The sequence below is a fragment of the Lygodium microphyllum genome, chromosome 19, assembly GCF_053477565.2.
Source record: "Lygodium microphyllum isolate KBCC chromosome 19, Lygodium_microphyllum_v1.1.10, whole genome shotgun sequence".
Taxonomy (NCBI): domain Eukaryota; kingdom Viridiplantae; phylum Streptophyta; class Polypodiopsida; order Schizaeales; family Lygodiaceae; genus Lygodium; species Lygodium microphyllum.
Window position 1 is genome coordinate 27,338,445 of NC_141153.1, and position 288,358 is coordinate 27,626,802.

Below are 288,358 nucleotides of genomic sequence, written 5' to 3' on the forward strand. Positions count from 1 at the left end.
TGGCAAAAAGCTACGATTGACCAGCCTTAGGTCTCTTGGAAGAATCTATAGCAATGGACGTATGAACACTTCCTTGCTCTTGGGAGGAGTTGGAATTGGTATTCATTAAGGCTTTTGAAGTAGCTGAGGACTTAATTTCAACTAAGATATCTAGGAAACAAGCAATCAAATAGCGTCTCATTACGTCATATAACAAGAACATGATCATGGCTACAAACCAAGAAATGGAGAAGTTGAAACAATTTGCTGACAACAAATCCTCTTTCTTGCAGAAATGGTACGCTCTTCGATTGTAATGGGAGCTAGAGGGATGCCAAATAATGGCCAACACTGAGCAGCGATGCGTAATCAAGGCATCGGAATATGACTCAACCTATGTAGCTCCAACTTCCTATAGGGTGTTGAGACTACCATTCGTAATAATTGACCCCTTGGAAGAACACATTAAGGGATATCCTTATTTAGATCGCATCCTCACCGAGGAGGAGCTGCACATTGCCAATCGAGTGGACTTCGACGGCTTCTTACTTGTTGATGTCCTCACTTACATTACACATGTAGGCATCCGCCCTTTGGACATGGATAATTATTCTAATTTAGAATATAACCTGAATTTCTATGCTTGGCTCATGCGAAAGTAGAACACTAAGACTATGTGCTGAAGGCCCTTCATCCTCTAACCCTTTAATCCTCGAAAGGATTCTTCTCATTTTAGAAGGGGAAAGGGGTAAGGTGAATCAAAATAAAATCAAACACCTAAGGAAACAAGAAAATGAAAAACACATATTAAAAGCCTCAATCCACATCTAAGAATAGAAAAGGAAGGAAAACATTAAATAGTGATTGAGAAAAATGTCACAAACTTTGAAATAAAGCTTGGAAGGGAAGTCTATTTTTGTACTAAAAACATTTCAATTCAGCAAGCATGAAGTTTTTTCTCCAGCAAGTGACTATTTTGAAAAGCACTAATGACAAACCATGGCTTATGATAGAAGCTGAAGATGTCGCAGCAAGATTGAGCCCATCACCTTCCCTTCATGGAAGAGAAAAGAGCAAAGTACGACCTCTCTCTTGAAAACCGAGCATATAGCTAGCTCAAATTCAGGAGCATTCACAACATCGAAGAGGTGGTGATCAATGAGGAGGCTGTCAAGAGGATTGTAGACCAATGCAAACTTGCCAAGTACATCGAAAAGCTTGGACCACACTAAGTGTGTGGAATTCGTGAGGACATATAATCTTGACAAGGAGTGTGGGATAGTAACCGTGGGAAGCATAGAAGAAATCAAACAAGTGTAGGTCCCGCTCAATAAGGCCTTGGTGGAGAAGGTGCTGGGATTGGAACCGAAAGTGGAAAAGAGGCAAAAAAGGGTTGTTTATGCCATGCTGAGGATGAGAAAGGAGAGCATCTTGACAAACAGGACAAGGTGATCCACTCCCTCTTCTCCAACCAAAGGTACAACTCGCTCATGCATAGGATCAACGTGCATGTGCTGGAGAGCGTGGCGGCTCACTTGCTGGATGAGGTGGATTGGAATGGCTATGTACAGAAGACCATAGACCAATCCGCTAAAGCACTAGCCCTTGGAAGTAGACCGGTGGGTGGAGAGTCCCGAGCATTGAAAGGAACCAAGAGGAAGAAGCCTTGAGCCAAAGCCTTGTTTATTGGGTATGGAGGACTCTTAACCGCCCTTATCCAAGAGGCGATAAAAGAGGCATAGGATGGAGAAGAGAGAAAAGAAAGAACACCTGATAGGTCACCTCTTCATCATGACAAAGAACAATCGAGTGAGAAGACGCTTAGTGAAGAGGAGGGAGAGCAAGAAGCTCAATCCAAGAGAAGGAAAGCAAAGATGCCTAAGAAGAGGGTGATGCAGAAAAAGCAGGAGGAAAAAAGGAAGAAAAAGGAGAAAGTAGACCTGCTGTCTGCAGAAAGCCAAGAAAGAGTCAAAAAGAGCTGAGGAAGAGAGGAGGAGAAAGGCCATTGAATAGGAGGAGGAGTTGAGGAAGAACGAAGAGGAAGACGTTGAGCTAGCCAAACGTAGGTCAATGGAGCAGTAAGGCGAATAAGGCAAGATGGACACCTTGAGGCTAAGGAGAGAGGAGGGCTCGGGTTCAAGCACTCATGTACGTGAAGGCATGCCAACTGTAGTGTAGGAGGGCAAGGGAAAAGCCCCCATCCACCCCATTCCACCCCTCATGGGGCCTACCCCTGCGAGGACAACACCCACCCAGAGCACCCAATGCCACTAACCTTATCCTGGGTGCAATATTTCGTTAACAAGGAACTAGCTCAGGCAAAGAGCATGGAAACCTCGACTGTAGGGCAAAAAAGACTGGCAGCAGCAGGAGATGCTGAGTCAAGGTAGGACCCTAAATGGCAAAAGATGGGAGCCTCCACAATTCCCATCCCTACAACTGTGACGCCACCCACTAACTATGACAAGTATGTCATAGAGCTACTCTCCCAACTGGAGAAAGCCAAGGAGGAAAAAAGAATAGTGGTGATTGAGTTGGAAGCCAAGAAGGAGTTGGTGGCAGTCTTCCAGTTGGAAAAAAATCGGTAGGTGGCCATATACAAAAAAGAAGTTAGCGAGCTAAAGGCAAAGCTCAGCGCCAAGGAAGAAAATGAGAAAACCTAGAGATAGTAGCTCGAGGACGAGAGCTAGGAGCTGGTTGCGCTACAACACAACTACAAACTCTTAATAATGCAGCATCAGGACTTGGAAGCTCAGCTGAAAAGAGTCCAACTAGGCATGGAAAAGCTTGCTAAAAGGGAAGTAGAAAGAGAGCAAGAACAAGAGGATCATCACCGAGAGGTTGAAGACTTTATGGTTAGGGTGTTCCTGGAAATAGATGTGAGCAGGAGAGGCTAGAGAGAGAAATTGAGCACTTGGAAAAGGAGAGGAGGGGCTCACTGTTGACAAGGGGAAAGAACAAGAGTCAATCATAATAGCCTTAATACAGAGGCAAGGGGAGAGCTCCGGGGAGATGATGAAGAGAGCAGAAGAGTGGGTAACCCGCAATGAAGGGAGAGTGAGAACCCTAGCACACCGTCTAGCTCAGGTGGAGAAAGACAAGGTAGTCATTGAAAGCAGAGTAGAGACCCCCCCCCGATGGGCTTCCAAACGCAGCAACATGCCTTCCTGGATACCTTGTTGGATGTCACACAAGTAGAGGAGGGAGAATCCATAGAAAATGTCAAGAAAAAGCTAGGAATGGCATGCAGGGCCTTGAGGGCAGGCCTGCAGATGCCAACACAACTTGTGGGAGTTGGCCTTAGCCTGGAAGAACAATGTCACTATCTCTTGTTGGCAGTCCTAACCCCACAAGAAGTGGATGATCTTGGATTCACTGAAGGAGAGCAGAAGGAGCCAAGGCAGGAGGAGGAGGTAGACATGAACTTTGAAATGGGGCCGCATGAGGAAGAGCTTGCCCCACTGCCTCCTTCCCCATGGCCTGATGAGTAGCGACACGTAGATACATCCATAGAAAGAAAGGTGGCACTAAGAGAGAGAAGAAAACAAATGGTGGAGGAAACAAGAAGAAAATGGAATTCTAGAGGAGTAAGGGCACCCTCGGCACCTATCCCACCATATGAGGATGATTCCCCCACAAGCTTCCACACCGATCTTGTAATATGGGAAATGTAAGAAATGGCAAGGGACCCCTTCGACTTTAATTTCCAATTCCCCACCACCTTGCATAGATTTTTGCCGATCAAGGTGGTGGAGGAGGTGATTAATATCAGAGGCAGGCTGCTCGGGGAGAAGTGGCCAAAGAAGAGAGAGCAGAACCCCACACTATGGGGCACTAAAGATGTGGAATTTTGGCAAAACAAAGTTTTTGAGGTGCCAAGGTTTGTGCCTGGTTACGAATGCCAGCCTACATGGAGAAGGAGGATCTGCGATGCCAACATGGACACTTGGATGGCCTTTTGCAACACTAAACTCTTTGAGTGGAATGACCCAACTTTCATGCCATACCCTCAAAGTGTGGGAGTGGATTTTGACTCCAATGTCCACGACTGCTATGACTTCCCAATAACTTATAATCTGCATTGTACTACATATGAATATGCCCTCATTTTCACATCAGAAAATTTATATGATACCCTAATCCACTTCATCAAAGAATTCTCTTCATGCATTGACCCTGCCTTTATTACCACATGTAATTACCTTAGATTTCTTAGGATACTCCTTAGGCAAGACCCCACTCCCCAAGAACGTGGCCTCCCAGTCCTCTATTTTGATCATAATGCTATAGATAGTTGCAAATGGCTCGATTAATGATGCGAGCTGCTCTACTATCCTTGTTTTGCCTAGCTCTTCTAGAGGACATGAATGATAGCCCCTTCATCCACTACAATCATCCATTCCTCTCCATCACCATGCTTCAGGTCCACCTAGACCTCAAGGGGTATCTCCAAAGCTGCCAATTCCTTAACAAATCTATTAAGCCTCCTTCTCCACCTCACTCTGATGACAAAGACTAGCTTTTGTCATAACTATGTAACTCAATACAAAAAAAAGGTACAAAGAAAATGGAAATGGAAAGAGATATCACACAAGACACTGCGAATTGCATGTCGATCATAGTCATTGCACCTAGGGGTTCTCAAGTTAGGTATGTTCGGTGGCCTCGGTTGGTTGTTAATCCCCTAGCCCCTTTTTGGCCCCCCACTACCACGCTTAGGGCACCTCAAGGGCATGACATACCTAGAGAGGTAACACTCACCTATGGTTAGACCTCTCACCCTAAGCTACCCGCACCGCACCCCCCTATGCACACACTGGGTCCTCAAGTGGGGGACAATACCCAAGCTTTTTGACCCAACTCCCAATTCCATTAGCATAAGCACCATGCACCACACAACAGAGTAGACACCCCTAGGTAGTGCACCTTCTTTTCTTTTTAGGTAGAAACAAAATCCCTAACCACTAGCTTGGGAGGCCCCATCATCCATGCAATATGCTCCATGGACTCCACGGCCTTAATCGGGTGATCCATTCTTCCCAAGCTCAATTCACCTGAGACCCCATCAACATCGACTCACACGTCCACGCTCTCATCGGACCTTCGCCAACTCAAAAACAAAAGTGTCCTGGAACCAGCACCTGCTTAAGAGTGGGACCATCTTATGCAACGATGTCACCATGCAGGCAAAACAAAACATAGATAGATCGAGGTAGCCCTAATCAAAAAGTGAATGAAGAAGCTCATTTGAAACAGTGCAGGAGAAAGCAACCGTGGAGGACCAAAAGATGGATCTATCTAATACCATCTTCAATTTAAAAAATGGATCTGGCTATCAACCTATCTTCACGCAGGGATTTGTCCAACATGATATTCAATTTCAAAGGATAAATCCCCTCAACACCAGCAGCAAAGTGGGACCCACCCCAACTTCATCTCTAATGTCAAGGGCCGGTCCACCCAACACCAACCCTCACAAGGGCTTGCATACCAACTCAAAAAAGCCACCCAGCTACACCAATCCCTCCTACCAAAACCACTCCACATCAGTGCCATGGGATTGGCACTAAATTAGGAGGGGGGTAATGTTAACCCTAGCTCGAGATGGAAGAAGCAGGTCGAAGAAGAAGCAAAGGCGCAAGGATGGCCTCTAAAATTAAGTTAAAGGCAGAAGCACATTTTAAAGTGAAAGGTGCCCCAAATTTTTTTATAAAAGAGCGCCAGGCTCGCTCCTATGAAAATTGTAAAAGGGTAGATGGGCATAGGCTAAAGAAATATGCCAAGTAGAAGGGAGTGAAAAAGAGGGCCATGCCACAATGGCCAATCATGTAAAAAAGAGAATGACCGCCCATGGGATTTTAGGGCATGTATATAAAGTTCAAAAAGTGAATGAAAGCTCATTCTTTGGTGTGTGGCAACAAGAGACTCTTCTTCTTCTCTTCTTCTCTCCTCTTGCTTGCTTGTGTGCTTGAGAGAGGGAGTGTGAGTGTGTGAGGGAGTGAGTGTGTGAGGGTGAGGGATCAAGGAGGTGAAGCTCTCCACCATCTCCTCTCGTCTTCTTCTCTTGTCTTCTCTTCTAGTCTCAAACGTGGCTATGGAGGATGGAGCTTGCATCAAGAATCGTGGAGCTACCGGTGTGCTTGAGGGAGGAGGCAACTCATTCGGGCATCGAGATAAGCTCACTACACCTAGGGAGGATAGAAGGCACGTTGACTAGGTGAGAGATAGCCATAGATGCTTGCTTGAAACACTTGAACGAATAAGCAGTTCATGGGTCTTGTGGTTGAGTGTGAGCTCCCTACATAAGTTTTCCATCGAAGGTACATGGAGCATGAGACATGCAAGATGGGTCACCACCCTCACTCAGGAATAGCTAACTAATGAAGTTTGTAGAGAGTTGACCATATGATGTCGTGAGCTGCTCAAAAGTTTTGAGCCCAAAATTCATCATAGCTAAAAGCTCATGCATGTATCATTACAAGACAACTTATTATGCGTTCCTAGTATACATCCTTTAGCTTCAAGCAATCCATGTCTCTTCATATCTTCATGTGTCTTGCAAATATATTTTGTGTAGCTCTATCTATGCTTTCAAACTTTTGGAAATGTATTGTACTATCTACTAAAAATGCAACAAAATTTGTAGAAAAAAGCATCTGAACCTACTACATGAGGTAAGAGCCTTTGCATCTTGCACTATCATAGTGTCACTTTACAATACCCATTGTCTCATGAGAATCCTTTAACTCTTTGACATTATGAGGCAAAGTATAGTCTCTTGGACTATTACGTTTTCTTGAATGATTGACACAAATAGTAAGAAAGTGAACATATTACTTCCCATCATAGCTTCTAATTCTAGCATATCATGAACCATCATCTAAAACTTTGGTTTTCATATGTTTTGTGAGCATTTTGTATTCTTATTGATCAAGCAAGAAGATTCGAGATTTGAGTTTTGTGTTTTGCATGATACATTCTTGTGTTGTTTTTCTGAGTTTTATTATGATTTGAGCTTGACTTTTGTCTTTCTTCTACTCTAATAAATCCAATCTTTCCAATCTCAACTCAATGAACGAGTTTCTCCTAATTTAACCTTCCTAAACTAGTGGCATGGATTTTAGAGTGTGCAAGTAGAGAGTGCCGACCATTGATATCCATCAATCCTATCCACACTTAAACTACAAGCCTCCTATCCCACCACATGATAGGAGTGTGAGAACCTTAGTGGTTGCGCCATCCTTTCTCCCACAACAAAAGAATCAAAATATTGGGCTAAATGCACAATAGTTAAGATATAAGATGGACTTCCATTATTTCAAAAGCTACAACTCTCTTTGGTGATAATCTCTCACCTTGTCTTCTCAACACTCCACTCTAACTAAAAATTTATCCCTCTCTCCAACCCAAGAAAGCAAGAACGCAAGAATAGCTTCAAGAGGTGTAATGAACTCACCAACTTACCTTTCTATGTTGTATTTTGAAAGCTTAAAGGCTTAAAGATGGTTCCACGACCCAAATAACATAATCCAATGATGTTGCTTCATCACATCCACCACCAAGCATATTAACAAGTCAAGAAGCTGATAAAGAAGAAGGAGAAAAACAAAAAGATAATGTAGAGCTTCACCTTCCCTCAGTCTCTCACTCAATATATCTCTCACCCTCTCAACAATGGAAGCAAGCTGATAGAATAGAAGAAGAGAATGGTAAGCTTGAATAGTTACATTAATAGAGCTTCTATAGCATAGATATACCAAAAGGGTAAATACAACTAAGACCTCCCACCCCCATATAGACCAAGATTAGGCTTAGGGTTAGGTAACTTCTTTAGGGTGGCACCCCATTTGTGTCTTAATGTTTGTGGCCCTTTTGTGTTTTAGGGTTTCCATAGCTATGAACCAAGGTCTACACCCTCTTTTGGGTATCCTACCCATTTTGTGGAATCTAGGCTAGTCAATCCTTGAAGCATGCATCCATATTAACCTAAATAGACCTAGCTTATACTACTTTAATTACAAATATATATGTGCAATCCATACAATAGTTTTAGGTGCGACAAATACAACCATGGGATATAATACAATGTGCATGAGAGAGATTCTCACACAAAATAATACAACCATTATAATGATGTATCCCAAAAGTACAAAAATAACATGAGTGATCAAAGAAAATACATTGAAATACTCCAAAAATAATTATAGCACTTGTGTTTTAACTATGCTTCTACTCTCATTGACTTCACCCTTGCTTATAGCCTCCCACATTTATTGTTAATACTTTATTAATGATCCAACTAATCTCTATAGGACTCATGTCAAAACACTATATTAGGGGGTTTGGGAAATTTCATATACTTTGGAAGTTTATTAGATGGTCAATATTTGGTCACATGGTTAAATTGCTATCCCCTTCCTTGAAGGTGAAACTTTTCCTAGATACTATGTAGATGATAGTACCAAGTTCCATATTCAAAAAAGGGATTAATATTTAGCCACATGGTCAAATCTTTATTTCTAATTTGACAATGGAATTTGGGAGATTCCCAAATTCTCTAATATAATGTTTCGATGGTAATAATGAAAGGCCTTTCAACTTTTCCTTCATCTCACTGTCTTGTCTAATGGCCTAACCAATCCCTCTAGGACCTGTGTCAATTGTAATAATAAAGGGTCTTCCATCTATATAGTCAACCTTTCTCAATGTAGGTGTTGTCTATAACAACCTTTTTAGCTTTTTCATTGCCTTTGTCTGCATTTCATTCCACTAAAATTTTTACCCGTTTCTTAATAACTAATAAAGGACATCTACAATATGTACAAAGTGTGGAATCCATATGAGATAAAATAGACAAGCTCTTAAAAGTATCTATATTTTTGAAACTGATGTCCAAGTCTCATCCATTTTCTTAATACCATTCACCTTACCTGTAGAGAAGGCCATCTTCCACACTGTCCATGTATGTGACCTATAATCAAGGCCTCATTTATCCCAAAGAATAGCTTTTTTCCTCAAAGAGTGAGATTCACCTCTTCCAATCAAGTCAAGATCCTTTGACAATCAACTATGTGCTCTACAACAAATCTCTTACATCCCTTTTCATCCAATTTTTCATATTTGGTCTCTTCTATGCACTCTTTTATCGGCTTGTCATCCAAAAAAGTCATAGTAAGCCATGGTATATAATCCTACAAAACCTTATTCATGGCATTCATCATACAAGCAATGGAATTTATTACTTATTATGGCAAAGTGTACATGTGTACCACCAAACCCAATTGTATCTTCATAGTAGTTAGATCTCTGCTTTCTATAGACAACTAAAACCGATCATAGTTAGAATGCAGATCACCCAAAGAGTAACTACCTCTCCCAACAAAAGCTTCTATAAATTTGTTCATAATGGAACCACCCCTATATTTCTTATAATCACTTCTTTTATTGGCTTCATATATTGAATAAGCCATAATGTTCTATTTTTCTTTAGTATTGTAAACCATTTATTTAAATATGGAGCTGAAGAAGGCTCTAAAATTTCCATTCTAATCTTCTCATTTAGCAAGTCAATCAACTTGGATAGATGAGCCTTAAGCACTAGAATCAGCTGCAAATTCCAAGGTACATGGGAGATAGTAAAAATTACCATAGGTACTACAATAATGGATCAACACAGTCAATTTCATGTTCCTAAAATGCAAATGATCTACCATATTTGAATAGCATATCCATAAAGCACGGTATCTCTATAGGTGTAATAAAATCCTTGCATCCAATATTTAATTCCTTAGAGGAATAATGGGACCTGAAATGGGCCGACACTGGCTATGGCACTAGCCGGATCTCATGCACACAACAAACAACCCCACTCCTTACAGGTTATCCAAATATGAGAGAGAAGAAGTAGAGAAACATGCTAAAGACTTGCTGGAAATGGAGTTTATTTCACCTAGTCAGTCACCTTTTGCTTCTCTCGTACTACTTGTCAAGAAGAAAGATGGGTCATTTAGGATTTGTATTGACTATGGAGACTTAAATAAGAGCACCATAAAGAACAGGTACCCAATCCCCCACATTGATGGTTTGTTGGATGAACTCAAGGATGCATGAGTTTCACTAAGATCAAGTTATCACCAAATCAGGATGAAAGCGAGGGATGAGTACAAGATAGCTTTTAGAAAGAAAGAGGTCTCTACCACTTCTTAGCTATGCCATTTGTACTTTCAAATGCACCTGCAACTTTCCAAGCTCTTATGAACAAGATTTTGCAGCCATTCTTGTATAAATTAGTCTTGGTATTCTTTGATGATATTCTCATCTATAGCAAGAATAGAGAGGAACATCTGAAGCATGTCAGAGAAGTCCTTCTTACCTTGAGAAGACACAAGCTTTTTGCAAAGGAAAGCAAGTGTACTTTTATGGCTGATGAGGTAAAATACTTGGGTTATATAGTTGGTGAGAAAGGAATTATGGTTGATCCAAAGAAGGTCCAGTGCATCAAGGATTGGCCCATACCACAAAATTCTACTTCATTGCGAGGATTTCTTGGATTATATTCTTTCTATAGGAGATTCATCAAGAATTATGCCCATGTAGCAGCTCCTCTCACTAACAGATTGAAAAAGGAAGCGTTCTTTTGGGATGCTATAGCCACTATGAGTTTCAATGAGCTGAAAAGTCTTCTCATCTTAGCACCTATCTTAGTGTGCTTAGACTTTTCCAAGAAATTCACTATATTTGTTGATGCTAGTGGCAGAGGTATTGGGGATGTTTTATGCCAGGACCATGGTGTTATTGCTTATGAAAGCATGAAGTTGGATGATAAAGAAAGAGAACTCCATGTCTATTAGCAGGAAATGTTAGCTATGCTTCATGCGATCAAGAAGTAGCACCACTACATCTATGATAGCCATTTTAAGGTGAAGAGCGACCATCGTGTGCTGAAATATTTTCTCTCTTAGCCAAATCTCTCTCCCAAACAAAGACAATGGTTAGCTGCACTTCACGGATATGATTTTGAGATTTCTTATATGGCAGGCAAGGATAATGTAGTGGTAGATGCCTTATTCAGGATGTGGGCATGTTCCGTTTCTACCACCTCTACCATACATAAGGATTTGATCCAGGACATTCAAGAAGAATATCTTTTAGAGGAGCACATTTCCAATATTATGAAGAAATTATAGCAAGACGATGGATTTGAATTTTCCAATTTCAAATGGCAAAATGGACTTCTTTGGTTTAAAGGGAGAGTATACTTGACCCCTCAGTCATCATTTAGGTCTCGAATTTTTATAGGAGATGCATTCTTCTCCTTTGGTAGGACATATTGGATTGTTTAAAACCTTTGACAAGATCCATAAATGTTTCTATTGGAAGGGACTTTGGAAGATGTCAAGGAGTATGTGATGTAGTGCTTACCATGCCAGTAGAATAAAGATTCAAATTTATTGCCTAGTGGTTTACTTTAGCCTTTGCCTATCCCACATGGTTAATGGACTGATATGAGCATGGATTTTATTACAAGACTTCCTACCACTAAGCAGGGATGGAATAGCATTTTTGTTGTGGTTGATCGTCTTACAAAATCGGCTCAATTCTTACCTACCAAAGTCGAATATTCATCCAAACAGGTGGCAGATCAGTTCATGGAAGAAAATTTCAGACTTCATGGATTACCTATGAAGATTGTTTCTGACAGGGATTCCAAGTTCATGGGGAATTTTTGGAAAAGCATTTTTACTTCCATGGGTACCAAACTAACTCCAAGTACTGCCTACCATCCACAAATAGATGGCCAAACTGAAAGGGTTAATAAATGGTTAGAAATCTATCTCAGACACTTTTGCCATGATACACAGAATGCATGGGATCATTGGATTCATCTTGCGGAGTTCTGTTACAATAATACTCATTACATGAGTATTGGTATGCCACCATTTGGGGCATTGTATGGATATAAAGTCCAAGTACCTTCAACATTGTTTCATGACGAAGTGAATCCTCTTGCTCAAGAAGAGTTGGAAAAGATTGAAGCCTTAATGAAGCAGTGCAAAGAAAACATCAAGAAGGCATAAGAAATATGCGGAATAAAAGAACGCATGTGGATTTTGAAGAAGGAGAATGGGTATTTTTGAAAGTACCTAAGTCTCGTTATGCTTCTCTCAAGGGTGGACATAATAAGCTTACTCGTCGCTATTATGGTCCATATCAAATCACAAGGAAAGTTGGAGATCTTGCTTACCAACTTGATTTACCTTCAACCACACTCATTCACAATGTTTTTCATGTGTCTCAACTCAAGAAATACATTGGCCTTGACATACAAGTTCTTGAAGAACTACCTCCTCTTGATGAAGATGGCTTAATTATCTATGAGCTTGAAAGGATTATTGGCAAGAGAGAGAAGGTTCTAAGGAATCGTGTTGTTATGGAATATCTTGTTAAGTGGAAGGGATTGCCTGGAAGAATCATCTTGGCAACATGCTTCATATTTAGATCAGTTTCCATGTCTTCTTCAAGAAGATAATTAGTTCATGGCATAGTGGGGACAACTTGCTGTTATAATTTTCTGTCATGAAAATAATTGATCTATCGACATCAAAATTGGATTTTGCTGATATGGATGGATACCTTATGAAGTATGCTTCATTTCTATGTCTCATATTGTCATTCCGACATTTCTATCCAAAGTTATGGGTCATTTACTATCACTACCCTATTCAGGACAACATTCTAGATTTCCACTGTTTTGAGCTTATTTTGGAGATTCTTTTCAATGGAAAATTATCTTCTTCAATGGAAAGCTTCAACAAGGATATTCAGCATTGGTCTCTCGTTTCTTAACATTTACCATTCACTTGTCCTTTCAATCTTCAAAGTTTTGAGGACAACTTTTGGGTAGGGATGGATTGTAATAAAGCAATTTTCATGCTACCTTAGTTAGGAAATTAGCCTATTTTAAAATGGAGTATAAAAGGCAAGAGGGTGCCAATGTAAATAATCTTTTAATCATTTTTCACATCTCCACTTCTTGGAGCTTGAAGGTAATTCCTTCCCCACCATTATAAGGGGTGAGTTCCTTGCATCAACTTGTCATTAATTGATTCTCAAGCTTCCATGGCTTCAACGTCTCTTGTAATTGTTGGTTGTAAGACATCTTGAATAAAGAAATGGCAAGCTATGGTTCTCAGCATTTCTTGTTAGTCTTCATGTTATTTCCATTGAAGAAGCAAACTTCATTACATGTATCTCATAGTACAGTACCAAAAATGTTTCTATAAAGTTTCAAATTTGAGATGCACAGTACCAAATGGATCTAATACTCTAGTACATTCCTTGGTATAGTACTAGAAGGGAACTTTGAAGTACGAAATTCATTTGTGGAGTTTCAAATTGAAAATGTATAGTACCAAATGGATGTGTATTCTAGTACATTCCCTAGCATAGTACAAAAAGGGTACTATAAAATACAAATGCTTCTATAAAATACCAAATTAGTACTATTGTACATTATCAAAAAGATCTAGTACTCTAGTACATTCCCTAGAATAGTACCAAAAGGATACCACAAAAATTCAAATTTTTACAACATGGTACCAATTAGGGGTATCAAAGGACTCCCGTACTCTTATATTTCCTATAACAGTACCAAATACTTCTGTGAAGTTAAAAATTGATACTTTGTAATAACAAATGGCTGAAGTACTCTGTTATATTTTATAGCACAAATCCAAAATTCTTCTATAAAGTACTAAATTGGTTTTGTATAGTACCAAATTGGATCTGTGTAAAGCCAAAAGGGGTACCAATTGGGTCTAGTACTCTATTATTTTTTCTACCATGGCACCAAAAAGTTTCCACAAAGTACCAAATTGGTTCTCTATAGAACTGAAAGGGGATATTAAATAGGTCCAATACTCTATCACATGTCCTAGCACAATATCAAAATTTTGATGTAAAGTCTTAGATTGGTACTATAAAGCATCAAATTGATACTATGGATTCCCAAATCTATATTGAATAGTTTCAAATAAGGGTATCAAGATGTTCTAGCATAGTACCATTGATTCTTTTAAATGAAAAACTAACCTCATGAGTTTGAATGTTTAATGTCATAGATTGACTTGTACCAAAGGTTCAAAAGGGCTTGTCCAAAGTACAAATATCTCTTAGATGCTTTGAGGCATTAAAGCCTTACTTTGTTTGAAAATTGAAGGAGCAGTATATGTGTTGCTATGTATATCATGTCCAAATAATATATTTCAAGGAGGCATTTAATCAGATGAGACAAAACAAGTTTAGGCACCATCGAAAGAATCATGCATGCACATGTTTTGTCATTCCAAGATATAATGTGCCAAAATGTATCAAAATGATATTTGTACTAACATATGTAACAATGTGCCAAACACTACAAAAAGGTCACAAATAGTATAAATATCAAATAGTAATCAAGATTTAAAATAATTTTTAAAAGAACTAATTTATATGGCTTTAGAATATATAAATTTTCAAAGATTTACCTTGCAAACTATAAATAGACATAAGACTATGGTACAAAAGGAATCAGAAGGTACTAAAAGGTCCATGGTCATCTATCCTCTTTGACAAATGGACCCATGTCCTGTGTCGGTGCTCCAGACCTTGCGCTACTACATCAGTTCTTAGTGCTGTGGGCCTCCTTTTGGTTGATAATGGGTATTTTGGCTCCCTTTGTCTTGAACCATTTCTCAACAATGGCTCTTGGGCTCACCCTTAGTGCTCATTTGAGTACTAGTGTTCCATATGTAGTACTTGCAAATGGAACTCTAAAAGCCTGAAGCTTCACACCTATAGTTGACATAAGAGAATGTTAGGAAGAAGTAGAAGCCTAGACACAAGAGTCCTCTCACTGAGTTGGAAGAAGATGTAGGTCATCGAGCAAGGCAAATATAGGGAACACATTAAAAATAAAAAAAGTAAGCTTGTATACATCCACCACTATCATAATGTTCAAACTATTGGATGCCCATAACATGATATTGATTCCTACCTTCTTTTGTTCTTTTTTATTCCAACTTTCTATTACGAAGGTTCCTTCAAACTTCAAAGGCATAAAAAGAAATACCAAGCTCCCTCAAGTTTACCAAAGAGAACAAAAGGGGTAAACTAAAAATGGGTACAATTTTTGTGCCACCAACCATGGTTTCACTCATAAACATTTTCTTGCTTTGAAGGATCATAAGCTTCGGTACTCACTAACAGGTTGGTCCCATAGAAGGTAGTTAGCTATATAGCTAGTATATTTTTATGTTGTGCTATGCGACTTCAATTGTTCATGTATCAACATTCACTTGATCATAGCTCCTACTCCATCGTGTTTTCCCTTGCCATAGCCTTATGTTGAGAAGAAATGACTCATCTGAATGCATGTTAAGCTTGCATACCTTGCTACAAAGTAAACTGGCATAGAAGCCTTGAACTATGAATTAGCACCATCATACCACACCAATGCTCATTTATTGTTATTGCTTACTCTTGTAAGTTGTAACTACTTGAAGTGCAATATAAAACAATGTTTCATGAACAATGTATCGTGAACTTTATCATAAAAAATGAAGAAGTAAATAGTTTTGATGATTTCAATAGCCTTCTTTACATAAGCGATGTGTACGAATATGGTGACTTGGATTGAATACCAATGTATAGAGTTGATCTCATTTTGTTCTTTAAAAGCATAGTTTTTAGCAAAATATGCCATAGATACAACCATGTTATTTGGAAAATTTTGAATGTGTTCTTTGGTTTATTGGACTTACCGTTGGGAAATGTAATTATAAGTAATGAAGGAATTGAGCTTCGACTTTAGTAGGGAAAGGAATTCACAGCTTGGCATCTCTTTCTTCAAAAGATTATTCCACTTTCTTTGCTTTCCTTGTTTATTTGTGGTCTTTCTTCATGCATGCAAATACCTTCACAATAATAGTATAGGACCTCCCTCTCTTGTCTCTAAAAGGTAGTATGCCAATGCCTTCACACCATAATTTTTGCATTCTCCCATCAAGTACTTTTTGTGACATGAAAAGACATGTGTTCTATCTTTGGAAAGACTATTGATCAATTGTGTAACACCATTAAAAGTATACCTTGGAGATGAGCATGTTCAGTGGGCATCATCTTTCCTACATACCTCACAATTGCATGGATACTAAAATATATGGAGGCCAATCTTTAAAAGCACATGTGATTGAGTGTATCTTACAAGAAAGATATTTGAACATGATATTTAGAATATTATGTATATCTATCATTCACTTGACAAACAAAAAAAGGCTTCAGTGACTCAAAAGAACACAATTAAATTTTTCATTTAGGATGGAGTGCTTTAAATCTGCAAAACAATTTAATCTACAACTGCAAGGTAATAGCTACATGCACATGCAACCTACTAGTCATACATGTATGGTAGCTAATAGTCATACAACGCTAGCTGATTAATGTCAAACACTCACGTGTCAATAATCTATATGCTAGTTAATGGTCACTATATATACTACTTGATAGTCCACCACATATATGCTAGTTAACAAGCTAATGTATATTAAAAAACAGTAAACCCAAAGTGCATGAAACGATGGTTTTTCATGTCTCTAAACTTATTGATAGTAGGGGATAAAGTGCACTATTCATTGGATGGTTATATCCTTAAAATCCATGGATACCATGTAATTATAGAAAAATGCCATGATTTGAAGATATATCCCACATTTCAAATCCTATAATTTACACAAGATAAGTGAAAATATAACATTAATTTGGCATATGTTGGCTTGTAGCATTGCTATTCAACTAAAAATAATAGTACCTTCTTTCATCAATCTTGTAACACACCTCTATTCTCAAAATCACACACACACACACACACACACACACACACACACACACACACACACACACACACACACACACACACACACACACACACACACACACACACACACACACACACACACACACACACACACACACACACACACACACACACACACACACACACACACACACACACACACACACACACACACACACACACACACACACACACACACACACACACACACACACACACACACACACACACACACACACACACACACACACACACACACACACACACACACACACACACACACACACACACACACACAAAATAGCATTTCTATCAATGAATCTCTACATATATACTATACTTGTTGATCATTTATCACATCAATTGTAGAAGAATAATTACGAATGCATCCCCAAAGTATTCGTGGTGTATATTATTTAAATTAGTCATGTCATTTGTATGGTAGCATACATTTATACAAAATGGATCATATTAGGTGTTGGCATTGCACTTTTCTAATCAAAGCTTCTTTATTTCAAGTGTGCAACTAAAACCACATATATTGAAGGCTTTGGGAAGGTTGTACCTGTGATGTGCTTATTTTATATCATTATCTCGTATGCAATTCATTGAATGGACTAATAAATTATCTTTGTAAGAGCATGTCAATTCCAATTGAAAGATGCATTGCCATGCAAAATGGTTCACTACAATTCCAGTTGAAATACACATTGCCATGCAAAATGGTTCAATAGTTTTAAGCCTGTTAAAGTCTTATTAGACAAAAAGCTTTCCTACTTACATTTAATGGATCATATTTAAAGTTTGCATAAGCTTACTCAACATGATGTGGCTTTAAAATGGTTTAATTTCTTAATGAGAAGTATACAAGAAGTTTGTGTTTGTCTCATTAGAACTTGTGTGTTCTTTGAGAGAGAGATAATGCATGCCATCTAAACATACTCAACTCTCTTGCAACTAAAGTGTAGTATTATTCGAATAATCCACAACATGTACTTGTAGTATGCCATCTAAACATACTCAATTCTCTTGCAACTATTCGGATCATCTACAATATGCACTTGTAGTGAGTCAATATTGTCCAAAAAGACTCAACTTGAGTGATTTACCAATATGACTTCCATTTCCAGTTCTTTCAAGTTCCACTATGGCATAAGAAGGTTCAACTATACGGTAATGTCATGTTCATGAATGATTTTTTGAAGCTTATGCTAATATCCATGTGTATATTGTGCACATAAGCTATGGTTAGTTAAAGGTTGATGTATCAAGACCAACACCTGCAAAAATGGATGAATTTCTTTCAATCAAAGAATTGTGGAAATCCTTCAACTTTATTTAGATAACCAAGACACAAGTCTATTAAGCTCATGCAATATTTAAAATAGACACTACAAATGACTCTAATGAATATCGATTATTTTGAACCTAGCATTCTTTGGAGTTCCTAACTATAGAGACATGCATCATACAAAAAATAGGTTATTTTTGGCATTGCAATGTTTCACATAATTCATTATTTTGTATTTCAATGCAATGAGGTTGCAACTCTATTGCTATTTTGAGAGAAAACTAGGTATGAGATCATTGACAGGCAAATAGTTATCTATTAACTATAGGTGCTTGTGGTTCATAATGAAGTATGATATTGTAAAGAATGCACAACTATATGTGCAAACCAATTTAAAAAGTGTATACAACCTCAAAATGATCGAATGGTGAAATAGAAAAGCAATAAACATGCATACTAGTTGGGTGTATTTCAATTCAAGTAAATTTCCTTTTGCAATTCAGTTTTGATTTAACACAAATTGAAAATGTAACTACATGATAGTAGATGATGGTTGGCTGGTGTGTTGTAATAATAATAATAATAATAATAATAATAATAATAACTTCAAAGAAGAAAAAGATTTTTCTTCAGTAATGAATGAGACCATCCTAGCACTATATCAATTGATAGCTACACACACCCTTAACATGTCGTTTCACATTGACCCTTAATCCATGATACTTTGGTGGTGGAGAAGCATAACTCTATACAATTTTCTAACATTCGTTAGTAGTATGCCTCTCACACATTCTTCTTGGGATCATATCCAAAGCATATCTGGATTGAGGAGCCCTCCTTTGAACATCAAATATGTTAAATTAATTTGGGCCAACTTGATGATGATGTTGTAGGTTTATATGATTCTTTGGAATTTGACGTAGCACCTCGGCTATGATAAGAAAACTTTAGAGTTTAATCATATTATAAATGATCGAACTTTTGAACAATTTCTTGTGAAGGGATTCAATGTGCTTGCCCATTCTTGATTGTGAAAGGTTTATTATTTGAGTACTAGCTTTCAAAAGCGAGATCCTAAATCCATATCAAAATTATATGACAATATTGACTATAAATGTAGCGACTTTTCACTTTCTTTTCATATTGATCAGAGCATGTTACATTAATATAAGCATTGTTTTACCTTGCAGTTCTATAGTTTCCTTTCATGGGGTCAAATTTCTAGTATTACAGAAGCTTCCCATTTCACACACACACACACACACACACACATTCCGTACTTAATGTTGTTTGGGTTTACTATTGGAGGACATATGTGATATGTCACATAAATGTGAATGAATGCATACTTACACAAACAAATGAATCACGATTCAATGTTCAATTGGTTGTGGTGACACAAAGAAGATATAACAAATGCATGTGTATGCATTCATGGATATTCAAAGTTTGGTAATGTGCACTAATAGTTTGATAGGATAGGCTAAAAGGGTAAGTGTGTTTTGTGTTTATACCTTTCTTTTGTGCTTTGTGCTAAGAAATTTTTATGTGTAAACAAATTAGAAATAGGGAGAAATATGAAGTGAAGGTGAGAAGTCACATGCCGGCACTTGCAAAGATCTTAAGCAACCCAAATGTTATGAGCATGGCCATGCAGCCACCTAGCAAGACACGGACGCCACCCCGAGCGACATCGCCCCCGGAGAGTTTGGCTCCCAGGGCACCGAGACCGATGAGGCTAGCGCTACAGGCCCCCACAATGACGCCTAGTCGCATGGTCCTGCTTTGGATGAACCCGGCTGACAGAAGGGGCACCAGGGCACCGGTGGCAAAGGACACACCAGACGCAACCGCAGCTTCGAAAGGGTTAGGTCCTATGGAATCCTTTTCGACGGCCCCTGCCTTACTGCCACCACCGCCTTTCCCTTCATTACTTTCTTCATTGGGAGGTTCACTTACACTGATCTTCAAGTGTCCATGACTTGTGTCAATGTCATTGCGCTCTTTCTTATTTTGGTGGGAGCCCACATGACCTTCAACTGTGTTGTTCTTGTTGTTTGCTTTGCGATGTTCTTCATCTTGCCGTCTCTTCTCGGAGACTTCTGCATCTCTCTGCGAGTACACTGACACAAACTCGCCGATGGCCATGCTGCAGGCACCCCCAACAAGGCCCGCAAGGCCGGACACCAGCATGGCTTTGGAGTTGTCATCATCCTTCACTGCCCCCACGCCCATCATGAGGGAGGCTGTGGACACCAGCCCATCATTGGCACCCAGTATGGCAGCCCTCAGCCATTGCCCTCGGTGCACATAATCAACCTCCTCCTTAGCACTCTTTGCTGCTGTAGTTATAGTACTATTCCTATCATCAGCATGATCACCCCCATCTCCATCACCATGTCTATAATTAACGGTGGCCTTTTTCTTCTGATCAGCAGCTGGCTGCATAGCGCTATTCTTCAGCTGGTGCTCAGTCCTAGTGCTGGTCCTGTGATGATCAGCTGCCGCAGCATGGCGAGAAGAAGAAGAAGAAGAAGAAGAAGAAGAAGAAGAAGAAGAAGGTTTCTTAGGTCTAGGATGGTGCAGGGGGGGATTACTCTTGATATTCTTACTCTTGTGACCAGCTGCTACAGCTGCGGCTAGTTCTACAGCATAATCAGCTGGGGCACTACGATGATGCTGATGATGGTGATGGTGATGGTGTTGCTGTTGCTGGGGGTGGCTCAGGCTTGCTGCAGCTTGCACAGATGATCCCATGCTCTCTCTCTCTCTCTCTCTCTCTCTCTCTCTCTCTCTCTCTGTGCACGTACAGGCCTGTGAGCTCTGATCCTATCTGCTCATATTCTGCCTGGTCATATTGTCCCCCTGCCTGATATAGCTGTGTGTGTATATACCACTGATGTGGTAGCACCCCATGTCAATACCCATTAATCACAAGCGAATAACTGCTTAACTACATCCTCTCTAGATGCAACATGGGTCCCTTGGCATGTTATACTCTTGTGCCTCACACTCTCCTCCCACGTGCCCAATCATGTCGGTAAGTTTTGTCGTCCCATTAACAGGGGATCAGCCACAAGGGCTTCTAATCACCCCATCATTGGCCACTAACCACCCCGATTAAGACCACTAATCACCCTGACTAAGGTGCAGGAATGAGGTGGGATTAGAGCGGGCTGGCTTGGTTCACGAAACAAAGCACTGGGATATGCCAAAAATAAAGGTGGGATGATATAATTTGAATTTTTTTAAATTAAAAAAAATGCCTCTTTGTATTTATTCGTGTTATGAATAAATATGGGTGAGAAGGAAGGCACATACGATTAGAGAGAGCGTTATCCCTGCGATCCTGGACGGTTTGCCTCGGGCGTTATATGGGTTCCCATCATTTTCTGCGCTGCCACGTGAATATTTCCCGGGGCCTCTTTTTTCTGCCACTTAATAATTCCGCCATTTATTCCTTTTTCTCCCTCCCCCTTCCGCTTTTCCCCTAATTATTGGTTAATAATTATCCGTCCGTGTATCCTCCGCTGTAGACGCAGCAGGCTTCCAACCGAAAGGTGGCGACTCGGGTTCTTCCGTGCTTATAACTATTTACAACATTATAATTATTGTTGTTTTATGTAATCTATAGAATATCATCGTTGGTTCTTTTATGGAATTTTAAAATGCATCTCTCTTCGTTACTCTCACCTTTCGAGACGAAGACATAAGATTGGGCGCTATCTCTCACCAGCATTGAGTTCTACGCCTTGAAAATCGCCCTTGGAAAGAAATGACAAATTTAGAGTTTTTTAACAGAACGTGAATTTGTCCGCTATGCACAAATTTAAAACCTTAAATTCCCATGTCAAGAGCCATCTTTAAGTAGGGATTCAAGCCCTAAAAGTAGGGAAGTAGAGCTTCCAATTACCCATTGCCAATTGGAACTTGCACTATTTTCTAAGGCCGAGATTTGGAGAGGAGAATTTTCTAAGGTCATGTCCCCACCATATTGCCAATTGGAACTTGCACTATTTTCTAAGGCCAAGATTTGGAGAGGAGAATTTTCTAAGGTCATGTCCCCACCATTCTAGGGTTGCTGTCTAAACGAAGCTATGCAATCCCCAAAATACATGGTGCTTTATCTGTTGAAGTTGAGACCTATTTCCATAATATCGACACGCTAATGGGAGTGTAGTGATTCCTTGGATGCCATCCAAGAAACAAAATTGTCTATTGTGACTCCCTTGTATGCTATCCTTAACCATAGTAAATTGTTAATTGATATTGAGCACACCTCTAAGCATACATTGATGCCAATCACTTCTAGCCGATAGATTGTGGCATGCAACTTTGGAAGAGTCTAGGATTCTTATAAGGCTAAGAGTACATGCATATCCTACATGAATCATCCTCACTCATTTGCGCTTGCATCCCTTTATACAAAAATGAGAGCTCTAACTTCATATGTAATTTTTGCATTTATGTTACCAATTCAACACACTTTACCTTTTACACAATGCATCCAAAAGTAGCAGGTTAAATGTCCTTGTACTAGTAATCGCACTATAGCCTATAAGGGTGATCAAAACTTGTATTTGCTCTCCTTGTACTAGTGATTACACTACAGCCTAAAGGGGTGATCAAAACTTGTATATAGAATGGTTTACAAATTGATTGATTTCCCATATTTTCACATGAGGTGTACAAAAAGGTAAAATATTTCAAATTTTGGGAAAAAGGAACCAAGGTTCAAAGAGATGATGGAATCCTCAATCTTAGAAAAACCAAAGAGGCTTTTGAAAAGATACTTCCTCTTCTTGTGAGGTCTTGTTTGTTGTCTAGTATGCTCTACTAGGTGCTTCACACCTATGATGGTGATTCGTAACACAACAAAATCCCCCCTTCCCCCCCAACACACACACACACACACACACACACACACACAATCTCTCTCTCTCTCTCTCTCTCTCTCTCCAGGAGCACGACACATCCCTTCACACACACACACACACACACACACACACACACACACACCCACACACCCACACCCACCCACGCTAGGGTAAGGGTGCCTGTTAAAAGATAGGTACTAGTGCTATGGCACTCCATTGTTTCTTACAAGGGTGAGAGAGATAATCGTGCTTGGTTTTATGTGTAGCAATGCCAAAATAAAGCATTATCATTGATTGTTGGGTGCTTGATTCTTGTCATTTTAGTGCTCCTCACTTGTTAAAACTCACTTTGTCTTCACCATGACATTATAAGGTTCTTTTTTGTTAATCTAATTCCATTTTTGTTCTTACAAAAATGAAATATTGTTTCAAAGATTATGAGTGCAGACATCAATGGCCATTTACTTTAATGTGCTTGCAAATTATTAAGGAACTTAAGAGTATATGAAGCTTTTGATTTATGACCACTAACATTGCAACATGTAACTTATAAAAGTGGAAAATGAGTGTATTAGCTTTTTTACTTGTGACATCAAATATTTCAAGCTTGCAACTTGTGGTGGACAAAATTTGGATAATTCATTTCCATAATGGAAATGTTACAAGCTTTTGAATTTGAGCACCAATACTAAAAGGCCAAGTGGTCTTGTTGTTTTGCAATTTTAAAGTCACAATACTTGAAAATTGGATCCAAATACTTGCAAACATTGGCCTTACATGATTGTGCTTCACCATTGTCTACATGCTCTAAAATTGCATTTTGAATGCACTTCTATCTATTGTATCTAATGCTTTGAGTGGATTGTATTCTTCTTTGAGTAGGATTATCATCCAATGTTGACATACATAAATAACCTTTGTGATTTTACACCTCCAATGGAAGGCTTCTTAAGACATTCTTGGCTATCCTTGGATGTTCTTTCATCCTATTCAATCTTTACAATTCTACTATGTAAAGTGATATTTGACAAAGCCTTTTCTACTGTTGTGTTATTGCCTTACGCCATAGTCTCCATGCAGAATATGTGTAAAAATAATAATTTTTGAATGACTTGACAAAAACCATGCATTATGCAGTGGCTCTCAACAATGGAATTTCTAGCATGGACTTGAAATTTATGTCTTTTAAGTGCTTATCAATTGTCTTCTTCCAGTTCTTCTTATCAAATAACTTTCTATGCAATATATACACATAGGCTTTGGGAATTGTCAACCTTTAAAACATTGGACATACAAATCACCTCCTAAATGATAAAGCCTTTTTTAATGTTGTGTTGTTGACTTAGCCTGTAGAGTCCATGCAAAATATTCGTGTAAAAATAATAATTTTTGAACGACTTTACAAAACCATCCATTATGTAGTGGCTCTCAACAATCGAATATCTAGCATGGGCTTGAAATTTGTGTCTTTTTAGTGCTTATCGAGTGCCTTCTTTTAATTCTTCTTATCAAATAACTTTTTGTGCAATATATACATAGGCTTTGGGGGAATTGTTGATCTTTAAAACATTAGACATACAAATCACCTCCTAAATGCTAAAGCCTTTTTTACTATTGTGTTGTTGACTTAGGCCATAGAATCCATGCAAAATATTCGTGTAAAAATAATAATTTTTGAATGACTTTACAAAAACCATGTATTATGTAGTGATTCTCAACAATGGAATATCTAGCATGCGCTTGAAATTTGTGTATTTTAAGTACTTACCGAGTGCCTTCTTTCAGTTCTTCTTATTAAATAACTTTCCATGCAATATATACATAGGCTTTGGGAATTGTCAACCTTTAAAACATTGGACATACAAATTGCTTCCTAAATTCCACCCTACTTTAAAATATTGTCCAAAGCCTTTGATCTCTATGATTTTTCCACTTATTTGATCACTAATGATCCATGGTATCTGTATCCAATGGAAAATCTAATGCAAGGTATCAAAATTATTGGATGTAACCTATGATGCACACATCTCATAAACATGAAACATTCTTTGCCCCCTGATTACATGCTTTTGTCCACTCCATACGATTTGAATTTGTTAGAAAACTATATATATTTTTCTACCCACATTAAAGCTTTGTCTATAAGAGTCAAACTCTTGTGCCCCTTCCATAATCTTTTCATTGTATAAGTTGCAAGTCTATCTCACATGGTTGTTATGGGAATCACCCTTATGATTTTGTCTCATAAGTTGTAGGTTTGTGATATTGGTAAAGTCAAAATATGTAACTCAAAAAATTAACTAGATGAGTTCAAAAGGTTAATGGTTTGTGCCGAGATACATCAACCCATTACCGGTCTCGTGCACTCTCTTTTCTTTCTTAGGTGAATCCTTTTGGGTTTTTGATTTAAAAAAGAGAACATGGGAGATTTTCAAAAAGAAAAAAATGGATAGTGCACAAAATTTTTAGTATCTCTATCCTCGAATCCCTTCTTTTTTGGTGAATTTTTAATATAGCCTTTTTTCTCTATCATGAGATCATTGTGAGTCAAAAATTGAGTAGCTAATTATTTTTCCCTCATTCTGATGGATTTTTATGTCCATTGAAGTCCTCTTGCGAGAATAATTTGGATTTTGATCATTCCTCTTACCTTTGCAATTTCTCTCCTTACAACTGTAGAATTAGGGCAAAATATAGATGCTCTCTCTTTACATTTTCTCTTATTTGCTATTTTTTCAATAAGGTTTGATGTCACTTCTAACCCTTGCTCTTGTTTTGGACAAGAGGTTATAGATGCTCATATATATGTATATGTATATGTATTGTCTCTCTTTTTTTGCTATGTTTTTAATAGACTTTTGATGTTGGTTCTAACTATTCTTGTGTAAACCACAAGAAGAAATGCATAAAGGAGGAGCATATCTTATTATAAATGGAGCTTCACATGTGCATATGCAATTGTATCCACCCCTTGAATTTACCCACGTGCACTTTGCAGCCATCACATGAACATAGTCATGCATCCATATGAAGGTACCTTCTTCAAATCACCCATCTTACACACCTTACCAACACATGACATTAACTTTGTACACTCGTACTAGAGCATCATGCACACTGTGCACCTTCCACTTGGTACACTTTTGAGCATTAAAAAGTATATTTATACGCACTTTCCTATGTGAGAGCACTTGCACTTGTGTGTTGTGTACACCTATTACCTTATATGCATTGCACTCTCGCACCACTAGACTCTTGTGCACCAATCCTCGCATTTTGCACTATAGCCTTGCACATATATTCACACACGTGTACTCGAGCATCACACACAAAAGCTAGTGCACTTTTGTGCATGAGACCCTTGCATGTGCACCACATCCCTACACACGCACATTCATGCTTATATTGAACTTGGGCTATTCATTAGCCACTCTTTCCTTCTCTTTGGTATGGTGCCCACCCTATTTGCAAGGGAGAGTTGACAAGCGAGACAATCTATCACTAATTACCAATGCCTAGCAACCTATATGCAAGGTCTCTACAATGAGCACTATTAAGCCTTGTCCTATTTTGCAGATTCTAAATACCTTGTCCCACAACTGGCATTTCACTCCCAGAGGCTGTCTTCATCTGCGTTTTCAGCATCTGGCTCATCTTGACCACCTGGCATCACTCCCAGCAAAAGCTGGCATCACCTCATCAGGCTTGTGTTTGCAAACGGAGGCTTCATCAGCTGTCTCCGTGCTCATAGGTACCACTCTTCATCCTTGCATTCGCAGATTCAGAGGCTCCTTACCCTTCGATAGCAGTCTCCTTGCTCCAGGTGACACCTCCTCATCTTGCGTTCGTAGACTCAAAGGTTTCTTCGGCAGTCTTCCTGCACTCTACGGCTTCCTTTGTGCTACAACACCTTGTATCAGATTCACTTCATCAACAGGATTCATCTTCTGTGTTACTTTTCTCTCTGAGTGTTTGCCGTACACACACTGTGTTTTTCCTTGCAAACTCTACTATCTCTCTGGTCACTTAGTCATTTTGACAGGTGAGCTGCCAGCCCCGTTGCAAAAAATGACAAAATAGACTACACAATATTTACAAGTAAAAAATAGAGCCTTAAAAAATGAAATTGGATTGAAAAATAAAGCAAGCTAAGACTAATAGCTCCCTTGTGAGTATGAGCTTATTATCTTATCACCTAAAGAATAAAAAATGAGTTTGTATATATGGTCAAGGTTAGTAAACAAGATAGGTGGCCGGCCACATTGGCCTTTACCCCCAACAAATTGAGCTTAACAAATTTTATTGATTGAAAATAAAAGACATCTTTATAACTTTGCACCAATTATAGATCATTTAATAAGATAATAATCAAAAATAAATTTTCAATGTCAAAAGCTAGTAATCTTTTTAATCAATTGTACAAGGGTGGTTTGTTTACAAAGGTAGATTAAGATCTAGCTATCATGATGTTAGAATTTAGATAGAGATTACTTATAAGATCTATGAAATGACTTGTTGAATGAAATTGAAATCTCTTTGTGATAATTTGATCACGAACAAAGGGACAATCTATTCTATCAATAAGAAACACTAAGGGATGTAAATTGGGATTCAAGTGGAAAAATTTTGCCAAAAATGATAGCTAGTTACTTTCAAAAAAAGTATGTCCCAAAAGGATAGAAATCATCACCTTCGAACTAAGATGTCATGATAGTCTTGGTACATTGACAAACTTACCACTACAAATTAAACCATTAAAAAGGGGGAGAACTCCACCTTCTAAAAATTGAAAAAGATAAGTGCAACAAATCCTTTGTAGCTAAAAAGAAATATAGTATATTTATGTTAATGTATAGATTTCAATGTAGAGCTTTGTATGCAATGAAACTACAAAAGGAGAAGGTTCAAGAAGCCAAGGACCTTTAGCAAACATGAATGATTTTGTGAAGGCTTGCACAAGCCAACACCAAAAAGATGCAAGATAGAGTCAGATTCTATACTAACCCACAAAGGGCCTTAACTTTTCAAGAAATAAAAGCAACTTAAGGCCAACTAAAGTACATGGCCCAAGTAGATTAGTGTGACAATATAGTTAATATAACATTTACAAAAGTGTCGTTAAAAGTACATGGCCCAAGTAGATTAGTGTGATAATATAATTAATATAACATTTACAAAAGCATCGTTAAAAATTTTGAGAGTACAAGAATGATAACATATCAAAGTACAAGGTTAGTACAACATGAGTATTAGCTCTTAAATTACGTGTATGACCAAGGGCTAAGGCCAATAAAAGTACATAGCTCAAGCAAATTCATGCATGTGAACAAAGGCAAGAGTCAAGTAGGTTAGCAATTATGCATACATTTGCTATGCATTAAGGTAATTAACCACAAAAAGGTCATGCTATGATTGGGGGGGCCTTGTTTGTCGTCACACGAAGAATAACTCGTAATGGATGCAATGTGGGAGAGAACCCTCAAAATTTCTAACAAAATCTCACATCTTTCAGAAAAAGGGAACTTGCTCAAGAGTGTGGATTACCATAGAAGGGATTTCCTTCAAATAGGGAGGATAGTAATGAAAATCACATCTTCACATATATTTGTGTTTTATTTTGCTTGCTAACTTGAACCAAAGGCCCATCATATTATACAGGAGTATAGAATGGAGATGATGCCTATGATACAAGAGAAGGAATGGAAATATTTACTCCCTGTATAATTGTTGTACTAAGACAGTTGTAATACCAGTTTACAACTCAAAAGCAGGATCTTGTAAACTCCCCCAAAAGAAAATGTGAGTCTTTTTCAAACTGCAAGATTATCCTCTTTTAATAACAAAAGTTATGGCTTGAACTTGAGGTAATGCTCCGATGGCGACTTTAGCACAAATATTTTGTCAAATCTCTTATTTATTAAAAGAAAAGCTCAAATGACACATTCATACAGTTTCTAATCAAGACTTCATCAAATGTGGCAGAAACAAGAGTTGGCTATAGGCACATGATAATAGCTTTGCCTCCAGACTCCTAGAGCAATACCAACATGCCCACTTTAAGAGCAAGCCAAATTGGCTGACTGAACCTCCTCTGCCATACTCTGTCAAAGAAGTATAACCAGAGCTAAACCAATAAGCATACGTTCATGGAGTTTTGATGCTCCTCTGCCATACTCTGCAGCCTTATCAAGATTTCTGACCAAGCACCAGTATGCAGAGCTTGCATCTCATGTAATACCAAAAAAGGAGCCTTGACGAGCAAAACCATCGTAGAAAATACCTGCTATATTGCATGCAGTGACAAAACTCAAAAGCCTGCAACCTCTGAAAACTTTTCTGCTGCTAGCCTGAGAACATCCCTCAAATGTACTCAAATCCAATACTATACATGTACCCTCTTCAAGTTGCATGTGAATCGATGACTTGAAGGATATATGATACAATGGAAAAGAATGAATTGGCTCATTGGAGCTCTAAAACTGAAGAGGTGACATAAAATACATGAGTCGCAGGATTCCATAAAATACACCAGTCACAGGCTCATTGAAGCCCTAAAACTGAAGAGGGGACGTAAAATACACCAGTCACAGGATTCAATGTGACCTGATAAAGATGGCAGTCTGGCTGTGTCGCCAAAATGCTGTCGTGTGATGACCGCTTCCAACTCAAAATGTAGGATCGCACAAGAGACATGAAGTTCCTCAGCTGCTGACTTCTCATAAACCCAAAAATGTGAGCAAACCGGCACCTAATTTCCATTCAATATAAAATCATTTGAAGTAGGACTTCCAAACTTGGGACTTCCATCATCAGCAATCTTCCCGTTGACAGGCATATTTCTTTGCCTCTGGAAGTAGATGAGAAGCCAGTAAGTACCTCAAGCCATCTCTAGAAGCAAGGTGAAACAAGTCAGTAATGCCTACCCATTCAGACGAAGCATCCAAGACATTGATGTTGCCATTTAATAACTTGATTTGTTCATCTTTTACTTGCCCATCTTTTTCCTTTGCATTTATAGGTAGTAAAGAAGGGCCACCATTAGAGCTGCGCTCAGGAATCTCTATGAAAGTGGACATCCAAAAAAGTAAATCTCAGTATTCCCCTTTGCTAAAGATCCTTAGGATGATCCAGACAATGTCTCCGTAACCCATATTAAATAGTTAACATAATGAACTCGGTTGGTATAACTCCTCAAGTGTTAATTGAACATCATTTCATAACAGACCAAACTCACCATTATCATAGAACTGTTTGTCGATAAAGAACACAACCAAATTGACAGTGTACCTGTTGAATCCACAAGGTTAGAATTAAATTGTCTAAAAATAGTATTTCTACTCCCAACCATTTGTTGAGATCCTTACCAAGCAACCACTACGTCCACAGTGTAATGCTTTCTTGAGGCCACAATCAGAAGGCTCAAGACTACTGCCAGAAACCAGGCTAGCTGCTTCAGCCATCTATTAATTCCAAGCAGCTTATCAGCATTGAAAAACGATTCACATATTTGCAGAAATAAGAGGAAAAAGGAAGGATTTGAAAGAATACCTCTTGCAACCATACTTTTGGTACATTCGCACAAAAACTAGCGTGAAAATCATATGCGAAGAGAAAATCAAATCACCACATCCATATATCACTCCGTATGGAACTGCGATGAGTAACAATCCATTCAGGACAAAAGTTGGAACAAAGAATTTGCTAAAGCTAGACAGAGAGCTCGAAACATTCCTTTTAGTAATCCACAAAGCAAATACTGAACAAGCATTTCAAGATACTGCAGGAATGGTAAAAGTGGTGAGTTCAGCCCAGAAAAATGCAAACACTGAAGACTAGCAACACAGCTGTAATAAACATTAGCTGCATAAAATCTTCTTTATATAACCAAATCGAAAATGGCTGTCAATTGCATCTCTATGATCCAAAAAACTGTGATGTTCCTACAAATGTGACGTGGCATTTGCCAAAGTTTAAGATTTACAATCAACATACTCATTGGATAGCAAATTTATGTATGTGGTATCTCCAGAACAGGGTTGTAAGTCGTCTAGGAGTATTGGCTCCATTTCAAATAGAAAGTACTGATCAGTCCCTGCACGCAGCCCAAGGCATCGGTGAGGGCATTGGATCAGGATGACAATGGAGGAATCATGCAGGCTGTTCAGAGAGATTGCTGAATGTCTGAAAATGTATGGAGGGGGGGCTGTTGGAGGGCTGCTACATACAGCAGCAGCCCAAGGATATGGCCCACCTACAGTCGGTTGCATTAATTGCAACCGACCTGTAACAAGTCACCCAGCCCAAAACCAGCCTTGGACAAGTGTACACAACCCAGTCTACTGAAACTGAAATGCATGGGAACCAATTTGGTGTCCGGCAATGTGAACACTCCAAAACACACAAAAAACTGAAATGCTAGGACTGGAAACTGATATGCATGAACAGTCAGAGCTCCCATGTCTCCATTAGATTCTCATAGAACTAGAAGAAGGAACATGGTCCATGCTCCTCAAATTGACACTGATGAGTTGTCACCAATGGTGATGTTGTCCCCTCTAGAATGAAGGTCCTAGATCCAATCTCGATAGTAGTCATATGAGATGATGCACCACTATCCACAAGCCTAGGCTTCTCCAATGCGATAGATGTAAGAGCAGTGTCCTTGACCTCAAAGAGATGGACAAAGGCTGATTCTGTTGTCATGGGCGATCTAGCCTTAGTATCCAAGCTTAAGATGGGGGTAATTTTGCCAACACTTTTCTTCAAGGTATGTGTCTTTCCCATAGTGTGGACACTTGGTCTTCCAGTTAGACTTCTCATCCTTCTAGTCGTCCTTCTCCTTTTTCTTGTTCTTAGTCTTCTTGTCCTTTTTGTCATCCCTTCTTGAACCTAAACCTGTGGTAAAAGCTTTGGTGGATTTGGCCTTACTAGGTCCTATCTCCTTCTATCTAGCATCTTGTGCCTTCATCTCATTTAGATGCCTCTTCATGGAAGGAAAATCATCAAGAAACAAGATCCTCAAGAGTAATGAGGTGTGCAAAGGTCTTGACCAGGTACAAATAAGACAACTTGTTCCAAACCCCTGTTGTGGAGTAGATTCTTCTAATATGCACAAGGACTCAATCCTAGCAATTGCTAAACAGAAAGGAATGGACTTGAGAGTTGGGACTATCATAAAAGGTTGCTTGATTGACAACAATAAATCCAATGTTAGGATCCTCCACTGGATGGGAATGAAGAATATGAGGAAACCCCATAAATGAAAGATATCTAAGATGCAATCCACTTAGCAAGACCGAAGAGAGTAGTTGGTACCATCCAAAAGATCCTTCTCGAGCAATGAGGGAAGAACAGGCACCTGTACAGAGGGTGCTATGATGGCTTGCGGGGGTGGGTGGTGGTGGTGGTGGTGGTGATGATGATGATGATGATGATGATGATGATGATGGTGGGATGGGGGATGTGTGTGTGTGTGGTGGGTTTTGGGGTGTGGGTGCCACTATGATCTTCTAGACCTGTCAAAGTCTTGATCTATATTGGATCAAGGCTCCAATCTTCGGTCTTCTTGATGTCGATCCTTGTGATCTTCTCGATCATGACAATCTTCATGATGCTCCGATTTGTCCACATTTGATGAATGGATGGACTAGTCCAAACTGTTGTCTTGTAGGACATGTTCAACAACATCTGATGGCATCCAATCCAAACTGTCCAACTATTTTAAAGGGCAAGTTTGTGACCATTTAGGGTTACTTTTGGGGTGGTTGTAGATTATGTTTAGGCTCTCTCTCCCATAATACACATGCACAAATCCCCAATATAGCATTCTCTTCTCCTCTCCACCCCCCCCTAAAAAAGAAAACACCTCCCTCCCTTCTTACCATATATTCTCTCCCTTTCTTCCCCTCTCTAATTTCAAATTTAAATTTCAAGCTCAACTTTCAAGCTCTCTAGTCTCAAACTCTCTCTTCTCAAGCTCTCCACCCCCTACTCCCTCAAGCTCTCCTTTGCCCTACCTCCACTCTCAAGCTCTTCATCCCCTCTTTCTTCAAGCTCTTGATATGTAAACTCCTAGTGTAAAGACTCTAAATGTTTGAAGTGTATTATTTTAAGCCCCAACATTAAGTATAGACCTTTAAAATTATTTGCATCGAATGTACGTCCAAGATTTACTAGTCCGATTACTACCCTACTAGTATTAGACGGTACCCGAAATGTTCATTGGATTGGTCCTCATCAGAATCATCAAACCTACGGAACCCGAAATCCACCCGTCCTTCAAAGTATTTGCACAAAACAGACAAGAAAATCTGTTGCGTTGGGATGTCAAGTTGCACGATTGGAGAAGCAATCAGCTGTGCTGCCACAAGCCAGCTTGTACATACTCTGCACACGTCAGAAATAGCATGAACTGTGCAAAAAAGTTTATTTTTTCAGGTTGGCAGGGCTAGAAAAGACAGTTTATACATACTCTGCACACGCCAGAAACAGCATCAACTGTGCAAAAAAGTTTGTGTTTTCGGGTTGGCAGGGGTAGAAAAGCTATCACCAATAGTTGACACTAGTCGCCCACTTCTTGATGGCTGGAAAACGTGAAATCATGCACAATCACAGCAAGATATGTAAGCTCCAGGTCCTCTCCTCTGGTGATCATACCATGTGAGTGTGCAATGGAAGAGAAACCCAAAACATGGAGAGAGAAGGGAAGAGAGAGACTGATATGTACACAGAGAAGAGAGGGAAAAGACTGCATTGATCTGAGAACAGAATTCCGAAGATACAATGCCGATGATACCATGTGAGAGCATGCAACAGAAGAGAATCTCGAATACGGAGAGAGAAGGGAAGAGAGAAGAGAGGGAAAAGGATGCACTGATCTGAAAATGGAATTCTGAAGATACAGCAGAGTCCCTGCAAACAGCCCAAGGTGTCAATGAGGGCACTGGATCAGGTCAACAATGGCAGAGTCAAGCAAGCAGGACAAAGAGTGCTGAATCTGCAGAAAATGAATGGAGGAGGGGCTGCTAGAGGATGTGGCTGACCTGCAATCGGCTGCATGAATTGCAGCCAACCTAATGCAGGTGGCTGCAATTGCAGCCAACCTGCATAAACAGGTTGCCCAGCCCCAAACCAGCCTTGGAAAGTGTGAACTCAACCCAGTTCCACTGACTATGAAATGCATGGGAGAAGGTTTGGGACCTGGCAGTGTGAACTCTCCAAAACATGCTAGAAACTGAAATGGATTGAAATGCTAGGGCAGCAAAGTAACACCTGACATGACTATTGAAGAGCCACAAAGACAGGAAGAGGTAAGTGGCCTTGCCTACTGCAAGCAACATCTTCCACTGCATGAAGATCCAAGCAATTACCACCGTCACCCCATGACATTATTCAAGAGACTCACCTGAACATATCTCTCCATCATAATCCCATGCTCAATATTTAACAAAAGCAGGAGAGGTATAAGTACTATTACACACAAATGTTTTTGTTTATTTATCCATGCCAAGATATTGCATGCATTAGTTGTACTCATCAGTTTGTGATGAAAAGCATATCTTTATACTTATAAGCTAGGTTGGAGGGGGAGGAAAAAAGATTGTTTGTTTCCAAAAGGCTGAATTGACCTCTGAGTGCTTCACTACACGAGCATGCCACAAGGACTTCTTTGTCACGTTGGGATGAAGTCCACAGGGCATTTGAAATGATGGTGGTGTTAAACAATGCAAGTGCTGCTACTGATATAATGGCAAATGTTTAGATATCAATTCAATGATAGAGCCAATACTAAAATCTATTTCTTCATGAACTTGGCCCAAACATAACTTTCTATCCATCTACAGTACTTAAAGGAGAAGAGAGCTTCAAGAGAAAAGAAACATTACACCAGTGTCTATGTATGTGGATTGTCCTCTATCACTCTCTAACTAGAATTGAACTAGATCTTTTCCTTCGTACTCTCACCCCTATAGTTTTTTTTGGTTGCACCAACTCCAAGAATCAACCCAACACAAAGAACACTGGCATCATGAAAGCTTGAGTAGGGTCAAAAGAAAGATCCCTCCCAAGGCATACAAAAGCAAACCATCCTACCATCCACATCTTGCTCATGCATTGGATTACTCCAAGACTAGCCCCATGACATAATTTCAGGGGTCATACTGCTGCGCAGCATCATTAAAGCTGAGAAGATTTGGCTCTCTGAAAAGCCCATGATGTCATATTGCCACAGCAGTACAAAGTGTGACTATTCTTTAGTACAAAGACCTCAAATTTTGTAGCTGCAGGGTGAAAAAGGAGAAAGTTATGCTTTCGTGCTTGTAGTTGCAGGGTGAAAAAGGAGAACCTTATGCTTTCATGCTTTGGAACTTGACCAAATAAAGAAGAGAAGCTTATGCTTTCATGCTTGGGCACTTGCAGCAGCCTCAGTATTATCATTTCAATGCAGCCCAATACAATCAGGACATAGAAATCCAAACAGAACTCATTCATGACAGACATTTTCACAATGATAGTACCTACAGTTTATAAATATGACTTCAGAAACACTTTCTGGGGTGGGAAGCGTCGCCATTCTAGACCCCTACAAAATTGCCAACAAGATGAAAAACAATATTTCCCAGATTTAATGCCAATTAAAACATAAACCTGCAGAGTAAGGTTTAAAATGTATGAATTCTAAATTTTCAGGATTGCATAATCTTAAGGGTTGATTAATAATTTTTTTTTTAAAAACATCATTACAATCTTAGTTTGCATTTTTCCACTCAATGTTCTCAGCAAACATGAATGTGAACCATGGTAATTATCTATCTCAAGTCCAACAAAAGCATATTATCACATCAGCATCATGTCCACAAAGAGAACATTTAAACTCTTAACTCATGGTCTGCTGCCTCTGAGACCCACAACATACTCACAGGGAATGGGCATTTTGGGTCCATCCCTATTCCCCTCCCCATTTCTTGTCCCCCTCACTATTTCATGTGACTATATAGTCACAAGGAATGGCTATTCATTGGCTGTCTCCTGCCCCTATTTTCCATCCCATGTAACTATGATCCACAGATGCAAAGTATGAAGTACAAGGAACTCTATAGAGAGTAACTGAGTACATCACAAAAAAAGAGGTTGTGTGAACAACCAATCTAGTGGGATGATACAGTGCCTAACCATCTGGGGGACAGTGCGGAAGAAAGTGCCCAAATCCCATGAAACCTGACTTAAATAGATCACACATAAGGGCGAGTGAGAGTGCTCTTGCTCAACAACAAAGACACAGATAAGAACGCTAGTGCCCCTTGCAGCATTTCTTTAACTTGCAGTGAATGACAAATCCTGTTAACAAGGACCTACAAAACCCCTAGAATCAAGACCATGGTCTAGATCTTTGACACTCAATTAGGAGATCTCCCATTGAAAACCCTAGTTTCACCAACAAATAGTCCCTAATTGTTGTTAGGAGGATGGGAAATTTTGATGCTTCGCTTAGCATTTGATTAAAAGTTAATAAAATGTGCAAATGTGACATGCACATGTGAACTGTATGTCAGCTATTTCACAATGTGGGACCTAGGACCTCGAGATATCAATTAGTACCAAAGATAAAAGTTGTAACAAGTTATATTGTAGAGGTACTAGGTGGTACTTGGTGCTAAATTTTGGCCTAGACCATTTAATTTGTCCTAAGTGTCAGTGATAATGCTAGAGAATTGATATTGATTAATTAGTGCTAGTTTTGGGCTAATGAGTGCTTAGGATCACTTGGGTGATAATTTGGCCTAGACAATTTAATTGTTGGCTAGTCAGATTAATTTTCTGAGCAATAAATAATAATTAAATTAATTTTCAAAATTAATATTATGAAATTTATTCAATAAAGCTAGATAATGCTTGAAATTATTTTGGAAGGCTATCACTTGCCCATGCAAGTGGGAATAACGTCATCTTCAATTCAACTACAAGTGACCAAGGACATATTGCCAAAATCAAGGGTCTCCTATATTGGCAATTAGATCATATTCAGTATGCTGATCTCCTCACTCGAGGATTTCATACCTTGGCATATGCCAATCTCCTCTTCAATTGCCATGACTTTGTATCTTTTTCTATATAATGGCCTAGAGTCATTTTGCGTCATGTAATCTTGTAATCTTGTAGTTTTTTCATAACCTCCTTTAGTCTACTCTCATCATTCCTCAACAGTTTCGAGCAATTTCAACCATTGGAGGAGAAAAGTTTGGTGAATCTCTACTATAAACCCTAATTTACAGTAGAAATTAGGGTTTAACAGTCACCTTGGGAAGCGTGCCAAAAAAAGAAAAAAAAAGCCCTAAAGACTTGAATTTCAATAATTGAAATTGGGGCAATTTTAGGAGATTCAAGAAAAACACGAAGGCCTAAAGACTTGAATTTCAATAATTGAAATTGGGGCAATTTTAGGAGATTCAAGTGGCCATTTAGCGAACAAACATTTGGGATTGAATTTGTCACCCAAGGAGCACAATTGAAGGTTGATCCTTGAGCATGCCAAGAGGCAAATCGGTTTAAATGCTTGTTGGTCTTTTATGACAGCAAGCGGCACTTGAAAAGTAGAGGAGATTGCAGAATCTCAGTGTACTTCACCCATTTGCAATAAAAGATAAGTAAATACTACAAGGGGCGCCAAGCTGTCCATTGTCCAAGATTAAGTGGTGACATTTTCATTTTCAGTTTATGTGAATTTTATGCTTGGTGTGATTATTGTTTAGTGAAGTCATTACCATCCTCTCCGAAAAGAAAGAATAGTTTTATGGTTCTATTGCTAGGATAGCATCATTTCCCTTAATTTGGTGTGCCTGAGGCACTTGATTGAAGGTCAAAAGCTTTGCTCTAGTGCTAAAATTGTGTTCAGCTAAGCATTTACAGCAAGAATGTCTTCCTACAGTGAGATGGGATGAACTAGTGATCATGCATCTCATTCTGAAAATGCACATAATGAAGGGGAATGCAATGCCTAATCTTGGAATAGGCTTACAACATGGACATCAAGGAGAGAATGTGGTTGTTGACCAAGAACGGGTCCTTCTAGGGGGCAAGATTCTAATGACTAGCAAGGAGGTGAAGAATATGATGCCTAGTTCAAGGCTTGGTTGAAGGAAATAGATGACATCTTTGTTCAATTGGCCAAAGATTCTCAGTTTCAGATTTTTTTATTCTCCCAAAAAAGGCAGCAAGGATAAGAAGAAGATGTCATCTTTAAAGAAAATTGGGTAACAAGAAGCTCCCAAAGGACAGCCACCACTGTAGCCTAAAGATGTACCAAAGATTGGTGATGAGCAAAAGCAAATGGTACCAATGGGATTGGACACTCACATGCAAGTCCATCTTGATAGTGCAATCCAATGGGTTTTGGACAGCTGCACATGCATGCAAGTATGAGGTAGGCATGATACTTTTGGTGAGGCACTATTTTTCATGCTACGGTGGCTCAAGGATTGCATATGGAAATGTATGGTATAACTCCTCATGGTATGTAGCAACTGATGCATAGTGTGCAAGGCCCAATGTATCTATGTATGGCTGGTAATATGTATAACCCCATGTATGGCAACATTGGCATGATACTTGGGGCACAAAGTGGCATGTATGGTAATGCATCTACACCCCCTAGTGCTTATGGGGATCAAGGAATGAATATTGGCTATGCAAATGCTTCGTATGGTGCCAATGATGATGTAAATACAGTTAATATGCCCTTTTTTTAGCAACTAGTATATGATAACTTGACTCCCAAAGGGGTAGCGAAGGACTAGGATGAGGGTGGAAAAGTCATGAAATTTGAGGCCTTCACACGGGCACAAGATAGGTTGAAAGCTTTGACTTTTATTTAGCAATTTGATGTAATCTATTCGGAAGGAAATTCGAAAGGCAGCAACTTTCTTGAAGGGAAATGTATTGTAGTGGTGGTCCCTGCTCTTAAAGCAAGATAAAGCGCCATCAACATGGGTACAATTTAAGCTAATGTTTGCTTCAAATTGGTTGACTAGTACATTCAAGGTGGACATTATGACAACTTGAAATAAGCCAGATGCAACACAATGCAAGAATTTGAAACAATATAATAAGAAGTTTTGGGATGTCTTGCTGCTATTGACTTCTTATCGTCTAGCTCCTCTTCATGAGTAAGTGGAAACGTATGTATGTGGGTTCCTAAAGGATTAATGGATTTTTGCATTAAATCCACTGTATCTAGCATGTCTTAGCTTATCGAAACAACTAATACAACTGATACTTTATTGTGAGGCAATGATTTGGCTTTCGAGGCATGGATGAGAAGCCTAATAAAAAGTTCTCAAGGGCTAAGAAAAGGGGCAGATCTAAAAATCAGACCAAAAAGAGGTCAACACAGCAAGGGCTGGAAAACAATTCCACAACGAAGGAAAAGGACTGAAAATAAATGCTTTCTTTGTGAATAGGAAGGTCACATGGCTAAGGACTGCTGTAATAGGAAGAAAGCTAAAAACTAAAACATTCAAGGAGATCCCAAGGGAAAGAAGCCCAAAGAATCTGTTGGTTTAATGCTAGATGTTGTGAGTGATAAGCTGAATGATGATGCTAATGAGTTATGTAGAGCATGGGGCAAAATCAAAGATCAACATGCATTAATATTCTATGATAATGGGACACAAGGCAACTTTATCTCCATGGACATGGCAACCTGTCTAGACATGAGAGGATGAGATGCGACCCATAGGAGAAATTGGTATGGCATGCAAGGGCCATGCAACGTCACATTGCTCATTGGGAAGCTTCGCTTCCACATTCAAGGATATGTGGACAATGAAGAGTTTTCATTGCACCGTCCGAGGATTGTGATGTCTTGCTTAGTACATCTTGGTGCCATCATGTGTATGTAGTGATTGATTCACATGCTAAAGTGATCACTATTCAGCATCTAGGCAAGGCCCATACCTTGGATGTAAAATTGACAGGGGGCATCTGTCCCAGTTATATCGGCTGCTGCCATTTCTAATGAAAAATCACCCTTCAGCATACTTAGTTTTCACTTAGGATAAGATTGATAATGAAAATGTTGGGAACATGTCTAAGCTAGCAAAGGATCGCATGTCATTTCTGAAAATATATACTGATTGTTTTTTCCAATTATTACAGAGGTAGCTACTGCCTGAAAGGCCAGAAGATTATGGTATAGATCTTCCCCGAAAGTATCCCTCCTAATAAGTCACCTTACAAGGTAAGTGCAACTAAACAAGAGAAGATAATGAGTTGGATCAATGAACTATTAGAAAAAGGAATGATTCAGCCCAACTTATACCCCTTTTGTTCTCTAGTACTTTTGGTTCAGAAAAAGGATAGATCATGGCATATGTGTACTGACATACGGATCATCAAACATTGCACTACCTTTTGACTCAAACTAAGTTGTCTAAAAAGCACATGAGATCGGTCAACTACTTCACTTTCAAATTTTGCATATAGATGGAAAAAAGAATATAGTAGCTAATGCATTATTTTGTAAGCCTCAGATTTTGATTGTCATTGTGGTATCACACTAAATTGAATGCTATGAAAGATCAATATACTATTGGTTCGGATTTTGTGAATGTATATGATCAGCTTTGCAATGGTGAGAGGCATGAGCCCTTTGTGCTTATAGATGGTTTTTTGATGATGCATGGATGATTGTGTGTCACAAAGCAATTGAGACCTAAGGTGATAATTGAGAGTCATGCTCCTCCTTATGCATGGCATAGAGATATCAATGCTACAATTAAAAGTAATCTTTTATTGGCATTCTTTGAGACATGATGTTGAGCAATTTGTCAAGACATGCATCATATGTCAGAAGGTAAAGTATGATTGGAAAAAGATGCTAGGTTTATTACAGCCCTTGCCTATTCCTGATAAGCATTGGCAGAACATTGCTATGGAATTTATCTTTGAGCTTCTTAGGACGCCTATGGGAAATGATGGGATATGGACCATTATTAGCAAATTCAATAAGTGTGCCCATTTCAATCCAATGAAGAAGATGAAGGATATTTATATGGCACACTTATTTTTATAGTATGTGTTTAAGTATCATCGCATGACAGAGTCGATTATCAATGATCAAGACCCTCGGATGAGAAGTTTGGGCTATTTGAAAATCTAAGTACCACACTGCAATTTTCTTTGCCCTTCCCATCCTTAAATAGATGGTCAGTCAAAAATTCTACAATGCTTGATCTCTTGAGATGCTGTATCTGAGCATAAGTCCCAATGGAGACAATATTTGCCTTTGGTAGAGTTTGCATACAATAATATAGTGAATAGTTCCACAAGTAAAGATCCATTTGAGCTTGTAGGTGGTGGCAAGAATGTGCCTCCTATTTTGCACACAAAGGACAAGAACTTTGAGGCTGATCAGTATATAGAAGACGTAGATACAACCTATGCAAAGGTTAAGTATACTCTTTAGAGGTCTCAAGAGAAACAAAAGAAGGCAGTTGATCTCCATAGACATGCATTACAGTTTACAGAGGGTGATTATGTATTGTTGCGCTATGAAAAGGTAAGGATGAAAAATATGAAAGGTAGAGAGAGCTTATATCCAAAGCAGAGTATGAAATATTATGGGCCCTTCCAAGTATTGGAGAGGATCGGGATGTTGCTTATAGGCTGAAATTGCCTCCACACTAGCGAATACACAATACCTTTCATGTGAACTTATTGAGGCCTTTTCACAGTGATGTGCATGAGGATGTATCTGCTGAAATTGAACTAAAGGTTGAGGAGCTCGTTGGTGAAGTTTTAGAATTATTCACCAATGGATGTTAAGTAAATCAAAGAGGATGACTTGGCAAAGCATCTTCAAGTGTTGCAGCTTTACCTCAAGGCTTTTCAATTAGAGCACTTTTGATTATGCTCAGTTAGGTTCAATAGAGCAAGGGTCCAGAGCATTGCGTGATGCTCAAGAGGGAGGTAGCACTTCCACTCCTCCAACGATGGATAGCTCTCATGTATAGTGGATCTTTGAAGTATTCAACATGCATCCAAGGTCACTATTTAGTGTACTAGTCCCTATAGTTTGTTATCCACATGGTATGGTCTTTCACTTACAGCTCTAAAACTATACATTTGCATAAGTATAAATCAATATATGATCATCAAAGATTGATTATCAATTGTTGCTTGTTTTCAATAGATGATCATTAATTATCAGTGGTGGTATTCAGCTTATTGCATGGATAGCAATGTGTTTATTGAATGCCATTGAAACTTCAGCCATGGTTTGTACTCGGTTTCAGCTTTGTTATGGTTGTTTGGCTACAATAGTTGAGATATGCTAATGCGTTTAATGAATGCCTTTGAATGTTCAACCATGATTTATGCTCAGCTTCAACTTTGCTACGGTTGTTTGGTCAAAACAATTGAGATGTGCTAATGAAAAATGCATTCTATGGGTTTTCGGTAGCAATTTTGGATTCTCTCCGAGTCTTATGTTGTGATTTTGTTGGCTGAAAATTTTCAACAAGTATTTGGCATTAGCATGGTTAAGTAGCAGTGGCCAATGTCGTTTGACTATGATGCCTTTTGGAAAATTCTAGTGCAATATGTTTTGCTCTGACACATTGCAATGCAATTGAGGACAACTGCAAGGATTTCAAGAGAAAGGTCTGTTAAGAGGATGTGAAATTTTGATGCTTTGCTTAGCATTTGATTAAAAGTCAATCAAATGTACAAATGTGACTTACACATGTGAAGTGTAGGTCAGTTATTTCACAATGTGGAACTTAGGATCTCCGGATATTAGTTAGTATCAAAGGCAAAAGTCGTAACAAGTTATATTGGATGGATACTAGGTGGTAGCTAGTGTCACATTTGTAGTGATGTGTCAAGCACGAAGATCGAGATAGTGGGTGTTCCTTAGTCGCGAAGAGACAGAGAGAGTGCGGGAGAGCAAAATAGAGAGGGAGCACGATTGTAGGTACAATGACGAGTGTACCTCTAGGTTTTTAGATAGATATATATATGTGTAAGTACAAGTGCTAAGGATGTGTTCACACCCGAGCACATTTAAAGGCACGAGGGCCTTTATTCCCAACAACCCCCCCACCTAAAGGCAATGTGCCTTAAGAGGAGAAAAGACTCAGCTAAGTCTAGGTACGTACAAAGCTAAAACACATATATCTCTATCCAACTCCCATCATCTGTCGGCAATGAGCAACCTGCTCTGCTGGAAGACCCTTCGTAAGAAGGTCTGCAAGTTATCATCTGTATGTACTTTGACAAGCTCAATGCTCTTGCTGCCAAGTACATCTCTAATGAAGTGATACTTCACCTGTATGTGTTGTCTTTGCATGAAAGATAGGATTCTGTGCTAGCATGATAGCACTCTGACTATCACAATGGCGAACATGTAACTTTGTGATGCCAAGCTCTCCCACCAGACATGAAAGCCATAAAGCCTCCTTGCATGCCTCAGTGGTAGCCACATACTCTGTCGCTGTAGTAGACAATGCAAGATCCACAAGAGACAGCTCCTCCTGTAAAAGTAAACACATACCCAGAGGTGGACTTCCTACAATCTGCATGACCAGCATAGTCTGCATCTGTAAAGTCAACAACAGATGCCTTCTGCTTCCTAAAGCAGATGCACAACTTCTTTGTGCCTTTGTGGTATCTCATAATACCTTTCACTACATCCTAATGCTTCTTGCCAGGGGTTGCCATGTATTTGCTAACCACTCCCACTGCAAAGGCAATGTCAGGACGTGTAGCAACCATAGTATACATCAAACTACTAACACTTGAAGCATATGGTATCTTGACCATTTCAGCCTTCTCATCATCAGATGTAGGGCTGTCCTCTGCACTGAGTTTCACATATGGAGGCAATGGAACCCCAATTGTTTTCCCCCCTCCATATTGAAACGCTGCAAAATCTTGGAGATATACTCCTGCTAAGATAGATAGAGTACGTCTTTTGATCTATTTGAGTATTCGCATGCCAAAAATGTGATTTGCATCACCAAGATCCTTCATGTCAAAGCTGCCATGAAGACTTTGCTTTAGTGAGTCCAAGGCATGAGTATCCTTGCCAGCAATCGGTATGTCATTCACATATGGAACCAAGATAATCAGGCTGCCATCTACTGCCTTCTTAGTGTACAAGCAATGATCCACTTGACTTCTATGGAAACCTTGAGACTGCATGAATATATCAAACTTATGAATACCATTCTCTTGGTGCTTGTTTCAGCCCATACAAACTCCTTTTGAGTTTACATACCATCTTTTCTTTCCCTTTTTCAACAAACCCTTTAGGCTGTTGCATATATATGTCTTCATGCAAATCACCATGTAAAAATGCAGTCTTTACATCCATCTGTATGAGCTCCATATCTTCAGCTGCAACCAAGCCCAAAAGGGTTCTCAATGTAGTCATTTTGACTACAGGAGAGAAGATCTCATCAAAGTCAATTCCATGTTCCTGCTTGTACCCCTTCGCAGCCAATCTTGCTTTGTACTTTGGTGAGGAACTAGAAGTGGCCTTCATCTTGTAAACCCATTTGCATGGAAGTGTTTTCTGCCCTTTAGGCAACTGCACCAAGTCCCAAGTGCTATTTTTCTCAAGAGATTCCATTTCTGACAACATGGCTTTATACCATTTCTTGCTGTTGTGTCTGTCCATTGCTTCCTTGAAACAAGACGGTTCACCACAATCTGTCAACATGACATAATCAGCCACTTTGTTTGCACTAGGAACAAATTTGTCAGGTTGTCTAGTAGCCCTAGACGATCTCCTAACCCAATGATCATTGTTTGTTGGCTGCTGAGCATTTTCAGCTTGCTGTTCTAGCATTTCAACCTGCAAATCAGTACTAACAGCTTGCTGTCCTGGCTGTTCCTGCACATGTAGTGGCTCATTATCATGGGCAAAGGCAATAGCTGGCTGATCATTTTCAGCATTATTTTTTGCATTTACAGGTTCATTTACAGCAGGTATTTGCTACTGTACAGCGGGCACATTTGTTGTCCAAAAGGTATTTCTTCTCGGAATACAACCCTATGGACCTCCTCAGTCTTTTCGGGCTGTTTATGCATGCGATCTTCCCGGAAGATCGCATCATTGCTGCGTACTACTTTCCTTTTCTCGGAATCCCACAATCTATACCCCATTTCACCCTCGTCATGATATCCTAGTCAAGACTTTGGCTCAAGTTTGACACTGCTCTTCTTAGGCTGGCTGTCTTTCTTCTCTTCCTTGCTATCATTTGTCTTCTTGCCCTTTCCTTTCTTTTTCTTCCATTTGTAGCAGTCACGTTTAAAGTGACCCTTCTTGCCACAATGATGGCATTCAATATCTTTGCCATGTGATTTACTACGTCCCTTGCTATCAGATTTGCCTTTCTGCTGTGATCTGCCCCTAGTATGCAAAGCACTAGAAGACTTACTGGATGCATTGTTCTACCGATTCATTTCTTCCATGAGTAGAGCACTCTCTACATCAACATATAAAATAATCGCATTCGAATTGCTCATAGCAGTCCTAAATGTATCCCAACTCTCTGGAAGAGTGCAAAGCAAGAACATAGCCTTAAATTCTTCATCAATCAAGAACTTCAAGGCAACCAACTGGCTGAAAATAGAGTTAAACTCACTCAGGTGAGTAGACATTGTTGTACTCTCTTTCATACGCAAATCCATAAGCTTTTTTAGCCAATACACTTTGCTTGCAGCACTTTTCTATGCATACAGTTCTTCTAGTCGAGTCCATATAGCATATGCAGAATCCAAACCTTCAATGTTAACAACAAGGCATCAGAAATCGATAGCTAGATGGTTGAGCATGCAAGCTCATTTAACTCATCCCAATCTTCCTGTTCCATGTCCGCGGGCTTTGCCCCTTTGGTTTTAATCGGCTTTGCCTGCTTCCTTTGCAATAGGATATTGTACCATTGTTTTTGCCAAACTGCAAAGTTATGTGCTCCTTCAAGCTTCTTTATGTGCATTGGATTACTGCTCTCATTGCTGCCAGCCATGATTCTTAGCCCAAAAGTGACAAAAAAAAAACAGCAAATGCAGGCCCAAAACTGTCACCCAAGTGACCAAGGTACAAACAAGTACCAACCAATAATAAATGACCACTTAGAAGCACAGATTTCAGATCTGTAATTAAATTTTCGGAAGCACCAAACCATGTGCTATAGCATTCCACAACTGATTACAACTGTTCCAAGGGCATATGCATCACATTACATGAGAAATCCGAAATTTTAGTTGCAGTTTCTGTTGTACATGTACCCACGGGCATAAAATTTGACATGAACGATCAAAAGCGCAAAAATTTTTGTGCTCAAAGCATCAACCACATATCTGCATTTTCTCTATCATGCATAGAACAGGTCAATTTTGCCAAAATAGAGCAATTTCAGCAAAACCCCAAAATTTTACGAAGTGTTGATGTCCAAATTGCGTGGAATTGAACTTGCATGTACATAAAATGACCAAATGCTACACAGATTTTGCCCAAACTGCAAAAGCCCCAAGTTGCACGGGGTCCAATGTGCATCAATGTCGAGAAATTGGAAAAATTTCAGCCCAATTTGTGCATGTATATGAAAAGCCCTAAATGTCAAAGGCAAAATGTCACAAATTCCTTCAATTTCTAAGAGAGATATCACTATTGCATCTTGCTAGCACCAAATCTGGACAAATCCTCAAAATTTCCAAGTCCTGCGTGCACTAATTTCAGTGAAATTGAAAGAATTTCACTAAAATGTGAAAAACCCCAAAAATTCCTAGGTAAATGTGCGCCAACTTTGCAATTTCTGAGTCAAATTGTTCAATTCTGCGTTGAGATCACCAAATTCGAGAAAAGCCCCAAATTTCTAGGCCTAAATCTGCACAGATTTGCACACTGTGCTTGCACACGTAAACACCTGGAGAAGAGGAGGCAAAAGCAAACTCAAAATTTTGAAAAAGAAAAAAAAAAAGAATGACTGGTCAACGGCCGTTCAAGTCCGTGACCTGTTGCGCCTGCCAAACGGCCGCCCGCTAGTCGTCCCGTCTGCAAGTCACCCGTCAGTTGTTGCTGCCCGTCACATTACACGACCTATGCCTTGCTTATCCTGTCTCCTCACTGGAGTCTCACGTGGCGCTTGTCCACTGTCCTCACTGCCTGCACTTGCCCACGATGCCTACAGCTGTCGACTATCCTCACTGTCTGTGACTGTTGCCTGCCAGAGACTCATGCTCGTACTTGACTACCCACTGACGCGTCGTCGAGTCAACCTGAGACTCCTGTAACACCTGAGGTGTCTCTTGCCCGCTCTGATACTAGTTTGTAGTGATGTGTCAAGCATGAAGATCGAGACAAAGGGTGTTCCTTAGTTGCGGAGAGACAAAGAGAGTGAAAAGTGGATACCGAACCCACCACCAGTCTTTGCCTTCACTAGAGTGGGGGATCTTTGCCACTATTTAAGCAAATCCAGCTCTAATACCATGTCAAAAGGCGACATACCAGTAAGGTAGTAGGGTTTGCGAGGAGGACGACGGAGTGAACTTAGCAAACACTGAGAAGAGAAGAGAAGAGAGAAAAAACTCTGATGAATGGCATGATAAAGATCTGAATCATGGAGTGAATGTGATACAAGGAAACAAGGGTGCCATAGCACAAGGAAAAGCCCTAGCAAGGAAGGGCTTCCTAATGAGTTGTTTTCAGCCCGTGTTGAGCAGCTTAAGAACCCATTGACTCGCCTGTGGTTTCATCCCTTCAGATTCGAAGATTGATGTGATTCGGTTGTTGCCCAAGGTTTCTTCTCTGACTTCCTTAAAACAATGGAGACCCATTTCTATTATAAATTCTTTGTATAGAATCTTTTCTAAAATCATTGCCAATAGATTGCAAAAAGTATTTCTGTACTTGGTTCATCCACGTCAATATGGTTTCATTAAGGAACCGAATATAATGCATAACATTTTGAATGTTCAACTGGGATTAATTATGCCAAAGCCTCGTGCCAACAGGTTGTTATGCTTCAGCTTGATCTTGAAAAGGCATTTGATCATATCAGCTGGTCTTTCTTGTGGCAGCTGATCATTGATGTCCACCATGGGATTTGGTCCTCGCATGACTTCTATTGTTGATACAATTAGTTAGGGTGCTATGGCATGTATTGCACATAATGGGGGGATCACAGATGAAATTGCCTTGTCTGGTTCACCTACCAACCTATTGCGCACAAAAGGCTACTACGAGGCAACAACTAGATTTGGGTGCCTAAGACCAAGAGTAGCACACGCGTCGCTCAACCATCTACTACTAGCCATCTCCAAAGATTGACAAGCCACCTAAACCGCCAAAACCGCTTGAGTCAAAGCCCAAACCAGTCAAACTTCTATAGGTATATCGACCAAAACTGCAACTAGCTATCCCTTAACTGGCCCAACCTAATGTTGATAATGCCCCAATGGCTTCATCCAGAAGCAATTCGTGGGACATTCATCTGTGAAGTGGAAGGTAAAAGACAAGTGACGTTCCTGGATACTGATGGTACTGAACGTATTTACCTTGGTCACTCACCCAATGCTCTCTTCCCAGTTGTGCCCAACTTTTGGGTCAATCTTTGGCTGATGATTCCTTTATGTTTCTTAAGGCTGATCGGACTAGTGTAAATTAGGCAAAGGTTATGTGGAATCTCTTTGCTTTAGCCTCGAGGCTTTATATTAATGCTCAGAAATCTACACTGATTTCTTGTACGGAGAGTGATTTGCAAGCTTTGGGTTGGCAAGGAGCTGTGATTTCTAAAGGAGATATTACCCAACACTTGGGTTATCCTATTGGTGTGGATGTAGCTTCCCCGACCTTGCTTGATTTTGGATGTCATCCCGTATACATGATCGGTTCATGTATTGGAAATCTCAAGGCTGGCCTCTTCATGTGAGACTTAAAGGTGCTCGATGCATCATGATCAATATGGTCTCATTTTTTCTGCCCTTACTTCCTTGGACTAAGAAGCCTCTTTTGGAATTGGTTCAGCCTATCCACTTCATGTTGTGGAAAAAGAAAGCGAATCATTTGGGCAAGGTGTGGATTTCTTGGCAGCATGTGACTATTCCTAAAAGGATGGGAGGGGCAGCTTTATTGGATGTTAATTTCCATATGGTTGCTTTGAGATTGGCACTTTTACAAGCATTATGTATGCAAAGTTATTCCTGGTCAAATATTGCAAAAATTTTCATTGAAAAGACTAGTATCTCGCATGATCACACGGTTATTCAAGTTTCTTGGTGGCATATGCTGAATTCCACGAGGCTCAAGGTCTCCCAATCTTTTCTCCTTTCTCATCTGATTGCATCCTGACAAGAGCTTTTGTGTTTTGCAGTTTGGCGCCCTCCTGATCTTTATAAGGAGGAGAATTCGCTGCAAGGAGAAGTGTTGGCTACCTCCAAGTTGTTGGATTGGTTTGATAAAGACTTGCCACGAGATAAGTTTAATCGAATGGCTCGCTTGGGATTATAGACAGTCCTTACGTTTGGTCAGCAGTTTTGGGTGCCTTATGGCTATCATGACATTTGGTCGTCCTTACAGGAGAAGCTTTTGAGGTTCTCTCCATTGCCTGCTTTACAGCCATCATCTCCTTGGCAGGATTGGATGTTTGTGCTTTCTGATGATTTTGAGAATAGGTTAGCTAATCACATCTATCATTAGAATCACGGTATAGTGTTCACGTGGAGGTTGCTTATTGGGGGTCTTCCAACTAGAGATGTGTTGCGTACTCGCAAGATCTCCCATGGTCATTGTGTATTTTGCACTACATGTGATGAGGCATTGCTTCATCTCTTCGTCTCTTGCCCTATTGCTCGACAGATTTGGAGTTTTGTTTTCCATGTGTTGGTCCTCAGCAACTCAACAGTGGATATCAGCTCGTTCGTGGACTATGGGAAGGATGCCTTCTATATCCACCTTGCAACCAGATTATTCCTACCTTTTCCAATTTCCTTCGATGGACAGCTCTATGGCATATTTGGCATAATCCGAATGCCTTCATTTTTTATTCTGCCTCTAGCATTCATGGTCATGTAGCCCGTGTTCATGGTTTAGTGTTATGGCAGATCTCCTCTATGGTTTCGGCTGGCTTTGTTCTTCCTGACATTGCTGCTCCTTGGCTGGATATTGTTCCCTCTACTCCAGCTGTGCTTTCTATGGTCATGAGGCCTTTTGGCTTGATTTGTGTCCTTTCTATTTTTCTTAGCTGACCAGATGGTCTGATGTAAATATTGCTACTTAATTCAATTATCTTCACAGAAAGAAAAAAAAATGGCGAATTGGGTGCACAACATGAGTCTCAGCCCTGCTGATTAGGGTTTTGACCATCAGGCACTAGGGTTTTCTCTGTGTTTGACCTGATACATAGGTACAGGCCATACAGACAGGCGCAATCTGAGCTTTTGCACTAACAAGAGCAAGATTCAAGCACATTTCAGCTTTCATGAGGAGAAGTGCGGGTTCAAAAAACAGCAGAGACCGCCATCATAAAGCTCTGAGACAGAGATCGCCATGGGTGATGCCACTGTTCAGACGGACAAGGATGGGCCTCATGCCCCAATGGATGCTCTGAGAGAGAGAGAGAGAGAGAGAGAGAGAGAGAGAGAGAGAGAGAGAGAGAGAGAGAGAGAGAGAGAGCAAAAGGAGAGAGAGAGAGAGAGAGAGAGAGAGCATTGCCTTGCCTCTGGGCGTCAGCTTCATCGAAACTCTCTTCACCAGCGGGGGAGAAAGCGGTATGATATGATCCAGACACACAGACAGAGAGAGAGAGAGAGAGAGAGAGAGAGATGGCTCGCGACCTGCCGTCTCGTCGTCGTCCGTGGTCTGGTTCCCCCCGCGTACAGCCGGCATAGGCCGGCGCCCGCCTGTATCGTCCCTGCCGTCGCCCGCCTGTGGAGTCCCTGTCGTCGCCCGCCTATATCGTCCGCGTTCGTTTCATGCGACTGGCTCTTCAGCGCCGTCTTGGTCGTTCACGGGTTCCCTTGCGCCGTTTTCCTAACCACTCCCGCTGCCACGCCGGCCGACGCCCGTCTGCTTTCACCTACGCTGCTGTCCACAGGTACGCCTGCTTGTTCTCTTCCCTTCTGCAGAGCCGCCCGGCGGCGGTCAACCCTAAGCCCCACAGTCGTTAGCAAGGCAGCGTCTCGACCTGAGTGCTTGCTAATCTGCACGGCGAGAGAGAGAGAGAGAGAGAGAGAGAGAGAGAGAGAGCGAGAGAGTCGTGCCACCCCGTCTGCAGCCGCCCTGTCTCCCTGCCGTCGCCTGTCACCGCCCTCGTGTCGTCACACACAAGCTCCTTGCCTGCATCTGGCAGCCCGTCAGTTGCGCCTCCAGCCCTGCTGTCGCCCGCGTGCATTGCGGGCTCTGTGCCTGGTTCACGCCCGTCCGCCTTGTGCGTCCGGCCTTCTGCCCACGCCTGATTTCTGCCCACGCCTGAGGTCCGCCCTCGCCTGTCGGTCGCCCCCCTCGCCTGTCGAACCCTGCCCTTGCCAGTCAGCCACCGTGGTGGTCACCCCGGACCTTTAACGCCTGCAACCTCTTCGTGTGACGTCCTGAGGGTCGTCCTCCGCCGTGTGCGAACCTAGCTTACAGGGGTGCAGATTTCTACCTCAGCCGACAGTGATCTGCCCTGTGCGTCAGTCCTCCTTCGAGATCAGCTCGTCATCCAAGATGGCTGGTTTGGATCTGGATTTCATAGACCAAACGGTGGTAGCACTTGGCCCGAATTCTGATGCTGAGGAACCGGAGGATATGGTTCCGTGCACTGAAGAGATGCCCTCGGGTCCTAACATCCAGCCTGCGGGTAAACGTACCAAGCATACCTCGGCAGAGATAGGTGTTATTCAGAATCGTTCCTATGCGCAGGTTGCTTCGGATTCTGTGGACTCTCACGATGTGGACTGGGAACATCTGCTGGAATTTGCCAACACTCTGCTTGGCGAATATGTTCAACATAATCAGGAAGCCTTTTCTGACTCTGCACCTGACGATGTTCTGGAAGCTACCGTTGACCCAAAAACTGTCCTACGATCTTTTTCGGTGTTTTATGAACGCGCTGTGATACTCTTCTTCACTGGTCGAATCCCGCTGCTTTCCCGTATTCGCCAATGGCTGCAGAGTCTGCTACAAGGAGAATGTGTTGAAGAGATTTTTGTTGGGTCCCAGGGTTTTTTTGAGGTCCTCTTGAAAACTGAGACGCACCGTGCTGCTCTCCTGTCTAAACTGCCTTTGTTTTTTGATCGTCGGTTGGTTCATGTGGTTCCATGGCGCCCGATGGCAGATTTTCAGCGCCTACTGCAACGTGAATGCCCTGTGTGGGTAGAAGTGGAAAATTGTCCGGCTGTTTATTGGCCGCTATTGAAGGATGCTATGGCCGCTGTGGGCACGGTTCTGATCCCTCCCAGTCTCAGGGCTGTGAATCGCAACCGCTTGTGCATGTTATGGGATACTGCAAGGAAAAGGCCTCCTTGGTTACGCCTCAATTGCTCTAGCATGCATCCGTTACACTTTCGTTTGAAATGGGGCAATTTTGCAGGCCATTGCTTTTCCTGTGGACAGTTGGGGCATTTTATGGCAGAATGCCCAGAGCAGCAACACATTTCAGATGCGGGCCATGTTGCTCCGCCCATGGAAGATATGGTGTGTGATGCTCCGTCGTTGGATACTATCCACCCGCCCCAAGTTCTGGCTAAAGGTAAACAACAAGTTTCGGGTCTGGATTCCCGTGCCACTGATTGGGTTGAAGTACGTGCAAAAAAAGGCAACAAGATTGTTGCCGGCATGGAGAGTACTGTGCCTACTACCTCACAAGATTCCATGCGTACATATATGTGTAGGAAGGAAATGTTGTCTTCCGAGCGCTCTGCTCCTGCTATGGTTTCCTCAGCCCCCCGTCCTCAGCCCGCCAGGAAAATGTATTCGGATCGTCTAAAGGGTCCACCTGCAAAGCTGGCTTTTGATACCAGAGGCAACGTCATTACCCCATGGGACCGGCATTATCCACGTTCCAACCCCAAACAAGCAGATATGCTGTCTACTTCCAAATCTGGTCCTCAGAACTCTTTTGCGGTGTTGGCGGATTTCTTGGATGAGGGAGTTCTGGACATTCTCGCCGACAAAGTCAAATCGAGGCAAGCTGTGCCTCGTACCTGATTTTATTTTGCATACACGTGAAAATAGCCACGTGGAATGTGCGAGGAATTTGTTCTCGACACAAGCAACATGCCATGTGGACTGCATTGTATGAGAATCAGTGGGATGTCCTGTGCGCTGTTGAGCACAAGAGTCACGGTGACGCCGGAAAAGTTGTGGATTGCCATGGCTTTCGTTTGTTCTATGCAAGAACACAGGCCATGCATTATTCGGGTGTGCTCATGATTGTACATGCCAAATATCAGCCTGTTCTTATTAAAAATGATGTTCATGGCCGCTTTTTGGTGGTTGAAATTTTATTCGAAGGGGAAATCTTATGGTTACTTGGCCTCTATGCTCCGAATGATTCCTTATCTCGCCGGGAGCTTTGGCAAACTTTGCAGACTTCCTTGTCACTTGGCAGACGGGGCTTCTTCATGGGGGATTTCAATATGTGTGTTGATTCTTCCCAGTCCACATCGGAGCACTCGGTCATGGATGCGCCGGAAAGTCGTATGTGGCATGAGTTGGCTCTTGATGTTCTTAAGCAAGATCTCTGGTCCTGGCTACACCCATCTTCTACCGGTTTTACTTTCCATTCGGCCCAGTATGCAACAACATGGTCGCGGTTGGACCGTATATATATCATGCAGAATGATGATTTTCTTCCTGAGATGCTCGAAATAAAAGTGTTGCAGCAATATGCCTTGTCGGATCATTTCCCTCTGCAGTTCAAGTTGCTTGCACAACCCATTGCACCTTTCAAGCAATTTCTGGAGAGACTCCCTTTGCATTTCAACTTGTCCTACTTGAAGCATGCAATTTTTCACGGCTATATGCAACAATTGCTTGACAGATTCTTCTTGGACTTTTCCTCTCAGGGCACTGCGTCATTTGACAGATTGCTCTCTAATGTGCAGCGGGTTGCTCGGCAGTATGGGATCTATCATGCCTCTCTTTGTCGGCGCCGTCGACAGGCAGCGGAGGACCTGCTGGTTTTGGTTCGCTCTCTACTGGTGGACACTCCGGATGATGCATTTCTGCTTGCACTTGCCATGCGGGTGGCCGATCTTATTAAAGAATTCCAGTTAAAATCGTATCAGCAGGCCAAATTGCAACATCTGACAGAGACTTTGCAAGATAGTGCATGTCAAACCCATAAGTTCTTTCGAGCTCTCCATGCCTCTCCTGCTCGCGAGAATATGACCAGACTCGAGGATGCAGAAGGCCACCTTATCCTGGATCCACAGTCTATTGTGCATATGTGCAGGAATTATTTCCGTGACCTTCTCGGTTCCGCTTCTCCACCTTCAGCCCAAATTACTCAGGCCCGTTCGGTTTTTTATGACCTGGTCTGCAATCAGCTTCCACAGGACATCCAAGCTACTATGGAGTCAGATATTGGTGAGGCAGAGGTTATGGACGTCTTGTTACACTTGCCCAAAGATAAAAGTCCGGGTTGGGATGGTCTCACCAATGAGTTCTTTGAAGCTTTCGCTACTCAACTGGCGAAACCATTGCAGGCTTTATTCCAACAGGTGTGGGAAACGAGGATCATGCCTCCCTCATGGAAACAAGGACTTATTAAACTACTTCCAAAAGTTCCTTCGCCATCTAAGTTGACACAGTGGCGCCCAATTTCTTTGATGGGTTCAATGTACAAAATCTTTTCCGAAGTAATGGCAAATCGGCTCCATAAGCATCTCCCTGCCCTTGTGCACCCTCTCCAGTATGGTTTCATTAAGGGCCGAAATATTCTGCACAATGTTTTGAATGCCCAATTGGCCATTGATTATGCCAGGCATTCTAATCAGGAGGTAGTACTGGTTCAACTGGACCTGGAAAAGGCTTTTGACTATCTGGACTGGTCTTTCGTTTTGCTGAACTTATGTCTGCTATGGGCTTTGGTGCTCGGATGTCTCGTCTAATCTACACCATTAGTGCTGCGGCGTCTTCGCGAGTCATGCTGAACGGAGGTGTTACTGAACCATTTGTCCTTGCCCGTTCTGTCAAACAGGGGTGCCCTTTGAGACCTCTATTCTTTGCCCTGGCGACACATCCAGTTCTTTCCATGTTATCTCATATGGCCGCCTCCTCTCAGTTGGCTGGACTGTCGCTTCCTACAGGACAGCACTTCATTAGCCAATCTCTGGCGGATGACACCTTTATGATTTTGCGTGCGGACAAGGATAACCTTCGAAAAGCATTGGATGTTTGGGGTCTCTTTGGTCAGGCGTCAGGCCTTCGTATCAATGCGCTCAAATCAGCCATTCTAAGTTGCACGGAGTCGAATTTGCAGTCCTTGGACTGGCAAGCTCTGGTTGTTCCTCGTGGCTCCATTGTCAGACATCTTGGATACCCTTTGGGTGTTGATAATCCCCCAAAGCAGCTTCTGCAGTGGATTTCTCAGAAAATGGTGGCTAAGTTTATGTATTGGAAGTCTCAGGCCTGGCCCTTCCATGTTCGCCTCAAAGTAGCCCAGATAATTATGTTGCCAATGCTCACCTATTTCTTGCCATTGTTGCCCTGGACTACTACGACTCTGAATGCTCTTACTCAGTCTATTCGCTTCATGCTATGGAAGAAGGACTCATTGCATGCAGGTATTTCCTGGATCTCGTGGTCGCATGCGTGCACCCCCAAACGCATGGGTGGCGGAGCTATTTTAGATGCCCAAACTCACATGCAGGTACTCCGTTGGTCTCTTTTCCGCGCCATGTGCTCGGATCATCATCCATGGGTCGATATAGCCCGTTATTTCCTTGAGGCCCATGGGCTTCTGCATGGCAATACCCAAATCCGGAGTTCTTGGTGGCATGTACTTAATGCTGATTCGCGGTTCTCCACTTCTTCTTCATCGCTGCTTACTCATTTGGTATGTTCCTGGAAACATGTCCTTCAAAAGGCTCAGTGGCATCCAACGGAGGATCGCTTGGCTACTAACTCTTTTCAATTGGAATTACTGGCAGTCTCGCGTTTACTTTCGTGGGAAGGTAAACATGAGCTTAGACCACAATTCAACAGGATGGCACGTTTGGGCTTGTCTTCGGTTGCGGATGCCACCCTTGCCAGTCGCAATGTGCTTATATCGTTTCGTACAGCTAGGAGGCTTTTCAGGATCCCTCGTGGATATAGGCCCTTATGGGAACAGCTTTTGACGGTGCTCCAGAGCAGACAACCCTTTCCTGCCCTTGCTTCGGATCGTCCCTGGCAGGATTGGGACCTACAAGGCCGGCTGAATTTGAGCAAAGCTTCTGCTAACCAAGTGTATCATCTTCTGATTAAAGATCATCAATGGCTAGTTCCTAAAGCGAATGCTTTATGGGGATTGCGTAAATCCCGGTCATGGTGGAGGGCAACTGTGATGGAGGGCTGGTTGAACAAGACACCCTTTAAATATAAAGTCTTTCTTTGGCGAGTGATGATTGGGGGTCTTCCGCTTGCTTCGGCTCTTTCCAAGCGACGAATCTCCAATGGCACCTGTTTCTTTTGCACCACTACTATGGAATCCGCCCGCCACCGATTTATTTCTTGCCCCGTCGCTAAGAAAGTCTGGTTATTTTTGTCGGCTATTTGGCGAGGGGTGGTTGGTATCACCCTGCGCCCCTTTCATTGGGTTTTTGGCCAGCCCAAATACCCTACTCCCGCACAGCCCCATATGAAGCTCATGTATCACTTTCTTCGATACTGGGGCTGTTGGCATAACTGGACCATTCGGAATGCTTTTCTGTTTGACTCCGCCTATAATGTTCAGCGGCATATTGTGAGGCTTAAGGGCCTCTTGTATTGGCAATTAGCTCTTCTCCATCGTTCTGATTTGCTCTCTACGGAGGACTTCCGTCCCTGGCATATGGCAATTTCCTCCGCATCCTTGCCATGACATTGTAACTTGTAGTACTTAGAACCTCTTCACATGATGGCTTGGATTGTCGTCATGTATCTTGTAATCCAGTAATCTTGTATTTTTTTCGTAATTAATACAATTACCTTTTACGAAAAAAAGAGAGAGCAAAAGGCAGCGGATGGCCTGTGGGGGTTGCTGAGTAGGGATAAACCTGTGGGCAGGCTCCACAGGAGGGTGCAAACAGATTGCTGACAGGCTCTATAGCTGGAAGGGCACGTGCTAGCAAACCTGTGACAGGCTCCAGAATTAGGACTGTCTGCTGCAGACTGGTCCATCCTACTGCACATACAGACAGTGAACAGCATGCAGACCTGACCACAGACTGAGGACGAGACACCTATGACCCTATGTCACAGCTAAGCACCGCCTTCATTGATGAGCAGGTAGACATCTTGGAGCCCAATATGGATGAGGAAAAAATGGCTCCAAAGTCTGGCACTGAACATGCTGAGCCAGCAGTAAAGCGCTCCAAATATGTTGAGGCCACCCTTGTGAGTGGGACAAACGCATTGCCTTTTGGGGATTTGCAAACATCGCCTTTTGCTCCGGTGACTAGTTAGACTTTGCTAGATCCCCTCATCATCGGGACATGATTTTGGGTAAGCTGCCATTGTTTTATGCCTGGTTACATTCCATCCGTGGACAGATCCATATAGTACGATCCATCCGGTTTGGCCAGACATGTATAATCCGTCTAGTTTTCAGAGAGAGATGATGTGAGTTGGTGTTCAAAGAAAAGTTGTTACTTGCTTTACTCTTTTCCTCTTTCTCCTCATTGACCTCTATCTATACCTCACTTACCACCTCTATTCTACCTCTTACAAGCTCCTCTACTCTTCTCTCTACCTCTACATCCTCCTCTTCCTCTTGTGTCTCATCCCCTATGTGTAGCTCTATTTCTATTTCCTCTTCCTTTACCTCCTCTTCTTTCCCTTCCCCTTCCCCTACCTCTACCTATATCTCTATATTCTTTACCCCTATTACAATGCCTAAGCCTAGACTTAGCGTTAAGTTTCTTTTAGTATCTACTACGTTTTGTACTTGCCATTTGGTACTTGTAACTTGCTATACTATGATCCATGGATCATGATGTATCATTGCAACTAGCTTCATTTTTTGATCCATAACATGTCTTCAATCTTATAAATCTTGGAAATTACTTGTGACTAGAATCTTGGATTTACATTTTGTCTCGACCTCTCATCATGTTCATTACTCGTTGTAGAAAATTGAAGCAAAGGCATTTGTGGTTTAAAAACTATATTAGTATTGGATGGATAATGCCTTGTGACACTATCTCATGGGTAGCCACTCTCATGTTAAAACAAGTTATATTTACTAGCCTAACCCTTAATTTTCTATGTATTTTTAATGACTATACGAAACACCGGAATTTATCCAAGATCTTTTTTGTGTACGTTCGGTACCATACTAAGTCCATAGACTAGACAGATTAGACGAATCATACCTAACCACCAAGGTTTTATAATCGTAGATTGGTGCATGTAGTTCCATGGAGGTCCATGGCGAACTTTACAAAACTGCTAAAGCAAGAATGCCCAGTTTGGGTGGAAGTGGAGGGTTGCCCAGTTGTGTATTGGACTCTTTTGCTTGATGCCATGTCTAGGATTGGCAAAGTGTTGGTCCCTCCCAGTACTCGTGCTGTCAACAGGAACGGAATGTGCCGTACAACAATGAGTCACTAGCTATGTGGGCAATGGCACCGGCCAAGAATAATGCAATAATTGCATCAACTAGATAACTCAAGAATGCCTAGCATATCCAAGACTCATATATAAGCTAACTAGACCACTAACACCCTCTCCCAGATCATGGGTGATCTGATACAATACAATGATACAATGATAATGACTCATCATAGTCCATACAACAAAGACCACTAGAATAGAACTAGAGATACCCAAGTAGGGGGTGATCAAGCCACCACCAAGGTGCTTCAAAGAGAACCTGATTGTCGATGCCCATTATACCAATACCGAAAAATAGAGAAGAATCATAGCACCTCTTTGTGTCTATTAACAATGCCTTGCAATAGCATCCATGATCATCCAGTCAAAAATGCCTTTGAGCATATGTAAACATGGATTCCCCGCCTATGGCCAAGACCACCAAAGTGTCCCCTCATGTGAGCTTGGACTAGGAGCCAATCCCGCTCTTTATCAACTAAGAGCCCATCATGAACCTGGACATCAATACCAACTTTAAAATTTCAAAATATACTAGACTTTGGCCAGTGCATGGGGGAAGTCCCTCTTTGGAACCTGTGTACCTGTGTACCTGTATAGATGAGGCTCACCTACCCTACCTCACCACCCTCTCACACTTCCTCTTTGGCACTAGAGAGTCATGAGGGATGACCGCATCACTTGCACTAGAAAGCAAAAGAAGGAGTTTTTAAGCACGTCCTACGATCTAAAGAAGATGAGCCTTTTTGCACCTTGGCCTTTGCCTTCGCCAAATGACCCAAGTCAAAGTCAGAGGCGGAATCCATATCCTGCTGCTTCTTCTCCTTCTTCTTTCAAGAAGTTGGTAATTGTTTTCAACCCCTGCACAAATGTCCCTTCTTACCACAGAGATAAAACTGGGCCTTTTACTTCTTCTTCTCACTCCTCTCTTAAGCTAAAAATGCCTCGTTGGAGGCACCATACTAGAATGGAAGCCTCCCCTGTAATCACATAGACGCCTCATACTCAAGAAGCATCGAGCACATATGCGTAAAGCTCATTGTCGTTGATGGCATCTAGGCCCGCAAAGCATTGGCCACTTCATCAAACTCCAAAGGGAATTTGTAGAGCAAAATTGTTGGCCCCAAAACTAGTGCCCCTTTCGGTATTTCTTTATCTTTAGTTGCAATTGAATTTGAGTCCAATGGGATTTCTTCAATCCCCTTAACAATCCAAAAGCCCCTTGCTGTGAATACTGACCAGCAAGTCTTCAAATTGATTTGCCCCTTGATTTTCTCGGGCCATTGGCCTTCAGCGACTCCTTAGGAAATTAAAATTTCCCCAAATTCAAATTTTGGCTAGTCCCTCACTTAAATCTTGCTGATAAATTATTATCAGCCCTGAAAATTCAAGTCTTGAGGCTTCAATCTTCTGGCATGCTTCCCAAGCCTAATTTCTCTGTAAGTTAGGATTTACAGCAAAGAAAAATACAATTTCTCAACCTCCACGGATTAGAATGCTGAGATCTTCGAAGCAAGGCTGGGAAATGGCTGGAGAATGAAAAAGCATACTGAGGAGAGAGGAAATTTAGAAATCTTTGCAATAAGTGGCCTAATTTCAGCCAAAAACAGCTGCTGCCTTGTCCTAACAGTCACGGGAACTGTCACCAACGATCAGAGAAGCCTAGAATGGTTGTCGTCTACTGTCCCAGCTGAGAGGAACCCTTGGTTGCTGTCCCCTGCTCCAAAACTGCTCATGACTAGCTGCAAATGACCAAGAACTGATGGCGACCTGCTGCTCAACCTCTCTACGACTGAATTCTTCAAAGAATGATCTCTCTCTCTCTCTCTCTCTCTCTCTCTCTCTCTCTCTGTGAGATACGGCAGCTTCGTGACATGCACCTCAAGAGTACAACTGCTCTAGGACACCGAGACCCTCCACAGAGGCAGCTCACAGACTTCTTTGCAAAGGAGACTCAGAAGACTTCAATACAGTTACAGCCACAGTCCACACGAGAGCCTCTCTCACCGCCACAGTCCACACATAGACAAGGAGTACTGATTGATCGAGCCGTTCAGCTTAGCCGATCCAGACGTCCTAGCCCTCGGCACAAACACCAACGACACCTTCACAGACACCGACGACACCTTCATAGGTGGATACAGGGGATTATTGCTCGGGCTAGAGCTAGGCCCTCCATACACACGAGATTGTACCATTTGGAGCTCATTGTTACTAGATAGAGCTCTATGTTTTACACATAGCCATAGTTAGTTTCCTTTCTTATTTTGCTTTGTGCTACATATTTTGCCCAGACAGTTGTACCATCATACACATGATTGTAACTCATGGTCTCATAGATCATTTTGGCCTTTTGTAAACGTTAATATATCATTTCATTTCTCTCTCTCAAAATAGCCTCAAGCTTGCATTGGCAAGTGTGCCAAGTGGCAGCCTTCCAAACTCAATTTTTCAGCATAATTTTCATTATTAAATTAATTTTCAGCTCTAAAATTCTGAAAATTAATTTAATAATTATTTTAGTGCCTAGAAAATTAGTTTGACCGGCCAAAAACTAAATTGGCTAGGCCAATTCATCTCCCAAGTGTTCTTGAGTTTTCTCTAGTCCCCCAGATTGGTTAGTGTCACCAATTGACACTTTGTCTTAGGCCAAATTTTAGCACCAGATACAACCTAGAATCTGTGCAACGTTACTTAAGACAATTTTTGCCTTTGACATCCATTCATTTCCTTGGGTCCTTGGCTCATAAATATGAAATCATCTCAATTGCACTTCACATATGCAACACATACTTGAACATTTGATAAAAAATTCATCCAGATGTTAAGTAGAGCAAATAAAATTTCACATGCTTGTGAATGCCCTTCCCCTTGAAATCCTTGCAATCATCCCTGATTGCACTATCGGATGCATCAAAAGCAAAGTATTGCACTGGAATTTTCACGAGGCATCATAGTAGAGACAACATTGGTCATTGCTGCCACACCATGCTTTTGCCAAACACATGCTAAAAATTACCAACGAACATAACATAATATAAGACTCACAAAGAATCTCAAAAGCATTGCCAAAACATCATGGGATGCATCCATTACTCATGAGCTCAACGTATCTGGCAAAACCAAACCATAGTATAGCTCATGAGCTCAACGTATCTGGCAAAACCAAACCATAGTATAGCATAAACCAAGGCTGAAATAGCAATGGCACCATAACACATGTTGATGTCCATACAATCAGTTGAATACCACTGAAAACTAATGACCATTTACCACAAATCAATATAATATAAAAAATATGTAATGATCAAAATCCAATGATCCAATGTTGATCATAACTAACGCTACACCGAGCATAAAGTGATGCAAATGTATAGTTCCAAAGCTGCAGATAATAAACCATACCATATGCATAGCAAATATAATGACTAGTACACTGAATAGTGATCCCCTGGCAAACATACAGTCAACTACGGTACCTTGAATGTATGTTGAACACATTCGAGATCCACTACATCTAGAGCTATCCACCACTAAGGTACGGAGGTGCTACCTCCCTCATGAGCATCAGGTAATACTCTAGATCCCTGCTCTACTGAACCTGACTGACTCCGCTCTAACTAGAAAGCGTCAAGGTACAACTGCAACAACTCAGGAGGTCTCCCAAATCATCCTCCTCCATTCATTTCGCATCCATTGGTGAATAGTTCTGAAACTTCACCAAATACGGTTTGGAAACCTTACCCCTAATCTTTTGCTCTTTGTCTGCCAATATCTGCTCAAGTACCAATATCTCATCTAGCTCCCCAACCTTGGGCTGAATTTCAACATATACATCCTCTCGCACATCACCATGAAAAGGCCTCAATAAGCTCACATGAAAGGCATTATGTATGCACCAATGTGGAGGCGATTTCAACCTATTACATACATCACTAATCCTCTCCAACACTTGGAACGGCCCATAATATCTCATACTTAGCTTTGGATACAATCTCTCTTTGCCCTTTATCTTTTTTAGCCTTGCCTTTTCAAAACACAGAAATACATAATCACCCTCTGCAAACTGCAAAGCATGTCTATGACATCAATTGCCCTCTTTGATTATCTTGCGATCTTTGAAGTGCATACTTAATCTTCTCATAAGCTCCATCCTCAACCTCAGATTTTATCATTTATGTGCAAAATAGAAGGTACTTTCTTACCACCCTCTACCACCTCAAAAGGAGCCTTACCAGAGAAACTATACACCATACTATTATATGCAAACTCAACCAACGGCAAATATTGTCCCCACTGCGCTTTGTGATCTCATGCATAGCGCTTCAAAATATCCAAAATTATGGAGTTCGCCTCCTCAAATTGACCATCAGTTTGTGGATGTAGTGCCCATGTTCTCAAACAACCCCTTCCAAAACAAACTGGTTATCCGTGGGTCTCTATCATTGATGATCAACTCTTGCATGCCATGGTACTTAAACACATGTTGCATAAAAAGACATGCCATATGATCAACCTTTATCTTCTTCCTCACTAGAATAAAATGGGCCTACTTACTAAACTTGCAAATTATAATCTTATCCATCATTCCTTGTAGATGTATGAGAAAGCTCAAAGATAGCAATGCTCTACCAAGGCCTGTCTAGAATAGGCAAGGGCTGCTGTCATGAGGACATGTGTTTTTGAAACCTCACTTAACATGTGGATTACATGATTAAGTAAATGTTGCACATGTGAGGTGTAACTGGATTTAGAGTAAATTTACAAGTCCAAGACCCGAGGAAATCACGGGATGTCAAAGGCAAAAGTTGCTATAAGTTATGCCGCATAGGTACTTGGTGGTATCTAGTGTCAGTTGTTGACCTAGGTCATTCATTTGGCCATAAGTGTCAGTTTGGTGACATTAGAGAAGTGACGTTTAATGGTACCTAACGCCAATTTGATGGTCAAAGATGACACAGAGACACTCGGGGATGGAAGTTGCCTAGCCAATTTAATTAATGGCCAATCAAATTATTTTTCAGGGCGTCGAAATAATTATTAGATTAATTTTCAATATTTAAACATTGAAAATTAATATTTAATTATGGATAATGCTAAAAAAACCATTTGGAAATACTGCTACTTGTCAAAAATGCCCATGCAAGACTGGAAAACGTCTTTAGAGGTAGGAGAGGCATTTTTAGTGTATTCAACCTGCAAGAGAGAGGGAGGAGATACTGCTAGTCTCATTTACAGCCATTGGAGGACCTTCTGAGGCAGCCAAGGGCATGAAAAGACCAATGAACAACAAGTGACAACATCTACAGCTGTTGAGACAAGGCAACAACAGTAAATAACTGATTTTCTTCATTTCTTTGCATCTACAAGCTGCTGTGGCAGAACAACAACTGCATTTGACTAATTTCCAGTCATTCTTCACTACAAAACTCTGAATTTTCTCTCTCTACAGCTTTCTCTCTCATCTCCCAGCCATTTCACAGCCTTGCTCCGAAGATCTCAGCATTTGGACCCTTGGAGGCTGAGAAATTGCAAATTTCTTTGCTGTAGCAGAAATTAGGGTTTAGCAGCAGCCTCGAGAAGCGTGCCAAAAATTGGAAGCTCCAAGACTTGGATTTTTTAGGGCTGAAGGTGAATTTCAGCTAAATTCGGATGGAGGACTAGCCAGCCCTTGAATTTGGGGCATTTCCATCATCTATGAAGTGGGTGAAGGCTAATTAGGTGCCTGAATCAAAGGGCAAAATAGATTGAAGACTTGTTGGTCACTTTGGACAGCAAGGGGAGTTTGGATTGCGAAGGGGATCGGGAGAATCCCTTTGTAAATCAACTTTTTTTTCAATAAAGCTAAAGAAATACCAAAAGGGGCACCAATTTTGGGGCCAATCAGGTGTGCATTGTCCAAGATTAGTAGGTAAATTTATATTTTCAGATTTGCATTTATTGTTTGTTGTTGTAATTAGGTTGTAATCAAGGATTTACCACCCATCCACGAAAGGAAGGTTGGTTATATGGTTCCATTGCCGGGATACCATCAAATCCTTTGAATTGGTGGGCCCGTAGTACTTGGTTGCAACTTGGGACTGTTGCATTATTGCTGAAATTGTTCTCGGCAATGAATTACAGCAAGCATGTCTTCACATGGTGATACGGGATCAAGTGGAGAGGATGCATTACTCCTTGGTCAATCATGTGGTGAAGGGGGAAATGCAATGACTAATGTTGAAAGGTTCTCAGCATGGACAACATGCTGAAAATGTGGGAAATGACCCAAATGTTAGCACTTCCATGCATAAAGAGGCTAATGACTTGCAAGGGGCTAAAGAATTTGATGATAGCTTCAAGGATTGAATGCGTACAGCAGCAAATCTTTTTGCTGAATTGGCAAAGGATCCCCAGTTTACTCAATTCTTAAATGTCCCAAAGAAGGACAACAAAGGCAAAGAGAAGAAGACACCTTCTACAGCTTTGGGACAGCCACAAGAACCGAAGGAAATGCCTAAGCCTTCTTTAGAAGAGCCCAAAATGCCTGATGAGCACAAACAGTTGGTATCCATAGGGTAGTAAGTGCAAATGCATGGCCAACTTGGTAGTCCCAATCCATGGGAACATAAGCAGCAAGGCAATTATGCACATGCGAGCTTGGGATAGCAAGGATACTTTGGTGGTGGTACCATTTTTCATGCTATGATTGGACAAGCACCGTATACAGGAATGTATGGCACAAATCCCTATGGCATGCAACAGCCAATGCATGGCTCACAACACCCAATGTATCCGGGTAATGCAAGTGGAATGCCTAACCCCATGTATGGCAGCATAGGCATGATGCTTCGGGCACAAAGTGGGCCATATGGATATGTATCGGCACCCCCAAGGACTGTTGGAACACAAGGATTTGGTGCTGGTCATGTAGGTTCTTCAAATAGTGCTGGTTTTTATGCAAATACAGCCAATGACCCTTTTTTTTCAGCATACATTCAGGGTACTCCAGCTGAACAGTATGTTTGCCAAGGGATCACTATTCAGTGTACTAGTCACTATGTTTGGTATGCAGATCGGTATGGTTTTCACTGCAGCTCTAAAACTGTACATTTGTATCTGTTATGCTCAGTGTGTAATCAGTTATGCTTGGTATGGCATTGGTTATGCTTGGTGTAGCATCAGTTAATGATCATCAGGGGCTGATTATCGAATGTTAGTTTTCAACGTACGATCATGAATATTCGGTGGTATTCAGTTCAGTTTTTTATCAACTTGAGAAACGTTTATGGTCACTTTTTGGATCAATTTTTACATCGATTGCTGGTCAGTTTTTGCAATGAGTTTGTGATTAGTTTGGGGTCACATTTGCAACAGTTTGTGATTAGTTCTCAAATCAGTAAGTGATTATTTTATGATCAAGTTATGCCTAGTTTTCAATGGTTTACATCTAGTTCCATAGATAACAACATATGTTATGATGCCATTGATGTTTTAGCCATGGTTTATGCTTGGTTATGCTATGCTATGCTTTGGTTTTGCCAAATGAGTTGAGCTCATGAGAAAGGGGCATGTCACATGATAATCAGGTAATGTATTTGAGATTCTTTGTGAGTCTTATGTTATGTTATGTTAGCTAGTAATTTTCAGCATCTGTTGGGCATATGGAATGGTCGAACAGCAGTGCGCAATGTTGCGTTGACTATGATGCCCTATGGAAATTCCAGTGTAGTACTTTACTTTTGATGCATTTGGCAGTGCAATTGAGGACGATTGCAAGGATTTCAAGGGGGAGGGCTATCATGAGGACATGTATTTTTGAAACCTCACTTAACATGTGGATTAATTTTTAATCGCATGATTAAGTAAATGTTGCACATGTGAGGTGTAACTAGGGTTAGAGTAAATTTACGAGTCCGAGACCGGAGGAAATCACACGATGTCAAAGGCAAAAGTTACTATAAGTAATGCCACACATGTACTTGATGGTATTTGGTGCCAATTGTTGGTCTAGGTCATTCATTTGGCCATAAGTATCAGCTTGGTGAGAAGTGGCGTTTAATGGTACATAAAACCAATCTGATGGTCAAAGATAACGTAGAGACACTCGGGAATGAAATTTGCCTAGCCAATTTAATTATTGTCCAATCAGATTATTTTTCAGGGCACCAAAATAATTATTAGATTAATTTTCAGTATTTAAACACTGAAAATTAATATTTAATTATGGATAATGCTGGAAAAATCATTTGGGAAGGTTGCCACTAGTCAAAAATGCCCATGCAAGACTGAAAAACGTGTTTAGAGATTGGAGAGGCATTTTAGTATATTCAGCCTGCAAAAGAGATGGAGAAGATGCTACTGGTCTCATTTGCAGCCATTGGAGGACCTTCTGAGGCAGCCAGGGGCAAGAAAAGACCAATCAACAACAAGTGACAACATCTACAACTGTTGAGACAAGGCAGCAACAGTAAATGACTCATTTTCTTTAGTTCTTTGCATCTATAAGCTGCTGCGGCAGGGCAGCAGCTGCATTTGACTGATTTCCAATCAATCTTCATGACAAAACTCTGAATTTTCTCTCTATAGCTTTCTCTCATCTCCTAGCCATTTCACAACCTTGCTCCAAAGATCTCAGCATTTGGACCCTTGGAGGCTGAGAAATTGCAAATTTCTTTGCTATAAACCCTAATTTACAACAGAAATTAGGGTTTAGCAACAGCCTCGAGAAGCGTGCCAAAAATTGGAAGCTCCAAGACTTGGATTTTTCAGGGTTGAAGGTGAATTTCAGCTAAATTCAGGCAGAGAACTAGCCAATCATTGAATTTGGGGCATTTCCATCGTCTATGAAATGAGTGAAGGCTAATTAAGTGCCCAAATCAAAGGGCAAAATAAATTGAAGACTTGCTGGTCACTTTGGACAGCAAGGGGAGTTTGGATTGGGAAGGGGATGGGGAGAATCCCATTGTAAATCAACTTTTCTTCAATAAAGCTAAAAAAATACCAAAGGGAACGCCAATTTTGGAGCCAATCAGGTGTGCATTGTCCAAGATCAGTAGGTAAATTTGTATTTTCAGATTTTCATTTATTGTTTGTTGATGTAATTAGGTTGTAATCAGAGATTTACCACCCATCCACCGAAGGAAGGCTGGTTACAGCTCTAATAAACCCAGCACCTTTTGCCTATTATATTTCACTTTCTGGTACACAATACATGTCCTGACAAATTAACAACATCATGCTTCAAACCTAGACAATAAAAGAAGTGCTCCACTGCACTTATTGTGGCACCAATACCTCTATGCCCTACATAAGAAAAAGCATAACTCTCAGTCATCACCTTGGCTATCAATTGCTTTGTGACACACTCATCCATGTATCATCAGAAAACCCTCTCTAAGCATGAAGTGCCTATGCCTTTGACTATTGCAAAGCTAATCATATACATTTCCAAAGTGTAAATCAATAATATATTGATCTCTCATGTATCCAACTCAATGTGGTAAACCATATTAACAATTGATAAGTGAGGCTTACATGACACTGCACTAGCCACTACATTCTTTTTCCCATCCAGTATACAATATGAAAATGAAACATAGAAAGAAAGTTTTCCCATCTTGTATCCTTCTTTGACAACTTCTACTGCATTAAAAAGTACATCAATGTCTGATGATCTGTCTACGCTATGAAATCGGTCCCTAACAAATAGTGTTTCCACATAGATAGTGCATGAATTACAGCCAAGAGCTCTTTCTCATAGACCTACAAATTCCTCTCTGCACCATGGAGAACCTAATTTTCATAAGCAACTATTGAAACTAGCCTTCGTTCTTGGAGAGGGTGGTAATCCCCTGATCAAGTATTTAATTACAGCAATCAGCAAATAAACATAAATTGAAATGGATACTTTACCTTCAAAATTCTCGGACAATAGGCACCTTGTTGGTCCCAAAACTAGCACCCCTTTCAGTATTTCTTTATCTTCAATTGCCAATGGATTTATTACATAATGAGATTCCACAATCTCCTTGGCTAATTCAAAAGCCCCTTGCTGGTCCAACAATCAGCAAACAAATTGGGCAATTTTTCCGTTCATTTTCACCCAAGACTTTCTCTATTTGGATCCCAACTGGCCAAATGCTGCCCAAAATTTACAATGAATGGCTGGGCATCTGAAATCCTTGTCAATATCACAAATTGTAGGTGCTGATTTCAGTGTGCGATGCCTTCTCCTCTGGGCACGGGTCCCAAGGTGGCTGCCCTAAATGCTACTGTAAATTAGGGCTTATAGCAAAAATCCTCTTGCTGTCCATCTGACTTTCTTCGTGGAAAAACCCTAGAATCTACCTATTGCCTACTCTAGCTCACATTTAATGTACTTACCTCTACTGCTAAGCACCTCCAAAATGTTGTTGCCAGTATTCAGCAACTATCATCAGCCCCTCTAGGATGATTTTCTGCTATCGTCTAACTCCTAGAGCCCTCTATTGGTTGTTGCTTGCAGCCAATTGCTATTTCTCTGCTCAGAAAATGGTCAGCAACTCCTTCTATCTCTCTCTCTAGATAAAGAACTCATTCAATAGCTGAGACCCAGCCCCAAAAAATGTTTTCTCAATTTGCATGGGCATTTTTGCCAAGTGGCATTCTTCTAAATCTATTTTTCAGTATTATCCAGCCATTAAATTAATTTTTTGAATTAAATAATTTTGAAAATTAATTTCAACCCTTCTAACCCTACCCAAAATTAAATGTGCTCATCCATAATTAAATTGGCTAGGCCATTTGCAACCTGGAGTGGTCCCGAACCTTTGTTGACCCTTAGACTGACATTAATTAATTAATTAATACTAGTTCCTAGTGTCACCACTGACACTTATTGGTCGAATACTTATTCTAGGGTCAAAACTGACACCAACTGACCACAAAAACCCAACAAGCATAACTTATCACAACTTTTATCTTTGACACCCACTGCATCCTCGCAATCCTTGGCCTGTTACCATGAAATAACTACCATGTGCATCACATGTGTCAAACAACCTTGCACATTTAATTAATAACTTAATTGAATGCTATTGCCAAGATTAAAGCATGTCAAAAATTTCACGTCCCCATAACAGACCTCCCTCTTGAAATCCCTACAATCGTCCTCGATTACACTGCATTGTGCCAAAGAAAAAGCACACTATACTGGAATTTCCATGAGGCACCACAGTCACAACATTGGCCATTATTGCCTAAGCATGCCACATGTCCCAAACTTGCTGAAATTTTCCAATCAGCACAAACATTAGATAAAACTGAGAAATGGTCTAGAACTATTGCTAAAAATCCATTAAGTGCATCCATAACTCATGTTTCTCAACTATTCTGACTTCACAACAAAAGAGTAGAAACCATGGCTGGAATTATCAATGGCATTCACTAACTTGCTATTGTCCATAGAACCAGCTGTAAACCATTGAAAAGTAAGAATAATCTGATCATGAACTGATCACTTGCTAATCTGAGAACTGCACACAAATTGTTGCAAATGCGACCCCAAACTGATCAAAAACTGATTGCAAAAATTGATCGATAACTGATGCAAAACCGATCCCAAAAGTGACCATAAACGGTTCTCAAACTTATCAAAAATTGATTAGAATTTGTCCTCAAAACTAAGGTAAAAGCTCATGTCAAAATGATGCAAATGTATAGTTTCAATGTCCACAAATCCTCTATGTGCTCTGAAGATGCAATCTATCATCCAAGTAAAAGTAGCAAGAACATTCATAAAACCAAAAGACATAACAAGAAACTCATACAACCCGAAAGATGTCCTTGAAGCTATCTTAAGCACATCCTCTGGTCTAATGCATATCTGATGATACCCACTTTTTAAAACTATACGGTTGAATATGGCTGCCCCTACAATCTATCCATTAATCATTGATCCGAGGGATTGGAAACAGATTCTTTATCGTGATCTTGTTCAAAGCACGATAATCAATGCATATACACATGAACCATCCTTTTTCTAACCAAAAGCACTGGAGAATAAAAGGAAGATGAGCTGGGTTGAATCACCCCTTTTTCTAATAGCTCATTCACTTGACTCAAAATCTTCTCCTATGCTACACTAACCTTGTAGGGTGGCTTATTAAGTGGGCTACTTCCAAGGAGAAGATCCATGCCATGATCTTCAAGCAATAGCTGCCCTAGAAGTAATTGAGAGAAGCAATTAGCATATATTTTCAAAAATGACATGCGATTCTTCTCTAGCTTGACATATTTCCAACATTCTCACTATCATCCTTATCTTGAGTAAAATGCAAGTACACTAAAAAATCATTTTTCATTACTTTAGAAACAACAATTGCAGATACAATAGGGATACATTTCTCCTTTAACTTTACATCAAGTGTGAGTGTCTTTCCCTTATGTTGAATAGTGATCTCTTCTGCACAAGAATCAATCACTGCATGCATACGGTAACACCGCGGCATACCAAGCAACACATCACAATCCTCAAGTGGAACAATGAAGAACTCTTTGCTATCCACATATCCATGTACATGCAACTAAAGCTTTTTAATGACTGGTGTGATGGGCTCTACATGGCCTTTACATGCCATTCCAACTTCCCCCATGGGTCCCATCTCATCGTCTCTGAAGCCTAGACGGGCTACTATGTCTACAGAGATGAAGTTGCCTCGTGCACCATTATCAAAGAATATCAATGTATGTTGATCTCTAATTTTGCCCTATGCTCGGCATAACTCAGTAGCATCATCATTGCGCTGATGACTAACAACATTGGGTACCAATCCCACTGATATTTTGGGTTTCTTTCCCTCAAAATCTCCCTGATTTTTTTATTTTCTAGCATGTAGCCTATTGGAACAGTCCCTTGCAATGTGACCCTTCAGTTCATAAATAAAGTATTTATTTGCAACCATCAATTCCCTATGTTGTGCCAATGTTTTTGAGTCTTTCTTTACTGTTTTGCCTCTTTTTAAGCTGATTTTCAAATTTTTCCCTTTTCTCAACCTTAAACTACTTTTTATTCGGCTTCTCCCCACTCTTTTACAAAGCCCGAATCCTTCCCATGGAGCAAAGCATCTACTATAGCAGCAGTCTCTATGAGCTAAGACATGCTAAAGATGATGGATTTAATGCAAATATCCCTGATTGCTTTAGGTAGCCCACAAACATAATTTTTCACTTACTCATGAAGGAATATGAGGAGATAAGAAGTGACGGAAAACAATGCATCCCAAAACTTCTTATTATATTCCTCCAAATATTTGCATTCCTTAGTATCCAACTTATTCCAAGTTGTCATAATGTCCACCTCAAAAGTACTTTTCAACCCATTCGATGCAAACAGTTTCTTGAACTATACCCATATTGATGGTGCTCTACCTTGCACCAAAAGAGTACACCACCACTACAATGCATTCCCCTTCAAGAAAGTGATTGCCTTTCGAAGCTTAGAGGATTTGGTGAAGTTTGCCCATGAATAGATTGCATTAAACTACTGACTGAAAGTCAAAGCTTTCAGCCTATCTCGTGCACCACTCAAGAACTCAAACTTCACTACTTTTCCACCTTCATTATAGTCCTTTGTTGCCCCTTTAGGTGTCAAGTTGTCATACACTAGCTGCTGCAAAAAGGATGCATTTACTGAATTTACATCAAAAACAATACCAAATGGAGCATTTATATGACCAACACTCATTCCTTGAGCCCCATAAACATTCAAGGGTACAAACGCATTACCAAACATGCTACTTTGTGCCCCAGACATCAAGCCAATGCTGCCATAAATAGGGTTTCGCACATTTCTAGCCATACCCGCATACATTGGGCCTTGCACACCATGCATTGGTTGCTCCATATCATAGGAATTTGTGCCATACATTCCCATATGTGGTCCTTGTCCAACCATAGCATGAAAAATCATCTACCACCAAAGTATCCTGGTTGCCCCATCATAAGATGCATACCGGGCTATCCAAAATCCATTGGATTGGCATATCCATGATGGCTTTGCATTTGTATTCTTTGCTCTTTAGGTACCAACTATTTCACTTTATTATCATCTTTGGGAGCTTCAAGTAAAGGCTTTGGCATTACCTTCAATGCACCTTGCTGTCCCGAAGGTATAGAAGATGAGTTCCTCTTATTGCCCTTGTTGTCCTTCTTCGGAGCATTCAAAAATCGGGGGAACTTAGGAACTTTTGCCAATTCAGCAAAGATATTTGTTGTTGTCCTCATCCGATTCTTGAATTGGTCATCAAATTCCTCTTCACTTTGTTGATCATCGGCCTCATTATTCTTTTAAGGCCCTACAACTTGCCCAATAGTAACATTTTCAGCTTGCTGTCCATCATGTGAGCCTTGTCCAAAATCAAGCATTGCATTTCCTTCTTCCCCATGTGAGTGTCCATACTAAGAGACATCATCATTGCTTGATTCCATCTCACTGTATGAAGACTTATTGCTATAATTTCTAGGTTGAGCTCAAAAATCAGCACTAGCACAAAGCTTTGGCTTACAATCAAGTGCCTCGGGCCCACCAAATGAAGGGATTCAGTGGTATCGCAGCAATGGAACCATGAAACCAACCTTCCCTCTTCGAGAGGGTGGTAATTCCTTGATCAAGCACTTATCACAGCAATCAACAAATAAACATAAATTGAAATGCACACTTTATCTTCAAAATTCTCGGACAATGGACACAAAAACGTTTTTTTAGTTTGCGTGGTTATTTTTGCCAAGTGGCAACCTTCTAAACCCATTTTTCAGCATTATCCGACCATTAAATTAATTTTTTGAATCAAATAGTTTTGAAAATTAATTTTAGCCCTTTTGACCTTGCCCAAAATTAAATGTGCCCATCCATAATTAAACCAACTAGGCCAGCTGCAACCTGGAGTGGTCCCCAACCTCTATTTACCCTTAGACTAGCACACTTATTGGCCAAATACTTGTCCTAGGGTCAAAACTGACACCAATTCACCACCAAAACCCTGTTGGCATAACTTATCACAACTTTTGTCCTTGACACCCACTACATCCTCAGAGTCCTTGGCCTGTTACTATGAAATAACTGCCATGTGCATCACATGTGCTAAACAACCTTGCACATTTGATTAATAACTTAATCAAATGTTATTAGCAAGATTGAAGTATCTCAAAATTTCACGTCCCCATGGCACTACATAGCCATCCTGTATTAAAACAGCCCCAATGCTATTTCCACATGCATCACACGACACAACAAATGAGTTCTTGATATCAAGCAACACAAGAAAAGGATCTGAAATCATTTTATTTTTTAATGTATAAAATTTCCATTGTTGTCCACCTAAAAGGCACATTCCTCTTTTGCAAAGCATGCAACGGAGAAGCAATTTCAACAAAGTTCGGTGCATGCTTTTTGTAGTACGAACAAGGTCCAATGAAGCTATGAATTTCATGAATATTCTTGAGGTGTGGCCATGAATAAATTGCCTAAACTTTTGTAGGATCCATAGGAATGCCATCAGCCGATACAATGTGCCCCAAAAAGTGAATATCATGCAAGAATAATTCGCTTTTCTTGCCATTTATCAACAATTGATGCTTATGCAACACATTAAATAATATTGCCAAGTGCTTCCGACGCTTGGCCTCATTCTTCGAAAAGACAATCATGTCATTGAAAAAAAAATCCACAAATGTCCTATGCTACCAAAAAATGTGATTTATCTTTCTATTGAACATGGTGGGAGCATTTGTAAGCCCAAACGGCATAACAAAAGACTCATATAAACCAAAAGATGTTCAAAAAGCTGTCTTAAATACATCTTTAGGCCTAATCCGAATCTGATGGTATCCACTTTTCAAATTTATACACTTGAAGATGTCATCAATCCAGGGATCGAAAATCTATTCTTTATCATGATTTTATTCAATGCACATGTGCCATGACCCATCCTTTTCTACACTAGAAACACTGGTGAACAAAACGGCAATAAGCTGGGCTGAATTAGCCCCTTCTCGAATAGCTCATTCACCTAACTCATAATCTCCTCTCACTGGGCTGCACTAACTCTGTAAGGGGGCTTGTTAGGAGGGCTACTGCCGGAGATCAAGGCCATGCCATGATCCTTGAGCCTTTCAAGCGACAGCTACCATGAAAGTGACTGAGAAAAGCAATCAGCATACATTTTCAGAAATGACATGCAATCTTTATCCATCTGAGTCACATTCCAAACACTTTCATTATCACTTTTATCTTTAGTGAAAACAAAGTAAGCAGAAAGATTATTTTTCATTACTTTGAAAATGGCAGAAGCATATACAAGAGGGACAGATTCTCCTTTCAATTTTATATCAAAGTATGAACTTTGTCTCTATGATCAAGGGTCACAATTTTATCATGAGTATCAACAACTACATACATACGATGGCGCCAAGACATCACATCCTTCCAACGATGCAATAAAGAACTCTTCGTTGTCCACATAACTCTAAATGTGCAAATGAAGCTTTCCAACGATAGGAGTGACTGGCTCTACATGCCCCTTGCATGTCATACCAATCTCCCCATGGGGCCCATCTCATCCTCTCTCATGCCTAGATGGGCAACCATGCCAATGAAGATAAAGTTTGATTGTACTCTTGGATCAAGGAAAATAAGTGCATGCTAATCTCTAATTTTGCTCAATGCTCTACAAAGCTCAATGCTATCATCATTGGACTGATCTACCACTACATCAAGCACTAAACTAGTTGAGGATTTACCGCCCTTCTTTCCCTTGCTATTATCCTTATTTTCTCTAACTTTACCACTTTGACATTTGACTTGACATTACTATCTTGGAATCTTGCATCCTTTCAACACAACAATGTATCAGCTGTAGTAGCAATTTCTATATGCTATGACATCCTAGAAACATTGGATTTAATGTCAAAATCCCAAATTCACTTTGGCAAACCACATACATATTGCCCTACTTGCTCATGAAGAGAAACTGATCAATAAGAAGTAACAGGCAGCAAAGCATCCCAAGACTTCTTAATGTATTGGTCCAAGTTCTTGCAATCTTTTACATCTCACTCGTCCCATGTTGTAATCATGTCCACTTCAAACGTGTTTGTCAACTAGTTTAAAGCAAGTATTTGCTTGAACTTAATCCAAGTGGTAGGTACTCTTCCCTAAATAAGAAGTGTAGACCACCACTGAAATGCATTTCCCTTTTAAAACGTGACTACCTTACGAATTTAGGTGCCTTTGTGAAGTTGCCTGCCAAATAGGCTGCATCAAATTGGTGTATAAAAGTGGGAACTTTCACTCTATCTTGTGCACCACTAAAAGGTTCAAACTTCACACTTTTGCTACCATCATCATAGTCCTTTGCTCGACCAATGGGAGTCAAATTGTCATAAATAAGTTGCTGCAAAAAGGGTGCACTTGCTGCAATTCCATAATAACCAGCACATCAGATGCTTTTACATGACCAGCACTAAATCCTTGTGGCCCAACAGCCCCAAGGAATGCAAATACATTTCCATATGGCCCAATTTGTGCCCCAGGCATCAAGCCTATGCTGCCATACATTGGATTTTGCATTCCACCTCACATACATAGATACATTGGGTGTTGAGAACCATGCATTGCCTACTGCATACCATGGGGCTTCGTGCCATACATTCCTATATGTGGTCTTTGACCAACCATTTCATGAAAAATGGTGCCACCACCAAAGTATGCTTGCTATCCCATGTTTGCATTTGTATGAATACCCTGTTGTCCATGTTCCCATGGATTGGCACTACCAAGTTGGCCATGCATTTGCACTTGTCACACGCGTACCAACTGTTTGAGCTCATGAGCAACTTTGGGCTCTTCCAGTGAAGGCTTAGGCATTTCCTTCTCTTCTTCTGACTGTCTCGAAGCTCTAGAAGGTGTCTTCTTCTCTTTGCCTTTGCTATCCTTCTTTGGGGCATTCAAGAATCGAGTAAATTGAGGATCCTTTGCCAATTCAACAAAGAGATTTGCTGCTTTCCCCATCCGATTTTTGAACCTATCATCAAATTCTTCACCCTCTTGCTAATCATCACCATCTTGAGGCATGGAGGTTCCTCCATTTGGGTCATTTCCCACATTTTCAGCTTGCTGTCCATTTTGAGAACCTTGTCCAAGATCACGCATTGCATCTTCCCCTTCACCACATGAATGACCAAATTGAGATGCATTATCCCCACTTGATCCCGTATCACCATGTGAAGACGTACTTGTTGTAATCAGCAGAGCTGAGCACAATAATGCAAAGCTTTTGACTTACAATCATGTGCCTCAAGCCCACCAATTCCAAGCATTTTTTGCAAAAAATGATCTCTTTCTCTCTCTCTCTCTCTCTCTCTCTCTCTCTCTCTCTCTCTCTCTCTCTCTCAATAACCTCCACCAGCTTGCATTGGCAAGTGTGCCAAGTGGCACCCTTCCAAACTCAATTTTTCAGCATTATCTGCATTTCATTTCATTTCTCTCTCTCTCAATAGCCTCCACCAGCTTGCATGAGATCATCAGAGTTGAGCTAGCAGCTACACCAATTGTGGTAGAGGCCCTCACCCAATCAGTCACATACATACATAGCCTATGGGACTTACCCACACACAGGTATGCATGGTTGGCCCTTGAGTCCTCCAGGCAGCTTGCCAAAGAGGGTGATACTTCATGTTGGTATGCACAAATGTCGGCCTAGTTTGAGCTGCATGGCTTTAGCATGGACAAGTTACCCCCCTTCTAGTACTCCCTTGATGCACCATCTCTTGATTTGAGCAGGTTAGAGATTTGCAAGATCGTCAGAATGGATCTTACCCAATCAAATATCAAGCGAACATGGTTGATGCCAAGGCAAGACCTAGGGACAAAGATGGCTTTCTACCGCGAGCATTTCCTTCATACTACAGATGATGGATTTATTGCTCACCAGAGATACATAGACACCCACCTTTCCCATGGGATCAGATGTACTATTGGCCAATTGCGCACCTCCTCACATCAGCTAGAGATTGAGACTGGCAGATATAGATCCATCCCATCAGAGGAGCACATATGCCTGTCAGATGGGAGAGGATCGAGGTGCAGCTGAAGTGCAGTAGACAGTGTGAGAGTGAGAGACAGAGTTGAGCACGACACCCAATACAATAGTACTGAATAGAGTGTTAGCTGAAAGTACAAATGATAACCCTTATACCTTAGAGTTATAAGGGGCTGTTCACACCCGAACACAGTAAGTGCCCGTAAGTGTGCACCACAAGCACATACAAAATAGTACACATAATCTGGGGGAAAAAACCTCTCCTACCGAGAGTAAAAAGTGCCCCAGTGTCCTAGTGATCACCCGCACACTCCCATATGAGCGTAGGCGTAAGTAAGGCGTGTGAGATACCCAACAAAACCCCCTGGAGTGAAGAGTGATCAAGTGTACAAGGATCATCCGCCACCAAAGGGCGTCAAATTCAAAGCATCGCGAAATGCTTCAAATTTGTCTCGTGGAAGAGCTTTGGTGAAGATGTCTGCCACATTGCTGGTGGTAGGACAGTAGACAAGGCTGATATCACCTGCATGTAGCCTCTCTCTGACAAAGTGGTAGTGAATCTCTATGTGTTTCGTGCGAGCATGAAACACAGGGTTCCGTGCCACTGCAATGGCACTCTGACTGTCAGTATATAAAGGAGTAGGCTCCGTAACAGATACATCCAAATCAGCAAGTAAGCGTCTAAGCCATACGCACTCAACTGCAGTAGTGAAGGCTGCCTTGTACTCAGCTTCACATGACGACGTGGCAACAGTGGATTGTTTCTTGCTAAGCCAAGAAATGCATGACGAGCCAAGAAAGAAACAATTGCCACTAGTGGAGTGACGAGTATCAAAATCACCAGCCCAATCAGAGTCACTGTAAGCATGTAACTGCAGTGGTCCCCCCTTGGCATAAAGCAATCCAAGAGCTCTAGTACCCTGCAAGTAACGAAACACACGCTTCACAGCTTGCCAATGCGACATACGAGGCTGATGCATGTACCTGCTCAAAACTGAAACGGCAAACTGTATGTCTGGCCGAGTGTGGCATAGATAGATGAGACATCCCACTGCTGGAGCATAAGTATGGATATCAAACAAATCACTGTCATCATGTAATGACAGTTTGAGCCCAGGTTCCATGGGTGTACAAACTGGCTTGCAATCCTGTAAGCCAAACTTCTCAAGAAGTTGCCCAATGTACCTTGACTGACATAATCCAATGCATCTAGCATCATGTACAAACTGGATGCCCAAGTAATAGTGCAAAATACCCAAGTCAGACATGTCAAAAGTTTGCTGTAAATTATTTTTGAATGCTGAAATCTGATCAGCACGTGTTCCAGTGAGCAAAAGGTCGTCTACATATAGACACAAAATCAGCATGGATCCCCCCTCTTTATGTACATAAAGGGTAGACTCAGATGGGCTGTTTACAAACCCCTGACTAAGCAAGAAGGCATCTATCTTTGCGTACCAAGCTCGTGGAGCTTGTTTCAAACCATATAGAGCTTTTTTCAGCTTGCATACTAAATTTTCTGAGCCTTCAACTGCAAAACCAATGGGCTGCTGTACATACACTTCTTCCTGAAGTTCCCCATGTAAGAATGCAGTCTTTATATCCAGCTGATGCACTTTCCAACCAAAATGTGCAGCCAAGGCAATCATAGACCGAATGGTCGTCATACGGGAGGTAGGAGCAAAGGTCTCCTCATAGTCAATGCCCTTTTTCTGTGCGTAGCCTTTAGCTACCAGCCGTGCCTTGTACTTATCTATGGATCCATCTGCATTCCTTTTCAATTTGTAGACCCATTTCGTACCAATGGCACGCTTGCCAACTGGCAAAGACACCAAATCCCAAGTATGATTCTTATGAATAGAATCCAATTCAGCTTGCATGGCTGCCATCCAATGCACACTATGTCGTGCATCCTCAAAACATTCAGGCTCCTCATTATCATGAGTACATGCTGCCATAACCAACTCCATGGAATGTGCTGAATCATGCAGTCGAGTTTGCCTTCGAGTACGACCAGCCAAGGGTGTTTCCAAATGACTATCTCTCATAGTCTGCGTGTACCATCTAGGCACCTGTCTTGCTTCCTGACTGTGTACAAGTTCCTGCTGAATTTCAGTTTCAGCAATGTGCTGATTTACTGCATGTTCCATAGGAGCAGCTGGCTGAACATTAGGTTCATTTGCTGAAGTACCAGCTGAATCACCAAATGTGATGGGCAGCAGCCCTTCAAAGACATCACGGGCAGCCTGATATGTATCAAAACCAGCCAAGGATAATTCTGATTTTTCATCAAATACAACATCCCTGCTGACAAAAACCTTCTTGGTCACGGGATCATAGAGTCTGTAGCCTTTGCTTTCGCTGCTATATCCCATAAAGATGCATTTTACAGCCTTGTTGTCCAACTTCTTTCGAAGTACCTGTGGAATATGGGCATATGCAAGACACCCAAAAGTACGGAAGTGGCCAACAGAAGGTTTGCGGCTGTGCCAAGCCTCAAAAGGTGTGACGGTTTTCAAGGCCTTGGTAGGGCATCTGTTCAAAATGTGGCAAGCGCACATGACGGCTTCCATCCAAAAACTATGAGGCAAACTCTTTGCCTTCAGCATACATCTGGCCATCTCCATGAGTGACCGATTTTTCCTCTCTGCTACCCCATTCTGCTGTGGAGTATATGCAGTAGTGTACTGATGGATAATGCCCTTCTGCTGCAAATAAGAATTCAGCATAGAGGACATGTATTCCCCCCCTCGGTCCGAACGGAGAGTCTTAATCTTGCAACCAGACTGAGTTTCCACAAGTGCACTGAAAGCCAAAAATGCATCATACACTTCTGACTTCTTTTTCAAGCAGTAGACCCAGCACAAACGTGTAAAGTCATCAATAAATGTTACAAAATAGTAACAACCACCCAATGACTGTGTCTGCATGGGCCCACAAACATCCGAATGCACAAGCTGTAATCTGGCTGTTGCTCTAAAAGCAACATCACGGGGAAAAGAGAAACGATGCATTTTTCCCAAAATGCAACCCTCGCATAAATGCTCAGGAGGTCTCTCCAAGAGAGGTAATCCATCCAACATCTGAGTACGCTGTAATAGCATCAAGCTGCCATAGTTTACATGCCCCAAACGAGCATGCCATAACTCTGCCTCTAACATAGCAGGAGTAAGAGTGGATGTCAAATATGCAGACTGATCTACCGAAAGAGCATCCAACTCATATAACCCATGACACAGAGAACCTGTCAAGACCAATGTCATGTGTTCCTTGTCACGGACCATGCAACGGTCATCATCAAAGGTGACCTGCAAACCACAACGTGCCATAGAAGAAATGGAAAGCAGATTCTTCTTAATGCCAGGCACATACAAAGCATCCTGTAGGCGGAGAATAGAGCCATCAATGGCTGTAAGCTGAATCTCCCCAATACCACGAACAGGGTATGATGCATTATTAGCACACTGAACAGACTTCCCAACGGGAGGTGCACCAAGAGAAGCAAACAAATCTCTACGAGATGTGATATGCCGTGAAGCACCACTGTCAAAGAACCAAGTGTCAGCATCTTCTGTAGAGCTAAATGCTCTATCAGCCCAAGAGACATCATAACTGCAAGTGTAAAAACAATAGTCCCTGTCTGCAACAAAGGACGCGGACTCACTAGCAGTGGAAGGAGCTACAGAAACAGACATCCCTGACTCCTTCTTCTTCTCTTTGGCGATGCGCTTCCTGCACTCAGTGATGTAGTGGCCAGGCTTCTTGCAGTAATGGCATTTTCCTTTCTTGGCTTGCGTGCCCCCCTGTTTCTAACTTGTCTGTGAAGTGTTACTACTACCAGAACTCTGCGAAGCATTTTTCCCTTGGCTGTTTTTACCCTTCTGCCTTGACATAAAAGCCTGCTCAGAGGCTATACCATCCACACCACTGTTCCGTCTAGTTTGTTCCTCCTCTAGAAGCAAACTGACAAGCTGAATGAAAGTGATGGGCTCTTTCGAAATCCTCATAGTGAGGTTCAAGGCAGTATGAAAAGCCAAGTAAGAGGGAGGCAGTGAATTCAATGTTGTAGAAATCAGCTGCGCATCTGAGTAGTACTCATCCACATTCATGAGTTGCTCCCGCAAGTCCTGAATTTTGTTGAGATGATCCTGCATAGAATCACCCTCATTCATCTTTAGAGTCTCTAGCTCTTTCTTCAAGAAAGAGATGCGAGTCTCATTCTTTCCTGCAAACATCTGCTCCAATATCAACCAAGCTTCTTGTGAAGAAGCTGCTGAACGAATATGAGGAATGATAGAACGCTGAACTGCCAATGCAATCAGCGACATAGCCTGTGCATCCCGTGTATCCCAAGTTTTTTGAGCTGCAGTTCTTGGGGGAAGTGGCTGAGCGGGGTGAGGTGGAGGGGGCTGAGGTTGCCCTCTTGCACGTCCTCCTGGAGGAGGAGTAGCGGGAGCCACAACTCCCGGTCGTGCTTCCTCTCCACTGACATAATCCCACAGATTTTTGGCCACTAATACATTCTTCATCATGAAAGACCAAAGGGAATAATTGTTCCCATCCAATCGGTCTTCCTTGGACACATAGGTGAATACATCTCCTCCCTGATTTGCCATTATTTCCCAAAAGGTAATAGAGCAATGTCAATGCAGTACGGGCTGGAAATCTGCAAATTTCCAGAAATTGCAGCAAACACAAATCTGCAATTAATGTGCAAAGGGTACTCTGTCAAAAAAAAAACTGTCACTGATGCACGCTTCCCAAGGTGCAATTAGTGCTCAGCAGCACTAAAACATCAAAAGCCCCAAAATTTTCTGCCCAAAATTTCTGTCACAAATGTCTGTTACAAAAGCCCCAAAATGTGCATTCAATGTGTCACAGACAGACACAGCACGTTTCCCAATGCTGAAAACTGAACCTGCTGTTCAGCACGTTTCCCAATGCTGAACCTGAACCTGTTGCACGAACTCCTGTGTAAAAGAAAAGTGCAGAATGTTACCTCTGCGTGTTGACGACGGGCACGATTCCCAAGGTAATGACTGCTGGGTACAGTCGGACTGACGCACAGGTACAGGCGTGCAGGATGGCGCGTCAGGACACAGGCGGCACGTCAGGGCACTGGTGGCGTGTCAGGAGACAGGTGGCGGCACAGGGTACCAGTGGCGGGACAGGGCGTCAGATGGCGGGCAGGCAGGAGCAGCTCGTCAGACGGGCGGGATGAGCAGTCACGAGCTGCTGACGCGAGCAGGCGGCCAGGCGAGCTATGCGTGGTCAAAAACGGCGTCTGCAGACAGGTGGCACGCGCAGGTACAAATGTTGACGGCGCCTGCCAGGTGGCACGCTGGGACAGGTGGCGCTGGGGGCGTCTGCAATCAGCGCGCTGGGCAGAGAAGGCTGCGCCTGGACTGAAGACGTCTGCAGATGGCGCGCTGCGACTGGCGGGTGGAGCTGTGCGCTGGCGGCTGGAGCTGACGCTGGCGGGTGGAGCTGCGCTGGCGTGGCTGCTGACGAAGGTACAGGCTGCACGTGCTGTACCAGACAGGTACTGACGAGCTGTCAGTGCTGACGCAAGTCCTCGGGAACCGAACAGAGCTGCTGACCAGCTCTGATACCAAATGTCAGATGGGAGAGGATCGAGGTGCAGCTGAAGTGCAGTAGACAGTGTGAGAGTGAGAGACAGAGTTGAGCACGACACCCAATACAATAGTACTGAATAGAGTGTTAGCTGAAAGTACAAATGATAACCCTTATACCTTAGAGTTATAAGGGGCTGTTCACACCCGAACACAGTAAGTGCCCGTAAGTGTGCACCACAAGCACATACAAAATAGTACACATAATCTGGGGGAAAAAACCTCTCCTACCGAGAGTAAAAAGTGCCCCAGTGTCCTAGTGATCACCCGCACACTCCCATATGAGCGTAGGCGTAAGTAAGGCGTGTGAGATACCCAACAATGCCAGTATGCCAATTAGAGCCAGAGATAGAGGAGCATTATATCTGCCGCTGCCTAGCGTATTATGAGGTCCGTGGTCGTTTCCACTGTCTTTTTAGAGACGGATTTGGACCACTATCCAAAATCATGGATTTTACCGATCAGCGATGCCTTGGCCTCTTTCTTCTTGAGATACGACGGCTTCGTGACATGCGTCTCAGGAGTACAGCTGCTCTAGGACACCGAGACCCTCCACAAAGGCAGCTCACAGACTTCTTTTCAAAGGAGACTCGGAAGACTTCAATACAGTTACAGCCACAATCCATACGAGAGCCTCTCTCACCATCACAGTTCACACACAGACAAGGAGTACTGATTGATCGAGCCGTTCAGCTTAGCCGATCCAGACGTCCTAGGCACACAGACACCGACGACACCTTCATAAGTGGACAAGGGATTATTGCTCGAGCTAGAGCTAGGCCCTCCATACCCACATGAGATTGTATCATTTGGAGCTCATTGTTACTAGATAGAGCTCTATGTTTTACACATAGCCATAGTTAGTTTCCTTTCTTATTTTGCTTTGTGCTAAATATTTTGCCCAAACAGTTGTACCATCATACACATAATTGTAACTCATGGTCTCATAGGTCATTTTGGCCTTTTGTAGACGTTAATATATCATTTCATTTCTCTCTCTCTCAATAGCCTCCACCAGCTTATATTTGCAAGTGTGCCAAGTGGCAGCCTTCCAAACTCAATTTTTCAGCATTATCTGCATTGTTAAATTAATTTTCAGCCCTAAAATTTCAAACATTAATTTGTTTTAGTGCCCAAAAATTTAGTCTCGCCAGACAATAATTAAATTGGCTAGGCCACTTCATCTCCCAAATGTTCCCGAGTCTTTTTTAGTCCCCCGGATTCACATTAAGTGCCATTAAATGTCAAATCCCTAGTGTCACCAACTGACAGTTACGGCTAATAAAATGTCTTGGGCCAATTTCTAGCACCAAATACCACCTAGTATCTATGCAACATTAACTTAAGACACTTTTGCCTTTGACATCCATTGATTTCCTTGGGTTCTCAACTCGTAAATATGAAATAATCTCAATTGCACTTCACATGTGCAACACATAAACATTTGACTAAAAATTAATCCAAATGTTAAGTAAAGCAAACAAAATTTCACGTCCTCATGACTAACTATATGTGTCGAAGTTGATCTTCTACCTGTATAACACGTAGCAAAAATAACTAAATAGTATCCGTCGGCAGAAACTTCATATACTAGAGCTGACCATAAAGGGTAACTACACGCATGGTCGAGGGAGCCTCGTACATTTGAAACTTTGCCCATTTCACGAAAGAGGTCCTGCGAGACGTCACCTCTGAAAGGACTTCTTTAGAGATGCAACAAAGAAGAGCAAAATATGCACGAGCATCATCATATCCCATGTGAGCACAACTTCTTCATAGTTATCCTCGTCGAAATCAGCTGGAAGAGGAGTGGGGTGTTTAGGATGCTCAAAAAGGTCTAGAAACAATGTACCATAAGCACTTCTGCACTCCATGTTAAGTAATCAGGGCCGTGTAATTTGTCATCAATAGAACAGCAAGGGGGAGCCATTAAAGAGGATAGAAAGAGAAAATAAAGGAAGGAAGAGGAGGAGAGAGAGAGTATAGCCACAGCACAACATAGACTGCACAAATGGGAGTTCACACGCAATGTAGGATAAGCTGATCACAAAACAAATGTTGAAATCAACAAAATCTGTAAGAAAACGGCAACAAAATGGTCGCCCAACATTGTAGCAACAGTAGAACCTAAAAACACAGGTTTCCAAAGGAGTAACTAGCAATCACCTACCAATCTAGAGCCACCTAGGGTACCAAAAGTGGAATAGAATGAAAACCCAGATGCGGACACTCAAAATGCAGGCTGTAAAAGTATTTAATGCAGTAAATGCAAACTGCAGAGGTTGGGAATATGACAATTTGCAGCAGATACAGGTCATTTGATCAGCAAAGAACAGTAGAAGATTAGCAATCAACAATGGAACACCTATAATTAGAAAAAAACAGTCGCAAGAGCATAGATCCTCAAATCTAATACCATGTCAAAAGAGGATGCAACAATGGAAGCATGAAAGAATGCTGAAATAGATTGTTGAACATAAGACAAAAAAGAAAAAAAAGAGAAAACACAAGAACACTGCAAAAGAGAACTCAAAGATGTGCTTGGGAAATGGAATCATATACCAAACACAAGATAGTCGCATGCAACAATGAGTCATTGGCTACATGGGCACTGGCACCGACTCCCTCTCTCAAACAGACCATGCATTGGATCTGCAAGTGATGAATGAATGTGGAGGAGGAGCCTAAATATATAGGCCAAGAATAATGCAATAATTGCATCAGGTCGGCCAGCATTTAATGCTAGTCGACGAGTAATAAATGCATAAATCACCATCAAAATGACCACTAAAAAATAACTAACTCATGAATGCCTGGCACATCCCAAACTCACACATGAGCTAACTAAACTGCTAATAGTTGTCAAGCCTGGTGGCTAATGGCGAGGTGGTTGGCCTCCCACTCCCTTCACAAGAGCAACTATTGGCCAAGCTTTGGCTGATGACACTTTCATGTTTCTCAAAGTTGATTGTGACAATATGTGGAGAGCAATGGATAAATGGGACTTGTTTGCCCTTGCTTCAAGGCTTCACATTAATGCCTCTAAATCAGCCCTTATTAGTTGCACATAAAGTGATCTTCAAGCCTTGGGTTGGCAAGGAGAGGTTGTGCTCAAAGGCAATGTTTTCAGCATTTGGGCTATCCTCCTTTGGGGGTGCATGTCTCCTCTAAGATGCTAACGGACTAGATATCGACATGCATTATGGACAAGTTTGTATATTGGAAATCACAAGCTTAGCCTTTTCACGTGAGATTGAAAATAATCTCTCCGCCTTTCAGAGGAATGATGAGAGACCTCGTCCTCTAAATCATCAAAACTTGCAAATTGGTGATAAGACATCTTCTATGACCCGTAAAACATACCCAGAAACCTACATTTGTTGTAGATAGCCCCTCCAACAATGGAAAACAACTACGAATTCAATGCAAATTGGTGATAAGACATCTTCTATGACCCGTAAAACATACCCAGAAACCTACATTTGTTGTAGATAGCCCCTCCAACAATGGAAAACAACTACAAATTCAATAGAAAGTTGATGTAGACAAGGGGAGATTAGTTGTTGCCTTGCCAAATATTGCTGCGTTTTCAGGAAAACGCTGAGGAAAACCTGCCACCAGATGAAGGTTGATTGTCGCCTCAGCAAAACGTTGAGTAGAAGACTGTCGCCAGCTGGAGGAAAGTTGTATTTCAGCAAAATACTGATCTAGAAGGCTGCAGCAGCAATGTGGGATGGTTGCCTCAGCTCCACACAGCTCTGTGTCCTCTCGTTTGGCGATGATACCATGGTAAGAGTGCGCAACGGAAGAAGAACACGAATGCAGAGAGAAAGGAAGAAGGAGGAAGAAATCCGCACTGACTGAAAATGAATGCTGAATACAACAGTGTGGACTGATCAGTCCCTGCACGCAGCCCAAGGCATCAATGAGAGAACCAAATCAGGCTGAGAATAATGATGGCAGCAGCAGCACTGGAGATGGAGGAATATGCCAGAAACGGAGTGTGTGAATCAGCAACCTGCAGAAAATGTGTCTGCCAAGTGAGGTGGTCAGCTGTATATAGCTGCAAACCCCTAAATCTGGCCAACCTTCCTAGAATGGCATGCGAGTGCAATAAATGCAGTCTGACTGCACAGAAAAATAGGGAAAATCATGTTGTCACATCTTCAGGCAGGCAGGCACTAGTAGGGGGTGAATACCAACTGACAAACATAGGAAATGCACAAGAAATGAATCTAACACAAAAGAAATGCACACTAAAACGCCAGAGCTCCCATGTCTCTGTCAAACCCTAATAAGAGCTCACAACTAGGAGATGACAGACTGACAACCCTAAAATAGGCAAGCAGGCACTAGTAAGGGGGGAATACCAATTGACAAACATAGAAAATGCACAAGAAATGCATCTAACACAGAAGAAATGCACACCAAAAAGCCAGAGCTGCCTTGTCTCTGTCGAACTCTAACAAGAGCTCACAACTAGGAGATGACAGACTAACAACCCTTAAATAGGTAGGCTAACAAGTTCAAGGCTTTCCACCATTTGTAGGTCATGTGGCGTGCCTTAACAAATTTCTATACTAGGAAATTTCGTGCCAAACAAATGGTTTCGCATGCTCATAAAGAATATCTATTGTGTAAAATCCTAGGTCCATCAATATAGTAAGTTTCCAAATAAAGCCAAGGACCAGTGATATATGTCATATTTTTAGGTTTCTTTTCACCAATTATTACACATGGACTTTTAACTAAACATATTTGTAGACTTTCAATTTTAGCAATTGTTACACAAAGGAGATTAAAATTGTAAGTTTTTTTAAATCTTATGTGGAGTAAAGGAAGGTATAATGGCTGCTTGAAAAGAGGAAAAAAAATCCAAAGAAAAAGATAGATCTACGATAGTATGAAACAGATTATGCATGGTGACAAAAATCATCAGACTACTAGTGTGGAACTAAGTTGGATCTCTCCTCTTTCTATTAACTAATGGATAGAGTGAAAGTGCAGATTTACATATGTTGCTCCTTTTGAAGAATTACTGCCAGGAGCAGAAGATATATTGAAAAAAGTTCTTTCTAATTGTAAAGTTTGGTTACACTCATATTCTACAGTTTTATACAGGAAAACCCCTTTGAGATAATCCACAAGAGACCCCATTTGCTGTAAATTCTGCAAACAAAAGAAATATTTGCAGCTGGTCAGTTCATTGAAGATTTGTAGACTTCTCTATCTCGTGTTAAACAAACCATGGGTTGACTTCAAAAGAAACAAAAGAAAGCTGTTGAAAGACACAGAAGACCAACTTATTATGCTAAAGGGCAATGAGTTCTTCTTAAGTTTGAAAAAGACAGGTTGCTGGCCATTATGCAGACAACAGAAGATTCATTTACAGCCACGCAGATTCTCAAACTCCTGTATATGCCACCTTGGATAGGCAGATTCTCTAACCCCTGTATTCATGGGACCACAATTGACCTACAGCTAGGCAGATAGACAACCATCTTGCAGAGTAAGAGAGTCTAGATTGTTCTGATTAGGTGGGATATGATCCTATTGAGCCAGCCATCACTCTTGACTTCTCTAGAAAGGACCAATTTTCCATGAATGAGCTCAGCTGTTTTGGGTAAGTGTGGTGTTCTTGCATCTTGGCTCGATTGTGCAACAGTTTTCTCCCTTCTCTGTTTGAGTAAAAATCCCAGTTTGAAGTAAGTATTTGAAGAATAAAGCAGCATTTAGCTGGCTGTACGTTTCTACTGCAAGAGACAGTCTCTTGATTTAGGGAGAGATGAGAAGAAGTAAGAAGGCTGATCTATATCCTGCTCCAGCCAAGACTTGGTATGAATCCCAGTATTTATAAGAGACTTCAGATGCCAAAGGTCATCAATCACCTTAAATTTCACAAGTTCCAATATCCAGGCAAATTAGGGGACACCTTGGATTGGGAAGACGAGTGCATACAACAATGAGATACATAACAACACTCATTAAACTGATAATATGCATTCTCATAAACTGCCCCCCCCCCCCCCCCCCCCAAAAAGAAAAAAAGCAACTGTAACTTGAATTTGAAGTCTTTAGTTGCAACATACCTCTCGACAATGATAATTTGGACCTGGTAACTGGGTTACCATAAAAGAGGATATCCTTAGGCACTGTGAAACCTAATATTAAGCACCATAAACAATAAGATAGTAGCCATTGGCAACAAAATCCAAAGAGTATACTTCAATGTACTCCCTAAGTAAATATTTTTGGCTCACCACCAAGATAGCCAAGCATCTGTGCCACACCAATACAGTATAGAACCGTTTTGCCTGGAATATGAAAGGATGAAACGTCCACTGACAGCAAATGATAAGAAGGACAAATGTCAAAACTATAGTGGCAACTTGCCATACGCCCCTGCATATTAAAATTTGAGAATGGGTGCCTTCCACATGAAATTTCAGATACCAGCAGGAAAGGGAATGGTGCATTAGCTGACAAAATTTCACATACCAGCAGAAAAGAGAAAAACATAAATGTGAAGAGAGTCTCGCTTATATAAGCTTTATCTGGTCCAAGTTCCTGTAAAGATAACATGCATGCACAAGAACAATTTGTAAAGTGCAAAACTATACATCTTGAGATGCTGAATCTGAAGGTATGCTACAATGTTTACAATTGCAAAAAGCAAGTTCATGCAAAAAGGTAACACATTGATTGCAACTCTTGGTTTAATCACTGTTTCCAGGGGACTTATCCAAGTCAGCATACATAAAGACAGCCCAAGAAACAGAACCTTTCTCATATCCAAAATCTTCCAGTATTAGTTCAGGATCGTTCTATTAACCCAATGTGCTAAAAGAATCTACAGTATAAAAAGGAAAACAAAAGCTCCAAAAATCCTGTTTTTCTTTCAAGACAAGATAAAACACATCTTAGAGATACCACAGAAATCTGGCATTTAAAGAATAGCATACATTTAACTTTACATCATAAAGCCTACCCACCCCTAGAACCCTGAACTAGCAGGCCAAAACATTAGACAAATTCCATATCTTTAAAGCAGCAGACAGATTGAGCACTCGAAAAACATGCGAATTGTGAAGTGCTTCTGGTAAGCCAGAAGCGAAGCGCAGTACACAATAATTCAGTATCTTATGATTAAAATTTCTTCAATATTGAGGAGATCCCAAAATAAACAGCACCTCTCACTAGAGAATCCTAGGCATTATGGCTCAACTATGCAGAGCTAGGATGATACTTTTTGGGATACGAGAAATTTCCAAACTCCTCAAATGTAATATTTTGGTCTCATAGGCCAATTTGGCCTTTCGTAGATGTTAATATAACTTTATTTTTTCCTTTTTTTCTTTCTCTTCCCCTGTAATGGTAATTATATTAATTACAAAAAAAGAATAGGCTAACAAGATTACAAAATGCAAGCTGGCTCTAGTCCATTATGTATGAACCAGATACAATGGATCCAACAAATACAAAAGGATGGAAGCGCATGAGGCAATTGCTGCTATGGCAGTTGCTGTGTGGAGGTCGCGGTGGATCGTTGGCAGTAGTAGGAGCTGGAGCCATAGGCACATCAAAGGACTTGTCTCGGCAACACAAGTGTAGGAGGGGTCCTGCAAAGAAGAAGGGTCAATAGGTGCTATCGGCACGGAAGTCTCCTTCGCTTTTAACTTATTGCATTGGGCTTCCGTCCATCCCTTTGTTTCTAGATCTGAAGAAGGAACTGGTTGCTTGCCTTTGGACTCATTCAGCTGAATAATCACCTCCTTGGTAAAAGGTGGGGGCATAGTGTGATCTTTGTCCATAGAATGATCCACCAAATACTCTTTCGGTCTAGACATTTGGCTATGAAGTGACCCAATTGACCACGAGAGAAAACACTCGCCAGCAAAAGTACCCCACTTGAGCAGAAACCAAAGACGCCACATACTCTTGCAATGGAGGCGCAACCAATTGGGTCTCTTTCTAGCAATATCCCATAGAATTACACATTCAATTGTGGTTTGCTGCCTTTAGGCTTGGGGGCACCAACACATGACCCAGCACAGCCATTGAATCCTTGAGAAGAACCCAGTAAACAGCTGGGCAACTCTCTATTCCAACCCATACTGGATATGCCTGCTTTAGCAAACATTGGAAATCTGCCATTGGAAGCCATGGAACAATATGCACCAATTGTTTATCAAAGAAAAGAGGCTACCGATTGAGAAGAAAATCCCATGCCAAAGTAGAAAGGAGCACAACCTCATAGAAACCACATGGACCAGCAAATATCTCCTCCACACAATCAATCCGAAGAAGAGATATCAGCCACACTGATGGGTCCTGGTTAGCACAGGAACCGGCTAGTGAAGAAGAGAATGACAACTTGTACATGAAAAGCAGAAGATAAGAGAAGAACCTCCTGAGTATTGATCTGTGTATCCAAAATCTCTTCCTCCCTGTAGGCAAGAATCACTCGATGATTGTGCTCAACATACTTCTCCAAAAGAGAGTTTGCAAACTCAAGTAACTGTTTCAAATTTGGGTCTAGCAAATCCTGCTAAGTAGAAGCCACCTAAGCATAAGAGAGAGGTGGAGAATCCCCCAAGACATGGGTCTCTGGGGCAACAGTAGACTCATCATTGAGACGCTTGCCATGTTTGACAAACGGCTGAGCATCATACCCATTCATTCCCCTTCCCCTTCCTTCCCAATGCTATCTAGGATCTACAAGTTCTTCCTAGTTCAGGGCTTTGTATGTTTCAGCCCTGGCTTGGTGGCTAGGCCTACATATACCTTCCAGCATGGAGTAACAGAGCTTGTGGCTTGTCTCCCAAGGTTGAGTTTCAGGTCCTATCAGCTCATCATGTCTACTATTCTTTATTACAGGTTATCTTTTTGTTGGAATTGGAATTTTCCAATTGATCTTATTCTCTTTATCTCACTCCTCTTTTGTGCTCCTTTTTGGGCCTAAGAGGGGGTTTCGAGAAAGGAACCACATCATTCAGTACGTTTTTCCCTCCTTTATTCATATTTTGGTTTCCATTTACAGCCCCAAAAAGGCTTTATGGGTGCCTTATGAGAGAGTCAGGGCGCCACCCAAGAGACTTCAATGGGCAACAATCTAGACAGTCTATGCCTATATATACAGCATTGACTCCACCCATTCATTCACCCATCCCGCATTCATTCCTTCCAATGTTCTATCACCGTTCTTCACTACAGGTTACCTTATAGGTGGAATATTGGAATTTCCCGGATGATCTTATTTTCTCTCTCTCACTCCTCTTTTGTGCTCCTTTTTGGGCCTTAGAGGGGCTTTTGAGAAAGAAACCACATCATTCGGTGCATTTTCCCCTCCTCCATTCCTATTTTGGTTTCCATTTACAGCCCAAAAAGGCTTTTTGGGCACCTTTTGAGAGAGCCCAGGCACCACCTAAGAGACTTCAATGGGCAACACTCTAGACAGTCTATGCCTATATACAAAGCATTGAATCCACCCATCCCACATTCATTCCTTCCAACGTTCTCTTCCTCTCCACTGCTGCTCACACCCCACCCATAGGATATTGTAGTTCTTCGTCCATATCTCACCCAGCACCAGGTGCCCTACCTTCCACACCTTCCACGCTGCATTTTGGGCTGCACATTCTCTTTCTCCACCTGGAGACCATCTCCGCCATCTGGCGTCAGATTGCACCTACGTCTTTTGGCTACAAATTCTCTTCCTCCACTTGGTGCCCATCATCTCCATTTGGCATCAACAGGCACTTGTGTTTTTGCTGCCATATCACCTCTCTCTACCTAGCAATAGTGCTCTCCACTTGGCGTTACCCTTTCAAGCCATGTTTTGCAGTCTAACACCTTCCTGGCATCAACGACAACTCTGGCAAGCACGTGTAACCTCGGACACCTGCGTTTTTGCAGTTCTTGCTCCATCAAGAATTGGATTTCCTCATCTAGCAGGCTGCCCTATTGATCCTCATCTTCTAGAGTACCAATTCATAGCCGGTGATCTTCCTCACCTCCAACAATATCCAAGGATTGCGTCCCGATCCCTCGATAGTTGTCCTTCACCTGGATAGTGCAGTCATCTTCAAAGCTTCTGCTCCACTATATCAGCTTTGTTCGTGTGCATCATTCAATGCTCATCATCTTCTTCTACTATGTTCTCTGAATCTCTCTTCTCTCCCAGTGCTCATTGTACACACTCACTATTTCTCCTTGCAAACCCTGCTCTATCTTTGGTTTGCTTTCATAGCAATCATATTTTGACATGGTATCAAAGCATACCTCATTTCTTGTTAGGGCCAAAGGTGCTCAAAGAATCACAAAGATCCTCTGCATCAGAGACCGCAAAGACAGGTTGCAATTCAATATCATCTTTTGATTTCCCTCCTTGTTCCAGCTGCATCATCAAGAGAGACCCTTCTCTTCTTCTCCCTCCCACTCTCCCATTCCTAGGTTTACACATGGTTACCATGGCTTCTCCCCTAACAAATGGAAAGTCTACTAGGTGCTCCTACTACAACAAGAACAATCATACCACCGAAGATTGTCAACTTCCACCTTTGCACATCTACCACCGGAGTATGCACGTCTACCACCAGGCACTCTTGGTGCCACACCTCCCTTCTTGACCACAAAGATTGTTCTACATCAGCTATCAGAGCATTATGCTCAAGGCAATAAGATACATCTAATGCGCACTAAGTCCTTACAAGCAAAAGGAGGATCATCATTCACCACAAACTCCTCGAGACTACCGCAATGCACTACAGAGGTTTTCCCAACCCATTTTTGGGTGCAGTGGCTTTCCCAAACACTAGTTCTCAGTTTACTCCATCGAGAGATAGTGATTATTGGATATCGTCTTATCGTTAGTCTACGAGAGAGAGAGAGAGAGAGAGAGAGAGAGAGAGAGAGAGAGAGAGAGAGAGAGAGAGAGAGAGAGAGAGAGAGAGAGTATTCAACTCCTCTTCAACTCCACAATCCGCTCCACTGAGAGACGTGACTATTATCCACCCATTGCTCCCTAGGAGTTATCTGTTTTATCACTTCCCTTGTCTTGCTCCACAGATAACAACTCCAATCATACATATATATGACCTCTTAGGGTAGTCTAGGGAGGGCTGGAGAAAGAAGTCATGGTAGAGGAGTAAAACACTATTGGGATTTGCAGTCGTGTAGAGTGAAGAAAAGGCTAGTACAACCCCAATGTAAAGGAATTGTTGTTGAAACTTCCGTTGATGTGGAGGCCTTGAAGCTGCTCCCAACAATCTCCAAGGGAGTGCATGATGGATAGCCAAGGTGGCATATATCGAGAGGCTCTCACTAGTGAAAATCAACTGGTAGTGGATCTTCTAGATATCCCACCCTATGGAGTTGCTAATAGTCTCTCATACCTTCGATCATGATACACTAGGCTTCAAAATTTGGCAATTGAGTAAAGCCTCCAAGCCCTTCATTGCACATGAGCCGACCTTGATGATGAACATCATATCATGTATCTCTACCTTGTAGAGCCTAACTAATTGGCTACTAATAGAAATCCTTGTGGGATGTACACCCAAGTTTTAACTCTACTCGATCTAGTAGCATACAAGTGTCAAGAAATGACTGCTGTGAAAGCAAACTAGAGAGATAGTAGGGTTTGCAGGGGGAAACATAAGAGTATGTACGGCAAACATTGAGAGAGAAGAGAAACTCAAAAAACACAGAAGAAGGAGATGAGCACTGAATCATGCTAAGTGAACAAAGTTGATATAGTGGAGCCAAAGCTTTGAAGATGGCTCCACTGTCTTGGTGAAGACAACTATTGAGGGAGTAGAACGCAGTCCTTAGATGTCATTGGAGTTGAGGAAGATGATCACTGGCTACGAATGCATACTCCAAAAGATGAGGATCAATAGAACGGCGTGCGAGGTGAGGAAATCCAGCCCTTTATGGAGTAGGAACTACAAAAACACAAGTGTCTGAGCTAGCAGGTGCTTGCTAGAGCGGTTGCAAATGCCAGGGAGGTGTCAGACTACGAAACATAGCCTAAAAGGCTGATGCCAAGTGAAGAGCACTCTCATTAGGTGGAGAGAGGCGATTTGGCAGCAAAAATGTAGGTACCTACTGATGCCAAATGGAGATGATGGGCGCTAGGTGGAGGAAGAGAATCTACAGCCAAAAACGTAGGTGCAATTCAACGCTAGATGGTGGAGATGGTCGCGATGTGGAGGAAGAGAATTTGCAGCCCAAAATGCAGCTTGGAAGGTGTGGAAGATAGGGCACATGGTGCAGAGAGATAGGGCGTGGAAGGTGTGGAAGATAGGGCGCATGGTGCAGAGAGATGTAGACCATGAATTGCAATATCCTTCACGTGGGGTGTGACCAAACAGTGGAGGAAGAGAGTGATAGAACGTCGGAAGGAATGAATGTGGGTTGGGTGAATGAATGGGTGGAGTCTCATATATATAGGCATAGATTGTCTAGAGTGTCACCCATTAAAGTCTCTCGGGTGGTGCCCTGATTCTCTTGGAAGGCACCCATAAAGCCTTTTTGGGGCTATAAATGGAAACCAAAATAGGAATGGAGGGAAAAATGTATTGAATGATGTGGTTTCTTTCTCAACACCCTCTCTTAGACCCAAAAAGGAGCACAAAAGAGGAGCGAGAGAGAGACAGAGAGAGAGAGAGAGAATAAGCTCAACCGGAAAGTCCCAGTATTCTACTGGTATGGCAAGTGCTGGGGGAGGTTGCTCTCACAACTTACAAGAAAAGAACTTGAAAGAGAAATTGAACTAGAACTTAATTGTAAGATAACTCGATTATAAAAAGAGAACTCAATTGCAAGAGAATGCTCACAAGAGCATAGCTCGATTACAAGACAAGACTCGATACAAGACAAGAATTGGAAAATGACTTACGTCATAGTAGCCTCACAACTGTTGTTGGCAAGACTAAAGGGCTTGTAGCCCATTACCCCTATTTATACTATAGTCGAGGAAGATTAAGGCGGACACATGTCGTTACAAGAGGATGCCACATGGCATGAGATGCACGTTGACACATGGCAAGACATGCATACTAGCACATAGCATGCTGGCATTAGCTCATGCATGTATGTGTTAGGATATTCTAGAATATTTTAGAATCTTCTAGAAACTTCATGGAACCAGGGGCTATCCCAACTTGCATACAAACCAAGGGCTGTCCTTGCTTGAGTGTCTATTACATTACCCCCTTCTAGCACCGAGTTCCATGAAGGTCAGTGGTGTGCTTTTGAATAGGCCTTGGCATGGTTGGGTGTTGAAGATGAAATTCATGAACCTTAACAAGAGCTCTTTGAAGACGTCTATGTATAAACAATCATACCGGCTGGAGAAAACCTCTGAATTTTGACCTCGTGCCATCAAATTTCTCTAGAAGACTAACCTTTGGTTCTTTCTTATGTTGATCATGAAGATTGCGAGTAGTTGATGGATTTCTATCTTGATGTAGGCTTGTCCCTTGAATTTCTTGAAGTTGTCATTGTAGGTCTTGCACAACTACGCCTAAAGCTTGTGGTTGCTTTGCTTGTAGCCTTGCATTACTTTCTTGAAGCTCTTGGATTTGCTGCTAGATGCTTTGTAAAGAAGTAACAATACCTTCCATCACGGACTCCATCACGACTAGGCAAGATCGTGGTAGGGGAGTCTTGCAAACTTGTTATGGGCACGGCAAGTGCTTTTCAAGAGTGTGGCTTGATTACAAGGCAAGACTCCATACAAGACAAGAACTAGAAGATGACTTATGTTGCAAGAGCCTCACAACTAGTGTTAGTAAGACTGAAGGTCTTGTAGCCCATGACCCCTATTGTTGAACATTTGTACTTTTTGTTGTGTTTCCTTTGAGTAATACAATCAGCCACTCCTTTTTCACCCAAAAATCAAAATCAAAAGTATGGAAGACCATAGAATACAGGAATCCAAATGAAAGGACCTATCGTATTCTATGGAAGACCATAGAATATGGGAATCCAAATTAAAGAACCTCCATTGAAGAAAGAAATATCAAGGGATAAGTGATTCAAGTGGAGAATTTTTGCCATAGATGATGCCTATTTACTATACCCTTGTAAAGCATATGTTAGGAAGGACCAAGATCTTCACTGCCGCATACTCTCCAAGTCCCCTAATGCGGGACTTATATTCATGTAAGAGGTAATTTTACTCGTTTGGAGCATACAAGAATGTGTTGGACCATGTAGTCATCTATAATAAACGCTAGGTCAATAAAGTTAAAAAGCTTACAATGGGAGGACTTATTAATGCTTCAGAATTTTCTTCAGAAAATTTGGAGAGTATCTCCACGCATTTCATTATTAGATAGCCTAGGACAAAGAGGAGGCACAACTTTGTGTAGGTAATAATAAATAGGTTTAACAAAATGTCGGCAGTTTATTCCAACCACATCACATAGCCAAATATTGTTTTTGATTGGGATAGGAAGTGCAAGAGTCACATTTGAAGAGCTACGTTTAGGAGGTTGAATACTAAACTTGTTGGCATAAGTACAGCAGATCATCTACAAACCAATGGACAAACTAAGAGGGTAAACAAGTCCTAGATGATATGCTTCAAGCATATGTAAGTAAAAGGCAAACTCACACAAAAGCAGAAGACTTACAAATATAATGATCAGAAGACTATCTATAAAATGATAGGGAGATAAATTAACCTCAAAAAGACTTACAGGCAATATAGTAAATCCAACATCTTGTAGTACAGGTCCTGGCCTATGCAAGTAATGCACTGCTCTAGCTGCCAAACCATGGAGATACTGCACCAAGAATTCAAACCACTTATGCAAAATGAAGATTTAGCCTTTCCATACAGCAAGAGCAGATAGTAACATTGTTCATGGAAGATATATGCATGATTTTATCCAGTTTATGAAAACCTGGAAAACAAGGCCCAAAAAAATGAATTTCCATCTTTCCTTCAAAAGAAGCCACTCCACAGAGTACTCCATTGTTACCCTGCGCCATAACTGCATATCAAACAAAAAACAAAAAATAAAAAACCATGTTTCTTGTCAGTTGTAGAGTCACTTCATTATACACCTACCAATATCCTTGAACATACAACAGTTCCCTTGGTGATTTGACCCATCATTCATTGCAAGATCAGAATCACAACTGAAAATAATAAGTGCCCCAAAACTTCGGCCATCATAACCTTGTGCTTACAAGAAAGGTCATAAACCACAGTTGGAAGCTTGATGAGCAAGGGAAAGATATCTTCAATGTGAGAATAAAGGGTTAGTGTTGAGAGAGAGAGAGAGAGAGAGAGAGAGAGAGAGGGATTGCTTTTTTCCGGAGGTTGGCCAGCCCCTAGTGTATATTTTTGCCAGTATGTGGGCCGCATGATTATTTCTTAATTTCCGGTTGCCATCAGATGTAGTAAGGAGTTTATGAAATTGATGATTACTTGGCATATCCTTCGATTCGTAATGGGCATATGAAATTTAGCCCTCAGCCTATCCCCTTTTTTTCTGCCAACAAGAATACAACAAATGCGGTAATGGGAGCATCTACTACCATTCATAAAACTGAGACATGCTAAAATGCAAGTTTGATATGCTTCTAGAAAATGAACCACCAATCAGTATGAAATGTCTTCTATTGATGTCAGTAGAATGAGAACTAACTTTTGTCAACTAAATTTAATTAATGAAATTGAATTGGCAAATTAAATCTAAATTCTCCACCTTGCCCTTTCAATTTTCAGTTGCATGTACGGTGTTTCCATGACGTCAAGAACACATGTTTGGGATTGGCTCATGTCAACAATGAAGTAAGAAGGATGGCTTCACCTTTTTGTCTATATCTATGGACCTTGACTTGCTTCATAAGCTTTGTTTGGATTCAAGGGAGTGGCCTTCAGCTTCCTCTTGTTTTGCTTCACTACACTAAGGCTTCAAATAAAATCCCCTCTGCTAAAGAAATGGTGGTGTATGCAAGGAGGAACACGGTGTGTAAATGGCAAACAATGAGACATAGAACCAAAAACACAAAAAGTGAATGAAATAATGAATCATGTACAATGATGATACAATGGAGGAGCTTTAGGGTTCCCGTCTCCAGGACCAATACTAAGGTGACCATTTATTAGATTCATACCAAAACACTCCAAAGCACCGAATTTCAAAACTTGGTTCACAGAGAATCCAAGCACATACCAAAAAAGCACCAAAGGATTTTTAAAAGTGTTTGAGATACAAAAAGGTACCAAATAGTACACTTTGTCCATGCAATTTTATATCCTACTGGGTCCTTTTTAGCAAGACTATACCTCTTGAAAGTCTTAACATTACACATGGCTTGCAATTTGCAAGAGGGAAATGTGTGCTTTGACCCTCTTGGACACATAGCCGAGCGGGGCGGGCACAAGGAGGAGGCATGTGCAATTCACTCCTTTACACGACGAGGGTATTGCCTTGAAACCTATCCTCCCCCCGCAAGTAAACAACCCCTTGCCCTTTTTTTTAAAAAAAAAATTGAGTCAATGACGTCAAAAAGGCTCACAGATGACTGCCTTATCCTAGCTAATTAGGTGGTAGCACCTGTGGATGAGAATGCTATGTGGAGGAAGCGAAACGCAATCCTCCAGGCAAGGGAATGTTGGAGAAGACACCAAATGACAAATATCAATAGAGGGAAGAAAATGCAATCCTCAAGAACAATTGGTGATGACAAAAGTGATCTCTAAGGTCTTCTATACCAAAATCTGGCTTGAATGGGAGCAGCATTGCAAAAAGCAGGTGATAATGGATCTTCATACCTGCTGGCAGCAAATGTAGATGTTGTAGGTGTAGGCGACAGCTGAAGGAGCCTCAAGGGATATTGGGGTAAACTAGCTGTTCATGGAGCATCAGCTGCGTGGCCAGATGGAAGATGAAATGCAGCAGGATTGTGTGCTGAATCAGGTTACCAATGTGGAGAGACATCATGGGCAGTGAGGTGAGATGCTTGTGATGATGTCCCGATTAAGGGAACACTCCAAATCAGATCATCTGCAATTAAAGACTTTAAAGAAGGCTGTGGCAGCACTTGGGTAGACTCCATAAACAGAGGTGTCCTCCATCTAGGGGTGTGTCCCACCCCAAAGCAACCAGGGCATCGAACAAAGGGGGGTGGGTGCACGGGGACTGCCCAATGGCCTACCAAGACTACAAAGACGACGGTTACCTTACCAAGGGAGTCCAAGTGGTAACCCCAGAGAGACCAGAACATCAGACAAAGGGTGCACGTCGGCTACCTAGTGGCCTACTAAGTCTTGCAAAGGTGGATGGAACCACAGTAAACTTCTTTTTTTGCGCGAAGGGATTGGGGGTTATTGTGTGGTTAACCAATAATCATTTTTTCAAGAAAGTGGAGGTGGTAGTTAATTAAGTAACAGACAGGAGACAAGTAGTCCCAAAGTCTATCATAGAATAAACATGCTATCCCTACCACTACTAGATGTCAATGACAAAGTAATGTACAAATATGGTGAGTATGTGGAGAGGTAAAAAAGGATGTGTGAAAAGCAAGCTAGCAAGGCTAAGCAAGCAAGGGAGATTGCCATGGAGACAACAATGTGCAATGCCACGAAAATGGTGGATCCGAAGTCGACCACTCAGAAAGAGCGAAAAGGCATAAATGCACACAAATGCATGTTTATGTAACAGAATGCCAATGCACTAATGTTATGCAAGAGGCAATGTAGATGTAATCGTGCTCATGCAAAATGCTATGCAACAGTGCCACTTCGACGATGCCCTCAAAGGAAAATTGTTTACTTGCTCAAGTGTCCTTTTACAATAATGTCATCTTGATATTGCAGATGAAGATACAATGTTTAAAATATTTTAATAAATACAATAACCAAAGCAAAATCTGTAACCATCGACATTATTACTATCAAGAGAAGAAGTCACTCCCTCTCAAACTGGAAGGAAAAGCAAGAGAGAAGCACCCTCTCTCCCACGTCAATTTGAAGAAGTAGAGGAGGGTGTACCCAAGCTGATCCTAGGTGAAAGATACTGCAACACCGGCCAATTAACCGCCTTGGTCAATATGTCTACAAAGTTGTCAAAAGAAGACACAAACCCTAGGTGTATGGTGCCTAGCTCAACGTACTCTCTAGTAAAATGAAAGTGCGCCCCGACATGCCACATCCATGGTGTAGTGATCCCATTGCCTTTAAGGGCAATGGCAATCTAGTTGTCATAGTAGACAACAACGGGAGAGTCGTATGGAAAGTGTAGTGCCAGCAATAAGCTCCTCAAGTAGATGGCCTTCATGGTACCATCGAAAAGAGTCAGATACTCAACCTTCACCTATAGAAGCCGCCACCGTCTCTTGCTTACGACTAGCCCAAGATATGGGTGTCATGCCTAAGGTAAAGAGGTAGCCGCCATGGGAACGCTGGGTGTCAAGATCTCCTGCCCAGTTAAAGTCAACAATGTATCCCTGCAATCATAAACCAAATCCATAAGTTAGGCCATAAAAATAGCTACGCCGCAAATATCTCAAAACACACAGAGGCAATCCAATGTGACATTCTAGGTGTAGTAAGATATTGACTAAGCAAACTAATAGAGTAAGCTAAAGCTACCCTACTGTAAATCAACCAAAAAAGCTTTCCTACAACAAACCTAAAGATGTACTCGTCAAAGGGCTAACCAAGGGTATCCTTAGAAAAATGGACTGTGGGATCAAGAGGCATGGCCACAAGCCATGTCTGATCCTGGTCCACTAACTAAAGAGCATACTTCTACTGTGAGACAAAAATACTATCCTCAGATCGAACTATATCCATCCCCAAAAAGTAGGCCAATAAACCAAGGTCTATCATCTCAAAAGTAGAGCAAAGCTAGGCCTTTATCTCTGCTACGGTAGCAAAATCACAACCAATGATAAGTGAATCATCTATATATAGCACAATGTACTTGACTCTCTCTAAAGTGGTATAGATATATAAGTTCCGATCATAAGGGATAGACTGGTATCCGTGAGTCCTGAGAAACCAAGACCACGGTGCTTGCTTCAGTCCGTAAAGAGCTTTCCAAAAAATCCACTTTGTCCCGATGACTTTCTTGTGGTTTAGATGATCCAGCAAGGTCAAAGTCTCATTTCGGTCAATACTCTCAAGCTCCTTTTCCATGGTCCCTCACCATTGGGGATGTTAAAGAGCCTCCTGCTAACTATCTGGCTTAGATACGCTATATAATGAGTTGTAAACGACGATGCAAATGATGCCTAAAGTGCAAGCTAGGCAAATCTTCTAGGGTCCTCCAGAGTGAAATCCGGTGGAAGGATCCCCAAATCCTATATGGTTTGGTGGTACTAGCGAAGAAACAAGTCTCACAGAGGAGGCCTAAGAGGTAAAGGATCTATGGATGGATCAGGAACGGGTAGTAGACCCGCTCAAAAGGCACTATCTCAATAGAAACAATGTGAGGAAAGGACACAAAATCTACTATAGAAGACTACACAATGTCCCTCTCATCAAACACTATATCCCTCCTAACAATTACCTTATTTGTGCGAGGATCGAACTGATGATAGACTCGCTTCGAAGGAGTATCCTACAAAAATCAAGAGATTAGCTCAGGGAGTGAGCTTGCCTATTTTGTCATCCTGGGTGTGCATGTTAGCACGACTCCCAAAGACTGAAGTGGGAAACTACAAGCCAAGAACCAAAGAATATCTCATATGGAGTTCTCCGAGGAACAAGGAACCGGTTGAGGATAGACATTGAAGTATTAACAGCCTTGATCCTTATACATTCTACTTGACGACCAATCTAGTTATACACCAACAACACCCAAGCAAAAAAATATATGAAGACATCGGACTTATACTTGAAAAAATACACCCACACGTAATGGGAAAGATTATCCACAATCAAAAAGAAGTAGAATGCGCTATTCAAAGCGAAGCTAGATGTCGAACCACAAAGATCAATATAAATCAATCTAAGCGGCACCTCAACTCTATGTGTAGACTACTTAGGAAATGGGGTATGGTGCTATTCTTTGAGTTGGCAAGCTTTACAGAGATCTTGTGATAGCTTTAGGCAACAGGAAAGACCATCAACCATCTGTCGATGCGACAACTCATAACAAGAGTCATATCCGAGATGTCCCAAGTGAAAATGCCAAAGACACTCGGTGCTTGTAGACCCTTGTGTAGCAGCTAAAGCCTAGAAGCAGTGGAACTTAAAGCCCTCCACCATTGGCTCAGAAAGAAATTGTGTCATGTGGTACCGGCCACTAGGTTGTGCCTCACTATGAGCATTCACTAAACCAATCAAAGAGTCAAGGACCTCAATTGTGGTTGCTATTGAGAAGACTGCTCGACCTAACCAGCAAAGCTAGTGAACAGATAACAAGTTCACCCCATAGTTTTTTCATATGGCAATTATACATCATACACAGATAGGTATGAAAGTATGATTGGAGTATGATTCACACCTTGGGGTTGAATCATATGTTGCCCTATTTTTAATTTTGAAAACTGTAAAAATGTATCTAAATCTAGTATTTTATAGTAAATTGAGTAAGCAAGCTAACAAGCTGAATGAAAACTAGAATCCCAAGTGTTCTAACACCACTTGCACTTGCATGTAAATTGCCCCCTTCCATTGCTTCACAGTTGTTACAAATTCCCATTTCACTTTTTTTCTTTCTTCCCATTTGTGTCTTCCTAAAGCAGGAGAATGGGGATGAGGTCTCCTCAAATGAAGACGTTACAACTAATTTAGTTTGCTGAAATGTCAATTTCAGCTGTAAAATCAGGAATTTCAGAAATTTTTTAGTCAATACTAAAGGAGAAAAGAGTGTTTCTCAAGACTTTGAGTTAGTTTAATGGCTGTCAGTGTAAAAAAATTCTGAAAATTTCAGATTTCTAATCAGAGATTTCAGAGATTCTTAAGCTAATACTAAAGGGAAAAGGAGTGTTTCTCAAAAATTTGACAGTTAAACAGCTGTTAATGTCTGAAATTTCTAAAAAAATTTGAAATTTCAGACTTCAGCCCAAGAAATTTGCAACAGTAATTAGCTACTCAAGAGTTGAGAGTCAAGACACATGAGAGAGAGATATATATGGTCTGAAATTTCAGACAGACAAAAACAGCACATGTAAAAGATGAGAGAGGGATAAAACACCAAGAAAAAGCATTCAACTTTGGGGCAGTCAATATCGAGGCCAAAAGGCTGAGTCAACCTGTTGCACAGTCCACAAGCAAGTTTTCTATATTTTGGGGCAAGGAGAAGACAAGTGACAGCAAGTGACACCTTGCAAGGTGAAATCATCAAGTGTTTTTCAATGTTTTTTGCCAGGCAACAGCCTTTTTGGCAAAATTGTGATGTTTATTTCTTTTTCCAATCTGTCTTTCCCCTAAAAAGTATATCAAGTATGAAACAGAATTTCATACTCCTGTTTTCATACATCCAATTGGGCAATCAGACGCGTCTAATAAAAACTATGGTTCACCCCAAGCTAGGAGACATACTATACATCATCTAGCATAGCTTAATCCGGGACCTAGTCAGTGGGAAAACTGACGCGACCGTAAGCCCAAATCATGACCATGAAGTTGTTCCCAACTCAGACATGCCCGGTTGCAGGGGCTCGAGAAATGAAAATGTCCACAATGGGGGTCATATGATGAGTAGCTCCACTATCCACAATCCAAGGAGTAGAAGTACTCAGCTATGACGAGTGGGTCTCTCCAATCACCTTGTCAAGAGGCAACTTGCAATAGATGTGGACGAGACTTGCATCTGCAAATGTCTCTAAGGAGACGATGTAGGCCTCTACAAACCAATCAAACAAGCCCTCTCGCATTGAGAACGTTGTCAGCTGTGATGGTTGATCAATTGCAGTGTGTGCCTCGCCTCGCCACTACCTCTGCTAAGAGTTACCACCACCCTGCCTCACCTATTGGGGGTTGCTTGACTGAGGAGCGGAGGTCTCATTCTTAGCTTTTGGTTCTATGCCTCTTGCTTTTGACCAACACTCGTTGTCAAAATGACCAAAAGAAACTAAATCTAGCGAAATGCATCCCATGCCTATTTCCTATCCAACATGCTATAGTAATACTGTGATGATGAGCAATGAATGATTTACGTCTAACACCATCTTGAGGTGGGTATGATGAGACATAATCATGGGGTAGGGGTGAGGAAGGTCTTCATATCTACTACTCCATGTCATATGCCCTCTAATCTCTTGTACACACATAATAGACGTGTATATGCACACATGCACTTAGAGAGAGAGAGAGAGAGAGAGAGAGAGAGAGAGAGAGAACCAGCCGCTTGAGTTTGCAAACTCCCTTCTTGAGAAATATGTTGACTACCTATGCGGAGGAGATTTTGGATACACAGGTGCATACTCAGGTGGTTCCTCGCCCTTGTTTTGTTATTCGCGAGAGAGGTGTGATTCCCTTCTTCACTGGTTGGATTCCTGTGCTTGCTAGGATTTGTTAGTGGCTAACATCTATTCTCCAGTTGGATTGTATGGAGGAGGTCTTTGCAGGACTCTGTGGATTCTACGAGGTTGTTCTTCCTTCCTCTTTCTCCTTCAGCATGGGATGTCCAATGCTTGCTCAAGCACTCTTGTCCAATATGGGTGGAAGTGGAGAGCTGCCCGATTGTTCATTGGGCCCTTCTAAAAGATGCAATGGTTGCAGTTGACCATGTATTAGTACCTCCAAGTTTGAAAGCAGCCAACCGCAATTGATTGTGCATGCTGTGGGATACCGCTAGAAAGAGACCCAACTGGTTGTGTTGCTATTGTAGCGGCATGTAGCCTCTTTGGTTTTGGCTTGGCGTACTTTTGCCAGCCACTGTTTCTTGTGTGGTCAGCTAGGTCGCTTCATGGCCGAATGTCCTAATTAAAAGAGCACCCTGCTGTATCGCATGGATATGGACCAAGATAAGGTGCACAACAAGCCTCCACCTTCGGTCCTACAACAGTCTACTTAGACTAGTCAATCAAAAGGCAAGCAGCCAGCTTCTCCTTCAGATTTGAAGACATAGGGATGGATGGAAGCCCGATATAATAAGAGGAAAGCGAAGGAGTCTTCCATGCTTGCACCGCTTATTGATTCTTCTTCTTCGTAGGACCCTGTCCACACTTAGTATCACCGAGATAAATCTTTGGACGCTCCTACTACCTGACCTTCTGCTCCTACTAAGGATCCATTGCCCACCAAACAGCAATCATAGTAGCAGCAAATGAGCCACTCATCGCCACCCACGTGTGGCCCTCTAGCTCAATTGGCCTTGTTGAGAAACCCTTCACCCTTCACCCGCAGTTTGCTTTTTTGCGTTTTTGCGTTTTTGCGTTTTGGGTTTGCAGCCCCAAAAAGGGGCGCCATCCTAGACTGACTGTGCCTATTTATAGGCCACTCTCTCATTCATTCCTCACGGCTAATTCATTCAGTCTGTCACCTATTCTCTCTAGCCTCTCCACTACCCTCACACTCCTTCAGGAGGACATTGTGGTTCGTGGTTCGTGGCTATTTTCATCATCTTCCTTGTGCTACGGCACCCTTGTTTTCTTGTATCACATTCACTCCATGATTTAGAACTTCATCATTCCATTCATTAGAGTTTCTTCTCTCTTCTCTTCTCTTCTCCATGTTTGCTGAGTTCACTTCGTGTTTCTCCCCGCAAACCCTACTGTCTCGCTGGTACATTATCTTTTTACATGGTATTAGAGTTGGATGTGCTCAAACAGTGGCAAAGATCGTCCACTCCAGTGAAGGCAAAGACCGGGAGCGGGTTCGGCTTCCACTTCTCTTCTTCTTCCGCTGCATCAAAATCTCGTTTTTGCAAATTTCAGGTGTTTCAGCTTGCTGCCCACACCTCGTTCGCGGAGGACATCTCAGTCGAAGTTGTCCATTGCTGTCTCCATCAGTTGGCGTCTAATTACCAGTCCTCTTCACGCAGTTTGGAGCTGATGACCTCTTCCTTCTTCATCAAGGCACATTGGTATCCATGGCTTCTTTACCAATAGATGACCAGCCTACTGGGTGTTCCTACTGCGGTACGAACGGTCATCCTACCGAAGATTGTCGACATCGACCTTTGCTCCCCGCCCCCCCGGAGTATGTGTCTTCCACCAGGCACTCCTTGTGCCACCTCTCCTTTTTGGGCCACAAAGATCGTTCTACATCGGCTATCAGAGTACTATGCTCAAGGCAATAAGACGCATCCAATGCGCACTAAGTCCTTTCGAGCACATGGAAGATCGATTGGTGCTTCAACCTCCTGGAGATCGTTGCAATGCCAGCGGCAGTCTTCTCCCACTTATTTTCAGGTATAGTGGCTTCCATGACCTACAGATCTGCAGTCCACTCTATCGAGAGACAGTGATTGTTTGGTACCGTCTCCTCGTCAGTCTGCTCCTTCGAGAGACGGTGGCTGCTCGACTCCTTCCTCTTCTTCAACTACCCAGTTTGCTCCACTAAGAGATAGCGACTGTTGCCCACCTCTTGCTCATTCTGAGCCCTACCCTTCTCCACCCTCGACTACTCAGGTTTGAGAGGCTACCTCTGGGAGCTCTTCGGCACCCCAGATACCTTCTTTAGCACGACCGGCGGTACTTTCTTCGTCATTAGACATTTCGGAGTTCATGGTCCATGAGTTTTTGGATTTTCTATCTACTTCAGAGGGGGATATTATTTCTTTGCTCTCAGAGGGGGCATCTACTTCTTCTTCCACTTCAACGGGGGCCGCTCCACCTCCCATCTCAGAGGGGGACCCTACTCCACATGAAGTTTTTCACCCATCCTTTACTTTATTGGGGTGGGTGCCTTCGCCCAATCATCTCTTCTACTGATACCCAGGATCTTCAGGTACCACCTCGATCGGGACCTTCGAGGTTCAGCCGCGACTTGGTGACGAGTTCTTCGTATTCTTTCTAGCATGGATGCACGGAGCTAGTGGCTTCTCTCCCGAGGTTGTGTTTTGGGTTCTCCAGTTCACTTTGTCTATTGGTCTTTACTGTAGGTTTCCTTTCCAGTGGAAATCTTGGATCTTAGGGGTCCTCTATCTCTTCTTGCCTTGGTCACTTGGTTAGCATGGAGCCACCTCTCGAGATCGAGTACGGGCATATCTTTATGGTTCTCAGCACCCCACAAAGTTCGATATTCCTTCTATGCATTGCATGATTACATCATCTATGTACTAGGGCGCTTGGGCAAGTGAACAATTTCCCCACGAGGGACACTGTCCAAGTGGCACCTGCTGCTGAGCATTCTTCAGCATGTAGCATTGCATCTCCGCCTCACTCTTCTCTTGTTCCCCTTTTTGGGCCTGAGAGGGGGTATTGAGAAACCCTTCATCCACAGTTTGCGTTTTTGCGTTTTTGTGTTTTGCGTTTAGGGTTTGCAGCCCCAAGAAGGGGCGCCATCCTAGATTGACTGTGCCTATTTATAGGCCACTCTCATTCATTCCTCACGGCTGATTCATTCAGTCCGTCACCTCTTCTCTCTAGCCTCTCCACTACCCTCACACCCCTTCAGGAGGACATTGCAGTTCGTGGTTCGTGGCTGTCTTCATCATCTTCCTTGTGCTACAACACCCTTGTTCCCTTGTATCACATTTTCTCCATGATTCTTTAGAGGGGGCCGAGGAGCACCCTTTTCTGGGAGATCTAGGCGATAGGGGGTCACAACCACCAATGCAGCATGAGCCTTCAAAGGATGAGGATTATGTGGAAGATGATCCACCGCGAGAGGATTCACACCCGATTGTAGTTGTAGACTTGTGACCAAGAGATAGTGGAGTGGAAGGAGTTTTGGCCTTCTCTTCCATGGGCTCATCGTGATTAGACCTTCCAAGATGTAGGCATTGAGGGAGTCCTAGAGGAGTGGTAGTGGCAGGATTGGTCCATGATGATCTCGTTGGCTTTAGCCACATTTAGGAGCTTGCTTGCACACAAACTATGCATTGATGACCTGTGCCGTGCCATGTCACATAGGGACCTGACTTCCATTGGAGAAGCTATGCAGCATAACCATTGGCGGAGAGCCTATCAGGAAATGGTAACCAGCAATCCTCTGGACAACCTCAGCTGCTGTAAACACAGATCAGATAGGTAAATCTGTCCAGAACGGGCTGAAGGGAACTGGGGACAGCAGCGTGGCCTGAATGCTGAGCAAAACACTGGGCAGTTCCACCAAAATGCAGATCAGGTAAAAAATGCAGATTGGGGCTGATGGGTGATTTCTCTAGGATGGCCGTCGTGTGCTGGACGGCAATTGCTGTGAGGAAACACAGCTCCAGTATGGCTGTATCAGATGGCAGCTGATCTGAAAACAGGCAGGGCATGAGCTGCACTATAAAACACAGATGATGGCGATGAAGATCAGCTCTGGGATGATGCCTGGGTGTAGGAAAATTGCTGAAAACAGGCCACTCACCAAAAGATGGATGAATGCAAGCTGGACAGCACATTAGAAGCTTCCGTGAACTGAGATGTCCTCCGTTTCAGGGTGTCCGCGGTAGGGGAGAGTGCTGAGGAGAGAAGGAACTGATGAAGAATGAAAGTGAGAGGTGTCAAACTGATGAATGCCCATGCCGTATCTATAGGCACACAAGTCATTAAATTGTCTAGGGTGGTGCCCAAACACTAATAAATGATACAAATAAAGCTTTTTTGGACTATAAATGAAAACCAAAATAGGGATTAATGCAATACATTGAACTTAATGACTTCGGTATCTCAACAAAGCCATGCCATAGAAATTGGAGGCCATTGGATGGAATGGCACTTGCGATGTGGGAGTTGGTGCCTAGACTAGCAAAACGCATAGTCATTGGAGTGAAGTCGATGTTCAAGACAAAGTGCCACAATGAAGGTTCATTGGACAAGCACACGGCTAGGTTGGTGGCCAAGGGGTTTGCTTAGAAGCCGAAGTGGATTTCGGTGATATCTTTGCCCCCTATTGTAGGGATGGTGACCATCAGGGTGGTTCTTGTTCTCGCTAGCCATAGTCAATGGCCAGTCCATTAGTTAGATGTAAAGTTTGGATTTCTCAATGGAGATTTGAAGGAGATTTATGTTTAGTAGCCTTTGTTAAAATAGGGTGATGGAATCCATATACCAAGACGGGACAATACGAAACAATAGTGAGTCATTGGCTGTGTGGGCACTGGCATTGACTCCCTCTCTTCAGTAGGAGCTATAGTAATGATGAATACTGAAGATGATCTAGATGAGGGAGCGTTTGGCCTACTTATAAGCCATAATCATGAACCGATTGCCTAGAAATAATGGCTAATAAAATACAAGTTACCCACATAAAATGTGCAGTTGGCCATTAAATAGGCACAAATAAACTGGTGCCCACATTCTAACTAGAAAAGTACACAACCCATTAACGGACTCACACATGAACTAACAATGTTTGCTAACACGCTCTCTTAGATCATGGGTGATCTAGTACAAAAAAAGATACAATGATAAGGATGCATCGCAGTACATATAACAATGACCATCAAAATGGACCATGGATACCCAAGGTCCGGGTGATCAAGGTACCTCCAAAGTGCCTTGGAGAGAACCTGATGTTGATGTGAATCATATTAGCTCTTGAAAAAAGAAAGTAGTCATAGTAGCTCTCTATGCTGGGTCAACAATGCTGTTGTAGTAGCATATGTGACCATGGATTCCGTGCCTTTGGCATCTGGCTAGATTGCCAAAGTGTCCCCCCGTATAAGCTTGGACTAGGAGCAAATCCCGCTTTGTATCAAGTAAAATAGCTCATCATGAACTTGGATGCCAATCTTAGCTCCAGGATTTCAAGACTTGCATGGCTTCGGCGATGCAAAAGGAAAGCCCCTTGTTGGGTCCTTTGCACCTACATGGAACATATGGATGAGGCTCAATCGCCCCATTACTAACACTTTCTCACTCTCTCATTGGCATTGCAGAGTGGTGAGGGATGACGACATCACCAAAACTAGAAGGTTGTAGAGGGGGCTGCTATGGCCTTCCTCTTCATGGTAGAAGATGAGCCCTTCCACACCTTGGTCTTTGCCTTTGTCGGAGGTTTTTAATTGGAGTCGGAGTTGGATGATGACTTGTCAAAGAATTCGGTATCTTGCTTCTTCTTTTTCTCCTTGTTCTTTTGCAATGCGGCTAGATCCTTACAATCCTTGTGTAGATGTCCCTTATTGCCACTATGATAATATTGTGCCTTCATCTTCTTCTTCTAGCACACCTCTCTAAAGTTGCAAGAGCCTCCTTTTGGCCACTGTATCAAGATGAAAGCTTCCCCTATAACCATAAAGATGCCTCATGCTTTAAGGAGCATGAAGAACATACGAGTAAAGCTAACAAGGTTGATGATGTATAGGCCTGTAAAGCATTGGCTACTCCATCAATCTCTGGAGGGAGCTTATATAGCACAGTCCTTATAAGATGAGCCTTGGAAAGGGCGGGCTATATTTTCAGAAGCTGATCTTGTACCTGTGTAACTTGAATAAAAAAGATTGGATTGTATCCTTTCGAGTTGCATAGTTTGGAGTCGACCATAGAGGGTTATAGCTTGCATGGTGGACGGAGCCTTGTACAACATTTGTAACTTTTCCCACACATCTGAAGTTGTTGTGTAGGAGGTAATTGTTGCAAGGATCTCTTTAGATATGTACTTGAGAAGGGAAAAATAAGCATGAGTATTATTTGTTTCCCAAGTAAGAATTACATTCTCCTAGTTGTTTGTGGTCCCAGTAAATTGGAATAGGATTTGGAATTACGGATGCACAAGAGATGCTTGAGAAATAGAATCCCTACACCAAGACACGAGATAGTATAGAATAATAATGAGTCACTGGATGTGTGGGCATTGGCACTGGCTCACACCTTGAGCTCTCTTCTCCCTCTTGTGCACACATTTTCATGCTTCCACTTTGATATTTCAACACGATAGAGGTTGGGGACCACTCGAGGTTGCAAATGGCCTAGCGAGTTTAATTATGGATGGGCATTTCAATTTTGGGTAGGGTCAAAACGGATGAAATTAATTCTCAGAATTATTTAATTCTGAAAATTAATTCAATGACTGGATAATACTAAAAAATGGGTTTAGAAGGCTGCTACTTGGCAAAAATGCCAATGCAAATTGAGAAAACGTTTTTGGGGGCTGGGTTTGAGCCATTTATTTAGTTTTTAGCTTGGGAGAGAGAGAGAAGGCGCTGCTGGTTAGAAATCATACCTGTTCTTAGCCATTGGAGGCAGTAGATAGCAGCTAGGAGGTCAAGAATAGTAAGCAACAACAATTCTGGCACCAAGAGCTGCTGGCAACAGCATTTAATGCAAATGACAACAGATTGGAGGACTCTAGATAGCAGGGGACATCATTAAATGCTAATTGATGTAGGCTACAGGTTGATTTTGGGATTTTTTTTGCGTGAAATTCTGAATTTTTCTCTCTAGCATTCTCTCACCTATTTCGGCCCATTCTTAGGAGATCTTAGCATTTCTCAGCGATATTTGGTGGATAGTAGAGGGATTTCTATTGTAAACTCTAAATTTCTATAGAAGTTAGGGTTTAGTAGCCACTTGGGACCCATGCCAACATGAGAAGGCATCGTACAATGAAATCAACACTTGAAATTTGTTAATTATTAGGGATTTCAAATGCCTAGCCATCCATTCTAATTTGGGGCAGCATTTGGCCAGTTGGGGTCCAATTTAGAGCAAGTCATGGGTGAAATTCAAGGGGCATTTGGCCCAATTTGTTTTCTAATTGTTGGACCAGTAAGGGGCTTTTTTGGATTAGCCAAAGAGATTGTGGAATCTTGGCTTGTAATACATCCACTGGCAATTGAAGTTGAAGAAATACTGAAAGGGGCGCCACTTTTGGAGCCAATAGGATGTTTATTGTCCAAGATTATTAAGGTAAAGTGTGCATTTCAAGTCATGTTTATTTGTTGATTGTTGTAATTAAGTGCTTGATGAGGGGATTGCCGCTCTCTCCAAGAAGAAAGGCTGGTTTCAACAACCATTCTATGTGACAACTAGAGTTGCATAGCTATTGCTTTCGAGGACCCTCGACTGCATAGTTCTTTCCATTGAGAGACATTGGCTATTCGCCATCACCCTTAGCTTCGTAGTGTGCTCCATTGAGAGATAGTGGATGCTTGTCATCACCTTGGGCTTAGTAGTTCTCTTTAGTGAGAGATGATGGTTGTTCACCCATAGTCTGCTCCATCGAGAGACAAAGGATGTTGCCCACCTGTGGCTTCACAGGATTTGCACATTTCCACTCGCTTGTATGAGGCCACAGACTTTGACTCCCATGATGAAATCAAGGAGATAATATATGAAGTCCCTCCCTCACTTTTTGTATGGATCTCCGAGCTTTAGATATCTTCTTTAGCACTTACAACACTCATTTCCTCTTCATCAATTACTTCGAAGGCTGTGTTTCACAAGTTTATGGATCGCGTATCTTCTTTGGAGGGGGTTCTACTTGCTCTAGTTTTAGAGGGGGTCACTACTCATCGTGCGGTCCTTCATACACCTTTGTTGAGAAACCATATCATTCAATACTGTTTCCCTCCTCCATTTCTAATTTTGGTTTCCATTTACAATCCCAAAAAAGGCTTTCTAGACGCCTTTCGAGAAACTCGGGATGCCACTTGAGAGACTTCAATGGTGGGAAATACTCATAGATAGTCTATGCCTATATATATAGCATTGACTCTATCCATTCACCCATTCCACATTCATTTCTTTTGACGTTCTGTCACTCTCTTCCTCTCCACTGTTGCTCACACCCCACCTGGAGGACATCGGAGTTCGTGGTCATCATCTCTCCTACACCAGGCACCTTGTTTTCCACACCTTCCAGGCTGTGTTTTGGGCTGTAGATTCTCTTTCTTCACCTGGCAACATCATCTCCATTTGATGTCAACAGGCACCTATGTTTTTACTTCTAGATCACCTCTCTCTACCCAGTGATAGTGCTCTCCACTTGGTGTTAGTCTCTCAGTCTGTGTTTCACACTTTGACATCTAGCTGGCATCAACGATGGCTCAGATAGGTACAAGCTACCTTAGACACCGAGGTTTTTGTAGTTCTTGCTCCATCAGGGGCTGGATTTCCTCATTTGGTAGGCCGTCTTATTGATCCCCATCTTTTGGAGTACGTATTTGTAGTTGATGATCTTCTTTCTCGACTTTGACGACATTTGAGAATTGTGTTCCACTCCCTTGACAATTGTTCATCTTCAGTATACTTCTTCGATATCCTATTGCCGAAGGATTGTGTTTTGCTCCATTCACTGTGCAGATTTCCTACAGGTGTTGCCGCTTGATTCGGATATGATAGTGTAGTTATCTTCAGAGCTTCAGCTCTATTGTATCAGCTTTGTTCACTTAGAATGATTAAATGCTTCATCATCTTCTTCTGTGTTTTCTGAGTTTCTCTTCTCTCTCTCTCTTTGTCGTACACACTCCTGTGTTTCCCTTAGTAGATCCGATTGTCTATTTGGTTTCACAGGAGTCATTTCTTGACATGATATCAGAGCTAGAGGTGCTTAGAGAGTTGTAAAGATCCTCTGTATCGGAGAAGGCAAAGGTAGGTTGCAGGCTGAAGATCATCTTTTGATTTTCCCCTTATTTCTGTTGTATCATGGGGAGATACCATTCTCTTCTTCTCCCTCCGACTCTTCCTTTTTCAGGTTGACACATCAGTTCTAGATGGATAGTTTATTGGGTGCTCCTAGTATGGCAAAAACGGTCATATCACTGAAGATTGTCGACTTTAACCTTTGCTTTCCACACCCTCGGAGTATATGCGTCTACCACATGGCACTCCTTGTGTCACATCTTCCTTCTAGGCCATAGAGATTGTTCTACATCAACTATTAGAGTATTATGCTCAAGGCAATAAGATACATCTAATGCGCACTAAGTCCTTTTGAGCAAAATGAGGATCATCAGGTGCCAGACCTCTTGGCGACTGCCGCAATGCGCTCCGACGGTTTTTCCTACCTATTTTTAGGTCCTATGGCTTCCACGGCCACGGTTGCAGTTTGCTCCACCGAGAGATAGTGATTGTCGGGTATTGTCTCGTTAGTCCACTCCTTTGAGAGATAGATGCCGTTTGGCTCCTTCCTTTTCTTTGGCTTTGCAATCCACTCCACTGAGAGACAATGACTGTTGTCTACCCTTGGCTCCCCAGGAGCTATCCATTTCCTCACCTCCCTTGTATTACACCATGGATATAGATTCTAACGCGGGCATCAAGGAGATTTTGTGTGATACCATTCCTCCACTCCCTCTTCTACTGAGGTTCAAGAGGCTACCTTTGGGAGCTACCTAACCTCTATTCCATTGGAGCCCCAGATATCTTCTTGAAAATGCCGGTGTCACTTCCTTCATCTTCCGATTCTTTGGAGGTTGTTGAGCTAACACAAGCATTACATGCTGAATTAGCCACTTAAATAGTCCCAAAGATGATTAATTAATCAAATTCTTAAAATGGTGTGTTGCTCGAGAGAGTTTTAAATGGTGCACGGTCCCGAAACTTTCTATAAATAGATAGATTGCCCTCCATTCATCCTCAATCTTGTTTTTGTAAGTTTCAAGGCCTCTAGCTTTGCTGTCGATACCTTGTTCGCGGAGGACATCTGAGTGCGAGCTGCCCATTGCTGTCTACATCCATCAGGCATCTATTTCCAGCCCCCTCTTTGCGGTATTCGCCCCCGGTGTTGTTGCCAGCTATTGCCCACCTTCCAGAAGGTTGCATTTGTTGTCTGCCGCTACACCCTCCGCGGCTGTGGCATTTGCATCACCGCTATCTGTTGGCGACCTAGAAGGTTAAATTTTCCTGCAGCAGGCTATGCTTGCCCTTGTTCTCTGCTTTTACCTCACCTATGTGCTCTCTTGCCTATTGCTCTGCTCTTGGAGATTTGTGTTTGCTCTTTTCTACGTTTCAGGATCCGTGAGGAGTACGACACATTCTCTCACTCAACAGCTTTACCTTGGTCCTTGAGACACTAGAGTTCGGGGTACAATTTTCATTCTTGCACGCATGAGCATTGAATATTCACTATTCAGTCTTTCATTTAGATTCATTGTGTTCATTGTCTCTGTGTTACTCTAACCCTAACTGTGTTCTTCGGAGTGTATGCTTTGTCATACGCTTTAGTTTATGTGTCTGCGTTAGGGTATTTTTTCACATGGTATTAGAGCAAGGTTCTCTTCCACAAAACCTCAGCTTTTGATTTAGAAGCACTTTGCAAGAAGCAAGAATAATAGGAGGGCAAGATGACTTCGAACACAAATTCACCACATCATCATTTGCTCTGAGCCTAGCATATTAGGACACGCAATGGAGTGGGCTTCACAGTTTGCTCCTTTGTCCGACCTGATCGAAGAGTCGAGTCTTCAGACATCCATGAAGTCCACAGACCATATGAGATTTCACAAGCCGAATATGACCTCATTCTTATGTGCTGAGTTTAATTGTAAATTGAAGGTTAATTTGAGTTTTTCCCTTTAGATTTGTGCACCAGTCTAACACAAATGATTGATCACCCTTACGTGGAAATTCACATGGAGTGTCAGCCATTTTTTGCTCCATCTTCATTCACTCCCATGTTAGGTACCCATGGTACTTCTCAACCTTTTGATTTTACTCCCTCTTTTTTGCAAGATATCGAAGATGTTCATGATGAACTATCTATACCAAGTACTGGTACATTAGCCCTGAAGAGAATAGGTATTTTAAATTGTAGTCAAGAAAAGATAAACAAAAATTTCAAGAATATATGGTGAGTGATCCTTTTTCATCTTTTTCTTCAGCTTTTACATCTCATGGTCAATATGATTTTGGAGATGTATCTATTTCTTCTTTTGCATTTAATGGACAAAAGGAACCTAACACTTTTTCCACAACAACTCAAATGACAAATCCATTTAATCTCCCACCCATCCCACCCATTAGTTTTGCTGCACCTTTCTTTCAGCCTCCATTAAGTGCACCACACGTCTTCTCACATTACACTGGGGGGTCATTCACCCATAGGTATGCCTCTTAGGACGTGGTCTTTCCCTCAGCCGGGTGATGTCCCCATGATGGAGCTTCATCCTTCCATTCCCACACTTCAGGTTTTTCATAGCTTGGGAATGCTACCCAACCACCACTCAGTGTGGATCAATTTTGGTACCACAGTTTTCTCCATGGCATTACCTAGTGGGCCTTTTGGTCATTTTGCTATGCCCCAGCCATCTACTAGACATGGCTTACATGTCCCGGTGCCTCCATCTCCATGGACACTTAATGGAAACATTCATGTTCGAGTGTCTCCACATCAATCAGTACCCATTGGACACTATCAACCTATTTTTGCCTACCTATCTCCCCCTCCTACTTATTTCCCTCCACCTCCTCCTACTTATTTCACTTATCAGACACCTCATGGTTCTTCATCCTCATAAGGCAAACATGCTTAATGATAACGGGTCGAACTTTACTACTTGGTCAAATCTGATGAGACATGTCCTTGACTCCTAGAACCTGTGGGATCTTGTGCAGAGATTGGTACCCCAACGTGATCATGCACTTGTTCCATACGAGGTTGTCCGCTCATGGAAGGCTAGAAATGCCCTTGCTATTGTTGAGCTAATGCAAGGTCTCTTACTTGAATTTCATTCACAGCTTCAACATTTTGACTTAGCATCCGAGCGTTAGGCACACTTGATTGACCGCTATGTGACTCGAGATAGGACCCGCCACATCAATTTGGATCATGAGCTCCAAAACTTTAAAATCACTGATCGGGATGACTTGAAAGTCAAGTTGGCTAAGTATCAATGTCTTCTCGCCGAGTTCTTTACCACGGGGGTTCCTAAGTCCTTGGATGATCAGGTTGCATTGTTTATAAACAAGCTACCGATGAGGAAATATTTCCATTTTTTGCAGCAAGTGATCTCACAGCCCACCATACCCACATTCCATGAATTGGAATGTTAGCTACTACGTTACTCTCGGTTTCATAGTTTGACCTCTACAAAGGGGGGTCTCATTGCTTCTTCTTAGAAGGGGCAACAAGGGAAGGGTAAGCAAAATAAAAATGTTAATCAAATTCAAAAACAAACTCAAAATCAAAATCAAAACTAAAATTGTGAGACCCAAGGAAACTCCCAGTCATCTCTAAAACCCAGGTGGCAGGATTACATGATACTCAAGACATGGAGGATTTGTTATATCATGATGTGTCATAGGCCAATTAGGCCTCTGTGTGTGTGTGTGTGTGTGTGTGTGTACACATATATACACCCCCTCCCTCCTTCCCCTGAGAATTCCCCCATCCCCATGCTTAGTCACCAAGACTCACCCTTCCCACCCATGCACTCCCCTACACATGCTCCCTCATGCCATGCATCTTTAACTACCTTGGAGGATTCACGAGCGATGTACATCAGGAATCAAATGGATGTCCTGGCAGGCACAGGCTATCATTCAGCAAATGCATTAGCAGATTCATTGCAGAGATCAACAACCTTTACGATTCATCTGTGCTGCTTCAGTGTGCCTGAGCTCACAAGCTTCTTCCCTGCAGACAAGCACATACAGGTCTGATCAATAAAAATATAAAATAAAATTGTAATAATGATTGACTTAAGTGCATCAAAAATATACTTGCTTCGACATCTTGTACAATACAGACATTACAGATTATGAAAAAGCATGTAACTGAGCATGTGAGTACATCCTTTCTCCAACATCCTTTCTTCGACATCTTGTACAATACAGGCATTGCAGGTTATCCAAAAAGCACGTCACCGAGCATATTTAAAATATACTTGCTTCAACATCTTGTACAATACAGACATTATTAATTATCCAGAAGCATGTCACTGAGCATATGATAACACCCATTAATCTTGATGCTCAATGAGCGATTCTCTCACGATGCAATAAAGACTGTTGGGCACAACAGTCGATGATCTTGTACCAACTTCAACCTGCTAGAAGTTCTGAGGCGTTTATGAATCATGAAGTATGCTACAACCCACCGTATTATAAAATCTTAGATCCAATAATCTCACTCATGCCAGTATGCTGCCCCGTCACTAGAGGGAGATCGCAATGCCAGAATCATGTAACTACCTCGTGGCACGCTCAATTGGCAGTCAATCTCGGTATGTTGGGATCCTTAGTAATTTTAGTGGCTCATCATAAGCGTCCAATCTAGCTTGCCCACGCTCCACTTGTGCTCAATCTGCACTGCTGAGCGCAAGTCTCAATCAGGTCTCAATATGTCACCCATATTGACATTTGCATTAGCCATGGTTTCAGCGTTCTCCGTTTCCAAAGTTCAGACCAAGCTCAAGGGGGCGGAGGGATCAGCAAAGTGACTCGTACAGCCCCATAGGATTTATGTCCGGCAGATTTCTTCCCTTGTCACGATGGGAAAATGATTCTCATAAACACAGGATTGAACAGGCATAGCCATATGAAAGCCATCTTTCAGGTACAATCTCAGTTGATTTCTAGCATTACGACTCCATCTATTGAGAAGAGATTAGCATTTTGCAATGAGAGGAATTAACTTACGTATAGAAAATCTGACCGCTCGAAGAAATGTTTGCCCTAAGGGACGTACTACAGACAGAGAGAGAGAGAGAGAGAGAGCGAGAGATTCCTATATGAAGAGCTAAACTGCATGAATACTACAGGACTGTAGATCTCTCTCTCTCCCCCTCTTCCCACGTGGAGCAGCAGAGAAACCCTGATGTGGTCAAATGTTAACCATGGTTATGATCATCAACAAGCCTGGAGCGTGCCCATCTTTTGAAGGTTAGCACTTTGAAGCTTGATGACTAAATTTGCATGAGAGAGAGAGAGAGTGTGTGTGTGTGTGCGAACCAAATACAGACTCATCAAACCAGAAGGTTTGATTAAGGATTATTCGGGAACACAAATTTGAAAACTTGTTGGAAAGCAAACTCTAAAGTGCCCTAGTACGATACCATTCACTGTTATATGTGTGAAACAAGAAGGCAACATGCATTATCATCTTTTAGACATCCTCAATGATCACCTAGAACACACCCTCAATAAGCTTTTCCCATGTCTATCATGTGGCATGTGTGCTTGCATAGTCCAATCTCACAACCTTATATCACTTGATCAAGCAAGATGCTTTTCCAAATTAAGAAGCTTTTAAGGCAAAGCAAAGAATCTTATTATGAGTATTAACAAACCCAAGTGGAACGCCTTGAGTCATTCAAGAAAAAAGTAGTCCCCCAAACTCTCTTTAGAGGATAGAACTAATGATGTGCTTTCTAGATTTTTGTGACAAAATGACAAGTAGTTATCTATTATGATTGAGGTTGTTGGTGCTAATGGCATGGGAGATTGTAAACCCTTTAAATTGATGGGATGTGTCATAAGTATAAATTTATAGGTTAGTCTTGGTTTGGAAACCTAGCCTTCTAAGTTAACCTACATTTCAAAGATTGATTGTGGCTTTAAAAAAGACTTGAAGTACATTCTACAAGTACAAGTCTCACCTACAATGTGCATTCAACAAAGTTATTTGTCAACAAGGAACATATTCATTGCCCATAAGGGCATGCTATTGCAATGGTTTCCCAAACAAACCCAGCCTTCCTTGAGCTATGATGGCCTGTAATGGTCATCCTAATGTGGAACTTTAAAGTGAGTGATGTTGTTTGCATAAGGGTACACATGTAATGCTTGATGTACACTCTTAGTGTAGAGAGCCACTGGATTACATCAAGTCATCTAAACTCCATTAGTACACATGGCATCTCTCTCATACTCTCTTTCCTCTATAAAGTGAGTGATGTTGTTTGCATTGCCTAAAAGGGTACACATGTAATGCTTGATGTACACTCTTAGTGTAGAGAGCCATTGGATTACATCAAGTCACCTAAACTCCATTAGTACACATGGCATCTCTCTCATACTCTCTTTCCTCTATATTTGTAGTTTTTTTATGTAGTCATTTGTGTGTAGTTGAAGCAATTAAACTAAGTGGACACATTACGCCTAATTCTTTACCAATTCCTTATAGAAAATAAATCTTTTGTAGACATATGTATCACAAAGTGTGACACTCAAAAGGGATTGTAATGCCTTGAATGTTAAAATCTTCTCCATGCAAGTTAATTTTGCAAGCCAATATCTAGTATTAAACTTGTGATATTGTAGGAGATTTGAAACATACATCCATTCTCAAGTGCTGGGAAAATCTTTATCATCGCTAGAAGTTCATTTCACATGGAATCAAATGAAATAAATGTCATTGGTAGAAATTCACTCCACATGAAATCAAATGAAATAGACAAAAAGGCACATGGAGATTATTTTATGTAGACCTCTTAATGCTTCTAATCTTTCACTAAGTAGTGAATGTTGAATGACCCTTAGTGTTCTTAATGTTGGGCCAATTTTTAGGCCGTCTCTTTCATATTCTTCTTTTTTAAAAAGAGTCTCTTTCATAATCTATCCTAAACAAATTGGGATGTGTGAGATGAAAATGGAAATGTAAATATGCATTGACAACAAACATTGAAAGGAATTATCATTGAAGAGTGTGGGGACAAATAAGCCCCTCCTCCTCTCCATATTTGGGTCAAATTTCTTAGAGCTATTTAAAAATTTTGCACCTATCACTCTTTCCACATCAATAACTCTGTCTTCCATAACCAAATTCGGCCTTATACCCAAAAATAGCACATACTCTCTTAAATAGACCCAATATCCCCAATAAAAAGTTATCCCTACAATATATGTTTGGTCCCATTACCTTGGTTTATGTTTGGCCAAATGTTGGCATGATGTGACAATCCTCATTATAATTGTCATCTCTCTCTCTCTCTCTCTCTCTCTCTCTCTCTCTCTCTCTCTCTCTCTCTCTCTCTCTCTCTCTCTCTCTCTCTCTCTCTCTCTCTCTCTCTCTCTCTCTCTCTCTCTCTCTCTCTCTCTCTCTCTCTCTCTCTCCATTGCACACTTAGATCATGTAGGTCCTTGCAAAAGTGATCATCAAGTGTAAAGGGCATATGGGCTCTTGTCATCTCCCAACCATAGTTTTCCAAACTAAGAATATTGTCGTTGTGATAATAGATTTACATAGTAAGTTTACTCTTACCATCTCCCAACTATACTATCTAAAAATTCATGCACACACAATATGTATGTATGTATGTATGTATGTATCACATACTTGGGTTCCAAAAACTCCCTCTTTTCATGAATGTTACAAGCTAATATGAAGCTACCATCCTCCTATTACAACCTCAAAAGGCCAGAGACACTCCCTTTACTTTGAATGCGATAAGTTACTTTCAAGATTCCCATGGTATTCTCCTTCTCAAGAAGAATTTTAACTTAAATTAAGGCTCGAAAGCATTACCAACCCAAATTCTCCTTAATGTAACCATAGTTGAAGTTGGCTCTTTAAAAATCCTTTCATTTGCAATTTTATTTTCCAATAGCTTTTTTCTTTTCCTTGGATCAAGTCAGAATAGCAAAATCAGACTATTTGGTATTAACCTTCCTTTTAGATTTTTGACTCTAGCTTTCTTTACATTATAAGTTTCTTTGCACTCCTACTTGCTTATCTTTGTAGTATATGTAGTCATGTATGAACAAAGGACTAAATCTTGCCTAAATGCTTCAATATGTTTGGTTCATATTCTTTCATAACACATCATGTAAATATATGTTTAAGTAATGCACTATAAGAAGTTGGGATTATATGTGTTAGTAAGAGAGAGTTATTAATAATACATTGTCACACTAACATAGATGTAAAAAGTGTGAGACATGTAATTTTTGACATCTTTGATCATAATACAATTACTTTCTCTCATCTCACCTTCTTGTACTTAGCTTTCATGGCTTCTTTCTCTTCTTTTCTATATTTCTAGTATTTCTCTCTCCTCTTTTATTTCTCTTTTGCTCTTGTTTCTCTCACCTCTTAGCCCTCTCCTTGACAAGTGGTATCAAAGAATTAGTCTTTGATCCATTAGGTGCAATCCTTTTTTGGATTTCCCTCCACAGTCTTGTTACTTCTTGGTTACTCAAGGACAGGGAGTCAATTGGGAAAATGGACAAGTGCAATGACCAAGGAGATCAAGGATAGCTAGTCAGAGTTAACTGGAGTACTTGAAAGCAAATTTGGAGGCATCATGGATAAAATGACAGGTCGTGCAACAATAATAGGCTATTTTGGAGTTAAAATGGTTAAAGATTGGGTGAATAGAGTTAGTCTTGGTTAGAAGTCCAATTATTTTTCAAGACAAGCTTTCTCTTTCCTCTCTCTTTCAAGCTTTTGGTTGAAGCTTTCATGTGGCTACTACCAAGAAATTCGATATCTTGCTCTCTAGTGATCTTCTTTCATTCTTTGACCATGGGGCAAGGATCCTATACATCCTAAATATGAAGTAGAGTACCAGATATGTTGTATTCAATTGGAGATTGGCCACAAGAGCAACCCCAAAAGTTTTGGTGCAAAATGCATTGCCTGTCGTCCTACATATCCTACATGTCCTATGCATCAAGTAGAGCACCATATATGTTGTATTTAACTGGAGATTGGCCACAGGAGCAGTTCCGAAATTTTTGGTGCAAAATGCACTGCCTATCCTAATCAAATCTCTGATCTATAACTCGTAGTCATTACTAACCCTTTGAAAGTGATCTTTAGCCTTCTTCTTCATCCTTTTGCTCAAGGACCTCGGAAAACCCTAAAACATAGCAAAGCAGCCATAGCCACAGACCTGGAAGCTTCAATTTCTTCAATATTTGGCTCTTCCTGACATTTAAGGCTTCTCTACCATCGTTTTGGAGTAGGATACACTTCAAGATTGAAGGCATTTCAAAGATTTCAACATATTTAGCCTCTTGGATCTCATATTGAAGGTTTACTTTGGATCTTTTCTTCAAGATGCTTGAATCTTCAACATTCGTTCAAGCAAGCCCAGGGCATTGATCCTTCACGGATTCAATCTTATTTAAGCATGTATGGGCTGATTTTATGGATTCCAGGAGCTTCATGATGAATTCATGGTGGCTTATGGGAGATTCTTTAAATAATTGGACTAAAGCTTGCATCAATCATCTTCTTCAAGCTTAATCAAGGTATTTCACTTGCTTAGTCTCTGAAATCTCTTAATATCTACTTGCTTTAAGCTTTTCCACTTGTTGATGGGAGATTATTGGTCAATTAATTCTCTAAATTAATCAATAGATCAAAGATTATGCTCTTCTCATTGATCAGTATCTATTACATTGAATTTTAGCATTCATTTCAATCTTATTTCATTATAGATATCATTTACAATGTCTTGATGCACAACCTTGATTTGATTGTTTGATTTTCTTTGCCCAATATTGAAATATTATAAAGGGTAAGTACTAGCAATCAGTGAGTCATTGAATTGCATTGGTAAGACCCTTAGCCAACACTCATTTCTTCATTCCATTCTTTCATTAATCAATCATGCATATCATTGAAGGCTAAAAGAAATTTCCAGTTATACATTTTATCCTTGATTGATTAATTAGAATGTTATTGCCATGTTATTGCCATGTTGATATTCTCACTAAGGGAAAAGGTGGATGCCGAGGGAGATAGTGGGATAATAGAGAGGTGACCCTTCCCCACTATTAAAGATTCTGAAGGGGTGCAACCAATCGACCCAAGGAGAACTTTGCCCACCTCCCGGTGATTTGGAGCTCGTGTAGGGAGCCTATGGCATGCCAGTATATCCCTCACCACAAGTATCATGAGTGGAGTTCATGAATACATAAAGATCTTTGCTAGATAGCATTGTTTGGGACTCCATTGATCAACCACATCGATTATACAGGTTATTACAGGTTTTCTACAGGAGGAATTTCAACCATTCTACTCCCTAGAGTAGGAGTTAGGTGCATTCATTGGAAAATAGGGCATTTGGGCCTTCATTTGGTTGAATTTTTAGTTATTCACAGGTGTTACAGGTCATTCAAGGTTGATTACAAGTTTTACACAAGGTATTACACTCAAATAGTGAATTGGAATCACTCTTGGAATACTTTTTACTTGTTACATGTGTGTAGAGTAATTTAGAGAAATTTCAAGACCTCTACTGAGTATTACAAGGTGTATTTAGCAACTATAGGTCATACACAGGGTACCATAGTGTTGGAAGACCTTATCTTTGACTTGGGAGAGGTGGATACACTAAAACAATGTTTTTACAAGTTGCAAGACTATTCTGGACAACGGTAAAAGAATATTTCTAAAATATTCTATTTTGTTTTTGAATTTGAGTGTTGTAACTCATCTTGAAGAGCTATTTGTGGGCTTTGATTTTTATCAAAAGTTATTGATTTCGATATCGGGGTCAAAAGTTATAGCCATTTTTGTAACATGGAGTCTACTAGAACTGGTATTGGTGAGTGGAAACAGCTAGAAATAAGGGAAAGAACAATCCTAATGATGATATTCAGCAACAATTTAGATAAACTCATGAGGCAATACCTAAGGCATGTCAAGATGAGGAAGATTTTCAAGAAGAGGGCGCTTATAGTACGCTTAATACCACTCTTTGTAACCATGAGACTAGGCATTCCATCAGATACATGGAATTGGTTTCTAAATTGGATTAGGTGGTTGAATAGTTAGTTCAATCAAACATGTAGACCAAGGAAGTCATGGAGAATATGGATCAATCTACCAAGGATCCTTTGGAGAACTTTCCAACTTCTACTAAGGATTCTTTGGACAAACTTAGCCCATAGATTTCTATGCAACACAAATGGCAAACAAAGAGAGTAGAGATAAATAGTCCTCTTATCCATCAAACACTAATCCTCAATCAGATATTATTGAAAAAGAAAGGGATACAACATAGCACTTATGAGATTGGGGAGACTTCTTTTAGAGCTGATGAGCCTATTTTGAGCATTCGCGGGTCAAATCCTCCTCAAACCACTAGAAACCAACCAACTATTCCTCTAGGTAGGTTTCAAACCAACTATCATAGGAGTACCTATTCAGTGCATATGCATTATACAAAATTGTAATCGGGTTACTGTTGAATGAAGTTGAGAGAGAGAGAGAGAGAGAGAGAGAGAGAGAGAGAGAGAGAGAGAGAGAGAGAGAGAGAGAGAGAGAGAGAGAGAGAGAGAGAGAGACTTAAATAGTGTAGAAATTATGTAGTGCAATGGATAGAATAAGGAGTAGAGAATACAGAGCAAATATGAGAAGAAGAGAAATTGCTTTAATTTCAAAAATATTGATACAAAGATGGCTCTGCCCACCCATGCACTTCCATTATGAAACTTAGATGGCAATCAAAACATATCATTTGCTCATGTGAGAATGATAGATCTATCTCTCACCCCACAGTTCACATCACTCAAAAAGAAAGAAAGAAAAACCCATAGCTCACACCTGGTTGAGAAATCAATTAGGAAAATGGTACAGAGAGAGTATGCCAGTGTGCAGAGTTGATGGTGTATCAATGCATCCCAACCCATCTAGCATAGGTGCAAGAAGGCAGGCTTGGGAGCCCTACAGTGCAGTGCGCAAAACAGAGGGATGTGTCTAGTGGTAATGGTAGAGGCCCATCTTGTATGTACATAGGGAAACAAAAATATACCTGGCGCGAGTGTCATAATGTCCCTCAATCCTCACCTCGTTATGTATGGCTACAAGGTACCCTCACCTACAATTATTTTCAATGAAAAGATTAACCCCCATGGAAAGAAGGAATTGGAAAGAATGCAAGCCCTTCTTCAACAATGTAAGATGAATCTTAGAAAAGTTCAAGATCAAATGAAGATGTACATTGATGAGAAGAGGCGACCTTTGGAGTTCAAGGAGGGAGAGTTAGTTCTCTTGAAAGTACCCAAGTCTCGATATTCTACTTTAAAGGATGGCTCTAGCAAAAAACTTACTCCTAGGTTTTATGGACCCTATAGGATCTTGAAGCGTATTGGAGACTTGGTATATTGATTGGAACTTCCCTCTTCCACTAAGATTTATAATGTATTCCATGTTAGTCAGCTCAAACCCTTTTATGGTACTCAAGTGGAAATAGTTGATGAGTTGCCTCTTATGAATGAAGACGGACTTATTTAGTACATTCCTGAGGAGGTCATAGGTCAGTGTGAAAAGAAGCTTTGCTCTCGCTCCATCATCAAGTATTTGATTAAGTGGATGGGTTTACCACTTAAGGAAGCTTCTTAGAGGCCAAATTCCATTTTGGATGAGTTTTCCTACCTCCAGGATACATTGGTGGGGGCTGAGACATAATCACATGGGAGCCATTTGCACTCTAAACAGGGTCTGGAAAGAAATCTATTTTAGAAAAGATTTTATTCTGCCTAATTTTTAAAATTTAGCCACCTACATAGAGTCAAAGTACTTTTCAATAGCTACATTTTGATATATGACACACCCTATTTAAATACTTCTATCAGAAGTTATGGCAATTTTCTTCATCATGCCCTACTTTATACAACAAGGTGTCTACTTTTTACAAAGACTATTTCTTGAAGATTTGAAAGCTTCAATTCCTTTTGAAGACATCCATATTATGCATATGGGAGATGCTTTCCTTTATGTCTTCATTTCAGCAACTAACTCTTCGCTATTTGATTCCCATTACATCTTTTATATATCTGAAATCAGAGTGGTACTTTGTTTCATCCATCCTTTTTTGCCATTCTAACTTTGTTTTTGTGGGAAAAAACTTTTGGACAAGAATGGATTGTAAGACGTTGGGATTATATGTGTTAGTGAGAGAGAGTTATTAATAATACCTTGTCACATTAACATAGGTATAAAAGGTGTGAGACATGTAATTTTTGACATCTTTGATCATAATACAATTATTGTCTCTCATCTCACCTGCTTGTACTCAACTTTCATGGCTTCTCTATCTTTTTTTCTATCTTTCTAGTCTTTCTCTTTCCTCATCGTTCTTTCTCTCTCCTCATTTCTCTCTCTTCTGCTCTCCTTTCTCTCACCTCTTAGCCCTCTCCTTGGCATGTACACATAGACACACACACCCACCCACCCAAACACCCACAAGGGGGGTCTCTCCCCTCCAAATATTAATAAAGAGAGTGGGACAGAGCCACATTGGTATTTTCCTATGTATAGATAGGATAAGTCACAAGCATACTGGACAATGAATCTTAATCACACTAAGATCCTCCTCTAGTAACCCTACACTAAGGAAGAGGATCAATTGAGTGTTAGCACGGGCAATATTTTAGACTTTCACAAGCACACCATGTGAACATAAGTGTCCAACCAAGTGATGCATCCAATGATACTTGAACCCACAACCTTGCAATTATGAGCCCAAGTGCTCACTAGTAGGCCACCACCTTTTGGATTGTAAATTTATTTTTCACTTGCACCAGCAATCAACAAAGTCATACTTTTAAAATATTCAACTTTACTTTTTGTTACTTATGTGATCTATAGGCACTCTCATGCATCATGACATGCTCTTCATTTCTGTCATTGTTGCATGTATCCTATAGATAAAACATCATTTTCAAACATATCTTATAGCTTACATCTTTGTGCATCTTTTCCCCTCAAATGTGAATTGGGTTTCTCCAAGTTGTGTTGGGAAAGTAATGTTTTGACAAATGTGGAATAAACTTTTTGAATCATATTATCGACCCCACAATCATGGATATTATTGATGTCACTTTGTATTATGTGAATTGGATGCACGATGTCTCCATAGTGATTATTGGGAGCATAAACTTAGTTTTGTTCTCTCCCTTCGAGACATCAAGACCAAAAAGTATGATCATGACTCACTATCGGGTATGATCTCCTCTTGTGCATTGAGTGGGCCCTCCTTCACACACGCACACACACACACACACACACACACACACACACACACACACACACACACACACACACACACACACACACACACACACACACACACACACACACACACACACACACACACACACACACACACACACACACACACACACACACACACACACACACACACACACACACACACACACACACACACACACACACACACACACACACACACACACATCGCTCAAATTGATTATTTGTAAATCTCATAACTTGTACACACATTGCTAATACAAGTATTCGTATTAGGAGCTCATTAGGAGTATATATGACAACTTCTGGTTATAACATTTATATGTAGTCTTCTAACAAAAGTGGTTGGTCATAAATTGGATGTACAATTAAAGTTCCCCTAACATGTGTAAGTAGACTAATGTGAAAGGTGTTATGAATTACCAATGTGATGGATGGTTAATGTTCATTTGCCAAGAGATTCTTAATCGTGAATGAAGTCTTGGAGCAAACTTAACAATAAGGTTTTTCTCTACACTACCTAATCGATATTTTTCAATTCTTAGCCAAATAAAATCATATTCTTTGAATTAGGTACCCTTTCTTTTCTTAAAACCTAAATAATTAAGATTTTTGGGCTTTAATCATCATGGTTTTAACTTGATCAAAATTTGTAGACTAATGTCTAACTAAATGGGTATGAGATGCAAGTACAGGCATTCTTCTACCATGAACAAGTTCAAATGGTGCCTTTGTTTGTGGCTATGCAATGTGTACTTTTGTATGCAAATTGAAAATGTTGATCTCTATGGTAAAAGACAAAAATATTAAAAAAATATGTTGATCTAAAAGTGAACAAACTTTTTTAATTTAACTTGAAAGAGTTGCAAAAAATATAAAAAGTTACTTGAGAATAATGTATCTAAACTCATATATTGTTATAGTGATACATAAGCACAAATGATTTGTGGTTGTCAATCACAACTTAGATCATATAAAAATAAGCTTATTGCATTGCAAGCACAATATGACACTAAAATCATCAATTATCAACCATGAGAGAGGTGCTATGTTATATTGCCTCAAAGAAGAAATGTTTAAGGATGTATAATCTTCCATTGTTGTAAATTACTAAATCAACAAATCTAGTAACATGAGATCTCCTAAGCTTTGAAGCCCTAAAACCCTAGGGATTTATACTTAGCTACTATATTCTAAACTCACTCTAGATCATTGAAATACTAAAAAGAAACACAAAATTATAATGTCCCCATTATGTAATTCAATTCAATAGACTATGTGCATCTCACAACAAGTTAATTAACGTGAAAAATGTTATACAAGTAAATTTATTATTAAAATGTGAGTTCTGGTCACATTTGTACATTTACACATTGTTAATAAAATTTAACCCATAATGTTAAAATATGAAAAAATCTACACATTTAAAATAGGCCACGCAACATAGAAATGGAAAAAATTCATGTAATAGATGCATTTGCCTTGAAAAATTAGCCATTCTACAATCATACAACATGTTAATTCGAAATTGGGAGCACATTAGGCCTTATCTACAAAGGAACAAGAGGAAAAGTACTTTGGATTAATAAAATAATGGGAGAAGGGAAAAACAAAGTAAGGGTGGAAAAAGAAAATTGAGTTTTTGAGTAAAAATAGGAGAGCTAAAAGAAAGTCATGGTTTTTGGGTTGAGTGCACACTCAACAAGACCAATATTACATTAGAATATCGAGAGAAGGAAGGAGTAAATAAATGCATGTTGGGCTTTTCTTCCCAAACATCTATTTAAACCTTCCATATCGGGTAAAAACCTATGAATTTGAATCTTTGCAAGAGAGGTAGAGCCCCTAGAGGATCTTAATCTACTATTTGTGAGGATTTCAACCATGTTATACATTTGAAGCTTCACAAACTTGTGTTGTGTGCAATCTCCTATAGCCATCTTCTCCTGTTGGCACCTATTTTGCTAACATCGTCTTGTCCTTAGCAAACATGAAATGGAATATCTCTACTAAAGTCTACTCACAATGTCCTCTAATCCCTCCTCATTTATTCTAGCCCCAATTTTTGCAATTTAAGCTATGAAGGTGATTCAAATGTCCAAACAACTTCAAAACGACTCAAGAAAATTCATGAGCATTGTTGTATCACTGCTTGTCCCAAGCAATAGTAGACACAATTTTTTAGAGGCTGTTCATGTATGCTCATGAAGATATTGTCCTAAAGACTATTCCTATAGCTTCAAAAAGACATAGAGAGAGTTTTTGTGCTTGCATCAACAAGGAAGTGATTGTTGAAGTTGAGGTTTAAGCCAATGTTGAAGTGTGATGTGAAAGATCCCCAAAACCCTTACAACTCGAAGTTATGGTGGTCACACGACTTGAACTTATGGTGATTCCACACAATGATGAATGGCCTAATGATAACAATTAGATTTGGAGCAAAATTATGGTTATTATGAATATTTAAAATTTATTCTCTAAAATTATTATTTCTTAATATTATTCTCTAAAATTATTGTTTAAAAAAATTAAATTCATAAGGATGATCACATACACATTAATGGAAAATAAAAGGATAAGCCCCAAATAGCGAAAAAAGACACCTAGATGTGCTCTTTTTGTTTTATAAATTATGTTGGTTGTAGATTACTTAAAAGAGAACTTATGAAATGTTCAAATAGAATTTCTTTTTAGGAAAAAAAAGTACGATCAAGAAGGGTAGCTTCTATACAAGAATGTGTAAAAGTATGTTAAAAACATTGTTTTTATGGTTGTAGCTCTTCTTATATTTGATATATGTGATGGACTATATTATGGTTTCGTGCTTGTAACAACTAGATGGAATATTGATTATAGTGTTTCATGGTATTGGGATCCCCAATCCAACATGCCTAAGCATCGTGTAGGATGCTAAAAAACTCATGGGTGGGAGTGCAATGCTCTTGTGGGAGAGGTAGGTGTTTTGGTTTTGGATCACTTGAGTGCCTAAGAGGAAAAAGGGTTGAATAGTAAATCCCCTTGTTATGTAGGACATGTTTGGAGGCTCAAGGAGACTTAGTGAGACATTGACCTAGTAAATTCCCTCTTGTTCATAGAAGGAGTGCTATCACGTAGAGCTTAACTTTATGGGATTGGAACATCCTATCCTAAATAGGATGGTTGTCTTCTTTGCTGAGACATGGATTTTGTAGCACTCCACACTTATGGTTTTGTATATATTTTATGAAATAAAATACTTTTTTTTAGAAGTGTTTATCATGTGTCAAAGGTTGTGTTAATGAACCTTGTGCAATGGGACAATAAAAGGAAGCCTCTTTTATATGTTCCAACAGTGTGGTAGCATACTTTGCTAATTAGATAACTACAATAAGTCTCGTTGAGGAAAGTAGGAGGCCCCAGTCCTGACAACCAATCACCTATGGTTGGGTGGACCCAATAATTCAAATTTTCTAAACACTAGATAGAGATGTTAGCACATGACTCTCCAAGTTTGATAGAATATTATCGAGCTTAATACTGTTTTAGGGGGTCGATGTGAGACTATGGCTTATGGTAGGGGGATTGGCATTCTACTCTCCCCTATTTCTCACTCTCTTTGAACAAATTGCAGTGTTAGCGTTACTCTTGCCTTTGATTGATTATAAAGTGGTCTTTCTTAGATGGGTATTAGATTGCTATTTGGGGTAACTTATCCATGCTTCTCTTGTGAAGTAGAACCAGGATTCCCATGCTCAACTAAGTTGACATTTTCTAAGGGCATATTGGGTAGTGATGTGCATGGACAAGGATTTTAGTTGACCACTAGAGGACTTCTGTGGGTTTAATAAATAAGTACCTCACACACATGGTATCAGGGCAATGATTTAAAATATATATGATCAATGAATAAAATGAATTAATTAAATAACAACACATGTTTAAATTAATATTAGTTTTCATTTTTCATTTATTCTAGTAAGTGCCCTATGGTCCACTGGAAATCAATGATGAAGTGGATGCACAATTAAGGGAGATTCTCCCTCTGATATATCAAGTGGCCTTAGACTTAGACAACTTCTTTTACTGAGAATCTATATTCAAGATATTTGAGAATATATTTATCCCTCCAAATGTGTTGTAAGCTCTCCAAGGTAGATGTGGTACATGAGTAACTTTTAGCCACGAAATAGGCCACACATGGCAATATATGTAGGTAAAAAATTCTTACTTTGATATAAATTATGGAGGATCTATTGGTTCGAGCAACTAAAGTTAGTCAAGTTAAATGTTTTGTTTGTTGCTTTTGATGAACAATTATTGGCAATCGGCAATGGATTGATACTTGAAACATTGTGGGTCTATCAACAAGCGTTGCAAATAGTACCATGTGAAAGAGTGGTTGTAGTACTACAAGAAGCAAAGGCACAAAGTGAGCAAGAAGTAAGGAGAAAGATGGCAAAACTGCATAACCAACTCCAAGCAGCTCTCCATGAGTAGGCAATCCTAAAGGAATAAGTGGAGTGTTGAAACCTCGCTGAAACCAAGAAAAAGAACAAATGAATATATTATGACAAGAGTAAGAGCAAGTCATCACCACCTAGCCCAATGCTAGCACAAGGGTTGGAGCAAATTAAAGAGAAAGTGAAAGAACGGGCAGCCAAGAATGAGGATAGAATTAAAGACTTAGCTTATCAATTGGCCCATTCAAAGAGTGAATGCCTCATGGTAGAGAGCAAAGCTGTAGCAGTAGAGATGGGGATGCGAGAGTAGCAAAGAGCCTTTTTAAACATAGTGCTAAATGCAACCTAGTCAAAAGAGGAAGAGACAATTGAGGAAGTCAAAAGAAAATTAGAGCTGGCAAGGAGAGCACTAAAGCATGGACTCCATGCCAAGACACCCAACCCTAGCACCAGCTTAGGAGTGGAGGAGCAAAGAACCCATTTGATCACAATTGGATTAACCATGCAGCAAGAACTCCAATTGCTAGGGTTTGGGGAGCTAGAGCAACAAGCACAGACTCTCCCACAAGAGCCGATAGAGCTAATCCATGAAGAGGGGCTAGACTTTGGGCTTGACCACATCGAAGAAGAATAGCCACATGAATCAAGCTTCCTTTTGCACAACCAAAAGAGCAAGGAGAGGAAGCCATACCACCCAAAAGAATGGTGGAATTGAGGCACAAACAGAGAAAGTAGGTAGAACTAGCACGTAGAAATTTCCAAGCCAAGCCCCTACAAGTTCCACATGTGGAAATCCCTCAAGGAGAGGAGTGCGACCTTGTAAATTGGGGCCAGGAACTTACAATGTGGGAGCAATGGGAAAATCACAACCACCCCTTCGAATTCGCCTTTACCTTTTCTCGAATGCTGGACATGGTAATATCTCCAAGGGTGGTGGAGGACATGATAAAGCTCTTTGCGAGGTTGGGAAAGAGATGGTTGGAGGAGAGAATGAGACACCCCACGAGGTGGCAATAGGAGAATGTGGATTATTGGAAAGACAAGGCAGTGGAAGTGCCAAGGGAAGTGGAAGGGTATGAGGCTCAACCTAAGTGGTGTAGAAATATCTCGGACTCTAACTTAGAGGCCTAGATGGCTTTTTATAGCACCCTACCATATGAGAGGGATGATTTTGCCTACATGCCCTAGCTACAAAGGATCGGAGTTGATTTTAACCAGGAGGTGCATGGTAGGTATGACTTTCCTATGATCTACAATGTCAGATCAATCCAAGATTCTAAGTTTCAAGGAACTAGATGAAACATTATTGACTGTTGAGATATTAAATGCTACATGAATTAACATCCACTATGTGCATTGGTGATGTGGTAGGATATTACTCATTGGCATGTTAGGTGATTGACGTGAGGATACATCAGTGATTCTACAAATGGACTACATCCATGTAGTCCACCCTTGGTTATGGCACATTCATTGTGCCACCTCTTCTTGCTTTAGCAGCGGGTGGTTCACACTTGGTGACCATGTGTATATATGTTGTGGTACTTTCATATTAGTCTTTTATCATGTTATAGACTTAGTTCTTTTGAGTGGAAGAAGAAGATTCCAGTCCTATCACTCTATGTGCTCAAGTCTCCATTGTTTTTATGTGTACGCTCTTGGTTTCTTCATTTCTCTCCTCTCTTATATGTTTATATGGTATTAAAGCTGTCCCATGGTTGCAGGGACTTAATTGAAGGTAGAGGTGAAAGCATTGGATCATGAAAGCAAGCAATGGTCTCTGATTGTAGTGAAACTTGGTAAGCAAGAAGAATAGTGTGCATACTACAAATGTACCATCTAGGGCTTCACCACTTATTTTAAGGTTATTTCAGCCTTTGTTCTGGATGAATAAGTGGTTTGATAGAAATTTTTGGTTATATTGTAGTTTTGGCTATCAACCATTTACATATGTACATTATAGATTGTATTGCAAATCTTATCGTTTAGTCAGTGAAAAAGGCTATGCATTTAGTTGTGGTGCACCTAGTATCAGCTTGCTTATAGATTGTAGTTTTTTGCATGGTTATTTGATTTTTCAAAATGTCAGACAACTTCATGTCAAAAGATGCAGATCTAGAGCATGGCAAAAGCTATGGCAGATGGAAGATGAAGACCAAACTCATGATAACATAGACAAGTAGAGACCAATTGTTACACAAGTGAATTAGGTTCCAAGATGGCAGCTTGGACTCATAAACACAATCTTGTGTATTGGACTGTCTGACAAGTACAAGACTGACACTAATTGATAAAGAAAAGCATCATCATGTATTCATTTATTTAAAAAGTGGTAGTCAAGTACAATGCTTTATAGTTGCTGGATGGGTAGCAGTTTTCCCTCTCTGTGCATATGGGATTCAGTCTGCCTGCATGTCCTAAGCCCAAAATTGCCTCATACAAAGAGGTTACAATAGGTGTGATTGCAAATATCTCAACATCCCTACTCAATCACAACCAGAAAGTACAAAGTGTGTAGAGGCTTTAGTGAAAGCAACACCTACAAAGTGTGGGCACACCATAAACATGGCAAAACACCAGAGGCTGTCGCAAAAAAGGCTAAGTGTGGGTACCACAAACATGATGGACATCTAGAGGTTGTAGCAGGGGCCTCACAGAGGTTGTAGTACAAGGCTACATGAGGAATTTACAAGCTTATGTCAGAAGCAAATAGGGCTAGGAATTACAAGGCTAAAAAAGTCTGGTAAAAAATTGGGTCAAGGACCGGTAGGCCCTTGTGGTTTTTAGCAATTTTTGTATGGATCTTCAATTCATTGCAGGGCTTCTTGTCGATGTAGTCTAGCTTGCTCTTTTTGATCCCATACTTGTACTTCACTTTGCTCTTTTGGTTTGCATGATTGATCTTTTTCTTCTTCTTCTTCTGCTCCACTTTGACTTTGCTTGCAATTAGTTGCATTGGTCTTCATGTCCATGTCCCCCTCAAGCAAAGGAATCATCATTTTTGAAGAAGCAGAGATGTCTTCAAGGTCTTCTAATGAGATCATTGACTGTACTGGAGTGTAGACAGCTTCATTTCCTCCTGCAAGTAGAATAGACATTTTTCCCGTGTAGTATAAATGAGTAACAATAATCATGTTACTTCTCCTGAATGAGTTCCACATTAAGGTCTTCATAATTTCCATTGAGAATCAGTCTTGAAACTCTGAAACTTTTCAGCAATAGAGTTGAAATCTACTGTGTCAAAAGACACAAACAATGGTAGTGTGAAAACATACTATGTAGGTACTATGCTTGAACTTGATGTTGAGCTTAAATGTCTTGTTGCTTGCTCCAAATCTTTCAAGTTTGCTAGATCTCCCCTCCTTACTGATTTTCCGGTCTGGTTAAGCAGTAGATTTGAGTGGCAGGAGCTCTAGTGAGCTTAAGAAAGTATAAAGGATGAAATTTGGAGCTTTGGCTATGGAGTCCACACACTAGGGTTTATAGCCCGTTTGATTTTTGAGTATATTGCAGCCACAAAGGCTTGCAAGGAGGCTATCTAGTTAGGCCGTTTGATTGCTGACCTTGGTATGACAGATGCTATGCCTACATTGCATTCAGATTCTATGAGTGCCATTCAGTTGGCCAAGAATCCGGTCTTCCATGCGAAGATGAAACATATTGAGGTGAGGTATCACTTCATTCGCGAGGACGTTGAGGACAAGTCTATTGACCTTGTCAAGATTCCGACTCAGCAGAATTTGCAGACTTGCTCACGAAGAGCCTCATTACCGAGTGCTCTGCCTTCCTCAGGAGATTGATGGGCATTGGATGAGATGACGTCTTTTTTCCTCATCCTGTTGTACATGTGTACATGTTGTATTGTCTTTTTTTTTTCTCTCACTAGGGTAGATTCGCCTTTAAGTGGGAGGTTGTTGGAGGTAAAGGCGCCTCCGCCTAGGTGCCTGTGTATTACTACATTGACAGTACCTGCCACTGCATACTGCAAGTGGCGGGTGCCCATCACAGTCACTTATTATTTATTCTTTTAGTGATAGTTTGAATAAAGGAAGGCCCGACCACACATTGTGGTTGTTGGAGTTCCCACTTTTGAGTCTCTCTCTCTCTCTCTCTCTCTCTCTCTCTCTCTCTCTCTCTCTCTCTCTCTCTCTCTCTCTCTCTCTCTCTCTCGGCTCTTCCTCTCCATCTGCCATAGCTCTCACCGCCAAGCTTTTTCCTTCTGGATTCCACTTCCCTTTCACAAGGCTCAATCTTTCATTTCCATGTGTGTACTTTGGTGCACAAGTCTATTCTTTTGACCCATGTTTATTATTTGTAGTTTGACTTCATATCAATATTTTTTATAAAAAAAAAGAGAGATTAAAAAAAGGAGGAAATAAAGAAAATACAAGAAAAATATATCTACACACACATACACTACATCGTACCTAGGGGTTCTTAAGTTGGATGCATCTAGTGGCTTCAATCAAACCTCCCAGCTCCTTTCTCATTTTCCTCCACCTTTACACAAGGCATATTAAGGTTAGGACATACCTAGGGAGTCTTGGCTCACCTTGGTTAGACTTGTCTCCTTGCATCACTTGCACATTTTTCCTTTTCATATTGTTAATCTCACTACAAGCAAATCAACTCCGAAGCTAGCTAGAAACGATACTTTTGGCAACTAATCACAATTGCATCAACTACCATGTGTGGCTACTTCAATGATGCCACATGTTCTTCAAGAGCTTATTGTATTGGGTTGTCCCATTTTGGTCATTCTCTCATCTTCTTTAACACCTCCATTTTCTTCAGTAATGATAATGCTTCCCATCTTCATCATCAATTCAAGCTCCCTTGCTTCATTAGCTGTCATTAGCAAAAACAAACTTAAAAGACTAGAAAAGGATGGATAGAACATAGTACTACTCCGTTTTTATAGCTTTACAAATGGAAAAATGAATTAAAAATGACCGACATATGGACTAAAATGGAAGAACAAGAGTAGGCCTCAGCTATTTACATGATCAAGAATGCTTGAAAAGTATATGGAGCCATAAGATCTTCAACTGATAAACTCAAAATGAAGTAGATAACTTGTTATGTAAATAGACCCTGTTGGACAAAATCTGCCATAACTTTTAGTAGAAGTGTCCAAATGAGGCGTACCACATGTCAAAACGTAGCTCTTGAAGAGTAATTTATCCCTAGGTTGCTAGATTTTGAAAATTAGGCACAATAAAAATTTCTCTAAAACAACGTGCTGTCCTGACCTGGTCCGCACCAAAACTAGCTCCATAATCAATAGGCTTCAGCCACCACTAATGTATCCCTTAAGAAAGGAAACTCATCCAATATAGAATCAGGCATCCAAGAAGCTTCCTCAGGTGGTAAACCTCTCCATTTGATCAAATATTCCATGATAGAACGAGATTGAAGCTTCTTCTCACGCTAACCTATGACAGTCTCTGGGATGTACTGAATAAGACCTTCTTCATCAATAGGTGGTACCTCATCAATTGTATCAATTGGATCACCATAGAAAGGCTTGAGCTAACTAACATGGAAGACATTATGAATCTTTGTAGAAGAGTGCATCTCCAACCTATATGCCAAGTCTCCAATGCGCTTTAGGATCTGATAGGGACCATAAAATCTGTGAGCAAGCTTGTTACTAGATCCATCTTTCAAAGTGAAATACCTAGACTTGGACACCTTCAATAGGACGAACTCTCCTTCTTGGAACTGTAAAGGCTGCCTCTTCTCATCAGCATACATCTTCATTTGGTCTTGAGCTTTCCTTAAATTCATCTTACATTGCTAAAGAAGGGTTTGCATTCTTTCCAAATCTTCTTTCCCATGAGGATTGATTCTTTCATTAAAGATGACTATGGGCAAGGGCACCTTATAGCCATACATAGCCTCAAAGGGTGAAACTCCAATGCTAGCATGAGTAGAGTTGTTGTAGGCAAACTCAGTCAAGTGTAACCAAGAATCCCATGAATTTTGGACATCATAGCAAAAATGGCAAAGGTAAGTCTCCAACCATTTATTAACCCTTTCTGTTTGTCCATCAGTTTGTAGATGACAGGCCGTAGATGGAGCCAATTTAGTGCCCATAGATGTGAATACCACCTGCCAAAAATTACTCATGAACTTTGAGTCTCTATCATGAACAATCATCTGGGGTAATCCATGTAGTCTAAAAATCTGCTCCATGAATTGACTGGCCATTTGAGAGGGAGTAAACTGGGTCTTGGATGGAATGAAATGGGCTGCCTTGGTGAGTTTATCAACCACCACATATATACTATTCCATCCCTTCTTGGTAGTAGGCAAGCCAGTAATGAAGTCCATGGTAATGTGTGCCCATTTGCATGTAGGAATGGGTAATGGCTGCAACAAACCACCTGGCTTATGAGTGCCATCCTTATTATGTTGATAAGGCATACACTTCATGACAAAGTTTTTGACATCTTTCAACAGCCCTTTCCAGTAAAAACTTTTGTTGATCCTATCATTGGTCTTGAAAACTCCAAGATGTTCAGCTAAAGGTGAAGAATGTAGTTCCTCCATAATTTTCCTTGTAAAAGAAGAGGTAGAAGGAATGACAATTGAGAGTTGGGTTTAGGACCCGATTTGGACCCGTTCTTGAAGCGATGGAGCCCGTTTTTGGAGCTAAAAAGTGTTCGAGAGGTCGTAAAGAGCTGATTTTCATGAAAAATCAAATGGTGGCAGATGCCAAGCTAGAGTTTTTCTAGATCCATTTTGAAGTCAGGAATCCAACGCAAGTCTCGGTTCGGCGATCAGAGGTCATTTGACCCCCCATTTAATCCCTGCAAGGGTTGGCATTGTAAAGCAGCTACTAGATCCGAGAGCCAAAAAGTGCATAACAAGGTTCAACTTTATAGATTTCAACGTCATGAAGCCAGCCGTCCAGTCGGATCGCGAATCAGAGTCCGTTTGCACCTCCAAACATGCTGAAAATCCTTCCATAGTAATGTGAAGGTGGTTTTTTTTGAAGTTGACATTTTATAAATGAAATGAAATGAAATTCTAAATGAAGAAAACATGCAAAAATATGTTGTGATGTAGGGAGGGGCGTTTTTTGATTGATACCCCATTTTTTTGGGGATGTATGTGCCTCTTGGATGCTCAATCATGTAGAGAGAGAAGGGGAGATCCCTGATCTGTGCAAAGAGGGCAAGATTTTGATGGTAACCACGTGCAACATGATGAAGGGAACGAAAATTTGATTTTTAGTATTTCTCTCTCCTCCCTCTCTCTCATGTATAGAGGCACTTCATGTGACAAGAATCAAGAAGAGAATCGGGTGATGGCCGGGAGGCACCAGATTATTCCAAGAGCTGAGGAGGTTGAAGGCTGAAGATCTATGCTGAAATCCATGGCTGGTTGGTCGATACATAGTCCCAATTAAATATTTAAAAAACCCAAAACACGCAAAAAGGCGGTATGCTCTATTTTATGAAAGAATTTTGCTTGTTTTTTATCGTTCATGGTCTAAATGGTGTGCACATGGGTTGAAATTTTATTTGAATGTTCCTTGCATTATATTTGAGGGTTGCAATCACTGTTATGCAGAACCCGTATTGATTTACATCAATTATAAATTTTCAAAACCTAAAAAAAAACTAATTTGGATGAAAATTGATAGTTTCTTTTATTTTAAATGGAAAAAAATGAGTGGACATGGGATAAAATAAGAAAAAATACCCAGTTTTAGTTCCAATGATCAGCCATCAGAAGAAAATTGGAAAATACATATTTATCTTTAAAAATAAATAGAAAAAAATAGGAAAAATGGAGAAAAATAGATTTTTTACGTTTGAAAAAATTGAAAAATAAGATCTATGTATGTGAATGTCTGACGGGGCTAAAGCATGAGGTTAAGCCTCAGTGTGGCCTTGTCCTTTGTGTTAAAGTGAGTATTTATTGCTTTTATATACAAAAAATAACATAAAGAACCTCTACACCTATGCACCGTAATACAATTTAAACGGTGAGGGGGAGGATGATGTTATATCATAGTTTAAACACTGAAATAATAAAAAGTCTGATTGTTCTCTTTATGCATAACATTTAGGATGCGGATTTATTTGGAAATAATGGATCTAGCAACACGAGGGTTAGCCTTGATACTAGGTTCTTATAACGAAGCATTGCGTATTAGCAAAAATTCATTAAAAGGGCCGTTTTTGCACGACACATAGGCTGATTTTAAGCCATAATTGTTTGAGCAGAATAAAGCATTCACTTTTGCATGAATCATATACACATGGTATCTATTCCTGGCATGCATAGCAATTGGTTGAGTTATAAATGACCCACATTGGAGAGAGTAAGGTACCCAAGCTGTAGCACTAGACGGGGGGTCCAAGGGGACAAGTAAGTGAGGAATTGTATATTCTTGGAAGGATATAATATTGGTACCAAGAGCGGAGTCCGTTTCGTATGTATTATATGTGTTAGCGACGCATCGAGGGACCAATCCCCAAGGTGTAGGAGAGTTGGAGTGGGGCCACGACAATTAGCGAAGGGGTGCCTCCTATGTTGTTCTATGTGGTGAATTACACCAAAATGTGTAGGGTCTCCCTCTGAGGAGTCTGAGAAGATTAAGGGTTAGACTACAAAGCTCCTGACTGCGAGGCCATGGGGTTGTCTTGTGCATGTCAGAGGTCCGACTAGTGCTATAGCCAGTGCCGGCCCATTTTAGGTCCCATCAATGGTGCATTTGCTGGGAGCTACCTATAAGTGGCGGTCTCCGAATCTAGGTCGTGAAGGGATCTATGTTTATAATTTTCATTAGGAGTGTGCTAAGCTAACCATAAAATGGGGTTTGTTCAAGGATGGAAAACCTAGGCTTTCCCTATACAAAACTTACTGATGGACTTAGTTAATTATGTAGAGCATGAGTCCTCTATAGGAGATAATTTAGGTGATGAGAAGAGTAACCAGTTAGTGGTTACCCCATCCTCTAATGCAATGGCATGGACCGAGGTTCGCCTTGGTGTGGTCTCTACCTAAGAGAAATCATGTATAACCATCCATCAACCTAGAGGGCATGGGACTGGTATGTTGGAAGCTACGGCAGTCATGGCATCAACAAGTGATTATGCTAAAACCGTAGTGCCATGGGAAAAACTCAACATACAGTGGAGTGTAGTTATGGCTGAAACATCCCATGTGGTGGGGCATCATGCCAAAGTTTTAGGTATCACAAGGATGTTAGAAGCCCTAGCTGTAAAGGGAACACCGTTGCTTAAGAGGCATGGTCCCTAGGTCCTAAGTGCTAAGGATAAGTTTGCTTTTGATGAGGGGCAAAAGCTCCTAGATAAAGCTAGCATGGAACTTCCTAGGAAGGGGCAAGATATGGAAGATCCTCTACGAAAGGATCGGAATGACATGCTAAGAGCTACAGGAACTCCCTAGACCACTTAATGAGTTTGTAGAAAGGGACATTAAGGATAATATTAACCTCCCTACACTAGTAAAGGTGGAAATGGAAGAGGTTGGAGACCCTAAGACACTGTGGTTAGGTTATGATTACGAGGATTTTAAGTGCCCCAGTGCTGATCCCGAAGGAAAGGACTAAATGCCCTCCTCCTTATAGGGATCTCCTAGTGTTTCATGGGTTGGTTAATGAGGATCCGATGGTGCATTTACAAGAATACGGCCTAACTTGCCTTGCAAGTGGGTATGATGATATCCATCGAATGCTTGCATTTTCTAGCACCCTAAAGGGAGAAGCTAGGAAATGGTACTGGAGCTTCCCAAGAGGGTCGATTAAATCCTTTGATGAGCTATGTGATAAATTTTTAGATGAATATGAGAAGAAGGTGCCTATGACCCAAGTTTTAGGGCAGCTGATGCAGATTAGGCATGAGTCCTATCCTTCTGTTAAAGAATACGCTAGAGCCTTTGATGATCTTCTGAGGCTTTGGCCAAGAAGAGCTACTGCATTGCCAAGTGATGTTCTATGTGAGCTCTTTTTGAGTGGCCTAGAGCATGCAAATCCAAGTGGGAATGCGGAATTCTAAGTCATTAAGGAAAGCAAAGATGCATGCCATTGATTATGAGGGACATATTAAGAGATGTTGGGAAAACTTCTAGAGTTTTCCCCACTCAATACAAGTGCATCCTAGCTTCCAACCATTTCTACAAGGAGATAGCTCACTTGTTGATACCAAGGCAGCCTATGAGGGGAACCTTGGTAGCCAAAATCTCTAAGCAGAAAATGGCAATAGTAGGGATAATATACCCCTTGGGGATGAAAAGAATCCAAGCCCAATAAGTCCATTAAGGCTTGCAATGCTCCCATGAGAGGTAGTTGTGATGGCGGCATTGACAGGACTATCGGGCCTATGAGTATGAATAAGTGTGCTATGAGTGGTCCTAGTTGTGCTCCTAGTAAGGCTCTTGAGAAGCCTTTTCAGTTTAGTGATGAATCATGCTTTCGAGTAGATGCTATTCCTTTTAGTAAAAGCATGGCTCCTATGGCTAAGCAGTTGGCAGAGTGGAAAAAAGCAAGTAAAGACCTCTCGTATAAAGAAGATGCATGATGCCAAAGGTTCCCATGTGCTCGATAGAAGTCATAAGGATGTGAGGCCATCTAGCTATAGCAATAAATCCACAGTGAGTCCATTGGACCAATGTGGGCAGTCGAGGCAGCCTAAGAATGTAAGAAGGGATGTGAGATGGGTTTGGAAACCCAAGATCTCTCAAAATGTGGTTGGTGCATTAGATACAAGGTCAATAACACCATGTGGAGATATTGTGATCAATTCCCATGTAGGTGTGATAAAAGGCCATAATGATACATCTGACAATATGCACCGCCCTAGGATACAGTCATTTGATGGGTCTCGGATTGAAACCCTACCTAGTTTGGGTTGCAACACTGACTTATGTCAAAACCCCAATAGGGAAGGTTTGAATGAGCACGAAGCTGTGATTCTTTCTGCCGAAGGAGCCTCTAAGCCGCTTGAATGACCAATTCATTTGGCTGACAATAAATGTGGGACATGGGAGCCCAATGATGTCATTCACCTAGCCAATGGTATCCAAGGAAGGATAGGCCATATCGAGGTTCTATCAGTAGAAAGGCTTGGGTTAGTGGATTTGCAAAAGCCTAAGATCAAGCCTTGAGCTATGTGGCATGAGTAGCATGGGGCTAGCCATCCTATTGTATGCTATTCTTGGTATCTTGGTTAGTTTGATAGGATGTGATGTATATGCTAAGGAGACCATGTATTGTATAGATTAGAATGACCTATCTATTTTAGGCTAGGAAGGCTGGTTGCTTTGGATATTATGATCAGACTACGTTAGGCCAAGAGGGCCCTATGTCCGTTTAGTGCAGGTACAGTTAATGGTTTTTTTGTTTTAGTGATTGCATTGTACAAGTTGACAAAGTCACTGGAGGGAGCCTTTGCCGCGGAGGAGCTTCTTATGGCCATTCCAGGTGGTTTCGTCCCCTTTTCGAGTCTTTTTCCTTAAGTAATTAATGATATATGTCTATGAGGGTTACTTTCTTTGTTGGGGACCGGCACTCGAGGCATGAAGTCCCAGGTTTAGGCTCTATATGTCTGGGGGGGTCTGAGTAGTCATTACTTCCTGCAAAGGCATTGTCAAGTACTGAAAGACCTGTTTTAGACGAGAATTCTAGTGAGCTTGTTTTGATGACTTGCTAGGCAGCCGTTTTAGGAGTTCCTGTTAGTTATGAGGCAATTAGAGAAGCCTACTAAAATAATGATGAAAAGAGGCAAAACTCTAAATATCTGAAAGACAATATATAAATATACAAAGGTGTGTAAAAAGGGGTTCTAACCCCTATAAAAATAGAAAAGGAAAGAAAGAAAAATCCTTGATCTGTTGTTTATTGCATTGCGAAGGCCTGGTAGGTTCCTGGGGACGAGACAAGAACTGGGGCCAATGCCTTGTCTTCCGAGGGGTGGTATCTAGTTAAAAAACAAAGAATAAAAGAAGGTTGGAGCGAAAATAAAAGTGAGCATTAGAAAAGGATTCAGTGTCGCCTTGCGAGGGCTTAGTAGGTTCTTGGGTATCGAGATAGGACCTAAGGCCGATGCCCTGTTCTCCTTGGGTCACAACGCTTAGCTCCCTCCTTTTTACATGCTCGAGTATGGAAAAAAAGAGGTTAAAGGAGCAATGTGCTAAAAAAAACTATTTCTTAATCATGCTATAGGAGTTCTTGCCTAGTAGAAGCTCTTAATTGAGTTATCCTTAGTTCAATAGGTAGTTCAAACCACCACTTAGGATGACCTCTTTGCTTGTTCTTTTTAGCTTGGCTGTGTTGGAGCAGTTGGTTAGTGACTAGCTTGGGTTTTCCAGCCAGATTATGCTAGGCCTACTCCTCGTGGAATCATGCCTTGGTTTTGACAGGGGGTAGGGTGAGAGTTGTGATATGCTTTGATGTGTATCTATTTTGTATCAGCTTGATGCTCTTTGTGGTTGTATTTATGTATAGATCTATTCGTGGGATTCGACGGGCTGAGTCACCTTATCCCATGGTCACCAATGAGAATTGGGTTTAGGACCCGATTTGAACCCGTTTGTGAAGCGATGGAGCCCGTTTTTGGAGCCGAAAAGTGTCAGAGAGGCGGTTAAGAGCCAATTTTCATGAAAAATCAAACGATGGCGGATGGCTGAGCTAGAGTTTTTCTAGATGCATTTCGATGTCAGGAATCCAATGCAAGTCTCAGTTTGGTGAGTGATCGGAGGTTGTTTGACCCTCCATTTAATCCCTGCAAGGGTTGGCATTGTGACAGGGCCCAAGTTTATAAATTTCGACGTCATGAAGCCAGCCATCCAATCGGATTGCGAATCGGAGTGCGTTTTCCCAAACAGGCTGAAAACCCTTTCATAGTAGTGTGAAAGTGGTTTTTTTTGAAGCGGACATTTTATAAATAAAATGAAATGAAACTCTAAATGAAGAAAACATGCAAAAACATGTCATGATGCATGGAGTGGCGTTTTTTGATTGACGCTCCAATTTTTTGGTGATGTATATGCCTCTTGGATGCTCAATCATGTAAAGAGAGAATGGGAGATCCCTGATCTATGCAGAGGGCAAGATTTTGATGTAACTGCGTGCAATATGATGAAGGGAATGAAATTCTGATTTTTAGTCTTTCTCTCTCCTCCCTCTCTCTCCTGTATAGAGGCACTTCATGTGGCAAGAATCAGGAAGATAATCGGGTGATGGATACTTGTCCAGGAGGCACCGGAATTTTCCAAGAGGCTGAGGAGGCTGAAGGCTGAAGATCTACGCTGAAATCCATGGCTAGTTGGTCGATACACAGTCCCTATTAAATATTCAAAAAACCTAAAACATGTAAAAAAGGCGGCATGCTCTATTTTATGAAAGAAATTTTCTTATTTTTTATCATTCATGGTCTAAATGGTGTGCAAATGGGCTGAAATTTTATTTGAATGTTCCTTGCATTATGTTTGAGGGCTGCAATCACTATTATGTAGAACCCGTATTGATTTACGGCAATTATAAATTTTCAAAACCCAAAAAAATACCAATTTTGATGGAAATTGATAGTTTCTTTGATTTTAAATGGGGAAAAAATGAGTAGACATGGGATAAAATAAGAAAAAATGCTGAGTTTTAGTTCCAATGATTAGTCATCAGAAAAAAAACTAGGAAATACATATTTTCTTTAAAAAATAAGTAGAAAAAAGGAAAAAATAGAGAAAATTGGATTTTTTGCAATCGAAAAAAAATAAAAAAAAAGATCTATGTATGTGAATGTTTGACAAGGCTGAAGCATGAGGCTAAGCCTCAGTGTGGCCTTGTCCTTTGTGTTAAAGTGCACATTTATTGATTTTATATACAAAAAATGACATAAAGAATCTCTACACCTATGCACCACAACACAATTTAAATGGCAAGGGGGAGGATGATGGGTTTATTTGAAAATAATGGATCTAGAAGCACGAGGGTTAGTCTTTGTGCTAGGTTTCTACAACGAAGCATTGCGTATTAGCAAAAATTCATTAAAAGGGCCGTTTTTCACGACACATAGATTGATTTTAAACCATAATTGTTTGTGCACAATAAAGCATTCACTTTTGCATGAATCATATACACATGGTATCTATTCCTGGCATGCATATCAATTGGTTGAGTTATAAATGACCCACGCTGGAGAGAGCAAGGTACCCAAGCTGTAGTAGGTCTAGACGGTGGGTCCAAGGGGACAAGTAAGTGAGGACTGGTACATTCTTGGAACGATATAATATTGGCACCAAGAGCGGAGTTTATTTCGTATGTGTTATTTGTGTTAGTGATGCATCGAGGGGCCAATCCCCAAGGTATATGAGAGTCGCAGTGGGGCCACGACAATCAGCCGAGGGGTGCCTCCTATGTTGTTCTACGTGGTGAATTACACCAAAATGTGTAGGGTCTCCGTCTGAGGAGTCTGAGAATGTTAAGGGTTGGACTACAAAGCATGATACAAATGCAAAATGTACGTATGATGGCAGGGCAATGTGTCCTGTAGATGCTCCGGATTGCAAGGCCATGGGGTTGTCTTGTGCATGTTAGAGGTCCGGCTAGTGCTATAGCTAGTGCCAGCCAATTTTAGGTTCCATTAACAATCTTTCCATTTAATTAAATAAGGCCATTTTTAAGCTGATAATGCTAGTTTTCTTCCATAAAACCTTATTGTAATTTTTGAAAAAATATGACTAAGTTCTTCATCCAAAAAATAAGCCTCTTGTAGTTCTTCAATCCAATCACTATGCAGTTCAATCATTGCTGAAACTTTGTAAGCCCACATACGAGAAAGAAAATCATCCACTATATTGTCTTTACCCCTTGTATGAGTGATGTCAAAGTCATAATTTTGCAGTGTAGCTACCCACCTACGTTGCTTAGTTGTAAGATTGGACTGGGTAAGGAAATACTTGAGAACCCTGTGATCACTCTGGATCCTGCATCAGCTGCCATACAAATAATGGTGCCATTTCTTTATTGCATGCAAGATAGCCAACATCTCTTGGTCATAAACATTCATGGCCATTTCTTTATCTGTCAGCTTACGGCTTTCAAAGGCAATTACTCCATGCTCCTGTAACAAAACAGTCCTAATGCCATGACCACTGGTATCACACTGGATGGTAAATCGTTGGAGAAGTCCGGGCATACTAAGATAGGAGCAGAAGTGAGGAGTCCCTTTAACTAGTTGAAGCTACTATCTACAAGAGCATCCCAAAAGAAAGCCTCCTTCTTCAACCTGTCAGTCAAAGGAGTTGCAATAGCCGCATAATGCTTGATGAATCGGTGATAGAATGAAGATAGACCAAGAAATCCTCTAAGAGAAGTAGTAGTAGTGGGTATTGGCCAATCTTTTATACATTGCACCTTCTTGGGATCAACCTGTATCCCTTTTTTCACTAACAATATGTCCCAAGTATTTCACTTCAGTCTGCATGAAAGAGCAATTCTTCTCCTTAGCAAAAAGCATGTGATATCTCAATTCATCAAAAACCCTCCTCATATGTGCTAAGTGATCCTATAAAGTCTTACTGTAAATTAGAATGTCATCAAAGAACACAAAGAAAAACTGAAGAGGAAAGGCTGCAAAATCTTATTCATTAGGCTATGGAAGGTAGTTGGAGCATTTGTAAGTCCAAATGGCATCACTAAGAAATGATAGAGCTCATGGTCAATCTTGAAAGCAGTCTTGACTTCATCACCCTCTCGCATGCAAATTTGATGATACCGCTGACCTCAAATCAATCTTTGTAAAGAATCGAGCCCCCTTGAGCTCATCAGGAAAATCATCAATCTTGGGTATTTGATACCTATTCTTCATTGTGATCTTATTAAGATCCTTGTAGTCAATGCACATTCTAAAAGATCCATCTTTCTTCCATCTTTCTTTTTGACTAACAAAACTAGAGATGCATAGGAGGGTGAAGAACTTGGTTCAATGAATCCCATCTCAAGAAGCTCCTTGATTTGCTTAGCCATTTCCTCCCACTCACATTTGGATAATATGTAAGGTGGCTTATTGATTGGCTTTGAGTTGGGTTCCAAATAAATAGGGTGATCTACTTCTCTCTTGGGAGGCAATGAAGTAGGCACCTCAAACAAATCCCTATAATCCTCAAGAAGAGCTGTCAAGACTGGATGACTTACTGAATTATTGGGTTGATCTTCCATCTCTTTATTCAAATGCAAAACAAATATTTGTGAATGCCTCTTGTACTCCCTTTTAAGTTGTTGAATGGTGTTAAGTTGAAAATATGATCTACTAGGAATTTCCTGTAAATGGATGAGTTGTCCATTAAAGATGAACTCCATATATAGGTGTGAGAAATCCATAGTGATTTGGCCTAATATCATCAACCAATCACAATCGAGTACAATTTCTATAGGCCCCTTTTCCAAAGTAATTAGCTTTATTTTTGCTTCAAAATTTTTAGCCATCTGTAAAGAAACCTGTGGGCATATTTGTGTGCTGATTTCTTCTTCACCATTGGTCACTGAACTCTAATGGGCTACTGTAAATCAGGGGGAATACAATTTAGCTTGTCCATAATGGACTTATTCACAAAACTATGTGTATTGCCCCACTATCTATCAAAATGAACACTGCCTTTCCATGAATGTTACCCTTCATACGGAGTGTATTAGGGATCTTAGAACCTGTCCAAGCATCCATAGAAATGGAACAACTAGTGGTAGCAAGTGGCTCATGATAAGTCCCACCTGGGTCAAAATAAACACTCCCACCTGGATCAAAAGAAAAAGAGTCGGTTGGATCACAAAAATACTCTTGCCCAATTTCTTCCTCAAGATCATCATTTTCAGCATCAGGTTCGATGGCATTAGCTTCATCAATCTCATCTTCAAGATCTTCAAAGACTAACATACTTTGAAGCTTGGGTTTGACATTTTTGTATACATACTTTGTGGCATGATCATGTGTATACTATTCCCCACACTTGAAACATAAGCCTTTTTCCTTTCTTTCTTTGTAGAGATCCATAGAAATAGACTTAAGATTCATGTTGAACTGAAATGGATTTAGGCTTGGTGTCCCCTTATTTGAAGTCAACTCTAGGACTGCTTGTTGTCCTGAAATTACTTTGAGGTCTTGAAGCATTGAACGGTGGATAAGTTGGCACTCTTAAGCTCCCATTTGGCACATGATTGCTGCCATAAATGTTACCAACTTGCCCATGTTTTAAAACAGTCCTTGGCTGTCCAAAACCAGCTGAAATGAAGATTCTCTTCTATATTTCCTTCCATAGCGCTCCGCAACCTCAAATGCCTTAAAGATAGAAGTAGGGTTTTGTGCTATGACATCAGCTAATAAAGATGGCTCTAAACCATACATATACTTGTGGAGCTTAGCCTCATCACTAATGCTCTCTACATACATGGTGAGGTTGAGAAATTGGTTAGTTAGTGTACTCTCTTACACTTATGCCTCTTTGCTCCAAACCATACCATCTCCGTGCCAATTTCTCTTTTTCAAGAGGGGAGACAAATACTTTAGCCATAAGTGCCTTGAAAGCTTCCCAATTCTCTACAAGTATGTTCTTCCTTTTTATATACCTCCACCAAGTATGCGCAAATCCCTCCAAATGCAAAGAAGAAAAATGAATCTTCATGTTATCAGTTTTGGGAAATATGTTAAAGTAAGATTCTATCTTAGAGGTCCACTCCTCTAAATCAGATGGTGAAGGTGATTGACCATTGAACTTGGCTAAAATAATCTTGTCTTTCAGCTCTCTTTCATGGAATGGTTGTTGTCCCAAAATAGACTGATCATGAGTGCCAGGCATTGAACCCTTGAATTGAGATGGAAAACTCCCAATAGGTGACTGAGAACCACTATGCAATCTTCCCATTGGTAGAGGACCCTTAGGACGTTGAGTATTCAGCCCAAAAGCTTGAGAGTTCCATTCAAATTGCCTAAATATTCATCATGCCTTTGTGAAGTCTCACCTACTTCATATTGGCTATTTGGGACTCCTCTTCATGCAATAATTCCATGACCATGACCATTTTGGTTAGGTGGCTGAAGTGGAACTGAAGGCTCACTGTTTGAATAAGCTTTCTCCTTTCCTTCTTTAGATCCCATTTGCATTTGCATCCATTGGGAGAATTGAGCCATAATTTGAGCATTTTATTCCACCAACTTGTCAATAGAAGCTTTGTTTGAGTCGTTTTCTCAATACAAGACTTTGTTTGATCAGTAGATAAAACCATTTGCTCCATTTTCTTAATAGTAGGGCCTCATGACGATCTCTATGCCTTCGTTCATGTGCACACAAGGTATCATGAAGTGCACTGATTTCCCCTTGTTGTTCAGTCTCTTCAGGGCTCTCTTGAGGTCCATTATCCAATATAGAATCTTTGATTTGCTGAGCATAATCATCCCCTTATTTTTACCCTTATGCCCTGCCATCATAGTGCAGTCCTGCAGTACACCCTGTTAGAAAAATGGCTATAACTTGGGCTAGAGAACTCTGATTCCAATTTTTTTGTTCAAATCAAAGCCAAGAATGCCCTCTTCGAGATAAGCTATAGCATGCTATAACAAGTTTAAGAATTTTTTTTGAACCTCGATCTTTGAGTCTGAACTGTTTAGATTTACACCCTATTTTAACCAGTGAATGCATTGTTTCCACCCTATAAGGTAAAATAGTAACCCCAAATGGCCACCAAACCCTGTAGAAGGCTGAGTAGGATGTGTGGGTACCTTGTAGTACCTACACTTGTACTTCAATATTGAAGTTTGTACATATATGGACCTGTAAATGCCTTGCAGTGTCCTGTAAAATCCGTGTTTTACCCTGTTTTGATCGTGAAGGTACTTGAGCCTTTGAAAAATCTTCAATCTTCAATTCTCCACTCATTGTACCTATGTGAGGGATAAAACGGTAGGATATGCTCCCTACACGGGCTCTGAATCACCGGGAGGTGGGCAAAGTTTCCCCCGTGTCGGTTGGTTGCACCCCTTCGAGATCTTCAATAATGAGGGAGGGTCACCTCTCTTTTGTCCTAGTATCTCCCCTGGCATCCACCTTTTTCCTTGGTGGGTATATCAACATGGCAGTAGCATGCTAGTCTAATCAATCGGCATGAAATGCATTTTTGAAATATTCATTCAGCCCCTTTCATGAGATGCAATTGGATAGAATCTTGAAAAATTGGATAGGATGAGGGTCTTACCAATGCAATTCAGTGACTCAATGATTGCTAGTACTTACCCTTTTATAATATTTTAGCTTGGGTAAAAGAATTCAGCCAATCAATGGATTAGAGTGAGCAAACTCATCAATCAATAGATTTAATCAATTGGATTCAAACGTTATGCTAGAAATTTCAAATTGAAGCCTCTAATTCACTGATTAGAACTAATATACATAAAGCAAACATTGCATTACATGAATGGATCGATTCAAGCAAGGGTTGGCTGAAATTTGATGGAGATTATTCAATTATTTAATCTCTCAATCAAGTGGATTAAGTTCAGCAAATGGATTAATGAGAGAGATTAAGAATTGAAGAAGAGTACCTTTGACACTGTTGATGATGACTTAATCAATCCTCATATGCTTGATAAAGCCTCTGATGGTTCAATGTTGCCAAAATAATCTTCAAGACTTGTGTATTTAATGCTTGAGAATAATCTGGAAGCTTCAGATGCTTGAGATTGAAGCATTAAAACCATTTTCCCCAAATTTTGGCTCCATGGAAGCTCTTGAGCTTCAATCTTTGACCAATTATGCTTAACCCTTGCAATTTGTTGAAGAATCCTTATTGAATGATCCCACGGGCTGAAAAGATGAAGATTCTTCAAGAAATTGTGAAGAAATAAAAGCTTGGGCTGAAGCTTTCATGGCTGCCATGGCTAGGGTTTCTTAGAATTAGGAGAAGAGGAGAATGCCACTTTTGCCATGAATTTGTGGAAGCTTCAGCATGCAAATGATCAATGACAAAGCCACCAACTACAATATGATCAGCAAGAGGAGAATCAAGGCCTAGAATCAGCCTAAAATTTGCGGTGCAATTTTTGAGACTGTTCTTTGCAGTCTACAGCTCAATGCATGCACAAATTGGTAATCCACTTGTTGAGGATGAAGATTAGAGAAAGATTCTAGCATGAAATGCCTATGAAACCTCAAGGGATAAAGGCTAGGAGAAGATCTCTGCTTCAAACTCCATGAAAGCTTGACCAAAGTTTGAAGAAAGAGAAAAGGAATACCTCTTTTGAAAAGTAACTATAATTTAACCCCAAACTAAGCACGGTTAACTCTCATTTAGCCTTGTTACCTCTAGATTGCATGAAGTTTTGATGATGACATGCTACTTTAGCTATCGTCCACCATATCTGACCTTGACGATCTCCAGATCTAGTCTCCTGCTAACTATAGATGGTCTGCAATCCTTTGTTGAGATGGCAAGCTCAACACATGTGGACATGGATGATGGACCGCCTGGTTAGATGGGTCCACACGTCTACACTTAGCACGTCGGTGGTCATTATGTATCTCACATGGCCACTGACTCATTACTTATTATATTCAGGTTGTTACACCTATTTACAACTGGCATAGTTATAGCGCCAGTCGACTAGTGTAGTCGGTTATGCATTGTTTGACTTAGTAGGCCACTTTCCTTTATGTTGTATCTTATCTATACTTTGTGTACATTGTAAAGAGTGTGGAAGAAGAAGAAGAAATCAGCAAGAAAACGTTTTGGCCTCCATCTCTCTTCTTGTCTCTTGAGTGAGCTTCTCCTTGTGCATTTTGTGTGTGTTCGGCGCAGCATCTTGAGCAACCCCCTCCACCACGCGATTCTTGACATGGTATCAGAGCCGCACCATTGAGAGAGGCTGATTTCGAAGGTTGAAGCAAAGGAGAAGAAGAAATGTTCGAGCAAGCAAGCCACGGGTAAGAAGCTCTCCCATCCTTCCACTCTTCTCTTGGATAGTGCCTGTGGAGGCACCGGAAGCAGGGCAGAGCAAAAATCTCAGATTGCAGTGAGATTTGGTGTGCGCGAAGAGTGCTGTGTATTCTGCAGATATGCCCTTTAGGGCTTTTCCGTAGTTATTTTGGGCATCTGAGGCCGTTTCAGGGCCCGTTTTAGAGCCGCAAGGTTGCGGACAGCAGTTTCAGGGTACGCTGTGACTTCGACTGTATTGACCGAACGTGGGTGCGCAAGTTACAGATTTCAAATCTGTAAGTTCAAAGGTGTTTACCAGTGAGTAAACACAAGGTTTATCTGCAAACTGGTTGCAGATTGCATGTATTGTTGAGCAGACAGTGAAAAAGGCTGTCTGGTGTATTGCTGTGCACTATAGGTCAAGGGTTGCAGAAGATTTGCTTGCTGTTTGGTATTAATTTTGTGATAATGGCAGAGAACAGTGGAAGCCCCATCATTGAGAAGCTCGACAAGAACAACTACCCTTCATGGAAGTTCCGTGTCACGAACTTCCTTATTGGAAAAGGCCTCTATGAGTTCGTTTCAGGTGAAGAAAAGGAGCCGGAGATGAGTGATCCTCCAACTGCAGAAGAGACAAAGGCACGCAAAGAATGGAATGCAAAGGATAAAAAGGTCATGTATTGGTTGTCTGCTGTAATTGACAATAATATGCTGGGACACATTAGAAATGCAGAGAATTCATATGCAGCTTGGACCATACTTGAAAGTATGTTTTTTGTAAATACAAAGGCACGAAAGATTCAACTCAAGCAAGAGTTGAATACATTAAAGAAAGGGAAGATGTCTATCAATGAGTATGCACTGAAGGTAAGAAGTATTGCAGATGCATTGGCAGCGATTGATGCAATGCCTGATGATGATGATTTGGTGTCGTCTACCTTGGGTGGACTTAACAATGAAAAGGCTTGGAAGTCTTTTGTAACTTCCGTATATGTCAGAAAGCCATTTCCAGATTTCGATGAGTTGGTCTCCCTTATGATCACTGAAGAGATCAACATGCAGAGTGAGACATCTGAAAGAAGTGGTGAACAGGTCCAAGCTTTCTACTCCAGTTCTGGAAGAGGACGTGGCAGGTTCTCTTCAAGAGGCCGTGGTACAGGACGTGGTAGTGACAACCAGCAAAACAGATTGAATCAACAATTTGGCGATATGCAGGTTTCAGGAGGTCGTGGTAACTTTAGAGGCAGGGGGAGCTTTAGAGGAAGAGGTGGATGGCAGAACAGAGGTTCTAACAACTCTGGTATTGTGTGCCACTACTATGGCAAAACAGGTCATATTGCAGCCCAATGTTATGCTAAGAGAGATGATATCCGCAGTGGTAAGTTGCAGCAAGGAAATTATGCATCGTCTTCACGACAGAATGAAGACAAAAATGAACGTTTGTTCGTTATGCAGCATATGGTGAATGCTGTTACAGGAAAGGGAACACATGAAGATGTTTGGTATGTTGATTCAGGTGCATCCAATCATATGACCAGCCATGCAGAATGGTTTGGAGAGATGCAGGATTTGCAGAATGCAGGTTATGTGCAGACGGGTGATGATTCATGCCACCCATTCTCACACATTGGAAAAGTTCCCTTGTCCTTGCATGATGGTAAGACAAAGAGTCTTTCAGATGTATTGCATGTGCCATCTATTACAAAGAACTTGGTGTCAGTCGGTCAAATGGTAGAGCAAGGGCTGCAAGTCAGATTTAATGCAAAGGGCTGCTTTGTAGAAGACTTCAATGACAAGTGCAGATTGGTAGCAAAGGGAAGTAGAGTTGGACGTATGTTCACTCTAGATGCTGGAATTCCTACTATGAATGCTGCTATGTATGCCAAAGGAAAAGGTGTTGTTGCAGACATTGAAATTTGGCACAAACGCATTGGACATGCAAATGTACAAAGGCTGAAATTAATGCAGTCCAAAGGGTTGGTCACAGGTTTGCCTACATTTAAAGTTGCAGAATTTCAGAAGGTATGTGAAGCATGTCAGTTTGGTAAGCAGGCAAGACAACCCTTTTCACATGACAGAGATGTAAGCAGAAATATCCTTGATGTTGTGCATACAGACATTTGGGGGCCTACACAGAATGTATCTCTTGGAGGTAGTTCATACTTTGTCACATTCATTGATGATTGTTCTAGAAAGCTGTGGGTATATTTTATGAAGGAAAAGAGTGAAGCGTTTGAGCACTTTAGAACCTTCAAGGCTGCAGTTGAAAGAGAAACAGGCTTGAAAGTAAAGTGCCTGAGGTCAGATGGAGGGGGAGAGTACCTCTCAAATGAGTTCAGTGATTTTCTGAGGTCTCATGGGATAAAGAGACAGTTCACATGCAGGTATACCCCACAGCAAAATGGGGTTGCAGAAAGGAAAAACAGGCATATTGCAGAAGTTGCACACGCCTTGATGGCTGAAAAGAATATGCCTAAGCATTTTTGGTCTGAGGCTGTTCATACTACTGTTTATATTATGAACAGAACTCCCACAGCTGCAGTTCATGGTATGACCCCTGAAGAATGTTTTACAGGTAAGAAGCCTGATGTTTCACACTTGAAAGTGTTTGGCTGCATTGTGTATGTTCATGTGCCAGATGCGTTGCGGAAAAAACTGGATCCAAAGGCTGAAAAGTGTGTCTTTATTGGATACTCTTTAGAGCAGAAAGGATATCGCTGTTACAACCCTGTCACATGTAAGTTCAGAGTGAGTAGGGATGTCATCTTTGATGAAATGAGCAGTTGGTATGCATCTAGTGGTGATGCATTGGATGATGATGATGATCATGACACTCATGTGCAGGCTGAAAAGCAAGAATCACGAACTCTTAGTGGACCAGAGACATCATCTGGTAGTCCTTGGTCTGGGAGACTAAGGAGTAGCTCTACATCTTCGGGTGCATCTAGTAGCACTACAGGTAAAGACAAAGGAAAGAATAAAGTGTCAGAAGGCATTGATGCGGTTCTTGATGGAGACTCCAGTGGCTCAGAGAGCTTGGATGATGAGCTTGGCATTCCTTCAGTGAGGACTCCAGGTGTGCAGAGAGCACGCGTTAATGCAAAGACTCCATTGAGTGATCCAGTGGTACGCAGGTCTAGCAGGGTGAGATACCCTATTAAAAGATTTGGTTTTGAAGGTTATGCAGCTCACCATTATGCTTATATGGTGAAACTAGTTGAGGATGTTGAGCCCACATGTTTTGAGGAGGCTGTTGGTCATGCTCATTGGGATGCAGCAATGGATGAGGAGATGGCTGCATTAGAGGCCAATAAGACTTAGGATCTAGTATCATTGCCAAAGGGAAAGAAAGCTATTGGATGTAAGTGGGTTTATAAGATTAAGCATAATGCAGATGGTTCTATTAGCAGGTACAAAGCTAGGCTGGTTGCAAAAGGCTATGCCCAAACATATGGCATAGATTATGATGAAACCTTCAGTCCAGTTGCTAGGATGGCAACTGTCAGATGTGTGATTGCTTTGGCACAGCAGCCAAAGGTTGGAGGTTGCAGCAAATGGATGTAAAGAATGCCTTCTTGCATGGTGATTTGCAGGAAGAAGTGTATATGGATCAGCCAGCAGGTTATGAAGATTTAGAGCATCCCACTCATGTGTGCAGGTTGAAGAAGGCACTCTATGGGCTCAAGCAAGCACCTAGAGCATGGTCTGACAATATTAGAGAGTATCTTGTCAATATTGGATTTTATGTTTCTGATGCTGATCACTCACTTTAGGTGAGAAAGGGAGATGCAGGTTTGGTCATCATAGTCATCTATGTGGATGACTTGATTATTACAGGTGACAGTGATAGTGGAATTGCTGAAGTTAAGGGCTATTTGAAGATGAAGTTTGAGATGAAGGATTTAGGTGAGCTAAGGTACTTCCTTGGCATTGAGGTGATCAGATGTGATGATGGTATATGGCTGTCCCAAAGACAGTATGGCTTGGATATGTTGTCCAAGTATGGTATGACTGCATGCAAACCACTTTCAGTCCCGTTGGAGCAGAATGTAAAGCTGAGTGCTAATGTTGGGGATGAGATAGAAGACCCTACTATGTTCAGGAGGATAGTGGGGAGTTTGATCTACATGACCATTACAAGGCCAGACTTGAGCTACGCTGTTGGTATTGTGAGTCAGTTTATGCAAGTACCTAGAAAGCCACATTTGGATGCAGTCAGACGCATATTGAGATATGTGAAGTCCACATTACATTATGGACTTTTCTATGAGGCAGGTACAGATGTACAGGTGTTTGGATACACAGATGCAGATTGGGCTGGTAGTATGTCTGATAGAAGATCTACCAGCGGATACATGTTCTCTCTTGGTAGTGCAGCAGTTGCATGGAGCAGCAAAAAGCAATCTACAGTTGCTTTGTCGAGTACAGAGGCTGAGTATAGAGGTGCTGCTATTGCAGCATGTGAGGTAGTATGGCTGCAAAAGCTATTGGCTGATTTGGATGTCCAGGTGGAAGGTCCAGTTGTCATTTATTGTGACAACATGAGCAGTATACAGTTGGCTAGGAACCCTGTGTTCCATGCCAGGACAAAACATATTGAGGTACACTACCACTTTGTGAGAAAGAAGGTACTAGCAGGTGAGATTGACTTGGTGTATGTCAGCACACAGGATCAGATAGCTGATATCTTCACGAAGGCATTGGGTACAGAGAAGCTTCAAAAGTTTTGAAGCTTACTTGGAGTTGCAGAGATGGAGTTGAGCTTGAGGGGGAGTGTTGAGATAGCAAGCTCAACACATGTGGACATGGATGATGGACCGCCTGGTTAGATGGGTCCACACGTCTACACTTAGCACGTCGGTGGTCATTATGTATCTCACATGGCCACTGACTCATTACTTATTATATTCAGGTTGTTACACCTATTTACAGCTGGCATAGTTATAGCGCCAGTCGACTAGTGTAGTCGGTTATGCATTGTTTGACTTAGTAGGCCACTTTCCTTTATGTTGTATCTTATCTATACTTTGTGTACATTGTAAAGAGTGTGGAAGAAGAAGAAGAAATCAGCAAGAAAACGTTTTGGCCTCCATCTCTCTTCTTGTCTCTTGAGTGAGCTTCTCCTTGTGCATTCTGTGTGTGTTCGGCGCAGCATCTTGAGCAACCCCTTCCACCACGCGATTCTTGACATCCTTCACTAGTCATTGTCTTTGTCGACTACTTGTCAGAAATTGATTTTTGATGGAGAAAATAGCACTGAAAATAGAAGGAAAAATGGATCAAAGACCAATGCTCTGATACCACTTGTCAAGAAGGGAACTACAAAGAGAGAAAGAGGAGAGAGAGAGTGTGTGTAGAAGAGAGAGAAATACTAAAATTGGAGAGAGAAAGACAAGAAAGAGAAAGAAGCCATAGAAGCTATGAGCAAGATGGGAGAGAAGGACAATAATGTATTAATGTGTCAAAAGATGAAAAAAATTACATGTCCTCTCCTTTTATACCAATGTTAGTGTGACATGGCATAACATCAATATTATTTGCACAGTAAATCCTTATTCTTCCTAGCTTCTTACACAACACTTTAGGCTTACCTACACTTTGGACCCTTCTCCCAAACCACCAAAATTCTATGTCATGTGTGTGCATAAATTGATGACTAGCACTCTCCCTTAGGAAGACATTATATGTGATGTTTTATTTTGTAGGTACAAATGTTCATGGGAATCATGAGCCATCACTCTACTTTAGCATCAAATCTCCCATCTTTTGCAACATTCTCTTCTTTTTTGTTGACCATTCAAGTTCTTTTCCCTAGCTGAATCATCAATCATGTGTCTCTTCACCAATACCAATTTCTAAAAGCTATGTTCCTAACCATATTGTTCTCATTGCCATCTACCATAGTATCAGCAACATCATTCGTACCACCTATATTAGAAATATCATCATCATCATCCAAAGTTCTTCATCAATTGCATGCATTACTCCTCCATTAGGACTACTACTTCATCAATTGTTTCATCATTCCACATCTCCCTTTAACATGAGTGCCATGGGACTGGCATCATATTGAAGGGGGACAATTCAAAGAAGGTCAAAGCAAATCCTGGCACAATTGTCGGATTTATTTAATGGTGGATTATTATTTTTGGAGCACTTCAATTATTATTTTGGATGCTTGTGTATTATTTGTTGTTCTTTAGGGACATATTATTATCATGATTATATTACTGTGTGTGATAGTTAGGCTCACGCCCATGCACATTGTATCATCATCCATAGTTGAATTTCTCACACCCACAATTGTTGTGTGGGTTGCACACATGCATTTGCCATTGCATTAGTGTGGGCATGGTCTAATAGGGCTACTACATAAGTATACTTCAAGGATTGACCAACCTAGATTCCACAAAGTGGATAGGATACCCAAAAGAGGGTGCAAAAACACCCTAATTCATAGGGGCACAAACCCTAAAACTCAAAGTGGGATTACAAACCCTAAAATGCAAAAGAGGTACAAACCCTAATCCTAAAATGGTGTGCCACCTTAGAGAAATTACCTAACCCTAATACTAATTTGTGTCTATATAAGGGTGGGATATCTCAGCTATATTTATCCTTTTGACATATCCATGTTGTGAAAGCTTTGCTAACAGAGACCCTTTTGGTACATCCATGTGTAGGATCTTTGTTACTATGACTATTGAAGCTTTCTATTCTCTTTTGCCATTCTATCATCTTGTCTCCATCGTTGAGAGTGACTAAGAGGAAGAGAGTGAGAGATATGTTAAGAGAGGGACTAAGGAAAGGTGAAGCTCTTCGTCATCTTCTTTCTCTTCTTCTTTTTTTCTACTAGCTTCTCAACTTGTTAGTGTGCTTAGTAGTAGATGCAAAGGAGTGACGACATTAGATTATGTTTCTTGGGTCATGGATTCATTTTCAAGCCTTCAAGCTTTTGAACTAAAATGTGGGAAGCTAGGTTTTTGAGTTCACTACATGTCAAAGCTAGTCTTGTGTTCTTGCTTTCTTGGTTTAGAGAGAAGGATGCATGGTTAGTTAGAGCGGTTGTCAAGAAACAAGGTGAGAGATTTTTGAAGAAGTAACTTACAGCTTCTAAACAATAGAAGTTTGTCCAATGTCTTGATTGTTGTGCATTTAGCTCAACACCATATACTTCTCCATAGCCCACTGTGTAAACGTCACAATAAACATCTCTACTACTACTATTGATCCTCCTCGAGCAACATATCTCACAAGAAAGTAGCCTTTTTGTGTTGCCCACACTCATACTTCTAACTATTAATTTGAAACTTGCGTTGACTATCATGGAACCATGCTACGATGTGGTCCTCTCATATGCGTCTAGCTTCACTGACTCTCCTTTTAGAAGAAACCCCCTCTTCATACCAAGCTGCCTATAGGGGATGACAACTCCATGATGTTTCTTTATGTGCTTTACAAGGCCTTCCACCTAAAGGATGGGAGGTGCCTCCTTGGACAATAGATGTCCATGGTGCACTTCCATGAAAATTTGCCAATCTCGTCATAGTACTCTTTGTACAAGCGTTGATTTGTGAGTTGCAAGTCAACATTAGGGCCAATGAAGCATGCATAAAACAACCTATTAATATCTTATTTGCATAAATAATGGAAACTATACAATTTACTTGCTAATGGGGTGTGGACACCACCTATGCCATCCTCATCAAATGGGTCGTGATTGTCTGCTGTTAGGGCCTCGACATCCCCTATGGGCTATGGCACACCCTCATCATGTAGTGGGACACCATGGGCAGCAACACACCGTTGTCAAGTGGGGCATCACTCTCTCTCCCATGTATGCATGGTAGAGCCTCAATTCCATCACCTACTTGATGGGTGGGCTTACTATCCAATTTGTATAGTCTCCACTCAATGCCCCCCTAGCAACACAACACCACAATGAATTTAGCATCACATGATCAATTACGTTACCTCAATAGAGATGACAAGCACATGCTGTACCAAACTTTTGAGGGGTTCCATCAAAAACCTATCTCACAGATTAGTGCATCTACAGCATATAGCCCAAGCAAGTAAGGAAAACCACTATGAAGTAAAATTCACTTCAGTCCTTAAGCCTTAGAATAAAACTCGTTGTGAACTTATAGTTCTAATTTGTATATCCCAAAATTTTTTTATTGCAAAATTCTACAAAATAAAAAATAAAACAAAGGGATGACTAAGAATCCCTCCAAGTCCCATGCTCACCCTCGATGCTCACCCATTGCTGTAGTGGCCCCCTTGCAACTTTGAATAACCCATGCAATTCTTGGTAGTGAGTAGGGAATTTATGCAACAGTGCAGTGCCTCTATCAAATTGTAAACACCTCTAGGTAGTGTCTCCCCTCTCTAAGACCCATGTTGCCCCACTGTCATAGTAGCCCATGTGATTTTTGATAACCCCTACACTTGCCAATCAAAAGGAAATTTATGCGATACTATGATGCCCTTGGAAAACAAGGAACCCTTGTGACATATCAAATTAGAACTCTTGTATCTAGCCACAACCCTTGCAAAACCTACAATTGCCAATCATAGCAGGGAATTTATGTGACACTATGGTGCCCCTAGAAAATCGAGAACCCCCATGGGTAATATCATCCGTACGACATAACAAATCTAACTCCTACATGCCTTTGTGGCATAGCATGGTCCCAACAAGACAACTCAAACCATGGATTTAACATTGAAGCCTAACCCATGTATTTTCTTAGAACCCCTTGCCATGTTGCCACAATGAACAATCCCCTGAAACCTACAAGGTCCCAAGAGGAAGATTGAAACCTTAACATCAAAGGGCTTCTTTGCTTACCATGGTGCATCCTTGTAAACAAAGGATTGCATAAGGGATTGATGGTAGGTGTGAGAGCTTATTGATAAGCTCATTGCTAATCAAAATAGTAGCATATCTGAAAAAAAACGTGGCTTGGATGCAAAAATGGGACCTGCTAAAATGCGCTTGGTTTATGGAGGCTTGAGCACCAAGTACGACTGAATACCATCATAGATGTGATGCTTGATGGGATGCTTGAAGCATTGGTGAATATTATTAGGCATTAGAACTTGCATTAGCAAGCACTCATGTTCAACATAAGCAACATATATAAAAGTGTGATCTGTCCGTTTGCGCCAGCTTTCTTGAAGCACATAAGTTAGCAAATCTACCCATGATTAATCACTCATTTACTTGAGCAATAGCTACATGCTAAAGCACTTGGACATGAGAATTTGAGTCTCCATCTAGATCACTATATTTAGCAGTGATTTGACATGTCTGTGGAAGGAGAAATATGCATGGTACCCGCACTCTTAGATTAGTTTACCACAGTATTGAATGCTTCATGAATGTCACACTTGATCTTTAGGGATGCTTGTCTGAGTATATGGGCTATCTCTCATGCATTTAAGCATTGGTTTGGAATGTCAAATGCTCAACTTTGGAAAGTTTTGATAGGCCGAAATCTATCTTGGAATTTCTAGCACTAAAACAGGGCATTGTTTGATCAAGAAATGCTTGAGAATGATGCAAACAATCATCCTAGATGCTTGGCAGTGTTGTAGCAACACTTATGTATACATGGCATGATATTGGAGTATTAAATGCTCGATTTTGGAGCTTATTTGCAAGCTGGAAATAGTGAACTGGTTGCTATCCTAAATTTGAAAATAGTATACCTATAGGATTGAAGTATTTGTGACACTTATTTGCTACTGAGACAAATGCTTGGATCATACCACTTGAGTGGTAGATGCTTTCTGGGATACTTGAGTGCTGAAAGCCCAAAGTTTGGACCGATTTGTTGTTGGTTATACCAAGGTATTGATTGGTTATTGTCTGCAGGAAGGATACCTATCATCTTCACTTGACATACATGTAATCTATTTTGACCAGTTTTGGACATATATCAACTCTCTTGCATAGAGTGGCAATTGTATGAGATGTTTTGGGGCTATTTTGAGGTCTAAATACTCTTGTTTTAGCAGAAAAAACACTACTGGTTATACACAGACTGTTGTTACAAATTGTTGTCTTTCATTAATTGTCATGAACACCTACATGTCTACTATGCAGAAACATGCTGTCTATTTGGAATGCCTCTGTATCTAGATGTTTTGCCACATGATTGGGGATGCATTTGACATACATATGAGCTGAAATACATTGTTTATTGCTAGTTTTTATTGTGACAACTTATTGAACTGAAATTGTCATAAACACCTGAGGGGTGTGCAGGGAGTCAGGCATTCAGTGAGCACTAAATTTGTAGCTATGGCAAATGCTCAAGGCAATGATAACATCACTCAAATTGTCATTGAGAAGCTCAACAACAAAAAATTTGCTCCATGGAAGTTCAGGATGCAAATTTCTTTTATGGGCAGAGGTATTCGGATTTGTGTACGAGGGCTGAAGCTAAACTTGAATTTCCTGGATGGAATCGGACACAGGAACATGGGAGAGCTCACCGACAGTGGTCTGAAAGAGCTAGTAAAGTACTGCATTGGTTTTCTTTGAGCATTTTTTATGCGATGGCTATGCAAATTACCGGTTGCCATTCCCCGAACGATGCTTGGGATGCACTCATGAAGAATTATGGTAATGTCACGCATGCTAGGAAGATACAAAACTGAAGCAGCAGTTCCACAACATGTCTAGGAATGGCAAGATCATTCAAGCATACACGACGAAAATAAAGACCATAGCTGACTAGCTAGCTACTATTGGATCTTGTGTTTCAAAGGATGATATGATTGCAGTGACATTGAATGGGTTAGGCAAGGAGTATAAGGCATTTGATATGTCCATTTTTGTGAAAGTAGAACCCCTTGATTGGGATGAGTTACTTGCACTACTACTACATGAAGAAGTAAAGCTTGGCTTGGATACAAGTTCAAGCACATCTCAGGCTAGAGACATTGTCTTTTACTCTAGTCAGCGAGCTATAGGTTATAGAGCTCGTGGAGCTTTTCAGGATTGAGGAGACACTAGAAACACACATGGACAATAGTAGCAAAATGCTTGGCATAGCTCAAATATGCAAGGACAATGAGGATATGGAGCCTTTAGAGGTAGGGGGAGATCACCTAAAGAAAGAGGTGGCTCTTGGCACTCGCATGACCAGTCTAATAGGGATAAAACTGTCATTATTGTAGAAGATATGGGCATATCGTGAAAGATTGCCATAAAAAGCAAGCTGATATGAAGGCAAAAGGTAGGCAGCATGGACATTATGCACCTTCAGTGGTACTCAAGATGACTAGGGAGATAGACTGTTTGCTATGCAGCATGTAACAAAGAATACGCCTAAGCAAGGCAAAGATGAGAAATGGTACATAGACTCAGGAGCATCCAATTATATGACTCCTCACGGGGCAAATAGTTTGATGAGTTAGTAGTAGGGTCTCATGGATTTGTATGTACTAGTCATGATACACAACACGATATTCAGTATATAGGTGTGGTTCCGTTGCTCATGGAAAAGCCTACATGATGTAATACATGTACCTTCTATTACCAAGAATTTAATGTTGATTAGAACAGAATTTGCAAATTAGACTCAACAGGGATGGTTATTTTATTGAAGAATATGGCAATGGCTGTAAATTGATTTCCAAAGGCAAGAGAGATGGAAAAATGTTAACCTTGGATGCATCTATCCTGGAATTGAAGGCATCCATGTTTGCCCATGATAATGGAGGAGTTTGGGATATCTGGCACAAACGCATTGGTCATGTTAATGTACAAAAGCTGAAAAATATGGAGCAGAAAGAGGTTATACATGGCTTGCCAAAGTTCAAGTATAGTGATCTTGAACATATATACTTTGCTTGTGTCAGTTTGGGAAACAAGCAAGATTCTCATTCATGATACATATCAGAAATAGTTCTTGATCTTTGTAATTGATACATTTGAATGTATGGGGTCCTGCCCATAATGTGTCTTTTGGTGGTGCCATGTATTATGTATCCTTCATTGATGATTTTAGCCCATACACATGGATATACATTTTGAAGCACAAGGATGAGGTGCTCGATGTCTTTAAGGACTTTTAGAAGCATGTTGAAAATGAACTTGGCTATTATATCTCATGTCTGAGATCTGATGGAGGTGGAGAATATGTATCTAGAGAGTTTGAAAGGTACCTTGCTAAATATGGCATAAAAAGGCAGTTCACATGTAGTTACACACCTCAACAAAACGGTGTGGCAAAGAGAAAAAATTGGTGCTTATGGAAGCTGCCAAGGCAATGCTTAGTGAAAAGAATTTTCCAAATGCCTATTAGGTTGAAGCAATGGTTACTGGAGTTTATGTTTTGAACCGAACACCTATAGCTGGGGTTCAAGATTTGACTCTGTATGAGAAATTGTATGGACACAAGCTTGACATTAGTCACCTAAAAGTATTTGACTACATTACCTATGTACATTTGTCTGATGAAAAGAGGAAGAAGTTAGATCCGAAAATTGTCAAAAGTGTTTTTCTTGGCTATGCATAGGAGAGAAAGGCTTACAAATGCTATGATCCATCCAGTCAGGAAACCTGATCAGCAGGGATGTAGTTTTTGATGAGCTGACCTTATGGTATGGTAATCCAAATGAAGTAGTCTCTGATGGACCCCAGTCAGCCCTACTTATGCTAAAAATTATCCTTCATCTAGTACATCTATGAGTGGACCGATAGGTGATGGTTCATCTACTATTAGTCCTTGGGTAGGATGACTCCGTAGTCGTGCTACTGCATCCAATTGACATGGATATGTCAGTGAGGGGGAGATTGGATAAAGGCAAAGAAAAGATGTTTGATGATGTGACTCACCTGCTTACAACTTGATATGAGTCACTTGGTAGTGAAAATCTTGACAGTGAATTGGGCACACCATTAGTTATGATGTCTGGTGCAAGGCAAAGCAAGTATGTGCCGCCCCATGAGAGGCAAGCCCAGAGAGAGTGCACCGTAGTTGAGGAGGTCTGAAAGGGTTAGAAAACCATTTGATAGGCTAACTTGTAGTGGGTATTTGGCCAGAAATTATGCATATATGACTAAACTGTCAGGCTATAGAGAGCATATGAAGTTCAGGTGAGGCAGTTATAGATGAGAATCGATGTGCTGCCATGGATGAGGAATATGCAGCATTGGCTGAAAATGAGACATGGGAATTGGTCCATTTTTCTAAAGGCAAAGTATCCCATTGGCCGCAAATGGGTTTATAAAGTGAAATGCAAGTTAGACGGTTCATTGAAAAGGCATAAATCCCGACTGGTTGCAAAGGGATATGCACAATAGTATGGCCTAGATTATGACGAGACTTTCAGCTCGATTGCTAAGATGGCAACAATGAGAACTGTCATTGCATTAGTGGCTTCTAAGGGCTGGAAATTATGGCAGATGGATGTCAAAAATGCAATCTTGAATGGTGACTTGCTTGAAGAGGTATATATGGAGCAACCTGAGGGTTATGTACACCCTGACTATCCGACATATGTGTGTAAGCTGAAAAATGCCTTGTATGGGCTGAAACAGGCACCGAGAGCATGGAATGCTGGCCTAAGCACTTATTTGCAGTAGCTTGGTTTTCAAATAAATCATGTAGATCACAGCCTATTTACAAAAAAGATAGAGCATGTTTTGTTTTTCTGGTGGTTTATGTCGATGATTTGATCATCATTGGAGATGATGATCATGGGATTGTTAAAATTAAAGCAATGTTATAGGCTGAATTCAAAGTCAAGAATCTTGTGATGAGCTGAAGTACTTTCTTGGGATTGAGGTTGTGTATACACCTCAGGGTATATGGGTATTGCAAAAAAAGTATGCTCATGATATGTTGCTGAAATGTGTCATGATGGAGTGTAAAGCCATGGAAACACCATTGGATTAGAATGTCAAACTTGCAGTTGATGTTGGGAGTGAGATCGAGAATGTCACTATGTATAGACAGGTGGTGGGCAGCCTGATTTACATTACTATTACCCGTCCTGACTTGAGTGAGATCGAGAATGTCATTATGTACAGATAGATGGTGGGCAGCGTGATTTACATTACTATTACTTGTCCTGACTTGAGTTATGCACTGGGGATGATTAGCTAGTTTATGGAGAAACTTTATAAGCCACACTTAGATGTAGTTAGGAGGATTATGTGATACGTGAAGGGTATTGTTGATTATGGGCTATTCTATGAGCATGGGAAATCATTCGACTTGATAGGTTATACTGATGCTGATTGGGTTGGTTGTGTCTATGATAGGAGGTCAACCACAAGTGGTTATGCTTTCAGTTTGGGAAGCAGTATGATCAGCTGGAGGAGTAAGAAGCATCCCACCATTGCTTTATCTAGTACAAAGGAAAAATACAGGGGTGCAGCCTTAGCAGCATGCAAAGAAGTTTGGCTTGTGAAACTGCTACATGATCTGGGTATTGAGTTGGACAGCAATGTCACATTGCATTGTGACAATCTCAGTAGTGTGATGCTAGTTAGAAACCCCATCTATCATGCTAGATCCAAACACATAGAGGTTCATTAACATTTCATCACGGAAATGGTACTTGCGGGATATATTGATCTACTTCATGTGAAGACAGAAGACCAAGTAGCAGATATCTTTACTAAATCACTTGGTAAAGAGAAACTCATTCATTTCAAGGAGCTACTTGGAGTACAGAAGAGCTAGTTTGAGCTTGAGGGGGAGTGTTGAGACTTCAAGCTCAACTCATGTACATCGACATGACAGCTAGTGTCTAGCTATATCTAGCATGTGAGTCGTAGTCAATAAGTCCAGTACACTTAAATCTGGTAGAGTTAGTCAGTGTGAGTAGTCATCAGGTCACTTAGACCTAGTTCTTTCTAGTCATTCAGTATGTGTATGAAGTACATGGAATAATGAAGAATATGGGAGTTCACTACTCCCTGTTGCCTCATCTCTCTCTCCCTATCTTTTGACACCCTTTGACTCCTCTAGCAATTACTCACCCTGTTGCCTCATCTCTCTCCCTATCTTTTGACACCCTTTGACTCATCTAGTAATTACTCACCCTCCTGAGCTCCTCAGCACACTGATGGCAACGATGGAAAGCCATGGTAGTAGGGAAGAGGCCCGGCCTAGAAAGAGGGCCGAACGAGAGACATGAAGGTGGGCAAGGGGTAGCACTATAGGGAGGCAAGGGTGAGGGTGACAGTAATGAGTAGAGGCATCGCAGTGCAAGAGAAAGGATGGAGCAACAAAGGAATGTGGCATTGATAGATGTGAAACATAGCCCAACATCCATGTCCACCTTCGTCATTCTCTTTGCCCACCATGCGTGTGAGTTGCATTTGGCCATTAATAATGGGGGAAGGGCCTTCTCGATTAGTTAATTCCATTCGAGTTGAGTTAGAAGTTGAATCCCCTAGCCATTTAAGTACTCTTGGATACTTAACAATAATGCTATAGCACTGCACGGGTCGATACACATAGCAATTAGTATCCATTGTTTACGGCTAGGACTACCATGGTATCTAATCCCATTTACTCCCCTTGCTTTCATCTCTCAATGTTAGAAAAATAAGAAAATGGTAAGTAAAATCCATTTGTTATTTGGTTCATTTAGAAGCAAATGAGTAATTTTTTAATTGTTTATTGATTTATTAATTATTGGAAATACGCTAAAAATAAGCATATTGAATCTATACAGTAGTGCATTTTGACAATAACCAAAGCTTTAAATTGGCTATTCGTAAAGGTTGATGATGATTTCTTAGTAAGTTATTAGCTTTTACTAACAACTGTTCCTAGTCCACCTATAGATTCACACACCAATCCTCATCCATTGAGCCCATCTCCCCTGACTCAATAGATCTCCATGGCATATAGTGATGAGGGGGGTATGTTGGTTGACTGTTCGATAGCCATTATCGGCCTCCACCCCCTACAATACTCCTCCTACTAAGATAACTCTTAAATTTTTACTTTTAAAATTAATTACTAATTAACTAGTTAGTTAAAGTAACCTATGACTAACTTATGAAACTAACCTACTACTACCAATCTAATAAATTTACTAGCTTATAAGATTAGTTGCTAACATATAACTAGCTTATGAAACTAACCTGCTACAAATCTAATTGATTTATTAACCCATATCATTACTAATTTAATTAAATTTTATCATATTCTTCTTTCTTTTGGCTCGCATACAAAGCATAGGCAAATGTTACATTAAGTGATGCTCTTGTGAGACTAGGAATACACATACGAAGTCTAGTAGGACACGCATGAGTGAGCCTTTGGCATTGGTACATTCGGATGTGTGTAGCCCCATGCCATGTGAATCTATGGGCAGTGCAAATTATTTTGTCACGTTCATTGATGATTTTTCACGAAAAGTCTAGGCTTATCCTATTAAGATTAAATTCGATGTCTTAGAGATGGCTTGCATTGGTTGAGAACGAGACTAGGCATAGGTTGATGAAATGCCTTAGGACTGACAATGAAAGAGAATATGTGTCATGTGCCTTTGAGTAGCTATGTGATGAGAGGGGTATTAAGTATCAGTTGACCACCCCCTATACCCCACCCTAGAATGGTTTGGCTGAGCAGATGAATAGAACCATCAAGGAGAGTGTACATAGTATGCTTAGCCATGCAGGCCTACCATAGAGCTTTTGGGCAGCTAAGGCAGTCAATACAAATGTGCATATCATAAATAGATCACCTTCTAGTGGTTTGGATTTCTAGGTTTTAGAGGAGGTATGGACTGGGAAACATCCGTCTTATGCGCATCTATGTGTCTTTGGATGTGAGGCATTCTGCCATGTGCCCAAGGACAAGCATAGTAAGCTGGATCCTAAGAGTGTCAAATGCATTTTCCTTAGGTATGGAGATGCAAGCGAGATGGGTTACCGCCTTTGGGATCCGCAGGTGTGGAAAGTCATATGTAGCCATGATGTAGTCTTCCATGAAGACAAGATGCAAAGGCACCCTAAGAAGGTGGCAGAGATACACAATGTTATATTCCAAGAGGAGCCACGTGCTCCAATATAGCCTACATAGCTAGTTGGACAGCCTGCAGCAGCAATTGGTACACATGGCCAGGGTGTTGGACAGGATGTTGGACATGCAACAGAGCTTGCAATGAGACGGTCTACTAGAGATAGATGTCCACCTGATAGATTTGAGCCCTTGATGCATTATGTCTTCGTTACAGATGCAGGGAGCCTCTCACCTATGATGAGGCTATGCACAGGGGTGATAGTCACCTCCTGGGAGAGGGCTATGTAGTCAGAGAAGGACTCCTTGCATAAGAATATATTCAGATGCATTGCCTAAGGGCAAGAAGGCTTTGCCATACAAATGGGTGTACAAGCTGAAAAGTACTCCTGGGCACCCCAAGTCGGCTTATGAGGCAAGACTTGTTGTTAAGGGTTTTAAATAGAAGCATGGAGTTGACTTTGATAAAGTCTTTTCTCCTATGGGCAAGATGACCACCCTACGCTTGGTTTTGGCCTTAGTCACATAGCTTGACTTGGACATGTATTAGATGGATGTCAAGACTGCATTCTTGTATGGGGATTTGCATGGTGAGATATACGTGGAGTAGCCTAAGGGCTTTGCAGAACTTGGCATGGAGCACCTAGTGTGCAAGTTGAAAAAGAGCTTGTATGGCCTAAAGCAGGCACCTAGGGAGTGGTATGATAAGTTTGATGCCTTTATGTAGTCACAGGGCTACATCATGAGTGATATGGATCCATGTCTTTACACGAAGAAAGCTCATGATATCTCATTGCTTATTTTGGTACTTTATGTGGATGATATGCTAATTGCTAGGAAAGCTCATGATGAGCTAGATACTCTTAAGGCTTATCTCAAGAAGAGCTTTGAGATGAAGGATTTGGGACAGATACTTGGTATGTGCATTAGACGTGATAGGCATTAGGGACTACTTTACCTCTCATAGAGGGAGTACATTCATAAAGTCCTTGAGTGCTTTAGCATGTAGGACATGAAGCCTATTGGCTGTCCATTGCCTTCTTATGTGAAGGTTTCACATGTCGATTGTCCATAGACAGATGAACAAAGGGCCAAGATGGCCAAGATCCCTTATGCATCAGCCGTGGGTAGTTTGATGTATGCCATGATAGCCACTCGTCTAGATATTGCCTTTGTAGTTGGTGTTGTGGCATGCTATATGGCTACACTTGGCAGGAAACATTGGGATGCTGTGAAGGGTATCATGAGGTACTTGAAGGGCACATCAAATATGTGTATTTGCTATGGCAGCCAGGATATAGGAGTTGTGGGGTACAAAGACTCCGATTATGTAGGACATACAGATAGTAGAAAGTCCACTTCTGGCTATGTATTCACCTATGCTAGAGGTGCTATCTCTTGGATGTCTAGGGTTTATAAGTGTACGGATCTATCTACCACTGAGGCCGAGTATGTTGCAACCACCAAGGCCTACAAGGAGGCCATATGGTTAGGCCGTTTGGTTCATGACCTTGGGATTGATGCTATACCTATGCGCTGCATTTGGATTCTATGAGTGCTATTTAGCTAGCCAAGAATCCAGTCTTCCGTGCGAAGATGAAACACATTGAGGTGAGGTATCACTTCATACATAGGGTCATGGAGGATAGGTTTGTTGACCTTGTCAAGATCCCCACTGAGGAAAATCTTGCAAATCTACTCATAAAAAGCCTCACTACTGAGCACTTTTCCTTCCTCAAGAGATTGATGGGTGTTGGATAAGATGACGTTTTTTCTCATCCTGTTGTACAAGTGTACATTGTACTGTCTTTTCTTTTTTCTTTTCACTCCTCACTAGGGCAGATTTTCCTTTAAGTGGGAGGTTGTTGGGATAAAGGCGCCTCCACCTAGCTATCCGTGATAATACCCACCACTGCATACTCCAGGTGGCGGGCGCCCATCACCATTACTTTATTCTTGATTCTTTTTGAAACAATTTGAATAAAGAAAGGCGGTCACACATTGTGACTGTCGGAGTTCCCATTTTGTGTCTCTCTCTTTCTTGCTCTTGCTCTCCCACCATAGCTCTCCAAGTGGAAGCTTCGATCCTTCTCACCTTTCAAAAGGCTTGCACACACACATACATACATAGAGAGAGCAAGAGAGAGAGAGAGAGAGAGAGAGAGAGAGAGAGAGAGAGAGAGAGAGAGAGAGAGAGAGAGAGAGAGAGAGAGAGAGAGAGTGAGTGTGTGTGTGTGTGTGTAAAGGTGTGCTCACGCTCAACTGCCAAGACCCACGGACCATTTATTGTTCAAGTGTTTCAAGCGAACACCTATGGCTATCTCTCACTTAGCTGACGTACCTTCAATCCTACCACAGTGTAGTGAGCTCACCTTGATTCCCAAATGAGTTGCCTCCTCCCTCAAACACATCGGTAGCTCCACGATTTGAGATACGAGATCAAGCATCCTCAAGTCTCCACCTCCAAGCTCCACCTTCCATAGCTGCGTGCGAGACAAGAGAAGATAAGAGAAGAGAAGAGAAGAAGAGAGGAAGATGACATATAGCTTCTTTTTCTTGATCCCTCACCCTCACTCCCTCACACTCTCACACTCCCTCTCTTAAGTACACACAAGCAAGCAAGAAGAGAAGAGAAGAAGACAAGTCCACTTTGCCACACACCTTGCATATAAAAATTCACTTTTGCCTTTGCCTTAGCTTTTGAGGCCGACCTTGCTCTTTCATTTGTTTCCATTCTTGCTTCTTCTGTTGTGTTTGATTTCCTTCTAGGCCACCTCTTTTGGCTCTCGGCTTGCGCTTTTCCACTTTTTCTACTTTTTCTTGTGATGAGGTTAACATTACCCCCCTCCTAGCCTAGTGCCAGTCCCATGGCACTAATGGGTAGTAGTGGGAAGATGGGATGGGTGTAGCCAGATGGCTTTTTTGAGTTTATATACAAGCCTGTGTGGGGGATGGCATTGGATGGACCGGCCCTTAAAATTGAATATGGTGTTGGGGATGATCCCTCCTTGATGCTGACAGTGGGTGGATCGGTCCTTTGAAATTGCAGATGGTGTTGAACGGATCCCTCTAGGAGGTTGGCAAGTGGGCGGATCTATCTTTGAAATTTAAGATGGTGTTGGATGGATCCCCCTAGGAGATTGGTGGGTGGGCAAATTTGTCTTTGAAATTCACGATGGTGTGGGATGGTTCCCCCTCTCACCCTCCGAGGTTGTGATAATGCGCGCTAAACATGGCTTTTCCCTAACTCTTCAAGTTGCCTTATCCCTTCACCTATGTTCGTTTAGACTCTACCACTTGGACAGCCCAGGAGAAAACCCAGCACTTCTTATAAAATGAATCACATTGTGCCTCATGCTTTCCTCTTGCAAGAGCCTTGGGAGGTGCTCTCTCATCATTAAGAGAGCCCTGTAGAATATTCGGTGCTTTCCTCCATCTTTTTGGAGTACCTTGTAAGAATCTTTGGGGCTTTCCTTCATCCTAGAGAGAGCGTCCTTCATCATTGAAAGGACCTTCCTCATTCTTAAGAGGACCTCATCAAAGTAGTCGGAGCTCCCCCACGGTGTTTCTGAGGTTGCCATCTCCTACATTATTCCTAATGAGCTTCTTCATTCACTTTTTGACTTGGGCTTTCTCTGCTTCACTTTGGCTACATGGTGACATGTGCAACACTGGTAGTGTAAGTTGACGATGATGTGGTTGCGTGGGGATTGGTATTTGGGAGAAATTGATCAACTAGTTGAAGTGGTAGGGTCGTGGTAAATTGAGGGGATGATGGGGCCTTCGAAGTTGGTGGGTTGCAGTGTTTGGATTTACCTGAAAAGAAAAGAAGGTGCACTATCTAGGGGTGTGGTTTCTTGACCGTGGGGTGCATTGTGCTTGTGCTAGTGGAATTGGGAGTTGGGTCGAGATCCTGGGTGTTGTCCCACACTTGAGGACCCAATTCGTGCATCATTATAGGTGCGGTGTGCGACTACGAGAGATAGGTTGAAAATTCTTGCCCTTGAGGTGCCCTAAGCGTGAAGTGGTGAATGAAAATGGGCTAGGGGGGTTAGGGATGGAGCTAGTTTGACCAAAGCCACCGAGCATTTCTAACTTGAGGACCCCTAGGTGCACTGACTATGACCTTTTTTTTTTTGCCACACATGGATCTAGCCATAGCATAGATATCTTTGCCAGAATTTGAGGTAAAAAAGAGTGGTAAGGGATGGCATCCTTGTCGTAAAAACCTCCCACTAAGGAGCCGCAACTTGCTACCTCTTTTCAAAACTTGGCCTTGCATCTTTAGTCAGCCTTTGCCTCTCTTGCTGCATCTGTGGGCCCTGCAATTTGCATTTGGGTGTGTAGCCCATACCTTAGAGCCCTGGGGGTGATCTCCAGCTTTTTCCTTAAAGGACTCAATGGCCTCCTCTTCCTCAGATTGTGTGGCATCCAAGAGAGTGCAAAGAAGATGCATTGTTGGGCTTCCAAAGTCAGATGTGTGGCCTCTGCCCTGCTCTTTGCTAACACTTTGTCGCCTTCTGCGAGGACTAGTCTCAATACGCTAGGTCGCTCACTTTTTCTTCACTCCTGTTCACCCAACCATCTGCTTTTTTCTTCATTTCTTCCAGACTTTCATTGTGCCTGCAAGCTAACACCCTTAGCCTCCTCTCCTGTTCCTCGATTTCTCTTTCCAATCACTTTTTCTCTCCAAGCTCCAAGGCTAGCCTTTGTTTCAAATTTTCTATATGCTTTTGGTTCTGTTAGGTTCTCTCTTCTTCTACCACTTGCTGCTATGTAGCATCTTGAATCTTTTCATTTTCTTTTTGCATATCCTTGTATAGTGCACATCAACTCATCAAAACTGCATTGTAGACTCATGAGGCTGTGTGTTTCCATTGCGAGTTTTGCTTCCCACCTCTCGTCTTCTCCTCCCCTGGCCTCGAGCTTCTCCTTTAGCTCATTGATCTCTCTTTGATAGATGGCCCCTTGACAGGCTCTCTCTAATTGAGAGGCTGCCATCATCTCCCTTTTGGCCTCAAGCTCATCTAGTTCTTGTCCTCCTTTGCATGTTCCAGCTGTGACAGGAGTTCCTGCACATAGACATTGTAGTTTGTGGATAATGGTAGGGCACTGGGACCAGTGGTTATAGATGCCTCAATCTTTGGCCTTTTGAGGTCTTGATTCCGCATTTGCAATAGCCACATGTATTTTTGCTCCCATCACATGGGTTCTTGCACTTGCACCTTGAGTTGCCTCTTTGTTGACTAGGAATTGCACCCACCAAGACACAAGATTACTGGCATCTACTGTGGTAGAGGAGTCTTGGGTGGGTGTAGTAACTGGGGTGGTAGGCAGTAGGATGGGTGGGATGGGGTTGATTAAACCCTTGCCCTTTCCCTCGATCACTGGGGGTGGAAAGCTTTTGGGTATCTTGGAGTTGGTGGTTGGGCCTTCGTGTCGGGGTGGGCTCATGGCCGCCAACTCTTCTTGTCTTGAAGGTTGCTCCACAAAGAGGCGGATAGCGAGGGCTATGTCTTCTTCCTCTTTCTTACTGAGCTCCGCATCTTCCTCCTCAACTCTTCTCTTTCTCTCCTTCTCAGCTCTTCTGGATTCCTCTTTTATTCTCTTTGCCTCATCCCTTTCCTCTTTCTTCCTTCATTCTTTCGTGCTTTTGGACTCACTTTGTGCTTCGTGTAGGTTTGTTTCCTCTTTCTCCCCCTCTCTTCTTTGGCCTTCTTCTGCGGAGTCTCTTTCTCTGGTTTCTTTGCCCTTCCTTGGCAAGATTGTGCTTCTCACTCTCCTTCATCCTTAGTTATGGTCCTTTCACTGGACTACCCCTGTCCTTGGTGCAGAGGGGACCTGTCCATCGACTGCCTTGTAATATTGTGCTTTTCCTAGTGCCTCTCTTATGATGGCTATCAAGATTCCTTCGAAGCCAATGGTGGATGCCTTTGAGGATGACAATTTCCTAGCTTTGGAGACCGGGGACTCTCCCCCTGCGGGCCTTCCGCTGTGGCTAATGCTTTTGCCGTCATCTCTATTGTCTTTCTCAATGAAGCCATTTAGGTTTACCTCCGGCCAGTGATGCTCTCCAGCATTAGTACGTTGATTCTATTCATCAATGTGTATATGACTAGAGAATAGGGCATGCACCATTTTGGCATGGATTTGGACCTCAGGGTCAAGGATGTCAACCAAGCTGATGCCATTGGTATGGACAATCACTTTGTCCATTCCCAACAAGTCGTATACATCCATTTTTGGCCATCTCTCCACTTTGTTTGGTAGGCCCAGTGCTTTCTATACTACCAGCTCAGGACTAAGCTCGATTTCCACGCGGGCCTCATTCTCTAGGTGCACCATGACAATGCCTCGATTTCTGTTGAAGGTCCAAAGGAATTCGGCGCACTTCTCATAGTCGATGACTTGGCCCACCTTCTCCACGTACTTTTGCAGCTTGCACTATTTCACCAATTGCGCAATGGCTAGCTCCTCCATGACTAGGTCTTCTAAATTCAGGATATGCCTGAATTTGAATTGATTGTAAGACCTCATTTCCAACGAGAGGCCTCACTTCGCCTGCTTCTCCTCAGAGAATGAAAGTTTGCTGCTTTTCTCTTGACATGCCATTGTGGGTACCTGTCATAATGCCATATTTCACCATTAGTGTCCTTACGGCAATTTCTTGCTGAAAGTAAGCATGAATTGATTATGCTTTCTTGGGAAGAATAACATGCTTAAATACAAAAAGAGCATTTTCCCTCAAGTAGTCCATTCATTCCAAAAACTTTATGACTTTTTCCTCAGTCATCACGAGTTGATTTTTATCAGGTCTCTTCCACTCTTGGGCATCGATGGATGGTTTATCCATGTGTTTCATTCACATTACATGTTTACATGTTTGATTTCACCTTGCCCTAGAATCTTTCCTAGGATTAAGGTTTGAGAGATCAAGGGCATTTAGTGCTGGCTTACAGCGTTTGAGCCAAGCATAGAAGTGTCAAAAGGATGAATGTCAACTTAAGTGATGTAGGTAAGAACATTTGTGAGGAAGTCACCAGAGTCGAACCTACTAGCAATGTATAACTCTTCCTCTATCAAAATTTGACCTAAATATGGGTGGGTCATGATGTGCTCTTCTAGGGGTCGGTCACAAATGGTGGTCAACACCCTATAAGAGGTTGGAGCTACATAAGTGGGATCATACTTAGAGGCCTTAATGGCACATTGATGCTCAACATTGTTCATGATTTGGAAGCCTTTTTTTCCCACTAGAGTCGGAGGAGCATACCACTTCCTCAAGAAGAATGAGTCATTATCGACTAGCCTCTGTAGAGTTCATCCAACTTTTGGCTTGTAATAGTAACTTTGATCTTGCTATAGCAGGTGATCAGCCATTGTTTACGGGCTTGGTCTTGAGATATCTTGGCATTGGCAATCAATTCTTCCATGACCATAGGGGTTTTTACCATCACGAATTTGTATTCCTCCTAGGTGCATGTCATGGATCGGATATTCAATGCTAAGGATGGATCAAGTAGGCCTAGGTCCAAATGCTCATAGCTCTTACATAGCGAGTAGGGTGAATGTGGCATCAAAGCACTTGATGCAGGTGATTAGGTCATCTCCTGTGTTATTAGCTAGGTCTTTAGCTAGTGTGAGGATCGATCGTCGTTTGTAGGATGGCTTAAGACCTGCTGGCATGTAAGGTTTGGCTGAACTAGATAATTTGGCATCTGATGGTTGCGGCTTTGGTTGCTCTTGAGAGTGTGGTTGGTCTTCTTGTGTGATGGGCTTGGTTAGAGTTGGGGGTGCCGCACTACTAGATGCTAGTGAGGTCTTAGGGGCACTAGTAGGACCGGGTTGAGGTAGTGTGTGAGTAGTAGGGTGTGGCTTTGGTCGATAGACTTGTTTAGTCTCTGCTAGCTTATACATTTGAGGCTCTATGTGTTTTGCAGTTTGAGTTATTTGTGGCATTGGTACCCTTTCTGTCCCATGGGTTGGCGGGGTTAAGTTTGGGGGTGGCGTTGAATTAGTACCCTTGGACAGCTTGGCTTTAGGTATCCAAATCTAGGTATTATCCTCGTAGTAGTGTTGTGCTTGTAATAAGAACTTGGAAACCCATCATGACTTGGCTGTTCATTGATGCCTGTGGGGTTTCCTAGCCTTGCACGTTTGTGGTTGGGAGCTCCTAGGTGATGATCGTGGATGTTTTGGCACCCATTTGAATTGGTATTCAAGGGTTTTAGCTTTGTGGTCGACTTTTTGTTGGTGCTGAGGTTTGGCAAGTGGTGATGAATCACAACCCCTCTCCTTAGGCTCGATGGTAGGTTTCTCTATTGGTGGCTTTGCGGATTGTGATGGAGTCACGCATCCCTTGCTGAAAGTTGTAACTATCTAAACATTGCCAATGGCAAGGTGAATGCGCTACGAGTGATAGTCGGCATTGCAGTGTGCTTGTTTCTTGAATGTACATCCTAGCAGTGATTCCTTATCAACGGTCTTAGTGTGTTAGGCATCACATAGAAGGTCACAAGTAGGCTTTTAGCCTCAATAGAGATTGTTATTTTGCACTTCTCGAGTAGTGAGTAGGACTGTCCTCCAAATGGATTGAGTTTGGTGTTGGCTGTAGTTTTGGTTGGTCGTTGAGGGTCCAATGATCACGCATAAGGATGTTATAGTTAGCTCGCTCATCGATGAGTGCGTCAAAGACATGTGTCTTGTGGGTAGTCACACTAACAAGTGTAGGTAGGCAGGTGCCACCATTTCCTCATCTTCATCTTCAATTTTCGTGATGGTGGCCACTCGTACCTTGATAGGGTTGGATTGTCCATGAGAGCTTCTTGCCATCATGCAGATTGGTACTAGGGGCATGTCATTAGACTCACCAATTTCCTTAGTAGTTTTCTGATAAGTTAAAGATGGATTTTATTACAATTTTTGGTACTTTTGTGTACCATGTGATAGATTTTGGTCTATATAATGATCCTAGGCCTTGGCAAAGAACGGCTAATGTGACGTGCCCGCTCCTCAAATCAAGGGACATGTCTTAGCAGTCCATCGAGAAATATATCTAGAAGACAGCACCTGGCACTCCCAAGGAATGACATGGGGTTTTCCAACTAGGGTCTCTCAAGTCTGCCCCGCAACGAAACTTCTCTGGTCGCTCCCACTAGGATTGACCTGAAGTCTAGGTTCCTAGCCAACATTGTCTAAGGTCATAGACCGACTTTTTCCTAACATTTCCTTTGAGGAAAGCTCTCAGCTAACCGAGACCACCCTTCCATAGGATAGACCCATTGGTCACATCCACCATGCTTCCCTAGCGGGTTGTTTTAGTTATCTAATTACCTACCACGCTATGTTTGACACATAAAAGCAACTTCCTTAATTAACCCATTAGTCACAGGTTCCTTTACGTAATTTAGGGCACAGACACGAAGACAAGATAAAATAAGATCAAACACTTCCTTAACTTATCTTCAGATTAATTTTTGTCTCCTACCCATACAGGAGAATTAAGTGTTCCTTTCTGCCTATGCGGAAAAATCCTTCCATCTTTCGGCAATAAAACCCGAAGGTTTATCCTACCAAGATTTCGCCTTGTAACTAGTATCAAGGACTTCCCAAATGACAAATCGATCCTGGCTAGCACATACATCCAATCTCGCTCATCCTCAAGACAAGGGATGTACTTGGTGAATGGCTCGTACGATTTTCTAATTTGCGCATCACCCTTTAGCATGGTGGAGATGGCATTCAACTCTACTAGTGTGCTCTTCCATGTATCCATCTCTACTTTTACTACCTCCATTGATTGCCTAAGAAGATTAGACCGTTATCCCAGTCTTCTATGACGTGTCCATTGCGCATCCAAGGCTGGCATAACAGGATGTCATAATCCACTCTGTTCATGACTATAAAGTCAACAGAGAATTGGATCCCTACAATATTCAATGGCTAGTTCTTTAATAATCCAAATGGACGTACTTTCATTCCATTGGCTAGGGTGACACTGAACTGAGAATTCTCAACATGCGGGTTACCCCAGTCCTAGAGTAATGCGTGGCTCAGCACACTCACTCCTGCTCCCGTATCCACAATTCCCTTTCTCGTGGTGTCTCGTAGAGCTAGGATCGGTAAGACTACATGCATTTTGGTGCCTTCCCAAAAAGCATTGATGTGCAAGGACTTGGGCACCGAGTGCAGCGTCAGATTGGGTATTTAAGTTACCGCATCAAGATCATGTAGATCAGCTGCCCCTTGCTCCATTGGTCCTTCAATACATTTCTTTTAGTGCTTGCTATAGTGTCTGATGCTGCCTAAGCATATCTCCTAGGTCTAGAGTGACCGGGGTGGTCACTAGCGTGGTGAGAAGGTCGTTAGCTACTTCCCTCTCTCCTAACTCTGCATTTGTTGACCAATGACCCTGACTGGTTTGCTAGCCTGTAGCGTGTAGGCTCTGTTTAAGTAGTACCACTTGTGGCACAGTTATGTCCCTTGACTTTGGTCGTGGAGGTGAGGCTGGTGTGCTTATGCTTGAGAGATCATCAATCTCATCTTCCAATATGGGCTTAGCATCCTTCAGGTGCTCCTGGGCTTCTTTCACCCACTCCTTGACCTTTTTGATGGCCTTGAGTTGGCGCTTTGGGTTGGGGTGCTCCCCAATCTTTGCACTCCCCTTCTCAACCGTCTTTGGAGCTAATGTTTCTACTTTTGCATCCGTCACCCTTTTTCTGGTAGGTAGCGTCGTGGCACTCTTGGTTTTTAACATGACCTTAGTACCAGCTTTCTTTCTCCTTCACCCTACGGCTCTTCTTTCCGATTAAGGCTGCATCTAAGTTGTTGTGGGTCCAGGAAAGCAGTGATATGCCAGCCTGCCTTGTTTGCATTAGGGTCATGACATGTAACAAGATGGGTGTGTCCTCTCCGTTAAATACCTCGACTCCAAATAGCCCCAATGGTATAGATGGCTTGTTTGTGACACTAGAGGATGGCCTTTGTCTAAGGCATTCAATGAATAGGTGAGTGATTCCATACTCTGGGCATCTAAGATCGATTAGCCTACTCCCTTTGGGGCAGTGTGAGGAGATGTGTCCTGGGTGACTACAATTCCAACAAGAAATTGGTTCTTGGGTTTGCCCTCTTAGGTCTTTGCCTCTACCCCTACCTAATCCATAAGGATTGCATTGCCCTCTTCGTCATACGATACGTAGGGGTACACATAAGGCTCTTCATCATTCGGCTCCTCCACATAATGGACTGGAGTGTCACTCGATGGATGCGTTACGGATCTAGAGCATGGCTATGGTGGTTCAAATATGGGAAGAAGACTCATGTAGACATAGACTCAGACACTGGCTGTCACACAAGTGAATTAGGTTTCAAGATTGAGACTTGAACCCATAAACACAATCTTATGTGTGGACAATGACACTAACACTTTACTGAAAAGAAAAGAGTACTATCATTGCATTAAGAAAAGGAAGCAAGTACAATGCTTTGTAGGAAAGTAGGAAATTGCAGTAGGCACCACTGTGCATATGGGATAGGTAAGCCTGCATGTCCTTGGCCCTGAAGCTCCATACAAAGAGGCTATTAGTGAGTGTGATTGCTGAATCTCAACACCCCTCCTCAATCACAACTAGAAAGGCACAAAGTGTGTAGAGGCTGTAATGAGAACCACCTGCAAAGTGTGGGCACACCACAAACATGGTAGACACTAGAGGCTATCGCAAAAAAGGCTAAGTGTGGGCACCAAAACATGATGGACATCCAGAGGTTGTAACAGGGGCCTCACAAAGTGTACAGGGACTGTAGTGCCAAGTTACATGAGGAGTTTACAAAGCTTATGGCAAGAAGCATTAGGGCTAGGAAATACAAGGCTTTTAAAACAGACTATCAGAGTAATGAGAGTAGAAGGACTAATGAGGCTTGCCCTTTTGATCCTGGTGGTCTTCATCTTCATCTTTTGGTCCATGGTCTTCTTCTTCTTTCACAGCTGCAAGATAGGTCTTTTGGGACCTCTTCCTAGCATGACAGAACTTCTCAGTGTGTCCGGTCCTTTTGCAGAAGTCACAAAAGAGCGGTTCCTTTTACTTTTGTATCTGTTGTTTACATATAACATTTGTTCATCCTTTTGTATCTGTTGTTTACAAAAGAGCGGTTCCTTTTTACTTTTGTATCTATTGTTTACTTTTGTATATGTTGTTTACATATAACATTTGTTCATCCTTTGAAGTGCTAGGCTCTTCTTTGCTTTTAAGTTTCTTTTCTTCCTCTAGCAAAGAGGCTTTAATATCAACAAGTTGAGGATCAGGCATATTGGTTAGAGTGGTTGATACATTATCATAGGCAGGAGGCAGACTTTTTAACAAGACACCAATACAAACATCTTCATCCATTTTTAGCTTTATCCCTGCAAGTTGGGTTAGGAGACTTTCCGTGTAATTTAGATGGGATTCCAGGGATGTATGAGGCTTCATATCAAGTCGGAAAAATTCAATCAATAGACCATACTTAGACGAATTTGACTGTGCACCAAATAAGATATCCAATTTGTCCCAAGTGTCATGGGACGTGTCACAGGCATCCACATGATGGATGTAGCTATCATCCAATTCCAGCTTAATGATGGCTTATGCCTTGTCATCATTCTTCTACCAAGTAACTATAAGGTCCGCATCTCGAGGTTTCTTTTCTTTGCCATTTGTGATGGCCCGGAGACCCTTCTTCATCAAGATGAGCTTGATGCGAGTTTGCCAGGTGTGAAACCCCACTCCCTTGAACCAAGCATTTGGAGAGTCTTTTCCCATGTTGGATGGCTAGAGCAGCAGCAAATCAACTCCAAGATTCTCAGATTTTACAAGTGAAAGAGCAGATTACAATGTGTCAAGAGACACAAGTAATGGTAGTGTGAAAACACACTATGTAGAGACTTGATGTTGAGCTTGAATCTTCCTTGCTTGGGGTCGTCGATCCTTGTTCAATCTTCTCAGGTCCTTCCCCTCCTTGATTTGGTGCTAGGATAGTAGATCAAAGTGGCAGTGGGTTGTTCCACGTGGCAGGAGAGAGAAAATGATGAGATTTTTGAGCTTTGATGAAACTGGTTATGGCTGACGGTTTAGGGTTTCAGACAGGGGCTTGGTTTTTTGCAGATTGTAGGAGCTTAGTTGATCATTTTGAAAACTTTTTTTATAGAAATGAAGCTTACTTCAAGCTCTTCAAAAGCCCTATCGTCAAGTTCACAGCATGTACAACGCGCACAGAGCGGATGAACAAACCAGGCATAGATTTCATCAGCAGTCATAAATTTTGACAATGCCGTGCTGGTTGATCATCAATGTGGATGATTTTTGTGCCAAGAGGGAGCGCCCTAAGTAGAGGAAGATATGTCTAGAAGAGAGTTCATGAAGATATGCTCTACAAAGAGAGATATGAAGGCTCCATGGAGGGTATATCCTGCAGGTCACAGTTGAAGACTATGGCAGTGACTGAGAATCTTCACAATGCTGAGCTTCAGATAGCCAAATGTCATGGATTGATGTGATATAGGGAAGCTTTGTGAGTTAGGGAACACTTTTTAGAAGGAAGCTCCAAGAGATTTGACTTGTGGAGTGAGATATAAGCGACTCAATCTGACAGGGTGCTGCTGGCTATGAGCCAATGGGACTCCCCTCTCGAAAAAGTTATGTAGCCTATTCGCTAGGTAAGGCTCTCTGTATGGTTGCGAGAATGGGAGTCTCCTTAGTAGCCTATAATGCAGGGTATTGTGGCCGAACCTACTGCAATTGGTGCAAGGTTGGGACCTTGGGTCCTGACACTCGGCTGGCAAGTAGTTTCCATCATAATACATGCATTGGAAGTGAGGGCGTGTTGGTTGTCTCATCATTTCTTGTAATTTGGCTAGCTCCGTCTTCATCTCTACTAGCTCCTGGCTTGCGTCCGTGCCCTTTGCTTTATCCTGAGTGCTTGGGCATGATTTTTTGCTTGACGTTGAAACTCTCTCAGAGCTTCTAGCCGTAGTCTCCTCTCATGGCAAGCTCTTGGAGTTTTCTCTCTTTGATTTAGTCGTCCACTTTGATTTCCTCATCAAAGACCCTAGCTAGTATGTCTCGCTGCAAGATTGAATTGCATGCTAAGGCCTTGCAGAGTTCCTTGCTTCATATCCCATTGATGAAGACTGTGGAGACCGCTCTTTTGATGGGTCGCTCACCAGTTGGGATTCTCTTGATGGGATTCTCTTGAAGAGACTTCTCACGTGGGTGACATAGTCTTTGAGGTCCTTGTCTTTTTGCTTAACGTTCATCAGCCGCACTAGAAGGTTATTGGAGTACCCAGGCTTAGAGAATCTCTTAATGAAGAGACTCTTGAGGTTGTTGAAGTCAGTTTGCTAAGCAGCATCTAGACTCGTGTACCAAGTGTCCTACCCTTATCTCCTAAGCATAGATCGAAACCTTGCGAGCGTTGAGTAAGATCAGTGAGGCCATTGGCTTCACAGACTTGCTCGAACTGCTCTATGAAGCTGTATGGGTCATCGTTTGGCTGGTATGTCTAATAGCTTGGCCACGACATGGATTCTTGATTGACTCTTAGATCCATGGTTAACTCCTAAACCTACAAGCAACGAGGTTGCCATTGCACCAATGCTCTGCTCTACTGATGAGTTGTCTAGAAGTTGCTTTGTAAGAAGCTCACTCAATGTGAGATCACCTTCTAGCGCTCTTTCCCTCTCTATATCAGGTCATGTTCTATTTCTGCTTGCTAGGGCTAGCACCTGTTGAATCTCATGCATTTATATGTTATGTCGCAAGCTTTTGGCTTGTTGTTCTTAATTGTAGGTCACTATGCCTTGCAAAGCTTCACGTGCTAGTCTCTTCTCCTCTTTGAGGTCCTCTATGATATCCTCGGAAGTTCTACCGTGGTGATCTGTCCGGGTCTGTAGATCGTAATTGGTGACTAGCAGCTGGATCTCCATTGAGAAATTGGCTAGGTCAAGCTCTTCGCCACATCCGTGGTTAGTGCTTGGCTCTGCCATGTTTGCAGTCTCGTGCTTCACCAGGTTCTCGATGAGATTGATAAAGTCGAGTAGATCCACTCCTCCAATGGTGTCGATCCTTGTAGTGTTTGACTCTCATGTGTTGCATCTACGCTTGGTCCTATACTTGGGGTTCTTGATCACCCAACTATGTTTTAGGGTCTTCTCCTACTAGTGGGTTCATTCTGATTGTTAGGTCTGAGTGAGTTCCTTATTATTTACAAACAGTCCTCAACTTATATGGTGTGTGTGTGTGTATGATCTCTTCCATGCACTATGCGAAATAACCAGCTTTTATCTTTTCTTAAGTCAAGTGATGGAAAACAATGTGGGTGTGAATACAAAGTGATAATTGCAGCTCTTGCAGTCTTGTCCACTTACTCAGCCTAATGGGACTCTAGGCTCGATTCTTGGCCGCTTCTTGTAGTCTCTAGGATTTGTGCTATGCCGTTCAACTTACTTAAGGTCAAACGGGGTCTCCTAGTTAGCCTACAGCTCTAATTGTATTGAATATGCTGATATGAGTGTCAGCATTGTGCCTAGCCATTTGGTTGCGATCTCTAGGGTCAAATTTGCATGTAAGGCTTTTGGTGAATTCTCCTATTGCGGATTGCACTCTTTGACATCCTTGACGCACTAAATTTGTCAATTTTTATGTATTAAAATATGGTCTGATTCTGCAAAGTCCGATTCTACAGTGTCCCATTCTAGGAATCAGACGTCCAATTTGACAGATGTCCGAATCTCAAAATCACATAGGGTATGTCCAATCGGATAGGTCAGGTTGGTCCGATTTGAGTGTGTCTGATTGTCAAAATCGGACAAGGTGGTTTAAGAGTCCGATTTTCAAAATCGAACAAGACCATAGGTCCGGGTTACAATCAAATCTTTTATAAAGTTGCACTTCTCACAATTAAATCTATTATTTTCCACATTAAAAAGCCAATCAAATCTCAACAAACTCACAAGTCTTGCATAACATGCACTTGCCAAAAGTTTAAGGTCATTGAGAGAGAGAGAGAGAGAGAGAGAGAGAGAGAGAGAGAGAGAGAGAGAGAGAGAGAGAGAGAGAGAGAGAGAGAGAGAGAGAGAGAGAGAGAGAGAGAGAGAGAGAGAGAGAGAGAGAGAGAGAGTGTGTGTGTGTGTGTGTGTGTGTGTGTGTGTGCGCTTGCAAGGGCAGTGCATGCAATACCACAAGTCATGTCTACCACAACTACCCCAACACAAGGAGCCATAGAAGTGGTGGTCAATGAAAGTAATGTGATGGCTAGGTGCAATACCTACTGGGCAAAGTGCAGGAGTTGACACCAACGGCATCAAAAGGGGCCCCAATGGTCGGAGCCAAGAGACTAGTAGTAGCTGATGTGGAATCCCACCAAGGTCCAAACATGCCATGGCTTGAGGTGTCCACCACTTCAATATCATTGATGGCAACACGCAATACCAAAGAATATGATGAGCTAGTGAAAGACCTCCAAAGCCAAAGTGAAATAGTGAGTAAAAAAAGAAAAGTTTATAGATTGGAGAAATTGTGTGAGTCGCAATCGCTATTGACAAGCTGAAAACTACACTTTGAGCTGGAAAAAGAAGAAGGAGTGATCTGGGAGATCCGTGATCAGGTGTCCTTGGGTTTTACCTCCCTTTCAAGCCAATTGAGCCATCAAATTTGGGTTCCGAGCAACAAAGAAGGAGCTGTTATTTCTAATCCATGTTTTTGTTCTACAAAGAAGCTCCAGGAGATCTAATGCCTAGAGAGAATGCCAGACAAAAGATTTTAGGTTCTGTCAATACATATTGATTTGATTCATTATTCTTTGCCATTATTGTTTTTACCACTTGTGTATTCTTTTTCTTCTCTTCCATCTCCTATCTCTACTTCCTTCTACCTTTGATTCCGGGCGGATACGACCTTTCGACAGATGCCCCTCCAACAGTGGTTGGGCATCCCAAAAGTCGGGCTATGCCCAAATACAATGTCCAATAATGAAATATTTAAACCGAGCACCTATGTGCATACAAAATAATAAATGTTTGTCAAGCACTTCAATAAATAAGCGTGCCTAAATAAATATTAGCGCCACACCTTTAATGATAAGGTGCGCGCCCATCAAAAATGATAATTTCTTCTAGATAACCTAAATACACGCTATCGCCCAGTGCTTCCCAATGCCACCGTTGCCTACTCTTCACATCATTTGGAGCATTCGCAATTGTTAAAAAATAATAGAATTAAATCGACAAAAGTGAATACCTAGCAGTCTTTAACTACAAAATAAATAAATAGATTGGAGCTGTGTTATCTTAATCTTAATTTAATATGAGTGCACTCTAAACTCATAAATGTCTATTAATTTAAATATGTATTTTGAAGAATCACCCATCGTGGAATCACTTATGTGCACATTAAATTAATCTAACGCACGAAAAGGACAGGCATCCCCGTCAACTTCTCGCACAAGGAATCCACCTTGTGTACGAGCCTCCTCTCTCAAGCACACTGGTAGCTCCACGATTCGAGATGCGAGCTCAAGCATCCTTAGGCCTCCACCTCCAAGCTCCATCTTCCATAGCCGTGCGAGCGCGAGACAAGAGAAGAGAAGAGAAGAGAGAAAGAGAGGATGATGATGGAGAGATGCTTCTCCTTGATCTCTCACCCTTACTCCCTGACACTCTCACACTCCCTCTATCAAGCACACACAAGCAAGCAAGAAGAGAAGAGAAGAAGATGAGTCCACTTTTCCACACACCAAAGATACACTCTCACACTCCCTCTATCAAGCACACACAAGCAAGCAAGAAGAGAAGAGAAGAAGATGAGTCCACTTTTCCACGCACCAAAGAATGAGCTCCTCATTCACTTTTTGACTTTATATACAAAACCCTAAATTCATTTTGGGCAGTCATCCCTTTATCCCCCTTTTAGATGGCTAGCTAGGCCCTCTTTCCCATTGTTCTCCTATCTTCCTAGCTTCCTTCCTACTGCCCATCTACTTTTAAAATTTGCACAAGAGGGAGCCTAGTGCTCTTTTATAAAATTTTTTAGAGGTGCCTCGCATTTAAAAATGATCTTTTTCCTTTGCCTTAGCTTTTGAGGCCGCCCTTGCGCTTTCGACTATTTCCCTTCTTGCTTCTTCCATTGTGTCCGATTTCCTTTTGGGCCACCTCTTTTGGCTCCCGTCTTGCGCTTTTCCACTTTTTCTTGTATTGAGGTTAACAAAGAGAGAGAGAGAGATCATTGCCATCATCTTTTCCCCTAGTCACGAAACACTTCCAAGACGAAGGCATCATAGAAAAAAGAAGAAGGGAGGTCCAATTGTCAAGATTGCGATTTTGGGAGATGTCAAGATTGATAAAGTCTAAGATGGCACCTTGTAGATGCATTGAAGTCACTGGCACATCCTCAACTTCCAATAACATCTCGATTGACATATCACCATGATCTCTAATTTTTCATGGTTGTAGTTACATTGCTTTTGTTAATTAGTAAATTTGTATCTATATTTAAGATTCACAAAAGGTGGCTTACATAAGCTACTAGTTAAGTAGTCTTGGTGAGTGCTAGGAAAGTGATTAAGCCAACCTAGAATAATTGAAAAAGGATAAGGGACTTGAAAGGGACATAAGCTAGCTATAAGAGTTACGATACCTAAATTTATGACTAAACTTAAGTCAATAAATTTACATCAAAACAAGCAAGACAATACGTAAATGGTTTTGTGGATGAACGAACCAAGGGGGGAGTAAATGTTAAAAAGGTATTGGGATGAAAATCAAGTAAACTAAGGAAATATTAATACTGAAGAAAACCCTAGGATAGGAAATCCACTAGTCAAGGCTTAACTAATCAATATCTTGCACCTTCTATCATGAAACCAAGTCCATGATTAATTTGTAAGAATAGGAATATGAATGGGTTAATAAAACACCCCTAATATCTAGTAGTGGAGACCCTTAAACTTATGCTTTAGCTAGCCACAAATGATCAACCATTGATAGAAAATTTGGGATGACAAGAGAAAATAAAAATGGTTGATATTTTTAAGAGGAGATAATGGGAAAATATAAGTAAATAAATGAGGTTGTATAAGTGGAAAAACCCTAAAATTACTAGTAAGGTACACTTAGATCGATATTCCACACACCCACCATTAAATCAAGGTCTAAGAACAAAAACCCTATATGAAACTTTAAGTGATTGAAGGGTGAATAAATCACTCAAAACCAAGGTAGAGGTGCATACGTAGCAATTAGGTCTCAAATCACCCTAATAACAAAACGTTAGGAAATCCTAGCAATGATTGAAGATTACTTAAGGGTTAATCTACAAACCTGCCATAGAATGAAACTAGCTTGAAATTCTCAACCAAGGGAAATTTTACATTGACATCATGTGAGTGGATCTCTCCTAAACTATTGGTCCTAATTTAAACTACCAACATAAACCATGTCCCCCCAACTAAAATTTGTTGTAAAAGAATATGCAAGGACTCATAACTTTTCCTAGACACTAACCTTGAGAATGATTCAAGGCGAAAAGATGATAGTTTAACCGACTAAGAAACTTAAGAGCTATCAATTGCTAGAATCCTATGAAAAGGGATTACCAATAGAGACTACATCAAGAGACTTAAAGACACATTGACAAAGTCACTTAGAAAGTTGTACATACCCCCAAAATCCAATATCCATGTGAGGTCGATAGGTTATTAAAGACCAAGCTCTATTATGATCTTAAAGAAATGTTTATCAAACCTTATTATAACATTGAAAGTAATCCCTAGAATTGGTAGTCATAATGGATGCAAAGCCTAGTTTTCCAAAGTTATGAAAATTTGATAAGGATTTTTTTACAAAGGTCTCTACAAAGGGAGATTTGCAACTTGGGAACCAGGGGGCTCTAGTCATTATCTTATTTGAATGGATCCATTTCATTGTAATTAGCACATATAATAGCTTCTAACTAAAAACTATGAGGCCAAGTTTGTGCTTTTATCAAGCATAGTGCCATCTCCCTAAGAATGCTATTTTTCCTCTTAGCCACTCCATTTTGCTGTAGAGTGTAAGTCATTGTGTATCGAATCTTGATGTTTCTTTACACATAAATTCATGATACTCCTTCCCTCCATGGTTTGTGCATAATATAGAAAGATTAGAACTTGTCTCATCCTAAGCCACAAATAAGATTTGTGTAAAGCACATAAATACCCCAACTTCAATTTTAGTAGTTGTAGACCCATATTAATTTGATGAAACCATTAATGAATGTGATGCATGTGACTAAATACAAATACACACATCACTATGTACCAACTATAACTTCTTAGTTGCCTAAACAAAACCATATTTGGGAAATGCAACACGTTGCATTTTACCAAGCATAAATCCCTCATTTATAATTATGCTTACTTTCATCACTATCAAACACAATGCACAATATCCTTTTTTCCAAAACCAAAACGTAAAATATATCTACAACTAACAAACCTTGCCCTTTCTTCTTGTTCTTATCCTTGACTTGCAACTTCTAACAATCCTTAATAATGTGACCTTCATTCTTGTAGTAACATATAAGAAAGCTTCTTCTTCTTCTTAACTAGTCACTATCTTTACTAGAATCCTATGCATAATCAAACTTAGGCTTTCAGCCACTAGCTAAAGAGGCCTTTATCTTGCCTTCTAGATGATTGATAAGAAATGCTTGATCACACACAAACAATAGAACAATTTTACTTGGACTATTATTCCTAGGATAGCATTAACCTCATCAAATGAGAAGGCATTGGGGTTCCCTTCATCATTAGCCAAAATGGATTTTAAAAAAACTTGCTAAGTCTTTTCAGACATTTAAAACATTGACAATTAATGTGCCATCTAGCATGTGTAGCAAATTACTCCTTGAGATCATTGGCTCTCATAACAAATGCATCCATGGTGTTTGTTTCCTACAAAGATTGATTATTTCAAAAGAGTGGCCATGCATGTAGCCGTGGGAATGACGGCTCAATACTCATTGTTGTGACTAAGCCTAGGATTGTCTTCCATAACAATAGCAAGTTCATAACTAAGAGGTGCAAATAGGGTTGTGTTTATACAAGTTTGACAAAAAAGGAAAAGAAATGAATCCTTTGATTTCTAGTAGATGGAAGATTTGCATGAGTGATACAATAATTCTTGTAGAATAACAATCTTTAGGATGCTTGCAATCAATAAGAACCTATTCTTTTGGCCAATCCAAATGGTGCTATAGCAATCTTTGTTGTTTTTTTTTTTAAAGTCACTCTAAACCGCACTTGAATGCTAGTAGTTGTATTTTTTAATATATTTTTTGCAACAGTAGATCAACCTCCCAATCCTTGTTGATGGCTAGTAAATGCATCATTATAAGTGTTGATTGAGGTGCTTGCCCTACCACAAATTGACAAATAGGTGTAAATCTATTTCGTTTACTAAGTATATGTGCATGATATGTAGAAAATCCACAATTAGATTGGATATCCACACACTAAAGGGCACAAGTCACATAAAAGAAAGAAGCAAAGATAAAGTCATTTCCAAAAGTGAAAGTAAATCGATGCAACATAGTGTTAGGGTTACACTTATTATAGATGAGCTTGTTATACTATTCCAAAAGCCCCTTGCTATACATACAATTAGCAAGCAAATTGGGCCATTTGCCCCTTGAATTTTCAGCTAGGAGACTTACACAATTGGAACCACAAACTGTCCAAATGCTACCCCAATTTACAATGAATGGGTTGGCATCTGAATTCCTTGACAAGTACAAAAATTTCAAGTGTTGAATTTAGTGTATGATGCCTTTCCTATTGACATGGGTGCCGAGGTGACTATCAAGCCCTAATTTTTGCAAAAATTTACGATTTACAACAAAAAACCTCCTATTGTCCACCTTGTATAAGTATACATTGTATAGTCATACATAAGTAAAAATAATAAAGAATAAGGGTACCATTCATTTATCCACTAAACTTTCTTATGTGCTTCTCTCCCTCAACCCTCTCACGGTCAATAGCTTCTATTTTGCATCCCACCATTACTTCCGTCTTAATTGATGTTAGAGCAGCATGTGTAGGAGCTCATTCTTGGAGTGAGGAGTGAAGCTTCATTGTAGAAGATTAAGGATTCAAGCTTATTCTATGATATCTATGCTTGTTGTCTCTATCTTGAAAGAGGTACTATTCTCATTAGTGATCTCTACACTAAACAAGTGTTATGTCTTGAGAAGACCTTGAGGCATGATTCAAGGGCTTGATTTGGTTGCATTTGGGTAGCCATTAATGGATGGAATAAAGGCAATAATTCTTGGCTTTGGAATGCTTGGGAAGAAGTTTGGGTCAATGTAATTGATATATGCAAGCACAGGGGCTACTTAAGCTTAGGGACATCTTGTTTTTCATAAGAAGGGGGCAACTTGTACTCATAAGAAGGGGACATATTTACTATTTTGAAGAAAGGGTCTACTTGCATCTGTTAAGTAGAGAAGAAGAAAGGGAGACACAATGTGATCATCTTCATCTTGGATGATAGATTGGATTTGTTGTGCTTCTTGCTAACATGTGAACATCAAGAGCCCATTGATAGTGCTAGAGAAGTAGGAAAGGACAAGAGTGGTTTTGGAATTGTCAAGGTAGCAAGAGTAAGGCTATAATTTAAGTTTTCTCTCTCTCCCTTCTTTGGGCAAAATCAACTTAGTAGGGAAAACCACTTGTAGGTGGTTTTGAAGAGCAATGTGTCCAAGAGAAGAAAATCTTGAGAAAGAGACCTTTGAGAATGTATATATCACCTTGGAAAGGGTGAAATTGCCATCTTCCATGCGCAAAACAATAAGCCACTATGGAAAGCTTCATTCCACAGATACTTCAATGATGCTTGATCTTGAAGATGGACGAGACATTGATGATAGATGGATGTCTTGATCTTGATAGTGACCTTGATAGTGACACACAAACCAATCATTGCACTCGAATACCAATGTTGCAAGAATTCACCATAGCTTGGCACAAAATTGAACAAAATTCATAAAACTAAATACTCCTAAATAATAGAACTAAAAGAGAAGAGTGCATGAGAGACCAATTGGGCACAATCTTCCCCTAATGCATGGGTGAGCACATCCCCCATGTATGTATTTATTTTGTTTTATTGTCTTGGTGCTCAAAATGCAAAACACATCCCAAGAATAGGCCCAAACATTTATCTTCCTTGCATGGCTCTTCTTTCCCCATTCTTTTCTCCAAAGTGGACTATCTTTTGTAAAGATATGATCTAAAAATATTAATTCTAATAAAGTAATAATTCTAGAGTTTCATCAATAAGCCCTCAAACAATAAAATAACACTTGTGCACATACAACCATCATATTAGGGAGCATGCATAGAAAAAATTAATAATTCCATGCTACTCAAGCACCCAATAAATATCCCTTGCACACCATTAGCACCCTTTGTAAAATAATATCTTCCTTTAATAATCTGTTGCACCAAGTACAAATCACTTTAGTCCTTGCCATCTAACTACCAAACATGAGCAATCAATGTCACATGCAGACCTATGCAACATGACAAGTACAATCATGCAACAATTAAACAATATTGAAAATACACAAAAAGAAAGTAAATTGTCATCTTATTTTACTATAATTTTTCTTGTAAGTTTGGTAACATGTTGGGAATTTTGATATCACACTATCAACCTGATATTAGAACCATACCACGTTTCCCTATGCCCCTTGGCTCCAATCTCAAGTTGTATAAAGCTCTCAACAAAAGATGGCAACTGGATACCAAGGTAAGCACTAAAAAGGAGTATTGTCAAACATGCAATAAGGAAATAGAGGGGCAATCCCCATCTGTGCATTAATTGTGAGGCCAACCAAAATCACTTCATAAGCTTAAGAATTTTCTCATGTTTAGCCATACCTCTAACTATTCCTAGATGAGATCCTTGTTGGCGAATCCTATGGCATTCCCAATATGATCTAAAATTGACTAAAGGCATTTATATGTGATGTGTCTCATTTGGGTAGGGCTACTAAACTTTTTAGCAAAGAAAAAGTGGATTTTTGTGCTAAAATAACTTTAGAAATCTTATGGTAGGAACTTTTGGATAATGAAAAAATGCAAAAAGAGATTGACAAGACCAAGAAGAAGAGAAAGAAAGTGTGAAACACCAATCCTCTTTTGGTCTTAGTACCACAAATGATGAAAGAATGGAGTATCACATTAAGGTCAAGGACTGACTTGTTGAGCAAGCTTTAGAGACTACTTTAATTTAACTTCCATGGGAGATCTATTTAGAGTTTTAGCAAAAGACTACTCTTTGATGATAGCTATTTTGAAGCTAAACTTTGGCTCAACCCTAACAAACTAACAATAGAAGTATTGATTCTAGCGGAATATGTAGATGCTCTAGTTGAGAGAGGGATTTATTACTTTTTGAGTCAAATAATTAAGGTATAATTATTTTATTTATATTTATTTAATACTAATCTATTCCTTTAAAAATTTTGTTATGGTCATGAGTACATGAGCATCTTGATAATCTTATGAAAGTACAAAAAATAATCAACCTTAAGCACAACAAAGAAAAAAGCCACAATAATAAATAAGCAAACATATGTGAAAGGTGGAGCAGAAGTGGAATCACAAGGGGAAGCAAGAAGGGAGCAAGAGCTATGGAGGTTTATGCAAGAAGAGAGAGATTGATGTTTGGAAACTCCAACAGTCACAATATGTGACCTACCTTCCCTTATTCTATTGCCACTGAAAGAATAAAGAATAAAGTGATAGTGATGGGCACACACCACCTGTAGTGTACATGTGTACATGTACAATATACAAGTAAGTGTAGGCAACTAGGTGCATGTGGCTTTAACCTCCAAAAACCTCCTACTTAAAGGTGAAAGTGCCTTAGTCAGAGAAAACAAGAAAAAAGTGAAAAGGTACAAAGTGTACATAGAAGTACAATAGGATGAGGAAGAGACATTATCTCATCCTACACCTATCATCTTTCCGAGGAAGACATATCATTCCACTGGGAGACTTTTAGTGAGTAGATATGCAGGATTTGTATCTGTAGGGATCTTGATAAGCTCAATGGACTTGGCCTCTACCACCTATCTAATAAAGTGATAACACACCTCAATATGCTTTGTCTTTGCATGGAAGTCCGGATTACAAGCCAATTAAATGGCACTCATTGAATCCGAATGTAATATAGGAGTCATAGTCATACCAAGATTTGCAACTAGATGACCTGACCATAGGGCCTCCTTGCAAGCCTTAGTAGCTACAATGTACTCAGCCTTAGTAGATAAGGCTGTGCATTTATGCACCCTGGACATCTAAGGAATAGCACCTCCAACAAAGATAAAGAGATACCCAGAGGTGGACTTCCTACTGTCTGTATGCCTTGCATAAGACAAGTCAATGTAACCCACAACTCCTATCCTAGTGCTACCATAGCAAATGCATATCTATGCAATGCCTTTAAGGTATCTCATGATACCCTTCATGACATCTTGGGGTGCCATTTAGATTAGACACAAATACACACACTAGACACACAAAGAGATGCCTACAAAACCAAAGACAATATATAAATAAAATCACTACTAGACACAACAGACACATTATTGATAAAGAATCCCCAAGAAAACCACAACCTACAAAAAAAAAATTGACATGACCTATGGACATATGTGATCGAAAGCTTGGTGAAATATAGACAATCAAGCACCTAAACATCCCATACCCATGTAATCAAAAGGAAGTATGTGTGAGGCATGCCCATGTCCTTTATCTGAAAGCTCTTCTTGATCTGAGTCTTTAAAGCATCAAGCTCAGCATGAGCACTCCCAACAATAAGCATCATCAACATAAAGCACCAAGATAATAAGGCTACCACCATGATCCTTCTTCATGTATAGACACAGATCCATATTGTGGCAGGAATATCCATGTGAATGCATGAAAGCATCAAACTTATGGTACCATTCCCTAGGTGTCTGTTTAAGCCCATAAAGACTCTTCTTCAGTTTGCACACTAGGTGTTCCCTGTCTTTTTTCACAAATTCCTTTAGGCTACTAGTTATAAATATCCTCATGTAGGTCTCCATGTTAAAAATCATACTTAACATCCATTTGATAAAGATCCAAATCCAACTAAGCAACCAAGGCCAAGACCAAGCATAAGGTAGTCATCTTGACCGCATGAGAGAATATCTCATCAAAATTAACTCCCTTTTCTTGCTTAAAACCCTTAGCAATGAATCAGTCCTTATATGCTAGATTAGGGAGGGGTACTCTTCAACTTGTATATCCAATCGCATGGTAATGCACGCTTTCCATCAAGCAAGAAAACTAAGTCCCATGTATGATTCTTTTGCATCGAATCAAATGTAGATTGCATAGCCCTCTCCTCTGGGAAGTTACTATGTGTATATCCTCTACATCACGTGCGTTCAAGGCCTATTTATAAATATCCTTATTTGTGAATTTTTCATGAAAAAAACATAACTCTTTTCTATTCAATCTGTAAATAACCCCTTTATATTACACCCATTTGTATGTAAAAAATGTATAAAAATGATATTTTAAAAATACCTTATTTTGAACCCACATGATGCACACATATATTCATGTGTAACTTACCCGAGGCCCTCTCCCAAGAATGAGAATCACCTCTATGCATAACCTGGTCATAGGTAAGTGGCAGCAGATAATGCCTCCATGACATAATCCATAGATCTAGTGGAGAATCTCAAAACTAGCTGCGGGGCCTATACGTGGCATGTACTCTCTATCCAACATCATGAGCCTACACAAAAAGAGATCTTGGGCCACTACATCGTCAACAACTATAGTAGGCTGTGTCATTGGGGTTGGTTGTACTATAATAGGAAGCTCCTCCTTGAAAATAGCATCATGGATAACCTTTCAAGCCCGTAGATCCCAAAGATGATAGCCCATCTCACTTGCATCTCCATATCCAAGAAAAATGCATTTGATGGACTTTGAATCCAACTTATTGTGCTTATCTTTGGGAGTATGGTAGAAAGTCTCATATCCAAAGACTCACAAGTGTGCATATGAAGGGAGGTTTACTAGACTATACCTCCTTTGTAACTCTACCACCAAGAGCAATACATGGGATTCTTTTAATGAGATGCATAGCAATAGTAACTACCTCATTTCAAAATTGCTATGGTAAGGCTACCTAACTAAGCATAGTACATAGTCTTACTTGAATAGTTCTATTCATGCATTATGCAACACCACTCTAGGGTGAGATATATGGGGCAATCAACTGATGCTTTCCTAAATAGTTATATACATGCATTTTGCAATACCATTTTGGGGTGGGATATATGGGGCGTTCAACTGACGCTTAATACTTCTCTCATCACAAAGTTTCTCAAAAGCCTTATAGACATATTCACCCCCATTGCCAGACCATAGGTATTTTAGACTATACCCAAACTAATTCTCAACCATGGTAAGAGAGCATTGAAATGTAGGTAAAACATCCAATTTGTGTTAAACAGGATAGGCCCAAACCTTATACAAATAATCATCTATGTGTAATAAAGTACTTTGCACCACCCAAGGACTGATAGGGCACGGGACCACATGTGTCTAATGGATAAGAGCCAAATTCTCACCTACATGCATAGAAACCAAACTTCTTATGGAATTTACGAGTCTACTTACCAAATAAATAATGATCACATGAATCAAAACAAGAATAATCCAAGGGCAAGAGATACTACAAACATATACTTTCATTTCTTTCAAAGACATATGCCCAAGGGGATGATGCCATAAAGATACATGTGGAAGATCGCAGTCACAACCAAAACATAGTCAATAGACCCAGAGACAAGCAAAGGGTAGAGGCTACCAACCTTAGCACCTCTAGCAAAAGCAATACTACCATGGATGATCTTCCATAAAGAATCACCAAAAGATGCATGGTACCTATCATCATTAACTAAGACCTTGATATAGTGACACCACATCTCCCAAGACATTTGATAACAACTTCTAGATACTCGTTTTTCAAGTTCTTATTACATTTTGTTTTTGGACTAAAATTTTTCTAATTATTTCACTTTTCAAGGCTCTCTTTGGGTTCTACATATTCTTTTGTTGCTTTGTTTACTATTTCTTTTCCTTCCTCCTCTCCTTATCATTTTGCTTCTCTATGTTTATCCATATCATTGGAAGAATCTTGAGAAATCATTTTGCATACCCTATTGAAAGAAGAAAGAAAGTTGAGAAAGGTAAATATAAAGATTTTAATGGTTTTAGAAGTCATTTTCATGGTGATGGGGCTTTCTTCTTACCTTCATTTTTACTTATTGTTACTCTTGCTCTTTTTCTGTCTTACTCTTTTGCTTTTCATGTATTCTTATGCTCTATTGGCAAAAGCCTTAGCATGCCAATTGGATTAGATGAAACAAGGAATTTGTTGAGGTAATTGGCTTTTGGTCAAAGCTGGGACATGACGTACATCGTGGAGCACAAAAGGAGCACCAAACTAAATTGTAGCCTAACATCTGCTATACCAATGACACCCAATGCAATGCCATAGGCTAATAGAACCTGTAACACTACAATAGCTATCAAACCAATGACAATGCAAGGTAAATGGAATGAAGCTCTTGAATTAAGAAGCTCACACTAAGAGTAAGAAGAGGGAGCATCGATCAACTGAGCAACATCAAGTTATGAAGCAACAATAATGTAATCATTGGAGTTGTACTCCAAGGCATTTATCTCCTTTACCTTCACACTAGACTTAGGCACAATCTAAGTGGACTTTGCATTTTTCTACAATTTCCCCTTGCCTTTCTTATTGTGCATATCATCGCACATTTTACGGTATTGCGGTCTACTATGATCATGATGCCCATAATAATGGCATGTCAAAGAGGACTTACTACTATGGGACTTACTATCAAATTGCCCACAACACTAAGACTTGCCCCTAGTGGGCTGTGAGTCTCTACCACAATTATTATTACCCTTTCCACCATTTTTGCCTCTAACTATAAGTGTATGAGAAGTGTGGAAGGATTAGTACTCATAGTAGTATGAAATCTATCCCATGACTCTTGTAGAGTGAAAAGCAAGAACAAAAACTTTATGTTATCCTCAAAAGATGTCTTGCGAGATAAGCTGGCTGAAAATACAGTGAAACTCATTCAAATGAATAGATATGGGGATCCCCTCCTTTATGCAAAGGTCCACAAGCTTCTTCAATGAATACAACTGAGATGCAAGACTCTGCTTGTAATAAATATCACATATCTTCTTCCATAAATCATATGCACCAACAATAGTAGATATAACAATGAAATACACCTGCATAGACAAAGAGAGTATAATAGTAGACTTGCATAACTCACCTAGTTCATCCCAATCATCTCTATCCCAATTTTCCAGCTTTATACCCTTGGTTTTCAATGGCCTAATTTGCTTCTTTTACACTAGAATAACCTGTCATATTTACATCTTCCAATATTGGAAGGTGTTACCATTTGGCTTTTCAATGCTAAACATAGCACTACCACTTAATAATAAGTACCTACCGTTATGCTTGCAAATGATTGAAAATTACAAGACTAGGGGCTGCTATAATTATAGCACAATAGCCCCAAAATTGAGGTAAAAGGGAGGGAAAGAGGTGGGGAACAAAATAGTATATAGCTATCCACAAATAGTAGGCAATAGAGTACTCAAACAAGGCATTTGCGCTCAAAGAAACTGTCATAAACAATATTCACCATTTCTATCCATAAAACCATAGTAAATGACTATACATAAGTGGAAAAATAACCAACAGAGTAAACTTCCTCCGACCGCAAGGGACATCTAATAGCAACCCGAATATATAGAATGCAACTAGCAATGTAGTAACCATGTACTAAGAACTATCAAAGCATACAAAGTGTTAGATACATAGATGCATACAACCAATGCATGCCAAGCATCCACCACTGACAATCCATGGACAATGATGGGCACATGGTATCCAAGTGCTCAAAAGAAAATCAACCCACAATATTTGCAAGAATAGTGTATGAGTATATCAACTAAGCATGTACATGAGCAAGAAACTCCCACCGTCTCTAAAGAACCAAGCTTTGCAAGAACATATAAACATGAGCTCAAATACAAAGATCAAAGTGCATCATAAGCATATCTAGGCACATAAATTAATGCGAAGCATCTATATAGCATGTAGCATACCTGAAGTGATTTTAGGCATTCAAAGCATAAAGCTTCACTGTTGTATGCTTGTTGTCCAAACTATTATAACCACAGCAATACACCCTTCTAAAACTAAGCTAAATGAGCTCTATCCAATCCAAATAGCATCTCAAAGCATCCCATAATATTTGGGCATCAAAATAGCATAAAGAATTAGATAAGCATTATGGATCTCATTGTATGTTCTCCACACTGTATACAATAGGTCTATACCAAAACTGTGAGTGTATGACTAATCAACAAGTCTTGAAATGGATCTAGGAGATTACCAAGGGGTTTTCCCATGTTCTGAGGAGCAATGAGAAGTGATCTAGAGAGAGCAACTGGAGTGTGGAGGACAAAGGGGTGCCAATCACATTGAGTAGTCTAGGGGCTATGGTAGAAACTATTGACCACAATGGGATTTGAAGCAATGCCCAAGAAACCTCTTTGAAGTCCTAGAATAAGCCTTGAAAGCCCTGGAGCAGGCTAAGACTAAATGCATATTTGGCTGCCATGAAAGCTTAAAGTAAAGCTCTTCTTCCTAGGCTAAAGCAAGTAATGATGAAGCTCCACAAATGCCCACTTTGATATCGATTGAAAGGTGGAACAGAAGTGGAAGTATGAGCAGAAGCAAGAAGGGAGCAAGAGATAAGGAGGTTCAAGTAAGAAGAGAGAGACTAGTGTGTGCCACTAAAAGAATAAATAATAAAGTGACAGTGATGGGCGCCCAACTATCTACAATATATAGGTTTGCGAGTATAGAATATAAGTTAATGTAGGTGACTGGGCACATGCAACCTTTAACTCCCAACACTATGTAAGTTTCCAAGGTGTTCAATTCAACCTTAAATTTCACCAATAGCTTCCAAGAATTACCACTTATTCATTTTAACTTTGATTTTAATTGTGAAAGTTTCCAATGGCTACATTCTATTCATTTTGATAAAATCTCATAAGGAGTTGAGCCTTACACAATAGCGATATAAAAAACAATTTTGTTTGCATATGATTTGTTTACACTTTACTTATTAGCACAATTTGTCTACGTCACTAGTAGCAATAGGGGTGGTAAAAATATGGTTTGAAAACAAAAATTATGTGTTGTGAGGCAAGTATGGGATTGAGGATAAGGGCATGCATCTTTTTTTTTAAAAGTGTTGAAGTTAAAAGGAAGAGATAGTTTGTTCGTGTAGAGGGGCCGCATGGGTTGGGGGGAGGGGGGGGTGTTATGCACCTTCATAGGACTTCATGGTAAAACCTGTTATGAGGCACAAAAGGCACAATGGAATGGCACACAAGATATATCAATAAGGAATCTTTGTATTCATGATATCAAAAAGGGACTACATTGAGGCACATCTGAGGACTACACCCTCATGACACTACACATATGAGGGTTCACCACTGAGCATAGGGAATCACGCGTAGTGTGGAAACCAACCAGAGCCTAGAGTCACAACTACTCCCTATATAGGTGCATTCAATGATAACACCATGGTATAGCTACAAAGCCCATACCCTTACACTCACCCCCGCTTAATGAATTGTTGTCCTCAGCAATTAAGGGTGGTTTCTTGACTCATTCCGAGGTCTTAATGCAACTACTTGGGTTGTTTTCTTTGGCCTCTTTGCCAGATCTTCATTGTTTGCTTTATACTTAGACAAGCTAGTTGGTTCATCCTGCCTTTTCGCATTGAAGGTGCAGTCCTGGTGCATGGCACCTCTTTGGCTCTTCTTAGCCTCATTTGGAGTTGAGGTTCTTGACAGGGAATGGACTAAGTTGTCACACTTAGCCCGGATTTTGGGTTGCGGAAGTAGAGATATCCTTGAAGCTCTTGGGGTGACGCCCATTTGTGTGGTGCTTGGTGGGTCACGAGGATCCATACGATCGGAATGACCTCTCCTTGCACTGCTTGCAGCCTAAATGCCAAGATCTCAATCTTTGTTAGCATTGAGTATGGTCCCAACAGGTTCCATAGACCAAAGACATTCACCTTAAGAGTGAGTTGGAGGGTTCTCCAGGGTTCAACTAGCAAGGTTTGCTTCCCTGGCACTAAGTCACCTTGATCGGACCATATTGTGAGCACTCCCTCATGCTCTCCCTTTCTTGAGGCTTTGTCCTCTGACTCCTTCTTTTCAAGCTCATAAGGGTTTGCCTCTTCGGGCTCAAAGGCGTAGCCAATGACTCCATTGCTGAAGTGTAATTGGTTCTTACTTTGATCTAAGTTGGCTGGGATGGGGTGTGGCCTTGGAGTAAAAGTTGGGGTTGCTTCATCCTTAGCCACAGTTTGAGTGGGGGGGTTTTGGAGGCATCTTCATTCTCTCATCCTGGCTCTGTTGACCTGCCTCCATTTCTTGGCGTTTGGTTTCGCCTTCTTCTTTGTCTCATTCTCTTCCTCTTCCTTCTCTATCTTTTGCGCTACTTCTTTTTGCTTGTTTTCTATTCTTTCTTCTTTGGCCTTCCTGCCTTGATCTATCTTTTCTTGCTCTTTTTGTTCTAGCCTATCTTCTTCCTTTGGCTTCCTAGCTCTCCAAACTTGCTCTTTCAACTTACTTTCCTTATCTTTTTCTTCTTGTTCCATCTTTTTTCTAACTTGCTTCTTCTTGTTTTCTTCTACTTGTTCTCTTCTATCACGGTTTGGTTTCTCTTTTTCTTCTTCCTTCTTCCTAGCTAACTCTACTTGTTCTTCTATTTTCTTGCCTCATCTTTTCTTTGATTTTCTCTATGGCTCCATCTAACAACTCTTTTTCTTCTTCTTTCCTATCATCTTCTTCTATCTCATCCCATATTCTCATGATTCTCTCCTTAAACTCCTTTCCTAGCCTATCATCATTGAATTGTGAGACTTTGGTTGTTCCTTGTGGTTGGGGTTGTCGGGGTAGAGGTGTTCCAAGATCTGGGCTGACCTCATCCTCCCCCTCCTCTTCTATTTTCTCTTATAACTCCTCTCTCTTTTCTTTTTCTTCGCCTATATCATCATCTAAAGTAGAAGTGTTGGTTCCATGTAGCAGATGCCCTGCCCCATGTGGTTTTGCCCTTCCATTCTCATCTTCCAACTCTATCTCTTCATCTACTTCTTCTTCATCAGAGGCATCATGTGCCTCGCAGGAGGGCACCAACCTGGCCTCACCCTCAGTCTCAACGGGTAGAGGTGTTCCAATATCTGTAATGAGCTCATCCTCCCCCTTCTCTTCTTCTAACACTGGTTCTTCAACCAACCGGGCTTCTTATGGCTATAGTCTCTCATCCTTCTGGCATGTCCACCTTGCTTCCTCTTCCTTTTTGTATCCTAACTCCATCATGATGTTTTCTACCTTTGAACTCACATCCATTTTCCATCCTTCTCCCTTCACATAATATTCCATCATTTCTTCCTCTTCTGGAACTTCTTCATTTTGGTATTCTTCGGGATAGGGGTAGTCAGTGTAGAAGTATTCTCCTTCCGGGTGGTAGTCGATGGGGACATCCTCAGGATAACCGTATCCATCTCCTTCAGGAGGGTATTCTTTATCGAAGTATTGATCTTCAAGGTAGTAGTCGGGGTAGAAGTCCTTAGCTTCTCCTTGGGGGTGAGGTGTTCCAGGATCAATGTCGAGCTCATCCTCCCCCTTGTCTTCTTCTTTATCTTCATCCGATCATGTTTCTTCTTCTTCTTTCACCTATTTCTAGCTCTCTTGCCTCTTTGGTTCTTCTTTGGTTGGCTTCGCTCCATTCTTCAACTCTTGGACTCTTTCAGCCTGCATCTGCTTCAAGTATGGCTCGGCCCACTCTTTGGCTTCTTCAGATCCAGAGGCAGTCTCCTAGTTCCACCTCAACATGATTTTTCTCATGTAGCTCCATGTCGAGGTCTCGGGCCGTCTTAACTTGCCACAGTCTATCTGTCTCTCGCACCATGATCAACTGGTAGTCAACCTCTTGCAGATCTTCATCCAGCTCTTCAGCTTTCTCTTCAAGATCATCGAGCACGTCGGCTCCTTGATGGGTCTTCTTCAGCATGTCGATGGTTCCCCTTGTCTACTCTATCATTTTAAGCCGCATCTCCTTTTTCCTATATGTGATTTTGAGCTAGTGACATAGCTCATCTTCCTCTTCAAGGAAAGTGTCTTCCCACAACTTCAGCTCTTTCCAAGCCATTTTTTAATGGTATGCCGCGTGCTCCTATCACGCCTCGGCTCCCTCTCAACTTTTTTGGCACCTCAAACTACCTTCCAAATTTCAGTAGAAAACTTGCTCAGGAGGGCATCGCAACGTGGGGCATCACGTTGTGTCGTATCACGTCGTGTCGGGGTTGTGTCGCGTCAGGGTCATATCGCATTGTATCGGGGCCGTGTTGCGTCGTGTCGTGTTGGGGTCACCGCGTCGCGTTGCGCGACGTATTATGGTAGGATCTCCTCCGCGTCCATGAGCCTACTCCCCTTTCGAGCTAGTATGCTCCGCGCTAGAGTTGCTCTGATACCAAGTGTTATGCACCTTCATGGGACTTCATGGTAAAACCTGTTATGAGGCACAAAAGGCACAACGGAATGGCACACAAGATATATCAATAAGGAATCTTTGTATTCATGGTATCAAAAAGAGACTACATTGAGGCACATCTCAGGACTACACCCTCGTGATGCCGCACATATGAGGGTTCACCACTGAGTATAGGGAATCACACATAGAGTGGAAACCAAGCAGAGCCTAGAGTCACAACTACTCCCTATATAGGTGCATTCGGAGATAACACCATGGTATAGCTACAAAGCCCATACCCTTACAGGGGGGTGCACTTTTCAAAAGAATGATTTTAGGTAATAGATAACTTGTGATTTTTGAGTATCCTCCATTTATTCTTTAACATGCCAAATGCATTCTTAGTCTACCCATGCTATGTGCCTGTCAAATAAGTTTTTCAATCTCAAGCCATGTCCACCTTTTGCCTTAAATGCATGGAGGAAAAGGATTGATGGCTTCTATGCAAAGTCTCCTACAATGTAGGATCCAGTTTTTGGCAATTGAATATGCAAGATAGGTTCACTAAATTTATCACAGGGTTTCATTTGTGCAAGTATTTTGCACTCTTTAAAATTTGTAGAGACATGAACCCCACCAAGAGTGGGACTAACAACATTATGAAAAAGCTTCTTTGAGTCTACAATCCTTGCAACAATACAAGCATAAAAGTCTATCATATATTTTAATTGCATAATGTGAGCTTCAATTTACTAGTGGCAAGTATTGTGTGGACATCAATGTTACGACCTAGCCAATTGATCATGTACTTGTGTAACACTATTTGCATTTTGCAGCAAGGTTTATTTTGTAGGTCAGTACTATGTTTCTAAAAAGTTAGCCTTTTAGGTTTTCTTTCTTTGTGAAATGTAATTCTAACAAAATGTCTAATTTGAAGAGCATGGTTACCATTAAAATGCCTTTTATAGAAGTATACTCCAAAGATAACTCAATAACTATATATATAATTCAATATTAATTATTGAAAAAGAAAGCACAATGCAAAGCTTCAAAAGATCTAATAATTCCAAGCCAATAACATGCTTTTTCCAAAAAAAAGAAGAAGCAAGGCTAGTCACCTTTAGAAGGATGTGGCAACTTGCAAAAGTAAACCTTGTTTCACACTAGCAAATTATTGGAGCAGAAGTTCAGACTTGACTTTATTGTCAAGTGTTTATAGTCCCTAAAAGATACAATAGTATAATGTTTGCAGGTTGTGATGTTTTGGTGAAATTTTCTATTGATGAATGGTACAAAATATTTACAGTGTCTTATCCATATGGCATGGAAGATGGATGTGAATATGATGTAATCAACATGCAAGCTTTGTCAAGTGGCAATAACATGGCAATAGCCAAAGTACACATATACCTTTGAAAGCAAAATATATTTTATTGTACACATTGTTACAATGAATGCAATTAATGAAACATGAAATAGATTGTTATGTTATGAGAAAGGATGAGAGAATGATATTTGGTAAAAATTGCAATGGCCAACATGCATATATAAAGCTAAAAAGGAAACATAACCTATTCCACTATTTTTTTAATGGATGAGGATAATAAGACATTGGCCATAGAAATGATATTTAGAAATGTATGTTCAAATGCAAGAAAGGATGAGAAAGGTTGCATCTCTTCAAGATCTTTGTGACTTGCTAACGTCGATTGCCATGGCAACTAATGATACTTCATGTATTCATGGTTAGCCTTGTGAGTGGTTTTGACTTTTAAAGAAAGGCATGTCAAATCTATTAACATCACATTGGCTTGCACATTGTGAAGCTTTGGCAATAGGGGAGATGGTCAAGTTTGCTTCGAGGGTCTCTCTCGTCAACAAATAATTAAATTTGAGAGCAAATTATTTTCAAGCATATCTTTGCAAAGAAAGTAGCAAATTCCCTGTACTCATCAAATTGATGTCACTTTTAGAGGCTTAGATGCTCATCACCTAGCCAACAACCATATAGCATTCATGTGGACACACACTTAGAAGAACATAATATTTTTTAAGCATGGTACTTTGGTTTTATTGTGCAATTTTTTTTCATATGACAATTGATAATCTTAAGGAGTTAAATTATTGAGTCAAGTTTTAAGAGAAAGTTAATATCTATTGGGACAATCAGTGATGTAGTCATATCAAATCTTAATTCTTCTTATACTTCATTACAAAGAAAACTACATACTTAGCTAGGTCTTGTGAATACCCAAGAAGTCTACATTGAACTGGTAATGGATTGTGTGCAATGCTTTGTGGATAGCTTAAATGCTAATCCAATAAAGGGTGTGCTTGGCTTGGCATATGCTTTACAAATGCATGCTCCATTATCTTGTGTTATTTAGCAAAATTTCAAAGTAGCAAGTGTCAAGGGAAAGAAGAAGACACCATGTATAAATAGGCTGCCAAGTTTTGGACTTACATAATAGTCCATTGATTATTATGTAATAGAAGAACTATAAGCATAATGATATACTAGTTACGACAACCCTATCAACAGCATAATATGTAAGGTGTCAATCCTTATGGCACGATTTGCCACAAAGGTAATTGACATGGTAGGTAAGTTTGTCATAACTAGGCTTGTGTCAACTGCATAATTTGTAAGAAGAGTATGTGACAATCCTTATGGCACGATTTTCCACAAAGGCAATCACCATGGTAGATAAGTTTGTCACGACTAGGCTTGTGCCTAAATTCTAATCCCACAAGCGATGATGTTGCTAAGAGATGATTCTTCTTCTATTTGTTATCAGTTGTGTAGTGCAAGAAAGGACTAGTCCATTCCTTCCAGGATACTGTTAGAAAGAGAGAGGGCAGAGATATGCATATGGTATGTTGAGACACGAATCTTCTTCCATTCATTATCTAATGTGTGGTCAAGAAAGGACCAATCCATGCCTTCTATGATTATGTGAGCCAAAGAGAGGGCATGAGAATCATATATTAGAGTATTCAAAAGTCCTTGACTTGTTTAAAGATTGTTGCCATGGTATATTTTGAAAGGATAATAATATTAGGAAAAATGAGAGGAAGAGAAGGAGGACCGTTTCTTCAAGCCCTGGTGATGATGGAACCCAAATTACCATGCCTAGGGGGGCAATCATGCTCGCATGCCTTGCCCAACACAGGGGTGGAGAGGCCCTTTCACCATGGAACAATCATGGAGGGAAAGAGGAATAGAAAAAAGAAGTGTTTTTTTCTTTATTATTTCTTTTCAGCTAGGGTTTCAACCCTAGGGCTAATTTACACCAATGTCCAATATGACATACCCCATTGTTGATTTGTACCTACTCAGAAATAGCTATACTTTGTGTCTCACTACTATATACATGCAAACTTGCAATTTAAGAGAAATGTGAAAACTATAATAGACATATCTACTTAGTATCGGGATTGAAAAACCAAATATTTTGTATTACTAAATGATTAATGGAATTCATTCTTAACCTTTCACAAAGAATATTTAGTGCTTGCTCTACTGATATAAAGAAACAGTATGAATGCATCCCCCATAATGGTAGCATGGTCTTAAGAATATCCTTATAGTTATTAAATGGGCCTTTAACCAAACAAAACAAAACTACATCTCATTCGTTATGTTCCCTTCTTATTAAGGTGGGCAACTTTCTCTCACATAATTTACAATGTGCATAACAGCTTGAGGCATTGGTTAACCATTTAAAATCTTTATTATGTGTCTTGTACGTAGCTATAAGAAATGGTAGTGTTGGATATAGTGTAGGTATTGTGATACCTAGATTATTGGTAAGTGCAAGGAGTAAAATTGCTACTTCATGGTTATTCATTGCAATGGATTCGAAGTCAATCCCATTGATCCTTTTAAATAATGATTGTAATATGAACCTTTTGCATATTAGTGATGCATTATTTGCAGTCTTCTATCTCGTATCTTTTCACAAATCCCCCCCCCCCCCCCCACCAAACAAAATACAATTATAAAAGGGATTGGATTTTTTTGACATATATGTGTGCCAAATGCACATGTTACAAAACATGGTTTGAGTAAAGAGATGAGAATGAACTATGGGGTAAATAACTAGTAGACAATCATTACACAATGAAAGAGATAGACTTGATTGATAGTTGAGCCAAGTATATCCTTTTATAGCATTTTGGTTAGGACACACTCCCCTTTGTTTGCCTATGAGATACAACACTTTATCATACATTGCATGCCTTTGGCACTTTCTTATCCTAATGATATTGTTCATCCATTAATATTATTTTACCAAATAGAACTAGTTGTAAGCTAATTTGACCATTAAATCCAAGTCTTTGGATCCACTTCTTGACCTTGTACCATAGGGTGCTCACCTCATGGCACTCCTATAAAATGTGTCCCACCTTCTCTTCCCTAAAGAACGTAAGGTCTATAGGAGAGACCTTAAGATCTTTGCATATTCAGTCTCTAATAAGAAAGGACATGTGCATCACAAAAGAAAAGCATGATGCAACCTACAATCCATTTCAAGGCATGCCAATTACATAAAGGGAGATGCATATCTTAAAATAAATCACACTAACATAGTATTTCCAAGGAATGAAGTGTGATGAAAGAATAATTTAAATTGTTATATTAAAAGCAATCAAATATGAAGATTTTGATGAAAGATCCATGACCAAATTCATAAACTTCATATTGTGCACTAGCCTTCGCCTCCACCCCTTGCATGACAAGATGATTTCCATCTTCATTGCGGCTAAGACACCCAAATTTTATTTGCAAAATTTGCTCACTTTCCACCTCAAACATTGCTTGTGCTTTTGCATTGTGCATCATGAGCATGCAATATTATTTAAAACCTCTTCAAAATTAATTGAATATGTTATTGCCTGTACCATGCTATCAAACATGTTTATGTTTCCATGAGATGGAGAAAGCATGCATGCACACAATAGAGGTTACATGGCTACAATAACTCGTTCCAAACCCTATATTTGTAAATCCAATTTTAAGTAAGACCAGCTCAAATATTTTTTAGTAGACATGTTCTCTCTCCTCTCCTCCTCTAAGCCTTTTATCAAATCCATTTCTAGCGAGCCAACTGCACTAGGGTAGGCATAGCGTCATTGTCTTGTGCAAAAAATTGTGTGTGAGGACCAAACGACTATAGCTCATCAATAGGTTAGGTTGACCAAAGGTCTAGGGTTCAACTCCTACATTCCACACTGCAATTTAGTAGGATGTAAACAAAGGAAGAGTTGAATCCAAGTGAATGGGTTAATAAAGGAAGTTGCTTACCACTAGGATAGCCACTAGATTACCGGGGAAATATATATATTTGGAATAGCGTTGGTATTTATTTGTATTCTCTGTCATATAGATATAGATAAAAGCGAGGAATGTTTGGATTTTCTTACACTGACATGAACAACTGTAAATTAGGAGATTTGCAATCGCCCCAGGCTGAGGAGGGATGAAGGATCGTCAGGACTCAGCACGCAGACGGTGCACTGATATCGCGCCAGGGTGAGGAAAAGCACAGGTAATACCAGCAGGTCAGACAGCTCTCTGACGGTGTTAGCTGTTTGGATGTTTAATGCGTGTGTACGATCTGATTCATTAGCCCTCTCAGCGCTGAGGTAAAGCTACATTTGGTATCTGGTGTTGGCAAGTTATCTCTGCCGTTGTTTCTCCTCACTCCACCGGCGGCTTTGAACTGTGCTGGATCTAATTAACACAATTAGGATGACGTTGCATTACTGTGAATGTCAGCGACCCTTGGCAGAGTTTACTTGATGACAAAAATGGTGACTTTAGTTTTGAAGGAACCCAAAAGAACAAAGAACCTTTTTTCTGGCTGCATGTAGAAAGGTATATATCCCTCTTAAGCAATTCAGAACCTTCATGGCAAGATACAGCATATAAGGTTGGGTTGCAATGGCCTTGACGGATGAGTATAATAGGGATTTCAGCATTTGAAAGTAACAGGGTGATGAGAGTTTCCAAGTTGTAATAGAGATGAACAGACATTAGGATCCATTTTGCCATAAATAAAGCCGAGCCACCCGTTAAGATTACTACTTCACTTGTGGGATGTCACTTTTCAAAGTGGTATTCTGGATTAATCAAAGTTATGCTGAAAATAAAACATTGCATCAAAGTTTCGTAGAAAACAAAATGTTTCATAACCAACAGTATTTTGGGAGTCTTATTGTATGGCTACACTCTTGAAATGTTACATAATTCACAGTATTTTGGGAGACTTATTTTGTGGCCACTCTCTTGAAATACCTAGATGCTTGAAATAACTAGCTGGTTGTCAGCTAGGTGAAAGGAAGCTTGCTTGCAAGTATGGAATAATTGTGTCCTCGAGGAACTAGCCACCAAAGGCCACCAGTGAAGAAATTCCCACATAAGTAAACAGGCTCTTGCTAGACGTTAGAAACTCTAGACATCAAGAAATTCCCAAGGAAAGAGGCCCTTGCTAGACCTTAGAAACTCTAAACAAATGATACACAGACTTTGGCAAAAGTAAAACGTTCAGTTAATCTGACAGTTTCTGCTTTTCTGCACCAACCGAATAACAATGACCGGTAAAGAAAATAGTTGCAGCATTGAAACAAACAAGCTATGTCGAGTTTGATAGAAATGTTGGGCATTCTAAGCATTGGTGCTCCGGTGATGAACCGAAACTAGCAAGTGAGAATTGGAGGAAGAGCTGTTTTGTCACCCTGGATTGGGGCCTTGGTGTCAGGGAAGTTCTCACGGCCAGGAAGTGCAGAGACAGATCCATCATTGGACACAGCAACAGGGAAGGTAAGGAGATGGCCTGGAAGATCCACATCTGTATCACCCACAAACTGATCCCACAGGTCATCAGCTATAGAGTTGACCTTTCTTACGCAATCCAAGCTCCAAGGCTGCAGGAAAGCATTATCCAATCGCCCCAAGTGCTCGTACCATAAAGACATCCTGAACCCATGAACATCAGCCCGTGGTGAGGGTGACTCACTCACCATCGTATGGGCTGGCTGATATGCTCCAATGGCAATCTCAGAATCTCTTCCTCCATCCATTGATCTCTGATTTATGTTAGCGGATCCCAAAATTATGTACTCATCATCCACTGCAATCAAGATTTTTTTTAAAAAAGCACATCAGTACTCTGGAGGCTAGATGCAAAATTCAAGGCTTGCAAACGTAGGGTTAAAAACAGTGCTTTATGCAACTTAAATCCCAATAAAGAAACAAAAATCTCAGCCAAAAGCCCTCCATGAAATTAGCCCAAGCAAATTCTATGCACATCATTTGGTGGTGCAAAACTAACTGTAGAGGTGTCACTTAAAGGCAATGATTTTGCACAAGCATCGCCAGATGCCTGGGCAAAGCACAATCCTTATGGCTGGAGCATCCTGAAAAAACTAAAAATTGTCTTCGACACAATACACATAAGTAAACCTGCACAATTCAATGCAAAGTAATATTGATTACGTTGGTTAGAAAAAACCTCTTGCAGATGAGAGAATGGAAACTTACCAATCATCATCTTTGAATGAACATATATCATAAACCGTCTATGGTCCTGTGCCTGCTTATAGTCAGAACCTTCTTCTGGGCTGTCTGGAGGAACATACTCATCTCCAAGCCTCTTTTCACGATTGCCGAGGCAAAAGAAAGTAAGATAATCTCGAGGGCTCTCATCAGTGAGACCCTTTGCTTCTAAGGCCTGTGAAATAATTTTATACATCATTTCCATCGTTTTGTGCATCCACCTAAGGATTGCCTGCACAGAACCACTCTCAGGTACTCCCTCAGGCCACATGGGCACAACGACATATACAGAGAACCGCTCCCCAGCCTCAATCTTGCTTGCAACCTTAAGAGCGAGCTCTACAGGGATTAAGTGCAAACAACCAGCATCCTGATCTGAATCCCAGCTTGCACAACTGCCCAGGAAATACTGATTTTCAATGTAGATGAAATTTTTAGCTCTTCTAATGGCATGAATATATGCATCCTGGATGCTCCGGTCGATTGTGCTATCCTTTCCACTCACAAGCCCAGCCCTGGCAGCATCCTCAGGGTTATCTGGAAAACCATAAGCTGCTCCTCCATCAATAGACCGGAATACCTGCACATTCCAGCTTCCAGGGTCGTTTAACATCATGACTTGTGAAGGCGGGTCAATGGCTGAAATCTCCCTCAATGTCAAGAGTTGGCCCTCACGACCTTGCTTCTGCCATCTCTGTTCAAAATTATGTAGAACATCCCAAGCAGCCTGACCCTCCAGCTTAGAGTGAATGTCATGCCAAGGTTCACGTGGACCACCCAGCTTTAAACTAGCTCCCGGAAAATTGGGCTGGTGAAAATCTGACTTGTGTACTGAGTCCAAAGTACGGAAAAGAGAATGGAATTGAGTGTCATAACGTCCATCACATAGATCAATACCACCCACAAAGCTCAGAATTCTCCTCCTTTCAGAATCTGGTTGTCCAGGCAAAGGAGCGTCTACAATGACAGTTTTCTGATGATGAGTAAACATTGTACCGATCTGAATCTCCTGCACCACACTCAATCCATTGTCAGGATTCCTGGGACACAACACACAATTAACCTGAGTATCTTTGAAAAAGTGTTCAGTATCCTCATCATGTGTTGCCATAAGCCCATCCTTCTTCAATAATCCAACAGACGTCCTGTCATCCCACACTAATAAATTAACCCTTACTCCCTCTGACGCCTTTCTCTTCAGCAGCTCCCCAAGTGTTATCCCTTCTGCCCCCTTGATAGGCCTCTCCCTATCTCGGACCAACTCTATCTCTGTGAACACTGACCATCCTGTTATGTAAATCAGGTGTTTTGCTCCACTTATTGCCTTGTAGATGTCTTCCCAGCATCTACTTGGCTCATGCAACTTACCATTGCTGAGATAGATCTTTGGGCAGAAATTGTTAGGCATGTGTGCATCCTGATACAGTGTCAACTTGCAACCTTTCCACTGCTTAAAGAAGGTGTATGGAACACCAGGATACTTTGGACCTACAACACCTTTGCCAACGAAGGGATCCGTTGAGATGTCAAAATATTGCATCCGCAAGTGAATACGCCCCTTAACTTGCGAACCATCTTCATTAGTGAGATCATACCAGTTATCAACTTCATCTCCAGACAATATGTCAGTAACTGGAATCTTGGCCTTTCCCAAAATTGTTGCACCTACTGCGTTGTCATCCTTGACAGCCACCACCACATTTGCAACATTATACGCACAGTAAATGTGAAAAGACTCATTCCAAATTGGATTGCTGGGCTCCCCCACTATAACTCTCGTTCGCCCAACTCTGGCATTCTCCATTTCAATGGAGGCATAAAGTTTACTTGCACCTTTGCCCAACTTAATTGCATCCTCCACACCTTCAATCAACTGTATTTCATTTCAAAGAACATTATAATCAACACTTAAATTTAAGTCGGTGTGTTTACTTCTGTGAAAAGTACATAGTGACACTGAAAACGGTACGCAGAAATTAACTAAACTGTTACCCCAAAGTATAATAGTATGACTACAACCACTTTAAATACCAACTAGACCCATAAATAATCTCTTTGCCCACCTAATGACAGCTTAATAAATTAAAATGGAGTGCTCAAGCATACACCCCACATGTCCAGTATAAAACAAATCTTCAGAAACCAGTTGCACACAAGCAAGGCACACAGTAAAATGGCATCACATCCACCACTTCCAGATTTAGTAACAAAACAGTAGCAAAAGCCCACGTTAAAATTTTCTTAACCCCCAATACACAGCAGAGGATCACTGTACACAAATATGGCTTCTCAATGCATCAAAACGACCAACTCATGTGAGAGACAAGAGTGAGCTTTTCACAAGACGGGGTGATCTATCCAGCTTGAACCACTACAACACAATCAGTAATGTTGAAGCAAACATGCAACTAGAACTCCACAAGTGGCAAGTACTTAAGGGCACTGTGAACGTGAATGTTGTACATAACATATGATCATAATGATCACACAGACTTGCAGATCTAGCCCACCCAAAGGAAAATAAAGAATTTACATCCACCAACCATGACTTCCCTCAGGTATCAAATATGCTTATTGGTCCATGGGTTAAAGGCTATGCCAAGAACTTGTACATGTATTAAGGACAGACATTCTTGCAAGCTATTATCCACAGGAAGTGCCAGACGAAAGGGAAAGCAGGCACTGAACTAAATAAGTAGGATAGAGAACCAAGATAGAAAAATAATCAGTGCACCGAATGGGCATAATACACAAAGTACAGTCCCAACACCTAACACATCAGAAATAAAGAGAGCTAAGCACCATCTACTAGCTCCAGCCTTCTTAGCTGATGATATAAATGACCAACAATTTCACGCATCTTCATTCTAGCTTGTGCCCTGGTTCAAAAGCTAACACTTTTAACGTACTCCAAAAATCTACAAACGTTTGCAAATCAGCAGCCAAGTGTGTAAAACTCCACAGTCGTAATCGATCCCTGTGAACTAAACTTATTTTATTGATACATCGGACAAATAAAACGGGAGAGCTTTATTTTCAGTCTGTGGAGCACTGTAAATTACTGACTGCTTGGCTTTTGCAACACGAGTACAACGCGAAGCACATTGCAATAACTAAAAGAGAATGTCATTCCATCAGATAAAGATACACCTTGAAACAAAGCTTAGGCTGCCTAGTAGAACAACAGGAGTTCCGTCACTGGGTAGGACCTGCACATCAACATGCATGCAGATCGACAGGGTCTCGTGAGAAAAACAATCCAACATTACAGATCTCAAGCTACCAAACCAAATCTATGAATCACTAGATCTGCCTGACAGGGACTAACGATTTAGCTAACCTTGCTTGAACTCACAAAAATAGCCGAAGGTAGTGAACTCAGAGCTGAGCAGAGAACAAAGTTTTGAATCGAAGCATACAGAATGATATCCTACGCAGGTCGCATCCACAAAATGAGGCTAACTTCTACAAATCTAAGGAGACCCCCAGTTGCTGTAATCTGTTCAGGACAGATGCAACGAAGATGAATGTATGGATGTAAAACTGCAAGAGATTGCAAGGAGGAACTAAGAGGCGATCCGCAAAATGCAAACTTGCTAGTCCGTGGCATGAAGCAAGGGGATTTGCAGCGGATTTTGCTACTTGCTAGTTTACAGTGCATTTTGCCATTTGCTAGTCCGATGTTTAGAGAAAGGGAATTTTCCACTTGTTTGGATGCGACAGATGAGCCGATACGAATCGACGGACGTTTTAGCACAAACGGCATGCCAGCACGAGGAAGGAAACGGAAGCACAGAGAGAGAGACAGAGAGACAGACAGAGACACAGACAGAGAGGCGAAATGCTGACGAACAGTACCTTTCGGAAGAATTTGGGAGCGCCTCCGGTGCGGCGATGCTCGTCGCTGAGATCGGAGGCCTGCATGACGGTCATGTGGAAGGTGCCATGGAGGAGATGGAGGGCCATGGCGGGGAGCAGGGAGCGAGGGGAGGAGGCGCAAGGGTTTGAGGAGGAGCAGCAGGAGGAGGAAAACAGCAAGCGAGAGAAGAAGAAGAAGAAGAAGGGGGGAGGGGGCGGGTTCAATGGAGGCTCATCAGGCCTGGTGGTGGTTTTTGTGGTTGATGGTGATGATGAGGGCACTACAGGTGGCAGTAACACTTGTTCTCCTTCTTCTTCGTCGTCGTGGTCGTCTTCTTCGCGTGTTCCGTGTTTCCGCCCTCTTCTCTTGCTGCTGCTGCCGCCGCGACCCGCGGGCGTTGTTATTATCAACGTTACTTTTTTTACCCCTCTTTTCTTTGCCCGTGTTCCTTCTTTTACTGCTGGAGACATGGGGTTGGCTCCTGGCTTCCTTGTCGCTGCTCTTCTTCTTCTGGCTGCTCGGCATTTGCTCTGCGGGTGGGGCCTCTTGGCCGTGTGCCCCACCCCCACGCGCATCGCATTTCTCAACCCCTCCGACCCCGCCACGTGGCCCCCATTTTCCCGAACCCGTCCATCGGATCCTAACAGGTGTTTTCCAAAGATCCAAGATCCGCCCCCGTTCACACCTATGGTCCCTGTCGCCCCCCCCCCCTCCCCCCCCAACCACAAGCAATAAAGGGAGTTCATGTAGGGGTTCCTTGGGGTTTTCCACCATTTTCAAAGAAAACTAGAAACCCACAAGCAATCAAGGGAGTTCATGTAGGGGTTCTTACGGATTTTCCAACCATTTTCAAAGAAAACCACAAAACCACTCTAGATCACGTGAGGGGTTTCCCAATTTTCTCCCAAAACCATAAATTCCCTTAAAAAACCACCCGACATAAAAAACCCTTGCTACTTTTAATGAATACCTTCTGGAAAGGGAATCTAAAGCCAAGAATAGATGATAGCCAAAGAAAGAAACATTTGATTTTTTTTAATTTTAAAAATGGTAAGGGGATTTTCAAAAACCCTCATGTGACCTTAGAATGGATTTAGAAACCGCTTTCTGACTTGAAAATGGTTTCCAAACAAGAACCCTTGTGTGAACAGCTCTAACAGCTAGCCATCACCACACAATTTAGCTATTCAAGGAAGCTTAAGAGCTAGTTCTCGCATCAACTTTCATAACTCACTACAATTACTGATGGCCAAACTGATATAATCAACTATTCACAAGAACTTAAGAGCTAATTCTCTATCCCATCAACTTCCACAACTTGTTGCAAAGTCAATCATGGATAGCAATGCCACAGTAAGGCATTATCACTAGGTATTATGGTAAATTGACCTCCTTATTTCCACGTGTGATTATGTGGCCCCTTTTGGGCAAGAATATATTTTTATTAATCAATTGTGTGGTGGGGGCTATAGGCAAAGCCACTTGCTAGGGCAATGAACATATATGGATTCGCAAGCTTTAGGCGACATGAGAAGGATGTCAAAGTGACATGGCAAAAATGGGACAATGGAAAAAAACACTCCCCCACCATGTGGCAAATAGAGTTCTTACAAGTGCTTAGTGTGTATTTGACTCCCACAACTTAAAGTAGATTTTGCTCTAACCTTCACATAGTAGAGTTTTACTTGTAGGTTTCCATGACGAATTTATAGACTCAGTTGGGGGTAAAGGCATATTGAAACTCTCTCAGAGTTTCTAGTGCTAGTCTCCTCTCGGGTTGAGCTTTTGGAGCTTCTCTCTTTGAGTTGGTCATCCACTTTGATTGCCTCGTCAAAGACCCTAGCTAGCACGTATTGTTACAAGCTTGAATTACTTGCCAAGGCCTTGTAGAGTTCCTCACTTCGTATCCCATTGATGAAGACCGTGGAGACTGCTCTTTTGGTAGGTTGCTCACTAGTTGGGATTCTCTTGAAGAGGCTCCACACGTGGATGAGGTAGTCTCTTATGTCCTCCTTGTTTTTCTACTTGACATTCATTAGCCGCACTAGAAGGTTATCGAAGTACCTAGGCTTAGAGAATCTCTTAATGAAGAGACTCTTGAGGTTGTTGAAGTCAGTCTGCTTAGCAACATCCAAACTCATGTACCAAGTCATCCTACCCTTATCTCTTAAGCATAGACCGAAATCTTGTGAGCACAAAGTAAGATTGGAGGCCATTGACTTGCTTGAACTTCTCTACAAAGTTATATGGGTCATCGTTTGGTTGGTACTTGTTTGGCTGCTTAGCCACGACATGGATTCTTGATTGGCTCTTAGAGCCCTAGTTAACCCTTAATCTTGCAAGCAACGAGATTTCCATTGCAGTGGTAGTCTGCTTTGTTGATGCGTTGTCTAATAGTTGCTTCATAAGAAGCTCGCTCAATGTGAGATCGCCTTCCAGTGCTCTTTCCCTCTATATATCAGGTCATGTCCTATTTGTGCTTGCTAGGGCTAGCACTCGCTAAATCTCACACATTTCTATGTTTTGTCACAAGCTTCTGGCTTGTTGTTCTTGATTGTATGCCACTATGCCTTGCAAAGCTTCCCATGCTAGTTTCCTCTTTTGCTATAATATCCTCGGATGGCCTACTGTGGTGGTCCATCCGAGTTTGCAAGTCATACTTGCTCACCATCTGTTGGATTTCATCTGGGAAATCCCCCAGACTGAGCCCTTTATTGCATCTATAGTTCGTGTTTGTCTTTGCCATATTTGTGGTATCTTGTTCCACCAGGGTGTCGGTGAGGCTGATTAAATTAGGTAGATTCATGCCTGCAATGATGTCAGGCCTCTGATTCGTCTACCTCCTGTGTGACAACTTCCTCTTAGACCTACCACTTGGGGTTCTTGATTACCTGTCTAAGTTTCAGGGTCTTCTCCTACTGGTGGGTTTGTTTAGTTTCTTGAGTCTGAGTGAGTTCCTTGTTTTTTACAAACAATCCTCAATTTAAGTTCACTTGGTGTGTGTGGTGCTCTTTCCCGTGCACTGTATGAAATTAGGCTTTTGGCTTTCCAATGCACTTCAAGTGATAAAATCAATGTGGGGTGTGAATGTAGAATGGAAAATGCAACTCATGCTATTTTCCTTTTCTTTCATAGCCTAATGTGGCTTTAAGCATGTCCTCTGACTGCTCCTAAGAATTGTCTAGGGTCTTTACTGCTCCTCTTTGCTTGGTCAGGGTGGAATTGGGGTCTATGAGTTGGTTTTGGCTCTAAGTGGGATTGGACTCTCGAATAGGCTACTAGAGGTTGCCTCTAGGTTGTAGGTCACAATTTCCCGTGTTCTCGACTTCTATAAGTTGTGTCGTTTACCTTGTGAGGTTCCAAGGTTTGGTTTAGTTGGTTCTGGTCAGAGGCTAGGTGATTTGTCCCTATTTTTGTTATGTCATGTTGGTACGATTCTGGGTGGTTCGACCCTGGGAGTCCGATGGTTCGAGTCCAATTGGGTATGTCTGATCGGATGGCCGTCTGATCAGACCAAGGTGGTCCGATTCCCAAGTTTGGTTTGATTGGGGGTTGTTTGACCAGACACAAAGTGGTTTGACTACTAGCATCGAATGGTTTGATTAGTGGCGGCCAACTGGCCTGGTTCGACTGACTAGTTGGACAGTCTGATTCTACCAGTTAGATGATCTGACTAGTCTGACTCTGGGAGTTGAACACCGACAGGTGGTCTGCGACTACGACGGGAGCAAACGCAGTTGCTGGCTCAACCAATGCCAAGGGTCCCTAGAGTTTATGGCATAACCTGTAATCGTCCAAAACAAGCAAGTAGAGCATAAGGAAGGCTTGGAGGTACCTAGAATGAAATATGGACTCGAAATCAACACACTCGATTCGTTCTGTACCTGCAGCTCTCTCTCTCTCTCTCTCTCTCTCTCTCTCTCTCTCTCTCTCTCTCTCTCTCTCTCTCTCTCTCTCTCTCTCTCTCTCTCTCTCTCTCTCTCTCTCTCTCTCTCTCTCTCACTGAAGTGTAGAAATGAGATCTCCCCTATTGGTTTTGGGCTTTTAGGGTCCTGTCTACCCATCCTTAACCTTCCAACTCCATGTCTTACATGTATTAAACCCCAAAACTCATTTTTCCCTTTTCTTTTCCATGTTTTGCCTGTTTCATAGCAATAAAATCCTACTTTTTTCCTACAAGTTCTTGGTCCTAATCTACCTAAATGCAACCAAAATCACAAAGTAATCCTTGGGCTAAAGTAATCTTCTTGTCTACTCATCAAAAACTCTAAACACTTACTTGTTTTGAAGATCAAACCGCCTAAATCTCCCACCTATATTAAGCATCGATTTGGGGGTGAAACCCTACTTCAATGCTTGATTCGAAGCATGCAAGCACTCAAGGCTCGAATCCATTGTCTCGACAATGGAACCAAAATGTTGGGAGCTCACATTCGACTACCAAGACCCACAGACCGCTTATTGTTTCAAGCATTCCAAGCCGAGAACTAATGGCTACCTCTCACATAACCTACGCGCTATCCCTCTCTACGAGTGTAGTGAGCTTACCTCGATGCCTAATTGAGTACCCTCCTCCCTCATGCACACTAATAGTTCCATGATTCGTGATGCGAGCTCAAGCAATGTCAAGCCTCCACCTTCAAGCTCCATCCTCCATAGCCGCGTGAGATAAGAGAAGAGAAGAGAAGAGAAGAAGAAGAGATGAGATGATGGAGAGCTTCTTTTCCAAGATCCCTCACCCTCACACACTCACTTCCGCACACTCTCACACTCCCTCACTCCCTCACTCAAGCATGAGCAAGAAGGCAAGAAGAAGAAGAGATTTTACTACACACCAAAGAATGAGATTCTCATTCACTTTTTGAGTTTATATAGAAAACTCTTATCCCTTTTGGGTGGTCATCCCCTCTTTTACATGGCGGCCCTCTTCCCCATTGTCCTCCTATCTTCCTGGCTTCCTTTCTACTACCCATCTACCCTTACCATTTGCACAGAAGGGAGCATGACGCTTTTTTACAAGGATTTTGGCTGCACCTTTATAGTCAAAGATGTGCCTTTTCTTTTTTAGCACTTTTTGGGCTCCGGTGGTTGCACCTTGGACATCTTGTGGCCATGTATGCACTTTTGGGCTCTTCCAGGTTTGATTTTCTTCTGGGCCACCTCTTTCATCTCCCAACTTGCGCTTTTCCATTTGTTTCACTTTTTCTTGTGCTGAGGTTAATAATCTGTGTATGCTACATAAGCATCAAAATGCCATAGTTGACATGCCCCATACGAGCATGCTATAACTCTACCTATGATATAGCAAGAGTAAGAGTAGATAAATAGATCGATTGATTAAATGAATAAGCATCTAACTCATAGAGTCCATAAAAACCAAAGTCAAGAATTCTTTATCCTTGACCATACATTTTTCATCATCAAAGGTGACCTGCATACCACACTTTGCTAAAGAAGAAATGGTCAACAAATTCTTCTTTATGCCAGGCACATATAATACATCTTGTAAATGGAGAGTACAACCCTCAATGGTTGTCAAAACAATCTCCCCAATACCTCTGACATGGTAAGATGCATTGTTAGCACACTGCACAAATTTTGGTAATAGGAGCTGCAATAATAGAGGAAAATAAATCCTTGAGGTATGTGATGTGTCTAGAAGCACCATTATCAAAGAACCAAGTGATAGCATCCTTAGAAGAGCTAAATGCTCTATCAACCCAAGAAGAGTCATAACTACAAGTGTAGAAACAGTAGTCATGGTCTACAACAAAAGATGTGGACTCACTAGTGGTAGAAGGTGCATCAGAAACAAACATCCCTGACTCCTTCTTCTTCTTCTCCTTGGCTATGCCCTTCTTACATTAATGACCTGACTTCTTACAATAGTGGCACTTGCCCTTCTTGGCTTGCATGCCCCCTGTTTCTTGGTGCTCTGTGAAGTACCTGAACTTTCGGAACTCTACAAAGCATTTTTAGATCTGGCTGCCCTTGCCCTTTTGCCTCACCATAAAAGCATGTGCAGAGGCTATACTTGCAAAATAAAATGCATTGCGTATTGTAAACTAGTAATGGAAACATGGAAGAAGAGGAAATGACATGTCTACAAGAATCGAATCACATCAATGGTGTTGCAAGGACTTCTCCCCTTAAGATGAGTTCAGATGCCTATGTAGTGCCAAAAGCACCGCCAATCACCTACTATGCTAGCCAAAATTGTGGCCATGTCAATGAGGGGTGTTACCATATTAGGGAGTTGTTAACAATATTGGATTGAGAAGGGACCACCATAGTTTTTTATCGCTCTTGACAATGTTGGATCAAGAAGGGACCACCATAGTTTTTATCGCTCCTTAGGCTGCATGCCACCAATTTAAAAAAGAATACCTAGTGAGAGTGAGAGCATAGAGAATGAATTGATGTAGCAAGAGAGGAGATATGGAAACTTGGATGCTCCTAACACATCAAAGAGAGACTAAGACAGAGAGAGTGAAATCTGTTGCATCCACATTTTTATGTCAATGATGAGTTGTGCTCTTGCTTAGAATTAAAGTGATGACCAACACGATTACCAATGATGTTCCCTCTCATGTGATGTGAATATGTTTCTTAGAGATCAATGTTTACAAGGCATTTTATGCCCTTCTTTACACTAAAAAGTTCTACCCATAAAGGAAGATTGGAGGAAGCGGACAAGCTTGTGGAGAAAGCCCCATGAAAATAAGTAGTAGTTTTGTCTTAATATGTATAGTGCATGAAAGAAAAGTAACTCATCAAGAGTTTCTCAACTTAATAAACATGTCAACCTTAAATTGCTCCAACAAATTTAGTCTCTAGGTGATGTAAAAATTACATCGTGCAACGAATAGAATCAGAGAAAGAGATAGAGAGTACACAACAGATAAGAGGAGAATAAAAAAAAATGTTTAGCTCCAAACAATTGATACAAAGATGGCTCTGTCCACCCGTGTGCTTCCACTGTGAAGCTTAGATGGCGATTTAGACAAAAGATAGGCGAAGAGCTTAAGGCTATCAAGAACAACTCTGACTAGGTGAAAGATAGATGATGGATGGCTGTGAAGGGGTTTAACTTTTATAGCCCATGAAGGCGGTTAGGTCGGCCCTAACCAACCTACCATATGAGCCTCCACTAGTCGGCCAAGGAATATTCCTTTTATTGTGACAGGCTAGGGACGCTACCCTCGGACCCTCACCAGGGGGATTGCTGGTCCCCCCTGGGACCCCCCAACCAAGGGCCACTTTCGCAGCCCTTGTACCCCAACATGGCCTCCCCCTTGATAACTCCCTTGTTCCACAACTCGATGTAATGTGCCTCGAGTTGCTACCAGCTTACCTACTCCATCTAACCCAAAGGTTAGAACCACAACGGTCACCTTTTTGCCATCCGGACACATAGACCTCATCTGACATACAAGTCAGTACTCAACTAATATCCAGGCTCACATAATGGCTTCTCCTCATAATGGGAGCCTTACAACTTTGAGAACCATGGATCATTGGTGGCACCTTATGAGGGTGGGGCATTGAGCATATCTAACACCCCCCTCAATGTCCACCAGCAGCAGGTGAACTATCTCCTCGGTCCAATGCCGAGTCTCTGAAGATGAACTTGAAGTAGATCCTTCATAAGTGCTTTGGTGAAGATATCCGCTCCATTCTCCTCTGTTGGATAGTAGACTAGTTCCACTATCCGATCCTTGATCAAATCATGCACATAGTGATCTTGGATCTCTAGGTGCACGCATGAAACATTGGATTTTTGGCAATGGTGGTGCAACTCTGATTGTCACATAATAAACCCGTATCCTAAATGTTATGCATAAAGAGAACAATCAAGCTTTTTATTATTTTAGCATTTAAACTATGGTATAACATCATCCTCCCCCTCCACCGTTTAAATTGTGCTGCGGTGCATAGGTGTAGAGATTCTTTATGTCATTTTTTGTATGTAAAAGCAATAAATACGCACTTTAACACAAAGGACAAGGCCACACCAATGCTTAACCTCATGCTTTAGCCTCGTCAGACATTCACATACATAGATCTTATTTTTTCATTTTTTTCGAATGCAAAAAACCCAAATTTCTCTAATTTTTTCTATTTTTTTCTATTTTTTTCTATTTATTTTTAAAAGAAAATATGTATTTTTTGGTTTTTTCCTGATGACTAATCATTGGAACTGAAACTCAATATTTTTTCTTATTTTAACCCATGTCCACTCATTTTTTCCCATTTAAAATCAAAGAAACTATCAATTTCCATCAAAATTAATGTTTTTTCAGGTTTTGAAAATTTATAATTGCTGTAAATCAATACATATTCTACATAACAGTGATTGCAGCCCTCAAACATAATGCAAGGAACATTCAAATAAAATTTCAGCCCATGTGCACACCATTTAGACCATGAACGATAAAAAACAAGCAAAATTCTTTCATAAAATAGAGCATACTGCCTTTTTGCGTGTTTCGGGTTTTTTGAATATTTAATTGGGACTGTGTATCGACCAACTAGACATGGATTTCAGTATAGATCTTTAGCCTTTAGCCTTCTCAGCCTCTTGGAAAAAATCGGTGCCTCCCAAACAAGTATCCATTACCCGATTATCTTCTTGATCCTTGCCACATGAAGTGCCTCTATACAGGAGAGAGAGGGAGGAGAGAGAGAGACTAAAAATTAGAATTTCATTCCCTTCATCATATTGCACACAGTTACCATCAAAATCTTGCCCTCTCTGCATAGATCAGGGATCTCCCATTCTCTCTCTACATGATTGAGCATCCAAGAGGCACATACATCCCCAAAAAAATGGGGCGTCAATCAAAAAACACCCCTCCCTACATCATGACATGTTTTTGCATGTTTTCTTCATTTAGAGTTTCATTTCATTTCATTTATAAAATGTTAACTTAAAAAAAAACCACTTTCACACTACTATGGAAGGGTTTTCAGCTTGTTTGGGGGTGCAAACGGACTTCGATTCGCGATCCGATTGGACAGTTGACTTGGTGACGTCGAAATCTATAAACTTGGGCCCTATTACAATGCCAACCCTTGCGGGGATTAAATGGGGGGTCAAACGATCTCCGATCATCGAACCAAGACTTGCGTTGGATTCCTAACGTCGAAATGCATCTGGGAAAACTCTAGCTCGGCCATTCGCCACCGTTTGATTTTTCATGAAAATTGGCTCTTTACCGCCTCTCTGACACTTTTCGGCTCCAAAAACGAGCTCCATCGCTTCAAGAACGGGTCAAAATCGAGTCCTAAACCCAGCTCTCATTGGCGACCACGGGATAGGGGAACTTAGGCCGTCGAATCCCACGAACAGATCTGCACATAAATACAACCACAAAGAGCATCAAGTTGATACAAAATAGATACACATCAAAGTATATCACATCTCTCGCCCTACCCCCTCTCAAAACCAAGGTATGACTCCACGAAGAGTAGGCCTAGCATAATTTGGCAGACCCACGACAAATCTCTCCAAACTTAGACATCATTTCTGCTACCATTTGATGATAACTTATAAGCCTTAGATAAAGTGCTAATTTTGATATGAAAAAGACATTTTATTAATCCACATTTATAAATCAGCACCAACACTATCCCCTTAAGAAGTGGAGATTCAAAATATCATCATCATCACCATCACCAATATTATTATCATCCTCACGAGTCCTCATCATCCTTCATCATAGACTATAGTCATCCTCCTCCTCCCAAAGTTGCAATTGCATACATTCCTCTCCACTCTAGGTAGTTCCACCTTGACTTTCCCATTATTGTATTTTGGATCAACTTTGCTTTTATGGATTTCCCATTTTGTACTTTATATCAACTAGCCTTATCACCTTGTATAGCACTATCCCAATACCTTTGCCACCATCCTCTACTATAATCCTAAAATTTAGGAGAAATCCCAACAAACTAGTACGGGGGCTAAAGTAAGCACGCTTTTCAATTTGCTAGAAACTACTCCCTAATGTGGCATCTCAAAGGAGGGGAGTTGCAATCTCAATATAGTGATTCATAAAGCAGTTGTAAAATGATGAAAGACCCAAGAAGTCACACAACTGTGGAGGCTTTTTTGGTGAAGGCCTATTCCAAACACACCAAACCTTCGTGTACCATGATGCTGAATGAAACATTTCACCTCATCACGTGTCAAGTATGTTGATCTTTCTTCTAATTCTATCTTCAAACTAATAAGAGCTACTCCACATGTTGCATGTGTGTTGCTACATTTGGCATTTTGGAACTACTTGAATAACATGTTGACCTTTGTTTGGGTGGAAGTGGAGTGGATATAGCAAATACGTCTTCCTATTCTTGCAATAATTATGCTGCTACAATGCATGGTGCTTATGATTTAGTTGTGCACAGATCCTCATCCACGGATATTATCCTTTATGTTCCTAGAGCTCTTTAGCTTTTTATCTTTGTTGTACTTTTTCATGACAATGATTAGTTCATTTCAATGACTTTTAAGACCAATTATGCAATTGCACTAGAGGGCTTTGAATATCCTAGAGGGGCTCTACTCATTGCTGCTTAGTGTGGCTTGTCAAGGGGTGCAATGCCTCTAGCAAGGTATAATTGTGTTCTCTGAGTTAGTTTTTATGACAATCAATTTTCATGCTTTCTAATAATTAGCTACATGCTTGTGGGTTCGAGTCTTAACTATCCCAATCATCCACCAAGCTATGCTAGGTGTTAGGGCTCAGATTCCATAGTCTATTTAGTACTTTTATACCTTAGTATGTAAGGCATGTAGGCTTTTAGGATTAGCATGTGTAAAGTGAAAGCGACTTTATATTTCATATCATGTTCACCTAAAGTTTAGATGTCTTTCTTGTAATTCAAGAAGTTGTAACCTTTCAAATTCTATGTGATTAGGAATGCAAAATTGTTCAAGAGGACAATGCTAGAATATGGTCGATGATGTTTTGTTCTATCTATCTATGTTGGTCTCTTGAATATTAATGATGTCTACTTCAAGTTAGTCAATCAAGAATGGTCGTGATGACAGTAAACTACATGATATTTTTCAAGACAACAATTTTTCATTAGTGAATATAATATGTATTTCATGTTTGCATATCATTTTTGAATATTGAATTCCTAAAAGGATCATGAATCGATTCAAGAAGTTATCTGCAGTAATAGGGTATTTTTGGGTAGTCTGATAATTTTTCTATGTTATTATTGTGGACTTGAGAGGCCATAACACACACCTCTCTCATGCAAGCCACAACTCACATAGGTAGCAAATGAGGACACTATGTAAACGATGAATTTATACATCCACATTATGGCTTAATGATTGGAGGCATAGAACATAGATTGAATCTAGAGCCCAAGTTGGATGAGGAGTCCAATATTTTCACTTTTAGAGAAGGTAGAAGCTAAAAATATAAAGTTTTCCTATTTCCATGTGGGAGCATATGCATATGATGAGTGGATGCATGTTTTAGACAATGGTACGATATTTTCTTTTAAGCATGCATTCAAGAATGCCATCAATAAGCTCTTTTTGGAACCCCTTTGTGAACTAGCACTAAAAGGGTAATTCAATTAGAGAATCTTGATGGGAAACCTTGGCTATATCTATGAAAATCCTTAACTTGGATGAAATACATAGTTGCAAATCTTTGTAAAGTGCTTGATGGGATTGTACAAGTTGATGCCATGGAATTGCATGAGTTCTATTACAATCTATGCATGTTAGGGCTTTAAAATCAATAGCCATTTAGCTTGTGTAGTTGTTACATCTCTATCGCACATGGAAAATATAGATACCATGTTTCATTTCTAGTGTTGAGATGTCTATTGTAACATCTAAGAAATCAAAAGAGAATTGGTCTTAGGTCATTAAAGTGGACATGCTAATTCAAAAACAATTCCAAACAATAGTGCATTCAAGAATGAGAGGTATTGTTGTAATAATAAAAGGTTGGTTTGCCACACCCACTTGCAAATATACCAAGGTCTACAAAATCATAAGTAGCATTGCATCTAGATGTGACCTTCACATTCTGCAAAATTCATTGCTCCACCTCCTAAAGAGGTTGTTGGAATCTCTCTAACAACAGTTTATGTTCCACTTGCAACTTTTCATACATTTCCATGAAAGTTTCCATCTTTGCCAGACATTCAGTCTGAAGCTCATTTGTCCATCTTTCAAACAAGGCAATATACATTTTATTCTTATCTATCAACAATTGCATTTCTGCAATTTTTTGAACATCCTGTAATTGTCATGTTTTGTCTAAATTTTTCTTCTTGCAACAAACTATAAAAAAACCAAGTCATGAAATAACACAGCATTTGGATTACCTTTCATCATTAAATGAAGAGTAGATGAAAAATTATAATAAGAATTAGGAAAACTATTGAGAACAATTTGCATGAACGAATTGTCATGGAAAATCTCATTAGCAGTAATCAATTGCTCCTTAAGATCTTTGATCTTTGTCAAAAAACTGTCCATGGAGTCACCTTTAATTATATGTTCACTTTGTAGCATGTTATGCAAGTAGACAACATGAGCCTCATTTCTTCCTTGACACAAGCATGTAAGAGTATCCCAAGAATCCTTAGTTGCATTATATAATCAAATATGTGGGATCACGTCTAACCGACAATGCAATCAAAGCATGAGCTTGTTTTTATTACTCAAATCTACAACATCCTCAACATCACATGTTTTTATTACTTTTGCTATACTTGCAGCTTTTGAAACACCACCAAGATGTCTTTTGATTCCATGTACAATGTTCCAAAGCTCCTTTGCAACCAATAGATGATGCATCATATAAGCCCACAATGGATAGTTGTTCCGTCTAACTTTGCCCTTAACAATCAACATATGGAATCATTGTTTCCAACCATGGCCATTGATTGTACTTGATGCAAAAGTTGCATATAGAAATAAAAATATGTAAAAAATCAACCTATAATATGTAGCACAGTATAAAGGAGATTGCAAGGGCACTTACTTGCAAAAATGACCGATGTCAAAAATTCTGCCTAAAAAGACGAAATAGCTTACACGGTACTGGTAATATTGCAAATCGAGGTCAAAATGAATTAGAATCAAAAGTTTGATGATACCAAGCCCTTACAAATCTCCTGCAATATTTGACAACCTACAAACACTTGTCAGATCTCATCCAACTCCTCCTAGGAAATCAAGCAAAATTTTCCCAAGAGGTCGAAGCCCACTTGGATACCAATAGTTAAATTTAGGGTTGCAAGAATGCAAGTGCACATCTTGGGAAAGAAGAAGCTTGAGAGAGCACAACTCAAAGTTTATTGAGAGATATCGATAAAGACAATTTACAAGACTATGTATGACCTAAAAGTGAATATGCATATATATAAGGCTAGGAGGAAACCCTCCTAATGAGGGAAAAAAGTGCCACAATGATCCTAAGTGTGTTCCCACACATCACTACCAAAATATAGTAATAGTAGGGATTGTGAGCGGCTCTTCTAATAACTCTACTAGAGTACTAGCTAATTGGAAATCAATGTGGTGATGTCATAGCTTCTTGGTGCAACCACAAGGGAGAGTGTCTTGTACAAGAGCTATACTAATAAGAAGATATGCTCCCAAGGGCAATTATTAAGCTAAGAGGAAGCTTCATCCATTTATTAAAGCTAAGAAAAGCAACAAGAGTCATATTCAATTTTGCCATGTGTTCACATCCTCTCTTGCCTTGGGAGGAACAACTCCATAGACCATCAAGCCAACAAACACCACCCCCCTCCAAAAAAAAGAAAAAATAAAATTATTAGCCTTCTCAAACTTGACAAACTTTTATCCCTCTCTAGGATGAGGAGACTATGAAAAAAGAAAAGGATCTAGTTAGTTTTTGTTTGTGATTGGAAGCGATAAGAGTCACCATATTGACAATATGGAGATATCTCATCCCCTATCCTTATTAATTAAACCTACCGATGATAATATCCAATTAGAGATCTATTGACAATATGGAGATATCTCATCCCCTATCCTTAACATGCATACACAACATGCACACACATGGAGTGGAAAAAGATCAAAGAAAGGGGACTTTAGGGTAAAAAAGGTCAGGAGATGAAAGAAAAGTGATGAGAGGGAAAGCACCTACCATTCTTCCATTTCTTCACATGTAGAAGAGGGAGTGAGAGAATCAGAGTTTATGATTAGAAGAAAGAATAGATAAGAGATCAATTAAGTGTTAACAAATGTGTATCACACATATATGTACACATTGCACAATAAGTGTGATATACGGGCATGACATTACATTACACATATGATTTCTTCTTATAGCTTTTGTGTGATTTAGAGTGCAAGTTATAAATTTGACTTATTGTCGGAGCCATAATGCAAAAATATGATGCTTATGCGAGAATCCTCTTGTTGCATGAAGTGTGCCTTGGGACACAAAGTGTCCCAAACCATGGTGGTGCAAAGCACAAGAAGTGCCTAGGCATGTAGCACCTAGTGGTATTTTAATACATACATACATAATATAGACATACAAGTATATTTAAAAAATATGCAAAATAATAAACCTGTTACAAAGTATTTTATTTAAAAAACGGTATTGCGGTTTTCAATTGCTCACTAAGTGGTTCAATGTGTTGGTGTTCTATTTTTGAATACTCCCTGCTCCCGGGTCCCACATCGTGCTTTGAATTGGTATTCTACGTGCTACGTAGACATACATACATATATATATATCTATCTATATATATATATATATATATATATATATAAAATCCGTGCGGGCCGCGGCTTAAAGGATTTGTAGATAAGAGAATATCCTGCCAAACTAAAGAATAGTCGGAGGACAGCACCGACACTTGTTAAAAGGGCAGCGGATAAGGCGTTTTGGCTGCTGAGCTGGAGCCGCGTGGCAAGTTTCGAAGCATGTGGGCCGCGCAATCCCACGTGTTGGTTTTTTCCACGTCTCGCGCCTCGGGCTGCCCGCCGCCCCACCGAACCAAGATATTTTCGTGCCAGACGTGCGTTCCCACCCCCACGCAAGTGGTCGGCCGGGGGTCGCGAGGCTGCGTAGGGCCCGCCCCCACACCGCCGACTCGCCGCCCTCGTTCCCACTCGCCTCCCGCCCAACAGCAATGGTAATTGTGGCGGGGGGGTACTTGTTTATGATCCGCAAAAATTGTCACGTATACATAGTGTAGCACACATTGTGCTAACGTGCGTGTTTTCATACCAACACGCGATTGCTCAATCGATGCGATGGTCGCACGACAAGTGCGTGTTCAAGAGTTTACAAAACCCTATAGTTCAGCGCGGCTCCTCACAAAAACATAAGCTTTACTTACTCGTCTTTACATGGCATAGAAAGGTAACATGATACGTGAGCTCACCGTATACTCTTGTATTATTCAATCCAAAAAGCGGAACAACATAGACACATCCCAGGACCACACCCTCGTGACGTCACACATAACAGGCTTCACTACTAGGTATAGGGAATCACACGTAGTGTGGAAACAAGGCAAGGCTTTGAGTCACTACTACTCCCTATATAGGTGCATCCAGTGATAACGACATGGTATAGCTACAAAGCCCTTACACTCATGCCCGCTTACTAGATTGCTATCCTCAATAATCTAAGGGTAGTGCTGTCGTACTGCTGTGCATCCGAGGTGTGGAATCCACCAAAAAGTTGTGTGTGTGACATTTATTACTTTGTACATACTTAGACGTTGTGCTTTCCTCTGCTTGAACGTTTTGCTTCAGTTGGTTCATGTTCAATTTCACAGAAGAGACAAGTGCTATTTGGGAGTGAATCTGATATTTGTTGCAAACAATTTAGAAGGAGAACGGGCTCTAGATCTGCAATGAGTATGGTTTTCCCGAGCTTCTCAAGTTGTTTGCTTATGTTGAAGATACAAAAGGTGATGAGGTTTACACGGTCTATACTCTGGATACAAAGACTGGATGATCTCCATCGTCCTTTCAAGGCATGATCTTGAGCTTCTTGTTGCTATTTTACCCGATAATAATGGAACACTCTATGGGGATCTCAAGAGAATATGTGAGACAGATCTCGGCTTGGTTTCTCAATGTTGTTTAACTAAGCATGTGTATAAGATGAGTAAGCAATACCTGGCAAATGTCGCGCTAAAAATCAATGTCAAGGTGGGTGGAAGGAATACTGTATTGGTGGATGCACTCTCTCACCAAATACCACTCGTCAGTGACATCCCTACCATTATCTTTGGAGCTAATGTTACTCATCCCCATCTAGGAGAGGATTCCAGTCCATCTATTGCTGCTGTGGTAGCTTCCCAAGATTGGCCTGAAGTTACAAAATATGCAGGGCTGGTGCGTGCTCAAGAGCATCGTCAAGAATTGATACAAGATTTGTTCAAGGGTTGGGATGATCCTGCTCGTGGCCCGCAAACGGGTGGGATGATAAAGGAGCTACTGATATCTTTTCGACGAGCAACGGGTCAGAAGCCTCATCGAATTATATTTTACAGGGATGGTGTCAGTGAGGGTCAGTTTTACAAGTACTATTGTATGAGCTGGATGCCATTCGCAAGGCATGTGCTTCTCTGGAATCGAACTACCAACCTCCTGTCACATTTGTAGTGGTTCAGAAGCGTCACTAATGATAGGCGAAGCATAGACAACAGTGGGGAAACACTATTCCAGACATTGTGCTGGTAACAATAGAGGGGAAAGGAAAAAGCAACTAAAAGAAAAAAAGCTGGGGAGGAAAGAAGCAGGAACTGAGTCGCGTTGGGGAACGGAGGGAAAGAGCTCCAACACCATATTACATGGCCAAGATGAACGACTCAGAGGTCTCCAAGCAAGCCAGGGGGGTAATGACTTCTTTGCCTGTGGCTAATTCAAAGGGGGTGTACCCCATTGTCGAGTGGATGGAGCTGTTGTAGTGGAATTCTAAGACATCAAGATACAAGGCCCAGTCTTTCTGGTCCACTCGAGCATAGCTCCGGAGATAGTCTTCGATGCCTTGGTTGACTCGTTCTATTTGTCCATTTGTCTCTGGGTAGAAGAATGAGGAGAATCTCAATTGTGTTTCCAGGGTCTTAAAGAGTTCCTTCCACATATCGCTCATGAATCTTCCATCTCTATCTGATACTATTGCCAGTGGTAAGCCATGGAGTTTGAATACATGTGTGAAGAAGAGGCGTGCTACCTCCTTGGCATTCAGTGGTGGTTTGGTTGGGATGAAATGGGATTACTTGGAGAAATAGTCCACCACTACAAAGATGATTGTGTACCCATGGGACTCGGGTAGTTCCACAATGAAATCCATGCTGATGACATCCCATGGGTGGTTGGGTACAGGTAATGGCTGTAGTAATCCTGCTGGTTTTGAACGTGATGCTTTGACAAGTTGGCAAGTGGGGCAGGTTTTGATGTAGTTGATGACTTCTTCCTTCATATTGGGCCAAAAGAACTGCTTCCCAAGGGCTTCCAAGGTTTTGCTTTGCCCTTTGTGTCCTCCAAGTTTGCCATCATGTATCTCATGTAGGATAAGCTTCTTCAACTCCAAATTGTTGGGGATATACAATCTCTTGCCTAAAAATAGGATACCCTCCTCAAGGGTGTACATTCCATGCAGGGTCTTCTCTGCTTCCACATCTTTGATTATTTTGTGCATCTCTTGGTCTTGCTCTAAGGCCTCCTTGACTAATTCTATGAAGTTGCTACTGACCACACTGACAACTTTCAGGTCAACTTTCCGGCTCAAGGCATCTGCTATCTTGTTAGTGGAGTCGGGCTTGTGTTTAATCTCCAGGTCAAATTCTGCTAGGAAGTCTATCCAGCGGGCTTGCTTTGCCGATAACTTGGGTTGTGGTTGGGAGTATTTGAGGGAGATATTTTCGGTGAAGACTATTGTGTGCTTGTCTTGAACATAGTGCTTCCATTTCTTGAGACCTTGCATCGGTACTCCACCTTGTTTCATCATCGGTAAATTTCTTGGACTCATAAGCTATGGGGTGACCTTCTTGCACCAGTACACCTCCTATGCCATAATCAAATGCATCTATAGAAATTTCAAAGGGCTTGGTGAAATTCGGCACCCTTAAGATGGGAGTTTGACTCATGCATTTCTTCATCTGCTCAAAAGCTTCCTGTTGCACGTTCCCCCATGTAAAAGAGTGATCTTCTTTGGTGAGGTGGGAGAGGGGGCTGTGATGAGGCTGTAGTCTTTGATGAACCTTCAGCAAAATACTGTGAAGTCGAGGAACTCTTGCACTTCTCTTACAGTTTTTAGTACAGGCCATCTCTGGACAGCATCCACTTTCTTAGGATCCACTTTGATTCGAGCTGCTCCTACAATAAAGCCTAAGAATTCCAACTCTTTCAGTGCAAATTCACATTTTTTAGGCTTGGCATATAACTGATGCTGCCGGAGTTTCTCAAAAACCCGACGTAAATGTTGCTTGTGCTCCTCTAAGGTTTTTCTATAGACTAGGAGGTCATCGATGTAGATAATGACAAAGACATCTATCTCACACTTGAAGACTCCATCTATGAGGCCGCAAAATGTGCCTGGCCCATTGCTTAGGCCGAATCCTAATACTAACCACTCAAAACTACCATAGCGGGTGCGAAAGGCTGTGCGGATCTGATGGTACCCTGATCTAAGGTCTATGCGACTAAAGTACTTGGCCCCGTGCAATCTATCTAAGAAGTCTTCCACGAGGGGCATTGGGTATTTGTTTTTTATGGTGATTTTGTTAAGGGCCCTATAATCTACACACAGTCTAAGTCCCCCATCCTTCTTCTTGACAAATAACACTAGGACACCAAAGGGGGATTTACTAGGGCGGATGAACCCTTGTTTTTCTAGTTAATGTAGCTGCTTCTTCAATTCCATGAGCTCAACGTGGTTCATGCAGTAGGGTGCTCAGGCCGATGGGGCAAACCCTGGAATCAATTCAATCTTATGATCCACATCTCGTCTGGGTGGTAGACCCTTGGGTAGCTCTACTGGCATTACATCTTTGAATTCTTCAAGTATCTCTGCTACTTCTGTGTTCTTGCTTTGGTGTTTGGGATTTTTGCCATCTTCTTATTCAATTGGTCGGATCATACATAAGTAGACCATATCTCCTTGTTTGACTGATTTTTCTACCTACTTGGTACTACACGTCATGTTGCGTGGCCTAATAATGGTCCCTTGAACCGGTACTGTCTGGGTTTGGCCTCTTGGTTGGGTTGCATTTGGCTTCACTGTTTGACATGACGCTCGTGGCTTATTTTCCTTCATTTGCACTTTGATTGGGGTCCTGCCAGGCAGTTGCATTCTTTCGCAGGTACTCTGACGCCTTCTCCTTGCATATCTAGCATAATTTCATTTACAGCTTTACCGAATATCGCAATGATATATTTGTCATAGAATTCCAAGCCTAGGATCACTTCAAAATCATCCATGGGGATTACTAAGAAGTCGAGTTTTGCTTTCCACTTGCCAGCTTCTACTTGGATTGCAAAGACTTGTTTCACTTCCTTAGCTTCTCCTTGTGCGAATGTTACTGTTAACCCTTCTAGGGCCTTAGATAGTTTCAATCCATCTGCGCACTCTGGGGTAATGAAGTTGTGCATGGCTCCTGTGTCCACCATGATGGGTTAGTTTCCTTCTCTCACTCGACCTTTGATGTATAGGTGGTGGAATGCTACTACTCTGGCCACCATGCATTGGGGTCGGGCGCTAACTGTCCCTACCCTTGGGTGGTCCATGCTTTCCTCACCTCCGATTGGGATTTCTTGAATATGCGGGGGTTGTGATTCTTCTCCTCCATATGCGCTAGTTGCATTCACCCTCGACCCGCTTGATGAGGTTGTATCTTCTACCGAGCATCTGTTTTGGTAGTGTGGGCCCTCGAAAGCCCCATAAGCAGGATCTTAATTTGCAGTTGCCCATATACAATTTGTGGATGAGCTGCCCACAATCAGAAGCCATGCGCTGTTGATGCCGGGTATGTGATTGTTGCAGGTAGACTAATTCATGTGCAGACAATCATATAAGGACCCAATATAATATTGTATCAAGCGGGGGACAATGGGTGCAGACTAATATGGAGTTCTCAAGGTTTCCAAGACACCTTATGTAGATGATTGTAGGAAAGCCTACCGTAGGCTGCTAGCCATGAAGTGGGACCCTGATAATATTCGTCATCACGTGGAAGAGGAGGAGGAGGAGCAGGGCCAGTAGATCGAGAAACGTAGACCAATAGACACATGAACCATGTCACATGGCGATACCATACCCTTGTATGCTTCCTCCTAATCAGACATTAGCGAAATCGAGACACTCTTCCATGTCAGCACACAACCCGCCATGAGTTTGCCTACATTAGTGCCTCTCGCAAGGCTCTCTAGTCAGTGCAACATTGGCATTTTCCTTCATCAGCATGGCAGCTCAATCCAATAATAGGAAGAAGGAGAAATAATAGTAGCATAGGCGCCTCTCCACCACATATTTAAAAAAAAAATGCATTATATCTTTATCTGTGGAAGATAATCTTTAGGTTTTCTTCCTTTTAATTTAAAGACTTTCAAGATACAAACAAAGCAGAGGCTCCTCTCTTTACAAATTAACTCCATATGCTCTCATACATGTGGGCTTCTAAATAAAGCTCAAGAGTCCCTGTTTAATCCTTCTCATCGACAATAAAACCTCTTCATTGTTTGATTTGCAGATGAATGATGTAGGTGGAGGTCTTCAAGTCAAAGATCTTAAGTTGAGGGTGCACAAAAATGTATATTCTAATGATGGGTTTACATTTGGTGTTGAAGGTAGAGTTGTCATTTTCTTTCATGGGTGAGATGTGGGTATCCTTGTCTTTCATTGATGAGTTGGAAATTCCATGGTCAATGGTGGGGTATTAAGAGTAATAGATGGAAGAAGAGAAGAAAATTGGTGATGAAGTTTAGAGATCATGGGAAAATATAAATAAAAAGAGTGAAGTGAGATAAAGATGATTGGTGTTTAGTGGTTCACATTGATGATGGAGTTCAATGCTCTTCTTTGGTTCGCGGGGACGCTTCACCATTGTTTGTGGGAGGAATGATAGCCTCCAATTTCATCACTAGAAAGGCTAAAAGAATGTGGTTCTTCATCAACAAAATATTTCCTTTTATCCAAAATTTATGGCATACACATCTTTGTAGAATGCTTAATATCATATTTTGTAAGTGGTTGCATATTTTAGCGGGTCCACAAGTTGTAAATGCCATTCACAATTTAAACATCCTTTTGCAAGTCAAAGAGAAGCAGGACTTTCTTTTCTTTTGTAGGCATTAAAATAAAGGTCTCTTGAGCCTTACATATGAAGCAATATATGAACCTTAGTTTATAAATAAATTGAAGTGGTTGCTTTTGGAGGTTCATAGGAAAATGTGGTTGTAGGAAGTGCAGACTCTTCTCTCTTTTGGGGGGAGTTGTGTGTCTTCTTGCATCTTGTCTTCTTCCTCTTCTTGGAGCAAAGCACTTCCCTTTTCACTCTATCTTTGTGTCTTCTTGCTGCAATTTCCATGGCTTTTACACTTCTTATGTGTCCTCCCTCGGGTGCTTTTGGGTGAGTTGTGCTTGTTTTTGAGTGTTCTTTGGCAGGCTGCATCAGCCCTAAAGCCCTCTTGCTATGACAATTGATCAGTTTTCAGGGAACAAGTGGGGAGGAGAGAGAGCAAGCAGCAAATAACAAATAGGGTAGCCATGTGGGCAGCAATAGGTGCCTATTTTCAACCCTCTCTTTGATTGATATTAAACCCACAATATCTACTCCATCCCTCTCATATTCAGCCATCAAACCTCTGGATAAAGCAGACCCATAATCTCTAGTTGGTAGGGAGGAGAGAATAATCATTGAAAGAACAAACAAGGCATCCATTTGGAAAGCGATAGATGCTTGTTTTTAGCCCTCTCTTTGCCTTAATTCAGCCCATAAGCTTTAAAGTTTTAGCCAACCCATCTTCCACCAATCGTTAATCTCTTTGAACCCTCCAAGAAGGATTGATTCAAGGCAACAACAAGTAGGACCTTGCTTCCCATAAAGCATGCCAAATAGAGGAAAGAGACATGCAAAAATATATAGCCAACATGTGTGAATTTTGATGCATGTTTATAGTCCAAAACCTATTCATAATAGCCCACATTTGTAGCATATTCAACGTGATCTCTATCCATCAATTCTACTTTCTTATTGATCTATTGCATGTTGAATAAGCATTAGAAGAGTAGCCCACATATTTTGGCGAAGAAGTAGAGATTGACGAGGAAGAGCAGGGGTAGTAAACATGGGATCTGCAGTTGCAAGGTTATCAATTGTGCCTACTTTGAATTACTCTTGAAACACCTACATCCTTGTTCGGTGGTCTCTTTTTCATCCACCTTGCAAGGAGTGGAAGAGCTTGGACAGAGTGCTATGTAGGAAGCTTTAAGAGAAAGAGAAACAATTGGGAAGAAAGAAGAGTTTCCAACCCATAGGAAGAAGGCTACCACAAGGAGGGAAGAGCTCTCAAAGTGTAGATCCAAGAGGAGCTATAGCCAACTATAGAGGTAAGATTTCATTTAATTTATGCTTCTAGTTAACAATGGAAGATAGTGGTGCACTGCATGTGTGACATTAATCTTTGAATTTCCAAGTTGTGAGTATTCAATCAATTAAAATGTTCCCTACTATCTTTAAGAGCATTACATAGTGCAAAACACCACATTGGTATGTGCATCACATGCACACTAGCATTGACACATGCACTTTGTGTACTCATGAGCATGTGCACTTGCATTGTATCGTAATCACTTGAAAATTGCATGTCCACCACCTGCAACATTGTGCACATGCACGATTTTAGGCAACCATTATGGATTGGGCACGCAATTGGTCTCTCTTTTCTTTCTCTCCTTGTTCACAAGCGAGGGTCGATAGGCCAAAGAGTAAGGAACAAAGTATCTCATAGTGCTTGTACACCATTCTATCACTCATTAGGAAATCAATAAATCACCTTGCATCAATTACACTACTGTGCACTGGTGTGCACTAGTGTGCATCCATGTGTACTTGCGTTCACTTATGTGCACTAGAACTTGCACTGATCACCTTGTGTGCACTTGAATATACCCTTTTTTACCTAGGTTGCATCTTGCGTTGCACCCATAACCCCAAATATCTCTTGCACTTGCATATAAGTTTCCACATACCTACACCTTTATTGATAGTTTAGGACTCACCATACTACATTGCACCTTGAACTTGTGCACTATCACACTTGTACTTTAACTACAATCTAGTGCACTTATTATAGGGACACTGAGTTTTAACCAGTCCTAGTGTACATAGGACATGCCTCTCTCTCTTTTTCTACAACCCAACACCCACACTATTCACAAGGAACCTTTGAGGGGGAGTAAGGGAAGAGAGTGAGGCCTTATATGTGCAGTTGCCACATCCACTTGCGCACCCTTGCAGTGAGCACTAAGCCTTACCCATGTGCACTAGGGCACTAACCTAATTCATATACACTTACGCACTAACCCACTCCTACAAACAACCTTGCATAACTACTTGCACTTAGCATACACACCTAATGCACTCACTATTAGCTTGAATTCATTGAAGATCCTAAGTGCACAAACACATGCATAGCACTGTGTTGCTCCTATGTACACTTGTAAGAGTCTCTTTCATCCCATTACCAACCCAATGCTCACCATGTTTGTTGCAAGGGAGGTTTGGAGGGAAGAAGGTGACATCTTGCAGTGCATTAGTGTCCACTAGTTTGTACTCATGTGCTTACATGCACAAGTGTGCACACATGTGCACTGGTATTGGCATTGGCATTGGCACTCACAATAGCATATGGATGTGCACTTGAGTACTCTTGAGTGCACTAGTGTCCACACCCTTACCCACTCTATGTCCGCTGCTATAAACCTTGCATCTAGCCCCACCTAGTTCATGCGTGTGTGCTTGTATGTAGTTGAGTATACTTAGGTGCACTTGCACTGACACATTAACACACTCTGACACCAACACACATTGACATTGGCACATATTGACACAAACACATGATATACACACATGCACTTGTGATGCACTTATGCCAACAACTCTAAGTATCTTAACCTAGCATATGTAAACCTGCATTGAATCTATCACAGTACACTCATGTGCACTTTTGTGCACTTGTATATACTTGTGTGCACTTGAGATCACTTTAGTGTACCGCACCAATGCACTTAGGAGCACTCTCACTTAAACTTAGGTGCACCTACACTGAAACTTAGGTGCATTTTCATGTGTGCACTTGTGTGCACTTGAGTGGACTATCTCTTGCACTCGCACTTGCACTACACTTGCATCTATATTGGCACATAGTTCACTATAGTGCACCGCAACTAGAAGTGCATGTTACATTTCACCTAAACTCTTTTACAACTACACACTTGCACATCATGGTGTGCATAGACTGTGCACTAACCCTGAGCACTAAGTCTTTGAGCTCACCTTAGGGAAACTTTTTTCTCAATATGCATTTGAATGCCTTAAGGCATGATAAGAAACCCATAAACTTGCATGTTAACCACCACACTCAGGTACCCTAACTACACATATTAATACACTTTCCATACACATGCACTAATGCACCATAACACAATCATCACATCATTCCACCTTTAGCACGTAATTGCACTTGCACATACACAAAGTGAATGGAAAGAGTAATAACAATAATTAGGAAATGAAACTCACAAGGGAACATAAGAAAACTAGATAGGGCAAAAGAAACCATCAAGAAAACCAAAAGGACCCAGGTCCTCAATCTAACACAAACATAGTTGTTTGAAAAGTTAAAAGTGCTACATGTAAGCATTTTTCACACATTGTTTGACAAAAAGAGAAAGCTTGTTTGTACACGATGTACAAGCACAATGTAGACTAGGAAGGATTTGCTTACTCAATATTCAATGATCTATAGCATAAGAAGAGATAAAGGTGAGAGACAAAAAAAAGAAGCAAAATAATTATGAATATAGAAATACCCAGGACTCAAAGCTCATAACATAGGCACATGCACTTTGTAGTGGACGTGACCTTCCAACGTCCATATCAAGTAGAGACACTAGCCCTAGCATATATGTAGATGTTGAAAACACCCCTATCTCTGATCTAATTGACTAGATTATCTAGTTAACCCACCTAGAAGCAAGAGAAACCATGTGGATGACACCAAGTACAATGGAGAGAATAGAGGACTCAAGCAGTGCTCAGATGACTTCTAAGCCTCAATCAACAATTTCCAACAAGCTGTGGAGTTTGATGTCTCCACTATGACTCTTGAGGCTATGGAAAGGAAACTTTGATTTGCAGGGCTAGGGGATAAACACGATCAACTGATTGTTAGATCTTAACAATGAAACTGACACCAACTTGTGATCATGCAAGTTGAGATGGAAAGTATCTATAAAATTTTGTTGAATGTGAGAGCAATGGGTTCATCATAGGATTTCCTCTCGGACCTTGTGCAAGACACCTATTGACCATTATAATATGATGCAAGTAGAGACCCACACTACATAAACCATCCTAACTAGCATGAAAAGCACTCCAAGCATTCCAAGCACTAAAGACTAGGCAAACATCCTCTTAATTGCAAAGCAACTAGAAAAATTCAGCACCAATGATGACCCTTACAACTTTATCGAGCAATTTGAGCAAGTCTATGAGACCAATAACCTTGTTGGTGATGCCAAGAAAGTGCATGCCTTTGGACTTAGGAGAAAAGAGGTGAACCTCATTTATTGGTTCTTGATGCTTCTGAGAAGGTCTCCTTTGTATTGCTTAAGGGCCTATTCGTTAAATGCTTTGACAAATCTGGCTTATGGGGATAACCTCATTGTTTATCTCATGAACATCAAATAGTTGGAGGATGAGAGATTACATCTCTAAGGTGGCTTAGAGTCCATATAAATGGATCCCTATCATAGAGAGATCTATTGCCAAGGAAGTCATGAAAGCCTTCATCATGGGCATCCATGATGAAAGGATCTATGAAACTTGGTTGGAACTTTGAACTTGATTGTTCGAACATCAATAATGTTTTGGACAAGGCTATTCATGTGGACAACCTCCATTGTAAGTGCAATAGAGATAAGAGGCCATATGAATCCCATCAAGGTATAATTGAGGACAATGTCCCACAATAACCAAGAAAACCCAATACTTAATCACAGATAAGAGGCCATATGAATCCCATCAAGGTATCATTGAGGACAATGTCCCACAAAAACCAAGAAAACCCAATACTTATTCACAGATGTTTGAAAGTAGCAATAGACATACTGCTAGAATATGCAATGCATTCACTGTAGTGGGAGCACCCACCTTTGGAATGTCCCTGACCACCTTGATCATGCATGAATTGTGGACAATTTTGCCATTAAGAAGCATTGCAGAGCCCCATATGGGCTCCTTGCTCTTAACATTTCCTACCAATAGTTTAATCATGGTCCAAACTATGCTAGATAGCCTCCACTTTTACCGTCAGTTAGCATGCTTGGCCCCTCCTATTAAGAGAGAGACAGAGAGAAGGGTTGGAGCAGCATAGAGAAAATCGTATGCTCTCTCCTCTTCTTCTATTATTCCATAACACATATATCTAAAGTGAAGTCACCGACTTGTTTAATGTCCCACACTTGCTGATACAGCTAGACACAACTAAGACACTGTCGGTCACACATAAGAGCTTGAAGTCTCAACACCTCCAACAGTGGTCATGCAATGTTTTGAGATTAATCCCTAGATCTTCTATGCTAATTGTCATGCACCCATCTAGTGATGTCCCTATCCACTTCATTGAGGAACCAATGGAGGAAGAGAAATACATGAATCCTTTTGTTTGTTACAATGATGAAGGACATTTGATCCTCATGGACCACCATCCTATATCCATTATGATGTTGGGATGAGGCCACAGGCAAGGCATACATACAAGTTGAGATGTCATTGCCTCTTGGAACTATGGATACTTAGGTTACGTTTTCTCAATGTGTCCATAGAAATAAGAGTAATCTAAGGCAAGTGATGTTGACCAACATTGCCACCATGAATGTGGAATCGCACACATGTATTGAATTGTTCACAGTTTAAGGCAAATAGTAGTAAGATAATAGTGCTACTCTTCCTTTAAGTCTTATTGCAGTGAAAATGATCAATGATAAATATACATTCCCATTCCTATTCATGCCACCACTCAAGCACAACAAAGTAAGTTAGGGAAGTAAAAGTATTGAAGGCTCCATGATGATGAATGGATTGGTCATTGGCAAAAGAATGCCAACAAAAGGAGAAAGAGAGATGAAATGAAACTTGAGAGTGAAGCACTCACATCATCTCCACAAATGGCTATTGCTTCTAGCACTGAGTATTACAATAGTATCATCGATTGTTAAGGAAACCATTACTAAGGACAAGGCATATCCTGGCCCGGTTTAGCAACTAGCTGTAATTGACAATGTCAATGAATGGGTAAAGGTGACTCAAGACAAGTTGTAGATAGGGTAGGCCAATGAGATCTAGAGCCTTGTAAGCCTCTCCCATGCACCTCTACAAGAAAAGCCATGACAAATTGATGAAATCACAACCAAGCTCTCGATTGAGCCACAACACATATAACAAGAATCTTCTCTTGTTCTCGATGCAATCATGACACAATATATCTATGAGACTATTGAAGTTACCATTTTTGTAGCTCTTGCATCTACGAAAGTTACCATTCCAATCAGAACTCTACTCAATGGTATCTTGTTGATTTGGTAAGGATTAAAATATTGGGTAGAAGGAATGAACTCTACTAGATCTCACCATACTCCATAATCTAGCTTTAATGCATCTCCAGCCCTAAGTGCTTTAGGGGTTAACAAGTTGTAGGAAGGAGCTGAGAAACACACTATTCTTCCCATGGCGACCCTTGGATATACTATTTGATGGGGAATCATTGACATTGGGGTGGATGTGAGAATAGTTAATCAAGACATATCCCAAGCTTGGGGAAATCTATTGACAATTGAACTGGTACATTTTAATTTGATGGTCACCCATGGGTTAAAGTTGGACCAATGGGAGTTTTAGGAGATTGCTAAGTCAAGATCACTAGGGTACATTTCAGGGTTAACTTTGTTGTCATGCAAGAAGTAGAGTATGACTTGTTGTTCAATCAACCATGGTGTGCAATGCATATCTCATCGAGGAAATAGAAAGGAGGTAGTTCGTATCGAGATGGCCTTGGAAAACCTTTCTAGTTGACTTGGATGCTATCTCTACACTCTTATGTGGAGATTCCAACGGCCTCCAACCTCTCGACCATTACCCAAATATATTCCCTCCCTTAAGGATTAGCACAAACTAGTACATTTTAATCTAATTGTCACCAATGGATTAAAGTTAGACAAATGGGCATTTTAAGAGATTAGTTGGTCAAGATTTTGGGGTACAATTTGTTGAGAGTGGAAAAAGACTGAATTTTTGACTGATTTTTATTGTTTTTGAGGTCTGCATGATTGATTTTTGATGGATTTAGAGTGATGTATGGTTGTTAATGGAAGTGTTTGAGAGTTTTTTGGATGATATTGATTATGTTTTGGAAGTTCATGATGATTTTCAGTAGAGATATGAAGCTCTGTGATGTTCTAATAGGTTTTGTTGAGGTTCTGTATAGCTTCTGTTTTGTTCTGATTTGCTTCTGTATGAAGCATGGATTGATGATTGATGAAGATTGAGATCTTTTGGAAGCCTATTGAATAGTTTTTGATAGTTTGGAATGGTTTGAGTATGAGTTATGAGGTTCTTATGACCTTCTGTAAACCTTCTGTAGAGCCTCTGTCTTTGCTCTGTAATTGTTCTGTAGCTGTTCTGGTACTGTACTGTATTGCTCTATAGGCCTTCTGTAAGTGTTTTGTAGAATGTATGTGTGACTTTGGGAAAGTTTTCTAACTTTTGGAAAGGATGAATCTAAGTTCAAAAGAGCTAAAACAAATGGAAAAAGTAGCTACTGAAGACTGAAGAGAAGACTGAGTGACAGTGACAGTAGTGAGCTGTGAAGAGACACTGTAGTGGCTCTGGTGACTCTTCATATTAGACATACCTCTTGGGAGGTGCATCCACGACCTAAGAAGGATTATTGAGAGTTATTATGAGAGTATTGTAGTGAGGAGATGATGTACTATTGATAGAGAGAGAGAGAGAGAGAGAGAGAGAGAGAGAGAGAGAGAGAGAGAGAGAGAGAGAGAGAGAGAGAGAGAGAGAGAGAGAGAGAGAGAGAGAGCCAGAGATAGTCAATTTCTATCAAAACAGTGTAACTGTATATGAGAGATTGAGAGAGAGAACTATGAAGATATTGAAGATGAATACTATGTGATTGATTTTCATTCAAAAATGGTGTATTCTTTTATGTTCTTTGTTCTATTGAAGGATTCCATGAAGATGCTGAAGATTATGGTTGATTTTATCAAATTCGTGGGAGATATCTACTATGATGCTGCGTGAAGAATTGCTGTTTTCTTTGTTTTGATGATCAAAAGAATGAAATAAAAGCTTGTTGATGTTACAAGATATATTTTCTTGCAGTAGAATCCCCTTTTCCTTGGTGTTCCTCTTGGGGCTCCATGTTTTTGGTGCGCAGTCAGGGAAACTTGCCATCAACAAGCATTAGAAGCGGCTGAAAATGAAGGAAATGGCATTGCCAAGAAGAGGATAATTCAATGGATGTTCGCAAAGTTCCTTCTTCCAGTGAAGAGTTGGAGATTCTTATCATCAAAGTCACTTTCTACAAGAATTTCATCCCACAATGGCGAAAACATATCACCATCATGATACATGCTCCATGTGGTGGATTGCTTTCTCTTCCTGTTGAAGCAACGGAAACTTGCATCTTGGTGGCAAATTGTTTGGAAACAAATTGAAGAGCAAAAATAGAGAGAATGACCATTCATGGAAGATTTCGCATTCATTGAGAATTTTCCAGACATCATCAAGTGGGAGATTGTGAAGAAGCTTCAAGAGTCGTGGTCTGTGGAGGTTCACAAAGACAAGAAGGAAAAGAGTTGGAATTTGTTTGTGGATGCTCAACAACAAGATACACGGGATGCTTGGTGCACTGACAATCTTCTGTTTGTCCAATTAGCAACCCACTGAAAGTTGGTAGACAGAGTCTTCTTCACAACATACACTATTGAAACCCTCAGAAGCTGGCATTATTATAATGACACAACAACAATCCTAAGAAGAATGAGTTTTGATACTTTCAGAACAGAATATCTCCCCCTCTGTAGTGGTTTGAAAGCTGAATTCAGAGATGTTGAAAAGAAGGAAGTAGAAGAGATGTTGGCCAGAGAATCCTCTAGAGATTGAAGCCCTCTCTGATACTATCCTCTTGAGTACAGACCAACTAGTTGGAGCCAACCCCTTGATGAATGACGCAATCAAGAGGCAAGCGTTAGAACGAGTCCACATGTATGTAAGAAGAGAGAAGGTAAAAATCAAAGCTGAGAATGAGCTTGCAACAGAAGCCTCCTTTGACACCCTAAAAACACTCTTTACAGAAGTCCCCATGGTGACTCAAGGTCCCCTTCCTAGTCAGATTCGTCCTGGAAATATTGATGACAGGCCAGCAGATGTAGTCCCATTGCCAGTTTTTAAGGGAGAGTACAATGAAGGCCCTGATCTTCATGTAGCAGAATTTATGGTAGCATGTGTGGCTAACAATGCCAAAACCCCTGAGCATTGGTTAGCAATATTCCCCGCCACTTTCAAGGTCGCGGCGTTTCAGTGGTATGAGAGACAAGCAGCAGTAACTTTTGGCACATGGGACGACCTAAAGTTGGCCTTCCTCACTAAATTCAGGCGTGAAGTTTCAAAGAGCGGATGCGAGAGGAGTTCATGAACCTAAGTCAATCCTTTGGAGAAAGAGTAGAAGCTTATGTCTCGTGAATGGAATCCATCCTGAAGAGATGGACTAACCATCATTTGGACGAAGGAATCCAAAAAGGAGTGTTCCTTAGAGGCCTACAACCAGAAGTTCGCAAGTTCGTGGAATTGGGAAGACCAGTCAATCTGCAAGCTGTAGTGGAAGGTGCAAGATTGTATGACGAAGGTTGTCAATGACTCCAGGTAGAGGAGTCTTATCTCCTCCTATGCCAGGAATGGTATACCCACCAAATGCAGTCCCAGGGACAGTTCCCTACCCCTATCCCCAGATGCAAACAATGCCGCAGTATAATGCACCTAGCTCAGTGTGGTCGCCACAGACGACAGTGCCTCAAATGATGGTTCAACCACAACAATAGTGGCCTCAAGCAGTTCCTCCAATGGCGACTCAACAACAGTGGAATCCTACCAACTGGAATCAACAACCCCAAGTCTCAGCAGGAGCTTTGAATCAGAGCCAGAATAGAGGACCTTCTGGATCCACCCAACCAGTGTATGTAGTAATTACAGAAGCTTTCCAAAACCCTACTACAAGTACTTCAGGAGGTGAAAATCTGAAGGACTACTTATCCAACTCAGTTGCAAGCATCAAGAAAGAGCTTCTGGATGTGATTACAAAGCAGCTATAGACGTTGAAGGTGAATACCTCCAATATATCCACTCCTGTGGGAGCTGGAAGAGATGTGATGCGCTCTAATACATGGTGCGGGAAGTGTCATCAAGTGGGACATTTAGCCATTGAATGTACCTGAAAACCAACCATTCTTGGAGCCTTCTGTTTCTATTGTTTGAGGAAGAACCATACAGCGGATATTTGCTCTCTGAAAGAGATGCATGAACAAAGATAGAAGGATGAAAATGCAAGATTCAACTTGCTGGAATCCAAAATGAAAACATAGGATATTTGACCAAAGCCTAGAGAATTTGGTCCTAATTTTGGTCCAAGGAGGTTTCCCTCTCAAAGTTACAGAGGCCGACAGTTTGGCGGTGGTCAGAGATCAGAAGTGGAATGTTACAGGTGTGGAGAAAAGGGACATATCTCTCCAAATTGTCCAAACCCTAGACGATCTGTGGACTACAAGCCCTTATGCAGCTGATGCAAAAGTGAAGGCCACACTGCAAAGGACTGTCCAAGTCCAGCCCCTGTAAAGACCAATTCCACTGATAGCCAACAAAAGGTACAAGAGCCCGCCTCCAATTTGGTAGAGTTGGAAGTTGCTACTATTACGCGCACCAAGAAGAAGGAACCAGTTGTTCAAAATGAAAATAACTCTCCTGCCAAGATTGTGAAGTTCAACCTACCAACAGAGGGACAGAGCAGTACAGAACAGAACAGTGCAGTACAGAGCACTGTAGTGCCATAGAGAGTTACAGAGACAATCCTAGAGATAGGACCAGAGGCCCAGGAGATAGATGATGCAGAAGCACCTCCAAAAACAGAAGAAGTGCCGGGGTTGCAATTATTAAAAGAAAAAGAAAAGATAAAAATGGGTGTAGCCCCATTCCCAAGTCAGCTGGAGAAGCCTGTGGATCCTATCAAAGATTATGACTTGGTCAAAGACCTAGACGCTTTTAAAACAAACTTAACATTCCAACAGTTGCTGATGCTATCTCCCAGCTGTTAAAAAAAATTCAAAAGCATCTTGACAAGAAGACGTGGACTAATGATCGCTCCTTCAACAGTGACCAACACCAATAAGGCCCCAGAGCCTGTAAAGGAAGTAGATGTGGCTAATGCCTTCCTGGATCCTGGAACCCCAAAGATTAGTGTATGGATAGAAGGATGCTTTATTTCAGATGCATTGATTGATGGAGGCTCATCAGTAAGCATAATGACAGATGTGACAATGAAGGACTTAGGGTTGCAAGGAATTCAACCTACACAGTGGCTTATCCGATTGGCAGACCAAAGTAGAATTAAACCATTGGGCATCCTCCTATACATCAAAACAACCCTTGTAGGAAGAGACTATTGGATGACATATCTGGTGGTCAAACCAAATTCTTATCGGACCTCATACCCTCTGCTGTTGGGAAGATCTTGGCTTTTTAAAGTGAGAGCCAGGACAGACTGGTTCAAAGGAACCCTGACCCTAGGCAGAGGACCCAACAAAGTGGTATTGAAGCTGTATGGATCGCAAAAAGGCGATGGATCCACATCCATTGAAGTCATAACTGACTCCTCCAATGAGGTAACAGATGGTACATTAGGAGATGAAGAGGCTGTTAAACATATCTTTCCTAAGAAAACAGACGCACAGTCCCTAACAGTGGGCACTGTAAGCCAACTGCCAAGGGAAGTAAAATCCTTGTCCATGGGAGAATACCTCCTGCCTCAATGAGAATTAACTTCTAAAATCACCTCTGACAGTGAAATAGAAGCATGGATGTTGTACCAGATGCGGGATTTAGAGCATGGCAAAGGCAGAAGCTATGGAGGATGGAAGATAAAGACACAATTCATGTTGACATGACAATGTAGACAACTGTTACACAAGCGAATAAGGTTTCAAGATTGAGACTTGAACTCATAAACACAATCTTGTGTATGGATAACAATAACATAGACACTTGATAGAAGAGACAAGTACTATTGCATTATCATCATGTGAAAGTGATAGTTCAAGTACATCATTATATAGAGTTCTTTGGTAGCACTTAACATCCACTGTGCATATGGGATTTTGTCTCTCTTCTTAGAATGGACTGCATCTTCCTAGCCTAGCTGTCCTATACAAAGGGACTAAAGTAGGTGTGATTGCAAATATCTCAATACCCTTCCTCAATCACAACCAAAAGTACAAAGTGTGTAGAGGCTTTAGTAAAAGCAACACCTGCAAAGTGTGGGGACACCATAAACATGGCAAAACACCAGAGGCTGTCGCAGAAAAGGCCAAGTGTGGGTACCACAAACATGATGAACATCCAGAGGCTATAGTAGGGGCCTTACAAAGTGTACAGAGGCTGTAGTACAAGGATAACTGAGGAGTTTTACAAGTTTATGTTTGAGACATTAGGGCTAGGAAACACAAAACTAAAAAAGTCTATCTGAATAGAAGGACTGATGAGGTTTGTCCTTCTCCTGGTGGTCTTCTTCTTCTTCTTCCTTTGCTCCATTTTCTTCTTCTTCTTGGACTGCAACTAGATATGCCTTTTGGGACCTCTTTCTTGCATGGCAGAACTTCTCGATGCGTCCGGTCCTTTTGCAGAAGTCACAGAAGAGCTGATCCTTCTTGCCTGTTGCCAACATATAATGCATGCTCATCTCTAGAGGTACTTGGTTCTTCCTTAGTTTTTAGCTTCTTTTCCTCTTCTAACAGTGATGCCTGGATATCAACAAGGTCAGGATTTGGCATGTTGATTAAAGTTGTTGATACATTATTACATTCAAGAGGCAAACTCTTAAGTAGAATACCGATGCAAACATCTTCTTCCATTTTAATGTTGATTCCTGCAAGTTGGGCTAGCAGTCCTTCCATTGTAATTTAGATGTGTGGCAAGTGATGTGCTGGACTTCATTTCAAGCTCGAAAAACTCAATCAGGAGACCATACTTTGATGATTTAGACTGTGCACTGAACAAGGTGTCAAGTCTCTTCCATGTATCTTGTGAGGTCTCACAGTTATCCACATGGTGGATATAGCTATCGTCTAGCTCCAGTTTGATAATGGCATGGGCCTTATCATTGTTCTTTTGCCAAGTTACAACAAGATCCGCATTACGGGGCTTCTTTTCTTTTCCAGTGGTAATGGCCCAGAGGCCCTTCTTCATCAGGATGAGTTTGATGTGGGTCTGCTAGGTGTGAAACCCGACTCCTTTGAACTGAGCAGTTGGAGAGTCTTTGCCCATGTTAGACTTACGGGAACAGTAGCAAATCAACTTCAAAATTTTGAGATTTTTCAGTGGAAGAGTAGATTACAATGTGTCAAGAGACATAAGTAATGACAGTGTGAAAACACACTATGCGAAAACTATGTCTGTGTTGATGTTGAGCTTGAATCTTCTTTGTTCGGGGTCGTCGATCCTTCTTCAATCTTTCCAGGTTCTTCCCCTCCTTGATTTGATGCTGGAACAATAGATCAGAGTGGCAATGTGTTGCTCTAGGTGGCAGGAGAGAGAAAATAATGAGATTTTTGAGCTTGAGTGGAAAATTGGCTATGGTGGATTTTAGGTTTCATGACAGGGGCCTGGTTTTTTGTTGATTGCAGGAGCTATGGGTGATCATTTTCAAAACTTTTTTTTATGGAAATGTAGCTCTTTTCAAGGCCTATCAAAGTTCTATGATCCTCATCCAGATCGCGGAATGTAGCGATGGCGATGGTAGCTCGATCATCAGCAGACACAGTTCAGCCAGGTCCTCGCAATTTCGTGAATGCTAGAGCAGAGGCTGATCAATGTCATGCTGTGTTGTGCCATGATGAAGTGCCCTGATGTAAGGAATGGTTCCTTAGAAGGAAACAAGGGGAGATATGCTCTGTGTTGGGAGATCTAGGGACTCCAATCAAGGTATGTCCTGCAGGTCACAGATTTAGGCTATGGCAGTGTCTGACAATTTGAGCAATGCTGAGCTATGGAGTGGCCAATGTCAAGCTCTTAAGTGATACATAGAAGCCTTGGGAGTCAAGGAACAAATGTCCAAAAGAGAGCATGTTCAGATATGACCTGTGGAGAGAGATCTAGGAGCTTCAAGTTGACAGGGTGCTGCTGGCTATGGCTGCCACAAGGTCAAATGGAGAAGAAGGAGAAGAAAATGAGCTCCTGGACTTAGCTTGAGCTAGACTGAGCTCAAGCTGAGCTAGATGAGAGTACAATGGAGCTGGAGGAGTAGTGCCATGCCCGACTGTGCTCTGATACCATGTACAAGATGCGGGATCTAGAGCATGGCAAAGGCGGAAGCTATGGAGGATGGAAGATAAAGACACAACTCATGTTGACATGACAATGTAGACAACTGTTACACAAGTGAATTAGGTTTCAAGATTGAGACTTGTACTCATAAACACAATCTTGTGTATGGACAACAATGACACAGACACTTGACAGAAGAGACAAGTGCTATTGCATTATCATCATGTGAAAGTGATAGTTCAAGTACATCATTATATAGAGTTCTTTGGTAGCACTTAACATCCACTGTGCATATGGGATTTTGTCTCTCTTCTTAGAATGGACTGCATCTTCCTAGTCTAGCTATCCTATACAAAGGGACTAAAGTAGGTGTGATTGCAAATATCTCAAAAGATGTATTGTTCTCCCTGTTACATGACAGTCGCAAAGACAAAGCAGAGGCAGAACAGATACAGAGCAGTAACAGATACGGAGATAGAGCAAAGGCAGAACAGAGACAGAGCAGATACAGAGACAGTCACAGAGATAGTAACAGACACAGAGCCAGAGCCAGATCCAGAGGCAGAAGCAGAGTCAGAAGCTGTGATAGAAGCAGAAGTAGATGCAGAGGCAGAAGATCAGTTCTTCTCTTACAGAGCCTCTACAGAAGCAGAGACAGAGCCTCCAGAGGAAGAGGATGAAAATGATGAGGAAGAAAATGAAGTAGTATATGAAAGTGCATATGAAAAATTTCCTTTGATTGTAGATGATCTTGTTGATATCCCTACAGAGGCCTCAAAGGCCGAAGATTTCAGGGTGCTGGATGGAATGACCATGGTTCCATTTGGGTTGGTCAATTGACTACAAAGTATACAGAATCTGTAAAAGCAATGGATTAAAAGCATAAAAATTAAGTTCACCAGTGGCTCCTGTCACCCTGACCGTTCAGTCCAGAGAAAAGATGATGATGATGCCCCCTATCAGGAGAAGCCAAAGCCCTCAAAGCCTCGGCCCATAGAAGGTCCGTGCTATGTGACATTCCTGGATGCATCCTCTGAAGATGAATCCCTAAGTCCAGAAGAAAGCACCACTCACACAGAAGTAAACAAAGCTTTGATATTCTTTCAGAAACCTCAACAGACAAATGAGTCATCTGTTCAGAAGAAGGACACTCGTTCTAGTGGAACATCAGATGAGGATACTACTCTCTTGAAAGAGTCAAACCTATATCCAGAAGCAATCCGTGGAACATTTATCCGCGAAGTGGAAGGTGAAAGACAAGTGACATTCCTGGATACTGACGGTACTGAACGTCACCTGAAAGTGGGTCTCAATCTTCTAGAAGAAGAACTAGTGGTCCTGCGAGACCTACTCAAAGAGAACTTAGATGTGTTTTCTTGGTCATACAAAGACCTAAAGGGGATTGATCCCACAGTATGCCAACATCACATTGACCTAGAGCCTGATGCCAAACCTATAAGGCAAAGTCAAAGGCGCATGAATCCTAATTATTCTGCATTGGTGAAGGCTAAATTATTGAAACTTCTTGAAGCAGAGTTCATTTATCCCGTGGCTAACAGTGAATGGGTTTCGCCCATTGTGGTAGTACCCAAGAAGAGTGGGAAACTTCAAATATGTGTGGACTTTCGAAAGCTCAATTTGAAGATGAAGAAGGATCATTTCCCTATCCCTTTTACAGACCAACTGTTGGACACAATGGCAGGCCATGAGCTGTATTCCTTCTTGGATGGATTCAGTGGATATAACCAAGTCCAAATTGCAAAAGAGGACCAATCTAAAACAACCTTCACCACAGAATGGGGGACCTATGCCTACAAAGTGATGCCATTCGGACTCTGTAATGCTTCAGCCACCTTCCAACGAGTAATGATGGCTGCCTTCCAGAATCATTTGCATGATTTCATTGAGGTGTATCTTGATGACTTCTGTGTCTATAGCTTAATCCATGAGCATTGGGGACACCTAGAGCAATGTTTTGACAGATGCTGCGAGTATGGGATTTCTCTCAATCCCGAAAAATGTGTCTTTGGCGTCTCATCAGGAGTTCTTTTGGGCCATATTGTCTCGACACAAGGGATTGCAACAGACTCGGCGAAGTTTGAGAAGATTGCCGCTTTAACAGCACCAGTAAACTTCAAGCAATTGAGAGGATTTCTTTGCCATGTGGGCTACTACAGAAGACTTATTGCACATTTTGCAACCAAGGCAGCCCCTCTGCACAAGCTCCTAAGGAAAGATGCTGATTTCCTTTGGACTGATGACTATGAAGAAGCCTTTAATACCCTAAAACAATGCCTTATCCAAGCACATATCTTGCAGCCTCCTGATTGGACGAAGGAGTTCCATGTGCACACAGATGCATCAGTTGAAGGGCTAGGTGCTGTCCTATGTCAAAATGGCCCCTCTAAATTAGATCAACTGATATATTATGCAAGCCGAAAGGTCACTGATAGGGAGCGGAACTACACAGTGACAGAGCTTGAGTGCTTGGCAATGGTGTTTGCACTGGAGAAGTTTCGACATTATCTACTGTCAATGCATTTCAAGTTCTATGTAGATCATGAAGCCCTGTCCTTCCTGATGAACAAAGCAGATGTTAAAGGATGACTGATGAGATGGTTACTCCTATTCCAAGAGTTCAATTTTGAAGTGGTTACTAAGCCTAGCCGTTCCCATGTCCTAGCCGATCATCTATCACGGATCCCTCAAACAGAGGAAGAGGAATAGGATGATCCAGACCGTCCTGATGCTTCCTTGTTTCTGGTTGAAACAGTTACTCCCTGGTATGCAGACATAGCCAACCTCTTGGCAACTCAACAGTATCCTCCTGGCATCTCAAGCCGTGAGAAGAAGAAGCTTCTGTTAGAATCAGCCCCCTATACTTTGCTAGGCGGTGCACTGTACAAGAGAGGCAAATATGAAGTATTGCAAAGATGTGTTGCAGGGGATGAAATCGGCATAGTATTGAAAGCATGCCATGACGAACCATGTGGTGGACACTTTGCAGGAGAAGTGATAGCTAGGAAGGCTTTGATAGGAGGATACTGGTGGCCGACCCTTCACAAGGATGCATATGATTACTGCAAGAGATGTGATGCTTGTTAGCGAATGGGGAAACCTACCAAAACAAGTGCAATGCCACTGCAACCCATTCTTCCCCTAAAGCTGTTTGAGAAGTGGAGGATTGATTTTGTGGGTCCCATTGATCCACCTACCAGACGGAAGCAGAATAGATACATCTTCGTATGTACGGATTATGTCACAAACTGGTGCGAAGCTAAAGCCCTGAAGCGGGACGATGGTAACATCGTAGCCCTATTTATGTACGAGAATATTATCACCCGTTTTGGTAGTCCCCTCGAGCTGGTAAGTGATAGAGGTACTCATTTCCTTAACAAAATCATGGAGGACTGACAAATCTGTATAAGATCCGCCATCGCAAATCCACTCCTTATTACCCCAGAGCCAACGGCCAAGTTGAAGTCACCAATCGCATCCTCTGCTCGATTCTGACAAGAACGATTGCCGCACATCGTCACGATTGGGACGATCGACTTACAGAGGCCCTCTAGGTATACAGAACCTCCCATAAGGCAGCTACAGAACATACCCCTTTCTAGCTAGTTTATGGTATAGAAGTTGTCTTTTCTGTTGAACTGGAATTGTCCTCTTTGTGAGTGGCAGTTCAAGAATGCTTGGGAGATGATGAGTCACTGCAATGCCATCTCCCGCACTTGGAATGCTTGGATGAGATACGGTGGGTGGCCTTACAGTGCATGGAAACTACTCAGGCGCGATGCAAGGCCTATCATGACAATTTCATCAAGCACAAGGAGTTCAAAGAAGGTGATATTGTCTTGGCCTATGATTCAAGATTTGGCAAGTTTCTTGGCAAGCTTCAACAACGGTGGATGGGCCCGTATAAGGTACTTGCTATCAATCCTAACGGCTCTATTCAGGTGTAGACTGTTGATGCTTCTGATGATCCCTTCCTGATCAATGGCTATCGCCTGAATATATACTTCCCTCCCTGGGGATCTTGGCAATCACAGTCGATCTACCCTTTCCCTTTTGGGTGTCGCACTATCCTTCTTGTCGTGCTTCTGATAGCCCTTATGATTCTCCTCATGAGGCGGTCTTGCAGAAACATCTCAACCCGACCTTGTTCTCTTCTCGTCTGATCCAACAACGGTGGCGAGGCTGGTCTTAATACATGGTATTTATACTATTCTCTTTCTTAATGAGAAAAAAAAAGGAAAACAAAAAAAAGAAAAAGAAGAAAAAAGAAAAAAGAACAAATAAAACTGTTATGGGAGAAAAGGAAGAAATTCCCTGTCGTAATAGGCCTCGTTCCAAGAAAAGGTGGAAAAACCCTTGGGCGAGAAGCTGACTGTAGAAAAGGTGGTAACACCCTGTAGTTCAAGATAGCTGACTCATCCGCAGACCCTTTTTAGCAAGAAATTCGAAGCCACCTCCCTTGGTGCGCTGTCTCTGCAATATCACTCCGTGTGCCCTTCTTAACAGACAACTCTTCTTACAAGTCATTGAAGTATGAGATTCGCAGGTTGCCTCCCTGGGTACGCCTCCTCTTCAAGATCCTGATGACAACAACAACCGACACGATCTTCATCACCAACCCCTTGAGTGATGTGAGCTTTCATCCTAATAGGATGGGGATGTGCATATGGGTTGCCCTCTATATCTATCAAAGAGTGAGACAGAGGGTGGGGTGAGTGACCAGTCTTTCCCTTCAAATCAAATGAGAGGTGAGATGTGTGAACGAAGTGTTGCACTGATGAGACCTAAAATGGGCCGGCATTGGCTATAGCACTAGCCGGACCTCATGCTCATGACACACAAACACCCTCACGGCCTCGCGGACCAGGAGCATCAATCTACGGCTGAAGGACAAACTGCCCTAAAGCTTAATCTATGCGTTTATAGTTCATAGTCCAACATTTCCCTAAAACTCCTCAGAGGGAGATCCCTTATACTTAGGCATAACGCCTCGTCACATACACATAGGAGGCACTCCACCGACTAATAGTTGGAGCCCCACTGCAGCTCTCCTACATCTCAGGGATTGGCCCTTTGATGCGCTGCTAAACATATAACACAAACGAGCACAAACTCCTCTCTTTTATATTTCTCGTATTTCCAGGAGATATACCATGCTTCCTCACTTCACAGTCCCTTAGGAAACCGACCCTCTACCCTATGGCAAGGGATAACCTCACACTCTCAATCATGGGTCAAAGTCCTAAGAAAACAATTGCTATGCAATCCAGGAGATTTTTCTTCGATACCATGGACCATGCATAGTGCATAATGTGAATGGTTTAGTGCACAAACAATAGAAAATCAGCATTGTGCATCGTGCGAAACCAATCTTTTCATGATTTCCATGCTAACGTTTATGTATTGAAACGAGGAGAGACACCGAGTCTTACGCTCATGCTGCCTTTTCCTTCATTTTAAAACACATCCTATAGCCATAATGCAACACATAAATCAGATTTAAGAGTGTACTTTAACACTCAAACTCCCCTCTCACCCTACCGTTTAATGTTTTGTAATCGTTGATAGGTGTAAGAGTCATTTTGTGTGTATTTCTTTATAGAGAAAGCAATAAATACAGACAAAAACATAGAAATGAGGGTAAACCGAGGCTAACCTCGTGCTCTACCTTCATTATACATTGCACAAACACTTATGTAATTTTTTGGAATTTTCTTTTTATCGTTTCCTATTTTTCTCCCATTTAAAATCCATTTTCACCATTTTTTGGTATTTTTTCTTTATTATTTTCAATAAAAATGACTAGAAATTGAAATTAATTATGGGCTGTGGTCCTTAGGTTCTTTGACAGCAAAATTTCAGGTTTTATTAATGTTATATCTCATGTTTCCCCTCTATTTTGCAAAAAATCCCCATTTTGCCTCTTAAACGCGTATTTTACGGGTTTTGAACCATTAATTTCAGTCATAACACTTATGATTTTCTTATTTTCTGAGCATAAACTGAGCAAATTCATAGCAAGCAACAACATAGTGCATAATCAGCCCATGGGAACAAATATTCATGAAGCAAATTGCATAAAACATCAATTCCCTTTGTAAAAATAAAATTACCGTTCTTTGCGGGTTGCGGGTATATTCCCGTTTCCCTCTGCACCACGGGATGGGTCTCTGCCATGAGCACATGACACGTCACTCTGTTCTGTACAGTGCACTACAAGGCTCCTTGGCCTTTCTCCTTGCGCCTATGCCAGACGGGTTGGATGCACTAATGCACCATCAATTGTGCACCCTGGCATACTCTCTTTGCATCATTCCCTTGTCGATTCCTAAACTGGGTGTGAGCTCTGGGTTTCATTATTATTTCCTCGCGTGTTGAAATAAATCAGAAGAGTGGGGAAGGGACCCCATCAGGGTAAAATGAAGTCATGGCGTAGATGCATGATCATAGCAGGGTATATGCATGGAGGTATGCAACATAGACATGCAGGGCCACGTCCCTACACTTAGAACCTTAGCAGGAAGGGTAAATCGAACATCAAGGACCTAGTACCACACATCAGACCAACCACGAACGTCCTCACACTTAAGACATGACCGTCACTGAGAAACAGAAGGTGTAGGGTTAGAAAAACTTGGCCCATATTACCGAGGAGTAATGTCGACTATCGAGGTTGTGTCTTATATCGTTGTCAGCCTATAGGAGGTACCAAGGTATCTTCAGAGCACACATCCTTTCCCTTTCGTGGCAGGGACCAAGGGGCAGCACCCAGGGAGGTAGCTGGTTGAAGGTCGGGGGTAGGCTGTGGTTCTATATTAGTCCCCAACACAGTCTCCAAAAGCTCATAAGAATCAAGGATAGTTGTAATTATGAACTTCCACAAGGTATAGTTTGTAGCATCTAACTTGCCTTCGCTAAAGGTTGGTGGATGAATCCTTAGTGTTTGAATAGCTGGTACAGCAGCACCACCTCCTGCACCACTTATTGATGTGCCATAACCGCTTTCGAAAGACGACATTATTACTCTTTGCTGTTGAAGCCTTTGCCTTTTGTGCACTCTTCGATCCCTAGAGCCCCCTGGGCTTTGATACCAGTGCAGTGAACAGAATCTAAGAAAGAGATAGAGATAGAGAGTACACAACAGATAAGAGGAGAGTTAGAAAATTTCTTTAGCTCCAAACAACTAATACAGAGATGGCTCTGTCCACCCATGCACTTCCACAGTGGAGCTTAGATGGCGATCTAGACAGAAGATAGGTGAAGAGCTTAAGGCTAGCTAGAACAACTCTGACTGGGTGAAAGATAGATGATCGATGGCTGTGAAGGGGTTTAGCTTTTATAGACCATGAAGGCGGTTAGGTCGGCATGACCGACCTACCATATGAGCCTCCACTAGTCAGCCAAGGAATATTCCAAGGAATATTTGGTTTACCATCAGGGCCCCTTTTAACTCCCTTACCCCGCAACTCGATGCAATGTGCCTCGAGTTGCTACTAGCTTAACTACTCAGTCCAACCCAAATATTAGACCCACAATGGTCACCTTTTGGCCATTCGGTCACATAGACCTCATCTGATATACAATTCAGGACTCAACCAATACGGGCTCACATTTGGCTTCTCCTCATAATGGGGGCCTTACAACTTTAAGCATCATGGATCATTGGTCGCACCTAATGAGGGTGGGGCATCTAACATGACTGACATTAGCTGGATATAGCTGTACACACGTGTGTGACATTCAATAAGTCGGTGTAGTCAGTGACTTAACCACAGTTAGTCTTGGTTAGTCATACCTATGTGTGTACGTCTCTTTCACTTAGTATGATAGAAGAATAATGGAAAAAGAATAACAATGAGTTGAGGCTCATCTTTTGCTCCACTCTGTCTCTCTCCCTCTCTTCCAACAAACTCCACATTTGACACCTTTGCTAAATTATTCAAACTAATCAACCTTAGACTAGATAATGCCAATGTGATTGTACTTTCTTCCTAGTAGCAACCCACTTGGGAGGAGCAATAATATTTATTTTGCAAAAGCATCTCCTTACAAGATTGTCTAGCTTAAGAGATGCCCAAATAGAAGTTGCAAGCTTACTGAATACTTTCTTCATTCATGAAGGAAACACTTCTTATAAGGACCCTTCTATCATCAAGAGGGTACACCATCGTTGCAATACAACCACTCTCTTTCTCAAAAGATGTTACATAATTCATTATGAAGCTACTAATAGAGGAGACAAAGTTGTCACCATGTCTGAACAACACAAATTTGTCAGCCTTCTCAAGTATGATACCACGCACTGTGAGGCACATATTTACACTCCTTTATCAAGCTTTGAATAATGATATTACCCAAGCAGTTGCTTCATTATCCATTGATCAACAAACTACTGACTAAAAAATAGCTCCATATTTTGATTCAATTCAATAACTCATCACTCCTTGATGATATCATGTCTTATCTATTTGAGCTATCGATTCAATCTGACACCCTAGATGCTCTAGCTAAACTTGAGTACAACCCAAACTTATATGTTTGGTGGATTCACAAGCCTTCATCTATTGTGCATAAATAAAACAATCAATTTTCTTTGTAAGTAATAATAAATAATCAAACTTAAAAACTACCAACAAACACTATGATCTACTCTCCCAAGCTGGGAAGCTTGATACAATTTTGCAAGGGGAGAGGGGAGGTAAGGCTAAATTGCCAAGAATTGCCAACACTAGACTAAGAAACAAACTCCAAAAGGACCAAAAAATCAAGGCCTTCCAAAGACCTTCAAAGGCCATAACCAAGTAATAATTCATTGTGAAATAAAGGTGAATGATGGTAAAATCAAAATTTGAGGTTGTGTAGATTCAATTCTTCAATTCTGGTAAGAAAGATGAAGTCACATAGTTTACATTTTTATTAAAAATGGCTCATAATAAATTCCTTTTTGCTTGTAGATTGTGACCACACAAGTACCATTCCTCTCAGCCACATCACAATTGCATTGATTAAAGGCTTGCTAAACAAAGATAAAATGGTTTTCTCTACCCAACAAAGACAAAAGCTAAAATTGGAGACATGCATATGGGGAGTAGGCCACCTTAGGTTTTGAGTTCTCACAAATCTAGAGAATTTGGTTGAAAAATACTAGTCTACTAGGGAACTCATAGCCAACTGCAATCTAAGAGACTACATTAGAGCCACTTCCACTCACATCCACTCTTTAACTTGCTCCGAATTGATCAAGAACTATGATCCACCCACCTGATCCAACAAGTTTGGATAAAAACCGATACGAACTATGATGAATAGGTGGCTAGTCACCCTGAAGCTAGTGGAAGAGACATTGGGCATTAGAAGAGGATTAGGAAAGCAAATTAAAACAAAAAAGACCCCACAAGTCCTCAAACCCTTGGATGAGAGCTCAATGGTCATAATTGATGAAACTATAGTGAAAGTAGTGGCCAATGAAAGAGTCCTCCTAAGAGCCATAGTAGAAAAAGAGTTGAAGGTGATAGCACATATCTTTCATCACCTCTTCACCTATAACAAAACCTTGACTAGCCCAAGCAGGATACCTAAGTGACTCCTAGAAGATATACCGATAGGGAACTTGGTCAAGAAATAATTGAGTGCTCTATGGTAGGAACATGTCATAGAATCATTGGCCAAGGCATTGAGGGTAATTGCATAAAATCCAAAAGTATAGCTTAACTACATAGAGGCCAGGCACAACATCATTAATTGTGTCACCTCGCTTACCCACATCATTCATGGCATAGTGGGAGTGCCTCTTTGAGATATCTTGTCACCACCTAACAAAGCCACCCACATTGTCAAAAGGCCCATTTAAGGACACCACAGAAAGAGAAAAAAGGCAAAGAGAAGGAGGAATAGCCATAGTGATGACACAAACAATAAGAAGAAGAAGCATAGAGAAGAGGAAGAAGTGAGCTCATCTTTGGAGGTCTTAGATTAAGGAGACATAAAAGAAGAGTGACCGATCATCTACGCTGCTACAAAGACATTAAGGAAGGAATGGAGAAAACTAGACATGTGAATGAGGCAATCACAAGAAGAGTATGAAAGGGCTATTAGAGCATACATAGAAGAGTCCATGTGTAGCAAGGACCAATCCATCACACATCAAGTAGAAAACCTTATAGTCTAGAAAGGAAAAAGTAGTTATAGTAAGGGAAAGGAGAAGGTGACAGAGGAACCAACTGCTGATTCTAAGACTCTACGTGAGCTTATGGCTCAAATTGATACTATGCAAGTATGTATTAGTTAGTTAGCAAAAAGGAAAAAGTAGTTCTAGTAAGGGAAAGGAGAAGGTGACAGAGGAACCAACTGCTGATTCTAAGACTCTACATGAGCTTGTGGCTCAAATTGATACTATGCAAGTGCATATTAGTTAGTTGCCAAAGGCATGACCCATACATGAAGTCACCACAACCAATCCAAAAGAGAACTATCACCACCCAATAGATACCACGAAGAATACACAACATACTTCCAAGGGGCCAAGTGCAACAAGAAGGATAGGAACCCTTGAGCAAATGTCATGCCCAGATGTTGGGGGCCACGGAGGTCTTCAACTCCATTCTAAACCTAGCAAGGGGTGTCCAGAGATCCACCTGACCTGCAAGCTGTCTAGGAGCGAAACATCATTCCCATGGTTGGCATTTTCAACACTCGACCTTCGGCCCATGAATCGAGCAGTGCCCTCTTTGGGTTAATCCCGGTGTGATCATGGAGGTGATCCACCCTTGCAAAATATCCTTCCTTAATTAAATCCTTTAAGAATCAAGCACAAACAAGGCATTCAGTCCTAATATCATTTTCTAGGAAAACATTCATTTATCCCCATGGCAACTTGTCATCACATACCCTTGCCATGCATTTACCATAAATCACAAGCACTTGGAACAATCATCCAAACAACAAACTAACAACCAGCTAAATGTAAAAGCATTTAGGATGTTGTTAGATCAACCAATAAAAACCAATTGTATTCTTGCCAAACAAATGCAAGAATAGTCGAGATAATATTTCCATCGCATATCTGCTCTTCCCCTTGGGATTAAAGAGCGATTCTATGTAAAATTTACTTAAATCTTGTATGCACAATTTTTAATGTCATGACTATGCCATTCATAACCCCTAACCAATTCTCCCTTATAATTGCTCTATCAACGAATAAGCCATATGCAACTAGGGGCAATTAACTTTCCTTAATGCATGCACTTTGCAAGCTTGATCTTTTGAATACGTGAGATAAAATTTATCCCTTTCGATGACCTATACTCATGCATCATAGTATGGGGCCTAACATATCTCATATGAGAATCAAAACAAGCATCTATCAATTTGGAAATACATTACTTACGATTGGAACCGCAATTGGGTTGACAATGATGCCTTTGCCCGAAGCTTCGTTTCTGGTTGTGGGATTGCCATCCGCATGCAATATTCTTCGCTTGGAGGCCATCGTCCCTACAAGTAGATTCAAGAGATAAAGAAGGCGGAATAGATTCGAGATGGGAGAGTGTAAGAGAATATGGCTAAGTTGAGGATCGAGATAGAGGGAATTGTGCAGCCTCTTGGAGTAACTCTTCTCTCTCTCTCTCTCTCTGTCTCTGTCTCTCTCTCTCTCTCTCTCTCTCAAGCTCTCTCTCACAATCTCTTGGAGGGCTTCATAGGAGTTCCTTTCCACAATCAATACTATTTGGTGGAACATGGAATAGGATAGGCAAGCTTTCAATTTCAATAGTTACAAGGATTTTGCACTTCTGTATAAGTGCTTGTGGGTGCCCCCCCATAAGGATTAAGAGTTGCATTAGTTGGTGTGAGCTTTGGTTGGCCTAGTAGGGTCCATGCTTCATAGATCAAGATATTAAATTTATCTCCTTCATCAATGAGAGCATGGACAAATACACTGATCTTGTTTCACTTAACTCAAGGGTATGCATCACTCCCTTTGATAAAAACCTCCAATTCTTGTATGTACAATGATGACTTTGATTTGGTTTTAATATTCAGAAGGTTTTTGCAGTTTGAGCATATTGTTGATCAAAGTACCATCATTGTGTGTTTATTTGCTGAATCTTTAGGTCCATGGTTGATATATAAAAGAACTATGGTAGAAGAATACAAAGGCGAAGTGTACCATCCTTCTTCTTTTGGAATAGGACTGGAGCTCCCCAAGGAGAACTACTGGCACATATGTACCCTTGGTCCAATAACTGTTTGATTTGTTCCTTTAATTCAATAGCTTCAAGAATGGACATCTTGTAGGGCCTTTTTGCGACTAGTGTAGCTCTTGGTGTTAGCTTAATTTCATGATCCACTTTCCTTGGTGGTGGTAATTCAGTCAATTCTTCTAGAAACACATCCATATACTCTTTTAGCCAAGATGGTTCTTCATTGGTGTCCTCTACCTATTATGGTTTGTTTAGCTTGATCAAGTAGACGGGTAATCCTTTCCTTATCCCCTGAGCTATTCACGTTGCCTTAGCTAGCTGGATCTTTGGTTTACTTGATTCTCCTTGTGTTGTCACCTGCCCACCTTTAGGATTGTGAAGGAGACTTGTCCTTTCCACAATGAATGTGAGCATTGTTGGGGATTAGCCAATCCATCCCGAGTAGGCACTCATGGACTCCTAGACTCATTACCCTGAATTTAACATATGTGGGCTCATTTTCGAGTAGGATTTCCACCTTAGCAATTTGTCTAGTGCAAGTGATTTCTCGCCCATTTGCTAGTTCAACAAGCAGGGTAGGTGCAACTACAATGGCTATTCCTAACCTTCTTGCACAAGCTAGTGAAATGAAGGAATGAGTGTTGCCACAGTCAATCAAGGTTTTGAATTTCTTACCTTGGTAATCTGATGATATTTGGATTACTGAGAACTGGTGGTTTGGCCCATTTTTGTGGAGAGTGGCATGAACGGATGCCCTCTCAATCTCAGCTTCCATGGATGGGTCTTCTTCTTCGTTGATTCCCTTGGTGGAGATATTGGAAGTTTTTGCCCTTCCCATTGCTGCACGACTGCAGCCACGAGTAGCTCTAGCTTGGCCACTGAATCTTCCTTGGCAATGCTCTCTGCCAAGTTTGGGGCATTCCCTTTTGAAGTATCCAGGTTCATTACAGTGGAAGCATTGCATGCTTTGATCACTTCTTTGAGTGGGGACAAAGTCACTGATTACATTTGCCCTTGGCTTCTTCCATTGGCCTTGACTTTGTCCTCAAACCCTCTTGAATTGAGCTTTCAACATTCTTGGATTCTGGTCCTTGTAAGACCATGGTCTATTATTCCTGGGCTTTGGTGGACTTCTTGGGTAATAGGTCCCGCTCTTATCAATGCATCTTGCAAATTCAAAGGACGCATTGATTCCAATCGAGTGCTCAGTGATGGGTTCAACCCATCTCAACACATCGAAACTTGTTGGGGAATGCTCATGCTTGGAGCATATTTCAGCAAGGAGACAAATCTCGAGTAGTACGCCTCTAATGACATGCCCAATTGTTTCAATTTGAAGAACTCATTCATCTTCTGAGTTCTGTATGTAGATGGCATGTATCTTCCCTACACGGCTTCCTTTAGCTTGTTCCAAGTTATTGTGCTTTCGGAGACTACTTGGTCCTTACACCATTGCTTCCACTAGAGCCTAGATTCTCCAGTAAGTTTGAGCTTGGCAATCATGGCCTAGTTCACACGTGTTGTTCCCGCTACACTAAAGTAATTTTCCATGGATTCAATCCATACTTTGGTATCAGCTTCAACAGTCTTCCCCTTTTCATTGAATTCTGGTGGTCTAATCTGTTCGAGGAGAAACTTCTCTTGTGCCTCCGCTGGGCTTAGCACGAATACAAGGCTTTGGTTTTGCGCTTGGGGTTGTTTCTGGTTTTGGATTAAAACCTTCGTGTTAAGATTACGTTTACATTTCTCTACACATCTTGAATCAATGCGCAAAACTATTTTTCATTGATACTATACAACAATTCCAAATGAACAGAAAATTTTTATTTATCCATAAAGAAGCATAAGCCTCGAGTACACGTATTCGGGAATAGATACACATTGACTGGGATGATTTTTTTCAATAGATACATCATCGCCAAGTTAATAATTCCCTACTGGATTCAGCTACAGGGACAAAATAGTAATATGGATTGGGAGAATGGATTCTTAGGAAGTGATAAGTCATGGGAAGTTCGGGAAGTCCCCATTTTTGATAGCCATGACGTTCATTTCACCCCATTACTTTAATTATGTTAGCTGGCAAGACTTTGACCACTTCGTCATAGATGTAGCGAATCTGTTCTACTTGCTGGGATTCGATGTGTAGGATGGAATTTATACGAGCCTCATGGAAGATGAATAACTTGATGACCTTCAAGTCCTCCAACCATTTTAGCCTCTTCAGGTTGTTTTCAAGATAGGCGAGTCGGTTGGCATCTATATAGCAATATCCCGCGCTCCAAGTCCAACGCCTTTCCACATATAATGGTGAAGGGTTATAAAGTCGATCCAGGATCCTCATCATGTCAGATCATTGGCGATAACTTGAAGAGTTCATACTTGTCTTGAACATGATGTGAAATACAAGGAACCTGCTCCATGCCTCGTAAGTCTAGAAGCGGCAATAGTCCACAAGTGAGTGAAAAGAAAAAAGAAAAGAATTATTTCCTAGTGAAAACATTGCTTAACTCTCCCTATTTTAATCCTATCTGGATTGTTCTATTCATTGGTTTACTCTAATACCAACTATAACGTGCATGTCTTCGGCTACCTAAGCACACTTTAGCGGTCCGTTGAGAAACGAATATAAGCGTCGTCAACTGGCACTCCCATGGGGAATGTTTCGGGGTTTGTCGCTTAGGGTCTCCTGAGTCCACCTCGTAACAGAACATTCACAGTCAAACCCACTAAGATTGACCTGAAATCTAGGTTCCTAGATGTTAAGGTCTCTTGACTGCATTCTAGTGTCGGGTCTTGGACATCCTACTTTACGCAGGGATACTCAAGCTGAAGCAGATCCATACCGCACTTGGTTCAAAGAGAATGGGAAATGAGAAGGATGCATCGCTCAACCTCTCTACCCATAAGGCATAGTCCCATTCGAGTCCCTTAAAACGGCATGAATCGGGTTCTAATCTAATATTACCTAAAGGTCATTCATCTATAGAACCTTGTGAAAAGCCTCCCAGCTCTCTGGGACCACCCTTTCATAGGACGGACCCGTCAAGGGTTCCACCCACCCGCTTCTCTCAATGGGCGTTCTTTAGTTATCTAATTAGATCCTATCACATTTATGTGGGACATTTAAAAACAGCTTCCTTAATTAAGCCTTTTAAGAAACAGGGTTTGTTTGCATAACTTATGGCACTGACACAAAAGTAGTTCAGACAGGTTATTCGGAAGTAAACTTTATATTATCATCTTAACTGAAATACAAGTCTTGTCCAAAAGGGATGGATTCCACAATCCATGAGGATGTGTCTTATTTCATCCAAGTATCTACCCTTGCACTAGTAACAGGGCCTTGAGATTCTATCCCGAGTCACGTAGATTATTTGAGTAGGACCTAGAGGCAAGGAATTTACAGCTAGAGAAACCGCCCCCCCCCCCCCCCCCCCCCCCCGCCCAAAATCCAAGCATCCTACTACATTCAAACTAGCCACGGAGAGACCTCTCGTGGCGGGTTTGGTTCACATTCCTGTCATTGTTATTTGGAACCCCCTTGGCTAGGGTTGGCATCTAGCTGGGGGTAGCTTGGCCCACCCTCCTTGAATTCAACCTGATTCATTATTCAATTTCCCGTTGTGAGCTTGGGTCATTCATTCCTTTCACAGACATTGAACCTAGATTTACAAGCACAAACAAACAATGAAGGCGAGTGCTCTCAGGACATCTACTAAGGTGGAGTCCTCATCTTTGATGCTAATGTTGCCTTTCTTGATCATTCCTACCTTGGCATCATTTTCCATTATTTCTTGGGGGATGGGGAATACCCCTTGCTCAACCTCACTATTATGTATTGGGGTAGAGCAATTTCACTATAGTTTCAAATGATGGCTTCCCTAGGTTACTATCCTTTGATCCCCCTATCTTAAGATATTGGTCTAGGGTTTTGTTGGGTCAATTGATAATCATCTTTTCTTATAACTCTATCGGGTTCTAGGTTCACCCTAGGGTCTCCTCATCTTAGAGATAATGGATACTTATATTTACTCTTTTTGCAAGACAACGTAAACCAAGTTACCATTTTAAGATAGCTACGAGCATCAAATGTAGCTTAGTGATCATTCATTCTCCTTGTGGGTACTACATTCGAGCTTCCTTGCATTAGTTTTGGGATGTTTCATATTCTGGAAATGATATACCTAAGCATGTTTTGGGATCATCACAGTTGGCTAATGGGGTAGAGACCAACGAGGGTGCTGACTTCAAGTCAAAATATGATCGTAAGGACAAGCCGATTTATTTTGCGACTAAGGTCCTAGGTGGGTCAGGCTAAACCTTGGCTTTGCTTATCGGCCAGGACCTTATTTACCAAACTATTCCTTTCAAACAAGATCAACAATTCATGTGCGCATCCTAATCTACCTTTTTAGATTGATACCCCATTATGTAGTGCAATTGAAGCTATTCATGATGTCATGCAAGTCCCAATCCAAGTCTCCCCTAAGTTGTCAATGCGATGCGAGGTCCCTATTCATAGAAATTCCTTCCAATACATTTATGAAACTCAAAAGACATGACTTAATTACTCAAATGCGAGTGTACATGCATCCATTGAAAATGCAAGTTAATTCTCTACGATGGTCTACGGAGTACAATTGACCTAGACAGAATATTTATGTACCCCAACAATCTATGATGCATCTGTGGAAGTTGGATCTTATTTCTTGACTTGTTTTCGCTATACCCATAGATACTCAATCTATTTTCGACATCCCATGGTTATTAAACCCCTTTTCAGCTACCTTTCAAAATATGCAAACTTCCTGATGCGAGGCATGACTTTATTTCTAATAATGCCATGCTTAAATATTCGATTTCAATTTTCTAACATGGTAGTGGTACTTGGTTTTGGAGAGTCGAGTTAGCATTTCCGCCTAATAAACCGTTCGTGTTGATAGTGGTGTCTTTTCCCGACCCTTCCTCCATAGTCACGGCTTTTCCAGTCTCCTGGGAGAGCTTACGCTTTGGGGCCATTGTGGAGTTGGAGGCGGCCTTCACTTGACTCCTTGGTGCCAGAGTTACCTACGCCTTGTCTTGCCTTTTGCAGTCTCCTTGTCAATTTGAGGCAATCGATGGAGAGGTTACGAGGCTCGCAATGGGGGAAAGACATGACTCAATCCTTTGTCCGAGGAGGGGGTTTGTTCTTGAGCCTATTCTCCCTCTCTCTCTTACTCTCCTTCACTACCTCTCCCTCTTTTCTCTTTCTCACAAGATGGCCACAAGGGAAGGGTAAGAGTAGTGTATCCGTGGTAGGGAATGGGGAGATTTACAAGGAAAGAAGGGAAATAGGTAGGGAGGAAAGGAAGAGAGGAAATTGTCCGCCCTCTCAGGGAGGGGGGTTTTATAAGGGTGAGGTGGGTAGAGATGGGGGGGTTGGTTTTATAAGGGTGAGGTGGGTAGAGATGGGGGGGTTGGTTTTATAAGGGTGAGGTGGGTAGAGATGGGGGGGTTCTTGTTAACATCATCTGGTGTGGTGATCGTCAGCGTCCTCTGCTGCCATGTCACTTATTGTGATCTCCTCTTCTACCCTCGTCCAATTCCAGTCATCTCCACTCTCACGTTCGTTATTTCCGAGTTCGTCCCCTCCCTTCCATTATCATCAATACGGCCTCTTGTCTCATCAACCTTAGATCGACTCCCCCCTTCATCTTCTAGTTTAACTCTCCCTCCCGCCACCCACTGACGGCAGTGATAGGGGGGAGAAAAGTTAGTTTAAAAAATATTCATTTTTATTTAGTAAATAAATGGGGGGGGGGGGGGGGGAAATGATGGCGACGACGGCGGGATCAAAAGGGGGGGCGTTGTCATTATGGCGGCGGCGGCCTGTTACAGCAAGTGAGAAGAGAAGAATGATCTACACCGAACAAAGAAGAAAGTTGAATACAAAGAGGATTGATCAGTTCTTGCATGTAGCCCATGTCATTGATGAGAGAGGGCACTAAATCAAGATAAATAATGATGACAACACCTTTGAAAATGATGGAGATAATGATGATGATGGAGACAGAGAATGTGCAACGTGTTGTCTATGATAGAGATGGAGAAAACTATAGCCACTTGATAGAGAACTTGCTAAATAGAGAGTGAATAATGGCCATCCAACAAACCGTGGCCATGAATAGCCATAAATATAAAAAATTGGTTGACCATTACAATCGAATATAGTAAATGAAATCCAACTACACTTAATGTCATTGCAAAAATGCTAATGTGGCACTAAGGCAATCTGGGAAAAATGGTACTCACTCTGGGGGGCATTTTGAAGGGGATATCTAGTTGTCAAAAGCTTGACCTATGGGTCCATGGGGTGAAAAATAAGCTGATATACTCGGACATACCAAACTCCAAAAGTAACTTGGAGATTACATGTGCTAGGATATGAAGATGTCCTATGTATGGCATGTGATACATCTCCAAGACAAGGAAGAAGTGTAGGATCTCTAGATTCCTCATGTCAAACTCTTGTATCAGGATCTCCCAAGTTTGATCAATCTCCTATGAGTCACTTCTTGTGATAATCAAGTCATCTACACACAAGATCATGAGCACATACCTATCACCCTCAAAATTTTAATAAATATTGGGGTCATAATTTGAGTGATGGAAGCCACTTTGTAAGAAGAATTGATGAGTCCTCTAGTACTAAGTGTGAGGAGCTTGCTTCATGCCACAAAGGACCTCCCACAACCTATAAACATGATCCTCCTCCCCCCACACAAGAAAACTAGGAGGCTATGAGACATAAATCTCCTCCTCTAGGATGCCATTCAAAAAGACAGACTTGACATCCATTTGGAAGACAAGCTAGTGGGGATGAGGTGCAAGAGCCAAGATAGCTCAAATAGTAGATATCTAAGCTATAGGTGCGAAGGTCTTGAGTAATCCAAACGTGCACTTTGGGAAAATCCCTTGCCAACAAGCTATGCTTTATATGTGTCCAAGGATCCATTTGCAAGATACTTGGACTTATAGAACCACTTCACAACAATCACCTTCTCCTTGTTTGGACGTGGAACCACCTCCCAAGTCTAATTGCACTCAATACAATCAAGCTCCTCTTGCATACCACAATGCCAAATATTGTGTGCAAGAGCCTCATCTACTATAGTAGGCTCAATTCTTGAAGAATCTATAACATCAGGGCATAGTTCAAGCAAAGTGGATTATCCAGTTGGGCATGTAATCTAGTTTATCTATAAGAGCTTGAAGGGGTAGTAGGAAAGTGGAAAACACTTGAGTCCTACATAAGCTACCAATACCATTGTGGAATGGTGATAGGATTATTCTATTGAGCAAGTAGCCTTTGATACCTGTAATGCACCTATGTAGGATATGAAATCCCCCTCACTAGGTGAAGGTAAATCCCCCTCACTCAAAGAGGAAGGCTCCCCTTTTGATGGCTCAACACCCCTAGAAGAAACCTAAGGGGATGGGATGGAGTAGAAATACTTGAAGACAAAGTAGTAGAAGAAGAAGGAGCCATCATAGGAGGAAGGGAAGTAGGGGGGTTGAAAGAAGGAGGGGGAGGAGTCACAGACAAAGAAGTGTGGATAGGTAACTTGGAAGGAAGGGGAGGGGTTAATGGTTTTGGGGGGGGGGTCAGTTGAGGATGGAGCACCACTTGCAGAAGAACTTGTTGTAGAAGCATCCCAAGAAGAAGAAGGAAATATGTTCAGGGGAAGAACCCGTAGAAGAACTTACAACAATGGTCTCCTCTTTGATTGAAAACTCCATGTCCTCATGTAGGTGATGACACCATGTGAGAGTGTGCAATGGAAGAGAATCACAAACACAAAGAGAAAGGAGAGAAGAAGAGAAAGAAAGAAGTGAAAAAAGATCTGGACTAAACAAAAAAGAAAGCTGAATACAATGAGGATTGGTTAGTCCCTACGTGCAATCCAAGGTGTCAATGAGGGCATTGGATTAGGCTAAATAATTATGAGAGCACCTTTGATGGTGATGGAGTCAGTGATGATTAAAAAGACAAAGAGCATGTAGCCTTCTATTCATAATGGAGATAGAAAAGACTATAACCACCTAATGAAGCACCTATGAGACACTGAGTGAATAATGATTAGCAACTAATAAAGCATGGCTATAAATAGCCATGCTCCATAAATGCAAAAAAATAATTGAATCATGTAGCCAAATACACTAAATGCATTTTGACTACATTTAATGTAGTTGGCAAAAATACTAATGTGGCATTATTGAACTTTGGAAAAAATTGCACTCACTCTAGGGGGTTGGAAATCATTTGGCAAGGCAGCACAACTAATAAACACAAAAAATAGAGAAGAAAGACATAGTCGGAGCTCCAAATGTCCCTTGTCAAATTTTGACTAGGGTTCACAACCAGGAGATGACGTACTAATAAAATATGGCAAGCTAACATATCTAGGGTCTTAGGCCCTCTCACTCAACCAACTAGTATACAATAGGTCTCGCTTCCAAGAATGCAAATTAACATTAATAAGACTAGTTAAAATCCCTATAGAATCTAATAGAAACAATACTAGCATATTCTCCAGATTATATTCTTCAAGACAAAACTGAAACCATTAATTTTTACCTACATATAGATTTCAAAAGGTAAAGATTCTATATGCATTCGACAATAGTTCAGAGTATTCAGGACTTCACTCAATAGCAATAGAATATTATTTTGATTTGCGCAATTCTAGATAATTTTCAACAATTATTTCTATATTATTTTAGCCTTATGTACCTTCAATTCTTGATATCACAAAACTATTGTTGCTCTGTGTCATGACATGCATTAGCTATTGTGAGACTTGCAATAGGAATAAGATTATTTTATTATTACATTGGTAAATTCCATCATACCATCTTAGAGATTCTAATAGATTGGTGATGTACCTTGTAAGCTAGATTATGACATCATTCTTACTAGTCCAAAGATACCATGTAGCTACAGTTTAGGTCTAACATCTTGATGGTGAGACACGTCTATGAAATAATGGAAGATGATGAACGACCTGAAGGTCAGGTTGATGTTCCATTACATTGTCTCTCTCCCTCTCTCTTCCAATACCCATAGTAACTGCACTTTACAGCAAATGTTATTCTTCAAAAATTGTTTATAGGATCTATAGGAGAAATGGACAAAAAGAGCAATTGGAAAAAAGGAAAACCAAGGTGCAAAGGTTGCAATAAGTTTGGACACATCAAGATAATATTGGGGCTAAAAGGTAAATTTTGTAAAGGAAACAAACTCTGAAGAATCAATTGAAACTCTCTTCTAGATTGCCTACACTACATGAGCTAGAGGCCTACAAGAATTCAAGGGGGCCAACTTACATCCTTAGGTGCAATATCTAGAGGGTAAGATAGCACCAAAGGGGGAGGGGGGGTGTTAAAATGTATGTGTGGTGCTAGAGACATAGGTGCTAGAGGCACATGTAATTGAGTCCCATAAGCAAATAGTGATATGTATGTCCAAGCTAGAAATCTATAAAATAGTGTACTTGGAACCATCAAATCAATCAAGTCTCCTTCATACTATCATGGTCTCATTCTTGTTCTTCTTCTTTCCCCCATAATCTATTTTTCTCTTGCTAAACCATGTTTTGTAATAGTATGATCTGTCAAGAAGCCATTGTGAGGTTATCAGGTCTATAGAAGTCTGAGCGCAAAGTATGAATTTTGGAGTACATGGACCTATGCTAACATGTTGAGCACAAGGGTATTCAAAAAGTTGCCTACAAGTGTAAAAACATAATTGATATATCCAATCTTGAGTTACAAACTTTTCTCCACTTACAAGCCTTAAACCCTTACAATACATAACATGTGGGAATCCCTCTCCCATTAAGCCAATCACTTTTTAGTAGGGATACACTAAATCTAAAATTTAGATCCATGTCCATTTGGCCTGTGTGAAAGTAGAGGTTCCCTTTTTTGAAAAGGCACCTAGTCTCTCCTTTGGACTAGTTTGCAGCAAGCCATGGTAAAGCATCCCCTACCCCCCTGGCTCTCAACTCCCTTGGGTGTGAAGATGATGTTACTTGTAAAAATAAATGTAACTAGTCCATCTAGACTACTGTGCACCTAAAAGCTAGTATTTAAGGGGCCCTTTAAATCACTCCACACATGTTAAATACTATATTTGAGGAGTCTCTAGAAAAGGGAGGCTACATACTATACATGTTGCACACACAAAAAACAAATAATAAAACGCAAAATGACACATATTAAAACACAACCAATCATGATGAGTCCTCATTGATAGAATGATGATTTAAGACCCAAACTATATGAACAACCAATGTTGTATACTTGGGCAAGGTGCTTTGGCCACTAGAGAACTCCACTTTTGCCTCTTTAACATGGCACAATGTGTGCTAATAGTGTGTGTAGACATCCTCTTCTTTGGATGTGCACATAGTCCATAAAGGGCCTTATTATTCTAAAACTCAATTGTTGTTCAATCATGTGAATGGCATGAAACCCTCTTTCTTTGAAGAATGACCAATCCAAATATATTTTAATAGGCTTAAATTGTGTTACCAAATGGAGAAAGCATTTAGGCAATGTCAAGATCTTCACTTTTATTGACCTTAAAGTGAACCATAAGTACTCCATTTAACTATAATAAGTACTTGTCTTATTATAAGCCTCATCAATCTTTTTATTTATCTATTATTGCGACTTTTCAATAAATAAGCTATGCCATTGTCATATTACTATTATTTTTTCCTAATCCATTATTTAATTGCCCTCGCGGTGAGAAGTAGGGATAAAAAAATGTTCACATAAGGCCCAATATGCTCATGTTCCTCATGTGACAACTCTATAGATGAGCACCTACAAGATGCAAAGCCATGGCTCCTCAAAGATGAGAGAGAGAGAGAGAGAGAGAGAGAGAGAGAGAGAGAGAGAGAGAGAGAGAGAGAGAGAGAGAGAGAGAGAGAGAGAGAGAGAGAGAGAGAGAGAGAGAGAGAGAGAGAGAGAGAGAGAGAGAGAGAGAGAGTGTGTGTGTGTGTGTTTTCTCTCTTAATAATGAACAAATTCGTCGTCTTCATCCATAGCTTCAACCATTATGCACAAAAGAAAGAGTAAAGGGAAAATAGCGATCACAAGGCCATGGTAGGGCATGGGACTCCAAATCCATGACCACTAGAGTAAGGGAACTCCTGCCTCCATCACACTCCCACACTGAAAAACTTTTATAATCTTCAAAGGATGGTGTCCAATCTTCCACAAGGGATCACAAGTACAACCTCTTGATCCAATGGAGAAAGAAGAATGACTTCCTTCATCATGTAGCTCCAAAGGCACTTTGAGAAAATAGGGTTTGGTTGCATATCTTCATGTATCTTCGAATGTAGGGATTTATTCATTTACTTCAATTTGAGGACCAAGCTTCGATAAAAGGTTATACCCTTGGTAAAAGGGTTTTTATTTTGAATGTGAATGATAGATGGTATGAGTTATTAACCTTTAGGTTATCTTTTGAGTATTTGTTTCTTTCTTGTTTGTTGATTTTATTTAAATTAAAAGACTTATTTAGCGTTACCACTTGGTGGAGAATGAGAATGAGAAAGAAAGGTGATGTTAGTGACCACCACATGGAGGATATGGATGGCATGGGTAGATGGTGGTGTTGCTCAAGGTGATCTTTCTTTTGGGAAAGCCTAATTTTCTTATTTGATCACAATAAAAGGGGAAATACCTGGGTAGAAAGTGGTAATTGGGGGAAGTGCAAGAGGAAAGGCAAACCACCTAAAGATGGACACTAGAAGTGTGAGATGGTGAACCTTCGGATCATATTGTGTGTGAAGTGGTATGAAGAAAAAGGATTAGTATTTAAAAATAAATAAACCACTAATGTTGATGTCATTTTGGTTTCACTACAGAGATGAGGCCACGAGAGGTAAAGGAATAACTTGACAGGCTAAAGGAGTGTTGCTGATTAACAAAGAGAATGTTGATGAAGAGGTCGACGAAAACTACTCTGATTTCTTCATCTTGTTATTGTTCTTTCTTTGAAGTCTCTTCAATTAATAATCTTCACATGATTAACTCCAGCATCAGGATGTTGAATGAGACGAGGCAACCTATTGGCAAGATGTTGTGGCAATGTGAGGGATAGTCATGGCTGAGGAAAGGAGAAACACTGGGATTGAGAGAGAGAGAGAGAGAGAGAGAGAGAGAGAGAGAGAGAGAGAGAGAGAGAGAGAGAGAGAGAGAGAGAGAGAGAGAGAGAGAGAGAGAGAGAGAGAGAGAGAGAGAGAGAGAGAGAGAGAAAGTTATATTAACGTCTTCTAAAGACCAAAAGTGGCCTATGAGACAAACTGTGATACAACTGATGAGGTCCAGCTATCCAAAATAAAAGTGCTAAATGAAAAGCTAAAAACTGGAAACTGAAAATACGGTGCTGTGAGTGTGATAAGTGTCGTGTATGTATATGTGCGCATGTAGCTCTGGTACTCTAGATAATGGCTACAAAAGGGGAACAAATGTCGGCTGTGATAGGGGAACAACTGTCGGCTGTGATAAAGTGGTGCGATGTGTATATGTAACAGATGCAGGGAGATATACTATCTTGGGATGTAGTAGCAGTCGTCGAAGTCACTAATAGCAAGTGATCCCTCCTGGATGCAAGATGTGGTACATCGGCGGTGGAGAAAGACAAACTGGAGATCTGAGATCCAATGTGTCGAGTGTCGTCGGATCTCAGTTTGCTGTCGATGTAGATCAAGAATCCTCCGGATCTCCTGTCGGTGTGGCTGTGGGGTCCAAAACCCACGGATCCTCATGCGGCGTTGGGTACGCTGGTCCTCAGCCTGCTGTAGTGTGAGCCTGGAGGTCTGGTTGGAGGCTGGTACAGTAGCTCTCACTCTGTCTGTCTGAAAGAACTATGTAATAGTCGTCTGGGTGGGCCCCTCTCTGACTGGGACCCGCTGTGTGCTCTGCTCTCTGATGTGCCATGCCTCTCCCAGAAAATGGCCAAATGATCTCTGATCCATATCAGTCATACATCCCTGAAGTGAGTTGCTCAATGTGTATCTAGATCTCAACTCTGAGTATGTCGGGCATCTGAGAACAAAATGCTCCTCACTCCCCACCTCTGATCTGCAAAGGGGGCATATCCTCTCCTCCTGTGGGATGCCACTGGCTCTGCCACTCTCAATCATAAGCTGATGTGATGATACCCTGAGCTGTCCAATAAGAACTCTCAATCGATGTGGCATATAGATCTGCATATATCTCGGAATCTCTATGAATCCTTGCTCTGATATGCTCAAGAACTATGTATAATAATGTGCCATCTTCGATGGCAGTGGCTGTGCAGGGCTGACCCATGTCCTCTGTATATAAATATGCCATATCTCCTGTCTGATGACTCTGTTCCTCTCAGAGAGAGAGAGGGTGTAAGTGGGAGCCTAAGTATCATATAGAAGAGGTGGGAGTCTATCAATGTCCAGCCCATGTCTGTCAAACCAAGCTCTAGTGAGAGAGAGAGAGGCAGCAAGATGCACATGCAGGGCCTAAAAGGGCGTAATCCTAAGGTTCACATCTGTCTTCTCCCTTATTCTTTGACCTTCTGCTTTTCTATTGCTTTACAATTCTGGTTGTTGCTTCTTCTTCTTCTTCTTCTTCTTCTTCTTCTTCTTCTTCTTCTTCTTCTAGTTGTCCTCTTTTCGGTCTATTCAACTACATTTTCCTCTAGTGTGGATCAGGAGGATTCGACTTTATGAACTTGGACAATAAAACATATATATTATGCAATTCACATGCAATGATAGCTACATTTTAGGTTGAGATAAGCGATAAAAGAAGGATTAAATCAATGATGTATTCATTGGCATCTGATCATGAAAGAATGATACATCCATGCATGGAATTCTTTTATCAAAATTCGAATTTGGGAAAGGATGCATCTTCATTAAAATACTAAAGCTTGAATTCAATGCTTAGCTCTGAATGTCAATCAATATCGCATAGGGCAAGGAAAAGAAAGCTCACTATAGATCCTATAGTTGCATAAAGGCAAAAGGTCTATGGTCTTGAAATTGCATATTCACATGGAATGATACATCTCATACATCTTGCAGTTACTTACATCTTTTAGGCAAAGTATTTGCATCTCTAAGAAAAAGATCACCTTTAATCGTAAGACAATTAGATCAATTAGGTAAATCGCATGTAATTGTGTAACTCACATGAGATTCATAAAGGTGTGAATAGTTAGCGTACGATGAACACCTCAATGTGCTGGGATAGATTAAGTTATGTTAAAATTCTGCCTAGTATCGCACTTAGGATGCCGATTTAATATTTTCGATCTTAAAGGTCCTACCCACATTCTCGAAATATTAGGATTATCTAATCACCCATGTAAGAATGATCTAGGGTTCTCACCCTAAGAATCAGTTAACCAAATGCAGACCTCCGCAAGGAATTTAGGGACCCTAGGGCCAAAATGTTTATCGGCCTAGTAGGGTTAGGGTTTTGGATTGGGTCAATAGGACTCCCAAGCCCTATATCTTGATCAAAGGTATTCTTAATCAAGGAATACTGTGTGATGAGAAAAATAATCCCACAAGTTAGGTGCTAACACCTATCTCGTGCAACAAGCTATAACGTCATATGCTCTTGCATCTAAATCACAAAATAGAACCCCTACACCTTAGACCAAGTTTGGCGAGTTCTAATTGCAAGTTAAATTTCCTAGGAATTGAGTAGTCGTCCTGCTTCAACACTCTTCCTTGAAGACTGATTTATCAAGCCATGGTAGTAATGAATTGCCAAGAAAGCAATTGACCAACCAAGTTAGGGCGACGAGGTTGCCCAGGATTTATTGACTATAATTTAAGGAAACATAAGGTAGAGACAATGTGGGTCAATAGGGTATAAACCCTAACCCAAGGAAAAAGGGTAAACAAGAAACTCAGTTTAAGAAACCCTTGGGATCTTGCCAAGTCATGATTGATCCAGGATCGAATGCTGGAAGTATTCGGCGAGAAGGAATCACACCTTAGCAGTTGGCCGTATGAACGACCACACTGGAATGCTCGTGATTGTACACTTAGGTGCATTGTTTGTACTTCTTTGCTCAAGGAACTAATTCAGGAAAAACAACTAATGCTTTAGGTTAAAATCCTGGAGGGAGAGGCAGAATTAGTTACCTCTGACTATGTGCCTGACCCTATCCAAGGGGGTTGTTAGTTGCACTGGGTACGTGGACTGAACCCGCCACGAGAGGTCTCTCCGTGGGTACTACTTGGAGTAAGAGGACGCTTGGGTGCCAGGGGAGGCTCTAGCCGTAAGTTCCTTGCCTCCGGACCCTGCACAAGAGGCCAATGTGACTCGAGATGGGATCTTGATGCCTGTATACTAGTCAACGGGCAAAACTTGGAATAGCAATCCCTGAGGATTGCTCAAATAGCCTTTGGGCAGGTTATTTGATGTATTCCAAAGACTATGATAAATAAAGATCAAACGTTGAAAAAGGAACTTGCTTGACATTGTTTTTTTGTGTCAGTGCCTAAGTTACGTGAAGGAACTAGTGATTAATTGGTTAATTAAGGAAGATGTTTTTGCTTGTCAAACTAAATTTGGTAGGTAATTAGATAACTAAAGCAACCCAAGGAAAGTGCAGTGGACGTGACTTTGCGTCCTTCCTATGGAAGGGTGGTCCCTATTAGCCAGGAACTTTTCTCAAAGGAATTGACAATGAGGTAACAATGATCTAGAATCAATAGAGCTAGAGTCCCGATTTATGCTGTTTTAGGGGGAACAGAATGGGACTACGCCTTACGGGCAGAGAGGTCGAGCTTCGCATCCCTCTCGTTTCCCATTCTCCTTGGACCAAGTGCAGTATAAATCCACTTCGACCCTGATGTTCTACGCAAAGTGGTTCGTTTGGGGCTCTAGCTACCTCCTAGGAACTTGACTATTAGGAAAACCCTGTCCTAAGTGGGAATGGCTAGATGCTTCCGCTTCGTGGCAGACTCAAAAAGACCTTGATCGCAAACCCCGTGACATTCCTTGTGTGTGTCGGGTAGTGCTTTCTAGACTCTCTTCTTGATGAGCTGCTAAGATGTGTCCTACAAGTGGACAAGGGGACACGTTACAGTTGGTATCAGAGCGAACCAATAGAATCTAATAATTACAAGGAAACTTAATGAGGGGAAGTAGAGCAATGTTGCCGTTAAGAACATTTCCTTACTTACTTATGGATGCTGGGCTGCAGAGTCGCGAAGCATGGAACAAATTCTTGGTGTTCCAGGTTATGTTTATGACTGCAATGCCTGCTTCGAATTATCAACCGAGGCTAGGCATGATGAATATTCTAGATCGTATCTACAATCCTTCACCCCTGTACGTGGAATGGAGATGGACGGGTGAATCAAGGATTTATTACATAGCAGCCCACCGACTTGCGTACCTTTAGACCAACTTGAAGAGAATCAAGTGGATGGAGGATTTAAAGATCGTGAAGCTATTCATCTTTGTCGAGGCTCACACAAACGCAACCCTACATGTCGGCAGTTGGAAGGTCAAGCAAAACAAGTATGTGTACGAGGAAGTAACTCAAATAATCCCTGCCGATAGAATCAAGGTGCTGGGACGTTATGAGAAGAACGGGTATCAAAGGAAGGGATACCCCAAGCTTCCTATGACCTATCGATTCCTAAAAATCCATGACCCCACTCCATATTATTACTCAGTCCCCGTAGCCGAATGTAACACAATCCTATTTTCCCCAAACTGATGTATCAGCTTGTTCTACCTTTCCAAAATAAATGTACTCAAAAGGGCTATGCCCACATGAATGAATAAGATTTTTATCACTGTCTGTCATGGCTGTAAGTGTTGGTAAAGGAGTTAAGTGATTAGTTCACTTGGCTAAAAGCTGAACTAGGCACATTAATGTAATATGAGAAAAGTTTAGTAAGTTTTTAACGTAAAGAATCTAATTGCCCAGGCACAACCTCAAGTGCAGATTCCTAGTCCGACCCCTGCACTAAGTACGGCTGTAATTCAAGAGAAGAAGTTCCTTCTCAAACAAATCAAGCCACCTGAATTAGATGGTAAGGGAAGGACCGTCCAAACTGACGCCGAGGTCTGGATCAAATCCATGGAGGATTATTTCGAGGTAGCAGGGACTGCACCCACTAACCAAGCCATGCTCGCCAAACTGAAGCTTACTGGCGAAGCAAGACTTTGGTGGAAACAATAGTGCAGAGACCAAGGGATCTCGGAAGGGTTAGTTACTTGGGAGAAGCTTAAAAAAGTCTAGGCAAGAGAAAGGCATGCAATCTGACAAAGTCATCCTCTTCCATGCGAGGAGATATCTGCCACTTGCCTACCGCATACAGAAGATGAACGAATTCTATGAACTGAAGCAGCTTGGACTATCCCTGGATGCATATTATTCAAAGTTTGTCTCTCTCTTAAAGTATGTGCCACAAATGGATATGACACAACAGGTGTCAAAGTTTTGTGTTGGGTTAAATCCACCCATAAACACCCGCTTGGAATCAATGCACCTACTGGACCTACAAGACGCGCTCATTCGAGTTGCACCAATAATACAGGAGGTGGAGACCAAGCCAAGGAATAACAGGACTTGGTCTTACAGGGATCGGAACAAGGGAATGCTTAGGTCTCAGGCCAAGAGGGCGCAGGGCCAAAATCAGGGACAAAGGAAGAAAGCTAGGGCCAACACTGTCAACAACTTCATTCCTACACAAGGTAATGACCGCAATCTTCGTTACTTCCATTGCAACGAGCCTGAACTCTTTAAAAGGCAGTGTCCCAAGCTTAGCAGAGGACAACGTCAAGGGCCACCCCAAGGAGCCGTCCATGGCCAAGGAGCCGCCGTCATGGCCAGAGGGAGAACCTCCAGTGTTGCCAACAAGGAGTTGGGTGATGAGGAAGATCCATCCATGGAAGCTGACATTGAGAGGGCAACGGTTCATGCCGCTCTTCACAAGAAAGGCCCGAATCGCCAATTCTCGGTGATTCAAACTCCATCGGATTATCAAGGTAAAAGCTTCAAAACCTTGATTGATTGTGGTAGTACACATTCCTTCATTTCACCAGTCTGTGCAAAAAGATTAGGAATAGCCACAAAAGATGCACCTACCTTACTTGTGGAATTAGCAAATGGTCGTGAGGTCTCTTGTACCAGGCAAACTGCTAAGATGAAATTCCTACTGGGTGGAAAGTCGACTTCGGTCAGATTCAGGGTAATGAACCTAGGTGTCCACGAATGTTTGCTTGGAATGGATTGGCTAATACCCAATGATTCCCACATTCACTGTGGAAAGGGCCAAGTCTCCTTTTGAAATTCTGAAGGGGAACTAGTCACAACTCAAGGAGAGACTGGCAAGCCAAAAATTCAGCTAGCAAAAGCAACACGGATAATAAAAGGAGTTAGGAAGGGCCTACCTGTCTATTTGATTAAGCTAAATAAGCTAGATCAGAATCAGGAATCTAGGGAAGAACCTTCATGGTTAAAGGAATACGTAGACGTATTTCCTGAAGAGCTGACTAAACTTCCTCCTCAAAGAGAAGTCGATCACAAAATCAAGCTAGCGCCAGGAGCTGCACCCACAAAGAGACCATATAGGATGTCCATTCCGGAAGCGATTGAGCTGAAGGAGCAATTCGAGCAACTGTTAGACCAAGGCTAAATCCGTCCTTGTACTTCGCCATGGGGAGCTCCAATGATGTTCCAGAAGAAGAAAGATGGAACGCTTCGGCTATGCATTGACTACAGAGGGTTGAATCAATCAACCATTAAAAATAAATACCCCATTCCAAGAACTTCTTGACCGTCTTCAAGGTGTGAAGATCTTCTCCAAGATAGATCTCAGGTCTGGATATTATCAGATAAGGATCAGGGAAGAAGATATCCCAAAGACTGCATTCAGCACAAGATATGGACAATTTGAATTCCTAGTCATGTCATTCGGGCTGACAAATGCTCCTGCTACCTTCAACAGGTTAATGTAGGATATCTTTAGGCCCTATCTTGATAACTTCGTACTTGTCTTATTTGACGAGACCCTAGTCTACTCCAAGCAGGAAAAAGATCATGAACCCCAGCTTCGCATTGTTCTTGAAACAATGAGAGCACACAAGCTTTATGGCAAGAAGAAGAAGTGTGCATTTTTCAAGTGACAGATTGAATATTGGGATTCATTGTATTAGCAGAAGGAATTTCAGTGGATCCGGCCAAGGTCAGAGACGTTCTGGAGTGGCCAACACCAACTTTTGTCATAGAAATACATAGTTTTCTTGGAGAAAGAAGAGTTCCCTATCCTTGGGTGAATGCTAAAAGCTAAGTCCAAGGTATTGTGGACCCTACAAGATTCTCAAGTGCCTAGGGCCTAATGCTTACAAACTTCAACTCCCTGAAAACCTAAAAGTTCATAATGTATTCCATATCAACCTATTGAAAAAGTATGTGCCTAACCCCAGTCACGTGCTTGATGATCAATAAGTTGTAATGCCTAGCCAAGGAGTCCTTGAGCTATGGCCGGATAGAATCCTAGATGTTAGGGAGAGGCAATTGAGATCCAGGATCTTGAGGGAATACCTCATCCAGTGGAAAGATTATCCTAAAGAGGATGCCACTTGGATGGATGAACGTACTCTCAACCAACAACACCTCCAGATCTTCTCGATATGAGGACATCTCGATTCCTCTAAGGGGGAGAGAATGTAATATTTCCACAACAAAATATTAAAGACCCTAGACCCCAGGCAAAAGCAATCCAAAGTAATCTCCCGCAACAAAGAAACTCTGGCCTAAGTGCTCCATCCTCGTGCATTAATGATACCAGCCCCACGTTGTGCATAGGAAACCATGGCTCAAAACTATAACCCACCTCCAGAACTCCCCTTCAAGGGGGGAAAAGGGATAATGAATTATTTGCAATTTTTTTTAAAAACTCCCTCCCCTTCAACCGTTGCATGGCGGGGAGAGGGAGTATGTGTTGGAACTTGTGGAGGGGCATGGGGATGAGGGCATGCAATCTGCCACTTGTGTGGCCACCCCCCCACCTTTACCTCATATAAACCCCCCCTCCCAAGCTTGAGGGGGGATTGTCTGTGCTGCCCGCCATCATGAGGGAGTTGCTTGCCATCAATAGCCTGCACCATGCCGCCGCCAGTCTACGCCACGGGCTGCTACCACCACCATCACCATCATCATCATCATCATCATCATCATCACCCTCATACGTCATCTTCACCATCATCATCCTCACCAACATGTCATCTCCCTGTTTATCCAGAAGCTTGAGAAGCTTCTCTAGGCCAAGTTCACCTGTGCCTCCCGATTTTTTATTAGACCGTGTCTTGCAAGGCCCATTTCCTATGCAGGAAAGGAAATCTCGGGCAGTGTGACTTCGAAACGCGTAAGAGAGCCAAGGGAGAGTTCATTGAGTCGAAGTTTACTTCGTCAATGGCTCCTAAGCAAAAGTCGAGAGGAGTGCACATGGGAGCTTCCACCCAAAGTGCGAGAGTGGACAACACCCCAATTTTGAATGCTTAGGTTCCGAAAAATATTCCCGCATGGAAAGGATGCACAAAGCATGTTTTAATTCACATAGGAAACTTAAATGCATTGGAAAATTTATATACTCGCTCGATTTACGAAGTGCAGTTGCATGACGAGTACTTCATTTGCTTGCACTTCCATGGTCAAGGGTAGTCACAATTTTTGAATGTAGGATGCATAAGTGAAAAGATGAAATTGTGCTAAGACCGCGTCCTTGTTGCATCACGCAAAGGATAGGGCATATAACACATAATGCACTTACGTAATAAATTCCTGGTTGTGACTCGTGTATAAGATAATCGTAGACGGACATTAAATGATGTCTAAATAGTTGCATTGAAAGGAAAAAGATTTATGAACTTTGACAATAAAACATATATATTATGCAATTCGCATGCAATGATAGCTACATTTTAGGTTGAGATAAGCGATAAAAGAAGGATTAAATCAATGATGTATTCATTGGCATCTGATCATAAAAGAATGATACATCCATGCATGGAATTCTTTTATCAAAATTCGAATTTGGGAAAGGATGCATCTTCATTAAAATAGTAAAGCTTAAATTCGATGCATAAAACGTAAGGTTTATAAGAATAGCTCTGAATTTCAATCAATATTGCATAGGGCAAGGAAAAGAAAGCTCACTATAGATCCTATAGTTGCATAAAGACAAAAGGTCTATGGTCTTGAAATTGCATATTCGCATGGAATGATACATCTCATACATCTTACAGTTACTTACATCTTTTAGGGAAAGTATTTGCATCTCTAAGGAAAAGATCACCTTTAATCATAAGACAATTAGATCAATTAGGTAAATCGCATGTAATTGTGTAACTCACATGAGATTCATAAAGACGTGAATAGTTAGCATACGATGAACACCTCAATGTGCTGGGATAGATTAAGTTATGTTAAAATTCTGCCTAGTATCACACTTAGGATGCCGATTTAATATTTTCGATCTTAAAGATCCTACCTACATTCTCGAAATATTAGGATTATCTAATCATCCGTGCAAGAATGATCTAGGGTTCTCACCCTAAGAATCAGTTAACCAAATGCTAGATCTCCGCAAGGAATTTAGGGACCCTAGGGCCAAAACGTTTATTGGCCTAGTAGGGTTAGGGTTTTGGATTGGGTCAATAGGACTCCCAAGCCCTATATCTTGATCAAAGGTATTCTTAATCAAGGAATACCGTGTGATGAGAAAAATAATCCCACAAGTTAGATGCTGACACCTATCTCGTACAACAAGCTGTAACGTCATATGCTCTTGCATCTAAATCACAAAATAGAACCCCTACACCTTAGACCAAGTTTGGCGAGTTCTAATTGCAAGTTAAATTTCCTAGGAATTGAGGAGTCGTCCTGCTTCAACACTCTTCCTTAAAGACTGATTTGTCAAGCCAGGGTAGTAATGAATTGCCAAGAAAGCAATTGACCAACAAGTTAGGGCGATGAGGTTGCCCAGGATTTATTGACTATAATTTAAGGAAACCTAAGGTAGAGACAATGTGGGTCAACAGGATATAAACCCTAACCCAAGGAAAAGGGTAAACAAGCAACTCAACTTATGAAACCCTTGGGATCTTGCCAAGTCATGATTGATCCAGGATCGAATGTTGGAAGTATTCGGGGAGAAGAAATCACACCTTAGCAGTTGGCCATATAAACGACCAAACTGGAATGCTCGTGATTGTACACTTAGGTGAAC

The 288,358-nt window shown here is 41.1% G+C and overlaps 3 protein-coding genes and 1 pseudogene across 14 annotated transcripts; 1 reads left to right on the forward strand and 3 right to left on the reverse strand.

Moving 5' to 3' along the window:
• Positions 1–19,557: 19,557 nt before the first annotated feature.
• On the reverse strand, positions 19,558–21,632 carry LOC148019676 (vacuolar iron transporter homolog 2-like). The gene is made up of 2 exons (XM_087700804.1): positions 21,483–21,632; positions 19,558–20,662 (listed from the first exon to the last, which is right to left on the reverse strand). The coding sequence occupies exon 2, from the start codon at positions 20,607–20,609 to the stop codon at positions 19,758–19,760; it is 852 nt and encodes a 283-aa protein (XP_087556930.1). The 5' UTR covers positions 20,610–20,662; positions 21,483–21,632; the 3' UTR covers positions 19,558–19,757.
• Positions 21,633–28,690: 7,058 nt separating this feature from the next.
• LOC148019677 (phosphatidylinositol:ceramide inositolphosphotransferase 3-like) lies at positions 28,691–120,494 on the reverse strand. 12 transcript variants are annotated; one of them, XM_087699796.1, is made up of 15 exons: positions 120,103–120,486; positions 119,046–119,098; positions 98,954–99,017; positions 98,424–98,513; positions 98,217–98,303; positions 90,007–90,075; positions 89,769–89,849; positions 89,598–89,669; positions 88,522–88,677; positions 35,561–35,621; positions 30,587–30,689; positions 30,403–30,498; positions 30,273–30,325; positions 29,962–30,098; positions 28,691–29,885 (listed from the first exon to the last, which is right to left on the reverse strand). In XM_087699796.1, the coding sequence occupies exons 3-15, from the start codon at positions 98,981–98,983 to the stop codon at positions 29,787–29,789; spliced, it is 1,134 nt and encodes a 377-aa protein (XP_087555922.1). In that variant the 5' UTR covers positions 98,984–99,017; positions 119,046–119,098; positions 120,103–120,486; the 3' UTR covers positions 28,691–29,786. The 12 variants fall into 12 exon arrangements, with proteins under 12 accessions (XP_087555922.1, XP_087555920.1, XP_087555923.1 ...); XM_087699794.1 differs by having other exon boundaries at positions 118,938–119,098; XM_087699797.1 differs by lacking the exon at positions 120,103–120,486 and adding an exon at positions 119,656–120,092.
• Positions 120,495–212,729: 92,235 nt separating this feature from the next.
• LOC148019678 (phospholipase D alpha 1-like) lies at positions 212,730–218,389 on the reverse strand. Its single transcript, XM_087699807.1, has 3 exons — positions 217,959–218,389; positions 214,086–215,973; positions 212,730–213,675 (listed from the first exon to the last, which is right to left on the reverse strand). Exons 1-3 carry the CDS (start codon positions 218,064–218,066, stop codon positions 213,242–213,244), a joined length of 2,430 nt encoding a protein of 809 aa, XP_087555933.1. The 5' UTR covers positions 218,067–218,389; the 3' UTR covers positions 212,730–213,241.
• A 15,561-nt stretch (positions 218,390–233,950) lies between these two features.
• LOC148019679 (protein argonaute 1A pseudogene) lies at positions 233,951–234,618 on the forward strand (annotated as a pseudogene).
• The last annotated feature ends 53,740 nt before the right edge of the window (positions 234,619–288,358 follow it).

Excerpts from the sequence above, each read along its gene's own strand:
- LOC148019676 (XM_087700804.1), bottom strand. The coding sequence starts at position 20,609 with ATGCAGCCAGCTGCTGATCAGAAGAAAAAGGCCACCGTTAATTATAGA.
- LOC148019677 (XM_087699796.1), bottom strand. The coding sequence starts at position 98,983 with ATGCCCATTACGAATCGAAGGATATGCCAA. Across the intron at positions 88,678-89,597 it reads CAAATTATCATTGTCGAGAG|AATTTACAGCAAATGGGGTC; the intron begins GTATGTTGCAAC and ends TTTTGTTTGCAG. Across the intron at positions 30,499-30,586 it reads CAAAAGTATGGTTGCAAGAG|ATGGCTGAAGCAGCTAGCCT; the intron begins GTATTCTTTCAA and ends TGGAATTAATAG.
- LOC148019678 (XM_087699807.1), bottom strand. The coding sequence starts at position 218,066 with ATGGCCCTCCATCTCCTCCATGGCACCTTCCACATGACCGTCATGCAG. Across the intron at positions 215,974-217,958 it reads CTCCCAAATTCTTCCGAAAG|TTGATTGAAGGTGTGGAGGA; the intron begins GTACTGTTCGTC and ends AATGAAATACAG. Across the intron at positions 213,676-214,085 it reads TCATTCAAAGATGATGATTG|TGGATGATGAGTACATAATT; the intron begins GTAAGTTTCCAT and ends TCTTGATTGCAG.